Source organism: Ictidomys tridecemlineatus, unplaced genomic scaffold (assembly GCF_052094955.1).
Source record: "Ictidomys tridecemlineatus isolate mIctTri1 unplaced genomic scaffold, mIctTri1.hap1 Scaffold_218, whole genome shotgun sequence".
In the NCBI taxonomy this organism is placed as follows: domain Eukaryota; kingdom Metazoa; phylum Chordata; class Mammalia; order Rodentia; family Sciuridae; genus Ictidomys; species Ictidomys tridecemlineatus.
Window position 1 is genome coordinate 1144 of NW_027521881.1, and position 288358 is coordinate 289501.

At 35.6% G+C, this 288358-nt stretch overlaps 1 protein-coding gene, 4 long non-coding RNA genes, 1 other non-coding gene and 3 pseudogenes across 8 annotated transcripts; 6 read left to right on the forward strand and 3 right to left on the reverse strand.

Moving 5' to 3' along the window:
* Nucleotides 1-8104: 8104 nt before the first annotated feature.
* On the forward strand, nt 8105-161433 carry LOC144373041 (transport and Golgi organization protein 1 homolog; annotated as a pseudogene).
* On the forward strand, nt 26128-101275 carry LOC144373042 (tRNA (32-2'-O)-methyltransferase regulator THADA-like). 3 transcript variants are annotated; one of them, XR_013432843.1, is made up of 7 exons: nt 26128-26350; nt 49209-49298; nt 50153-50284; nt 79393-79507; nt 79930-80025; nt 80299-80452; nt 101159-101275. XR_013432843.1 is itself a non-coding variant. In XM_078036159.1 (4 exons), exons 1-4 carry the CDS (start codon nt 26340-26342, stop codon nt 101178-101180), a joined length of 255 nt encoding a protein of 84 aa, XP_077892285.1. In that variant the 5' UTR covers nt 26128-26339; the 3' UTR covers nt 101181-101275. The 3 variants fall into 3 exon arrangements, 1 of the variants encoding a protein (XP_077892285.1); XR_013432844.1 differs by lacking the exon at nt 79930-80025; XM_078036159.1 differs by lacking the exons at nt 79393-79507; nt 79930-80025; nt 80299-80452.
* Nucleotides 92613-166800, reverse strand: LOC144373043 (uncharacterized). The gene is made up of 3 exons (XR_013432845.1): nt 166403-166800; nt 165472-165590; nt 92613-92645 (listed from the first exon to the last, which is right to left on the reverse strand). It is a non-coding gene; the product is annotated as an uncharacterized LOC144373043 (long non-coding RNA).
* On the reverse strand, nt 129294-129400 carry LOC144373048 (U6 spliceosomal RNA). The gene has a single exon (XR_013432848.1). It is a non-coding gene; the product is annotated as a U6 spliceosomal RNA (small nuclear RNA).
* Nucleotides 166801-183823: 17023 nt separating the features above from the next.
* Nucleotides 183824-191562, reverse strand: LOC144373047 (uncharacterized). The gene is made up of 3 exons (XR_013432847.1): nt 191505-191562; nt 191133-191187; nt 183824-183893 (listed from the first exon to the last, which is right to left on the reverse strand). It is a non-coding gene; the product is annotated as an uncharacterized LOC144373047 (long non-coding RNA).
* A 36768-nt stretch (nt 191563-228330) lies between these two features.
* Nucleotides 228331-238363, forward strand: LOC144373040 (uncharacterized). The gene is made up of 3 exons (XR_013432842.1): nt 228331-228407; nt 234482-234599; nt 238207-238363. It is a non-coding gene; the product is annotated as an uncharacterized LOC144373040 (long non-coding RNA).
* Nucleotides 238364-242681: 4318 nt separating this feature from the next.
* On the forward strand, nt 242682-243869 carry LOC144373046 (coiled-coil domain-containing protein 71L-like; annotated as a pseudogene).
* Nucleotides 243870-247799: 3930 nt separating this feature from the next.
* On the forward strand, nt 247800-254133 carry LOC144373044 (uncharacterized). The gene is made up of 3 exons (XR_013432846.1): nt 247800-247934; nt 250108-250207; nt 253885-254133. It is a non-coding gene; the product is annotated as an uncharacterized LOC144373044 (long non-coding RNA).
* A 20480-nt stretch (nt 254134-274613) lies between these two features.
* On the forward strand, nt 274614-275227 carry LOC144373045 (fibroblast growth factor 4 pseudogene; annotated as a pseudogene).
* Nucleotides 275228-288358: the final 13131 nt, after the last annotated feature.

Consider the following 288358-nt stretch of genomic DNA (forward strand, 5'->3'; position numbering starts at 1 on the left):
TAATCTAGATAAATGGGGACTTGATTCTAAGGTGGCAAGAAGGAAGGAGGAAGACCAATCAGGAAGCTATTATAATAGTTCTGCCAAAAGGTGATGATGGCCTAGAATAGAGAAATGTTAGTAAAGATGGTAAGAAATGATTATGTTTGATGTACATTTTGTAGATGAAGTTAGTTTAGTCAAAATTTAAGTTACATAAAATGACTTATAGATACATATGCATAGATCCTTAGAGTTTTCTGGGCAGTTGTTCTTTTAAAATAGCATCTGATTCTCTTTATTATGTTTAGTGACTGTTGGACACCTGATTGCCTTTCCCTAGGCAACTCTCAGCCTTTCCAATAGAGCTTGCCTAGCAACCCAACTAGGGTCCTCCTATGACCCATCCTGAGGTTATATTTTCATCTAGAACAGTTTTATCTTGCTTCTCTCAAGTCAGTTCTGATTCACAGCATGCAGGGGATATCAGAGGAATATACAAAAAAGACACTTTCAGATCTTCCTGGCAGCACTGCCACGGTTACTTTGTGTCTTGTTGGCACCAATGACTCTGCCCTCTGGCAGTTGTGAAGTTGCTATGAAGGTTCCAGGCTTAGGGCTGTGTAGTCTTGAAATCCAGCTGTGCTCCACTCATCATGCTATGTGCCTTGGAATGGAGCTTCATTTACTCAGAGGAAGAGGTACATTTTTTCTAATTCACTTATAGATGCTGTATGGATTAGTGGAAACCCTTTCTTTACTTTTGACCTCTCATGGGAGAAGTATCTTACAGCTTTGGAAGACAGTTACCAAGAACTCAAGTATTGCTGGTCTTCTCCTTAGAAGCCCAGAAAATATGGCATGGTTTTTCTGGATTATAGGTGTAGGATTTCTTCAAAGTCACATGGCTTAGAACTCAAATCTCATTTAATTTTTTTCAAAAAATGTCTCTTTCTGCTCTAAACCTGTATCACATACCCTGGACAGAATATTAAAATGTTGTATCTTGACCCTATCCTTGACTGCCTACTAGGGGTGTATGGTGTGTCAGTGATCATGCTACATAGCAATTGCACAGGGTGGGCTCCCCTTTCATATTTTTTGAATATTTGTTAAGGGAGTTTATATGTTATGTAATTAAAAAATGAGTGTACATATGTGCTTGTACACACGCATACAACCTGGTGTAACCTAATTTTCTAATAAATTAGAGCTAATAAATTCTTCTCTTATACAAGTCTATATATAGAAGCTTTCTTATGCCAAGAAAGAAAGAAAAAAATTATCTATTCAATGAATAGAAGAGAAATACTTTGGTAACAGTTGTCACTTTGCAGCTGACTACCAAGTCCCTGCCAACCATATGTTGGAGACTCAGTGAAGAAAGAGGTAGAGAGCAGGAAGTATTCTGGTTTTCCCTGATAAAAAGAATTGTTTATAGGTAGAATTACTTGACAGTTGTTCTAATCTCTGCATTTTCAACTTTACCACTAATTCTGTCTTTAATTTTTTTTAACTTGCCTACTCCTTCATTCATTTTTCCCCAAAGGAATTTGCTTTTATTGTATTACTGTTGCTATAGTTTGGATCTAAGAATTTCCCCAGAGGCCCATGTGTGAAAGGCTTGATCACCATCCTGTGGTACTATTGGGAAGTAATAGAACCTTTGGGAGGTGGGGCCTAGTGGGAGGAAGTTAGGTCATGGAGGCGTGCTCTCGAAAATCCTGTTGGGACCTACATCCCTCCTCTCTTTTCTTTTGCTTTCTGACTCCCATAAGGTAAACAGTTGTTCTCTACTACATGCTCCCTGCCATGATGGTTTGCCTTGCCACAGTCTCAAAAATAATGGGACCAACTGACCCTTTATAATAACTATTTAGTGGTCTGTTTTTTAACTTCAACAGTTTTAAAACAGTATACATCTCAGCATAGGAAATCAGCTAATGTAACATGTAATGAATAAAGGGCAAAAATTAAATGATGTTTAAGCAGATGTAGAAAAAGCATTTGACAATAATCTAATTCCATTTCATGATTAAAAACACTCAATGAACTAGGAATGGAATTTTCTCAACCTGATCAAGAACAGCAGTGGAAAACATAGCATATACTTACTGGTGAAAAACTGAAAGCTCTCCCTTAAGATCAGTAAAAGGTCAAGGGTATACACTCTTGCCACTTATGTTCAGCATTACATTAGAACTAACTAGGGCAATCAGGCCAAAATAAGATGTAATAAAGGAATGTGTAACTGTTTTTATTTTCTGATGCCATGATCTTTTATGTAGAAAATCCTAAGGAACACACTCACATAAATTAGAGCTAATAAACAAGTTCAATGAGGTGGCTGAATACAAGATAAAAGTATCAAAATCATTTTTACTTGAGCAATGAATAGTCCAAACATTAATTCAAAAAGAATTTTTAAAAAAGAATAAAAGAAGAGAAGAAAATGTATGGCATATGTACACTGCTGAGGGCCATTGCCAAGTAGAAATGACGATTCAAAATCCTTGCCAGCGTACCCCATGTTAAATGGACTTGCCTTTGAAATCCGCTGTGACCTTGCATGTGTGTTTGAGAAAGGCGACCCTGCTCAAGGTGAATGAGGGTGGATCCAGGTTTGAGGAAGTATCCTGCAGGTTTGAGGAAGTATCTGGGCTTAAGATAATTTGGGTTTAAGGCATTCCCACTTTAAGACAATAGGGGTTTTAGGGAAGTTGGAGGTTGAAGATTATTGCTGCTGGGATTAGGGTGTTCCTGCTGCGTGTTCCTGTTGAGATTCAAATTGGATTTGGAAAAAGCCTCTGTGGAGTAGGTGATTGGGGGCGGCGGGATTTTGGAGATTGGATCAGAACATGTTAGCTGGAGGCCGGTGTGAGTTCTGGAATAAAGAATTGCTATTTGAATCTACAAAGCTGTGTAGTGGCTCGTGATTCAGTGCCAGCTGAGACACTGGCAGTACACAATAGAGTTCTACTCAGCCATCAAGAAGAATGAAATTATATCATTTGCTGATAAATGGATAGAACTAGAGAACAACATGCTAAGTGAATAAGCCAGACTCAGGGAGACGAGGGTCAAATCTTTTCTCTCCTGTGTGGAAGTGAAGAGAAATAAGGAATAATAAAAGGGAATCTGATGAAAACAGAAGGGAGAATAGTATAATAGAAGAAAGTCATTGAAGGGCAGGGTGGAGTGGAGGAAGACTAAATGGACTAAATTATGCTATGTGCTGTATGCATATATCACAATGAGTCACAGTTTTATGTATAATTATAATGCACCTATTAAAAATTAAATAAATAAAGGTAATAAAATAAATAGAAGAAAGATCAGTAGAGAAAGGGGATTCAGGAAAGGAGGAAGGGAGGGAAAGGGGAAGTCTAGAGAATGAAATGGAGTAAATTACAATATATGCATGTATGTACATGTCACAAAGAATACCACTATTATGTATAACTGTAATGCACTAATAAAAATATAAAGAAGAATAAAATACTTTAGAAATAAATTTAACAGAAGATGAGGCTGGGGTTGTGGCTCAGTGGTAGAGTGCTTGCCCAGCATGTGTGAGAAACTGGTTCTATTCTCAGCACCACATATAAACAAATAAATAAAGGCCCATCAATAACTAATAAAAATATTTTTTAAAAGGAAATTAATTTAACAGAAAAAGTGCAACCTTTCACACTGAAAATCTGAAAACATTATTCAGAGAAATGCAAGAGGACCAGATATCCCATGTTCATTATTGGAAGACGTTCTATCATTAAGATGATAATATTCCCCAAATTGATCTACAGATTCAACATAATTTCTGTTAAAATTCCATCTGAATATTTTTTGGCATAAATTAATATTTTGGTCCTAATATATGTTAAAAAAATACAAGGGTCCCATACTAGACAAAACAATCTTGAAAAAAAGTCAAAGGGCTCATAGGCCCCAATTTCAAAAATTACTACTAAGCAGTAGTAAATTTGATTATGGATTTGACATCAGGATAGACATATAAATCATGGAATAGGATTGATTGTCCAGAAATAAATCTCCACAAAAAATTTAAAAAATAGTGCTCAAAGATCAATGGAGAAAGAATAGTTCTTTCAACCAATAGTACTAGTACCATTAGATAGCTATAATGCAAGGGAATGAATTTCATGTTTGAGGAACTAAAAATGGATCAAAAATCTAAATGTAAGAGCTATAAAAATTTTAGAAGAAAACTTGTGTAAGTTTTTCTACCTTGGAGTGGGTTAACAGTGTCTTAGATACAACACCTAAGGTACAAGCAACAGAAAATAACATAGGTAAATTAGACTTGATCAAAATTAAGAATATACAGAAAACTCTTAGAACTCAATAATAATAAAAAGATAACCCAATTAAAAAAATGGACAATTCATTTGAATATATTTCCCCCCAAAAGATATTCAGATGGTCAATAAGTACATAAAAAGATGTTTAGCATCATTAGGGAAATGCAAATCATAGCCACAATGAGATACCATTTTGTACTCACTAAGATTAAAAAGATGGACAATAAAAGTATTGAGGAAGATGTGCAGAATCACAGAATTGGTGAAATTGAAGCCCTAATATATTGCTAATCAGAATATAAAATGGTACCACCATTTTGGCAGTTCCTACAAGCAGAGTTACTGTAATAATTTACCATACTACTTCTAGATGTATACCTAAGAGAAGTGAAAACATGTTGATACAAAAATTTGTGCACAGATGTTTTCAGTAGCATTATCCATAATAGCCAAAAAATGGGAAACAAGCCAAATGTCCCATCAAATGCTGAACAGATTTAAAAAATGTGATATATCTCTATTATGGGATATTACCATAAAAAGGAAGAACATATCAAAAAATGTTAGAATATGGGTGAATCTTGAGGATATTGTGCTGAGTGAAAGAAGGCTTACATAAAAGGCCATCTGTTTCATGATCCTATGTATATGAAATGTCTGGAATAGGCAAATATTTAGAGACAGAAATAGATCAGTGCTTTCCTACTATGGGTGGAGGGAAAATGATGACTAATGTGTGCAGGGTTTCATTTTGGGGCTGTGAAAATATTGTTGATTTAGTGGTGATAGTCTCCCACTTTAGAAATATAGTAAAAACCACTGACTTGTATACTTCAAAATGGTGAATTTTACAGTATGTGTATTGTATCTCAAAGAAGGGAAAGTCATTTTTAAAATATTAAAACCAAGTATTGGGGGCTGGGGATGTGGCTCAAGCGGTAGTGCACTCGCCTAGCGTGCGTACGACCCGGGTTCGATCCTCAGCAGCACCACATACCAACAAAGATGTTGTGTCCGCCGAGAACTAAGAAAAAATAAATAAATGTTAAAATTCTCTCTCTCTCTCTCTCTGCGTCCCCCATTCTCTCTTTAAAAAAAATAAATAAATAAAACCAAGTATCATCAATTGATTACTTTTGGAGGTTTGCTCTGCCCTGAATGGAAAATTGGTTAATACATGCAAATAATTCTGTATTGAGTGAACAGGGTAACCAAATAGATGATTAGGGAAAGTTTTTAAAATTTTTTCTGGGAATGTTAAGTAATTAATGCAGAAGTTCTGATAGAGTATCACCGTTTTGCTATATGTATCAGAATAGGTATTGATCATAATTGGCTACTAAATGGAGGAATTTTATAATGGATTTCTTGGTCTGTTTGAGCTGCTATAACAAAATGCCACAGAATGGGTGACTTATAAGCAGCAAAAATTTATTTCTCATAGTTCTGGAGGCTGGGAAATCCAAGATCGATGTGCCAGCAGATTCAGTGTCTCATGAGGGCCTGCTTTTTGGTTCATAGAAGTTGCCTTATCTTGTAAAAGGTTAAAGGGGGCAATGGATCTCTCTCTCTCTCTCTCTCTCTCTCTCTCTCTCTCTCTCTCTCTGGTCTCTTTAATATGAGCATTTAATATTTCATTTATAAGTGTAAAGATTTCATAACCTAATCATATCCTAAGTACCCCACCTCCCAAAGCCATCACTTTGAAGGTTAGGATTTCTACATATGTATTTGGGGAAGGAGGCACAAACATTCAGCCTATGCAGGATGGATCAAGCTGATAGTATTGATACCCATTGGTTCATCTTTTTTTTTTTTTAATTTAGAGACAGGGTCTTACTAAGCTGCTCAGGCCTCAGTAAGTTGCTGAGGCTGGCTTTGAACTTGTGGTCCCCCTGCCTCAGCCTTTGAACTTGTGGTCCCCCGGCCTTTCTGGGATTACAGGCGTGTGTCACTGCACCCGGCTCCATTTGTCCATATTAATATTACTAAAATGCATTATCTGTCTCTTGCCCTCAGTCTATTGATTAAAAAAAAAGAATTTTATTTCTGGGTTGTGCCTGTTTGAAAGTGAAAAAAAAACCCTATGGTTTTGTTTAAAGTGTGTATTCTCAACATCTCCAGATGTTTAACTTTAGTGCATCTGGCAGCCTTTGTCAGAGAGTTTGGTTTAGGGCAAAATGGAATTTGTGTTTCTGTTGTGTTTTGTTTATTTTTTTGTTATTACTTGTGGTGCTGGGCAAGCACTCTATCACTGAGCCCTACTTTTAACCTTTCTTTTTGTGTTTTATCATTGTTATGATTTGAGGGAAGTAATGGTGTCCTAAATGTCCTTACCAAGCCTTCTGAGACTGAGTAAGATAATCAAGACCTGTGATAGGCAGAGGTGATACTGATATTGACAGGATGGATCTATTTGTTACAGTTTGGGCATATTAGGCAGGGCATGTAGTAGGGACTCCATTAATGTTTGCTGACTATTGAATGGACCTAAGTAGATCTGTCCAAGATTAGGGTTTCATTGCAATTTTGGTATGAATTTTATTTGGACTCTATGGTCATTTTTCCACCACCCCTTTTCTTTAATTTGTTGCCAACATTTCAAAATAGTGAGATTTCACATAAAAATCATGTTTCTGGCTTCTGTTAAAAAAGCAGAAGATCTGGCAACATTAGGCTTGCATTCCTTCATGGCAGCTAGTCAGCTGAAGCTGAGCAGGGACTAAATTAGACACAGTCCACTGCTGCCTCTGTTGCTCCCTGCTTCTACTGGGCGTTTGAGTTTGTGACCCTTATGCAATGGTTTCAGGAAGTGGTTTTCTAAATCTCAAGTTATTACTTTTTTAAAAAAATCTTTGTTTATTAATTTATTTTTGTGTGGTGCTGAGGATCAAACCCAGTTCCTCACATGTGCGAGGCAAGGGCTCTACCACTGAGCTATGGCTCCAGCCTGCATTATTACTTTTAATGACTTTTCTGATTATATTGCTACTTAACATACCATATGATCACTTACCTAATTAGAAAATAAGCTCTATGATGGCAGCAATTGTGTGTCTTCTATTTCTAGATATTCTCTGTGGTGCTGATATATTGCCTTGCACACCATAAGGAAGGCAGTACATACTTAAACCTCTCTACTCTGATTTGGCAAGGTGATTGAGGAAGACCAATAATGCTAGAATATTCAAGACATTGTCGTGAAATTCCAAAGTATCTTGATGCATTGGCTTGGAAAACATACTCTGTAGTGTCTTGGAGAAATGATCCAAGTTTATTAACATTATTCTTGCCTCTTGTTTTTATTAATCAGTTCTATCATATAATTTTAGGGTTAATATCCCTTGGCTATATTATTGGCATTGTGAAGTTAATGGCATTTGGAATATTAAGTATTTTCTTGACTATTTATTACATGGATTCTTTGAAATTAAGTCTTACAAGTATTTTCTCACAGGTAGGTAAGTACAGAAAAATAAGTGAAAAGAGTTGAGGTCTAGAATAATCATTGTCAGGAAGGATATGAAAAATAGTTTTTTTTTCTTAAAGTACTGTTTGGTGATTCAATTCAAGGACAAAATGAAATCAATTGATAATATTAGAATAGGAAAAAACTATATTGTGTTTGGAGTTAGGGCTTAATTTAAGAGTTCATTGAGTCAATTACTATTAAGTTTTTTTTAAAAAAGTTGTCTCATTTTGTGAAAACAAACCATGTTTTCTTTAGTCCTACACTAGCCAATGGTATAATGATTGGAATACCTAGTTGACCATTATACATGTTGATTTCATGCCATAAATATTCCTTGACCCATATTGTGTGTTTATTTTTATAATAGGTGAGAAATTCATCCACTCTTCTCTTTAGTTCCTTGATCACAAGAATTTTTGGAGTTAAAAGGGGAAAGGACGAACTTTCCAAAACAAATAGGTAAGTAAGCTTCATCTAATGCTAACTTTTCTTTTTACACAAAATTGTCCTGGCCAAAAATAATTGTCGAAATTTTGCTTACTTTTACAGATTCATCTGTAGCATAAAACTATAAAAATGGTATAATGAATTAACCTGTGCTGCCAAATTCTAAATCCTTGGGCAAAAATATCAACTGATTACAAAGTTGACCTTTCAAATCAACAAATATAAAGCAAGGAAGCCAGGGCTGAAATATAGACTTGTTTCTCACTGCAGTAACTATTCTTTTTTCTTTGTGTCTTCTTCAAGTATTCCTGAAATGTCCTACATTCTTTTTTCCTGATGTGTTATCGAGTATTTACTATCTGTGCAGTATCTTTAATCATATAGGCGAAAGTTTAAAAGATTGTGAAACTCTTATCAGAACACCTTCCAGACTACCTGTGCATTCATTACTCTCCTAAACGAAGGGAGAAAGTTGGAGATGTTGACTGTGTGAAATAAATAATGCATTTACTTTTTGGTCTTTAATTTACTCTGTTTTTTTCAGTAAGGCTTTTTAATGTCTGGAAGGAAATCTATGGAACCATTTTGGTTATTATTATTATTTAATATAATGCACAAGTTCTGTTTGTTCTTAAAGAGAAGCTTTGGATAGTTCTTCAGCATTTGAGGATTTAATAGTAGTGTAGTTGGCTTGCAGCTGTTAACACTAGATGTCACTGTCGCTGCATGTTTAATTACTCCCTTAAACTTTTAGAATCCAATTTGACATACAAGTCATTGTCTTAAGGACCTAAACATGAATTCAAGCCCAGCTTCTCTCTTCCCTAAACAAGTTACTATGTTTTTGCTTCAAATTTAGATTTTAAACTGGTATTTATTAAAATATGTCTTCTTGTGATGAAATTAAGTTTTAAGAACTAAAAGATATGATGAAATAATTTTTTGATATGCTTGTGGTAATTCTAGTGAAACCTGCTGTGGTGGTTCTGAAAATTGCTGCTTATCAGCCTGTAAAATTCACCAAATATTTCAAAGAAAGGTAACTGGCTCTAAGTTTGAATCCCCTGAGTAAATGCAGGAATACTAAGAGATTTTTTTTTTCTCCCCTGAGTTGTATTTTTAAAATAAATATTACTACTTTGGTAGCATGATTATAATTTTTACTTTATAGCCTGTTATTTTTTTTAAATATTTTTAGTTGTAGATGGACACAATACCTTTATTTATTTATTTTTAGGTGGTGCTGAGGATTGAACTCAGTGTCTTACGCATGGTAGGCAACTGCTCTACCACCAAGCCATGACACCAGCCCCTTTAGCTCATTCTTAAAGTAATTTTTCCTGTCATTAACTGAAAATTACTAGTATTTGTTTCTTTTTAACTTTGTCTAATTTGTTAATAATTCTACAGTGTGCTTAAGTTTAAAATAGTTGTATCTTTTTATGAAACCATGATGATGTTTAGTAGTATGAATAAAATATGATATTAAGTAACAATTAAAGTTAATGTTAAAATTGCTCTTCTTGAATGTGTATATAAATTTTACTGTGCACCAGAGAAAAATGATCATTAATTTCATTTAGGTTGCAACTGAAAGAGGATAGAAGAATAAAAGGGCGATGAGATCACACAGTTTTACCCTTTTAGCTAAAGTCACACTGATGGAAATTCATTTCTTTTGAATAGAGAAGATTACAAAATTAATAACTTTCCTAGAAGAAGAGAAATGGAATATTTGTATAATTATTTTGACTAATGGTGGAAAGTGAAATGAAGGAATTAGGAAGTTGATATTTTACTTAAGTGTGGTGAACATTTTTTAGTAAGAGCCTGTATTTCAATAATCAGAAGACTGGCATGTGTCATCTCCTATACAGGCTTCTCTTTTCTATTTAACTCTTGAATTATCAGTTTCTTGGCAGGTCTTCTTAGAAGTTCTGCAAAACATTTAGTTTGTTAAATTTGCAATTGTTTGTGATTATTCTACTTTTGTAGTTTATTTAATTTTGTCACTTTTTGTTGAAATATTTATATACCCAATTTCTACATATTAATTCCCCGAAGGATAGGACCGTTTCCATCTATTCTTTGTATATATAAAGGGCACTTTAAGAATGCTACTTACAATGTCTTGTTGGGTGATTACTCAGTCATCAAATAACTAACCTCAGCTGATGACACCTCACAGCCAGTTAAATTTGCTTTCACAACCACAGGTTGTTCTGCATGCAGTCTTGCAAATGTGTGCTCTTGGTCGGAAAGGAACTGAACATAAAAAGAACATCTGCTTTTTTTCCATCTAGTGTGAAAAGAATGTCTACCTTGGAGTAAATAAACTTGGTTTCTAGGCATTTTGCTGCCACTGGAGATGACCTTAGTAGAGTCCCTTATTCACTCCATACTTCAGTTTCTCAATCTATATGACAGGAGTAGTAAGATCTAGATTTTATCTTCATGGGGTTATTAAGAGTCTACAACAAACTATTACAACTTTATTATTATTTTTTTTTAAATTGAAGTCCTAAACAATTAGAGATATGGTTTGCTGTTTCTGTCTGTTGCCTTGCTGTTAGACTGTGCCTTTTGAGGACAGCACCAGGGTCAGAATCCTGTGTATCTGGTACCTTGTATACTGTCTGGTGTGTAGGAAGCATATAGAAATACTTGCTTAGTAGAAAAAGTAAATTTTATTACTGGGGAGGGGGGGATAAAAAGTTTGTTTTCTACTCCTGCCTTTGTTCTCATAAAGCCACAATAACCAACGAGGTTATCCTCTCTGTTCCTTGAGTTTCTTCTTGCTCAAATAAGAGGTTGGGCCAAGCCTGAGGTGTCTTCCCTCTAAAATATGAAGCTGAGACTTTATATAATGTTACTAGAATTGCATGTTTGATAAAGTGCCAATGCCTTAGACAGTACCTGACACATAGTAGGGACCAGAAGTTTTCATTTAATATGTGGAGAAAGGACCAGGGGTCTGCCTCTCTGTATGAGTGTGTGGAATGCACTTAAGATTGAGCTTTTGAGCCCATTGGTCTGATCTAGATGTGTTCTTTGAATTATGAATAGTGAGAAAATACAAGTTTTACAGTCATGTTATTACACTGTAATTTTCTAACACTCCTTTCCTTTCTGTTTGTTGTCATTTAACTGACTTAGTCTGACAGAATGAATAATGGATTCCATGTAAAATCGGAACATGCATAGCCCTGTTTTCTGGGGAAGGTGCTGTGCTTTCTGCTTTTCTATAGTAGCTGCCATCTGTATGTGAATGGACCGTCCTTGATAGCTGCTCATTCTTTATAGGGTAGCAGCTAAACCAATTGCATCTTTAACTCTGGGTCCCTTGTGTGTCTTAACCTTCAACTATGTTAGTTGCAGCTAAGTGGCAAGTGCCAATATATAGTAGTCTGAGAAGCTTTATTTTTGACTTTGTGGAGTGTCTGCTTTGCCAAAACTTCATACAGGTGCTCAGTGTGCAGAGTTAAATAGTATTGCTTTTACATTTTCCTTTTGCTTAAACTCAACCTGTGAGCCAATAAGAACTTAATGATGAATAAGTACTTACCTTGAATTCAGTTTAAACATGAGGGCTCCAAAACTTGGGCTTTTGAGCTTACAGTTCAGCTGGGGAGAAATAAACTGTTACTTGTGAATCAGATGAAAATAGAAGATATCACTAATCACCTGTGCATTGTGATTTGGGTAATGAATGCCTTGGACATCTGTAAATGGAAAAAATAGAGTGATGTATTTTTGAGGAAATAGTATTTCTTATAAGGCTTTGGGGATGAGTAGATTTAAGGTCATGAAATAGACTGAAAAAGAGAAATGAATAAATAATTTTGTTTACTGTGTTAAGTGCAATTTCTATTCTGTATTATTAAGGAGCTCATATTCAAATTAAGAGCTTAGTACAGTTTACTATAATTTAAGAAGAAAATGGGTTTGTAAAAGCATCACTAGATCCAAATAAAATAATTTCCAATGACTGTACTGGGAGATGTTAGATTAATTTTATTTTCTTGGACATAAATGACAGAATTATTAGAATTATTTTTCTTAGTGGCATAGGTCTAGAGGAACCCTTCAAGGGGCATCTAACTCAGCCCAACTTCTTGCTTATCGGCAGATTTTGAAGCCATTTCCAGACTGACTGGCTTCTTTCCTGTTCTTCGTGTTTTCTAGGAAAAGAGATTCCACAAGTTTCTGTGGTTACCCACTCCATTGTTTAGGAAAGAATTGGTTTTTCAAAACTAAAATTGAGAGCTTTAGGGCAATTGAGTTTTTTATATTTTAGAGAATGTAATTATTAGAATTCAGAATAGCTTATTTGCTTTGAACCACATAGAAGCTTGTAGTAAACACTTACCTATTTGGCCAAACTGAAAATTGGAACTTTCTTTCACTGGGTCTGGGATAATATTAACATCCTCAGACCCAAAGAATTTCTCATTTTCCCCATTGAATAACGTTCATTATGTTTTCAATCTGCTGGGTACTAGCATGCAGAGATGAATCAGAAATATTCTGTGCCTAAGGGGAACTGACAGCCCAGTGAAAAATATGGCAGCTATCTGTTGCATTGGATTCTGTTTAACTTACCTTGAGGGAAGGGAGAAGTTTTGTAAGGCAGATGGCATGTCTTTTAGTGTCTTTTGCCTATTCCATGGTTGGCTTGTGCCAGGCCATTTTTATGTGTCTAATTTAACTTTCACGAGATCCCTGCAAGGTGAACAATATCATCATCACCTTACAGTGGCGTAAAACCACAGGGAGTGAATTTTAGTTATTTGCCTGTTGTCGTATAGCCAGAAAGTGGCAGGACTGGAACACAAATTATTTTCATGTACAGGGCACTTATTTATCAATACATAGAGCCTGTCATGAGTAGTATATTACTTTTTTGGTGTATGTCTTTAGATTTTACATTGCCCTAACTGTGGGAGACAAGCCACTTCATTCGTTCATTCAAAGTCTGAATGTGGACCAATAATCACACATTTTTAATATGGTATGTTGATTTCAGTGGGGGTGGGGCGCAGGGGAGAAGTTTGCTTGAGTTGACTCTAAGACCCTTTCTGTGGGTGTTGGAAGACAATATGAATTATGTAGTTTTTTTCGTTCGTGGATTTTATGTTTTTGGTGGGGAAGTTATTAGAGCAGTTTATTGCAAGTAAGACAAAGGCAAGAGAAAATACAGTATACCCTATAGAGGGGCAGGCAGGTAGGCTATGGATGAGAATGCCCATAAGTATTCTTTTTTTGAGTGAGCCTCACTGTTTTCATGTATATAAGAGATGAGGCAAGAGTAGGCCTTAAAGTTTCTAACATTATGCTGTTAAACCAGAAAGGTAAAAATCATACATTTCTGGTTGGCAAGTAGGGAATGAATTAAATTAGCCCAGGAGGTTATCAGTTTTACTAATAAGAAATTTACCTTTTTCATAGTTAACTCTGTAAAACTCAATTGTTTGGTGCTATCGAGAGGGGATTTGGGGTTTACAAAAATTCTTGGCTGTGGTTCAATTTCTTTTAGACTTAATGTTTTACAGAATCTTTGGTTACATTTTTCACATCTTTAATTAAAATGACATAAATGATAACAATTATTATTTGTCTTTATTTTCTAAAGGACCTAAAAAGTCACCCAATCCCATTTTCATTTAACAGATAAGAAAATTAAGGTGCAGAAAATTAAGTGATTTGCTCAAGATCACAAAGCTAGCATTAATATAATTTAATGGTTATTTTTAGCTTATAGCATGACTAGAACATTTGAAAAAAATATTTAGAAATGAAGTTTCTATTAGCAACAATAATATTCATTTGAATTTAAATGATTCTAATGTGGAATATGAGGTTCATTCTCCCAAAGAGTCACTTTACTTGTCAGAGGATTTTAAATAATAATGATTTAAAGTTAAGAGCCCCATGATTTGATATAGTCTGGAGGTGTCATTCATGCATTTACCACAAATCTTTGTAGAACATTCAATCTGTTGCTTTAGCCAGGGTAGATAAATGAGTATTTTTGGAGACTGAGAAGTACAGTACAAGTCTTGTATAACCTTGTTGAGATGGTCTAGTCAGAATTAAGTCTGTACTGACATTTTTGTTTACTGGAGAGTTTCATGTTTCAACGTTTTGTTCATTCATAGGTTCATGGATTATAGGTAGGGAGACCACAAATGAAATTTGTAACCAAAAAGAAGTTCTTGAAAAGAAATATGTTCATGAACTTAAAGTGGGAATTACTCATTGTATGCTTAAATATTGACTCTTGCATGGACCAAGTAATCTTTGTTCCTTAGGACTGCTTCAGGCCATTGCCCTCTCTAATAACTGAGGCATTGTTGCTCTCGTTTGAGCTTGTTCTATGGAATCTTGGCAATGCATGCATCCTCTTTCTGCATGTAAAAGCATGAGTAAATATTTTTTCTTAGCTTTGATATTTTTGTAGCTTACATTTTATATGAGCCAGACTAATATAATGTAATACCAGGATTACATAATTTAAGACGTCAGGGTTGCTTCCAGGGCTATGAGATAAAGTATTCATTTATCAGGAAGTTTACAAGCTGTATTTGTTGCTCATTCACTACCTGTAGAGAAACACCACAGAGCTGTTTTCCAAATGAGAAAATGGAGTCAAAGAACTTAAGGCCAGAGGGAATGGTTTCCTTAGAACTTAAGATAACATTTATAATTTGTTCAGAATTCAGTCCTAGTAACTATTGATTTTAGTAACATATAGTTTTGAAATTCCAGAAATTTCCAACTATTGTTGTTACACACAAAACTATTTTTGATAAAAATATGATCAATAAAATTTTTTATGTGTGTCTAATTTAACCTTCACGAGATCCTTGCAAGGTGAGTAATATCATCATCACCTCACAATGGAGTAAAATGACAGGGAGTGAATTTTAGTTATTTGCCTGCTGTCATATAGCTGGAAAGTGGCAGGACTGGAACACAAATTATTTTCATGTACAAAGCATTTATTCACCAGTACACAGAGCCTGTCATGAGCAGTATATTACTTTTTTGGTGTTTGTCTTTACCGTTATTAGAAGAAGATACTTTCCATTTTCCTAAAGTCATGACATGGGGAAAGTAGCACCGCCAGTCTGGATGATGAACTGGTCAGCAGGCTGAGGACCTAATCTGTCAGACTGTGGTATGTGTACTTATGTGTTTGCTTGTAAGTGGGGAAGGAGGGGAGGCAAGTAGTGAAGGGGGAATAGAGTAGTAAACACCTTTGAAATATAATAGACTTTAGGATTCACTAGAAGTACTGAGTTCTGTACCTTGGGCTAGATGTCCTAGTAAAAAATTAAGTAGCTATAGGTGGACACAATATCTTTATTTTATATTTGTGTGGTTAAAAAAATTAAGTAGCATACTCTTGTCATTGTCATTTTTCATCCCTCAAATAATAGCTCCATTTTTTAATATTTAAATGTAAGTTTGAAATAGTTCAGACTTAATAGTAGTTAGAATGCTTTTGGATACAACTAATAAAAAACCCAAATCAGAATTTAAACAGGGAAAAGTTATTACATATGTAACCAGGATGTTTTAAGGGGGATTCATTTTTTTCAGGTTGAAGCATGTGTTTTCTCTGTGTTTCTACTGTGCCATCCTAGACGTGAAGGCATGGACCCAGGGGGCTTTCTGGATGGTTACAAGATGGCTGCTATTATGTAGATGTTGGAGCCATCCTCCAGATGTTAGAGTTGAAACACAATATTTAGAAGCCTTGTGTTTCTTATTTCTTTTTGAAAACAATGACACTTCCTCCTGTGTGTGTTTCTATGTCCCCACCTCCACATCCTACAGATTTTTATTCACATATTATTGACCAAAGTTAATTTTTAACATGTCCCAACTTAACCCGGGTGGGGGAAATAGATCTGCCATAATTAGCTTAGACAAATCAGGATTCTTCAGTTGGGCCTGGAATATATGTTAGCTCTTCCTGAAGCACATGACTAGTCTGAGAATGGTAAATTCTAAAAGTCAAGTTCCATTAAAAGGAAGGACAAGGTCAGGGAAAGAGTGAATTAAGCAATGTGTGTTACTACATTGATGTCTGATGTTCAAGGTCATCTCAGAAGCATTGAAAATGTTTTCATTAGGAACAGTGATTTAAATATAGGAAGATAATAAATATATTTTAGCCTAATATGAAAATTTATTTTCTTTACATATTTCCTACATGTAGTTTAAAGAAATATGAAATAGTACAAGGGTCTAGATATACGGTTCTGTATAATTCATTCTTTTTAATTTTTTTTATTCTTTTTATATGACAGTAGAGTGTATTTTAACACTATACATACATGGTGTATAGCTTATTCTAATTAGGATCCCATTCTTGTGGTTGTAAATGATGTGGAATTATACTGGTCATGTATTCGCATATGAACATAGGAAAGTTATGTTCAGTTCATTGTACTATCTTTCTTATTCTCCTCTCCACTCCCTTCTCTTCATTCTCCTTTATCTAATCCAATTGAACTTCTATTCTTCTCCTCTCCACTTTCCTGCACTGTGTGTTAGCATCCACGTATTAGAGATAACATTCAACCATTGGTTTTTTGGGGGACTGGCTTATTTCACTTAGCACGACATTCTTCAGTTCCAACCATTTACCAGCCAATGCCATAATTTCACTCTTCTTTATGGCTTACTAACATTCCATTTTGTATATATACCACATTTTCTTTATCCATTCATCTGTGGAAAGGTACCTAGGTTGGTTCCATAGCTTAGCTATTTTGAATTGAGCTGATATAAACACTGATGTGGCTATAATTCATTCTTGTAAATAGCTTGCATTTAAAAAATTTTCATGTAATTCCTTAGTCCATTTCATGTTGCTGTAACAGAACACGTGATGCTAGGTAGTGCATAAAGAAAAGAGATTTATTTGGCTCATGATTCTGGTGGTGGAAGGTGGTCCAAACAGCATGGTGCTAGTATTCTGGAAAAGTTCCCTCCCCCACACCCATGGCTATCACAACATGGTCAGGAAGTAGAAAGGAAACCAATGGACTGCGTAGAAGGGCCAATTGCATGGTGTGGCTTTGCTTTCCAATAGCCCAGTTTATCAAGAACTAATTCAGTCCCATGAGGTTTGACCTATTCCAAGACATCATGAATCCATTCATGAGGGTATAAGTAACCCTGTAACCTAGTTACCTTCCATGAGGCCCTACCCCTTAAAAGTTTGACTACTCCAACATCATTTTATTGGATACCAATCTTCCAGCATATGTCCTTTTGAGGGATAAACCATATCCAAAACCATAGCACCCAGAAACAAAGTATATGTATGTCTTCACACATGAACCAAGTTTTGTAAAACATTAAAATAGAGATTCTGAATCCAAGCTTGAAAATGCTCTTTGACATTATGAATTATCTTCCTGGTTCACAGCTAATCTCTAATAAGCTAACAGTGTTAACATGTTTGTTATCACAAACTCTGGTTTACTTTTGGAATTTGACCCATATATTGGTTTTCTTATCATAAGGCCAAATAGTGTGAAGTCAAATGATCTTTCTAAATTTATGGGAATTGGCATTTAATTATTTTTGTTTCTGTGTCAAAAATCCCTGTTCTATTTCAATTGAATGTGGTATTCTGATGTGACTTTTTTTGCCTCTGAACTCAAATTAGGCCAATTGTTCTGAATAATCTCTCTTTCTTTTTCTGCCAAGTTTCTTTCTTTTCTGTCCTCTGAACTCTAACTGCTTTGTTCTCTACAAACTGCCTCTATAGAATTGGAACATGAGGCTGTCTGGGTCAGGGCAAACCAGCTGGGCTTGACAGAAGTTAGGGTTAGATTAGCTTCATTTGACAAGGATCAGTACGTCTGATCCAGTTGCTAAATCTTGGAAGACTAGAATTTTCCATTCTATAAGCACAATTTCATGACATCTTGCCTTTCTTTTGCTCATAAGACATCTTCATCTTAGTTGTATCTATTTCTACAACCTCTCAAATCTGAATAATTGACTTAGATCCATCTAATGGTCAGCTACATACCCCTGTCCCGTAATTCACTTGATCCCCTCTGTCACCCCTTTAATCAAAGCTTTCCTATGCCTGTGGTTCCATTTCTGTGTAACTGGTGTCCAGGTTAGGCATTCTGACATTTTTTTTCTTCATCATTCATTCAGCAAGTATACGAGGTAGGTTCAAGCACTGAGGGGATGAGGGGATGACACACATTTATAAAATAGGATGCAAATCTCTGAAGAACAATGGAAGAGGAGAGGCAAGACTTGGACTCAACTGTAAAGTTACTTATAAAGCAAGGTGGAATGCTGAAGGTAACTGTGGACTTTGCTCTCCCTCATGGGAAGAGCCTCACTCCCGCTGCACTGTGCAGACGTGGCTGTAGCAGAGCTCTTGCTAATGTCTTTTAAACACACTTTCTCCCTGTGTCTCTTCCAGTTCTTCCATTAATGTGGGAAAATCTTCCCTCACCTTTTGTTTATATTGCTGCTAGAAAATGTGGTCAACGAAGAGCAATATTGGTGCTCTGCCTCCCCTACCTGCATTTGGAAATGGAATTATGTGTATTAAAAATACTGTGTCACTGACTTCTAAGGGTCACAAGTGCCTAGTTTCCCCCAGAAACCCAGCACAGGACATCTCCAACTCCTTAATGCTTTAATTGAGAACTTTCCCTGAAGCTTCTATATTTCAGAGAAAAGAAGTTCTTTTAGTGGTGTTCTCCTTGATTGCTTTCCAATATTTCAATGAACTAGTTTTCAATTATTTATCATTATAAAAGTATATTGTTCCAGTGGTGAAGTAAATAACTTCTGTGGGCTACCTGCAATGCCACCATTTATAATATCATGTATTTCATTTGCCATATGACTATAAGTTGTGGCCTTCCACCAAGGAACATACTGTCCCTAAATACTTGATTGTGTATATCCTTCCTGTTTTCAGCTATGACTGCATTTAAAATTATGCCCTCATGCATTGCCAAACTGGTTGGCTTGTCCATGAAAATTGAATCCCATGGAATCCCTGGCATTTTCTGTGGACGTTTCTTCCTGCTCCCATTAAATAGAATTTTTAATGGTTTTTTAGGGCCTTCTGTATAATAACCCTCTTTTCTTTCTTTCTTTCTTCCTTTCTTTCTTTTTTTTTTTTTTTTGGTAGTCCTAAGGACTACACCTGGGCTTCATGCCTGCTAGGCAAGTGCTCTACCACTTAGCTGTATCCCCAGCCTTCTTTATTTTTTATTTTGAGATAAGGTCTTATTAAGTTGCCAAGGCTGGGATCCTCCTGCCTCAGCCTTCCAAGTAGCTGGGATTACAGTCATGTATAGTGACACCTGGAGTAATGTCACTCTTCATAGAATTATTTTAAAAAATCACAGTAGCAGAAGGAATCATGTTTCTCAATTTACCTTAGTCTGGAATGACTTTGAGCACCTAGCCTGATATCTATCAATAAGTATGTATTAACTATCAACTGTATACAGGGCTTAGTACTAGGTGACACCAAAAAAGATCTAAGAACAGCCTATTCTCACGGAACATATAGTGTGCTTACAATGAAATAAACTAAAACACAATCAAGGAACAGGTCAGTCTTATTGTGAAGTGACAGCAATGATAAAGAAGAAGAGAGAGGAATCAAATATTATACCATTGTTCTGGTATAATCCAAGAGGCGAGCATCTGAGGATTCTTCCCGTTTTTCTCTATGGTATATGTGATATAGCTCATGTGGTAGGAAGTGCTTAGAGGTAGGCCAGCTCTTTAAGGAGATTTCTCAGAGGGACTCCCTGATTTCTAGTGTGTATTCTTTATAATCAGAGGTACTCTGTAATTGGCAATATCTTATTCTCTATGGGGAACAATAAATGATATGTCAGAGTATTTTCTCTTCTCCTTGTTCTGTATTTTTTGATCCGTTTACTTAGAAAAATCTTGAATCTTCAGAGACCTGGGTGCATTTGTGAATTAAAAGAAAACACTGGTACATTTTCAGTAGGTCTTTGGACTCCCAAATCTTTTCCTACACTCTTTCTTTTCCAACATTCAGCCTTGTTTTTTGGTCCTTCAGGTACTTCCTGGTATCAGTGCCATGGCTGAGTTTTCTTTCCTTATAGTCAAAAGGTTTGCTTTCCAACTAGCATCTCTCCTCTTTGTGGCCAGTGTGTCGATTTGACATGGGGTAGTTAAGTATGGGCAGAACGTTGGGGGGGGGAATGACGCTGTGGTTTCCAGGAATTCACTCCTACTCTTCTGTTTCACTCTTCTTCTCTCTTTGTATGTTGAAAGTAATATGTGCTTATTAAGAAAAATATGAAAAAGTTACACAGTTTTATTGTCTTCACCTAGGCTATTGCATTGCAGTTGTCATTTTGCTGTGTTTTCTGGACCTTTTTTTTAATTCATGAGTATTTAGTTTTTATAAAATGTATTTGTAGTTATTCTACACACACCCTTCTTTTTTCACTGGTAGGAATCACTTTTCATTTTTGTTTGATAATTTATAATCCTCCTAGTTTTAAAAAAATTAACAGACTGCTGTGTATCTTTGTTTATAAAATGTTTTAATGTGTAAGCCTCTTTCTGCAAGTAGAGTCTCCTGTGTGTGATTTCTAGGTCACAGGACATGACTTGTTGTTGCATTCTATACTGTTAGGTTTTACATATTGTCATATTTCTTTTCTTTCTTCCTTTTTTTTCAGAGTTCTTTATTTTATAATTTATTTATTTTTTAATGTGGTGCCGAGGATCGAACCCAAAGCCTCACTTGTGCTAGGCAAGGGCTCTGCCACTGAGCCACACCCCAACCCACAAGTTGTCATATTTCTTTTTTTTTCTTAAGAGAGAGAGAGAGAGAGAGGGAGGGGAGAGAGAGAGAGAGAATTTTTTAAAAATTTTTTAGTTTTTGGCGGACACAACATCTTTGTATGTGGTGCTGAGGATCGAACCCGAGCCGCACGCATGCCAGGCAAGCACGCTACCTCTTGAGCCACATCACCAGCCCGTCATATTTCTTAATAAATTAATTTTCTTGAAAAAACAGGTTCCATTTCACTTCCAGTCACACGTTTCACTTTCCATTTCACATAGTATAAAGTTTATTGCTCTAATTGGCCTTTTTTCTTTTTAAAAGAGTTATTTTTATTTTAATCAACAATCTTGAGCATTTTATCTGATTTTTCCCCACTATAGATAGTGATGCAAGGAATATTCTCTCATGAATTTTATCTTTGTCCTTTTTTAAAAAAAATTGTTTTTTTAGTTTGTAGTTAGATACAATACTGTTATTTTATTTATTTATCTTTATGTGGTGCTAAGGATCGAACCTAGGACCTCGCACGTGTGAGGTGAGCACTCTACCACTGAGCCATAACCCCAGCCCCTGTCCATGTTTTTATGATTATTGAAAGGGAGATTGCTGGACTGAAGAATATAAACATTCCATGAAACTAATAGCCAAGTTTCTTTTAACTGATACCAATCAACACATTTACCAGCATGTGCAATCTTCCTAGTACTAAGAGTAAGCATTTTTAAAAAATATTTATTTTTTAGTTTTAGGTGGACACAGTATTTTTGTTTCACATTTATGTGGTACTGAGGATCGAACCAGTGCCTCATGCATGCTAGGAGAGCACTCTACCATTGAGCCACAACCCTAGCCCCAGAAATAAGTATTTTTTTATGCAAATTTCAGGGAATGTGAGAAGAAAAAGACCTTGGTGTTTCAATTTACATTGCTTTTATTACTGGGGAGGCTGAACATTTGCTCAAGTTATTTGTTGGTTAATTGCATTTTCTTCAGCTTTGCTTTCAAGGCCCTTTTCACCTTATCTCGCATTATTCAAACTTACAAATATTTATTAAAGCCTGCCAACTACCTTCTCCCATTCCAAACATATACCCACACACTAATCAAGCTAATCTCCCTATTGTTCCTTTGAATGTTAAGCTTTTACTTTGAGTGCTTTTGTTCATGGTTTTTCTGCTCCTAAATGCCTGCCTCTCCCTTCTTCTTAAGCTATGCTGATTTCCATCCTTGGGTTCAGCCCAATGGTCTTCCTAAAACTGGTTTTCTGGAGAACAGACTCTGGGGCTGCAGCTCTGTAGTAGACCATACTGCCTTCTTCAGGCTCTGCCCTAGGAGCAGGCAAAGAAGATGAATGTAGAAATAGGCATGTCTACATTTGATTTCTGGTGTACGTGACTTAGTCCCCTGAGCCTCCATTTCTTTGTCTCAGCATCCTTATAAAATGTGAATGACAATAGAGTCTGCCTCTGGAATTGTGAGGAGCAAATGTGATAAAGCTAAGAGGGCCTAAGGCTGGTGTAGAGGGCCTAAGGCTGGTGCTTAGTATATAGGAAACTCTCCTTTAGTGCCCATTGTTTTAATTGTCATCTCAGCATTTGTTGTTTTTTTTTGTTCCATAGGACTCTCCTGTACCACCCCAGAGGCTGTGTACTGTCTCTTTCTTGTAAATTAGTTATGTACTCTCAAGTGAACACAAGGTTCTAAAGGGGAGGGATTGCATTTTAAGTCTTTGCATGTCCTAATGCACTATGCTGCTTGACTATAGTTGGGTAGCTTTGGTAGTGGTGGAAATTAGAGGAAGGCAGTGATGAGGACCTCATTTTCAGCTTTTCATAAGACCTTTACTAGGAGAACTTTCTCCTAGGGCCTTTTAAAAAATGTTAGCTTTTGTTGCTTATTCAGCCAACGGAGTTACTCAGTAGAAAATGTTTAAGAGATCCAGATTATACCACCAGATTTCACTTTTCCATACAGTGTTTCAAAGTGTTGTATTCATTAGTATTTGTGAGAGGGCTTGGGATGTGGCTCAAGAGGTAGCGCGCTTGCCTGGCATGTGTGTGGCCCAGGTTCGATCCTCAGCACCACATACCAACAAAGATGTTGTGTCTGCGGAGAACTAAAAAATAAATATTAAAAAAAATTCTCTCTCTCTCTCTCTCCTCTCTCACTCTCTCTTTAAAAAAAATTGTGATAAACCTATGGTTAATGTAAAGGGGGTCCGGCGGATCATCGGAGGGAGAGACCACATAAGAGACTTACTCCATGCAATTGACAAAAGGAGATTTATTGGGGATCCATTCCAGCGCGCTGGGGCTCTGTGCTCACTCAAGGAGGGAGAGCAGCCCAGAGCCCAGAGCAAAGGTCAAGCAGAGCTTAAGTACACTTTTTGGAGAGGGCGGTGGGCTTTGCATACATCAGAACAAATCATCATGAGGCACGGGGAAATTGAACAACAACTCTGAGACGTGATTGGCAAATCCATTGGCGGGAACAGCTCGGGCAGGGGTGATTGGTCATTCCTAAGCGGGGTACACATTCAAACTGATTGGTTCGGGCCCTGTGACAAACTGCATAGGGCCCTAGGCTAAATGGCTAGTAGGGTGTTGTCTCAACTAACTCAGGAAGCTGGGTGTAACCGAGGAACTCAATAATACCTAATCTTTTACATTTTAATTCAAGCCTTCCAGCTTAGAAACTTTACCCTTTCAGTTAATACCACAAGAAGCCATAAACTAAACCAGATTCTTTCCCCTTTTAACTTTCACATGCCCTGGATTAACAGCAATGTTACTCCCTCATTTACACCTGGTATTTCCTAGCATTCTCAAAAAGCTGAAACAATGATTCATGTTTAGTCACTGTGTAAATGGCTATTTTCATTTATTTAAAATAAAAATAACAAAAAATATCCCAGGTAAAGATCTCGTATTTTAACTAGTGACAGATGCTCTGATCAGTATTTCTACTTAAGTCAGGCATTTTTTACATACACCTCAAGCCTTGCAATTAAGCTTTATGCCTTTCCAAGCATAACAGTTAACCAATAAACCAAAATATCAGCCTGGTCTGGCTTAGCTCAGTGGTCTTTTGATTTCTTCCAGTCTGTTTGATGTGGAGGCTTATTGAGATTTATCTACTGAGCTGTTCATAGTTTGTAGGGCTGGGAGCATTGACTATATTATATAAGATTCCATTAGTGACAGAAGAGTGTGGACAGTCTCTGCAGTGTAGATAGTCTAGCCAGTTGTACTGGTCATGATTTTGTTGAAATTTTTAAGACTGTTGTCGAGCTTTTTATTAAATACTCAATGGTTTTTCTTATTTCCCAGTTTATACTCCAAGCCTCAAAGCAGATGTGCTTTGATTGGTTCAATTTTGTAGAAAGTTTCTTAACTTTCAGTATGCAGATTTAAAAACTTTTCCAGTTATTTGGACTAGTTATCATCAAGGGAAGTAAAAATAGAAATATATAGTAATCAATCATAAATATTGCTAGATGGGGAGGTAAACATCATTCCATTATATTGTTCAAGGTGGAAACAGCATTGGCGTATCCAACTTTATAACAAAGCCTGCAGAGGGCTTTTTTTTTTATACTTATGTATTCCTAATAGGAATGTTCAATATGGAAAGTATTATTGTCCTCATTCTAGATGACACACTTGGAGTTTAGATGATTAATTTGCTACATGCCTCATACCTAGTGTGAAGCAGAGCTGGTGTTTGAATTCAAATGTGACTCCTAACCCAGTTAATTTTCCATTACATCAAAGTTTTTTTTGTTCAATAATATATAGTATTTCTAAAAGTAACAAGAGTTTTGCCAAGCAGTTTTCCAGTGGTTTAATCATGTCCTCTTTCCTGAGAAGTTGAGTAGAATTACTCATGTATACCCTGCAGGAGATAAAAAAAAAAAAGTGTCATATTAGAGGAATAATGAAACTTATCCATTTTTTTCTCCTTTAGTTGCTTCATGTACAGAATTGGGAAACTACCTGTAGGGCTTTTGTTTGATTGAGTAAGTTAGGAGTTGGCATGAGCAAATGCATGTTAGCATTCATTTGCTCATGTAGGTTTATTGACGTACTCCTGTGTACCAACAATGTGCTAAGCATTAAAAGGCACATAAGTGGAAAATCTTTGCTCTTAAGCATCTCAGAATCCAGCAGAGTAGATATGTTCCAAACTACATGACCATAGTACGGTATAGAGATGGCAAGAAGAAATTTAAAAGCTTGAAATGGAGATAAATGGTATCTCTCAGACAGGCTTCCTATAAGAGTCAGGGTCTGAGCTTGAAAGATGAGTAGAGATTAGCTAGATGAAGAAAAACTGTGTGGAGAAAGGGAGCCAGGAGAACAGGTGTGGCATAGATGGGTTGGTGTGAATGTGTATCTTCAACCCAGGCTTTCTTGAGCACTTTAATGTGATACTCATTTAAAATATTGAGTCATGGAATTCTTCTTGTGGGATATTTTGCAAAGAACTGTGTTTTAAAGAACCCATTTTGGAAAACTGGATGGACCAAGTGGTGAGAAAAGAAAGTTGTGCTTTGGGGAAAATTGAGGCAGGCAAGGAGGATGGAGAGGGATATTGATTACAAGAGAGAGTATAATAGTAGATTTGATAGGACTTGATGGAAAATGAGGGGACCAGGGAAGAGGAAAGATAGTGGAGTTTTGGCTTGGATAGTTTCTGGGACCATTTGTAAAGGTGAAGATTTAGAAAGAACAGATTGTTGAGGGAAGATTTCAAGTTCAGTTTTGCAACTATGTTTTGAGATGCTGAGGCATGTGGAGTGGGTCATATCCATTTGGCAGTTAGATATGTGAGTGGAGTTTGGGCTAGATGAAGGAGTCATCTGTGTGGAGATGATATACCGTACCAGGAGTGAATGAGATCACCAGTGGGGTGAGGATAGATGCCAGGAGACATCAGTAAGTAAGTGATGTGTGCAGGAAGAAGATCTGTCAGCTCACAAGCATTTCAATAATCTAAAATTGTTTGGGATATACTTTTCTGTTTCAAGATCCATCAGTTGTGTTTTATTTTGTTACAGAGTGCCTGAATCACCCATGAAGGAAGTCTATTCTGTGGATTTGCCCTCTCAAGATTCAGGGTAGTCGTGGAGGAGGTTCTTCACCCACACCCTAAGCTCGCCAAGGAGCACAGTGTGATTCCCACCCAGCCCTTCTGAATTCAGTGGGAAAGGTGGAAACATCTTGCATTGTTAAGTTTTTGAGTGTTGGGTTCCTTAAATGTAACTGGAGAAATAATGAAAGAGAAGTAAGTATTCCACTGGATTAAATGAATTCAATGGATTTTAATTTTCTCGATAAACTGTTATTAAGAAATTGTTTTGGAGATTTACTCCCTGAGTAGGATTAGCTAACCTACATTTTTCATTTGGATAAGTAGTTCTTTAATTAGAAAGCAAGATTGGAGTAATAGTTTCTCCTTGCTTTAAATAGTGTAGAGAAGATATGTGAAACTGCCAAATGAAGGTTTTCCTCCTCACAGTGGTGTGAAGCAGGGAAAACAAGAGGAAGTTATAATGTTAGGGGAAAGGGTTCTCTTCATCCAGTGTACCTGCTTTTATCTTCAATTCTGGAAGTCTCGATGGAAGGGTTTTTTACCCCCTTATTCTTGTCATGCTAAGAGTTGCATATTTTCTGGCAAAACGTTCATTACTGGCTAGGAGTGCACAAGAAATCCTTTGCCAGAGAATTAAGCAAGCAGAAGTGTGTCAAAACAAATATTCTAGTTTGAAAATATAGTCCTGCAGGAGGGGCGGGGATTTGTGGGTAGTGGAGGAGGCCAGGGCATGTTCTAAGATTGAGTATTTATTTCATAAGAATTCTGTGTTCTGAAGGACTGTTGTTTGTAGGAACTCTGGAGGAATCAGGATTGTGCTGCATTAAATGTACTGATGAGCACGGATAGTTTTTCTGGGATTTGGGGTTTGCTCTTGTGTTTAGTGTGCAGCTCATATGATGACAGCCTTTACTATGAGCGAAACATTTTGATAACAAATAGCCTTTTAAATTTAATTCAAGAGGCATTTAACAAAACTTTTGTTTACATGGAAAAACTCTGAGGCTTGAGAATATTAAACACACATAAACAAACATGCACATAAACACCAGTCCACTTCATAAGCATTTATTTGGCTAGGAAATGCCAAATTTATGTAACTCCAATCTTAAAAGTATTTGTTGATTGATTCTAAAAAGCAAAACCTTGTTTTCCCTTCTAACTTTTCCATCTACCTTTTCCTTGTTACTTTAAAAAAATCATCATATAAATGAATAAGAGCATAGACTGGGTAAATAGAAGTTTTGTATACTTCCTTGCTATATAGTTGCTCAAAACAACTACTAGAGAAGTCACTTTTCAAATTGGAGAAACATTTTTTTAAGTTAGATGACATTTTCTTTTTTTTTGTCAGTACCCACTGGGATGGGTGTGGGCGCTAACCATGTTAAGTAAGTTTCAAGATAAAAGTTATTGCTTGCAGAAATGGACTTGAGTTCTTCTACAGGATTTCCTGACTGTATATTTACCTGCAGCTGACATTATTTTCTGAGAGAATTTTTAAAATAAAATATACTGCCTTGTAATATTGCAATAAGTGATCACACATGATAGAATGTATAGATAAAAATAAGCCCTCAAAATAATATTAATAAAATACAGACCCTTCATTCTTTTCTCCTTTTGGCAGATTTTAGGCCTGTTGCCATAAGCAGTTCAAGGAACACATGCTTGCATCCAGAGCACTGGGAGGAAGTCTGCCTGCACTTTGATTCCCTGATTTGATACACGTTAGTTACTGGAAGAAAGATGAATTAATGTAAATTTCTTTAGTTTTAGTAACTCAGAAGAGTAAAAAATTGTTGAGGGCTTGAAAAGATCATGGTGCACCATTGGAATTTGACTTTAGTAAATGTAACATTTGTTTTCTAAAGAATTATAACAACATACTTAAATTCCAGAACAGTAAGCAAAATAGCTTAAGTTCACTGACTTGAAAAAACATTCTTTTATACTGCACGGTTCTAAAATAAATACTTAAACAGAGAACAAGCCATTCTATCTTGGATTTCATTTTCCTTCAGATAGAACAGCTAGAACAAACATTCTTGCTAGTTAACATTGCCTGTGTTTTTATGAAGTTAATAACTGACCTGTCAATCACGCCCTATATAAATACGGTAGTTTAATGTTTTCTGCTTTAGAAGCACTTTTATTTACAAGAGCTGCCAGCCAAGATTTCCAAAGGACTCCATGGGCTGTTTGCTTTGATTTGTTTTGAGGGCTGGTCTCTTTATACCTGTTGGTTTGCTCTTTATGATACCTTTGTGTAATCAGGTATGGGGAGAGCAGATGTGCAGAATAAACACATCTTAAGGAAACCAAAGCTCAAGAAAAATCATGTAATTATGAACCAACAGCTCTAGAAAAGAGAGAGAGAATATTTTCTTAAATCAACTTAGTTGCTATTATGAGAAGAGAACAGATGTCATGATATTCACCCCAGAGAAGCCTCAGCTTTTCTTTTAAATCTCAGCTTCTAATGGATGGAGGTTATGTGTGTCCCTTACCCCTTAAATTTGTAACTTGCCGAGATGTTGCAGCTCTTCTCAGTTGTCTTTTACCTTTGACCTTTTTTCATTTCCCTAGGAAATGTTTACCACATGTCTCTATCCAAATAATCATTGCTCAGTGGGAATCATTACCTTTGCATTTTGAACTGGAAATGCCTTTTAATAAGGGAGATTTCAAAACAGGAGAGCTTTGGATTAGTTGTTTTAAGATTTTGATTTTTGACTTCCCCAGCACTTGAGGGTATTGAATGCTTGATTCAATTTTTTTTTAATCCTTCAGAATGCCATACATATTAGTCAGTGAATGAAAGAATGATGGAAATAAAGAGAAGCCAGAGTTCTTGGTTCCAGAATAACCTATTCACCTTTCAATTAATTGTAGCCCTAACAATTCCTATGCATTATATTCACATATTACTTTTCTTTAGGAATCTGAATGTTTGGACATGTTAATTTGATTATTTTAGTTTGATTAAAACAGTTTCCCTTACTTTTTTTTTTAAACTAGGAATTTTATCATCACTTAACTGAGCTTTAGGAGGAAACGAGATTTCCAGGCATTCAGAGCTCCACTACTTTGGGAGGTTCTCTTTATGCATTTTGTGTTGATTTCGCTGACATTTTTTGGTCAGCACTTTTATCCTTTTGTAATACTGTCATCAATTTTAGATTTACTGTGGAAGTAAAAAGCAGGTTTTTTATTAATCAGTTTTCTCCTTTCTTGCTCAGAAAACTTTCAAACTCTAGTCTTTTAACAGTTATTGCATTTTATTTTGTTTCTAGTTTATATTTTTTAAATACTGGTATCTCTAGGATAACAAAGTATAAAATGCAGCCCCAAATACCCTTGGTTCAGCAGCTTTCCTCAGATAATCACTTGCCAGAGTCAAAGTATTTGGTGAATGTAGAGGTATGTTAAAGCCAGGTTTTATTTATTTTTTTTAAGAGAGAGTGAGAGAGGAGAGAGAGAGAGATAGAGAGAGAGAATTTTTAATATTTATTCTTTTTAGTTCTTGGCGGACACAACATCTTTGTTGGTATGTGGTGCTGAGGATCAAACCCGGGCCGCACGCATGCCAGGCGAGTGCACTACCGCTTGAGCCACATCCCCAGCCCCTTAAAGCCAGGTTTTAAACTCTTGTTTCCTCTGCAAAGCCTTTGGGGTCAAAGGTGGGAAAGCTCTGAGGTTTCCTGGAGCCAGTGCACAGGGGCGCAGTCTTAGTTGTGCTGCCTGCATTGAGGCAGAAGGGTATATAAAACTTTAAAGGGTATAAAACTGCCAAAATTATGGTTTAGCATCTTTGGGCCTTTGGTTGCAGAGCCCTTTGTCAGAAATGGTTGTTGTAGGACAGTCAGAGATCAGGCCAGAGAAGCAAATTAGGAGTAAACTAGGGCAGGCCATGCTACAGACAACAGGGAAGAAACTGCCTCTACAATGCACCCAGGGACGCTCCTGAAGTCGCATGGGTCCACTTAGTTGGCAGATTAGCTGAGAGTCCCCTCCAGTGTTTTCCTTTTGCATTCATCCAAGGTTCAAACCTATAATTAAATTTTCTGAACAAAGACCCTATTAACCCACACCATCCAGACTGATGACTAACAGCTCTTCCTTCTAGATACATAAAGAAACCTGTAATGCTTAAAGGAAAATAAAGACCCTAGTCAGGTTTGTGGGGGAGGGTGAAGTGATGGAGTAGGTGTAGGAGGATTAGATTTGCCTTTCAGAAGTCATTTTTTAGTGCTGTTTAAAATGGATCTTTCAGTAGTTATAGCTCTTATTCAGATATGTATGATTTACTGCATGATCTAAAACTTAGTCACAGTGATATGACTTTATTTAAATATCTATGAAAATATGTTGGTTTTTCAACTTTTAACACATTAAAAAAATTTGCTCTACTTCTTTTGTGTGGACAGTGTAGACTTACATGAAACTGTTTAGGGAAGACCCAAACACAGTTCATTGTGATACTTCTGGGCCACATCATCAAGTGTCTTACCAGTAATTGGAAATAATTCATTAGTTTTGAGTTTGAGGTCTCCACAGTCTGGCCTGCTCTACACAAGAGCCTTTTGCTGTAGCCTTCCCCACCATGGCTGCCTTACACATCTCTGCCTTAGCAGTGTGTCAGTCTCTTCCTTCTCCACACATTCTCTTCTTCCTCCTTCAGCCTCGCATGGCCCAGGGAGAGGTGATTCCCATCTGTCCTTCAAGACTGAAGGGCACCTAGAACAGTGTAGGGCTCTTCTCTGCTTTTCTCAGTCTCCAAACATCCTGGTGAGTCCCACTCCTTGTGAAACCAGCCTTGCTGAGCATCCCTCTTTGGGCTCTCCCCAATTGATTTGGCCTCCAGAGCAACAATCTACTACTTCTCTGGCTCTTAGAATGCCAGCCTTTCAATCTGGTTTGCATTTTTTTTTTGTTTTTCCATTCATTTCTGTCTTATTTTTTAAACTTGATTTAAAGTTCCTTAAGGCCTAGAATTATGTCTTTCTTATATGTGTGACTATGCCTCAGAGCACTTAGTACATAATACTGGCTTGTCAGTTGGTTGATGGATTGGTGCGTGTCTCAGTCCCAAGGCTTGATGTATTTGCTGTCTGTAAAGATAGTGAGCTATTTTCAGAACCACGGGTACCTTTGTACCAGGTTTATTTTTTGGCTTTGAACTTGGTAGTGGAGATGTTAGTCCCCAGTTCTGCCCAGAAAATCTGTTTTTCAAATTTTTGCATGAACAGAATGGTGTTACAGTCACATCCTGGAGCAGTTTCACCTGGGCACTGCCAACTCTTACTTATGCTGACTGGCTGACCTGTGTTGAGTGTTCCTCAGATCTTATTTCAGCTTTCTGGGTTATTTTTATTTTTAATTAAAGGAAAGCTTATTTCTAAGACTTTCTTGGACCAAAGGCAAGTGAATATTCATTAAATGTTTACTTTCTTGACTTTAATTTACTTCAGCAGGTGATAACTTAGGTAGGATTAGGCCTTGACAGTGATATGACAGGGTCCTTGTTCATGGTAGTTATTGACTTTTCCAGTATTAACCTTTTATATATAGCATGAAGCCAGCATTCTGGTGTCCAAACCATATAAGGAACTGGCTTTCTTTTAATTTTGTGTTTTGAGTTTGAGGAAGATGCACAGTATGCCAAGTTGGGACTTTCGAGACTTCAGTGCTTAACTCATTTGATCTGAAAATTACTGGTAAAATTATGACTTTTGCCAACTGTAAAACCAAGTCTAAGTAGTGAATGGCCTGGTATGACTAACACAACATGCTTTAGGCCTCTGAAAGCTTAGACAGATTCTGAGAAGAGGTTTTCATAGGCAGTAGACAATAATTCACATTCACATAGCATCTTTTCACACTGCTGTATTTATTCATTCAGTAAGTATTTTTTGAGCACTGGCTAGGAGCGAGGCATTGTCCTAGGTTCCTGGGATATAATGATGAGCAATCACCAAATATTCTACTTCTTTGCTATTATTTTGACGTTAATTTCTAGTCTGCTTCCTCTTACTAGAATGTCATCAGCTCCATGGGGAGGAGTTCTTTGTCTTATTCCCTGTTGTATCTCAAGCACCAAGGGCCGTGTCTGACAGAGCAGAAGCTCAGTATTTGTCAAATGTATGAATGAAGGTCTTCAAGGAAGGATTTAAGTGTTGCCATGAGAGCATGTGGGAATGTATGTTAGAGCACATGGGAATGGTCTGGGGCATCAAGGAAAACACCCAGAGAAAGAAGTAGATAATGGCAGAGAGGAAGGCCAGGAAATGTTTGCCTGGGAGAGAGTGAAGGTGGGGGTGACCGCTTCTGTGTAAAAGCCTGGGGATGAAGTGTGCACAATGCAAGGAGGGACAGCCCGAGGTGAACAGAGGACCTTGTTAGCCAGCTGAGAGCAAAGAAAGTATTTCAAAGCACAGGTATAACAGGATTAGCTTTGTTTAGTATAATAATTTTGACGGCTGCATGGATGATACACTGTAGCTGGATGAGAAGTAAAAGTTGAAGACTGGGGACATCCATTTGTTTACTTGGATGGTTTTGTTAGAACAGTATTGAGTAAGATACCCAGATTTTGAAATTTTGTGCATCAGTATTTTTTTTTAATTTTGAAGATCAACATAGAGAATCTTTTTTCTTTTTGCTTCTCAGACTTAATACTTTCAATTGTCATAACTTCAGTTTCATTGATCTTTCTTCCTCCTATTCAAATATGTCTTTGAATCCCTGTAATGTATTTTTCATTTTGGTTACTATAACTTAGTTAATATTTCCATTTTGTTAGTGTATCATTTTCTTGTCTTTGCTCATGTCTTCCTTTAATTCTTGGAGCATCTTTTTATTTTTTGAGCCACATTCCCAGTCCTTTTAACATTGTTTTAAATTTATTTATTTTCATTAGGTATATATGACAGCAGAATGCATTTTGATTGTATAGAATGCATTGTACACAATTGCAGCACAACTTTCAGTTTTTTGATTGTACATGATATATTATCACATCATATATATGTTTTATATATATATATATATATATATATATATATATTCACATCATATATATACATATATATACATGATGTATTGTCACATGTCCCTAGGATAATAAAGTCCATCCCATTCTATCATCTTTCCCACCCCCATATTTCCTTCCCACCCTCCCTTCCCTTCTCTTTACCCAAAGTTTCTCCATTTTTTACATACCCCCATATGGATCAGCATCCACTTATCAGAGAGTAGATTTAGCCTTTGATTTTTTGAGGATTGGCTTAATTTGCTTAGCAGGATAAACTGATTCTTTGAGCATCTTTTTAAATTTTTTTTTTGTAGTTGTAGATGGATAGAATGCCTTTATTTATTTTTATGTGGTGCTTAGGATCGAAGCCAGTGCCTCACACATGCTAGGCAAGTAGTCTGCCTGTGAGCTACAGTTCCAGCCCTTCTTTGAGTATCTTTAAGTCAGTTGTTTTAAGGTTTTTCTAGCAAACCCACCATCTATATGGTCTTTCTCAGGGAAAGTTTCTGTTGTGATGATGTTGTTTTCCTTTGAATGGGCCACACTCTCCTGTTTCTTGGGATTTTTCTTTTTTTTAAAATCTGGACATTTAAATCTAATAATGTAGCTCTAGAAATCAGATTCTGTCTTTTCTCCAGAATGTGTTGATTTTTTTTTATTGTTGCTGTGCTGGAGATTAGCCTGAAGTATAAGTTTAAGTTCTTTTCAGTTCTTTTTCAACCTGCACCTTTTATTGGATGTGTGTGGTGACTTTTTAAATTTCCTTGTATATGTAGTTGCTTTTTTAAAAATGTCTGACTTTCAATAGGGTAAGAAGTAAAAAATGAATGGGTAGAAAAAATGAATGGGTAGGTTAATAAAAGAAAGAAAAAGGTCTCTGGCTCATTAAATCTCCTAGATTTTTCTTCAATCAGAGGAGGAGGAACTTGGGGGAGGATTAAAACAATGGCTGCCTGCCCATGGGTTTGTGTCTCTAAAATCAGAGTTGTATCTGTCAGTAATCAGTATGTAGATCCTCAATTTTTGGACAGAGTTCTTCTTGTCCTATAAATTTGTGCAGGCTCTCCCAGAGAAGATCTGTAGTTACCTGTCGTGAGACTGGTGCATAGGCAGGTGCTACAATGCTGTGAACTGAAATTGGCCAAAATTTACTACTCTCCAAATCTTAAGGTTGACTCCAGAGTTTCAAAATACTTACATTTGATACATTCTGCCAGTGCATTTGTTGTCTGAGGAAACAAGTTCCTGGTGTTTCTTACTTAGCTATCTTCCCAGAATCCTCTCTTCATTTTTTTAAAGAGTTTTATTTTTTATTTTTTTTTATTATTTCATTTTTATTTTTAACTATTGGGATTACATTTGAGTAAAGTAGTCTATTGCTTTAAAGCTTTAGAAAACAACAGCCTTGGACTAAACTAGTATGTTCATTCTTGTGCTTAACTCTTGTCTGAGCAGTTGTGACAGGCAGAGTAATGGCCCCTAAAGAGACCAAGTCTAAATTCCTGGAACCTGTAAACGTTACCTTGTACGGAATAGATGGAGTGGGGTGTTTGTTAATGTAACTAACTTAAGGGCCTTGAGATAGGGTGATGTATTAGTCTATTTTTTTTTGTTACTACAAAGAAATACCTAAGGCAGACTAATATTTGGGAGGCTGAAAGTCCAAGTTCAGGTGGCCCAGTTGGTTCTGCTTCTGATGAGGGCTTAATCGTGGACAGCATGAAATGGTAGGGAACATGTGTGGGAGCCAGAGATCACATCACCAAACAGGAAGCCAGAGAGTGATTAGGGGTCTAGAGATTGGGCTTGCTCTTATAACAACTCTCGGGAGAGTTCAGGGTTTTATGAATTCTGGGAGCAGCTACTTAATATTAATATCCTTAGGACCTTCCATTAGAGCCCCCACCTCTTAAATAGTGTCTCTCAGCTCCCACCTTGCCACATTGGGACCAAATCTCCAACACGTGAACCTTTGGAGGGTAATATTTTAAAACTATATCCAAGCCATAGCAGGTGACTCTTTTGTATAATTTGGATGGGCCCTAATGTAATCACTTATAGACATGAGGTAGAGGGAGACTTCAGAGAGAGAAGAGGAAAAAATGGCATGATTGCAGAGGCAGAGATTGAAACAATGTGACTTCTTATGGTTTGGATATGAGGTGTTCCCCAAAAGCTTGTGATCCTGGAATGTTCAGAGGTAAAATGATCAGATTATGAGAGTTGTGAGCTAATCAATGGATTAATCATTTGAATGGGTTACTAGGTGGTAGCTAAAGGCAGGTAAAGTTGGAGAGGGTGGGTCACTAGAGGTGTGCCCATAGGGATTATGTATTCTGTCCCTGGCTCCTGCTCTCTCCCTGCTTTCTGGCTGCCATCAGCTGAGCAGTGTCCTTCTGATACACCTCTCTGCCATAATACTCTTCCTCACCTTGGGATCAGAACAATTGAGTTGACTGTGGACTAAAACTTTGAAACCATAAGCCAAAAATAAATGTTTTCTCCTGTAAGTTGTTCTGGTTAGGTTTTTGTTCAGCAAATGAAATCTGATTAACATAGCTATAAGCCAAAAAGTGCTGGCAGATACTAGAAGCTGGAAGAGGTAAAGATAAGATTCTCCAGTAGAGCCTCCAGAGGTGTCATGCTGACACCTTGATTTTCATACCATTGACTGCTGGCCTCTGGAGTTGTGTTCCTTATTATCAGCTTTTCTTTTATTTATTATTACTTTTCCCTGAAGTTTAACACAATGCTTTCAGTTTTATGACTATTTCACTTACATATTGCTGCATAACAAACCATCCCTGAGTTTAATGGCTTAAAATAGCAACAATTTATGATTTCTATATTTTTCTTGGCTGACTAGATCCAGCTGGGGGTGGTGGTGGTTTCTTCACTGTGTGATGTCCTATGGAATCACTCAGAAGCTGCATTCATTTGAGACCTCAACCAAGGTTGGAAAGACCAAGATGACTTCACACTTACTGTGGCTGCAACTGGAATTGCGGGCATCAGTGACTGGGGACTGACTGGGCTTTAAGAGGATAAACACAGAAGTTGCCATGCTTATTAAGTCCTAAGCCAGAACTAACACAGTGTCACTTCTGCTGCTTTCTGTTGATTAGAGCAGATCACAAAGCATCCCAAGTTGAGGAACAGGGATGAAACAAACATACAGAAAGGAGGATTGTGGGGCTGGGGATATAGCTCAGTTGGCAGAGTGCTTGCCTCAAATGCCCAAGGCCCTGGGTTCAATCCCCAGCATGAGTAAAAATAATAAATAAATAAATAAGGAGTTTTACACAAGGGAAGGTAGGAATTTGCCAGTCATCTCCAGAAAGTATACAACAGACTGTTTAGAAAATGGACTTCAGCAAGAAACATTTTTTTTCTTTCTTTCTTTTTTTAAAATATTTTTTGGTAGTTGAACACAATACCTTTCTTTCTTTCTCTTTCTTTCTTTCTTTCTTTCTTTCTTTCTTTCTTTCTTTCTTTCTTTCTTTCTTTCTTTCTTTCTTTCTTTCTTTCTCTCTTTCTCTCTTTCTCTCTCTCTCTTTCTCTCTGTCTTTCATTCTTTCTTTCTTCCTTTCTCTCTCTTTCTCTCCTTCTCTATTTTTCTCTCTCTTTCTCTCTTTCTTTCTTTCTTTCTATGTGGTGGTGAGCATTGAATACCCAGGGCTTTGCACATGTGAGACAAGTGCTCTACCACTGAGCCATAACCCCAGCCCCTTCAGCAAGAAGCATTTTCTAAGAAATAATTTCTGGTGTGAAAACAAATCCATAGAAACTGCCTAAATAGAAACCTGCACACATGAGGCGTTTAAGAGATGCATGTTTTCTCTGGGTGCAGTGGTGTTTACCTGTAATCCCTGTGACTTGGAGGCTGAGGCTGGAGGATTACAAAGTTTGAGGCTAGCCTCAGCAATTTAGCAAGAACCTGTATCAAAATTAACAGCTACCAGTGAAGTGAGTGCAAATATGTTTCTAGGACTACTTCTGGACCAGTGACTTCCTTGGCAAATGGCGGAGCACTTCCAGAACTAAACCTTTCACTCCCTCCCTGGATATGGTATTGTGATAGCCAGTTTAGCCATTTGGAAATTCCCCATCTTGAGAGCAGCTTCTGAAAGGGAAGGGTTACAAAAGCATTCACCAAGTCCAGCAATTTCTCTGTCGTCTGCAGAGGATTAGAAGGGAAATGAAGAGACTGGGAGGATAGCTAATCCATCAGCACTTAGAGACCCTGGGGCAGATCCTTTCCTGGGCTTCCTGCATGGTTTGCCTGTAGCTGAATAAAGGGACTTCCTGGTAGAACCACTGCTTGGGTACAAGGGCTTGGTTTTTCTTTTGCTTTTTTATTGCTAGGGTTGAAACCTAGGACCTTGTGTGCAATGCTCTTTATTCCTGAGCTATGTCTCTAGCCCAAGGGCTTTGTTGAGTATGAGATTCTGACTGTGAGACTCCTGATTTCTTTCTAATCATTCTTTTCAGTTTCATTTCATTTCATTTAAAAGAAAATTCTTATGTAATTGTTATTCACTCCTTCTTTTACTCATTGCTGCTCTGGGGAATATGTGATGGTGTTGCCTAGTAGGAGGTAGGGATAGGATTCCAAGAACAGAATCAGAGATGTTCCTCGTGGAGAGTTTCCAAAGCCAAATTTCTCTTTTATGAGTTGTTTCTATTTTTTTATTTTGCATTTGATCATATCCTTTGAAATGCTTGTGTGTGCTTTGTCTTCCTTTGTACGTTTGTTTCCACTTGGAGGATGTTGTTTTTCTTAAGATGAGCTTGCTATTTTATCAGCAATCAGTGTGGCAAGGAGACAGGCCCTTTTGCTGATTTCTGTCCTCTGAGTTGGTTTTATTAGCCCAAATCTAGGGAGTTGCTCCGTTTTAATAGTTTATTTGGTTTCTATTTGAAACACCAACTGAAAAGCTCTAGGTTTTTGCCTTTAGCCATTGTTTCCATCTAATGACTAGATTTATAGTGTTTGCTCCATGGCCTGTGAATAAGTCCTGTCCTTTTCAAAGCTGGGCATCACCTATGCCTTTGCTGCTGTTGCCCAGCAGTTCCTCGAGCCTGCGGGGTTTTGTTTGCCTTCTCTAGTTTTTTCCTTTTATATCTTTGTGAGTTGCTCCATTGATCTTGGTTCCTGGGATGATTGAGAATGATGTGGGATGTATATATATATAGGGACTAGGGGTGAATATACCTTCTTTTTCCTTAACACATTTTGCAAATTCTTTGTTTTTTTCATTGCATAATTATTTTCATCATAATAATGCTTTTGTTATGAAGCATATACTTCTGGCATTTTAACTTTTTCTGTTTATGGCCGATCTAGGTTCTTTGACTGGGTTATGAATTAAATTTACATAAGACAGATTAGCAGGACAAATGCTATTTTAATTATGTGCATATACATAGGAGAGTCCCACAAAATATGAGACTGGGCCAGATGACCGACACTTATGAAGTTTCCCAAGCTCCAGAGAGGAACAGGGATCAGGGATTCTGGGGAGATGGGAACAAATATAGCAAGGTGAGAGGAGAAATTATATAGTGAATAAAGACTGTCTTGTGTGCAGATCAGCAGTGTCTCAGGTAATAAAAATTGTCTCTGAGCAGCCCTCTTCCTGAAATAGATCCTTTCACTAACGTAGATTTCCTTTATGGACAGAAATTATTTTATGAAAGCTTTTTAAAGTTATTCCTGTGACTGTAGTTTCTCTGAATAACCAGATGAAAATATGGCAGTGAAGCGTATGTGGTGTGGGGTGTCTGATCTGTCCTCATACGTGTAGTCATACTCTTGGGTGGGATTCCCTGGGCCCAGCAGTCCTCCCTCCCGTTGTACCTGTGTATCCTCCCTGGGGGGCTAGGGGTTTGTGCACCTCTCTTTCACAGTCTGGCATCCTCAACTTAAAGCTGCCTTATTCTCACCCTGTGTCCTGGCTTGTGTGTTTTCACCTATGTCTGCCTGTTTATCCCATTTACAATTTTTGGTTGTCTTTTCTCTTCCTGGGAGCTTGAACTTACAGAGCTTTTCCCTTTTGGTTATCACTTCTATTGTTTTCATGAAGCTGCTGAACTAGTTTTGACCATATAAATAAACAGGTTTTAAATGGCTGTCACTGGAGTATTCACCCCCAGGGCTTGTGGTGGTAACATCAGTCTGTTTGCTTGTTTCGATGAAATCAAATTGAACTGTTTATAAACCAGTGAGACAAGCTTTATCTATTTGTGTTTAAGAAAATGTCAAGCCCTGGCAGGATACTCAGTTTATTGACCCGAATGATGATTCTGAATGCCATTAGGTGTGGCTAATTGTGAGCTTCATGAAATTATTCTGTTCCCATCTTCATCCTAATTTCTTTCTCTTGGTCTGTCTTAAGGACTCTGTCCTTTTGTTTGCTTCATGCAGTAAGTTTGCATTGGATACAGTTGTGAACTGGACATCATACTTAGTATCAGAGAGACTGTGGAAAAAACATTAGTTAGAATCTCTGCCTAGGCCCAATTTATCATCTGGTGGGATAAATACACAAACAAAGAGGAAGTTCAGTGTATGACATGCTGCAAGTTCTGTGATGGGGAGAGCACAGGTTGCAGTGCAAAACCAAGGACAGGTACCTAACCCAGATGCTATGGTTTGGATGTGGTTTGAGCATGTCCTCTAGGGGTTCATGTGTGGGGAGCTTGGACCTCACTGCAGCAGTGTTTACAGGTGGTAGGACCTTTAAGAGGTAGAGCTTAGAGTGAAATCATTTGGGGGTACTGCCCTCAAAAAGGATTGAGGTCATTCTCCAAAGAGTGAGTTGTTGTAAGAGTGAATATGACCCCCAAATCACTCTCTGGCTTCCTTCCTGGTGTTTTAGAGAAAGACCTCTTATCACAACAGAGTTAGATTGAAGCCGGTGGTGGGAAGCAAAAAGGGTATTATAGCATCTGGGGCAGTAGCAGTAAGGATGGAGAGAGGTTGACTCAACAGACCTTCTGGAGGTAGAAGCAGCAAGATTTGCTGGTTGATTGTGCATGGGGTGTTTCATTTCTGACTTGGGGAGTCAGATGGCTACTGGGTGGGTAACAGTCACTGAGAGAAATAAAAGGGCATTGAAGGATAGGTTTGAGATCAACCATATTAGAAAATTTTTCTTCTCTAAGTTTATTTATTCATTTATTGCCAAAATATTTTCTGGCCCAGTGGCATTTATGTAATATTGTGTTGTGTATCAGGAGGGACGTGAAGAAGTGTGAGTTCCAGTCTTCAGAAATTCAGCCATAGTTGAGGTAGCAAGGTAAACATTTAGTGAGTGACTGTTGGGTCAGCAGTTTTCTACGCTATCTCCCTGCCTCGTCCATCTTCTTTGTTTCTCTATGTCCTGCTCATAAACTTTTCAGGCCAGGCACAGATTTACATTTAGATGGGAGAAATAAGTCCTGGTATGTGATCGCACAGTAAGATGACTATAGTTAAAATAATGTATACATATTTCGAAATAGCTAGAAGAGAGGATTTGAATGTTTCATCATAAAGAAATAACTTGTTTGGAGTGATGGGTAGATATGCTAATCATCCTGATTTGATCATTACATAGTGTACACATGTAATGAATCACTGCATTGTATCCCATAAATTTGTACAACTCTTGTGTCAACTAGACTTTTTTTTACAAGGGAAACTTTCAAATCCAGTAAAACATAAGTGAAGCTGCTTAGCTTGGCATTCACATTTTTAAGAAACTTTTGCCAGTCTACCTTTTCTACCTTCTCTTGTCACAAAGTCCTTTTGTCTTACATCCAGCTGGGCCTACCCACTCTGTTTTATCTTGTTTTTAATTCAGTGTTACTAGTATTTCAAGACTCATCTTGTTTTCCCTCTTTCCCACAAAACTTTCCCTAACCTTTTTACCCCCAATGATATGTTTTCCAACTCTGAACTCTTATTATAAACATCATTCATTTGACCCTGACATACATATCTTGTTTTCTAAACAGATTTTAAGCTCCAAGAGCAGTAACTATCTTATATTGTTAGTTATCTCCCACAGGATCTAGTACAGTGCTCAATAGGAAGCTTGTAGGTACTTTTAAAAACTATTTACTACCTTTGTGAGAAAATTACAATCTAATGATAATTTTAATTAAGTAGCAAGTGAAAAACAACAGTCAGGATTCAGAGGAGAAAGATTCGTATATGACCTAAAATGGTACCATGATCTTAGCCTTTTAAAGTAAGACTGTATTACAGACCTGTATCCAGGTATGGTCACACTGCCTATAATTCCAGCTTCTCTGGGAGGAAAAGGCAGGAAGATTGCAAGTTTGCAGACAGCCTCAATAACATATTGATACCTTATCTCAAAATAAAAAATAAGAAGGGGATGAGAATGTCCCTTGGTGGTAATCTTTCCAGGTTTTAATTCCTTGTACAAAAAAAAGGGCAGACTCATAGACACCCCCAAACCTTTGAACTACTTCCACAAAGAAGCACTATTGTAAGTAGTGACTTTGCATTCAGTGTGGCCATAAAAACAAATATAGCCATTGTTACTTGGAATCTGTTATTAGCAGATTATCATTCTAAGCTCTGTATTCAAGGTGCTGTAGACTTTTGGATTTGAAAGTTATAGATGAGTGAAGTTTGAATTAAGTCCCTAAGATAACAATATCTCCCTGTCCTCTACCTCTTGGGGCTTTTTATAATACACATAACTGTTAATATTACATATCTTTCAGGAACAGTATGTAAATATTTAGCCAAGTCTTTAGGAGCTTTTGGCAGATACAGAGTTGAGATGATGCTCCCTGGCAAGCACACAGAGCTCAGCTCTTTTGTTTGTAGTAAAATGGAATCCTGGTCTTTCAAGTGAGCCGAACCAGAAATAGGGTCAACATTTTCTTACAGGATGGAGGAACCTAAGAATGGTAGTCTTGAAGAACACCTCCTATGTTCTCAGAGTGCTCAGGTGAAGTTAAAATTCACTTTAGAAAATAATTTTGGTTTTCCTTAAACACTGATAAGTGCATAGTTAATTCTTGAAAGTCCTATGCCATCTAGCATGGTGACAGTGATTTTAACAGTATATACTCGGTTCTCTGTATATACAAGTTCTGCATTCATGTATTCAACCAAGGATAAAATGAAAATATTTTGGGGAAAAATGCATCTGTGCTGAACATGTTCAGGTTTTTCTTCCTATTAGCCCCTAAACAATACAGTGTAACAACTATTTACATAGCATTTATATTGTATGAGGTATTATTAATCATCTAGAAATGAATTAAAGAATACAGAAAGATGTACATGGGTTATATGTAAATACTATGCCATTTTATATAAGGCATCTATGCATTTGGGACCTGTGGGGGTCCTGAAATAAACCTACCCACCATGAATACTGAGATACAACTGTGTACTTTTGAAAAGATGTTGTCAAAATCCTACTTAGCTTCTAAAATAATTAAAATATCCACCAAATGTTTACCTTTGAGTAGTATACCTTATTTATATATATATATCTTTCATGATAAACTAGTTGGTAAATATTTGATAAGGTATCTGAATGAAGTAATTTACTATTTGGGACAGTTAGCTTTAATTCAACTGTTTTAGTTGAGTTAGTTGTTTTAGTTGTTTTAATGACTTCAATCTTCAATAGTAGTTCTGCAGCTCTTTTTCATGGCAGTATTGTGGTCAACAGAGCTAGTTACCTATCAGGACACTTTCTTAATCAAAGTGCGAGAATCATATGATCTGCACATGTACAATTGCTTATTTTTCTCTCTCTCAATCAAGAGATACCAGGCAACTAAGAAGTGGCTTATTCCCTTAGACATTAATAATTGAGTCCTCAAGAGGACATGTCCACTGACCTTTTTAGTTGTATATGAAGAGTTTCTATTGGGCAAGTGCATTTAGAGATCCTTCTGTGAGTTGTGATTTCGATAGGTATGTCCATCTTTACATTGAGTTCATCTTTTGCTTATTGATTTATTAAAGTTCTTTATATATTTTGTGTATTGATTATGTAACTCTTAGATACATTTATTATAAATTATCTCCTTAATTGTGACCTGACTTTTATTTTTAATTAAAAACAGTTTTATTATGAGAATTTTCAACATATGTAAAAATGAAGAGAGTAGTATAATTGACCCTTACATACTCATCACTTGGCTTCAGCAGTTAGCAACATTTTGCCAATCTTATTTCCCCCGTTTTTTACCTTCCCATAAAGGAGATTGCAGATCCATGTCATTTTTTTTCCTGTAAATTTACTCATTATGTATTAATGAGTGATAAAGAAGTTTAAGAAGAAATACCACCATCCTATGATCATGCCTAACGAAGTTAATAATTTATTAATATTCAAAATTTCCCTTTTGTTCTATAAATATCTTTTTACAGTTGATTTATTGGGATGAGGAGGAACTGAAACAACTTCCACACATCGCTTTTAGTCTTTAAAAATTTTTTTCTTTTCTTCAATGTACTGGGGTTTGAACCCAGAGGCATTCTACCACTAAACTATATCCTCAGCCTTTTAAAAATTTTTATTTTGAGACAGGGTCTTAATACATTGCTGAGGATGGCCTTGAACGTGTAGATCTTTCTTTCTCATCCTCAGGAGCAGCTAGATTACAGATGTGCACCACTGTACCCAAAATATTTTATAGATAGTATGTATGCTTCCTAATTCATGAACCCTTTAGATGCATATGTCATTTTTAGTAATGCTGAGGTTGATCAGTGGATTTATTGCAGATTGTGTCATCTTGATCTTTTTACAAAATTCCTTTCACTTAATAGTTTTAGCGTCCATCAGTAATCTCTGCCTAGACTCATTAGTTTGTTTTTTTTCTTTTATCAGGTGTTGTAAAATGATGATTGTATAATTGTATTTTCTTTCAACATGTATTAGCTGGATGCCCCTCTACCCATATTCTCCCAGTACTGGGTGCTCTACCACTGACCTACTTCTGTAGACCTTTTTCATTTTTTTCTTTTCAGAATCTCACTAAGTTGTCCAGGCTGGCATTGGAATTGAAATCCTGCCTCAGTTGCTGGGAATATAGGAATGGGCCACTGCACCTGGCAGAATTCTTTTATAAAGAAACTATTTTTCATCAATTACTTGTTCGTATATAATGCAGGTTTTTTAGGGAATGTAGGAAAATGCTTTTATTACTAATTTTCTTCATTTTAACTTTCATAATATTAAGTTGCTGTCTTAGCAGCCTCTAGTAACCATATGGTCAGCAATTTTATGTTAGTGTCCTGAACTCCAGTAACCACAGGAAGTATGAAGAGAGACAGAAAATATCTGTATGCTCAGTAGGTTGCATCACAGGAGTGGATCTCAGAGTTAAGGAACCAAAATCTTTTATAATGGGTAGTATACATGTCTGCCCTTTGCTCCAGATGGAGATATTCTGTCTCCTAAGGCTATTCATTACATAAACATCCTTGAATAGAGTCCAAAACATAAGTAGCCATTGCCTTACTTTTCAAGATGTGTAGTAAGGAGAATTTTCTCTCAATTTTATCCATCCCTCATTTCTATACTATCTTGATTTTTGCAGAATTTTCCCTTGAGTACGTCATGCTGTCAGCTCTTTTGATTAATTTGACTGACAAATTGGGACTAAGCCCATTTATTTTATCTCATACAACATTTAGTTTAGGTTACTGTCAACAGGGATCCAAGCAGCCGGATAAGTATAACTTTCAGTATAACATCAACCATGCCCACCAGCATCTCAGATTCAATCAGTTGCACAAATTTAATTAGCCAATAGAGTCTTTGGTTTTCTCTTGAATTTTCTATATTGACCTTTCCACTTAGCCCAAGGCATTAATCCAGATAGCTTAAAATGTATTAGTGATTGCACAGGGTTTGTCTTAACATGTAAATTGGAAGTCAAGGACAGTTTTTCATCCATAAGAACCCTGTTCATGATTTGAAGCAAACCTGAGTGACCTCAGTTGAGGTACAATGAAGACTTCAGTTGAAGTCAGATGATAAATATGTTGTTTTTTAATTTTTTAAAAAAACATGTTTTTTAATTGGAGGACTCTCATAGTAGTATGTGTAAAAATTGAGTGACTTACATCTTTAGGAAGCTTCTGTGAATAACCAGCATGGCCTTGTTTTGAAGTCATTTTAACAATCATTGGAGGGCACATGATCAACTGGTGGCATTCCCTTAAACATTTGAAAGTCTTTTACAACTGCGCCTAAGTGCATATTTTGAGGAGTGAGGCAAGTTAATGCCTGCTTTCAAAAAAGAAATACAATCCCAGGACACGCATGATGCCCCTGTAAAAAGATAGCATTTGGACTTTTTGGAGCTCTGCAGGATCCTTCCAACATTACCTAACAACAAGCTCTAAATAACAAAAAACTTTAGAGTTTATCAGTGAGTCCAAGTAATTAATTCTAGTCTTTGGATTTGGAGATACTGCTTGTAGGTGGTATGTCTAAGTTGTTTTGTTATACCACCAGCTGAGAGGCATTCACCTCCCTCAGACAGTGCTTGAGTGGTGGCCTCAGAAAAGGGGAAGACATCCGGAGTTTTTGACAGGTGTTTTGCATAGAAGGGTCAGCCATTGGAGGCAGGGCCATTATGTACAGTTTTTGATAGATTTTTCAGTAAGGTTAAGGGGAAAGGAAGTCAAATTGTGAGCAGATGGAGGATGACAGACCCAGCAGATGAATTTAAAGTGGTTACAACAGTTTGGGAGAGACATAGCAGAGCATTTTCCTAGGTGAGGAAGACTGTAGGGGCAGTTTCTTTCTTATTTTTTTTAATTATTAAAGATATTTATGGTCTAGGGTTGTGGCTCAGCTTTAAGACTCTCGCCTAGCATGTGTGAGGCTCAGGTTTGATCCTTAGCACCACATAAAAATAAATAAATAAAATAATATAAAGGTATTATGTTCAATTACAACTAAAAAAATTAAAAGAGATATTTATTATTCCTGATTGCATAATATAGGTATAAGTGCCAGCTACAGAGTTTCTGTTTTGTGCTCTGAGTTATATGTATGAGAACCCTACACTTTCTTCTCATTACAGTCTGTGTCCGTACCTGCTAATCTAAATCCAGCAAGGAATTTATATGGTGTAACACAGTTGACTTTATAGAGGATGCTTCTTTTTGCTGCTTCTGTTTAAAATTTTTCTTCCACAATGTCTGTTTTCTGCTTTTCCTCTTTTTGGAAACTGATTTTTTTTCCTCCTGAAGCAGTTTCAAATGACACAGAACATTGGCATTCTTCCTTCTGTTGTATCTTCTAGGGTCAGGGATGTTCCCCTCCCAGGTGTCCAAGTTGTTCTCCCTCTACCTCCAGAGAATCAACTGCCCCACTTCGTAGCATCACCTTTCCCCCATCATTCTCTACTGCAGCAAGGTTTTTTGTCTGGAATGGTCATGTACAAGAGGGGCAAGAAACTTTTATAAAACTCCACTTTATCCCACTAGGGCTACCAAAGGATCAAGGAGTGAATCAGCAGCGTACTCAAAAAAGTGGTTATTATCTTATGATACAAAACTCAGCCTCGGGAGAATTCAGATGTGGTTGAACAGAATGAAGTTTGAGTCTTCTGTACACCCTTTGGCTAGAGTATGCAGAAGATGTACCAACTAGGCTGTCTCAGGATATCCTTACTGGAAAAAAAGAAGCAGGCCAGGAATAATCAGGACAGAGCCATAAATTTCCAAAATAGGGAAAAACTTTATTTATTATTTGTTATTTTACTTTATGGCTGTTTTTGAGTCTTCAATTCAATGGAATTTAATTTTATATATAGTAAGAGGGCAGGATCCAATTTTAATTTTGTTAGATAATCTATTACCATACCATCCTTTTCTATAATCTGCAGTATCAGCTTTTCTGTTAATCAAGTTTCCATGTATGTGTCTGTCCTTGTGCTCTTGATCCTTTTTTATTGGCTTAATAATTGTCCCCACACTGTCCTAATTACTAAACTTTTCTAATATTTCTGGCTATCTGATTGGTGAGTCTTCCAACCTTGTTTTTTAAAATTATCTTTGCTTTTCTTAATTCTTATCACTTGGTGTGTCTATATTAATTTTGGAATCTGCTTTTGTTAGATCACTTTCTCTCTCTCTCTCTCTCTCTCTCTCTCTCTCTCTCTCTCTCTCTCACACACACACACACACACACACACACACACACCCATTACTGTTTATATTGGAATTGCATTGTCTTTATAACCAACTTGGGGAGAATTTCATCTTTATAATATTAAATCTTTTAAGCCATGAGCACAGCACATCTCTCCTGTTTGAGGAACATCTCCTTAAAAACATGATATACCAGTGCAGGGGGTGGGGGGAGAACCTGACTTCTCTGTCACCCTATACACAAAAGTTAATTTTAGATGGATCATAGACCTCAACATAAAAGCTAAATCCATAAAGGTTCTAGAAGAAAACAAGAAATGTTTTACTTTGAAGTAGGCAGAGATTTCTTAGGCCATGAAAAGCATGAGACATAAAGGGAGGAAAAGAAGGTAAAGTATTAGACTTTACCAAATATCTAAAAACCTCTGCTTATCAAAAGATTTTAGGAAGAAAATAAGTTAGCAAACTACAAACTAGGAGAAAGTATATGCAGTGCATAATTATGACTATATAAGAAAGGAAAGAAGCAACCTGTTTTTAAAATGGACAAAAATCTTGAATAATGTTAGTCAGCATCTATATATCAGAGAGAACATTTGACATTTGGTTTGGGTGAATTGGCTTATTTCATTTAGCATGATAATATCCATTTCTATCCATATACCAGCAAATGCCATAATTTCATTCTTCTTTATGACTAATATTCCATTGTGTATATGTAACACATTTTCTTTATCCATTCATCTGTTGAAGGATACCTAGGTTGGTTCCATAGCTTAGCTATTATGAATTGAGTTTCTGTAAACATTGATATGGCTGTGTCACTATGGTATGCTGATTTTAAGTCTTTTGGATATATGCTGAAGAGTGGGATGACTGGGTCAAATGGTGGTTCCACTGTAAGTTTTCTGAGGAATCTCCATACTGTTTCCAATAGTGGTTGCACCAATTTGCAGTGCCACCAGCAGTGTATGAGTGTACCTTTTTCTCTATATCTTCACCAACATTTATTGTTACTTATATTCTTGATAATTGCCATTCAGTCAGGGACCATTTTATTTCACTGACTACATTTGGCAATGTCTGGAAATATTTTGATTGTCATGATTGGAAGGAGGAGTGTCATGCTATTGGCATCTATTTGGTAGAGGCCACAGAGGCTGCAGGGCACAGGACATAAATAGCCTGCAGTGCACAGGATGTTGCTCCGCACTGCCCACCAAAACATAGGGTTATTTGGTCCAAAATGATTAGTACCAAGGTTGGGAAACCTTGTTCTAGAACTTACCCTTATCACCAAAGCTGAGTCAGCATCAATCAGATTTTTTGACTGTACGCATAGTCCAAATCAATTGCTCAGACTTGGCATTTTCACATGTTAAGTATTTCTTCCTGACAGACTTAGTATCAAATTTTCATAAATATATGTAATCTGGGCTGGGGATGTGGCTCAAGTGTAGCGCGCTCACCTGGCATGTTTGTGGCCTAGGTTCGATCCTCAACACCACATACAAACAAAGATGTTGTGTCTGCCGATAACTGAAAAATAAATATTAAAAAATTCTCTCTCTCTCTCTCTCTCTCTCTCTCTAAATAAATAAATAAATAAATAAATAAATAAATAAATAAATAAATGTAATCTTAAATTTGGAGTTAAAAGTCCACAAATCCAAACATGTCCAAAGTCAAAATTATATGTATCATTTCTGTTAAATTTAAGTTGCTATAGGTTTTGTTTTTAACTTGCACTAAGTATCCAAACAAATGACCTTTGTCACTGTTCTTTAAAGTGTATGTGAGGGGAATGGATCAGGGGAAACACATGATAGTAATTGATCTTTTTTCTTTCTCCACAGAATGACAGGCAGAGAGTTTTTCTCTTGTTTCCCAGAACTCTATCCCTTCCTTCTCAAACAGCTGGAAGCTGTAGCCAGTACAGTGGACAGGTAAAAAGTTTTTCAGAAGCCCATGATGATTTCTTCTGTTAAGAGTTATTTTCTGCCAGGTGCGGTAGTACAGGCCTATAATCCCAGCAGCTCAGGAGGCTGAGGCAGGAGGATTTCGAGTTCAAAGCCACCCTCAGCAAAAGTGAGGTGCTAAGTAACTCAGTGAGACCCTGCCTTTAAATAAAATACAAAACAGGGCTGGGGATATGGCTCAGTGGTCCAGTGCCCCTGAGTTCAACCCCTAGTACCACCCCCAAGAATCCCCCAAAAAAGAGGGCTTCCAGTCTCATCAGGGCAGTTAGAGAAGTTCATCGTTGCCCTTTCAACCACACCCTATCACTGGTAGTGGGATTTTTAGTATGGACATTAGAACATGTGCCATTATATTCTGCCAGGGGTATTTGCATATTGTGTGAATATATGTGGATAGTCTATAATAGGAAAATAAAATTATATCAATTAGTTTTTCTTCTGTTTATGATACTTTTCCTCATATTAGTAGTTTGTGCAGACAGACTTTGGCCCTAGTATGTTCATGCCTTAAATACATTTGGACACCAAAAGTTTCACATTTCATACTCAAGAGTAATAGACTCTGCTTAAGCAAATGACTGACTTTGAGAAGAAAATCATGTGCAAGAGCCCAATCCCTGATTTTTCCTAGAGTTTTTTCCCTTTTGATGAATACTAGGAAGATATGAAATGAATGGAGAAAAAAGTGAAAAAAAAAGGAAAACTCAAAAGAGTCTCACTTCATATACAGAATTAATTAATTACTTAATGAGAAAGGGTTTGAAGATAGTGCCTCAATTATTAAAGTTCAGATCTTTTGTGTACATCCACTTTTTTTTCAGTGATCTGGGGCAATTGGACCATCACCCAAGCATGTTCCTGTTACTTTTGGTGCTGGAGAGACTGTATCCCTCCCTGATGGATGGCACCTCTTCTGCTCTCAGCATTGTACCTTTTGTTCCCTTCATTATGAGGTAGTATCATCCTAAGTGAAAATACTGGGGGTGGTCATGGGAATTTTGTGAGGATATTTTAGTTTGTTTTTATTTCAGAAATTATTATATAATAAGAGATGTTAATTAATTAGTTTATGTTTTTCCTTGGGAGGGATCTTGTATATACAGGAGCAGGAGGCTTATTGCCCCTGTCCCAGACCACCCTCCAGTGTTTTAGTGGAAGGTTCTTCTCTCATGGGTGCACCCACTGTGTAAGTAGTGTTTTCCTTGGAGACCTGCCTGCTAATGGGTGTGTGGTACTGATACAAGGTACTCTTTTGAAAAACATAGCCTGGGTATTTGCATTATTCCTGTGTTGAGCTCACCCAGCATGGTGCAGACTTGCTCCTGGCATATAGCCCCTGTTGAGCAGTTCAAGAGGACATCAGGACACCTGGTTCTTCACTTGGAGGAATGTGCTAGGGCATGCAGGGGTGGCTTGTTGATGGCAATGCCATGTAGTACAAGTTCCTACTCATCTCCTTCAAGCTTGGAGTGCCTAAAAAATGAAACATGAACATAGAATATGCATGGAATTCAGAAACAGGCTTTCCTGCTTCGGGAGCCCATGGCCCCAGTTTTCATTTTGGATTAAACACCACAATAAGCAGGCCTTCAAAAAGTATTCACATTTTCTTGAGAAACACTCTGGAAGCCTATAGTACTGGTTAACTTTTACCTTTATGCTTTCTTCTTGACAAAACGGCAACTTCATTTTATTGTATCCACTGAAAATTGAAATGGACTTGGAGCAGAAGGATAAGAATACCAAACTCAAGAGAGTGTGTTTATTATTTATGTGGTGCTCTGGGTTCTACTTCTGGTTTCACAGAGCCGACTTATGCAGTTTATTGTGAGAAACCATTAAACATGAGATTCTGATGTGTGCTAGCTGTGGCCATTTGCTTGCAACAAGTCCTGGCTGTGGCTCTGTTATCTTTGATCACAGAGATGACTCACTCAAGCTGGTTTTGTTTCCTGATACACAAAGTTACCAGTCTCCTTCATTCAGCATTTGGTGATTCATTTTAGGAATTTGGGTGGTCAGTTTTACTTTCAGGTTCCCTTTTATGACTATCTGGGGGAAAAAACCCAAGATATAGTTTTAGAAAGTTAATGTAAGGGAGAAACACAGAGAATCCCAGTGTACATTACAAACAAAAATATGCCATGGAGGGCTGGAGATGTGGCTCAAGCGGTAGCGTGCTTGCCTGGCATGTGTGCGGCCCGGGTTCGATCCTCAGCACCACATACCAACAAAGATGTTGTGTCTGCCGAGAACTAAAAAATAAATATTAAAAATTCTCTCTCTCTCTCTCTCCCCCTCTCTCATTCTCTCTTAAAAAAAATATGCCATGGAACTTGGTCATCAGTCTGTGTTGAAAACATTGTTTGCAGGAGTTTTTTTTTTTTTTTTTTTTCTTTTTTCTATCAGACTATGATGTGTTGGATCCTGGAAGCCACAAATTACTGCATTAAAAATATCTTTCTAAACTTATTTGTTTACATATAATCAGAATGCACATACTACTTATTATCTTAAAAGCAAATATTATATACAACAAAATTGCATTAATATAGAAAATTTAAATACTACTTTGGAGCTACTGTACTTAGTGTGTTTTTTAAAAAAACAAAAACTAAAAAGACACAAAGTAAGAAGTTTTTAATCATATTGTCCTGATGAAAATGTTGTAGTCAATAGTTGCTTTCTGCCTGAATACAGATTTATAGTGCACCACCAGAGGAGAAGCTCTGCAGTGGATTCCTTAGTTGGTCAGTAGGCTGGGATTCATTGAGGGTACGTGTGTCATAAAGCAATGTTTCTCAAATTTTAAGTTATAAAGATACCACTTGGGAATCTCATGAATTCTGATTCAGTAGATTCTGGGATGGGCCTGAAAATCCTTCTTTCAAACAGACTTCCAGGTAATATGATCCTGCTGGTCTAAGGACCACACTTTGAGTAGCGGGATTACATTTGGGATATTAAACATCATCAGTGTCATGTACACAGAGACATTTAATAAACTAGACAGGAGTAGGGTCACACTTGGATGTACTTGGTTAGGCTATTTAAGGAGTTTTATAAAAGTAGATTTTGACTCAGGAGTGTAGAATAAGCAAAGATGTATTCTGAGCAGAGAGGTCATTAGAAAAAAGCCTGCTTTTTGTTTTTTTTGTTTTTTTGTTTACCATGACTTCTAGAGGAGGAGTTTTCACTCCTATTTTTCCCATTGAGGAAATTGAGGTTCAGAGAGTGAGCCAGTTGCAGAGTTGAAATTTGAACTCAAGAGTGCAGGGCTTTTCAGGAGTATTATATGTACTCTTTCTATTACACCAAAATAACCAGCTCCCTTTTGAGTTGCCATGCACTTAAGCCACATTGAATGTGCCTGTGAGGCTTGAATGTTATGCAATGAAGAGAGAGTGAAGACTATGTCTCCAGTCACTGCATCTGAATACAGGTTGTTTTCAGGGTGTATCCATTGGTGGGATTGCGCATCATTTTGCTTTTCCAGTACTAAAGGTTAGTTGATTGGGTTTATCAGCCATATGTAATCAGACACACATCTGTGGGATGGTGGTCCATGGCCAAATACACTCTTGTCCCTTGAACATCTACTGTGGTAAATGGAAGGAGCCTAGATTAAAATTAGAATATCCAGTTCTGAGTAGCATCAATTTGCTATAGCAACAACCTATGCTACCCCAAAATGTTCACTGGGGAGATGAACTATAAGTGGATCTTTAAAAAATAGCAAATTTGATAAAACTGCACACATTTGATTTAATGATCTCAGAGAACATTACTCATTAAGAATGTAAAAGATTGATTATGAATCCTATTATTCCAAAGCAATGTTTGTGGTTCTGATGAAGACTGAGCAGTTTTGATTTGGGGTAGCTGTTGAAAATATGGATGTACACATGGGAAATAGGTGGTATTTTATCTTGATAGCATCCTTAATGGGAACATAAGTACTTAGAAGAGCTCTCATTAGACCCAAGGATACTCTGAATCTAGCTAAAGAGAAAATTTTCAGGTAGTGGGAGTTGCACAGTTGCTTTGACCATACTAAAGTGAATCCTACAATGCAAAGACGATTAAAAGCCTAACAACAGCTTTTATTTTCCTTGATTTATGTATGCTTACCTGCTATTTCTATCCTCTCTGCATTGCTAAGTACCATTTGTATTTTTAGTCCTTTGTTCCACATTTAAGAATATATCCAAGCTTAAGGTTTTTGTTGTTGTTGACTGAAATCTTAGAAATCTCTGGTTTGGATTTTCTAGTTGCGTGTATGTGCTTGCGTGCACACAGTTATAATTGTTGCAACATCTTAGGACAGAAATAATAATATTAATCCCAACATCTTGTTTACAAATTTTCTTTAATCCAGTGTATTTTATGTGCCTGATGTTTTGCTGGATCCAGGTCCGCAGTCCTTTAATATATTGATATGATAACTCCGATTTAGGACTATTCACCCTTCAGTTGAAATACCACAGAGCATAGTAATTCATGTTTTCAAAGGAAATGTGTCTGGCTTTGTGACACGCTCACTAGTGCCCACTGTCTGGGGCTTTCTAGACACTAGAAGTCTTTTCAGAGACTAAAATGTCTCCTGACATGCATCTTTGAATTCCTTTTCACAGGCAAGTTTCAAGTTTCCCTTGAAGAACTGTAAGAAACCACATATGCCCCAAACCTAGGATCCTGGAGTCTTGAACAGAGCAAAGACCCAGGACTCAAAAGACTGGGTTCTGTCCAGGTTCTGCCATTTACTAGTTGTGACACTTGGACAAAGCTCTTTATTCTCTGCAACAGCCTGGTGATCTGTTTGAGGGAGCTGGGGCAGTTGGGAAAGTGGCTCTGTTGCTGAAAACTGAAATTGGAGCATCTGATTAATATCTGTGGAGAAACTCTGTCGTTGCCTTTCATTTGCTTTTGTGGTTGCTTTTAAAAGGTCTTCCCTCCCACCCTCAGCACTACACCTTTGGGCTTATTTTCATTACAAATGACTTTCAGCACCTCTTTTTCCCAATCCATTTTAGTCATTGTTCTCTTAAAGAAGTTTTCAGTGAAATCTACTCTTTTTCTGACAAACACTAAAGTACAAATAGCAATACAGTCTTAAACACATGGTATAGGAATTACCTATAGGGACCTATGTAGTAGAAACTTGTTTAGATGAAATATGAAAATCTAGCTGACAAAGAATGGAAAAATACATGTTTTATGTATTTTTAAAATATTTCATGGAAACTTCCTCTCTTATAAGAGAGGAAGGTGGGAATATAAAAATTGAGAGAAAGGATGGGAGAGGAGGGGGAGGTGTAGTGGGGATAGGAAGGGCAGCAGAATAGAATAGACATTATGATTGATGTATGTACATTCCATGTATGTATTATGTGTCAAATTACATTCTGCTGTCATGTATGACTAAAAAAAAAATAAAAATGAATCGTATGGTTAAAAAAAATCCTCTGCAAGATTACAACCCTCCCCCCCAAAAAAATAAAATAGTTGATTTTTTTTAAGATTGTGTCATTGGGAAGTAATATTGACTCTTGTTTTGTTTTTTTTGAAAGTTATATAATTCAGGTATTACCACTTTAGTCCTTACCCAGGCTATGAAGTGAAACAGCTCATTTTCCACGGTAGTGTGTTGGGGCTTTTGCAGGAGGCAGTAGCTGACTTCTTCTTCTATTTGTGATTGTAACACTGGAAACTCTCCTTCAAGATTGCACATCACATTTCTACCGGCCATATTCCCAGCATCCTTGTAGATAAATAAAGGACAAGATTTTTTTTTTTTTTACAGAGAAATAAAGAAGCAGAGTGGCTACAGCACTGCTGAGCTGGAAGTCAGAAAAGTCCTCATTTTCTGTCCATCTCAGCTCCGGATCACCTCCCCTCCTCTATAGCCTTTGTCATTAAACCTCTTTTCTTGCCATTCATCACAACTGTAATGTGCTATCATGCTCAGTCTCCCCAAGTAAATCTTAATCTCTTTGCACACAGAAATAGTTGTGGGGTTTCTGTGTTTTTTTGTGGGTTGTGGTACTTTTCTATAATTTGTTCAGGTTTGGATGCAGAGCTAGACAGAGTCACGTAAAAATGAATCAAATTTTGAAATTGTGACTTTTTGTCTGAGCAGTTGTGTATCTCTGAAGTACACAAGGGATTCCTAGTCCTACTATATTAGAGCCACATTTTGTATCTCACTGGTTACTAGTTATGTAGAAAAGAGGCCCTGATAAGTTTCATATTTTACCTAGCTTTTGAGGAGTATTATGTTCTAATATAAGCTCTGACATTTTGTTTATATTGTGACTTCCCCTCTTTGACCCTGTTTCCTTTTCTGTCAAATTAAGATATTGGCCTTGTTGTTACCTAGGTCTTCTCTGGCCTCATGAGCCTGTGACCTCAGACCTTCCTGGACTGTAAACTTCTCTCCCCTGATTGCTTTTTAGGGACTCCTGTGGAAGCCCATCTTTCTGTCCCCTGCTGCATGTTTAAGAGCCATATGAGAGAAGCCTGGATTGATAAGAGTAGGAGAGGGGGTATTTTTTCTGTTTAAAATCATAGAATTATAAGTAAGCCAAAACAGGTGGGAAAATCCTCTCAGATTAATGCAGCTTGAATGGAAGACTCATGCAGGAGAGCCCTGTGTGCTTCAGGCTATAGATCAGTGTGATGGGAATAAATAATTCTGCTTATGAAATAGTGCTCCTAAGTTTGCTTATTAAGAAAAATTTTAGAGAGAGGAAGGAGTTGGTAGTATAATGGAGAGAGAGGGCACTTCCTTAAATATATTTCTTCAATATTCAGTTGATAAATGTGTATATGTAATTTACGTAGGGCAACAATGTATCCTTTCAATACATGTATACAGAGTTAATAATCAGATCAGGGTAAGTGGCGTATCCACCACCTTATGTTTCTTTGTGTTGGTAACATTTAAAATCTGAGAACAGACTTTTTCATCCTGCTTTGGCATGTCTCTGCTAATAAACTAGAAACTCCTGAGGCTAGAAAAGAGACATTGTGGCCTATGAGTGAGACCACATACCTGTACCCAGATAAATGATGTGCAAGTGAGCCCAGAATCATGTCAGTAATTTGAGGAAAGTGTAGGATGGGAATGTTATGCCTGGGGCCTACAGAAGGATTTTTCAATAGAAAGGAAAATATTTTATTAATGACCAAACCAGTTGTGTTGATATCAGACTGGATCATTAAATGTATCACTTGCTGAGAACTAGTAAGGATTCCCAAAGAGTAAGTCATGCCTGAGTCACCTCATTGTTAATGGGATTACTAGGATGGTGGATATAGATAGTGCAGCTTTATTTAATATTTGATTTACTTAAATGAAAACAGACTAGATTGCATGTTTATCAAATTTGTGTGTGAAGTAAACATTACAGGCAAGGGAATAGAAAATCAAAATAGTTTTCAAGCATAGGCATGACAAACACAATTTCAGCCTTGTGGCCGTTACCTCTGTGTGGCTATTACTTCTGTGTGGCTGGAAGGGAAGGGTTCAGTTGAAAGCCATATACTCTAGTTTCCATTTAATTTGTGATGTGTTGTTTTTGTTTGATTGTTTATATGTCTGATATAGTCCATAATTGAAAAGTAATATTCAAAATAGCTTTAGATTGATGGGCTGAGACTATCAAGATAACATTTAATAGAGATATGTATCATATTCTGATTTTTTCAATTAAAAAATCATACACATGCAAAATGAGGGATATCTGGCTTCATGGAAGTTTTTATGAAAAACAACAAAAAAGTCTTGTGGAATGGGATTTCCTTGTGACCTGTGACAATTGTAGTGTGACAATTGCCACTTTTTGATAGCAGAGGCAATAATCCCCCTGAACTCCGTTGCTTAAACTAAACCCCACATTATTCTGTTTATTATTCTGCTCTGGGATCCCCATTTTAGAAGGGTCATTGATAAACTAATATTTATCCAGGCGAGGTGACCAACATAAGGAGGAAGCTAAACATCTGGAAATCATTAGAATGGAGAAGACTTAGAGGCAACGTGGTGATTGTCTTTACATACTTGATTGTCTTTACATACTTGAGGGCAGAAGGCACACAATTTCTTTCTTTCTTTTTTTTTTTCCTTCTCGATAAAATAGTTGGAGATTTCAGCTTTTAATATAAAAAAGAGTTCTGTGAAAGTCAGCCTTCTCCATCAAGGACATAAAAATTTTCCTAATGCTGAGCTGTCCATAGTGTTTGAGGAAAACTGATCATACGTTGAGAATATTTTCTGAAGAGTTTCTGCAGTGTGTCTGTATTTGGGTTAGATGACTATCCAAGGCATCTATTTGGGATGTCTTATTTCAAAACAGTGGAACCACTCAGAATTTAGTAGATTCTAAATGGGCAGTGAATTACATGTTAGAATCTTCCTTTAATGGAAGCATATTTGATGCATATTTGCAGATTTTTAAATGGATCTTCAGTTTCCCAAAGAAAGGGGTGCAGTTTTTAACGTGGCCTGCAAGGTTATGGTGATCTGCTCCTAAATGGTGCCCTCCAGGAATTAATTCACCTAAATTTAGCTTCTAAATAACTTCTATAACTTTGTTCTGAAAACATTTTTTGGCCTATGTGATGTTATGTCTGAAAAGCATTCCTTATTAATTTAATTATCTTTTTTGTGTGTGGTTGCTATATTTTTCTCTATTCCAGATATTGGCTTAAGCCACATTTGTTTTCTGAGAAGCATAAGAAACATCTGAGTCTTTGAGAAGTTAGAGATGCTTTTCTGAATTGATTGAAATAGATAACTCTTTGTGGTCCAAACTTACCAGAGGAACTTTTTGAACGGAGATCCCTGCAGAGAGAGTAGCAGAGTCCTCAAGCCTTGCCCATTACAAAAGTAGAAACACCCAAGAATAGGGCTTTCCCAGTACTGTTAATGTAGAATATCCTCTTCCCCCAGCATAGAATTCCCAGACTCCACCCTTCCTGTGGTTACCACTGATTTCCCGGAGGCTTAGGGAAACAGGGTACAGGAAATGAGTCTCTCTACACCATCCTCATTTGCTAAGAGTTGTTGGTGAAAGAAGGAACCTGCTACCTCATCAGTCTGGAAACCCTGACGTCTTGGTTTAAGTAGTGTGACTGTGTGACACCAGGCCAGGCTTTGGGCCAGATGTCAAGGTGAGATGTTCATTTCTGCTCAAGGGGTTTTCAGTTGCTCACTCTTCCTCTTTGCCTATAGACTAAATTGTGCCCACTCTTTTTTTTTTCCACAGACATGTCAATGACCCCAGTGTTAGTTTCTTTGAGGCTGATTGTATCACAGGGACATATATTTGAAATAAAGCCATGAGACTTTGGTGATGGCATTTTAGGACTTAAATAAAGAAGACATAGAAGCAGCATTTGGAAGGTTCTTTCCCAGTGCTGGTGGAATCACTCTGGGCAACTGTCTACTCTGCCTCCTTACTGTGGCTCTGCCTAGTTTTTATTGGGAGAGCTGTGCTTGTGGCCTTCCGAATTCTATGTAGCAGTAGCTGAGGTTCAGCATGTGAAATGAAATCATGTTTTTTGTATTCTATGGCTGTTTGCATAAAAATATACTCTGTTGTCTGACACCAATTTTTTTCCCCTCTCGGTTCCTAAAGAGGGCCCAGCCAATTTCATCTCTGACAGATCTCTTTAAGACCTTTTTCTAAGTATGTCTTTGAGCAAGAGGAATGAGGAGTTCACCTCTTATGGAATGCATTGACAAAGCAAGCTAGAAAAACAAAACTTGTAGGGAAGAGCTTTTCTTAAATGTTATCAGTTACTTTAACAGGCCAATTCAGGTCATGTTAGAACAAGTTATTTGATCTGCAAACAATCTCATTCTTAGGTGAAATTTCTGACAATGATGATAATCTGTGGCCTATTGCTGCCATTCACTCTAAAACTTAGAATCCAATCAGTTGATTGTTGGCTAAACATTTCTTGTGTACTTAGTGGTGTTAGCTCTTGGGCAAAATGCTAAGTAAAGAAAAAGGTCTTCATCCTCAAAAAGAATATCCAGTCTAGCTGGTGAGATAGAACAACAGCCTATAGGCCTGACCATGTATATTAACCACTTCCTTATAGGATATCTATCCTAAGGATAAGGCTTAGTGGGTTCCAGAAAGTCCAGAAAGCTTCCTCAAGTAGCAGAGCAGGGGAAAAAAGGAAATTCAGCTTGCCATCTCGAGGACTTTTAGAAGTCACTCATGGTGATTTCATGTGAGAACAAAGTCAGGCCATGCACTCTGCAGACAGTGGGGCCCAACAAGGGGGAGATTGTGATAGAGCTTTATGATTCATAACTTGGAAGTCATCATAAAGAGCTTTGCTTCCACTTGAACCATGGGTGACCCAAGAAATTCACAAAAATAAATGGCTTATTGTTTAACAGGAGAAACCATTGATATGGAATAAGAACAGTATTTGCCCCAAAGATGGCATTTTACTCTTGTGGGAATACTGAATAGTAATGGGGGAAAGTTTAAATTTAGTAATATTAAAATTTTTAAATGCTTTAGCAATATTTTTCCAAAAGGAACTGTCATTTTCTTGGCCATAAATATTTTTTAAAAAATAGTAGACAAGGTGCTCAGCAGGCATTTTAAATTCTAACTTAAGGATTTCACAGTACCAAGTTCCAAATGCTGACAATATGCAGTTTTTTTATCCTATGTAGTAGGGATCATTTTAAGTCCAGAAGTATATATGTATATTTTTCTTTTCAAACAGATATGAATTAGGGAATAAATAGGCAAAGATTAATTATAGTAGGCTTCAAATGAAGACATGGAAAAATAACATTATAGTATGTTTTGGTTATCTTTCCCTGACTGGCATAGTTTTTTTCTACTCTGCTTCTGAGTCTTGACCCTTGCTAGACTATAGTACACCCTCCTGCCCAACCTCATTCTCAGGGGACAAGTTCAAAACCCCCACTGGTGCCTGAAACTATAAAGTACCAGATCCTACGTGTACTATGTTTGTTACTATAATACCACACACTATAGCTGTAACTTGAATTGTGGCAGAAAAACTAGCATGAATTTCTTTTTTCTCTCTTTACAGTTTCACAGGGACTACTTCATTTGTTCTTATCATAAATCTTACCACCAACCTGATTATTCTCTTTCCTTATTAAGTTGAGAACTTCTACTTTTTAGGAATCATCTTATCTTGGGCATATCTGAATTTCAAGCATCACTGTTGTTATGACTTGAACACAAGCACTCATTACTGCCATGGTCAGTCTGATAAGTGAGGTGGCTGGCTGTTCACAGGTGGGTAGCATCTATATTGTGGATATGCTGCACAAAGGGCTGACTCACGTCTCTGGTGGAACAGAGCAGGGTCGAATGAGATTTATTCATGCTATTCAAAATGGTACACAAACTAAAACGTATCAATTGTTTATTCCTGGAATTTTCCATGTGGTATTTTTGGGCCATGGGTAACTGAAATTGCAGAAAGCAAAACCTCAGCTAAGCAGGGACTCCTTCATTTATAATCTAGTTAAAACAAGCTTCATTAGTCACATTGGCTGGACTAGATGCATTGTGACCTGCATGCTTTTGCTTGTTCCTCCTTAGCTTATTTTTCTCACTCACCTGGAACATTGAGACATTCCGCTGCTTGTCTCTCTCCAAGCCAGTTACAGACATCCTCTTTTTTATAGTATATGTTCTCTTTTTTATGTTTATGATCAAGAAGTTTATTTATTGGCATTGGAGAATGTTTGCACTATTGCATGACTACATGAATTGAAAATATGTAAAATATATATGAAATTGGATGGGCCCCTCATGAAAGAGAGAAAAGAGTAAATGGTCATAGGTCAGCATTAATAAGCATTTGTTTCACCATGTGTTCTCATATTACTTGAATTTGTGACAATTCTTCATCACCATTAAATATATTTACTGAGGGCCTGTTCTGTGCCCTTGTCTAACATCCTGGGTCTCATCTCTTGTTTGAAAGAGAAGAGAGGTCTGCAGTCCATCTTCTGTGGTCAGATGTTAGAAAAAGTTCTGTGTTCATAGGCTCCTACTTCCTCCCCTCCTAATCATTCCTCAGACTACTGCAGCCAACTCCTTCTACCACTGCGCTGAAACTGTATCTAGAAAGATGAAATTGTAGTGACCTCCTAGTTAAAAAAGCCATTGGATGCTTTGCAGTCATCTTTTTTGGTTTGTATCTGGAGTTGACACTATTGCAAACTTCCTTTCATATGATACTCTTTCCTCAGTGACCTTCTCTGGCCACTTCTTTCTGCTTCCTCCTGTTGCCTTTCAGACATTGATGCACCTCTTTGTCCTGCCCTCAGCCCACTTCTTTTTCGATCTTATGCACTCTGGAGTTGCCACACACCTACACTGATAAGTCAATTCTAGATCTGGAACTCATAGAATCAAATGAAGCTTGCCCACCCCCCCTGCCCCCCACCAACTGGGAATTAAACCAGGGGTACTCTACCACTGAACCACATCCCCAGCCCTTTTATTTTATTTATTTATTTTTTTGAGACAGGATCTCACTGAGTTGCTTAGGATCTTACAAAGTTGCTGAGGCTGGCCTCAAACTTGAAATCCTATTACCTCAGTCTCCCAAATCACTGGGGTTATAGTGATGTACCACCTATTGGACAGCTTCTTCTGCCTGTGCCACAGGCACCCATAAGTTAGCAGTTTCAGTTACCTTGGCACACTGAGGGCTGAACATCCAGTCCTCTCCTCGTCACATGTAATGCCTGACATCACACTCCATCCACCTGGCAGAAGTTCCCTTCTCCAAAGAAAATGATGGAATCTGGACTCACAGAGGCTTCTCCACCGTAACTGACTGCTCATGCTTGCTTGGTTTTCTTTTCTTTTATTCTCTTCCTTCTCTTCCTCCTCCTTCTTCTTTCTCTTCATTTTTTTTGTCCCTCTAGTGCTGGGAATGGAACCCAGACCTGATGCCTGCTAGGCACTGTACCTCTCAGGGGCACTCCACCACTGAGCTACACACCCAGCCCTCCTGCCTACTCAATAACAAAGGAACATTTGTCTTTAAAAATATATATATCACTTTCTTCCCAAAGCCCTTTAGGGAGTGTGAAATGATTTTTTTTTTCTTATATTGATTATCATCAGTTTGAGGTAGCAAGTGGCAGGCATTGGTAACTTTCTTTGGAGATAAAAAAAAAAGATGACACTCCAGAGTCCAGAAGGAATAAATCTAATGTGTCCACAGTGAAAAAAATGACTGTGGAAGGAGTCAGGGACTATGAGTCACTCACTCAACAGATATTTATTGGGAACATCAAAGTGTCAGGCACTAGAAAAATGCAGTGTTGAGTCAGACCCAGGGTTCTGTCATGATGTGCTGTGACACATCTTGTCCCTATCTTTTGTACTCTGATTTTTTTCATCCTAATTAGTGATTAATGAAAACAATTAGCAAATGTTTACCATGGGCCAGGCACTGTTTTAGAACCTTACACATACTAACTCATTTAATCATCACAAAAGTCACTGTGAGCTTATTATCATTGTTATTATTACTGAGGGAGGGCAAAGGCTGGGCAGAAGAAAATTTAGAAATATGCCCTACCTCAGTCTGCTGGTAAGTGATAAGGCATGGATTTGAATCCAGGTGATCTGACTCCAGAACCCATCTGCCACTGTCTTGGCTATCCTAACTCCTCACCCCATAGCAAGTCCTTCCACTAGCTATCCATGATGCTCTGTGATGTAAGACAAGCTAGTTCTCCACGTGCCAGAGTTAACCTGTGGTTTTGAATAACAAATATTTAGACTTTTCTTTCTTGAAACACTTGCCCCCTTGGGCATTGCATTGGCAGTGGTCTCTTTTTCTAATCTGAAATCCACAGAAAAAAAAGAAAAAGTTGCAGTTAGGTCCAAGTGGTTTTGACAGGTTGCTAAATAAAACTGGCTTAACTGAAGTTCTGAGAATTTCTTACAAAAGAAAATTTCCTTAGTATAGGAAATCATGGGTCATTGCAGTTATAAGTGTCTTAGTAAATAGAAAATGTGGCTTGAGGCTAAGAAGCATAAAATCTTAATGAGATTATTTGTGGGTTGCTATTTATGCATATCTTTTAAACCATTAAAAAATGATTCCTGTCTTCAGTGTGTCATGTTAAGTTTCCACTGTTGAAATCTTACATAATTTTTGAGAATCTCCAGAGTTGCTAAAAGGAAAGAAAAAAGCAATAGTAACAAAAATTTATGTAGAATTTGAAATTTACAAAGTACTTTCACATACAGTAACCTTTCTGATCATCCCTGTTTTTATTCTCTTAGAAAATAGAATCACAAGGCTTTCAATGAAAATTTATAAAATTACCTATGTTTTCTTATATGGTAATTCTGAACTGATTTGGAAAAACTCAAATCTGAATCAGTGATGTGTTTAAATTACTAATGTTACTCCAAATTGCAGGTAGTAACTTTGGGGAACTTCTCTGACAGATACATAACAGGAGCATTTGGCTGATCATAAGGTCTATGAAGTGGTTAAAACCTCCTTTGGTTCCTTAGTTTTGAGTTTTCCTTGTGCTTAGTCCCACTTCCCTCCTTCACCAACTTGAGGTGAGGGCACACTGAGGGCGAGGTAGGCTCCTCTGAGGCTTTTGGCAGCAGGGAGAACACTTGGCTAGGCCATTTGTGCCCCGACTACCAGCTACAAGAAATCAAAGATTTCTCTCAGCTGTAGATGAAAACTCTTAGACACATAGGAAAACTTTATATTTCTATATAAATATCATATGTGTGTGTGTGTGTGTGTATGTATATATATATAGTTGTAGATGGAAACAATGCTTTTGTTTTTATGTGGTGCTGAGGATCAAACCCAGGGCCTCACACTAGGCAAGCACTCTACTACTGAGCCACTACCCCAGTCCCCATAGGGAAACTTTAGTTCAGCCTTAGAAAGAAAATTAGGCATGACCCCAGTAGTGAGATTTTTCTGCTCAGTATATAAAGTGAGAGCATTAATAAAGTATATATTTGTATGAAAGGTGCTGCTCTACAAATAAATCTGCTCTTTTTTGATTATTAGAACTGTACAGGAAGAAGTCATCTGTTTTGGCATAAACTATGGAAATATATCTAGGTAGCCAAGGAAAAACTGAATTGTTACTGAAGGATGTGTCACACAGAAAAGAAATAATTTTCAAAGCAGTGGCTGGAAACTTTTCAAACATGAATCTAGGGAGTCCCTTGAGCTGTCTGTGTGGGTGATGGGTGAGTAGTATTGGTTTGGTTCTTGCCGGGCTACTTATTTATTTATTTTCCCACAAAGATTCCTTCTTTTCTGTGAAATGAGAGTTGAAGGTGCAGCTCCATTTCGGTGAAGTAGAATTCATTTATACTTACTATAACTTGTATAAATCTAGTGAAGAGAAACAGGTTTTCTTGCTAAGCTTCAGTATTATATAATTAATATAATACAATTATTTTCTTTAACCTTTTTTTAAAAACTACATGATTTAAGATATTTAAGAATTTAATTCATAAGAGATTGAAACTGGACATAGGAGAAAGACTAGAGAAGGATCAGCATTCTGCTACCTGGTTGAACACATCTCTAAAGTGGCAGCCTTAGAATACCATGTCCTGGTAGAACTCCCTATTGAAAGCCAGCCAGCAGAGCCACTTCTTTATGCCCTACTCCTTACCTGAAGCACTGTGAATTGTCACCAGGGCCCTGAGTATGAACATAGGTTACTCCACAGGATTGCTACTCAGCCTGACAGAAGGGAACTAGTGTCACTGGGCAATCCACACTCTGATTTAGAAACCCCAGGCTGTGGGTTTGGCATTGGCCAGATACCCTGGCTCAACCTTGAATAAATATTCCTGAGGCCTAAATAGGATAGGGAATTCAAAGCCCTATTTTTCCCAAGTTCTTCCATAACCAATCCATGGCTGCTTGTTGTGAGATTTAAGTGGAGAGGCCATGTTTTGGAGGGGAAACAAGGCGTCATTCTTTACTATAAATTAATTCTCCCATACAGTTCCCTTTTCTCTTAGAAGTGAAACCATTAGAGGGGCCAGATCAAACCCACTCTAGTCATTGACCAGGGCCAGCTTTATCACACACCCTGCCCAATGTAGTAACAACCTGTGTGAAATGACTTGAGAAATCTTAGGCAGTGCCCTCTCCCCACCCAGATATCTCAAATGCAGCCTTCATCTTAAGCCAGGTCTTAAAGACTCAGGTAGACTTTTATTCTTTTAGTATTTGGATTTCATCCCTTCTAAGAAAATGGACATCACAGTGGGAGGTAAATGACTTTTATGTTATTATAGTCACTTATGCCATGATATAAATTAGTTTAAGTTTCTTTGGTTTTGAAAGAAAGATAATTAGATGACAATGGGGAGAAGGTGCAGAATTGGAACAAAGGCAGGAAGCACAGTCATCACTCTTGTGGCCTGGCTGAGGACTCTGTGACTTCTTTCCCATTAGAACTTGCTTCTATGCTTTCAGGGAAACAGGGCATCCTATTTTCCATTTACTTCTCCCTTCTGTCAAACAAAGACTTGGAGGTCTTTTTACGGCTTTGACTCTTCCTTATCCCTTCTAGATGTAGTTCCATTTCCTTTCCAAGATGAAAGCATGTCTTTGTCCCCTCCCAGAATAGTTCCAGGCAGCAGAACATAGTGAATCCTTCCAGATAAAGAGGATGCTGATAAAATGCCAGATTGTTATCAGAGAAGCAAAGTGAGGGGAGTCAAGTCCCTACCATTAATTACCTCATTACAGCTTTGTTTATATCCTGTTCATTTGGGGCATGTTTTTCTTGGACAGTTTCTTATCTGTGTTCTGAACTGCAGTCTGAAGTTTGCAAAACTCCCAAAGGTCAGGAAATAGTGGGTTCCTTCTTTGCTTAATTGCAAGGAAGAGAAGATCAAAGTTTCTATCTTCATCTGGAAGGAAATAGACAAATGCTTGGTTTGGGCAGCCTATTCCTCTCCTCAGTAGACAACTATACTGTGCTGATTGAGCTCTGGCTCTAAATATTGAGGAAGTTACCTGGAAATAGAATGGCATTTATCTCTGTGAAGCCATGAGCATCAAGCAGTGATTGTATATCCAGACATTGAGGCTGGAGTCCAGTTGAATCTAAAGTAATACTACTTGGTAGTTTTAGTAAATATACTTGATGCCACTGAACTGTATTCCTAAAAATGGCTAAAATGGTTGACAAAGTTATGTTTCTTTACTAAACAAGTTCATATCTGACCTCATGTTGTTTTATTCGGTTTGGTCTGCAGCGCAACCCATCTTAGCTAACAAGACTATGGACATAATTCAACCCACCCTCTCAGCTCACTGGTGATGTGGGCTTCTGAAGACCAGAACATTTTGCTTTTCATAAGACAAAATCCTACAAGCATGTTATCTGGTAATATACCTGCAGTACGAATTTGAAGAATAAAAGAAAGAAAAAGCGAATAAGAGAATATACCTCATTCTAAATCATGAAACTTAGTTCTTATTAACTCCAAAAGCCCTCGCTCAGAGCTCCAATGTAAAGTGTCTTGTTTTTACCTTGTGTGCATGTCTCCTGGTTCATCGCTGTCATCACTTGAAGTTAGCTGATAAAGTCAATTTGATTTTTGCAGGCGCTTGCTCATATTTAATTTAGTATTTCCTTAGAAGAGGCTAGAAAAATGAGGGACTTAGGGAAAAGTTAAGGTAAATCTTGAAATATATAAAAGCTCACTTTGAGTGAAAACTAATTAAAAACTAGCCCTGGCCTTTTCATAGGCAAGAAAAAATTGGAATGGCGACAGGGGATGTATTCTTTAGGAAATAAAAACTTTGCCAGAAATAGCATGGGTGGTTAAAGGAGTCTGGTGTGAAAGTTGCATCATTTAAAAAATAATATATCTTTACTTTCTTCTTGACTAATGGTTTTGTCAGAATAACTGTTTAGATAATAAATGAAGTACTTTGAAGTGCATAGGGGAATGAACATTTCTGTGCCTTGTACTAACTGGTGATACAGATTATAAACTAAATGATGCCAAACTTCATCAGTTCATCCCAGATCTGCACACTAGCAAGCTTAGTCAAAGCCGTAGAAATCTACTGAGGAAATCATGAAAATGAATGGAATTGATCCAGAATGTTTTAATTTTCTTCCGAAATGTTATATTTATTAGACCTCAACACCCAAAAGTTAAAACAGTATTGAATTTCACACATAGCACTTTATTTGTAATCTTAGGTTAAAGGTTATGGCTTTGGCATGACTGAAGAATAATGACTCATACATTTTACACTGACTTTATTTTATTTCTGATAGGCATAAAGGAGAGCTAGGGAGTAAGATGATAGTGCATTAAGGCTGAATTTATTAGTTGATTGGACACAAATGGAAATACAGAATGTCACTTAATGATTTTTTTGTTTCTGTTGATATTTGTATTTATACTTTGGGTGAAGACTGTGAAATGCTAACTTATACTTAAAATGCAATATAAAATATCTCTTGACTATTAAAATTAGGAGTGAGAATTAACAGTGATTTTTTTTCTAATAAATGTCTCAAACTATACATAGCTAAAATCTTATCATGTGGACATTTTGGAGAATGTGACCAGTACTCTGCATTTAAATGTGCCCCATCTTAAAATGTAGTCATCATGAAATTAATACATTAAGGCATGGTCACAATCCAGGAAAAGACTTGAAGGTAATATGAGTCTCCCCATAATCAGTAACCTAATTAAATGCTAGATAGCTTCAGCTTTACAATAATGTACCATGCTTCTGAACAAAGATAACACCACCACTGAAACTGTATACTTGTAACACTAGTACATTTTTAATTAGTGGCAGGGTACGTGTGTGTGCTCATTTTTGTTTCATCTTTGGACTTTGCACAGCTGTTTCCATTGTGCATTCATTTGGACTATATCCAGTGAGGACAGTCACTGATTTGGCTTGGTTTTTTCAGAATTTGGAATGATTCAAACTGGTTTGAATCAAAGTTACCTTTTTGCTATGGAAAAGGCAACTTTGGGGGGTATTTAATATATAAAACTGGTTTAATCTACTCAAGAAGAAGAGAAAATCTGTTTTACCTTAATAGCTCACATAGAAAATTGTACCACCAAATGCAGATGAGTTTATTGAAGACGGTCCATCAGATTTGGCATCTCTTGGTTGAATAATTTGAGTTGTATGTACACTTAAAAGTAATACAGCTGAATTTCTTTTAATATATATTATTGCTCAATTCTTTGATGGTAAAAATGCCTTAGAATTGGAGTGCATCAGTTTCAATATTAGTGTAGGCTTTTTTTCTTTCTTTCTTTCTTTAGTTGTACATAATACCTTTATTTTATTTATTTATTTTTGTGTGGTGCTAAGGATCGAAACCAGGGCCTCACATGTACTAGGCGGGCGCTCTACCGCTAAGCCACAACCCCAGCTCCTAGTGTAGGCTTTTGAGTTAGAGGCACCTGACTTTGAATCCAGCTTGTTCACTCACTTCCTTTATGAGCTTGGGCAAGTTACTTAATCTCTCTGAGATTGTCTAGAAGAGAGCATGTGGAAGCTTCAGAACATTGTCCTAAAAACATTTTTGGTTTTTAGTTCTTATGTGATTATTAGGACTTAAGTATTTATTGATTTGATTTTTTAAGAGAGCACAAGGAAAAGTTAATTCTGGTTGGAAAAGTTTAAAAGAAATAACTGGAGTTGTTTAATCTGAGGGAGAGAAGACAGGATGTTCCAGAGAAAGGGCTAGAGGAAGAGAAGAGAAAAGAAGACAGGATTATACCTCAACTTTTCTAGTGGATATGATAGGATTTTCTTTAAGAACAGTTTCAGTGAGGCCTGACATAAACTGCACATGTTTAAAATGTATAGTTTGATAAGTTTATATACAATCTAAAACCATCACCATCGTCAAGATAGTGAACATATCCTTCACCCTTTGTAGTCCTTACACAGCCACTCCATTGCTGGCATTGGCTGTTCCGGGTTCTGTCACTCTAAGTTAATTTGCACTTCTTTGTATTTCATGTAAATTAAATCATACAGTACGCGTTCTATTTTGTCTGACTTTTTCACTCAGCCTAATTATTTTGAGATTCAGCCATTTGTTACACATACCCATGATTTTTTTTTCCTTTTTATCATCAAATAGAATTCCATCATATTGATCTACCATATATTTATTTATGTAGGCAACTGTTTATTTATGTACTCAACCATTTTAGACATTTATCTTGTATCCAATTTGGGACCATTATAAATGAGTTGCTATGAAGATTTCATGTACAAGTCATATTCTAGACGTGCTTTCATTTCTCTAGAGTAAACATACAGAAGTGGAATACCCATTCAACTATATGGTTGGTGTATGTTTAACTTTAAGAAATTGAACAATTTGTTTTCCAAGGTGATTGTATTATTTTACATTCCCACCAACAGAGTATGAGAGTTCCAGTTGTTACATGTCCTAGCCAACACTTCGTGTGCTCGATGTTTTTCATTTTAGCCTTTCTAGTGAGTATGTAGTTATGTCTACTTGGGGTATTAATTTGAACTTCCCAAACAACTGGGGATCTTGACCATCTTTTACATGTGTTTATGTGCCATCCATATATCTTCTTTGTTGAAGTGTCTGTTCAGAGCTTTGACCCATTTTTTTTAAAAAGAGAGTGAGAGAGGAGAGAGAGAGAGAGAATTTTTACTATTTATTTTTCAGTTCTCGGTGGACACAACATCTTTGTTGGTATGTGGTGCTGAGGATTGAACCCGGGCCGCACGCATGCCAGGTGAGCATGCTACCGCTTGAGCCACATCCCCAGCCCCTGACCCATTTTTTTTAACTGGGTTGTTTGTTTTGTTATTTCGAGTGTATTCTGGGACCAAATCTTTTAGGCATAGATTCATTTATTTCTCTGGCATGTAGAACCAGAAAAACAAAATTAAATTATAGCAAGAAGGAGTCTACTTACACAGAAGGAAGTACTTTTTGACTGTGGCAGTCTAAACATGGGCATGGGTCAACCAAAGGAGGATGTAAAACTTTCCCTGGACTTATTTTAAAAAGGGCTGGCTGTAGTCTATTTGGGATACTGTAGGCATGCAGAAGTATGACTCAGTTTACCTAACTGAAGTTTTCATTTGAGAGAAGATATCTTCCCTGGGATGGGTCTCTTGCTAACATCTTAGTATCCCTTGCTCTTTTGTGCTATTTTTTCCAGGCAAAAAAAGTGCAATTTCTTGGGATTTTTCAAGACTTTTCCTGTACTTTATGATTTTTAAAAAGTCATTCTTTCTGATTTTAGCTTGAAGTATTGCTACGAAATATGAGGAAGGTCATTCGGGGCATTAATTAACTTCAGCAAAAACAATTGCAATCTCTACAGAGCAATCATATTAAAAGAAATGCTCAAATTTCTCTCATCCAGCAGTAGCACCAATCATTGTTTTTGCTGATGGTATTGGACAGATTAATTCAACTCTCTGTAGAGGTAAAATAATTAACTAGATTCTAGAGAGGAGGTTTTCTGTGATTAAAGGACTTGGGTTGTTGTGGCCCTTGGATGGGAAGAGTCAGGGGTGCTTTAATGACAGGATTTCAGTAGAGCTAATGAAAGATTTTCCTGTATGTAGAAAACACTGGTCATTTATTCTCCAACTCCACAGATTGCCCAAACTGGAGGATGTTGGCTCCAACTATAAGGAGATTGAGTATGGTTAGTGTTAGGCATAAAATTTTTATTATCAGCATCAATATTATTATGAGATTAAGCAATGGAACAAGTCAAGAGAGACCATGAAGATATGTGAGAATAATAATAATAAAAAAAAGATAGCCATCTGCCTGGACTGTTTAAATGCCCATTGATTTATAGGATCTTGTTATTGAAGGAAACTGTAGAGATCACTTCTCCTAAAATAACCTTTTACAGAAGGGAATATGAGAGGACATTATGTAACTTGCCTCTGGCTACATTGTTAGATACTAATATTTTAATTTTAGGATGTTGCAAAAGTAATCTCACTTAAAAGAGACACAAAGGAAACCATGTGTTTCTGCTTCATGAGAAGGTTTCACATGACCAAAATAGTCCCTTAAAGCTGATGACTTATTATTTTTTCCTAAGCCCATGAAGATTCTGACCTATGTTTATCTTTGCTTGTCATTAAAAATATTAAAGATTTTTATTCAGGCATTTTGAACTTCTCTCTAAATAAATATGATACTTCAAGTGACTGAAGGGTAATTTGACCTGAAGTGATCAATGATGATAGAGGACAGCAGGGGACATTGCCAAATCCTTTGTGTAACCTAGCCCAGTATGATATGGGTTCTATATTTTGAAGAAAGATTACAATTTGGTGGATGCCTTTGGCTCAAAGTCCTGTGACTGATTTGCCTTTTAAAAGGTAGTACTTTATAAAGCTGTAAGACTTTGTTTTGTTAAAGACTAATTGGATTGGTAGAAAACATATTTAGGCTGTCAATTCATTGTGAATGGGGTCTGCAAATACGAATTCTAACCATTGGAATTAGTGGGCTAAATTGCTTGTAAAGGATTCCACATCCACAGTCATGACAGAAAGAAATCAGTATAAGGCCTTTTATTTGGTTGTGGTTATGTTTTATTTGGACTCATCATTTTGTACATGTTCCCACTAAAGTGAAAAACCAACATATATTTATATAATGTTGTGTACTTGTTGTATAGGGTTTATCTGAGTATAAAAGTGGGATAAAATACTTAAAAGTATCACCCCATGATAACCAATGGATTTATTTTCAAAATTGCATTTGTTGTTGTCTAGGCAAAAAATGATGAAAAAATTTAAATGAAACATAATTTTCATACTTCATCTCTGTTTTGATAAGAATAAGTAATAAGGGATTAATATACAGAAATCATGCATCCTTTCATTTATTTAAGAAATATTTGACACAGTGGGCATCATGATAGGCACATGCCTATAATCTCAGGATCTCTGGAGGTTGAGGTGGGAAGTTCACAAGTACAAGGCCAACCTGGGCTATTTGGTGAGATCTTGTCTCAAAATATAAAGTAAAAAGGAGCAGGGGAGTAGCTCAGAGGTAAGACATAACTGGGTTCAATCTCCCTTACTGCAAAACAACAATAACAACACAACAAAGAGTGTTGGGGATGCAGCTCAGTGGTAGAGTGCCCCTGGGTTCAATCCCAATTCTGCACAAAGAAAAAGGAAGAAGAAGGAGGAGAAGGAATGTTAGTAATTCCGATTTTCTGTGTGTGGGGTGGGTACTGGGGGTTGAAACCAGAGCCTTGGCATACTAGGCAAGTGCTCTTCCACTGAGCTTGAGACAGGTTTCTCTATGTTCCCTCAGCTGCTCTTGAATTTGCTATCCTCCTGCATAATTCTCCTGAATAGATAGGATTACAGGTATGTTTCACTATACCTGGTTGTAATTCTGTTTTGTGGATTTTTATCCAGCCCCCATACTGGGGATTAAACCCATGGCCTTGCACATACAAGGCAAGTGCTCTACCTCCTGAGCTACACCCCCAGCCCCTGGCTGTAATTCTAAATAATTAAAACACATTCTTCCAAAAGCTTTTAAAAATAACTACCACACTGTAAACCTTTCCCTTTCTTTGGTGGAAAAATTCCCTTACTTTATTTTCTTGCACTAAAAGGAATGGCATGAATGCTAGCAGCCATTATCTCTGTGACCTTGTGTCCTTGCCACATTATGTGGCTGAGTGCTGTGCCCAGTTCTTGCTACATTATGTATAACCATAGAAATGTGAAGTTGTGTTGCAATTGTGTACAATGAATCCAAATGCATTCTTCTGTCATATATATCCAATTAAAATAAATTAATTTTTAAAAAAGAGAGAGATATATCAAGGTGATGGAAACCACTCCCCAGCTCCTGGCAGCTCCCATTTTCATAGCCTAGAATTTATATTCTGTGGCAGATCAGCCTGGACAAAAGCCTTGGTAACTGAGAGCCAGAGTCAAGGTGGCCTCAAAATCATGCATCTGCTAAGGCCCAGGCTGCTGTTTAGCTTCTCCCAATTGGTCATGCACTGAAGTTTTAAAATATTCTATCATTGCTTATTATTGTCAGCATAAAATGTCACTGCCATAAAAGTATACTTTAGAAAGGTTTTAACATGATAAGAGTCTTAATTTTTAAAGAGCAGTATTACTTTTGAGCTACTTGGTAGGTCCAGAGATTTACACTAAACATTCTACCTCAAAAGCATAATAGTTTTTTTTTGTTTTGTTTTGTTTTTTAATATTTATTTTTTTAGGTGTAGATGGACACAACACAATGCCTTTATTTTTATGTGGTGCTGGGGATCGAACCCAGGTCCCGCCTGTGCTAGGCAAACGCTCTACCACTGAGACACAATCCCAGCCCCAAAAGCATAATGATTTTTGCTTTATTTTGTTTGTTAGATCTAGAAGGCTTTCCACCCAGACTTCTGGAGATGTACAGTTTTTAGCTCAGTACTCTCTACTGTTCTTACTTTCCCCTTAATACCCAAATGAAGGACTTTAGAAAATCAAACTTGAAAAATTCTGAATCCACTGCTTTTCTAAGAAATATATTTAAATAAAGAAATTCATGAGCTGTGCAGAGTGCACAATTACAGTAAATGCAACTTTTTTGAGTTACAGGAAAGGAGCAATTAGTTCAGGTGGTGGTAGATCTTTTGATGACTTGAAAATGGGTCTAGGAAGGACAAGTAGAGAATCTGGCAACCTTGACCATTGCTGTATTCTCCAAGAATGCAGAGAATGGTTTTAGGGATGCCTGGAATTGCAACATGGTTAATAGTACCAAAACACAGAGAATGACTGCCTTTTCACATTCACTAGATACAAACTTATTTTGTTTAGTATTTCTCTTTTTTATACATGTATATGTATATACACATGCTTTTAAAAGCACATGCTTTCCTCAGTGCAAGATTTAAACCACATGAAAAAGAAGTCTGGTGGAATATCACCAGAATCAACAGAAAATAGATTTGGACTCTGAACCCAGAGAATAGTCAGTAGGTGCCAAAGAAACCCCAGCTTCCTGCCCCTTGTTGCAGCTCATTTGGTGAGGAGGGAGAAGGGTAGGTGTAGTAAGCATGAAGAGCCTCTTTGGTACAGGCAGGGCTGTTTCCTGGACAGTTGTTGAGACAGAACACTGGAGAAAAATAGAGAGAGTGTATATATGTTAATGGAGGTTTTAAGTTTTCACATTATTCCACTTACTAGATTTGATAATAGCTACCACTTTTTTATCACTGTCTGATAGGCATTGTGTTTTACATGCTTTATCTCATTTAATTTTTACAAGGCCCTATGTGGTATATGAAGAATTTAGAAAGTTTACTCGCTTGTACAGGGTCACACAGTAGTAAGTGGTAGGACTTGGATTTAAACTTAGGTCTGCTGGATTCCAGAACATGTTCTTGACTCCTGTCCTGTGTGCTCTATGAAGATCCTGTTTCTGCTCTCAAGATCATTTCATTCTAGTAGACATGATGGCCCGAGGGATACTGTGGGAAAGGTAGATGAGTCCTCCCCTGCTCTGAAAGCCAACTGTTCAAGTGCAGTACCTGCACAGTGATTGACTCTGAGGTCATTCCTTAGCAGAGTTCAGATGAGATGTTACCCAAGGATGCAAGGGTGAAAGGACATTCATTGCAAGTGTTCAGGGAATTACAGATTAAATGGTAGTTGGCTTGACAAAATAAATATAGGAAGAAAGTTTTTTTAAAAAACAAACAAAAACCAAAATGAGCAGTATGACCAGGAGGCTGCTTAGTCTTACCCTACCTTCAGCAAAAGGGTAATCCCAATTGTGGGTTGCCAGTGGGTGACCATTTTCCAAAACCAGGCAGCCATACCATATGAGAAATATTAATGGTCAGGCATTCTTGAATTCCCTCAGTAGGTATCGTGAGGATAGTCAGACACAGCTTATTTGAACTCAGCTCAGCTCCCAAAGTGCTAACTTTGATTAAGTCGGGGCTCCTGTCCATCATCATCTGAACTTTGGGGACCTCTACTATATAGAGCGTATAGCCTAAAAATCAAAGCTCAGCACTGGAGGTAGGGTCTTGGATTAAGGAGGAACCAGGGGAGCATTAATAATTATGTTAGTGAGGAAGAGTCGAAGAGGATATTGGCTAGAGCCTGAAACCAACTAAGACTTTCAAAGACTGAGGTTGCTGTGGGTACTTAGCGGATCTCCCTATAGGTTGGGTGGGCAGAAACACTTTTGGTGCTCTGCAGCCACTTAACCTTTGAATTCTTTAGGAAAGGAACAATTCAAAGGGTGAATGTACAAGGGGAAACACCTTATAAGTACTCCGCTGCGCCCTGTGAAAGGGGAAATTAGAATGGTCTCGGCAGAATAGTTCTCCTGTGCTCAGAATACTGCATTCTAAACTTGCCTGGTATCTGAAGTGTTAGGTACAAAGGTTGGAAGGATGATATATACCTTGGTACTCTCTCCTCCAGAAAGCCATTCCAACTCTCTCTCCCACTTCCCTTTGTTATCCTTCTCCATAGCATGTGTGTCTCTGTGGGTACCACAGATTTGTGACCAGCATGTATTCCCTGAGCTAGTGGTTCCCCATGAGCAGTGTCCTAATTCCATTTTTATATCACATGAAATAGAGCACACACCTGACTGCCACACTGTGTGGCCATCCAGTGTGTGCCAAAGAATCTGGGGATTCTTGACCTGGATAAACTATATGGGAAAGTGTGTGTGTGTGTGTGTGTGTGTGTGTGTGTGTGTGTGTGTGTACATATACATGTTCATAAGTCTCTCTTTTGAGGAAGTCCATAGTTTATATTAGGCTCCAGTGTGTTTTCATAATCCTGAAAATGTTTATAAAAAACTGAACTTATTTGGAGATTTTCCATATTCTTGTAAATGAATGTGTGTGTATGTGTTTGGGAAGGTGGATTGAACTCAGGGGCACTCGACCACTGAGTCACATCCCCAGCCCTATTTTGTATTTTATTTAGAGACAGGGTCTCACTGAGTTGCTTAGTCCCTTGCTGTTGATGAGGCTGGCTTTGAACTTGGATCCTCCTGCCTCAGCCTCCCAAGCTGCTGGGATTATAGATGAGTGCCACTGCCCCTGGCATGAGTGTGTGTTTTTATATCTGGTAGATACTTTTATGCTTCCTTAACTTCCTGTTGTGAACAACAGCTTAGGGTAGCCAAGGAACTCTCCCTTGGAGCCATGGATCACAATTCTGTCCTGGTCACTGCTGCTTACACATCCTGACAGGGGGTCTACCTAACCTTCCTGAGTTTTATCTTATTTTTCACCTGTTAATTCCCTCTTGTCCTACAGGAATGTTGCATAGTAAAGAGATTACAGGTATACAGGCATCTCATAAACTGCCAAGAACTATACAATTGCAGAATACAAGTATTGTAATTAAAAATACATCATTTTTCTTGTCACACAATGCCAGGATAACAAATATGTGATTAAAATGAACATTGGGCCAGGTGTGGTTGCACAGGCCTGTGTTCCCGGCTAGAGGCAAGAGGATCACTTGAGCCCAGAAGGTCAAGGCCGAACTGGGCAACATAGCAAAACCACATCTTAAATAAATACATAAAGTGAACATGGAATGAATTTATTGGAGTGAGAGACTAGAAGTTGAAAGGCATTAGTATCTGCATGTCTTTTAGGCTTTGTAGATGCCCAGAACAGTCTTAGAGTACACACAGGGCTATTGAGGAAATGATTTTCAGACAATGATAAAAGTTTATAAGACCTTCAAGACCTCAATTTGTTTGCTTTACTTTACAGAAGAAGTGGAGTCTGGGAGATGGAGGGTATTCTTTTTTTCAGAAAGGCTGTAGATGGGCAGGGGATATAGCTCAGTGGTACTTGCCTGGCAGGTGTGAGGTCCTGAGTTCAACCCCCAGCAGTGCAGCACAAACAGAGGCTGGAAACTCTTCCTCATCATTGTTAATAGAGGACAAAGAAAGAACCTGTTTGTCTTCATGTCATCAGTTTATTATCATATCTTTTTAAAACAGTGTAGAATTACCCCATGATTTTAAATCTCTCTTTGGGGCTACCTAGAGGCCAGCAGTTCAACAGTGTGAGCACTTGGCAAGCCATGGGCACAGTGCATCGAAACAACTTTGTGTTTCCAAAGCACCTTCTTGGAGCGCTTCCCGGAGAGCACATCAAAGGGCTGGATGTAGATTACTGCACGCCTCTCAACTGGACTGAGACTCAGAGGTTACTGGGACTTGCCAACTCAAAAAACTCAGTGTCCAAAGCAGAGTGAAAACCCAGATGTTCCAATTTTTTATCCTGGTAGTCACTAGGTTCTAAATTTTCTCACTACTCCAGCTCCCTCCTCTCAATAGCTTGCAAAATGGTAACCTGGAAATGTGTTTTTGCTTAGTATGTATATATATATATATATATATATATATATATATATATATATATATATATATATATATATATATGTAAATCCAACTATCATCTAACCTTTCATTTAAACAATTTGTACTAGAAGGAAATTTGAAATTACATTTAATCATTGCTTTATAATTAATGTCATTTAATTAAATATTACTTTAAAAAATGGCTTCTTCTTTGGCAATTACATTACCTTTTGAGCAGTTCTGTTTTGCTTTTTAACCTGGTTATGGGGTTTAGAGAGTACCCTAGTATAGGGTATCTGAAAGCAGAAAGTTCTGGCACTTTTCCCACTTTCCATTCTTTCTCCTGTATGGATGCCAGATTCCTTTGGGAAATCATCATTTGCTAAAGGTCAGGAGCAAAAGGAGGGGCATTCTTGAGTGTAGGGTTACTGCTAATTGGAAACTAAACATCTGTAACCATGTCAGAGTTATTTGTATTTGAAAGGAAACATTTATATATAAGAGCCCTTTCGGTAACATAAAACACACTATAACACAGAGTGTGTGCATTGGAGGGGTGGCGATGGGGTGGGGAAGGACAGCCAGGGAAGCTTCTGACAAATGACTGTGCTGTGCTGAGTGAGGTCACTTGCTAATTAAATCTCAAAGCATTTTCAAAGTATTTTCTTTTCTTTGTCAAATGAAGTTTTCTTCCCTCATATGCCAAAGCAAACATTTTACTGTGTTTGCCATTTACAAATGAAACATTTCACCATTTTAATGGAAAAATAAGGAGAAAATGGGTGTGTGTTCAGAACCTAGTCAAAGATCAGTGGGAACTCTCTAGTTTCCTTCTAGAACCTTAGCTCTCAGCGTCTTCCCATGGTATGATGTGAGACTGGTTCTTCCCTTCCCTGAAACTGTGTGCCCATAGGCTTCCTGATACACCTACCCTTTCAGGAAAAAAAATCAAACTGTTTTCCACCTGTGCCTTTTTCTCCTTTCTTCCTAGTTTCTTCTTAGAATAAAATTTCTTGAGAATTCCTTTGAAGAAAGTTGAGAATCTACCCCTTTCCCCCATAGAGTCTAACACCTTCTGTTTTTTCCCACCCTTGCCCTTGGCATCTAAGACATTTCTGTAATTTTTTTAAAATTGGATGAAAGATCACAAAGTCGAGAGAACTTACTTAAGCTAGGACCTATCATATTGTATGAGCTACAACTGCAGCCCCCAGACCTCTTATTTTTGGAGCTGTTTTCTGAAAGAACTTGTGTCCTTATTCACAGACTGTTTGAAGCAAAATCCAATCAAGGTTTTCAAACAAATATTAAATGTCTTCGTGCAATTAACTTAAGCATCCTTTTCTTCTGCTTACCTCTCATTCTGTTATATTTGATAATTAAATTTTCCCAGTTCACGCAATGAAAGGTGAGGTAGCACTTTTGACCACTGTAGGGTGGTCAAAACCTGAAGTTTGGGGCAGAAATTTCAGTTTGAAGGATGAAACCAGTCAGTTGGACTGATTTCAGATTTTCAGTAGGACCTAGTCCTGCCTTGTGTGTTTTCTAGTTCCTTATTTGTGTGTTGCTGATCATGCTCCTTTTTTGTATGGTTTTCAGGTGGAGTTGGCATGAACTTAAAAGCAGCAGATACTGTTATTTTTTCTGACAGTGATTTTAATCCTCAAAATGACTTGCGGGCAGCTGCCAGAGCTCACTGAATTGGCCAGAACAAGTGAGTGAGTTAGTCATTGGCACCTTTCTGCTCTGGTGGCTTGCAGCTGTGGATTGGGGAGGAAGGTGGACCGTGTAGTGCTGACAACAGTGCCACGTTGGAGTTAGAGTTCACTGGGTTTGAACCCCGTTGTGCTGCTGGCTTGTAGAGTCATGTTGGGGGATCAGTGGTCCCATGATCAGTTCAGACTCACTTTGTTGAAAAGAAGAGTTAAATTCCAAAATGATTAGAAGAAACTTAGAATTTATTTAGTTCATGTTTCTCACGTTAGATCCTAATTCAGTTTAAAAATGAAGTTAAAGCCAGTGGGTGCACATGCCTGTAATCATTATCAGCATGGGAGACTCAAGCAGGAAGATCAAGTTTAAAGCCAACCTTGCAACTTACCTAAACCCTGTCTCAAAACTTTTTTTTTTTTTAAGGCTAGGATTATAACTTCATGGTAAAGCTCTCCTGGATTGGGTTCCCAGTATCACAAAGAGGAAACAAAGTTGTGTTCAGCTACCCTTTGACTTGAGGTAACATGCCTGCCAGGGGTTATCCTGGCTACAGATGAAGGCCCAATAGTGGTCACTTCATCTTCCTTCCTCTTTCTCTTTTGGGGAAAAGTTCAGGAAGAAGTTGAGGCCAGATTTCTCTAACAAATGCTCAGGTCCCAATGAGCAGTGTCCTTTTCATTGTTTCCTGAATGTGGCATTTGGTTTTGCTTCCTTTTGGGTGTATTTTCCTGGCATGCTTTTTTCCCCAGCTTTGCAGACTTCTAACACTTCTCTCATTTGACTCCCATACAGGGCTGTGAAAGTGATCTGGCTGATTGGCCGAGACACTGTTTAAGAAATAGTTTATAGGAAAGCAGCCTCCAAACTGCAGCTCACCAACACGATCATAGAAAGAGACCATTTTACTCTGGGAGCCCAGAAACCTTTGGCTGATCCTGACCTCCAGGTAAAATGTGTTCCTTTTAGAGTCTCATGATTTATAACCAGTACTATCTTTGGATGAGAATGCAAATAAAAAGGACCAGCATTAACCACCCATTGTTGCAAATTACACATTTTTTTCATTGGCCTAATTCTTACCCTCTCAGTACCTAACTACATGCAAGGTGCCATACAAGCTAAAAATGAGGGTGGCATTTAAAGGCAGAGAAAATAGAATAAAGAGAATGAGCTTTTAACCATCTAACTTGGATTGAAATTCACATCTTATCCCTTACTGGATGCATGACTTTGAGCATGTAACTGAACATCAAGGATCTAATCTCTTTATGGCTTCTAAAGATGAGTGTGCCACGAGTTACCTCAGAGAGAATTTGTTTAAGTTCTTTTTTTTTCTTCCTTTTTTTTTAATCAGTGATGATTAGTTCCATAGCTCCTCCTTAATCCCAGACGCTTTGAGTAGTGACTTACAGTACTCATTCCATACTCAGAGATGAGTGAACAAGATTAGGAATTCAAAATTATGCTATAGGATATAGGGATGAAAGCACTAGAGTTAATTTGTTGAAGAAGGAAAAATTAGATGGGAGTCAATTGCTGGCTTAGAATATCCTAGAGAGCTCTCTTTTGGTAGGAGGTTTAGAGTTATTCCTTAGCAGAAGCCTTTGAGATAAAATTGAACCTATATTATAATATACCCCAAGTCCTTCTGAGGGATTAGATGCAGAGAGATCAACCCCTATTATCTAGTATGATTCAAGCATGAAGAGAGTAATAAATGTCTGAGAAAAGGTAGTAGCTGTGGGAAAGTCTGCTGTAGGAAACTGCAGAAAAATGACAGGAGTTGGCTATTGTTTTGAGGCAGGCAGTGTGAGAGAGCAAGTTCCAAGATGGCTTTAAGCCTTTAAGCCTGAAAGATGAGAGTAGAAAGTAGGAAGACAGCGATAGAAATTAGAAAGATGAAGATAATGTAGGCTTTAGTCAACAGAATTTGTAGTAAAAATCAATATACATTATTGTTAGAGGGAGACTCAGAAAAGAAAGGAATTAGAAAAATTTGCAAGAAAAACCAGGCTTTAAAAGGATCAGCTTATCAAACAAAAAATTCAAGAGGTATATGAAAGGGAAAAAATTACACAGTATTACAAGCAGAATCATCAAATTTACAACTAGCCCAAGCATGAGTTTAAAAATGGCAGTTTTCTCACATCTGTATCTTTACTCATCAGCATTACAGACAGGGAAGGTGCTGTTTTTGTTAGGGAGTCACTCACCTGCAGGAAAGGGTCACAGATTTGGGGGTACTAGAACTCGAAAGAAGAACCCTAGGTTTTGTTTGTTTGCTTGACTTTAGTTTATCTTAGAGAGTAACTGGAGTCTTTGGCCTTTTGTGTTTTGAGTCTTCTGCATGCTCATCTGTCATGGTGGCCGGGCAGGCTGTGCATTTTATTTTCACACTATTGAAGAGGCAATTTCAAATGGAAGGTGAAAGCTTGAGAGAGAGGTGCGTGTACACTGTAGGTGTCTAAATATACTTCTTCACAGGACCTTGGGAGAGGAGCTCATCATGGGCTGTTGTGAAGGCACAGGCGTCAGGAGTTAGAGGAGATGCTTCCCCAGTGGAGGGAGCTCCAGGCATTCAGTCAGGGGTTTCCCTGTGGCATTGGCTGCTAGCACATCATTGTGAAATGCACAGGCAAAAACTCTGCCATGGGACCAGATCCTGGGGCCAGTACAAACTATGGGCTGGTGGAGAGGACCTCGGTGGGACTTCCTGCCCAAGCCATGGCAAGAAATCACACTCTGGTTCTGTCTTGATTCTTTCCTCCCCACCAGACTGTGAGTTATTTATGGTTGCCAGGAACAAGGGTGATAACTCACTGCCTTGTCTCAAAATACAGCAGGACATTTTTTAAGTTATTAAAAGAATCTAATAGTAAAAGACGTGGTTCTGGTTTGATAAATCTAAGCAGTATAGAGCAGTGAAGTCCTGATAAAGGAAAGCAGGTTCCTTGTCTTAGAAGGAGAACACAACAGAAACAGAGAACAGATACAGATGCGGTGAACACTTATTGAATTCGTACTGTGTGCTAAGCATTGTGTGACATGCACTTTTTCCAGTTGTTTCAGAAGAAGAATAACAAAAAAATGAGATAGACGTTGTCTTTACCTCCATCTTAAGAAATTTTCCAAACATCAGATTCATGACTCTAATCCGAGCACTCTTTAACTTCCAACTACATGCTCTTAGTTACTATAATAAAGTGGTTTTCATTTAAAAAATGGGTAGTTCCTTAAAGACATGTTGTGAGTGAGCAGTAGCGAGGGAAACCAGGAGACATAGTCCAAGGAGTGGAAGAGGGAAGGGTCCCAGTATGGACTGAGCCTCATCATAAATACTTGGCTTTCTTCTGTTTTGGGTACTAAATGCCAAAGCCATTTGGCTTGGTTATATATATGTACACCAAAGTTAAATATAAATATAACAGGTATGGTTTTGCTTAGTTTTTGTCATAGTTTTCATCTGAGGTATTTTCAAGCTAAAGTTTCCAAGTTACAGAATAGGCAATCTAGAGATAATTAACCAAATCTAAAAGGGCAAAATGAAAATGAAGTCCCATGATGTGGATCCCAATTGGTTCAGAATTCCTAAGAGATAGTACTTAGGGAGGTGGAGAGTTGCAAGTAGCAAATGAAAGCCAGGTAACACTATCTAAGATTCTGGTTCCTGTAGCCATAGGAAGTAGGCTGAGTATATCCCCTAGGGGGAGCAAGAGGGCAGGATGGGGAGTGCCGCAGGACTATCCAGGGAGATTGAAATTGAGAAAGGGCTTTTGGGTCTGGTGATCAGGGTGGTTATGGTTTTGCCAAAGTGGGTCCCATAAACCACTGTAGTAGCAAAGCGGCTTGGCAAGGACAGGTGGCAGCTCATGGTGAGATGAGGTATTCAGTGGCACCTTCTCTTTATAAGAGTTTGGCAGTGGGAGAGGTAAGAAGGTAGCCAACAGGTTCTCTGAGTTCTCTCAGGACTGCTGGAAGTGCCTGTAAAAAATGCTGGTGAGAAGTGCTATAGAAGATGCTGGAATCATTTTATCTGCCCCCACTCCTCAAAAAAATTGGAGGCCCAAATTTTTTTTGGTATTGTAAATAATTGTCAAAGTCAACATCTCTGATCATCATTTATCACCTCTCTGCTTATTCCTCATCCAACTTCAAAACAGCCTGGCAGGTGTCATTTGTGATGGAAGAGAAGAAAGTCCATCAGGGAAAGAATTACCTGGTATCATTTAGACACTTAGCAAGTCACACATCCTCATCTGTGTTTTCATGAGAACTAACTGGATCTCTCGTTTTCTTCATTCAAGTTGAGTGACATACTGAAATTTGGCTTGGATAAACTGCTGTCCTCTGAGGGGAGCACCCTGGAGGAGGTAGACCTGGAGTCCATCCTGGGAGAGACAGAGAATAGCCAGTGGGCCTCTGATGCCCTGCCTGCAGCTGGAGGAGGGATCAGAGAACAGGAGGAAGGAAGTGAGTTGGGGTTAGGTGAGCCAGTGACTTCATCACCTCAAGGTAGGGTGTGAGTGAGATGCGTCCCCACGAGAAGTCCTGTGTCCTGCTCTGGGACCTTTCTTTCCTACCCAGCCCTGTAGTCATCTGATGACATTCTTAAGGATTCCTGGTCCAAGAACTACCAGAGTAATCCTTGTTCCCTTGAAGCTGGACTTTGAATCCAAGTGATGATATTAATGTTTATGGTCCTGTCAGTCTCAAGGATTAAATTTGAACCTTTTCTCCCTTGACGCAGAAATCTTCTCTGGAGTTTATTTGGTAAACCTCCTATCTTTATGGTGGTGCTTTGCACAGTGATTCCTCTTGTCAATAGTAGAATGTTTTTTAAATTGCAACTGATATTTATGGACATTTATTGTGTTCATAAACAGTACTGACTATGTCATGTGCTTTAGGTCGTTTAAGACCCATGAGGTGGGGGGCTGGGGTGGTGGCTCAGTGGTAGAGCACTCACCTTGCACGTGCAAGGGCCTGGGTTCAATCCTCAGCACCACATAAAAACAAAAGTAAAAATAAAGGCATTGTGTCCAACTTCAACTAAAAAAATACATATTAAAAAAAAAGACCCATGAGGTGTAGGAGATCATTTTGTCTTCCTTTTTCTTTTTTCTCAAATTTGGTGTCCCCCCCTTCTCTCTCTCTCTCTCTCTCTCTCTCTCTCTCTCTCTCTCTCTCTATATATATATATATATATATATATATATATATAGTTGTAGATAGACAGCATGCCCTTATTTTATTTTTTTTAATGTGGTGGCTAAGGATCGAGCCCAGTGCCTCACACATGCTGAGGAAGCACTCTGCCACTGAACTACAACCCTAGCCCCAATATTTATCTTTTTGTCCATTTTCTGTTGTGAAATATTTGAATTTCAGACTTGAAAGGGTTTTTTTTTTTTCCTCATGATTATTTTTAAAATGACTGTTCTCCTGTATCAGCAAGAGGGAGTCAATCTGGGCTGGTGTGAGAGGGTTTTACTGACCTTTTTTAAAAATTTTTATTCATATATGACAGCAGAAAGCATTATAATTCGTATACATATAGAGCACAATTTTTCATATCTCTGATTGTATACACAGTATATTCACACCCAGTTCCTGTATTCAAACCTGTACTTTGGATAATAATTATCACATTCCACCATCATTAATAACCTCATGCCTCCTCCCTTCCCCTCCAACCCCTCTTCCCTATCTAGAGCTTGTTGTTCCTCCCATCTCCCACTCTCTATCCCACTATGAATCAGCCTCCTTATATCAAATAAAACATTCAGCATTTGGTTTTTTGGGATTGGCTAACTTAGCATTATCTTTTCTAACTCCATCCATTTACCTGCAAATGCCATGATTTTATTTTCTTGTATTGCTGAGTAATATTCCATTGTATATGTGTGTGTATACATACACACACACACATACACACACACACCCCACAGTTTTTAATCCATTCATCTATCGAAGGGCATCTAGGTTGGTCCCACAGTTTAGCTATTGTGAATTGTGCTGCTGTAAACATTGATGCATCTGTGTCCTGTAGTATACTGTTTTTAAGTCCTTTGGATATAGATTGAGGAGATGGACAGCTGGGTCAGATGGTGGTTCCATTCTCAATTTTCCAAGTAATCTCCATACTGCTTTCCATATTGGCTGCACCAATTTCCAGTCCTATTAGCAGTGTATGAGTGCCTTTTTCTCCCACATTCTAGCCAACACTTATTGTGGTTTGTATCCATAATAGCTGCCATTCTGATGAGTGACATGAAATCTTAGAGTGGTTTTGATTTGCATTTCTCTAATAGCTAGTAATGATGAACATTTTTTGATGTATTTGTTGACTGATTGTATATTATCTTCTGAGAAGTGTCTGTTCAGGTCCTTGGCCCATTTATTGACTGGGTTATTTTTTTTTTTTGGTGTTTAGGTTTTGAGGTTTTTTATATACCCTAGAGATTAGTGCTATATCTGATGTGTGAGAGGTAAAGATTTGCTCCCAAGATGTAGGCTTTCTATTCACCTCACAGATTGTTTCTTTTGCTGAGAAGAAAGAAACTTTTTAGTTTGAGTCCATCCCATTTATTGATTCTTGATTTTAATTCTGGCACCAAAAGAGTCTTATTAAGGAAGTTGGAGCCTAATCTCACATGATGGAGATTAGGGTCTACTTTTTCTTCTATTAAACGCAGAGTCTCTGGTTTTATTCCCAGGTCCTTGATCCATTTTGAGTTGAGTTTTGTGCATGGTGAGAGATAGGGGTTTAATTTCATTTTGTTGCATATGGATTTCCAGTTCTCCCAGCACCATTTGTTGAAGATGCTATCTTTTCTCTAGTGCATGTTTTTGGTACCTTTGTCTAATATAAGATAATTGTAGTTTTGTGGGTTAGTCTCTGTATCCTCTGTTGTGTACCATTGGTCTATTAGTCTGTTTTGGTGTCAATACCATGCTGTTTTTGTTACTGTTGCTCTGTAGTATAGTTTAAGGTCTGATATAGTGATGCCCCCTGCTTCACTCTTCTTGCTAAGGATTGCTTTAGCTATTCTGGATCTCTTATTTTTCCAGATGAATTTCATGATTGCTTTTTCTATTTCTATGAGGAATGCCATTGAGATTTTGATTGGAATTGCATTCAATCTATATAGCGCTTTTGGTAGTATGGTCATTTTGATAATATTAATTCTGCCTATCCAAGAACAAGGTCGATCTTTCCAGAAATAGTAAATGAATTCAGCAAAGGAGCAGGATATAAATCAATACCCATAAATCAAAGGTATTTCTGTATATCAGTGACAAAGCCTCTGAGAAGGAAATGAGGAAAACTACTCCATTCACAATAACCTCAAAAAAAAAATGATACTTGAGAATCAATGAAAGAAGTCAAAGATCTATACAATGAAAACTACAGAACCCTAAAGAGAGAAATCAAAGAAGATCTTAGAAGATGGAAAGATCTACACATTCCCTTCTTAAAAGGAATTTATATTCTTCAATGTTTTAATCGTATCCTATTCCCATTTCAAGGATATAATATCCTCCCCGAGGACATTTATTATAGCTTTTTAAAATATATCTCAGGGAGGATATTTATTATATCTTTTCAGAAAGTGTTACCCTGCCCACTGTATTATCTCTTTTTCCTCTATTTGCTTTTCCTTCTTCCTCCTCTTTTTAAAAGTTTTGTTTTGGAGTCTCTCGTTCTTGTTAGCAGTTTATCTGAAACATCTGGTGTCCTCTGATCATCGTGCTGGTGAAATTCCCCAAAGCTGACAGGCAGCTCTGTTGTGAACAGGTGGGTGGCCTTTGGGCCTCATGCCAACAGCACTGGTTGGCAAGCCAGCTTTTGCACTGAGGGAGTCAGATTTGAAGATTTCACTGGACAACTCATTGTATCCTAAGACGAGTCCTATACCATTACAGTGAAATTGGTGGTTTAAATTGGAAAGACAGGGAGCTGAGGGCACATGATGCTCTTGGTGTTTGGTGTGCGGATCCTCTCAGTTCCTCCATACTGTGGTGCCTGTGCTTGTGCATCTGAGTTTTTGGAGAACTGAAAGGGTTTCAGTTCCTGCAGTCAGCCCCAGCTAGATACCAATGTTTTGGTTCCACAGCTCTTTTGAATCTGTTGTCCTCTTCTTATCCACTTTTTATCTTCCAAAGAATTCGTGCACTGTTTCATCTACCATTGCCTCATGTATCTTTTTAGAAATCTGTGTATTGTCCTTTAGCTGTTTTGGGTGAGAGAAAAAATAGATGTGTGTGGTCATATTTTTAAGTTGTATTTGATTACCTTAGTACCAAATTTCCACCCTTTTCTGTACTCATCTAGATTGACTTTACTTACTAGAACAAAATAAAATTGCAGTGTTTTCAGAAAGATAATTATATATCTCAGTCTACCTACAAAAAAAAAATTACACTTTTGCAGACAGTTTAACTGTTGGATTCTCTACTTGGATAAAAATTTGGAATGTTGTCTTCGATGACTGTCTTGATTCTCTTTGTGGTAGATGGTTCCTCTGGCAGGACCCAGATGAGGGTCTAGACCTGTGGGCTCCAGCTGCCTCTTCGAAACAGAGTGAAGACATAAAGCATGGTTAAAAATAACAAATGAATATGAAAGAGGAGTAGTTAGAGCAGCCCATTCACAATTAAGTATAAAGTAAGGTTGCTTTATCTTTAATGCCAAGTTTTTTAAACAGCACAGTTATATGGTAAGGTGAGCATGCCCAGAAACCTGCCTTGGGAGCATGTGCAAAACCTAGCCCCGCCCAACTCCTCCTTTGAAGGTGGAAATGGAGTTGCCTGCCCCTTGAGCCGGTACTGGTTAATGGAAGTGAACCAGGAACTAACAATAGGCTGCTGCCTTTTCATTTGTTTGGCCAGCGATTTACATCATTCTGTCTCATCCAGAAGGTGTAAGATTTCCATTGCAAATAGAGATTGTGGAGAGGGGTCAGCAGCTGGACTAGGGGAGTAAGATGTTACTTTTCCTGGTGGTCCTTTGGATTTTGCTTCGCTTTCCAACGTCCTGTGCAAATGGAAGCATGGCTGATGGTTCTTAGGAGAAAAATACATGAATAGTCTTTTAATTGGTTCCTTGATCATTCTTTTCTCTTTTATTACAATTTTAGCTTTTAAGTGACTCGGCTGCCTTCTCTACTATTTGGTCATGAATTTCTCTTTTTCCTTCTCAACAAGGATTGTTCTGGGGACCCAAGTGCTGTCAGCTTTTATAAGGAATGTTGATTACTTTATATGAAATAGGATGGAAGGAGGTTGATTAAACCCTGTGAAATGAGAGACAGTTGGGGAATTCTGGGAAAGATGGCCATGGACAAAGATTCGTGGGATCACAATGTACTTCTACAATATTTGTGAGAGGGATGTGTGAGATAAGGATCAGATTTTTTTTTAAATAGCATCAGGTATCAACCAGCACTAATGAGTGAAAGCTAAAGGGAGGCAGCTTGAAAGTCTTTGCAAGAAAGGATTTTGTTCATAACTATGACTTCACAAATAATGACTCTCCCAGGATTCTCTGAATTTCCCCTCTGAGAGTGGACCATTTGAGTAGAACCAGAGTATCAAAGAAGAAATTTTAAAGTCTAGTAAAAATTTATATGTGGATTTTTCAAAATGCTACAAATAGTTGATTCTTTGCTGTCTTTAAACAATATACAGTAATCACAAGAAAAGTTCCTTCTGTTCTTTGTGTCATTAGTTCTTGGCCTTACTCAAACCTAAGTGATGATGTGGAGGAAGAAAGCACACAAGATAACATGGCTATTAGCTTCCAGTTTAGAGGCTTGTCCTGGCAAACATTTCTTCTCTTTTCATGAGGTATAAAAATATAACCAAAACCCATCAGGACAGATTTTATATGGCTAAAAATTCATGATTTCATGAAAATAGGAAAGAGTATTTCTGATTTTTCTTAAAGTTCTCAAATACATCTAAATAGTAGATAGAAAAGACAGTGGAATGAGATTACCATCATTACCCTAAGTACACATATAAAGACACAACTAGGGGCTGGGGATGTGGCTCAAGCAGTAGCGCGCTTGTCTGGCATGCATGCAGCCCGGGTTCGATGCTCAACACCACATACAAAAAAAGATGTTGTGTCCGCCGAGAACTAAAAAATAAATATTTAAAAATCTCTCTCTCCCCTCCCTCCCTCCCTCCCTCCCTCCCTTCCTTCCTCTCCCTGTCCCTCTCCCCCCCCTCTCTCTCTCTCTCTTCAAAAAAGACACAACTGATGTGACTCTGTATACAACCAGAGATATGAAAAATTGTGTACCATATGTGTAATATGAATTATAGTGCATTCTGCTGTCATATATAACAAATTAGAATTAAAAATAATTTTTTTAAAAAGATTTTAAAAAGTGGGAAAATCAGAAACTAATATCGTTCCATGCTGTACATATCACTTCCCTTTCTCAAGTACAATCTGGCACAAAATGTGTTGAGAAGAGATTCCCCTCCAAAAAAAAAAAATCCACTGGGGCTGGGGATATAGCTTAGTTGGAAGAGTACTTGCCTCACACGCACAAGGCTCTGGGTTCAATCCCCAGCACCACCAAAAAAAAAAACCCAAAATCTGATATTACATCCAATGGCATGAACAAGATTTAAAAAGCCACATAACCATAATGAGAGCACAAAGCACACAAAAGGCTTTCTAGATTCCAATCTAGGAAAAAAAAAAAACATATCCCAAGGAAGGAGAACAATGTTCTTGCAATTACTTTTCTCTACGGAGTGTCTTAGTATGGTGATGAATGACCTTTTTTAACCCCCAGCACTGAGGATTGAACTGAGGAGTGCTCTACCACTGAGCTACATCTGCAGTCATTAATGTTTGTTTTGTTTTTATTTTTCTTGAGACAGAGTCTCACCAAGTTGCCCAGGCTCTCCTCAAACTTACCATTCTCCTACTTGTCAACCTCCTGAGTAGCTAGGATTATAGGCATGCACTATTGTACTGGCTACAAATTATATGTTTTTAAATCAGGAAATTGTCATTTAGAGAATATTATTCCCATAAGTTTTTTCTATATAAATTATTATAGAGCAAGCTTCACACAACCAATTGAAGAGACATTATCATCAATAGATTATCCTGTATTGTAGTTAATTGTATGGAAAAGAAACAATGTAGCAAAAATGAAATCATGAAAACAAAGACATTTCACATAGTAATGTAGATTAAAATGTCATCCAACTATAAATTCCCCCAAAATGCATGGACCAAGATCCTACCCAAGATTGAGACTTGAGGAAGGACTGACTGTATCCTTTAAAGGTACAAACTCATTTTTTCTTCTCTGTGGTACCCTGTGCCACACTGTAAAGAAGCCCAGGCTATCTTGCTGGAGGGAGAGTCCTTTTGAAGAAAGCCCCTGACATATGAAAGACCACATGGAAAGGGAGACTACATAAAGCCAACAGTCAGCACCTTAGTTCCGGACATACAAAGACATCTCAGACCTTGTAGTCTGAATCAGGCATGTGCTGTATGGGTGAGCCTAGGTGACACTGGAGCAGAACCTTGGTTAAAGTCTTGACTTACAAAATTATGAGAAATAAAATGGTTGTTTGTTTGGTAGTGGGGATTGAACTCAGAGGCTCTCGACCACTGAGCCACATCCCTAGCCCTATTTTGTATTTTATTTAGAGACAGGGTGTCACTGAGTTGCTTAGTGCCTCGCCATTACTGAGGCTGGCTTTGAACTCTTGATCCTCCTACCTCAGCCTCCTGAGCCACTGGAATTACAGGTGTGCACCACCACTCCTGGCAAATGGTTATTTTTTAAAGCCACTAAATTTTGGAATTTTTAAAAATATAACAATAGATAACTAAAACACTGTTTATTGATGATTTGTAGGGCTTTTATTTAATGACCAGTTTTATTAAAGAATACCCCATTTATTTCTACTGTGATCAGCAAACAAACTGAAATTCAATATTTAAAATTTTTTGCCAAGAATATAACCTATCTTGCAAGTTTCCATGAGGACTAGAAAAGAATATATATTCTGGAGTTGTTGGGCATTGTCAGTCAATGTCAATAAGGTTAAGGTGGTTGATAGTTTTGTTCAGACTCTTGTGTATCATTAGTGATTTTTTTTATAGTGTTACTATCAGTTGTTAAAAGGGTGTTAAAAATTCAAAGTATAGATTTGTCTCTTCAGTTTTGTCAGCTTTCATATATTTGGGGCATATAAATGTTTGGTTGTATGGTGTCATGTTTCTGTGTTCTTAAAAACACATTATGGTATTATGAAATGTCTTTCTTATCTCTTATAAAACTCTTTATCTTGAATTAAATTCATCTGATGTTAGTATAGCCTCTGCATTCTTCTTGGCTTACTTTTCATGATGTATTTTTATCTATTTCTTGTTTTCGTTCTATTCATATTTTTATTTAATGTAATTAAATAAAATTACATTAAATAAAAATTAAATTTTATTTAATTTATCCATTAGCATTTAGCTTTATTGCTTTACATTATTGTTTTAGCAATGTTTCCAGGAATTATGAAATGCATTCTTTAATTTATCACAGTTTTCATAATTTAAATTGTGATACTTTCTCACATCTCCCCAAGTCCTTTGTGCTTTGTCGTCATACATATTACAGCTGTATACTCTATATTTTTTACCTTAGTCATGTTTCCAAGAAATTAAAAGAATAAATATGTATACATATTGCCTTTTATATTTACCTACATTTTAGTACTTCTAGTACTTTTCATTTCTGTTTATGGTGCATTGTCTTTAAAAATATCTACCCCAAATTCTCCACATTCCTGTATCATGTTGCTTCTCTCATTATGAAGTAATATCTATTTCCCACCTGCTGAGTCTGGGCTGGTCTTTTGTCTTGTTTTAATGAACAAAATATATTTTTGGTGAAAGTGATGCCATGCCAATCCTAGACCTAACACCTTGGGAAGGTATATACCTTCTACTTTTATCCTCTAGTAATCTAATCAACAAATAAAAAATTTTAGAAAGACTGAATGACTAAAAGCATTTGAGGAGATAAGCTGACCCAACCAGTTGAGCTAGCAGACATGTAAAGAAAGCTATTTTGTCAGTTCTACCTTTGGTTAAACAATCCCTGCTAAAGGAAACCACATAAGCACTAATAAATACCTAGAGCAAAGGACCCATCAGGTTACGTAAAGCCAAATCATAGAATAAGGAGAAATAACAAAGAATTTTTATTTTAAACCATTAAGTTTATTACACAGTAAACTAAAACACACAGTGCATCTGTTTCTACCTGATGGATCATCTCCTTTTATCCTGAAGAGGTTCTTTTAGCATTGTTAATAGTAGAGATCTATTGGTATTGAATTTTCTTACTTTTTATTTATTTGAAAATGTCTATTCTGCTTTCAGTTTTGAAGAGTACTTATCCTGGATTAGCAGTTTTTGTCTTCTAGCACCTTAAACCTTTCCATTAACTTAAATCTCTCATTTCTGATAAGAAGTCAGCTATCATTTTAGTCATTTTTACCTATGCGTAACACACCACTTTTTTCTAATTGCCTTCAAGACCTTTTTCCTCCTAATTGATTATTTACAGTTGACTCTGATGCATCTAGATGTGATTTGCTTTGTAACTAACTTTAGTATTCACTGAGTTTCCTAAATCTGTTAACATCTTTTTTGTTAATTTGAGATAATTTTAGCCATCATTGTCTTAAATATTTTTTCTGTACAATTTATGCCTTTATTCTTCTAGAAATCTAATTATATGTATGTTAGGTCACTTTGTAATGATAGTAACCAAGTCTCTATTTTTTTTCTTTCTGATTTTTAGACCAGATAATTTTTATTGGTCTATCTCCAAGTTAACTTTTTGCTGTTTTTGCACTATATAATCTGATGATAGATTTGTTTCATGAATTTTTCATTTCGAATACTATACTTTTTATTTCTTTTAAAAAAATTTTTTCATTTATATGTTGACACCCATATCTACTTATTCATTATGATTAAGCTTTTCTTTAATTCCTTGAAATTAGTTATAAAAACTTTTTAAATTTTTTTTTCTGCTAATCCTGTCAGTTCACGGAACTTTTTTTTATATGTGACATTTTCTCTTGTGGTTCTCATTTTTCTATCTTCTTTGCATTCTGGCAAAATTTAATGATATTCTACATGCCTATAATCCCATCGACTCAGGAGGCTAAGGCAGGAGGATCAAGAGTTCAAAGCTAATAAATTATGCATGGCACACATTGTTTAATTTTGCATGTAACTTCTTTTTAGTGTGTCAATGAGGTTTCAGTGACATTGTCACCCAACATTTGGCCTTTGTTGTTCAGGGAATGCCTTCATGATTTTAATACTGGTTTTCCTATTCAGACTGTGGATTGGGTTTGAATATACTGTTATCAACCACCTGGTCTTTTAATTACTCGTCCCAGTAAATTTATAGTTTGTGAAGCATTTGTTTCTCAGATTCATGACACTGTTAGAACCTGAAGTAGTAGCTGATGGGTATCTGTGAATTCTTTTTTTTTTTTTTTTTTACTTGAAGTAGATTGTCTGAAATAGGCATATTCTCCTCTGTGTTTATCCAAACCTCCCTGTCATGTGCACTACAAGTTACAATTTGTAAGTTACTGTATTAAAATTCTGTCTGTTCATGGTTCTAGAAGAGTGATATTCTCTCCCAAACACTGGTTACTACAGCAGCATTTTTAATGTTGTAAAATAAGAATAAGGGCTCTGAAGGCCAAAGATTTTAAAAAGTCATTTTACAAATGTTACGTTAAATTAAAACTGAGCTTTGCTGTAATACTGTTTTCTCTTCAAAATGTGATGGTACAGGAAAGGTGTTATATGAAGGGGTGATATTGCAGGGGAGCATTTTAAATTGCAGAAGTAAAAAAGTTATAATATTTATAATTTTGATGAGTTTATTTTTATAGGGAAGATTTTTCTCCCCTGAAATTTTTTCTGGAATAGCAAAATGTTTCCATTATTAAAAATTGAAATTGTTAAAAAAAAAAAGAGTTCAAAGCTAGCCTCAGCAACTAAGGGATGCACTTAGCAACTCAATGAGAGCCTATATCTAAATAAAATGCAAAAAAAGGGCTGAGGTTGTGGCTCAATGGTTAAGCACCCCTGGGTTCAATCCCTGGTACCAAAAAAAAAAAAATTTAAATTATATTCTGGTCATTTATAGATGATACATCATAGGAAGTCTGGATTATATTGTCTTCCTATAAAGGATATTCTGTTTTATGTCTCATGCAGGCTAATTACTGGTGAATTGTTTTGATCATATTAGATTTGGTATTATTATTATTAGTATTATTATTATTATTATTATTATTATTATTATTATTATTATTAGGTACCAGAGATTGAACTCAGGGTACTCAATTACTGAGCCACATCCCCAGACCTGTTTTGTATTTTATTGAGAGACAAGGTCTTGCTGAGCTGCTTTAGCACCTCGATTTACTAAGGCTGGCTTTGAGCTCGTGATCCTCTTGCTTCATCTACCTGAGTCACTGGGATTATAAGCATATTCCACCTCACCTCACTAGGTTTGGTATTTTTCTTTATTTCCATATTTCATGGTGCATTATACTTGTACATAATGGTGGGATTTGTTGTTATGTTTTCATACATATGTACAATATAGTGATAAAACTTAGCCAATATCATTCTCGAGTATTTCTCTTTTGCCTGCTTTCCTCTCTCCCCTGATCCCTTTCCTCTATTCTACTGATCTCCCTTTGATTGTCGTCAGATTCCTTTCACACACACACACCTTTCTTTTCCTTTTTTCTTTCTGGCTGTCACATACATTTTCAGCATGAATCAATTTTGATTTCAAATTTAGGTCTACCATTTTTCCTTTACTCTTTTGTGTGTGGTTCTTTTTGCTAAGGTTTATTCCTGAACTCTTAATTAAGTACCTGATATATTAATGAAGCTGCTGCAACCTGACTCTGCTGGAAACCATTTCTTCCAACATTGCCATTTAGCATCATCTTCAGTCTCCTTTATAGTAGTCAAACTCTGCTAAGCCTTAAAGAGTCTCATCTGGTACATTCATATAAAAAATGAATTTCCTCCAGGCTTTTAGTATTCTCTCTCTAACACACACATAATTACATTGCACCCACCATAAATAGCTCAGACATTCTTGTCCACAAAATTCCAACCACTATGATAATCTTGCACTTTGATAATTTTCTCCTTAACTCAGTATGACCACCATCTTACTTGAGCTTCATCTCCCTAATTGTGTTTTGTGCAGCAGGCCTACAGTCATGTCTGAAATTAATACCTGAAAATGTTTAGTTTTTCTAGTTTTATACTCTTTTGTGTCAGGAAAACAAATCAAGTACATTAGATCTATAACAGTTTCAAGTAAAAATACTAACTTACTTATATCTTTGCCAATCAATAGTGGTAGACACTTAGGTCAACTTACATAGAAACTGCAACATCTTATATACTCAACAACAATTTCATTGTCCATGGAACGAAAAATTAATTGAAAGAGTAAACCCCAAAATGGATATCTGAAAAATAAACTGGTCAAAATTAGTAAGGCAATCAGACTTATATAATCATATATTTTACCAATAGCACTAGCTTAAAAGTATGAGTCTACAATAACTAGAAAAATACATGTTAATGGCTAGAGTCATAAAAGTTTCTATTATGATAGGCAGTCTCTTATGATGCTTTAATATTATATGATAGTTGTGAAATGATTACAAACTAATAATGAACATAATCTATTTGCAGATTAAAATGTTCTTCCCTGTATTATCTACAAAGTTTAGATAAACCTCAAAATGCCCTGGAAAAGTAATTTCTTAAGTCTCATCAAAATGAACTGCCAGGTTTTTTCCTACATTTGACATGACACAGTGCCAAGATTTCTAGTCCTGAATACACACTTTCTATAGGGAAGAGACTTTTATCTTGGCATTTAATAGATCATTTATCTCATTTCATACAGCCAATTTTAGTCGTAAGAAAAGAAATGTTTATGTATTTATTCTGCTGACTTTAATCTATAATCTAATCAGGGATCAACAAACTTTTCTTGAAAAGAGACTGATAATAAATATATTAGACTTTGTAGGCAAGTCTTCATTGCCACTCAAGTGCCAGTGTAGCACAAAACAGCCTAGACTGTGGGTAAATAAGTTTCTGTGTTCTAATAAAACTTTGTTTACAAAAGTAAGTGTTATTGTTGGACATCGTGGTGTGCTCCAACAGTCACAACTACTCAGAAAGCTGAGGCAGGAAGATTACTTGAGCCTAGGAGTTTAGGCCAGCCTGGGAAATAAGAGAGAGAGGGGGGGAGGGAGGGGAGAGAAGAGAGAGGAGAGAGAGGGAGGGAGAGAGAGAGAGAGGGGAAAGAATGAAAGAAGGAAGGAAAGAAGGGAGGGAGGGAGGGAAAAAAGGAATAAAGAGAACAATTAAAAAAAAAAACAGTGTCAGGATCATCACTGTTCCAGAGTATTAATGTTTATGCTCACAATAGATGTTTGGCTAGGCTGTATACATACATACATACATGCATACATGAAAGCAATTCTGTTCTTTTGTTTGCTTTCTTTTATTTTCTCCATTTTTTTGTTGATACATTATAGTTGTAAATCATGGCAGTATTTGTTGTTACATATTTCCACATGCACAATATAACACTCCAGTTTGGCCTATATCATTCCCTAGTATTTTCCCTTCACTCCTCCATCTCCTGGTCCCTTTCCTACACTCTACTGATCTCCTTTTGATTTTCACTTTCTTTTCCTTTTTCCTCTCTTGCTTCCACATCCGAGAGAAAACATATGCTCCCTTGATCTTATGAGCTTAGCTTATTTTGTGTAACAGAATGTTCTCAAGTTTCATCCGTTTTCCAGCAAATGACATAATTCATCTTTATGGCTGAATAAAGCTCCATTGTGTGTATATGCCACATTTTCTTTATTTATTCATCCTTGATAAGCACCTAGTTTGGCAACTGTGAATTGTGCTGCTATAAACATGGGTATGCATGTACTACTCTAGTATTATGACTTTAATTCTTTAGGATAAACATTGATTAGTTGTATAGCTGGGTTATATGGTGGTTTCCTGCCTAGTCTTTTGAGGAACCTCCATACTGATTTCAATAGTGGTTATATTCATTTACAATCCTATCAACAGAGAAAAAAGTGTCCCTTCTTCTCCACATTTTCTCTAGCATTTATTATTGTTCATATTCTTTTTTTTAAGTAGTTGGACACAATACCTTTATTTTTATGTATTTATTTTTAATGTGGTGCTGAGGATCAAACCCAGGGCCTCCAACGTGCTAGACAAGCAATCCGCTGTTTTTTTTTTTTTTTAAAGGGCGGGGGGGGGGAGAGAGAGAGAGAGAGAGAGAGAGAATTTTAACATTTTTTTTTATTTCTTAGTTTTCGGCAGACACAACATCTTTGTTTGTATGTGGTGCTGAGGATCGTCGAACCTGGGCCGCCCGCATGCCAGACGGGCGCGCTACCACCTGAGCCACATCCCCAGCCCCAGCAATCTGCTGTTGAGCCACAACCCCAGCCCCATATTATTCATATTCTTGGTGGCTGCTATTCTGAGTAGAGTGAGATGAAAGCTCACTGTAGTTTTGATTTGCATTTCCCTAATTCCTAATGATGTTGAACATTTTCATAGATTTGTTGTCCATTCTTATTTCTTCTTTTGAGAAGAATCTGTTTAATTCATTTGCCCAATTAAGCTAGGTTATTTGAGGTTTTGGTATTAATTTTTTTAAAGTTTCTTATATAGTCTGGATATTAATCCTGTGTCAAAGAGTAGTTAGCAGGGCTGGGCATGTGGCTCAAGTGGTAGCACGCTCGCCTGGCATGCATGCAGTGCAGGTTCAACCCTCAGCACCACATACAAACAAAGATGTTGTGTCCGCCGAAAACTAAAAAATAAATATTAAAAAATTGTCTCTCTCTCTTTTTTTTAAAAAAAGAGTAGTTAGCAAATATATTTTCTCCCATTCCGTAGGTTCTTTCTTCATGTTACTAATTGTTTCCTTTGCTGTGCAGAAGCTTTTTAATTTGATGCCATTCTGTTTATTAACTTTTGTCATTATTTTCTGAGCTTTAGGAGTTCTAATAAGAAAGTCATTGCCTGTACCTATATGCTGGAGTCTCAAACCTATATTTTCTTCCAAGGATTTGCATAGTTTCTGGTCTAATTCCTGGGCTTTTGATCTCTTTCAAGTTTGTACAGGGTCTAGTCTTATTTGTCTACATATAGATAACCAATTTTCCTGGCACCATTTGTTTAAAGCCTGTCTTTTCTCCCAATATATTTTTGGCATCTTTGTCAAGAATCAGATGACTGTTAACTGTGTTGGATTTTTTTCTGTGTCTTCTCTTCTTTCCCATTGGTCTATGTATCTGGTTTTATGACAGAGCCATGCAGTGGTTATTTCAATAGCTTTGTAGTATAATTTGAAGTCAGGTATTGTGATGATGCCTCCAGCTTGCTTATTGAATTAGAATTGTTTTGGCTATTCTGAATATTTTATTCTTCCAAATGGATTTCAGGACTGTTTTTTCTAGGTCTGGAAAAATGACATTTATTATTATTATTATTATTTTAAATTTATATATGACAACAGAATGCATTACAATTTATATTACATATATAGAGCACAATTTTTTATATTTCTCTTTGTATACAAAGTATATTCACACCAATTCGTGAGTATTTTGATGGGAGTTGCATCAAATCTGTATGTTGCTCATAAAACCAATTTCAAACATATACAATCATATTAGTAGTGATTTTAGTGTCCAAAAAGAGATCTACTAAACAATAATTACTGGGCTGGTATGGTGACTTGTAGTCCTAACTACTCAGAAGGCCAAGCCAGGAGGATTGCTTGAGTCCAGGAGTTGGAGATCAGGCAAAATAGCAAGACCCCCATCTTAAAAATAATAATAATTACTGATGTCAAAACACATCTCAATCATTATGATAGTCACTAACTCTTCATTGTTTTCCTTGAAACTCTAATATACAATTAGTGAATGTCAATTTAGGACTAATTGTGCTGTTTTATAGAGGAGAAAGCTGATTATAATAGTAATGAAATCAGTTATCATGAACTGATTTGTGTTTATTTAATTACAATTATCATGCTGATGACTCTACATATTAAGTCTCCACCTATAGTCCCCTAGGTGCTAATTTTAAAGATATGAGTTTTCATTAAAAATAAGAAAAGAAACCCCTCCATATGCATTTCAATAATTCAAATTGTATCATAATTTGACTATTAACACAAGGGAAAATCAATGCAACTAATTCAGATTTAAATTCAAGATTACACAGTGCAAAAGAGGGAATAGTCTTGGAAAGGGAAGTAGAAAAATGTAAGATCCCTCTTAGAGGTCAGAAAAAATAAATTAAAAAATGTGATTTTATTTTTTAAAGGTAGTGTTAACTTGAAGTGGAAAACAAAAAGCAAAAATCCTTTGAAGCAAAGTCAGTTGTGTTTACAAGGACCTTGAGTTTCTTTGATGTTTTAGTGATTCTGGTTTTTAAAATGTTGATTTGTGGAGGATGGGCACAGGGGATTGAATCTAGGTGCTTAACCACTGATCCACATCACCAGCTCTTTTTTTATATATTTTTTTTATTTTGACGTAGGAAATCCATAAATTACTTAAGGCCTTGCTAAATTGCTGAGGGTGACTTTGAACTCAATATCCTCCTGCCTCAGCCTCCAGAGCCACTGGGATTACAGTGTGCATCATGAAGCCCGGCCTTAAATGTTGATTTTATAATCCTTTCTTTTTAGCTGATAAGAGAAATTACAAAATACAGAATACTTGCAAACTACAAAATATAGGATACTTACAACTAAAGGTGCTTTGTTAATTGATCAGAATTTAACTAACTCTGCAAGTGACTCTCAAACTGGGAGAGTAATACTAGTCTTATCAAGAGAAGTTTAGAAATGCCTGGGGGCATTTTGTTGTTGTTTCACCATCACTGAGGAAACTACTAACATTTTTTGGCCAGGCCCATAGATAGTATATAACCTTCAGCTAGTAGGAACAGTCCAAACCAAAGTACCAATAGAGTTCTATCAAGAAACCCTGGTGCAAAGAAGTAATCTACCAAGGAAAACACAGTTGCAGTTAAGTAAGAGAACAGAGCAGGTGCCGGGTGCAGTGCTGCATGCCTGTAATCCCAGTGGCTCTGGAGGCTGAGGCAGGAGGATCATGAGTTCAAAGCCAGCTTCAGCAAAAGTAAGGCCCTAAACAATTCAGTGAGACCTTATCTCTAAATAAAATACAAAAATAGGGCTGGAGATGTGACTCAGTGGTCTAGAGCCCTTGAGTTCAATCCCTGTTACCAAAGAAAAATAGACCACCCAGGTGACTTGTTTGTACCAGTAGGTCTACCTAAAACGAAAAGGGATTTTATGCAGTCAAATTTTTTTTATTATCCATTTAAATATAATTCTTTATTTCTTTATGTTTGTCAAGAAGTAAATATATTTAAGATAACAATGAAAAATAATAAAAGAATGACAAATGTAGGAACCTAATGATGACTTACACTTTTTGATTATAGACTTGAGATTCATCTAAAATGACAATGCAATCCCTAGCTATTGCAACAGAAATCTTAACCTCTGAGTGAAAAAAAAGGAGGGATGTTGAGATACCTTCAATCATCTTTTCTCACTTCTGCGTAAGTACCAAGAGAGGTTGGCCAAAAATATTTTAAAACCTAAAACATACTATTAAACTTGGCTTTTCTTTAAAATAAGTGCAAGTATATGATATGGCCTAGTGTTAATTTACAATTCCTACTTTCTTATGCTGCGACTGTCTTTAAATGTGCCCAGTTTGAACTGAGATGTGCCATAAGTCAGATATCAAAGACTTATTATGAAGAATGTAAAATAACAGTTATATTTTTATTTTGATTACAAGTTAAAAGGATGACATTTTGAATATATTGAATTATGTAAAATGTGTTATTAAATGAAGCTCATCTGTCTTATTTTTTAAAATATGACTTCTAGAAAATTTAATTTACATGTAGAGTTAATATTATATTTCTATTGGTGGTTCTAAGGGATCAGTGAGAAATAAGAGAAAGATCATGTTCAGATTCTCTATTTCATCATTTGGGTTTGATGTCATTCACTGATCTTCTTATGTATTCCAAACCGTTTCAAATTTCATGTGGATTTGGGTAAGACTGAGCTTTCATACTAATCACAGAGAACTTACTTTCCCATATATGTTTGTTCAGCGTCCCCCACTGAGTATAGTCTTCATAATAGTGTTTATGGTCCTGTTTCTAATTTTATACTGCATGCATCAGTTAAAATGCTGAAGATTCAGGAGGGTTTGCTTTGCTTCAGTGTATGCTCTGGTAGACTATATGTTATCCCGAAGAACATATTTTCTCCTCCACTCTCTCTGTCTCCTCCCAGAGGTGCTTGTGATCTTCCAAGCACACTTTGGGAGGATGTTATCAGCCTTACTTTGTTTCAGTGAGAAGAGAACAGTTTCCATAGTAGGAACTATCTAAAAATGTCTCCTTAGTAATGAAAGCATTTATTGCCAAGACTTTTGTTGCTTTGTCAATTGTCTATATTGGCTGTAACCGCCAGGATTTTGCTGTTTAATTATTCAAACCACATAAATGGGCAATCTTTCATATATTATCTCTATTTCTTCTTTAAAATGAATTATAAAATTTTAACTTTGACCCATATTTGTATAGATGAAATATCTGAGACTCAGAAAAGTTAATGATTTGCCTATAGTCACACAATTAGACTTCTGACTACAATCCTTTTGGCTGTATTCCTTACTTCTGCTGTTGTTCTGGTAAGGAAGTAATTTATATTTCTGAAAACTAAATGGATAAAGCCCAATAGTGCACTGTGGAAATTGAGATGTGCAGGCCACAAGTCCCCAATGTCTGTTCTGCATTTATTTCAACACACCAAATATTTGACCTCCGTGAAAAGAATGCCAAGGTAAATTAGGCAGAACCAGAAACAGGAACTCATATACATGCCATATATTAGTGGCAATTTCAGATGTTTGAGTTTCTTTCTTTGTACAGTTGAAAGTGGAATAATATTTGTCAGGGCTAGACAAACAGTAGGTGCTGGCAGAAGACCTTGCCTTGTATATGACTCACTTCCATTAGTACAGTACACTTCGACATGACTTTTTAATTGTGGGGAGTGCCTCAGCCCTACTCATCATGCCCAGCCTAAACCTCCATCTTCCCTGGATTTAAGGACAAGATACTTGTTTAAATTCCACTTAAGTTATATGATCCCTTTACTTAAAGTCTAATATTTTATGCATTTTTATTCTATTAAGTCTAAATCCTTATGCTTGATTTTCAAGGAATTTCTTATTCTGACCTAAGCACACAAATATATCATCCTTTATAGAATCCTTTCCTCTTAGCAAAATGAGGTGTCCTTACTGTCCTTTAAACATACTTCTTTCTGCTGAGTCTTTTATGCCGTTTAATTCACTTGCCTTTTATTCTCTTTTTAGAATCTGAATCCTATGTACTTATCCAGGTCTAGCTCAAATCCCAAGACTCATCTCTTACTTTTAACTCTTTAGTGTTTACAATTTGTACCAAAATACAATTTAGAATTTATTTTGTGGCAGGGTAGGGCCCTTGCCACCCTCCCACTACACTAACTTTTACCAAGGAGGAAACTGGTGTTACCAAGAAAGACCTGTTTATAATTTAGGAGTTCCCATTCTCGAGATTATAATGAGGATCTAGAGTCATCTCCACCCTTGGAGATAGATCCAAGATTGGGGTCCTTCGGCACAGGTGTAAAGGTTGATCCATTGCCTAAATCTCTTACATTGGCACAGAAGATGATGTACACACACACACACATACACACACACGCCAAAACTCAGGAAGGAAGGAAGGGAGGGAGGGAGGGAGGGAAGGAAGGAGGGAAGGAAAGGTGAGCGGGCGGGGGGGAAAGAAAGAAGGAGACCCTTTGAAATCCATTGAGAAATGATACTGTTCTGGTCAACCTCACAGAAAATGGATATTTCTTGTCATTTTCTGACTTACCATATTGTGACCAAGCATAGTGCTATTATTTTAGTTTTTTTACTAAGACCTTTACTAGGATTCACCTGGTTTATAACTTTCTACCTTTAAATATAACTGAATCTGCTGGAAGGTGGTGGCAGAGTCTGTAATCCCAGATATTCAGGAGGCTGAGGCTGGAGGATCGCAAGTTTGAGGTAAACTTGGGGAACTGAGCCAGACTCTGTTTCAAAATAAAAACTAAACTGGGCATGGTGGCACACATCTGTAATCCCAGTGGCTCAGAATGGTGAAACAGGAGAATTGGGATTTCAAAGCCAACCTTAGCAACTTAACGAGGCCCTGAGTAACTCATTGGGACCTATCTCTAAATAAAATACAAAAGAGGGCTGGGGATGTGGCTCAGTGGTTTAGTTCCCAAGAGTTTCATCTCTGATAGCAAAAAAAATTAATAATAAATGAATAAATAAAATAAAAAGGACTGGGGATGTGGCTCAGCAGTAGAGCACCCCTGGATATTTGTACTAGGGAGTACAAAAAAAAAGAATTTTCAATACATATTACTTTTTGTCTAGTTTATTTATTCAGAATCTCCCTGTTTTTGCTATTATCAATAGTTCTTTATTCTTGCTAAGTATGTTTCCAAAATTTATTATCTATTTTCCTATTGATATACATTGGGGATTTTTTTTTAAGTAAACCAGGTTATATTTATACAGTCGAAAATTATTAAGCAATGAAAATAAGAAGTACATTCACATTCAACAACTTGGATAAATCTTATAAAAATACATATGGAGCTAAAAAAGCCACATACCAAAGAACACATGTGTATGATTACACTGTATAAAGTAACAAAACAGGCAAAACTAATCCTTGTTATTAGAAGTTAAAATAGTGCCTAACTCTGGGGGAGCGGAGGGAATAATTAGGGGAGCAATGAGAAAGGGCTCATGAAAGTGCATTTGATGTCCAATTTCTTGACCTGGGTTAGGGTTCACTGGATATGTTACTTTGTGATAATTCATTGTGCTATACGTGATTTTCTTTTGTCTGTTATATTTAATAAAAGAGAAGCTCTATTAACAGTAAAAAAAAATCAATCTCTACATTCATGTAATATTAATCAAATGTCTACTATATGGTTAATATGAGTATAAGGGTTCTGAGGCATGTAAGACAGACATGTTCCCACAGTCCAACATTGGGGATTTTTTGACTATTACAAATAAAACCACCATGAATAGTTGTGCACAAGTCTCAGTGTGGATGTATGCTTTTATTTCTCTGGAGTAAATATCTCGACAGATTTGATTTAATTTGTAAAGCAACTGCCAAACAGTTTTCTAACAGTTTGTGCCATTGTTTATACTACATGTTATAGTCTGCAGTTCTAAGAGAGATACCATAGTCTTCATCTTTGTCAACATTTGTTATGATGAGTCTTAAATTTTGTCCATCCTACTGTATGTGTAATAACATTGCAGTTTTGTTTTACATTTCAACTTATGTTGGATATCCTTTCATGTGCACATTCACCATATTTGTGTCTACTTTGGTGAAGAAAAAAAAGTCTTCTGCCCATCTTTTCAAATTGGGTGATTTTTCTTATTAATAAGTTGTAAGAATCATTTGTATATCCTAGATATCATTCTCTTGAGAGAGATATGTTTTGCCAGTACTTTTTCCTAGTCTGTCAGCTTACCTTTCCATTTCCATAACAATGAACATACAATAGACAAAGTTTGTTGTTGTTGTTGTTTTTGGTACTGGGGATGGAACTCAGGGTCATACCACCACTGAGCCACATCCCCAGTCCTATTTAGTATTTTATTTAGAGACAGGGTCTCACTGAGTTGCTTAGTGCCTCACTTTTGCTGAGGCTGGCTTTGAACTTGCAATCCCCCTGCCTCAGCCTTTTGAGCCACTGGTATTACAGGTATGCACCACCACACCCAGCATGAGACAAAGTTTTTGAGGAGAGGAAAAAAGAGAGCGTGAGGCAGAGAGAGCTAGTTAGTTTTAAAAGCCTCTGCCAAGCAGCTTTTTATATTTTCTTCCAGAAGTTGTATAGGTTTAGCTGCTACATTTAGGTCTGTAGTCTATTCCTACCAGTAGTGTGTGAGGGCTCCCATTGATCCACATCCTTGCCAACTTATTATTATCTTTTTGATTATAACCATCTTGATAGATGTGAAGTAGTATCTCACTGAGGTTGTACATTTCCCTAATGGTGCTGGGTATCCTTTCATTTGCTTATTTGGTTTTGCATATTTTCTTTGGAGAAATGTCTATTCTAATTTCTTGCCATTTGTCTTTTCATATTGAACAATAAGAATTGCTTGTATATTCTAGGTAGTTATATATATTCTAACTACATGAATTGTAAATGTTTTCTTCTATGATTGTATTTTCACTTTCTTCGATGGTAGCCTTTAAAAGTTTTAAATTTGATGAAGTTCATTACTTTATTATTTTTTCTTTTGGTGCTTGGGCCTTTGGTGTCTTAAATACAAAGTCATTGTCTACCCCAAGATTTACCTATGCTTTCTTACATTTAGTTTTGGTTCTTACATATATATGTGTTGTCCATTTTGAATTCTTACATTTATGTCTGTGGTCCATTTTGAGGTAATTTTTATGTGGGGTAGGGCTTAACTTAATTCTTTTGCATTAAAGACTATATAATTTTGAGATAATATTTTCATTTGGAATGCAATTCTAGGATATCAGTTTTTTTTTTCTTTCAGAACTTGAAAATGTTGATGTTCTGGTTTGCATGGTTCTTGAATGAATTTTGACATTTTACTTTCACTCCTTTGTACATAATGGTATCTGTTTTCTGTAGATGCTTTTCAATTTTTTTCTTAGCACTGGTTTTAAGCATTTAGTGTAAATTTGTGTCATCTTTATCATTTTTCTTATTCATTGAGCTTTTTGAATCTGAGTGTTCATCAGATATAGAACATTTTTATTTATTATTTCTTCAAATGTGTTTTTCCCACCTCTTTTAGGAACTACCATAACATATATATTGGACTGGTTGAAGCTGTGCATACTGATGCTTTGTTCAGTTCAGTCTCTTTCTCCGTGTTTGATTTTGGAGTCTTTATCACTGCATATTCAGTTTGCTGATATTGACTTCTTCAATGTTGAATCTGCTGTTAATCTCATTCAGTGTAATTTTCACCTTAGCCATTGTTTTATCTGATTTTATCTAATTTTATCTGTTTTATCTAATTCAGACATTTTTATATCTTCTTTTTCTCCTTTACATGCTTATGCTTTTCCATAGCATCTTGAACATATGGTATACAACTGTATTAATGTCTTTGTATAATAACTCTGTCACAGTGTAATTAATGATCATTTTTATTAATTTTCTTTTCAACATGGGTTATATTTTCCTCGCTCTTTGCATCCTCATACATTTTTATTGGATTCCAAACATTGTGAATTTACCTTGTTCAGTACTGGATATTTTGTATTCTTTTAAATATTCTTGAGCTGTGTACAGTTTTTTGCTGAACTATCTTGGAAACATTTTGTATTCTTTTAAATATTCTTGAGCTGTGTACAGCTTTTTTTCTGAACTATCTTGGAAACATTTTTATCTTTTTAAGATTCTTCTAGACAGGAGTTACCTTCAATCTTGGGCTATTTTGTCCCTTTTACTGACTATGTTACTTGATGCCCTTTTATTATAGATTTTCCATTCTAGCTGGTGATTACAAAAATTGATCTGCATGCCAACAATCACCACCACCTTCCATTCTGTTCCTTTCTGAAGGTTCTTTCTCTGGCCTTACATGTGAGCCCATTGTTACATAGCCACAGACTTCAGGGGAACCCTCCATAGATGTCTAGGGAGCTAGTGCATGTACACAGTCTCCCTCCCTCTGCAGTTCTCTACTCTCTCCTTTATTCTGCTCTGGGACTTCTAGCTGCGTCAGTCTCTTCAGACTTTAAAATCCATCTCTTTAACTCAGGAGATTTTCTATTTGAGTTTTCCTTCTCTGGCTGTGGCCTGAAAAATTCTTTCCAGGGAGTAAATTGGGATAATCCTAGCACTCATCTCTCATGCCTAACTTTATCTTAGAAGTCACTCTTATGCTGCTTATTATCTAATATCTGAGAACTGTTGTTTGTATTTTGTCCACTTTTTTTTCCAATGTTTCATATGCGAGGGTAAATCTGTTGCCCCTCTTGGAGAGATTTAGTCTTCCATAAATGTTTAACACTATTCTCTGGCACATCATTTACAATAGATGAGGTTCTTCCTGGTAACAGCAGCGGTAGGCCTACTGAATGCTCCTAGGCAAGTGCCTTCACAAATTTCCAATGGTATATGTTATTATGCTGCCAATTATTTGTTTCAGATATGTTTTTGTCTCATTTAGATTGTACTCTGACATTAGGAACCCTTCATATCTTAGAATTTTATGTCCCCTCCACCCAAACTGGTCACATTTACCTTTAACAATTACTCAACCCTTACCCCGTAAGAATTCCCTTTGAGGTATTAAAGAATAATTCACTTGAGATTATTTATCTCCATGCCAACAATCACCACCACATTCTATCCTGTTCCTTTTCTGAAGGTTTTTAATATAACCTTATATTAAACATGTTAAACATCAATGCCACATATTTAAATGCTATGAGTAAAAGTGAATGCTGATTCATCCACTAATTGTATGTATCCTGGTAGAAAGAACCACCACTACTTTATTGTGGCCAGTTGAGAAATTTTCTTCTCATTATCCACCAGACTAGTTAATATGTCTTTAAGGCAATAAGTTTAAAAAATAATACTGATAAATCAAAATATTGAAAACTCTACAAACTAAGCAGCTAGTTCTTCAGTAACTGGAAGCACTGACTATGCATATAAAAGTATATCTGATTATGAGTCAAAGTAAATATCAAGAAGGTAATATGCAATTAGATCATTTTGGTCTTCTGATTTTTCCACCAATGAATTATCATTAATTTCTATTCTACAATAAGAAAAAATCTACAACATACCATATTCTATAATAAGAAAAATAAGAAAAAATTAAAACTAGTTTTAAAAGATCTACTTAAATATTCCAGTATCATGTAACCAAACAACTACTCTCCACACAAGTATGTTTTTATTCAACAAACACATTCAGGGGTACATTCCTGGAGTTGAGGATGCATCCTGCTGAGAGGTGGACCTTAAATGCCTTGTTCTCATAGCTTATTTCCTCTCAGTACTATTTATATATGGGGGCTTAATAGTTAATATATGTGTTTAGGTTAATAGTGTAGTATATTTATAATATTATTGGAACCATGAGTTTATCCAACAAATCATTTGTTAACTCTCTCATACATTCTAGGCATTTCCCTAGTCACTGATGTAACAGTAGTGAACAAAACAACTAATTTCCTGCTCCTGTTGGAAATTGTGTTTGAGGTTGGGTCAGAGCATTCAAATAGATAAACAAATGTAAGGCAAGTGGTAAGAGAAGTCTAAAGTAGTAAGGAAAGTCTGAAGAGAAAGAAAGGCAGGGTAATGGGCTTGATAGTCATGACAAGAGGCTCTATTTTGTGTAGGATGGCCAGGAAAAGTCTTTATCACATGAAATGCCACTGTTACAGAGACATGATAAAGTGATAACTAGTTAGCTAGTTAGATGATTTGGGCAGTTAAGGTTGAGGCAAAGTTGCAAGTATAAATGCTCTGAAGCAGGGGTGGGATTGGTGTATTTAAATGGAACTAACAGACTAGAGAAGAATGTTAGGAAATGGGGAGAAAAGGATGAGGGGAGTCACATTGAATAAGAACAGTCCATAATAAGGCAGGGCAATCCATAATCAAGTCATGGCTTTTTTTTCCCTGATACCAGAGATTGAACCCCCAGGGGCACTTAAACACTGAGCCACACCCACAGTCCTTTTTAAAATATTTTATTTAGAGATAGGGTCTCACTGAGTTTCTTAGGGACTCACTACATTTCTGAGGCTGGCTTTGAACTCAGGATCCTCCTGACATCCTCCTGAGCTGCTGGGATTACAGATGAGTACAACCAGGCCTGGCTAAAGTCATTGCCTTTTATTTGGAAATGGGAAGCTATAGGAAGTTTTTGAGCAGAGAGACACAATCAAATTTATATTTAAGAATATCACTCTAGTTGCCATCAGGACAATAGATATTGGGGAAAATGAGGGCAGAAGCAAGGACAGAAGAAGGCTATGGGAATCATTCAGGTGACTTATGATGTGGGTTTGGCCTGTATATTGGCTTAGCAGATGCAGAGGAGTGGTCAGATTCTGGGCATGTTTCAAATGCTTATTTGGAAAGAAGGATGTCAGAAAAATAAATGAATAAAATGCTTTATAATTTATATCAAATTCTAGAAAATGCAAAACAATCTATGATGACAGGAGATGTTTGGAGTCAGCCCAGAAAAGGAGAGGGGAGGGATTACAAAGAAGGATGAAATACTTTTTTGATTTTGGTGATAGTCTCATGAGTATATTCATGTCAAAACTTATAAAATCGTACACCTTAAATGTGCAATTTATTGTAGGTCAACTATATCTCAATAAAATTATAAAAATAAAGACATAATATTGTCTAATGGACTGGAGTTGGAATGTGAGAGAAAAGAGATCAAAGGTGGTTTGTAAGTTTTGGGCTTTGAGCACCTGGATAATGGGAATTAAATTGTCATTCTTATTTCTGAGATAGGGAAGACTGAAAGCAGATTTTGAGAGAAAAATGAGTTCAGTTTTCAACATGTTGTTAGAGATGCCTACTAGATACATTTTATAACATAATAAATACATGGTAGAAAAGAAATGAAGAATGACTCAGACAGTTTCTCTGTATGATCCACTGGTTCTCCAGAAAGCGCAGAAGTACACTGGACCAACGGGGACCTCTCATGGCCCCTGTAGACAAATGTTTGTGCACACCTTTTTTTCCCATCGTTTTCTTTATTTAACATTATGAACATGGTGGACTACATTCTTTTATCTAAGTTTTAAAGATTCAGTTAATTTGGAACTGATGGGTTCATTGTTGGAGGTTGATGAATAACCTTAGCAGAGACTATAGTAACAAGCCCTTGGTCACAGACAAACGAGAATGGCTCCACCCAGGATGGGAGCATTGCAGACACTCTTCCTTGGGCTGGCTAGCTTGTGCCTTTCCCCCCTTAACTGTACATATCAGTAATTCAGCTATATTATGATTTAAATCAGATTTTGCTCCTCTTGTCAGAAAGTACAATTGCTTGTTAGTTGATAGGTTGTGATGAAAAGGAGTCTACTCCTTGGGCTTGATACTTAGCTCCATTACTCACTGGATGTGTGACTGCCTCAATTTACTCTAAAATAAGGATTGGAATAGGACCTACTACTACTGTAAAGTACTATTGTTATGAAGATTAAATGAATTGATATGTATAAAACCTTCAGAATAACAACTGGACATAAAGAAAGCATTCAAGAAATGTTAGCTACTAGCTTTCTTCTCTGACAATCGGTTTTGTCAGTTGGTTCCCACTAAGTTGTGGACTTTTTTGGACCAGGACCAGATATCTTGTCTTTTGATTTTCATCCACTCCCACACCATGCTAGGGCTTTGTCCAGCGTCTGGCATGAATGGTAGCACAAAATGAGAGTTAAAAATATGCTTTTGAATTAAATAATTTCTTCCCTTACGGATAAAGATAAGAATCTCAAGATCTTAGCCTGAAGACTAATGTCCATCTCTCTGCCCCCACCTGTCCCCGCTTTAAAAAAAAGCAGGCCACTGTCTCCAGTTTACACCCTCACTCACAGTTCCATTCACCTTCCCCTTTCCTAATCAGAGGGATCTTGGGGTGGGGCTTCAAGGAACCTCTAGGAGTTTGAAGGGGAGGGAGCCTGGAACCATAGACTAGCTGTGACAAGTCAGGGGTGGGATTTGGTAGTTCAGAAAAGGAGGTACCAGACCAGGAATGGGGGATGGGAGTGATGGTGGAGTGGGCTAGTTCAGGATGAACCAGAAATGAGACGTTGAGGAAAGCCAGAAAGGACCAGTTGGCAGGGGGGGGATGGGTGGGTGATGACTAGAATCATGTGGAGGGTCGCTTGTGAGGGCACAGAAGCAAAGGCAGGTGATTGGACGAGAAGGAGAGTCCTAGTTGCCAAGGCAGCGACTAGAGGAGAAGGTCTTCAGTCGAGGAGAAGGTCTGGACTAGAGAAGGACGGAGCTCCAGCTCCGTGCATTCTCCAGTAGAGTCTGTGGATCGACCCCCAGATATCCCTGCTGAAGTGTCACCCGGGAAAGGCTTAAGCCTTCCCTGGTGCCACCCCTCTGCGCTTGGCTACCCACACGCCCCTTGAGCCCCATCTCCTACGCGCCCACAGACGCCCGCCGCAGCCTACTCCACCGGCTCACCCAGGTGACCACAACATGGCTGTGGCGCAGGTGCTGGTCTTCTGGCTGTTCATGGTGCTCTTCTGGCTGTTCGTGCTGCGGCCGAACTGGCGAGTGCCAGGCCAACCGGACCCGAACACCGGCCAGCGCTGGTCGAAACACAAACTCTGTGCAGACGACAAATGCAGCAGTGAGTGCGCAGGCAGGCGGGCAGCCCAGGGTCTCCACTGTGGCTCTTTGGGGCCGCATGGGGGTCCGATCTCCCGGTGCCCAGCCCCGAGGGCTGGGTGAGGGGGTCGCAGGATGACGGGTGGGGAGCAGGAGTGACAGAGCCTTGGGACCCTGCGTGTGTCACCTCTGGCTCTGCTGGCGCCCCAGCCAGCCCGCTAGGGTTGTGGGGGGCTTCGACTCCCACTTGTTGCCAGTGTTTTATTTTTCTCTACTGACTGAGGCGGGGGTTGGGAAACACGATTTCCCAGGGACAGGTCTCAGTTTATTCCCTTCCAGGATTCGCCTAGGATCTCAGTGGGTGATGGGGATGTGCCTACGCTGTAGCAGAGCGCTTTTCTGCCCCCTCTACAGGGACCTGGGCAGTATCAGGGCAGATGCTCTCCAGGGCTCGGTGGCCCTAATTCCCGTGGCAGGTTGATGGTGGGGCTCCTTGGGAAAGGCTCACTGGCCCCTTCGTCCTTTTGCGTCGTTAAAAGGCTGGTTTTGCCTTTTAACAGGGACTAGAGTTTAGGCTTGGGAAGAGCACCGAGTCCTGGCACGCAATGTGTTCCGAGGTCTTGGCCCCGACTCTGCTTCAATCCTGTCATTTCTGTGCATAGAAGCCTCCCTTCATATTTGAGGTAGGGTAGCAGGTGGGCCAATAATCTTTTGCTTTTGAAAGAGGCCAAGGATCTGCACCAGCCACCTGGGAACTGCAGCCTCTTCTGTGCGCAGGAATCGGACAGAATTGCTTCCCAGTCCTGGATTGGAGGTGGGCAGTGGGGAGGATGTAGCCATTCAGATTCAGATGAAGAGGTTTGTTGCAATAACAATAATAAATACTCCAAGATTTTTATAAGCCAATTCAGTTTTAGACTCAGTCACTAGTGTTGTTGGAACCTCTTTCCTCTATATATTTACTGGCCCAGAATACTTCTTATGGACTCCCACTTGGTTTCTAGTAACCTTGCAACTTGATGACCGTGTTGTCCATAAATTGTAAGCAGTACATATTTTAAAATATTCATGCTAAAAAGGCCAAGAAGTTTACCATTGAGCTCTTTATGCCTAAATTGGTGTTACCAAAACCAAATTTTGTAATTTGAATTGTTTGTTCCACTCCAATAAAGAAAAAAGATGTCTCCAATATATGTTAAGAAGTTCCTAGAGGTAACCCTAAGGCTGGAATAAATAAACACTCAGAGAAGCAAAGCAGCTGCCATGATATTTTCTTTCATTTTTGCTATTCTTTGCTATTGAGTGCTATCCTACATGGGATACCTGGACAATCTCATCACTGATGCTTCGTCAGTACTAAGACATGGTGTTGGTTAGGTTCAGTGGGGTAACATAACTTGAGAAATGGCCTGTGTCCAAACAGATGTGACCAAAAACAACAGGTGGGTCTGTGTTGTGTTGTAGGAAGTAGTGAGGTGTGTATGTAAGGTGTCCTTGTGTGCCTTCCAAATAAGTGCTCCAAAAAAAAAAAAACTTAATAGGTGCTCCATAGTATGCATTATGTTGTCACCTAATATATTACTGATTTATAAATCCTCTATGACCTAAGGGGGAACAAGAGAAACATTGCCATTTCCACTTGTGATGAGAATTCCCCACCTTAAAGTGTCTCTCACCTTCAACTTGGCCTCTTAATTATATATGAATTAGGATGCTGACAGTTCTGAAAATAGTCCTATTTTAGCTTCAAAAAAACAAGTTACCCTCTCCAAATCTGTGTTTGTTCCTCCGACATATATTTTTATAAAACAAACATTCTTGTGTATTTTACTGCTAATTGGCTTTTAGAAAAAGTGTTATTTCCATTTCTTTGTGCTTTTTACATACATCTATTGTCCATTTCATCTTAAATCAGAAACTGTCTATTTGGTCAACCAAAAGAAAAATGTTGCTTCTACCAGTTTCTAGATCAATTGTGATCCTAGTCCTGCATTTTAAGCATGAAGGTATTGCCTGACATTTTCTCATGGTTAAACTTGTTCCTTGTCAGATAGGATACCCATTTTTGATTTTGTTTATTAAAAAAAAATACGAATGAGGATGTTTTGAAACAATCTTAATGTTGGATATAGTCAACAATATTTGCTCAGAGAAAATATATTTCCTGGTTATTTACCCAGATCCTGAACCCAGAGACAGCAACTCTGCTGCAAATGAAATTGACAGTGTTTATGGCTGCATGGTAGCACTTGCAGCCACTTAAAGGTAATGTCTTTTAGCAGTTAGTTCAAGTTAATTAACCCTTTGGGGGTTCCTGGATATTCTAACCTCTTCCCTATTACCTCTGCATGAAGCCATACTTAAGCCTGTCCATGTCTACACTTGGATTTACATATTTGCAAAATGAAGCTTTCTATGATTATGAAACAGAAAAAAATTGAGGCCTGCAAGAACCAAGAGTTTCACTGAAACCAGCTATGGTTGGTGGTAGCCACTTTGCTTTTTATTTCTCAGCACAGAGAAAAATAGAGAAGCTTCCTTTTCCCTCGTCTAATTGCAGGGAATATTGTATTTTATAGCAATAAAATCTCTAAGGATTTTAGATACTTTGAGCAGGTGAATTAAAAGTGATTCCAGAGAGTACTGGAAAAACTTGATTTTTGTTCATAGTGGGATTCATATTTCCTGATGAGTCAATATGGACTGTGAAAAATCAAATCCTAATGTTTGTTTTTTCTTTTTTCAATGTTCATATACAGTGTTAATGTATCGAGGTGAAGCTGTTGAAGATTTCACAGGACCAGATTGTCGTTTTGTAAATTTTAAAAAAGGTGACCCTGTATTTGTCTACTATAAACTTGCAGAGGTATCACCAGAACTTTGGGCCGGAAGTGTAAGTAAAAGTTTGACAGGTGTTATATTCTTACTTTTGATGGGTAGCAGTGTAGATTTAAATGACTGATTTCTTGGGGTCTTTGTAGAGTTAACCTGACCTCTTTGCCAGGCCCTGTGCTCCTAACACACCTTAGGCCTGGCACAGCATAGAAAGTCAGGAGACTTTCTGAAACAGAACTCTACTGGTTGTGGTTGCTACCCCTCACATCAAGTTCCAGAAGGCTCTACACATCATGAAGGTCGTCATGGTGAAAACCTGACAATTCTTAGCTTTGCTGCTTCAAAAGGGAAGGATTCATGGACATTAGAGTTAATCCTGTAAATTAAGTCTGAGATAGTAACTCAGGCATGCATATTTAAAGTTGATTTTTTTGTGTATTTTACCTAATCATTTGTGCTGTTTTTACTCTAAAAAAGCAGAATATTATGTTCATTGTGTGCTTCCCCCCCCTTTTTTTTTGCAACTTCTGGGTCATCCATTTCCTGCTTTTCCTATATTCTATGCCTGAAGGTTCCCCCAGGGGTTCTACTTCCAGCCAGTTGTATGGATCTTCTGATGAAAGACATGACATTGTTTATATCATGCTTTGATATTTTAAATGGGGAGATTCACTAGGAGTGACCTCATTGAGAGGCTTATGAGTATTGTCCTTTTCATTTAAAAAAATGTGATAGGTGGATTGTTTACTTAAAATAGTAGCAAGGGTCTTTGATGACTGTAGGAATGTTCCAGTTTAGAGACATTCCGGGTTGCATCCTTGAAAGTTCTCACCCTAAATAAAACACCACACAGCAGAAAATAAGACAGAAAATAAAGAGTAATCCCTATGGAAAACTAGTTTCATTTTGTTGCCATTTCTGACTCTTAGGGAATGATCTTGAAACATGGTGCCTCTGGGTACAAACTTTATATTTAGACAGAGTCCCAGTTGCAGTACTCCATATAAAGAACCATCTATTGTTTCTTTCAAGTATACCAAATAGGATTGGTAACCTTTAAACTTGGAACTGTTTTTCCATGTACCTAAGTGGCATTTTTCATGTAGTAGTCATCTTTCTCACCTTCTTTGGGCTTTTGGATAAATGGGCTTGATTTGCATTTTCTCCTCTCACATTATAGCCTGTTAACTCTGTTCATCCCTAGGACTCTTGCCATTCTGGGTGGCAGCACTCATCCTGTCTTCCTGAGGAGCCCTGCTTTCAGCACCTGACCAGAAAGGATCTTTGCCAACTGAATGAGTGTTTGGGTGGCACTTTGTTTGCATTGCTCCTCTGGCATTCATTTGTCTTCTTTGCCTTCAGTCAGGTTGTGTTTTATCTGAGCTCCCTATAAAGTGAAAAACTCAGTTAGGAAAGGACCCCTGTCTAATCCATCTTCCTTTTGAATATTTCCTTTCAGGGCAGTGGCACTTAAGTAAATTTGTTCTGATAGTAGCTTATGCAGAATTTGTTCTCTTGTGGCAGTTCTTGGCTCCCCACCCACAAATCAAATCAACAGCACCTTGGCAGGGATGATGTATGGAAGCAAAATTAGATATAAAAATTATTTCCAGTCATGAACCTCCATGATTCTGCATCATTTTTTTTCATATCACAAGAAATGGGATACCACCCAGTGTGTAATTATGGAGCTTTATATAATCTATGGTCTCATTTGACACAGATTAAGAAGAGATAAATGTGTTCCCTTTCTCCATACATCTCTGGTTTCTTTCCCTTTTCCAAATTTAACCTTAATAGAATTTTCATCAGAAGGGAATAGTGTATTTCCCCTCAGACTCGCCTCTCATGTCATAAGTGTTATACTTAAGAAATTAAAAACTCTTTAGTTTTCAAAATGATTCTCCTTTTGAGTTTTTAGTTTTTATTCTGCAATGTTGTTGATTTTCTAGAGTCTCAGACTTTATCTGCAGTGATGAAGCTTTTAATTGCTCCGTCTTATCTAATCTTCATGGCAGTATTCTACCACTAATACTGGCTCTCAGATGGTTTCTAGATATAACAAGAACATTCATGAATAGGGATATTTTAGAGGTAGTGATAAGATGCCTTTTTTAATTTTCTTTTTTGGGCATTTGATTTGCCTATCAGTTTCCTTTAATTATTGGCAAGAATCTTCTGTTCCTTTTAGTCAGTAGTTAGTAATAGGAGTGTCTTTCTCAAGGAGAACTTTATATACCTTTTGTACACTTTATGTAACTTCATATAATTTAACTGTTGGTGCTGAAAATAAATGGGGTTCTTTTCTGCAGAGGATTTATTTTGGGTGAAACTGAAGCTTGATATGTGGTTTCATATGCATTATATTGTAATTTTATTTTCTCCCCTGCTGAGGGCCATTGTCAAGTAGGAATGAAGCTTCAAAATTTCCTTGCCAGCGTACCCCATGTTAAATGGATTTCACTGTTGACATTGCATGTTAGGTGACCTTGCTCAAGGACCAAGGCAGATCCAGGTTTAGAGCTGATCAGGTTTGAGGAAGTATCCCACTCCTTAGGGTGTTCCCGGTTTAAGACAAAAGGAGTTTTAGGGAAGTTGGAGGTTGAAGATGATTGCTGCTGGGAGTAGGGCGTGCCTGCAGCCTGAGTTCCCGCTGAGTTCTCCTGGAGAAAAAGTTTTTAGGAGGTGAATTGTTCGGGAGATTGGATTGCCCCTGAACCTTGTGTGGAGGTGGTGTGAGTCGGGAATAAAGAATTGCTGTTTGAATCTACAAGGCTGTGAATGCCTCCTGATTCTGTGCCCAGCCAAGACTGCAGCATTAATTTTCTCCCCCCTTCTGATTAATTAAACAACAAGCAATGTGGCTAAAGGACTGTGCCTGGTAGGTTGTTCAATTCAACATATGGTTCTTACCCGTCATGGGAGAACTGATCTTTAGACGTCAGTTTCCTGTCTTGGGTTGAATCCACTGCAACCAGATCAACCCGTCACTGACTACCAGTCCAGCATTCATCCATGCTTGTGGATAGGCCTAAGCACCAGTGTGGGGGGGTGAGGTTCTTGCCTCACCTCTGTTGGCCCCCAAATTTAACCTTGGTGCCAGTGGGGGGGGGTGAGGTTCTTGCCTCACCTCTGTTGGCCCCCAAATTTTAGACTATCACTAGTAGAAGGGAGGAGGATAGAGAAATGCCACGACACCAAGCCAATTGACGGCTCCTTTGGAAAAATTGTGTCACTGGTGACACCATCAGCAAAGATGCCAGCATTACCACAATTAACATGGGGTGTGCTGGCAAGGAAATTGCATCACTGGTGACACCATCAGCAAGGATATGCCAGCAGTACCACAATTCGCTGCACCAGACGATAGTTCACAATGCATGCAACTCATATATAGTCCAGGCAAGTTCTGCAAGCAGTTCAAATCGGAGGAGTCTATCAATATGTCCATTTCCTCCAAAAGTAAATCAATTCCTTGATTGAGCATTACTTGTTGAGTTATATTCATTGATGCATCAGTTTATACACTTTACTGTGATAGCTATCATAGAAGCTGTAGTTTGGTTTTCTTAGTCTTTACTGGCACTGGGATGGAGATGGGAATTCTGGCAATAATGTTAAAGAGACATTATCCTGAACAGAATTATTAAATATAATGAAAAGGAAAAGTGAAAGTAAACAAACAGATCTGTTAATCACCTTTAAAAACAATAGTAAGCAAACAGTTCTGTTAACCACCTTTGAAAACAGTCATTAACAGCTGTTTACCTAATTTAGATTAAACCACTTAAATCACGTGAATAAAAAAAAATTCGGATCCATTTTTTCATGAGCGCTCCTCATATAAAAATATAGACATACACACATACTGACATGCAACACAAAACAGTGCACACAGAACATACAACACATAAGACAATAATAACAGCCTTGTAGCTTTACCTAGGTAAAATCTCCATTGCAATGTTTAAAAACTCCACAGTCAAAAAATAAAACAGTCAAAAAACAAAGTTGATCAGAAAAACATTAACCTAGGTTTGTATGAGCTCAAAAAATAAAATACAACTTTATGATGTGGGAAAAATGCAATAATAAAATAGATATTGAAAAAAGGCACCGTGGTTAATCACTGTCGCAGATGTAAGAATAGCCAAGCTGGAGCTCTGAATATCAGCTGTTATGGATTTGAGTCAAATTATCTTCTTTTTGGTCTGTAGAAATTGTTTTCGTTAGTGTCTCTGGAATCTAAATCGGCTGCTGTTCTCCCTGTGGAAACACAAAAACAGAACCCCGACTCCAGACAAACACTGGATCAGGAGCTTTCCAATGTCCTGTTAGAATATCTTTCCAAAGTACCTTAGGCTTATGTACATTTTTTTGGATACATGTGTCTTTCCACAGCATTAAGTCCTGATGAATCCAAATTTAAAAAGTTTAGAGTAAAAAAAGGGTTATTTTAAGTTTATCTTTGGGGGTATATACCCCTTTAAGATCCTTTTAAATTTAAGTCTTTCAAAAGCATTTTGCCTTAGTTTTTAGAATTACTTTAGTCCTTTTAATTTTTAGATGTGGTTTGAAACCATAGTTGTCTTAGCCTTTTGTATTTTCTATCTGAAATACCTTTACTTGACATTTTTAACCATTTTCTATCTTATTTCTGTCTTCTAGTTTTCTTCTAAGGTTTTTATATTTACCCTTAGTTGCTTTCTTCTCTCCTAGTTTTCTTTCATTTGCTATTTTGTGGGTATAAAATTCTTGTCTTTCTACATCTTTTTATCTTCCTATATCTTTATCTTTCTACATCTTCTCTCTTTTTTTTTTACCTTTTTGTACTTCTGTTTTTGAAGTTTTCCACTTCAAATTTTTAATCTTCTTTATCTAAATCTTTTATCTTATTATCTTCCCATTTTCATGGGTTATATTTTTTTTCCTCCATCATGAAGGCATCTTAACCACCTTCAATTTAACCTTTTAAAGCTTTTTGCAATGTACTTAGGCATTTTATAACTTTTTACTTTAACAAAGATTATCTCATCTCCCTCTTTTTAGTTTAATAAGTATATTTTAATAGTTTGATGAGTAAAGCAATTTTTTTTCCCGCCATGAAGGTATCTCAACAACCTTCAATTTAACCTTTTAAAGCATTTCATTTATCATCTATACTGTACTTTTAAATGTACTTTTTCACCACCTACAGCTTCACTCTTTTAAACGAGGCTTAGATTTTGTTTAAATCGCTTAATATTAGTTTACATGGCTGCCCTTCAACCAAAGGCTCTTTTTTACTCCATTAAGAAGCTTTTTCTCAATCTTCCATGTACAAATACCTTTTTTTTCTTTCTACCTTTCTCAAGCTTTTAAATTAAGTCTAGTTTCCTGAAAATCTTTTTAAATGACATTTTACAACTTTTCACTTTACCACACAGAGATTATCTCAACTAGAAACATTTCTTTTTCCTTTAACCTTTTATATTAAAATATATTTCCACATCTTGAATCTTTTTATATCTCTTTTTTAACCATTAACCCTTTTTATAAATTCACATTCTAAAACAACCCTTATAAAATTACTCCACTTTAATAAGATGAAATACTTTCATGTTTTTTAAGGTACTGTTATACTGTAATTGAAACCCAGCTGAAACTTCTTATACTCTCTGTATATAAATTACACATGATAGAATCTTAACACTTAGTAACCTTGTTTCAGCAAAGACACAGACCAAAGCAATATTAAACATTTTTCCATTTGCCAATTTATGAAAACACACATAATGTTTAAATATATTACCTTATGGAACTTAATAAGTAAAGAGTACTTGATTTCATATTTACTGGTTGATATTTTAACATTTTAGCTTTGTAAATAAATCAGCTGTCTGTAAAAACCAAGACAAGTATAGTGAACAGAACTAGCCATCTCTTTCTTGTTGAAGAAAAATCCTTCTACAGGATACCATAATGGTCCCATTGATATACTTAATAACTCATCTTTATAAAGCCATGGGCTACATTTTTGTATTGTATCAACACATGCCATAGTTTTTCTTGGTCTTACTGGGGTACCTTCTTCCTCTAACAATTTTTCTTCCTTGGAGGCGAACAACTTCAAACCTTGAGTCAACCATTTTTCCCAGTTTTCCTGAGAAAGTTTTAGGAACAGGCCACTTGAAATGAAAACAAAATAAATCAAAACAAGAACACATTGTTTTTTGAAATGGTCACCCATTTTTTTGCTCTCCTTCAGGAGCGAGCAAATTCACTTACCCCCAAGCTTCAGACATCCCACGTACGGGCCACCATAATGCCGCAGTCTTGGCTGGGCACAGAATCAGGAGGCACTCACAGCCTTGTAGATTCAAACAGCAATTCTTTATTCCCGACTCACACCGCCTCCACACAGGTTCAGGGGCAATCCAATCTCCCAAACAATACATCTCCTAAAAACTTTTTCTCCAGTAGAACTCAGTGGGAACTCAGGCTGCAGGCATGCCCTACTCCCAACAGCAATCATCTTCAACCTCCAACTTCCCTAAAACTCCTTTTGTCTTAAACCAGGAACACCCTAAGGAGTGGGATACTTCCTCAAACCTGATCAGCTCTAAACCCGGATCTGCCTTGGTCCTTGAGCAAGGTCACCTTACATGTAATGTCAACAGCGAAATCCATTTAACATGGGGTACGCTGGCAAGGAAATTTTGAAGCTTCATTCCTACTTGACAATGGCCCTCAGCACTCCCCAAGTGCTTGTAAAAGTAGATTTGGACAAAGCTAGGAAAGCATATACTATCAATACATCTGCTATAGTGGTAATACATTCTAGAGATTTTTGTATTGTTTTTACTTATTAATTTTTATGAATATTGTGTATTGGTTAAGAAAGACATAAATATTGGTTTATGAGCAATGCTACAAAATGTACAGGTAAATTGTTGCTAGAGGTTATTTGGAATTGCATTTATAACCAGCTTTGATTTACATAGTTTTAACCATATAGTATCCAATAATCTTCTATGCAGATCTTTTATTTACTTCAGAAGTCTTAACTTTATATGCTCTGTGTTGAGAATTAAGCTAAATGTAAAAAAGAAAACTTCAGTGGTTGGAAATGTTGCTTTAATAGTTCTGTACTTTATTTTTATTTGGAATAATAATCTCAGTGTAATTGTTATAGCAACTTTCTTTCTTGGTTATACCATATACCTATCTATTATGTGTATATTTCCTGCCACTTCTGAGAAATCTCTTATTTATATTCCTTGTACAGAATTTATTTGATATTTGTCTCTTTTGCACTATAGGTTGGCCGTATGTTTGGATACTTTCCAAAAGATTTCATCAAGGTAGTTCGTGGATATATTAAAGAAGAGCTACAAATTCCAACAGATGTAAGTTATGGATTTCTTTTTTGTTCTCAATTGTAAACTGGCTTATAAATCCATCAGTTATATTCAGTTAACTGCTTCTGAATGTTTTATAATGTGTTTGGGGGGCAATCTAACATTTGTGTGTCAGATTTTCATTTGAAATCAGACTACCTGTAAAAAAAAAAGTTTGAAAGGCATTCAAGGGTGATTATATTATAATCTGAGAGTTGTCTAATATATTGAAACAGATATTCTAAGAGGCAAATAATTTCATTTTACAGGCAAATCTCATTGGATAGTTATTAGACATTTTAAGTATATTTAGGTTAAATTAATAAACTCTAACTTTTATACTAGGTTAGAAATATGTACTTACAAAGGTTTTCTTATTCTTAGTCATATATGGGATCATCATAGTCATGTTATAGATTTGGAAAAGGGGACCTGAGCATTTCAGGTGATGTTCAGTCTCAGATCTTTTAAGGCCCCAACTGCTTCCTTTATACAACATTCCTGTATGGTGCTCTGACTTAAATTGATTTTGTGACTGAAAGGATTTCGTGTTCTAGAATTCTCACTTCAGCTGATTATTTTCTAGAGTTTTAAATTGTATAGTAATTGATGCCCACCAACACTGAAACATCTTTGGGCAGCTCTTTGTAGTGGCTGTAGAATATGCAAGCTGCTAGGCTAGGACAGTTCTTAGATTAGATGGACTGAATGGATAAAGTCATCCTGTTTGTTGTTGCTGTTCCTAAAATTTCTTTATAATCTCAGGGGCCATAAAATCACTTCTGTTGCTTGTTGGACTTCATTGTTGGTAAAGAGAGTTCTTGGGATTTAAGCTGTGACAGCAGTTCACTGATTACAGAGAACTCATTTGTTTTGAACTCTGCCTTCTTATTGTATTTCCCATTACATGCATCCCTCATGGCTTAGAAATGCATGTGATGAGGAGAGGAAATCACTCATCCCTACTACGTTGAACTGCCTCCCCCACCCCTGGAACCCCCGCAGAATATTATGGAGATTTAATTAGGAATGGAAATTTTTTAAAAACATGTCCATTCATACTATGGCTCCTTTTATATCAATTTGCTTACTAGTAGCAAGAAGGAAGACTAGATAATATACACATAATCCTGAGAGAGATCTTAGTGACTGTGAAACCCTGATGAAGAGAAAGGTGTATACCTTGTTGAATCTTGTTTTCAGTTTGTTCTTGTGGTAATAGTAATGTGAGGAGCCTCCTTAATATCATTCTTTATTCCATCCAATGTACTTGTATCTCAGTAAGATACTTTAAAACTGATTCATCTTTCTCAAGGCTGCAGGATCTTCCAGCTTCTCCTGAGCAAATGATTAAGAGTTAAATTTCTGAAACATAGGTGTAGATATTAAGAGCTGGAGGATCCTATAAGTGATACCTTGCCTTTCCCTACTTATGTTCAGAGCAAATTGAGAGAGACCCAAGAGTCAGGCAATTGGAGACCAAATTGTCACCATTTTTACTCATTATGCTTTTTAAAGAATATGACCCATGTTAAAAAAAGAAAGAAAGAAAGAATAGACTTTCTAACACTGTAGTCTAGAAAAAGACAGATTTACTCAGCCATAGATGGAGTTAGGCAGTGGGGGTTGGAAGAGGGTAATCTGGTTGACCTCAAAGATTCTTTAGAACCAATCCTGAATTTGGGAGCGTGGATGAGTTTGCTTTTGTGATACTTTGTTATTGACACATTAATGGTTTTCTTTTCCTTTTAGGAGACAGATTTTGTTTGTTTTGATGTTGGAGTAGATGATTTTGATAATTATAACGTAGAAGAACTTCTAGAATTTTGGGAATTGTATGATTCTGCAAATGAAGATTCTGAGAAAGCTATAGAAAAAGTGGGACAATTTCCTGAAGTCTCCCAGGATGTTGAACCTGAACCTAAACCAGTAGTAGCAAACTCACAAGAAATTGAAAGTGCATTCTCAGAAAACACTGTGGATCTTGAGGAACAATTTTTGGCTCAGAAGAACCATCCTCATGCAGATAGTCAAACAGGTAATGCTCAGGGTGAACAAACTTCATTTGAACTTTTTGAAGAAATACTACCAGATAAATTGAAAGTGCCAGAAAGTGAAAAAAAAACAAAACCAGCAACATTTCTCAGGTCTCAAACGAACAGGAGAAGACTGATGCTTATAAACTTTTGAAAAAAGAAATCAATCCTTATCTAGAAACCAAAGAAAACAAACAAGAAATGAGTATAATTTGGAAGATTTTAAAGAAAACTGAAACCACAGCCAAAAGGGTAGACATGATGGACAAGGAACGAGGTGATATGGAAATGGGAAAGGAGGAAAGTCCTCTGGCAGATGAGGAAGCCCAGGGACTGTTTGACAGAAGTGACGAGGAAAACACTCAGACTTCAGGGATAAGTGAAGTATTTCAGGATAAAGATTCTGACGATCTTGAAAAAGACAACCCTAAGGAACATCTGAACACTTTAGGGTCTACAGAAAAAGCTACTGGAAAAGAAACCTCAAAAGAGGACCTTGAGGACATAGGGCATATCACAGACGCAAAAAGCCAGGGTCCTGCTTCTGCAGACCTTGAAGATGATATATTCCCACAGAGTCCACATATAGCCCTAAAGCCAGAGCTTAGCAATCAGGAGGAAGACTTGCCCATAATCCGCAGCTTCTTTATAGAACAAAAGTCCTTGCAACGCTTCCTGAAGTACATTAATGTCCAAGAACTGGAAGCCATGTTGCAAGAAATGTCTTTAAAGCTGAAGTCAGCACAGCAGGAGAGCCTGCCCTATAACCTAATGCCCTATTATCTAGAAAAAGTTCTAGATAAGGTCTTCCGTGCCTCTGAGTCACACATTTTGAGCGTAGCAGAGCAAATGCTTGATAATCGTGTGAATGATAATACAGACTCAGGAATAAAGGAAAGTAACATATTTGAAGAGGCTGCAGTGCTTGATGATATCCAAGACTTGATCTATTTTGTGAGGTACAAGCACTCCACAGTGGAGGAGACTGTTCCATTGATAACAGCGCCTCCTCTAGAGGAAATCTGGGCTAACGCTGAAGGTAAATTCCTGCCTGTGGCTTGGGCTGGAGAAAAGGAGTTGTTCTTCCAGATGTTTTCGTGTATTATTGTAAAGTTCTGTTCAGTTTCCATGTGCCTAAAGGAGAAAGAAGGCTGACTCAGGAGCCCCATATGTTCCTTTATTCATTCTTTTGGGCTACAGTATGAAAGGATATTGCTTATTCTTTTTTTCCTTTAGGACAGTTGGGATTGGTTTGCATGTTCAATAAGAAATTTTATAAAAAGCAAAAGAGAAAGATATAAATGAGAAACTAATGCACAAAAGTAGACCTGTTAACAGTACACATTTTATGTTAAAATTATAAAAGGGCTTTATTAAACATAATTTCTTAATCATAAAATACCTGTACTAGATCATGTGGGTGTGGAGTGACTAGCATAACCTTTTTTTTTTAGTATTTAATCTCTTTTTATGTGATGCTGAGGATCGAACCCAGTGCCTCACCTGCACTAGGCAAGTGTTCTACCAGTGCCTCACCTGCACTAGGCACTGTGACTCATATATTTAGTGAAACACTCGATGAATATTGAAACTGAAGAGAGACAGTTCTTATTCTATAGCATAAAATAAAATAGCCATTTCCCCTTTCAATTTTAGAGCTACTTATAACAGGAGGTACTCCTGTTGATGCTGCTGATACAGAAAACCAACTAGAGATAAAGGTCGAAGAGCCAGCAGATGCCACCCTTTTGGACAACATACTTTTCTTGTTATATTCATTCTTGCTTTATTTGTCTAAGATGGTAAGTTTGACATAGTTTCTTCAGTTAGAATGTTGATTATTTATTAGTTTTTAAGTGGCTTCTGGTCATGAAGTGAAAAACTTAAAATGTCTTTATGAAAATGACTCTTGACCCTTTGAGTAGATAGCTCCTGAAACAAAAGCCATAGGGGTGTGGCTTTATTGGCTACTTGGTTTAGCACATGAGGAAGATTTGCTATCTACCAAGGCTGGACATTTGCACACCTGTAAAAACTTTGTTCTTCCTTTCAGAACCTTTCATTCTGGCAGGGAGATAACAGCATTCACTTGAAACACAGTAAGATAATGGCAGAAAGAGAGGTATTTATTTGATGGTAGAACATTATTGTCCATAAATGCATTTATTATGGTTGGAAGGGTGATCAGTAAGGTCAGAAAGTGGTTGAGATGTGTTTGAAGCACAGGCAAAGGGCAAACAGGAGTCTGACATGTGGTTTGTTGTTGATTAGACAGGCTGGGGTGGTGGGGGAAGCTGGCAGTCAGAAGAAATGTGTTCAGAGAAATGGAAACATGAAGAAAGGATATTTGGGGAGGGCAGGAGAATGTGAATAGTTGGTGTTGTAAAGTGTGAAGTTGGAGGGGGATGGGCCTGTTGGAGAGGCCAGCAAATCTTAAAGGAAGTCATGAGCCAAAGTAGCATTAGACCATTAATAGTGGGGATCCTTAGAAAGTTTTAAGAATGAAAGGAATTAGGTTAGATCTGTTTCTTAGAAAGAGTCACTTAAGGCTGATCTTTCTAAAGAAAATCATGATCCAAATAAGACATTTAATCTGTCTAGAAGCTTATCTAAGCATTTTAGGACTTACCTCCCCCCTATTGGTATTTGTTGATATTGGACGTATAGAGTTTAATTATAGGAATGAGAAAGCTTTTAGAGGTTGGAGGATAAGATGGTCCTAGGGCCATTGTGACAGTAATCCTCCTCAACTGAAGTTGTTTCCTGTAGGTTGTATTATTTCAAGGCTTGTGTAAGAAAGATGATGTTGTTGTTTTCCTTGTAAAATGTATAGATTTTGAAGCCAGGTAGATCTGGTTTCAAATCCCAAGGTTATCATTTAGAAGTTTGGGCAAATAACTAAACTTTTGAAAAAAGTTTTCCTCATCTGAAAAATGTAGATAATGCTTACTCCAATCATAAGAATTAAATGATTTGACAAGGTAAAATGTCTGGTGAGGTGTCTGGCATTTTGAAGGGTTTTACCCCTACACATGCCCTAATTCTCATGTAGACAGTCAGAAGGTGGTATAAAGACAATGAATACCTGGGGAGGAAAGACCACCAGGGTGGAAAAGATGTGGTGGGGAGAAACCATTTTTCAGTTGGCTCCATGTTTGTTCATGATGGTGGCAGCCACCTGGGTAAGGGGTATATACGAGCCAGGCAGTTAGAATAATTATATTTCCAGTGATTAAAGCAGTCTTCCACAGTCATAATTTGATTATCAGAATGAATCAGCATCACTTGGAAAGTTAACAGCCTCATGATATGGGAAGGATTTCTTTATTCATATTTTTAGGTATGCACAGAGCCCTCCTCTAGGTCTAGGTCAGGGGACATGAATGTGGTGCAGGTATGGTCAGTGATTGTACGGTGATAGGTAAGACATAGACGTGAGTGGCAAAGAAGAGGCACAACGTTAGGAGACTGATTTGAGAGGAGATTTCAAAGAGGCATTTTGATGGCCCAGTATGTACAGGACATTGTGCGAGGACTAAAAGAGTCTAACAGGTGTAAGGCATGATTGTGATTTTTGAAAGCCTTAAGAAAAGGACTTAACAAATATATGCAAAAATTATGAACAAGTCAATGTAAAATCTTAAACAAGTAGTATGATATCTGATAGGACTGGAGAATAATAGGCTCTGATGTGTTTGGGAGATGTGCACCAATCAGATTCATTGATCAATGGAATCTTAGCAGAATCTTAGTGTTAGAAGAAACCTTGGAAGGCTGTTAGTCTAGTTTCTCACTCATTGCTGTTATTTTCTTTACTGTGGCCCTGACGAATAGTTATGAGGCCTGTACACCAGTATTTCCTAGCATGAGTCACTCTCTTACAAGGCTATATGTTCTTCTGTTGTCTAGTTCATCCTTGTATTGACTCCAAATTTTCCTCCACATGATTTCCTCTATAAAATTGAATACTTTTCTACATAGAAATCCTTTAAATATTTGAAGTTATATCTTAATTTAAAAATTATTTTTAGTATTTTTATCATGGAAACTTTCAAATAAGAGCAGAGAGAATAGTAGGGGACTATAGGTAACCATAACATACTGTATATTTTAGAATACTAGAAGAAACGATTGTGAAAGTTTTACCATAAAGAAATGATGTTTGAGGAGGTAGATATATTTAACTGATTTAAACTTTACATAGTGTATACATGCATCAAAATGTCATGTTACCTAATTCAATAATTATAATGTTTGTTTCTATGTACTAGTTAAAAAATAAATTTAATTAGAAAAGCTTTAAAGAAAAGCATAGAGAATAGTATAATGAACCCACGGGCCATCACACAACTTAACAGTAATTCCTTGATAGCCAATATCAGTGAGTTTTTTAAATTTGTTCTAATTGGTTATACATGATAGCAGAATGCATTTCAATTCATTGTATATAAATGGAACAAAACTTTTCCTAGTTGTACACAACACGTGTAGTCCTATATGTACCTCGGGTAATGAGGTTCATCTCATTCCACCATCTTTCCTATCCCTCTGCCCCCTCACCTGTCCTACCTCCCCTTTGCCCAAAGTTCCTCCATTCTTTCTATGCCCCTTACCACCCACCTCACCCCCATTATGGGTCAGCATCCACTTTCAGAGAGAACATACAGCTTTTGGTTTTGGGGATTGGCTTACTTCCCTTAACCTGATATTCCCATTCACCCGCAGATGCCATAATTTTTTTCTCTTTTAATGCTATAAGTAATATTCCATTTCATATATGTACCACAGTTTCTTTATCCATTCATCTGCTGAAGGGTTGGTTCCACAAAACTATGGAATGCTTCACAAATGTGGGTGTCATCCTTGCTCGGGGACTATGCTAATTTTTTCTGTATTGTTCCAATTTTAGTATATGTGCTGCCAAAGCAAGCACACTCTGACTTTTAACAAATGTAGATACCCAGGTAAAAACTACCATAATCAAGATATAGAACAGTTTTTTTTTCACTAGAAAAGGGGTTTCCTTGGGATCCTTCCCAGTGAGTGCCTTCACCACCTGTTCCAGGCAACCATTGATAACTTTTTTTTTAAACTATAGATTCATTTTTCCTACAGTACTGTTTCATATATATGCCACTATAAGTGGACTCATATCTAGGAGTGCAATTGCCTCCTACGTTTAATGTATGTTTTTGTCTTATGTGATACTGTCAAGCCATGCTAAAAAATGACCACAATCATTTTATACTTCCACCAGCAATTTAGGAGACTTCCACTTGACTTCATCTTCACTAGCACTTGGGCCATTCTAGTGGGTATGTCTTTGTGAGTTTATTTCCTGATAATTAATGATATTGAGTGAACTTTTTTTTTCTTTTGAGATAGGGTCTCACTAACTTCCTTAGGCCCTTGATAAGTTGCCAGCCTCACACTTGGGATCTTCCTGCCTCAACCTGGGATTGATTGCTGGGATTACAGATATGTGCCATGATGCCAGGATCAAATACTTCTTCATGAGCTTGTTGACCATACTGTTTTTGTACGTCAACTCTCTCTGGCTAGCTGGAATCCAGACTTCTCCCAGCTCAGTGCCAACTGTGGGATTGGTTAGCTTATAGTTGTTTTTGGCCCTCACAGGTACTGCTTAGAACGTAGCCCCAAACTGAAGACCACCTCCATGCAGATTTCTGGAACTCTTTTTCTTTGTGGCTCCCATGTTTCTGGTAGTTTTCTCTACATATTTTTGGCTGCTTAATCTCCTGGAACTCTGGTCTCTCTCTCCTCAGTGAGTCTCTTGTGCCCCTTTTGTGTTCCCCTTTTCAAACTGAGGTCTAGAGGGTGCCTCCAGGTAGAATGCTCACCTATTTGTTCTCCTGCTCTTAGGGGTGACAGTTGCATGTTCCTTGTGGCTTTCTATCTGAAAAATAGCTCTTTAAAAATCTTTTTTGACTGGGCATGATGGCACATGCCTTAATCCTAGTGGCTTGGGAGGCTGAGACAGGAGGATCACAAGTTCAAAGCCAAAAATGAGGTGCTAAGTAACTCAGTGAGACCCTGTCTCTAAATAAAATACAAAATGGGGCTGAGACTGGGGATGTGGCTCAGTGATCAAGTGCTCATGAGTTCAATCCCTGGTACCAATATATATATTCCAACTTTCTGGTTGCTTTCAGTGGGAGAACAAGTCTCATATAAGTTACTCTCTATTGATTTCTTTTTTTTGTAATTTTTTGCAATAATTGAAAAAAATATGTTTGTGGGACTTCTAGGATATATTGTACTTTGGGTGAATAAATGACATCCCCCTGGTACAACAATTTAACCTGTTTTCTCTATTGCCTTTTTTTTTTTTTTTGGTGGTGCTGGGGATTGAACCTCAGGCTCCATGCATTGTAGGCAAGTGCTGAGCTAACAACCTCAGCCTCTCTCTGTTGCTTTATATTTCTTGGAAATTGGTAGTCAGGTTTAGGTTCAATTCTGTTTCTTATGAAAACTTAATAGGAAATATTGCATTGACATCTGCATGTCCTCTCCTTTGATGTTGACTACTAGTCAACAGTGACCTTGGTGAGATTTGCTAATATATTACAGGTTGCAAAATAGCAATGGTCTGAATTGCTGGGATTTTTCTTTCTTCATTTAAAGGTTGGGATGCCTATACAAATAAAAATTTATGATTGATTATTCTTTCTTTTTTTTGGTACTGGGGATTAAACTCAGGGGCACTTGGCTAGTGAGCCATATTCTCAGCCCTATTTTGTATTTTATTTATATACAGGGTCTCACTGAGTTGCTTAGCAATTCGCTTTTGCTGAGGCTGACTTTGAACTTGCTATCTTCCCTCCTCAGCCTCCCAAGCTACTGGGATTACAAGTGTGTGCCACAGCGCCTGGCTATGATTGATTATTCTTTACACAGATATTCGGTTTGTATAGTTAAGGCAGGAGATAAACATTTGATTCTTTTTCTTCATTTAAACACTTTTCAGAATAGTAAGGTATTATTCTAGCATTATCAAATGATACCCAAAGGGGCTTTTGAAATCTTTTTAACTTTTATTTAAGAGTCAATATGATGTCATGCATTTAAAAATATTTGGTGGGTTTAATCCAGTTAGGAATAGTAATTGTTCTTACCTGATGCTCAATTTCTCCCCCTTTTGCCTTGTAGAAGCCTCTTTATCTTGGCTCCTGGGACCCTTTGCCACCACCTAGTGGTCATTTTTACCTGTTTCCCTTGCTTTTGATGTATGAGATGTTCCAAGTTCATCTTAAACATTCCCTGTCCAGACCTTGAAGGAACTATTTCTCTAAAAGAACTTTGGTTTCTTTCAATAGGAAATGATATTTAGAGGCTACATTCCAAGTACTAGGATTGCTTATTGCTCAAATTGACTGTCATTTGTAAGCCTTTTTAGTAAGTAAAATCCCCACATATTTCTGTAAGCTCAGAAATATGTGGGGATTTTTGATCATGTCATTTAGATAATTCCCATGAAAATTCAGTATGCTAGAGAGATTTTACTTCACTTCATCTATCTTAGATTTGTGTTTTCTTTCTCTGATGTTGGAGTTCCAGTTTTCAATGACATCAATATAATTGTTTACAGTCTTGTGCCACTTAATGACATTTTGGTCATTAGTCCATAATAATGGAGCTAAAAAATTCTTGTCACCTAGTATTTTTAATCTTTTTTATGTTTTGATATATTTAGATATATAAACATTTACAATGTTACAATTGTCTACAGAATTCAGTATAATAATATCTTATAGGTTTTTATCCCCAAAGCGATGATATACCATATATGAATACCTACGTGTGGAAATGGCTATATTTTCTAGGTTTGTATAAGTATACTCAATGATGTTTACACACTGAAATTGCCTAAGATGTGTTTCTCAGAATTTATTCCCATTATTAAGCAACACACGACTATATTTATGTTGTTTAAAATACTTTCAGGAATGTATTCCTGAAATTAAATGAAATTCTCTTGTCTTTAAGCTATATCCCACTAAGGTATGTTTGAAATAATTCATTTCTGTGGTTTGTCACCAACATGATATCACAGGTTGTTTCATTTTTGCTTTCAATATTTAGGTGTTAATTTTTAAAGATTTTTTTGTTTATTTTACAATTATTTAAATATTTAGAAGAGCCAAAGTTAATTTGTGAAAATAAGTTGTTTCTGTTTTCTGGTACTGGTGATTGAACCCAGGGCTCCTATCCACTGAGCCACATACCTAGGCTCTTTATTTTTTATTTAGAGATAGTTCTCACTAAGTTGCGTAGGGACTTGCTAAGTTGCTGAGTCTAGCTTTGAACTTGTGATTCTCCTGCCTGATTTTGAAAGAACTCTAGCTTTTGTCCCAGTTCTGTCTACCCTGATGTTACTCTCTTTTATAGTTAACTTTAAAAATTTATTTCCTTATGCATTCTGCTATTAAAAAAAATAAGCAAATGAGAAAAGGGATATGCAGCTCAGTGGTAGAGCACTTGCCTACCATACATGAGGCCATGTGTTCAATCCCCAGCACCATAAAAAGAAAAAGAAAAGCAAATGATTTTTACATCTAGCTATGATAGCTTTATATATGTACTGGCTTCACCTTCCCGACTGAAACAATTAAAATAAATATGAAAAAAAACCCCACAAACATATAAAATTTTAAGATCCAGTAACATTGAAGATCAAGCAACAAAGAATGATTCTGGAAACATAAAGAACAAATGCTATGAGCTCTTTAGTTGCCCCAGCTTTTACTATGTTAAGAGATTCCCAAGCCATGACAAAGAAGGGGAAGTCAGGCAGAACCAGAGGATACCATGAATTGAGAGATGGTGCTGAGATTCCAGGAAAACCAAAGTGACTAGAATTCACAGGGTGGAGTACCAAAAGAAGGTTGCTACATTGAGAGACAATTCTGGAAATCTGTGAAAGGCTCTCTGAGTGTTCAGCAGGGTATTGATCTGCACATAAGTGTGATGAAACTGCTTAGCAAGTCAGAGAAACCATCTTAAGTGATTAGAAGGAACAGGTCCTAACACAGGGACCAGAATAGCACCTGGAAAAAACTATCTAAGGAAGTTGGGTAGAATAATCAGAAGGGTGTTACCTCGGACTGACTATTACAATTTATGTCATACCTAACAAATATTCAGACCCAAGAGAATCAAATTGTTTCCAGTAATTTAATTGTATACGAAATATTAAGAATAGTAATTCGTAATGTATGGCATCGAATCAAAGCTTACCAGGCATGCAAAGAAGCAAGAAAAATACAATCCACAATGATGAGGAGAAGAATCATCCAATCAAAGCCAACTGAGAACTATCGGAGATGTTAGAATGAGGTAATGGCATTTTTTAAAAAGTCATTACTACTATATTTCGTGTGTTAAAAAGGTAAAAAGAGATATAGAAGATATATTTTAAGAAAATCAGACTTCTAGAGTTGAAAATGTATGATAAACACAGTGGATGGGATTAATGCCAGAATAAGCATTGTGATGAAATTGTTAGTGAACTTGAGGACATAGCAGGAGAAGTACCCCAAATGAAACAGGGAAAATTTCTTCTGTTAAAGAAAAGTGAACCAGAGCATCAGTGAGCTGTGGGACAGTTTCAAGTTGAGCGATGAGAGGTATTCAGAAAAATATTTTAAGAAATGATGGCCAAAAATTTGTGAAAACTGTACATCTGCAGATCCAAGATATTAAATGGGACTAGAGTACAAAAAGCATGAATAAAGCTATATCAAGGTATATTATATCATAAATAAATTGCTCAAAACCAGTGATAAAGAGCAATCTTAGCAGTTAGAGAAGACATTTATGTAGAGAAGAACTAAGGATGATATCAGATTTCTTGTCAGAAATTAGGCATAAGAGAATATAGTGGAGTGATACCTTTAATATATTTGAAGAGTAATAATGTTGGCCGATAATATCATGCCCAGTGAAATATCTTTCTAAAATGAAGACTTGTACTGACATACAAGCTGAAAGAATTCACCTACACTTGCACCAAGACAGCAGATGGAAATAATGGAATAAAGGAGTAAAGAACACTGAAAATGGTGACTGTGTGCATAAATATTTAAAATAATTTTTCTTATTTGAACATTTTAAAAAGTCATTGACTGTTTAAAGACAAATATCAGTGTAGTATGGGACTTAGAAAACATGTAAAGTAAAATACATGACAACAGTATAAATCTCAGAAGGGTAGTAACTATTGTAACGTTCTTATTGAATATGTGAAGTAATATAGTATCATCTGAAGGTAGATTGTGACAAATTAAAGATGTATATTCTAAACCCTGAAGCACTAAGATTAGAAAACAGAGTTATAGCTTAATAAGCCAATAGAGGAATCACTAAAAATACCGATAGTGGTATTTCTGCAAAAGAAGACAGAAAGAAAAGAAAAAGAACAGAAGGAACAAATAGAAGATTATATTAAGCTTACACCTATGCACGGCAGTAATCCTATTAAGTGGAAAGTATCTAAATACATCCGTTAAAAACAGAGATTGTCATATTGCCTAAAGAAGCAAGACCCAAATAGATGTCTAAGGGAATAACACTGTAAATAGAAAGACACAAAGAAGTCAAAATTAAAATGATTGAAAAAGATATCTCATGTTAAACACTAGTCAAAGGAAATCTGGAGTAGCTACATTAAACCAAAAGAGGTTGTGGGGCAAAATATATCATCAGGACTAAAGAAAGTTATTTCCTAATGATAAACGAATCAGTCAAGATTATATAATAAACCTAAATGCTTGTACTTTTAATATTAGACCTTCAAAATACATGAAGTATCAAAATTGATAGAATTATGAGGAAAATGATGAATCCTATAGATTACATTTAGAGATTTCAATATCCTTTCCTCAGCAATTGGCAGAAAACGAAAAATAAAAGTAAGGTTGTAGAAAGTGTGAATGACATAATCAATCCATCCATTTGAAATTAATTGACATTTATAGAAAACCCCCAAGGAGCTTAGTGCACATGGAACATTTACCAAGATAAACTATATTCTGGATCTTAAAAAAATTATCAGTAAATATAAAAGTATTCAAAGTCAGGCAAAGTTTATTCTCTGAACACAATAAAATGAGAAATCAATAATGGAAAAATCTGGAAAATTCTCAAATATTTGAAAACTTAAGTGCCAGGCTGCTATCTGCTATCTATCTATATCTATATCTATATCTATATCTATATCTATATCTATATCTATATCTATATCTATATCTATATCTATATCTGTATCTATATCTGTATCTATCTATCATATATATATATTTGGTATAAATGAACAACACAGTACATTTATTTTTATGTGGTGTTGGGGATCGAACCCAGTGCCTCACACATGTAAGGCAAGCACTTTACCACTGAGCTACAACCTTAGCCCCCACTGCTAAATAATTTTTGAGTCAAATAAATCAGAGAAGAAATTCATATTTTGAGTTGAATAAAACTGAAAACAACATATCCATTTGTGCAATGTCACTAAAGTGTTATTGGAAAATTTATAGCACTACCAGGCCCAAGATAGCTTTATTAAAAAAGAAGTCTCCAGTCATTGACTTAGTTCCTACTATGAGAAACTAGAAAAGGAAAAATAAGTTAATCTCCAAGTAAGCAAGAAAAAAAGATATAATAAAGACCATAAGTCAGTAAAATTTTAAAAAAAGGAAAATAAGAGAAAATCAATGAAACCCAAAGCTAGTTCTTTATGATGAATAAAATTGATCAACATCTAGTGAGGGAAATAAAAGAGGAGACACGGGTTACCAATATTCGCAATCAGAGAAGGGATATCACTACAGATTTCACAGATACTAGACTGATAATGGGGATATTATGAACAGTTTATGTTAATTAACTTGACAATTTAGATGAAATGAAGAAATTCTATTTAAGCCACAAATTGCAAAAGTTCACTCAAGAAAAACAGACAATTTCATAAACCTTGTTGACTATTAAAGAAATTGAAGGTATAGGTAAAAACCTTTCTACAAAGAAAAAAATATAAGACCAAGATAGCTTTATTGGTGATCCAATTAAACCTGTAAGGAAGAAATGATACTAATTCCTAATAGTAGTAGTAATACTAAACCCTTGTAGAATATTAAAGCAAGGAAATATTTCTCGATGAATCCAGTGTTATCACTACACCAAACCAAGACAAAGATATAATAAGAAAAGAAAACCACATACCTCTCATGGGATCTCCAATGAATCTGTACAGAAATTCTAAACAAAAATTTAAGTCAAATACAACAATATGTAAAAGGAAAATACATCATAGACAAAAACTAGACGGATGATGGGGATTTATGTCAAGAATCCAAAATTTATTTAACATTTGAAAATCAATGAAATTTACCACATTGATGTACCTAAAAGCACAATCTTTGTGTTTAGCTTGAGAGATACAAAACAAGCATTTAAAAAATATAGCAGAGGGGGGAAATGTTGGGGAGTAATATTGGCCAAATTATATTGTTATTTTGTGTGCATGTACAAGTAGGTGACAATAAATCGCATCGACATGTAAAAAAAATCAGCCCTGATTATTATTTAAAAAAATTTTTTAGATGTTGATTGACTTTTATTTTATTCACTTATTTATATGCGGTGCTGAGATTTGAACCCATTGCCTCACACATGCTAGGCAAGTGCTCTACCACTGAGTATCAACCCCAGCCCCTCAGCATTGATTATTGATGTAGAAAAACAAACAACAAACTAGGAATAGAAGGGAGCTTAAAACATCCTCTGAAAAATGCAGCTAACCTCATACTTAATGGTTGATAATTGAATACTTTTCCCCAAGATCAGAAACCAAACAGAGATGTCTACTCTCATTACATCTATTCAGCATTGTACTGGGGTGCAGTAAGGAAATAGCTAGTATACTAAGGCAAGAAAAAGAAATAAAATGCACTCAGATTGGAAAGGAAGAAATAAAATTCTCTTTCTTTTCAGATAGCATGAATATATATAGATACAATCTGGTATGATCTAGAAAAAAGCTATTGTAAGGTTGACAGATAAAATTTACATCTAAAAGCAATTATATTTTCTATATATTAACCATGAATAATTAGAAATTGAAATTTTAAAGATTTCCATGTACAATAGAATAAAAATATGAAGTATTTAAACATAAACGTGGCAAAAACTAAAATGTATATATTCAAAACTATAAAATATTGCTGATAGAATTTAAAGAGAACCTAAATGGAGAGATATACCTAATTTATGAGTCAGAAGACTAAGGTGTCCATTCATCCCAGTTTAATCACCAGAGTCAACATTATTCCAATCAAAATCCCTGCAGAGTTTTGTAGAAAATGACAAGCTGATTGCAACAGACCTAGAATATGTGGCTTCAAGACTTAATCTAGGGCTGGGGATGTAGCTCAGTGGTAGAGGACTTGCCTAGCATATGCAAGGTCCTGTGTTCAATCCCTAGTACCATACGAAGAGGAAAAAAAATATTCTAAAGCTACAGTAATCAGGATTGCAGACAAAACATATTGAAACAGAGCCAAGAATTCAGAGATAGATACACAATATATATGGCAACAGTCATTGACAAAGATGGAAAGACAAGTAGAGAATGGAAAGTTTTTTCAGCAAATTGTACTGAAATTACTGCATATTTATATGCAAAATATTGATCCATGCCTTGCATTAGACACCTGAATTAACTCACAGACTTAAATATTAAACTCAAAACTACAAAACCTCTAGGAAAAAAAATAAGAGAAAAATTTTTGTTGAACTTAGGTTTGGCAAAGATTTCTTAAATTTGACTACAAAAGCATTAAAAAGGATTTGACTGTGGGATTCATCAAACTAAAACCTCTGTAATTCAAAATACACTTTGAAGTCAATGAAATAGACAAAACACAAGCTGGGAGGAAATTATTGTAAAGCATTTATCAAGACTTGCATCAAGGATATATGAAGAACTCTTAGAACGCATTCGAAAAAATATAGTCCTGTAAAATAACACTTCATCAAAGAAGATAAACAGATAGTAAATACATTAAAAATGCTTGACATAATTATCAGGGAAATGCAATTTTGAAGCATAAGAGTTACCACTACACACTTATTAAATATCTAATATTAAAGACAATTGTGCTGAGTGGTTGGAGAAGAGATGGAGGAACTGGATGGGTACACATCTGGTGGGGATATAAAGTGGTAGAATCACCTTCTTAAAAATGTAAACATACACCAGTCATATCCAACCATTCTTTTCCAAAGAAAAGATAAGTTATATAGCAATAGGAGGAATTTTATATCAGTGTTCTTGGCTATTTTATTTGTAAAAGCCCCAAACTGGAAAAAAATCCAAATGTCTGTCAATAGATGATAGACAAATTGTGGTATGTACATGTAATGAAATGCTACTCAGCAATAAAAATAGATGATAGATAAACTGATGTAGATGAATCTCAAATTATGCTGAATAAGAGAAGCCATAGAAAATACAATATATTATCCCATACACATAAAACTTGAGGAATACAAAGCAATCTATTAAGATAAGACATTTTGCTGGAGGAATGGGAAAGTGGGGGGCAAGAAAGAAGGGCGACAAAGGGCAAAATTACCTAGAGAATGAGAATATTTTTGGAAGTAAAGGATGTGTATATTATCTTGATTATAATGGTGATTTCATAATTTCATGTTAAAATTCATCAAATTGCACACTTTAAATACATGTAATTTATTGCATGTCAGTTTTACCTCAAAGCTATAAGAATATCATCTTTTTTCACTTTCTAAGATACAAATAGTATTCTATAAATATTTTTCTCTACTTCATTTTTAAAAAATGTATTCTGGAAACCAGCTCTTAGCAGTATTTAAAATTATTTTCTTTCTTCTTTGGTTTATTCAACAACTTTCATTGATGACGGTTGTTTCAGCCTTTTGTGACCATCTTGTATTGTTATAATTAATGCTTGAATAACATAGTTTTGTAAATACAAGTTTTAAACATTTGTTGTTGTATTCCCAGTATCTTTAGAAGTTAGGGCTGGTGGACTATATAGCTCAGCAGTAGAGCACTTGCCCAAGATACCCTTCCCCAGCACTGAAAAAGTTAAAAAAAAAGTGGGATTGTTGAGTTAATAGGTAAATATATAAGCAGTTTTGGGAGATGTTGCCAAATCTCATTCATAAGGGTTGTATCATTTTGTATACTTATTAGCAGTGTCTGAGAATTTGTATTCCCCCACATTCTCTCACCTACTGAGTATGTTGTCAAACGTTTGGATCCTGCCAATGCAAGTGAGAAATGGTGTCTTGGTGTGGTTTAATTTGTATTTTGTTCATTATGAGATAAGCAGAGCATGTTTCCATATGTTATAGCTATTTGCATTTCTTTTCCTGAGATCTGTTTATTTCTTCAGCCCATTTTTGTATAGGTTTGCTGGCCATTTTATTTATAATGTTCTTTATATTTCAGGAACATGATTCTTTGGACAATAATATGTTGCAAATATTTTTTCTCACTTTGTCATTGTCAAACTGCGTGTGTGTGTGTGTGTGTGTGTGTGTGTGTGTGTGTGTGTGTGTGTGTGTAGCAGATTTAGATACAGCCAGGAAAGATTTTTTCAATGAGGCAGGTTTTGCCCACTCATAATACATAGAAAATTTCACTTAATATTTTCTAGTACTTGTTTATTTTCTATTTTTACATTCATGTTTCTTATCCATTTTTAGTTTATCTTTTGAATAAGTAGAGAAAAATCCAATTTTATAATTTTCCATGTGGTAACGCTACTTATTAGAAAGTCTATTTTCCCCAAACTAACTTTTATTGTACCCCAAATGTCCAGTTGGTTCTGTTTCTGGATTCTCTATTCTGTCCCACAATCTCTATGTATTCCTGGGCTTGGACGAGGGTACATGAATTAATTATATAGTCTGCCCTCCCTGTACCCTTCATTGCTCTTCTTTTTCAGTGCTTTCCTGCTTATTCTTGTTCTTTTGAATTGACTATATTCAACTTGACGACAGATTTTTAAAGATCCACAGATGTTCATTTCCTCCCCAAGTTAAATGTCCCCAGTTTCTTCAATTTTTAGCACGTGCTTTTCTGGCTATTCATGATTCTGTTCTTTTCCACAAGTCATGCAACCCTAAAATTTGGCATCCAGAAATGAAGCCACCGCCTTGGGGTGATAATGACATGATTCCTTAGGGTAAGGCTTTTTAAAAAGAGTGTCATCCACAATTGGAGAAAGTAACAAGACTAGAGTGAGCAGGGAAGGAAAGCCCAGTCCGAGCAGTAGTCTTTTAGAAGGGAGCAGAAGAAGCTTCTCCTCTTCTGTCTGCACTTTTGGGGCAGGTAGGTACCTGGTGTCTCAACACGTTGACAAAAGGGTTTTGCTCTGGGAGGGGCTGGGAGGCCTGACTTTCTCCTTTTTCCTAGTCTCTGCCTATAATCCCCTTCTGCTAGTTCCCTGGCTTCCTCCAGGGCCTTCTAAATCTCCGGTCCTCTCCCAGTTCCGGGGACAGGTGAGCCTCTTTCCTTCTGGAGTCCTTTCATTTGGACTCTTCCGCTTGGCTCTACTGGCGCTGTCCCCCGCCGGGCTCCGCAGTTGGTTCTTCCCGCTCCCAGCCACGCCCCTCGGCATCCTCTGTCTGCTCACTGCAGTCCACCCAGGGGCTTCCTCTGATGACGGGTTTCACGTGCCTTGGGCGGAAAGCACCTGTGGTGGAGGAAGGCAAAGTTCACTCCCAGTACCCGCCCCCTGCGCTGGGTCCTACTGAAGTAGGAAACGGTGAAAGAGAGGGTCCTGTGCTGTTCTGCAGGGAAGCGTCGCTTCCACTCAGCTGTCCCTACACCATGGACTCAGTACCTGCCACTGTGCCTTCTGTCACTGTTTCCCTGGGGGACCCAGAGCTCCTGGGACCCCTGTCGGGTGGCTGAGTTCTGGCGGAGTGGGTGCACTGACTGTCATGGCGACAGAGAAATGGAGTGTGTCAGGCCCAAGGCAGGCAGGACGTGACTGTATGGTTAAGCAAGGCCGGTGAGAGTGTACTTGAGCTTTCCCCACTTGCACTTTTTTTTTGACGGAATAGAGGTGACAACCTCATGGTATGTTCTGAAATGCAGCCAACAATCCAAACAGCTAATGTTACTACAGGTCTTTTCCCTAAGGAGACTGCTGGGGAATTGGGCCCAAGTGACAGTTATCTCATATTACGTGTAGAGGGCGGTGAAAACAGGGAAGAGTAGGCATGTGTTTACTGCACTGCCTTTGAGCAACCATTTAAAATTAGGCTCTGAATTTTATAGAAAGATGTTAAATTCAGAGAAGTTTATCTAAGCCAGTTTTCAAGAGTTGTCTGAAATTACATGTCACGTATCTGTATATAAGAGTGGAATGGAAGTAAGATTTAAAATCTTATACATATATCGTCATTGTTTTTATTTGTTGCCATAAAATTAATTAGTTCTTTCATATATTTAAGTTTTGTCTTAAATGAATTTTTTAAATTATAAAAACCAGGTTATCTAAGAGAAAAGAATGATACAGAGGGATTCTAGCCAGGTGTTAGATAATGTGATGATATAGGGCCTGTTACAAACTGGAAATGTATGCTCAATTTAAAGTATTTAGATTCGGGCTGGGGTTGTGGTTCAGTAGAGCGCTTGCCTAGCATACATGAGGCACTGGGTTCGATCCTCAGAACCATATAAAAACAAAACAATGTGTCCACCCTAAAACTAAAGATACATAAATAAATATTTTTAAAAAGTATTTAGATTCATTATACTTGAAAACACTGGAAGCGAACAAAAAATATGAGACTGCCAGTATTCTCTCTCTTGTAGAAGCTATTGGAAAATATTGAGGAGGTGGATTTCTGATGAGGAGGTTGGTTTAGAATTGCCATGATTCTTTGTGACTGTTTTGTTATAAATTTAAGGTTTCCCATTTCTTCTAATTTGTCTGTTTAAGCTGTTTACTACATTGCCTGATGATGATACTCAGCCTGGGCCTGATTTTTATGGACTACCATGGAAGCCTGTAGTATTCACTGTTTTCTTTGGGATTGTATCCTTTGTCATTTTCTTTTGGAGAACTGCTCTTGTGAGTAAATTAACTTACTTATACCTTAGCACATAAGCACAAGGATTATTTTATATAGTCACTGCCCCCCCCCTTTCTTTTTCTTTTTCAGTTGCTAAAACACAAAATAGTGGTTTAAGTCAAACTAACATTATAAAATAATTTAGTGTGGGTGCAGTTGGTAGAACTGGTAATTCTTACAGCCATCCTGACCAGTAGTTTCATATGTATCAGAAGTCTTAAAAGTGGGATAAAAGATGGGATAGGTTAGATAAATATCCTTTTATGTAGCATATATGTCTAGTAATCTATCTTAAAGAAATAACTATGCTTTGAAGATTTTGGTAATGTTTTTCAATGGAACAGTGTATTAGATTGAAGACTTAGCACAACATAATTCATTTAGGGGTTATTGTATGTTCGATTAGTGGAATAGCAGGCAGATTTATTTATTTCAAAGCTTTGAGGTACAGAAAATGCTCACAATTAAATGTGAAGTGGGAAAAAAAGCAGAAACTAAGATTTAAATGTTGATGAACTGTATGTTAATATAAACATACAAACAGGGGGAAATGCTGCAAAGAAATACAGTAAAATGAGAAAAAGGAGATGAGATAATTTTTCCAGTCTTTTATATAAATTTTTCCCAGATTTTATGATTTGATCATATGTACAGAAAATACCTTTTTATTTGGAAGTATAGATTATGTGTTGTCCAAAAATCCATTAAATGTTTTGTTCATTAAGGTTTTTTTTTTTTTCTGAGCAGAATTAGTCTATCTCTGTATATGTGTGTACATATATGTATAAGTGTGTGTGTGTGTGTGTGTGTATATATATATATATATATGCGCTTATACATACTTATGTTTGTACTGTAGGTCATTCTGTTTCATAGTTATTTAACATAATTGGAAGAAAATTATTTTAGGTAAATGGACTTTGCATATGAAAAGCCTAACAGTTAAAGAGGCCAAAAGCATTGGATACAAATCTTTTCAAATCTGAGTGTTCTTTTTCTGATTTCTTAATTATTTCAGACATATCATTGTTAAGATAAGTTTCCTCTCCTTGTACAATTGAGTGTAAAATCTCTTAAAAAGTATTCCCTTCTTAAATAGAAGAATCGTTTGCCTGGATTCCTGTGAGGAATTTTCTAATCTCATTGAACTTTTTCTCAGCTAAAAGTAAAAAGGAAATAGAAGGATAAAGAGAAGGGAAAAACATGAAAACATTTTATATTTCTCTCTCTTGTTTCTTTCATTTCAAGAACCCTGGTACCTGTTTCTCTTTTCACTAGGTTATGTGGGATGTGGTTCCTAGCTTGTTGCTCCTCAGTTTCAGCATTTGACTTTGGAACTTTAGTCCCTACCTTAGATGACTGCTTTTATGCTACTTCCCATTTTCCTCTGTTGTCATTTTGAGTAAAAGGTTAGCAAGGCTATGACATTAAAGAAATGTTCATTTATTTCTGTGTTGGAGTTTTCTGAATGCAATTTCCTATTACGAAGATCCCATGGATGATCCGTGGACACATCTGGGTATCCCATCACCATTTATAACATTTGAAAGGACAAGTAATATGCTAAGTTACAAAGAAATTTAGTGATGTTTTAAAAAAATTTCTGCTTAGGTTTTATTTTCAGGTAGTTTATTGCTGTTTTTTGGAAACGATTGTTTTTGTCCTTTCCAGAATATGTTAATTGTCATTTCTCTTATTGCTTGTGCATTTTCTTCTAGCAGTCTTTCCTTTCAGATTTCTTGCTATATATTTAGTGATTTACAGAAATAAGATGATGTAGCCTCTTAGTTTCTAAATTCAGCCAATAGCCAAATTTAAATTGGAGTTCTAAGATGTTTTCTGGTGAGTGAAAATGGCATATCTTAGTACAAAGATTATGCCTTTAATATTGTTTCCTCAGATTTCTTTTGAATAGTCATTGTTTCTAGACTTTATCCTGGTTATTTAGAATTGTCAAGTAAATGATTTTGAGTATACACACACACACACACACACACACACACACACACACACACATCTTTACTGTGAAATAAGGTACATATCTTAGTGTTTTTATGTCAGAGGCTATTTATGAAATATCACTACCAATTAAATTTAAAAGGCTTGTTAACCTTTACTTATTTTTAATCCTATAAATTATTATCCTGAACCAGAATGTTATTAAATTCTCACTTGGTTATGATTCTGACTGTTATTTTAGGAATGCTGTTTCTATTGAGCAGATGTTTGACATCAAATTTAATCTTTTTTCTCTCTTCTAGGTAAAAGATAGAGTATATCAAGGTAAATTTTTAGGTTTCTTAAACTTGTAATAACCCTTTGTATTGGTGTTTGATGTGTGTTTTATGTATATTAGAAGTAGATACAGTGACTTTTAATGTCTATTATCTTTTTTACCTCCTGAAAATTTTACTATTCCTAGGTTGCTAGTATGGATAATAGAGAAGATGATGATGGTTCCAACTCTGAGATAGGAGATAAAGAGGAGGAACAAATTGTGGATAGGGAGATGATGATAAGTTTTAATTTGGGGCAGATTAACTTTGAATATTGATGTAATGCAGATGTATTACATTTGAAGAGTATTTCTATGCTAATGATTTAATCATGCATTATGTAATTGAGTAGATAATTTGAAGAATGGTAATGTGAATCAGTATGTTTTCATTTCTGTTTTTCTTTGCAAAGAATTAAATGATTCCATTTTCGGAAAAGAAAGTGTTTTGAGAAGGGGGGAATATCAAACTACAACACTTTACTGTATTTCCCATCTGTGAAATAAGCTTAAATTGAAATATCATTTTGAATGGGAGGGGTTCCTGGGATTGAACTCTGGGGCACTCTACTGAGCCACATCGCCAACCCCCTATATTTAGAGACCAAGTCTCACTTAGTTGCTTAGTGTCTCGCTCTTGCTGAGGCTGGCTTTGAACTTGGGATCCTTCTAGCTCAGCCTCCTGAGCCACTGGGATTACAGGTGTGCACCACTGAACCCAGCAAAATATCATTGTTCTTATATTTTTCTTAAATTTTAATAATTTTTATACTCTTATTGCTAATAAGCATAGATTGCTTTTTAAAAGCATAATAGTTATGCTAAGAAGTATTTCCTCATAGTACCATATAACATGTCTTTGCTTTTAGTAGATTGAGTAATTGAATTTCATTTAGTGATTGTAATAATCTTGTGTATTTCCCCCTTTTAGTCAATGAACAGCAAATTTCCAAAAAGGTGAACAATTTCATGAAAGAAAATGAAGAACTAATGCAGAAATTGTCAAATTATGAACAGAAGGTATAATTATTTTTTTTTGTTTCTTTCTCCCTTTGTTCTAGCTTGAATCATTCCTACCTGTTTTAATTTAAAAATCATATTTTAAAATTTTTGTTTCATTATTTCTTACAAATCATCCAAATTCTAAACAGTCATATGTATTAAGTACTGCTTTTTTCTGGAAAGGGTCACTTGTCTGGAAGTAACTTGTATGGTAGCACTTTAATTTGTGAATCTTAATTCTGAATGCTTTATTTACATAGATGAAGGAATCAAAGAAACAGGTCCAAGAGACCATGAAACAAAATATGATTCTTTCTGATGAAGCAACTAATTATAAGGTAAAAATCCCTTCTTTGGGGGGAATTACATTCTAAACTCAAAAGTAAATGTAATGAGTGAGTAATCTTGACACCTTTTTTTTCCAGGATAAAATGAAGCTTCTTGAAAAAGCTAAAGAACTTCTGGATGAGAGAGCTAAAAGTCTTCATGTTATGTTAGAATCTGAGAGAGAACAGAAAGCTAAGAATCAGGACTTGGTAAGAGTTTTGCTGCTAAGTATTACTGCAATTTGGCTTTTCAAATATTTTGTAAAATTGGTTAGGTTGAACTTAGTCCAGCTGTTAACTAAAGTAAGATTAGGAGTCAAGGAAGTTGAACCCACTTCTGCCCATTTTGTGGAACTTTTAAGTACTGATACAACAACTTAAAACATTTTTACTTACATATTTCATTTTCAATTTCTATAAGTTTCTGTAATTACATAAAAGTTGCAAAAGATGGTAGAGAGTGTGTTCTGAAATATCCTACACCCAAGTAAGCTTGATCACCTAGCTGAGGTAGTATTTATCAGATTTCTCCACTGTAAAAATTCTTTCCAATCCTTTTCATATTGTATTCTTTGGAAGTTACCATGCACAGCCCACAGTTAAAGTATGAAGAGTTACAAGCTCAGGATGCAGCTCATGGTAGAGCACTAGCCTAGCATGCATGAGGCCCAGGATTCAATCCCAGGCATTGCAAACAAAGAGTGCAGATTTATGTCCACTTCCTTAAGGAGCAAGTATCTTTATAATTTTTTTGGAATTCTTCTGTATGTGAGATTAGTCTATTCTTCCTTAAATTTTATCATTTTTTACTTCAGATAAGAAAATTTTAAAAATGATCTTGGGAAATTTTTTTCTCTATCACTAGAAAAAAATTACTAATTTGAACTGGTTTACTTGAAACAGTAATTAATTAGTTAATTTTCTATGCTTTAAAACATTTACTTATTGCATTATGATTTTCTATAATTTGAACTTTTTTTATGGTTATCTCATAAACAGTAAGGTTGTGGATGCCATGAAATATTTATGACTTCATTTTCCCTCATCTCTTTCAGTTCTTGATTTTTTGCTTAGTCCAAAGCTGGATTCCCTGCATTTACCTGAAATGTAATGGGATGGCTTGACAAAAATTTTGTTGTGTTTATCTTTTTTAGTATATATATGTATGTGTACACACACACACACACACACACACACACATATATATATCAGTATTTCTACTGAAATCCTAATGCATATTTTGTGTTCTGTTTTCACCTGGCAGATAATGGAAAATAAGAAATCTATAGAGAAGCTTAAAGATGTCATTTCAGTAAATACTTCTGAACTTTCAGAGGTAAAGCTGCCAACTATTGCTAACGGATATTAATACTACATCTTAGTTTTGTTGCGGACCAAAAATTTGAGGTGTGCTAAAATGTGCAAAAAATGAGAACTATATGATGTCTTGTTTGGGAAAGTATAACTTTGTTTCTTCTTTGGAATTAATTCACTAACTGTAGTGTTTTTCATTAGCTTCAAATTCTCCTTAATGAAGCTAAGCTTCGTGAAGAGAAGGTGAAGTTGAAATGCTGTCAGCTTCAGAAAGAAAATACCATGCTTAAGAAGGAGAAAGAGCAGGTAAAGAAAATTTGATGTCATACATAATGTAAACTAGAGAAGTGAATTTCATTATCTTGTATCTTTCTTGGATCTGTTTCTGAGGTAAGGAATATTCATGTAGGACCTTTTCTAGATATGCAAAGTTTAAACAATGCTCCCCAATTTGAGTGCATATATATGGTCTCCATCTGTTTTGGATTTTTGGATTATTGCTTTTCTTATCAAATGTCAATCAGTTATTAACTTGCATAGCCTCAAAGAAACTTTTTAAACCAGAAAATTAAGTATTTTATGATCCTCTTTTGAATAGTTACTGATTCACCGGCCAAGGGAAGATTACATGATAAGGAATCTAAATTTAGGAGACAGTCATATATGCCCAGCCATTCCTGCTGGAGATAAATTATTTGAATTGGCAGCAATTTTCTGGGGAATGCAATAAACAGGGTCAACTTCCTGATAGCTCTGATGTTCTTACTGCAGCTGTGAGAGTTGGGGCCACTCTGCCCTCTTCCTTAACCAAGGACTCAACCCCCTCGATTGAGGCAGTCCACCAAGGAGTATGGCTCTCTATTTCTTTGTCTAAGTCCTGATATATCCAGTGCAGAAACCCCTCCCTAACCCATAGGAATTCATGTGTTTTGACTTTTCAGTTGCAGCAGGAAGTAAAAGACTGGAGTACATCACACGCTGAGCTCAGTGAACAAATGAAATCATTTGAGAAGACCCAGAAAGATTTACAAGTAGCTCTTAGTCAAAAAGATGATACTATTAATGTAAATTTATACTCCAAATATATGTTTCATCTCATGAATTCTCCTGAAATCTTCTGAATTAAAATCGAGAGTCTTCCAACCTTTTGCTTCTTTTCTAGGCTTTGACTAATCACATCACACAGTTGAATCGGTTACAATGTGAATCTGAATCTGAGGATCAAAGTCGAGATGAGTCAGATGAATTAACCAATGGAGAGTTAGCAGGTAAGATCAGTCTCAGGGAGGTTGAATCCTTTTTTGCTTTCCTGTCTTTAATTAAGTATACAGATGCCACTTTTCAGCTGGCTGAATTTCTTCTTAAGCTTCAGGGTTGTAGACACATATCACTGGATCTATAGATATGTCTGTTGCATTGGCAGAGGTGGGTTGTTGGGGTATAATGTAGCAATAGGCATGTGAAGAACACTGACTTTTTCTATCCCATTGAAAACTAGTAAGTACACTGCAGCTACAATAGTCACATCCTATACCTCTAAGTATTGAACATTGTACAGTAAGAGAAATTTATTTCTTAACTTATGCAGATGATACTTGATTTTGATACTCATCATCTCTATGGCTCTGTGGTTTTAAGGTCCACAGTCAGTCCGGAGGCAGTTGGAACCATAAACTAAGGCTGTGAGAACAGAGGCTAGAGACTATCAGAAAGCTAGAGAGGGAGTGTAACAGTGTTTACTGATGAGGAAAATATTTCCAGATGTTTTCTCCCAAGTTGGATATTGCTTACATAGCAAGTATTTCAAACCACACCTGGTAGTAGATTCAGGGAGAAAATAGAGGATTGAATCTTTCTAAACAAGACACTTATTGCCCAGGTGAAGATAGATCTGAGAGAGAAGAAAAGCTTTTATCTTACAAGAATAGCATAGATAACATTTTAGTTGTGCAAACTAGAAATTCACCTTTTTTTTAAGACAGACACAGTACTTTTATTTATTTTTATGCTGAGGATCAAACTCAGTGCCTCACACATGCTAGGTGAGCACTCTACCACTGAGCCACAACCCCAGTCTGAAATTCACCTCTCTCTTTTTTTTTTTAAATCTAAGCTTGCAATTCTCTTAAAAGTCATTAGTCTAATCAGTTTAATTATTTAATTGATTTTTTTCTTCCAGTATTTGAACACAATCATTCTTTAGTTTAGGGAAGTTAGGAGAATATAGAGTTAAAAGTAAGGAAAGAAAAAGCTAAAGTCTTTTGTTTTTTAGGTGATCGGAACGAGAAGATCAAAGATCAAATTAAGCAGGTGATGGATGTCTCTCGGGTATAGTTCTTTGTAAGAGTCCCATAGTACCTGTGAATTCTTCCTGTGCCTCACTTTTAAGAATACCTCTCTTTTCTGCAATTTTTAGACAAAAACTACAATATCAGTAGTTGAAGAGGATCTAAAACTTTTACAACTTAAGCTAAGAGCCTCGATGTCCACAAAATGTAATCTAGAAGGTGGGTTCTTCTTGAGAAGAAATTGCCATGTTGGAAAGACTTAAAAATTTATTGGAAAGATAAAGAATGGCTTTTTGCTTTCATGCTTCTTACTTTTCTTGGCACTACTCCCTCAAACAAGTTCTTAAGTCCTTGTACACATATAGAGATAAGCTGTTTTATCCTTTACAGACCAAATAAAGAAATTAGAAAATGACTGCAATTCACTACGGTCTTCTAAAGTTGGACTGGAAGAGGAATGCAAAACTCTTAGGCAGAAAGTGGAGATTTTAAATGAACTCTACCAGCAAAATGAGATGGCACTAAAAAAGTAAGATTTCCATTGTTTGTTATTGTTATCATTGTGTGAACTAACAGATAATTTTATCTAGTAGAGATTTGTCTTTTTTCCTTTGTGTTTTGTTTCCTATAAGTTGCATTTTTCTTTCCATCATCAGTCTTAAGAGTCCTGAGGTAGTTGGAACCATAAACTAAGGCTGTGAGGACATCGTAATCAATTGTCAAATTCATATGAAGGCAAGAAGTGGTAAACTGGTATTAACAGTCACTGATGTGGAAATACCTCTCAAAGATCTAGACCCTTTCTATGATCCCACTATTTATTTTAATTTCCTTTCATTGTGATCAGTTATGTAATTCTAATGTTTTGAACTTGTATCTCTAACTCTGGACCTTTAAAAATACTGAGTGATTTGGAATGACATGTTTTAGTAGAATAAAAACTTCAAAAAGGAATAATATTTACTTATTGATGGTACAAGTTTTGGACTTGAATATCTCAGATGTTCACACTAAAAATTGAACTGTGGCAAGGATTTTAGGAGTTATGATTACAGAAGTACTTGTTTGTAGTATATATTTATATATTAATCTTCTCAGTGTGGAGCTAGTTATTTTTTGGAAGTTCATTTGAAGATTTTAATCCACAAAAATACTTGAATTCTCTAAAAATAGTTTTTTTGTGTCAGATTTTATTTGTTTGCACCTGATTTATTAACAAGATATATATATATATATATCTTGTTAAAGCAAAGACAGACCTTCTTATAGACCTAACTATTTTTAGGTATTTTGACTTCTGTTGCCTAATTAATGCATTAAATATTGAAACCTTTCCATTAACTTTTCTAAAATTCTGTGATCTCCAAGCGACCTTTTTAGAATCTCAAATTTTTGTTCAGGCCAGTTCTAAATGCCTGGCCTGTTTCAAAGAAACATTTCTCATTTTATCACTTTTTTTTTCAAAAGAACACTTGTTTTCTCTGTCCCTACTAGTAATATGAATGACCTAAATGGCAATTAATTTTCTTTGTAATGCAGTTAAATTGTAGCACTATTTTCCTCAACTCCTCCAAAATTCATTCAGTCATCATCTGTGGTTTGTACTCTTTTTACTCATCCCCAGGTACTATGTTAGTTCATGCCTGTGTCATCTTTTCTGTTTCTAACCTAGGTCATCTGTCTTCATTCTCCATTATTTATATTTTTATATAATTTATTTCAAATTCTTAGTAATTTTCTCTATAGCCGCTTGAGTGGACTTTCTAAAATATAAGTCTGTTCATGTCAATATGTGCCTGTGGTTTATGAAGAATTTGCTTTCTAATTAATGACCTGTTCTTTTTTTCTTCCTTGTATCTTTTTAATAGTTTAAATATTTTTAATTATTTTCCTCATTCCCTCTATAAGCTTGATGTAATCATAAATTATAATGGAATTATAATTATATAATTATAATTTTATTCATCTTCTCATAATTTAAAGGCCTTGGTATATATTCTGGATTTAATAAAAACCTGACATAGATTAATAGGTTTATTACTTGTTTTTATGGGCTTTAAGTAGCTCCTGAATCAGATAACTGTTGTGGCATCGTATGTTAGTACTTCGTATACCGTGAACTCCACAAGACATTCATTCAATTTATACACATATTTAAAGTTTCTGTAGTTCTGCATTCTACACTGTTGGTTTCTTATTTGAAATTATTTTCATTCTATTTGAACATTGTCCTTTAATGATAGATTTGATTAGTGTATCAAAGTAGTACAAGGATAAACAGAGAATAGTATTTTATCCACTAAATATTGCTACCTTTATAATCTGTATTAGGTTGACATGAACTTCATGATTAGAGTTAAAACCAGTTTCCATTTTTAAAGGATCTTTCTTTTGGCTACTGAATTTTGACTGTTACTTAGTTTTAGCAATTTGAAAATATCCAATTAATTACCATCTGTTTTAATTTTTTTTCTTTAAGGAGTCCATTATCATTGTTGTTTGGTCTTATCTCCCTCCCCTAGTTCCTGTAGTCATTTCTCTCTTTTTTTAACAGTTGTATTGGGAAGTGCCTAGGTGTAGTTTTCCCCACCCCACCCACTTTTTCCTCTTGCAGTTATGTTGCTTGGGACCATTAAACATTTCTTGAATTTTCGAGTCTTTTTCTAAATGTTGATTTTACCTCATTCTCTCTTCTGTAATGCATATTAGAATTTGATTTCCCCTGCCTCCTACATTCTGGATTTACTTCTTCTGGATATTTTCTTCTGACCTGTCTTAAAAGCAGTAGGATTTATTTTACTTCCCAAATCTGTTGTTAAAATCATTCATTGAGTTTAGGATTTTAAAAAGTTCAGGGTTTAAAATATTATTTTAGTTGTAGATGGACATAATATTTTATTTTATTTTTTATAGGATTTTTTAAGAGAGAGAGAAAGATAATTTTAATATTTATTTTTTAGTTTTTGGCGGACACAACATCTTTGTTTGTATGTGGTGCTGAGGATTGAACCCGGGCTGCACACATGCTAGACGAGCGCCTTACTGCTTGAGCCACATCCCCAGCCCGACACAATATTTTATTTATTTTATGTGGTGTTGAGGACTGATCCCAGTGCCCCACACATGTGGGGCACGTGCTTCACCACTGAGCCACAACCCCAGTCCTATTTCAGTACTACAGCTCAAACCCAGGACCTTGAGCCATGTGCTCTACTATTGAGCTACCTCCCCAGACTCCTTGCTCTTTCTCATAAGGGACTAGTGTCTTACTGCTTTCCAAGCTATCTTTAATCTCATCATTCTGCCTCTGCCTCCGAGTATCTTTGACTGTGTGTAGGTCACCACACCCAACTATTTCTTGGTTTTATAGTTTCTAATCCTTTGACAAAATTTATAATCTTTTTTTTCCCTCTTTTGTGGTGCTGGGGTTTGAACTCAGAGCCTTGTGTATGCAAGGCAGCACTCTACCAACTAAACTATATTCCCAGACCTGAAATTCATAATCTTGACTTTACTTTTTTGAAACATGTGCGGTTAACCCCATTAGGTGTTTTCCTTTTCTGTGGGATTTTTTCTCACAGAATTTTGTCTTATGGAGTGCCTGGTCAGTTTTGATTGGCTAACATTGTTGTGATAATTATACATGAAATTTGAGGACTAAGATGAAGTTATCTTCTTATAGAAAAGTGTTGAGGTTACTTGAGTAAGATTGTCACTTCAAACGTAGTCAGCAATTAAGATAATTCAAAAATGACTTGTCTTTTCAATGTTTCAGTATTGTTCCTTTTGGATTTTTTGCCTGTTCATCACTTAAGTGTGCAGTACTTTCTAATCTAAACTCAAAGGCTAGGGCTTTTATTAAGGGTCCCTTTATTTGTAGCCCCAAACACTTCTTTTTTTCTCTAAGCCCAGGAATTTGATGAAGGCTTAGTTCAGACTCATTATATCTTTGTGTTATCTTCAATATGTGGGTAAACCTAGGAGAAAAGTACCTTAAAGTGCCAGCCTTACTTGTAATTCTGAGATTCCTTTTTCTAATGGATCTTGGCCACATACATATATCTTTACTGCCTTTTTAGCTTGTATCCTTTCAAACACAATTTTATATTCTTATAAAGATGTTTTGATTGTTCTTAGTACTCTCAGACTAACTCTTTGTTAATTGGAAACAAAATTCTCTCTGTCCTTCAAGATTCAGTTTTCTCCATATTCCTTCTTAAGCCAGTGGGGAAAATTATTATATTCCTTTAGGCATCATTTATACCTGAAACAGTGAGCTCTTTTATTCTTTAGCATCTTACAAGGTAACTAGTATATTATAGCCACTCATAAAATACTTGCTGAAGAATTAAATGAGAAGCTATATAAGAATATATAATCCCCTTTTTCTATTTGGTATCAATAATCCTTTTTTACTATAGTTCTTCTGATTTATGGAAAATTAAGTTTCAAGTTAATTATCTTTTGAATTGGAACTATGGCTAAAGTAGTACAAGGATAGCAGAAAATAGTATTTTTAAAATCATTAAATGTGGCTACCTTTGTCTCAGTAGATGAACATCTTGAGTTTCATGATCAGAGTTAAAACTTGTCAGTAGATAATACTCTGATCATGGGTCAGTTTGGCTTCTTTTTCTGGTTGACAGACATTATCAAAACTCAGATTTGTCTTTTTGCTTAATTGCAATTCTTTTGAAATATATATCTAAAGTGTCAAAAATGTTCTGTGGTTAATTGCATAGCTAAAAGACATATTCTAGAAGATTTTTTCTTTGACTGACTATATCTTTATTATGGTACCAGTCTTGGATTGAGAAAAGAGTTCCTCCATGACAAAGATATACTTAGTGTCCTACCCATGGCAGAAACGAGAAAAGAATTATCCCCTGCTTTATCCTAATATGTTTAATTATGTTAGGTTGATCAGTCCTGATCTTCCACATTGAAGTAAAGTGAGTTTTTATTATCTTACACACAGGATACTTGCCCTTGGGGCACATGTTGTTTTCACATTTATTTTATTTACTGGTAAATAGAGAATTAAGAGGAGAAATTAGAAAATGTAAGTGATTTGCCAGAGTTTGATTTAGGAAATTGCAGGTTTGAATTCCTATTTTATGTGCCTAAGCATTTTATAGAATTGTGGGAAGTGATATTCACAGAGAAAAACTTTTGATTTGATAACTGGCTTTATTTTAGGAAACTAAGCCAAGAAGAATATGAGAGACTAGAAAGAGAGCAGCGGCTGTCAGCTGCAGATGAAAAGGTGGTTTCCGCTGTACAGGAAGTTAAAAATTACAAGTGAGTTCAGTTTCTAAAGGAGGGTGTCAGTGTCTAATGAACTAGTGTTAGCTTTCTTTTTTAATCTTTTTTTACATTATGTAGATAGAAGAAAATAGCATGGAAGTATAAATAACGAGAGGATATGAATACATTCAATTCACACAGGAGAAAAAATAAATTTCAACTTTACAAATGAAAAATGTTAACAAAAATTTACTTATAGCCAATGGGCAAGACCATAGGGAACTTGGTCAATGCAAACAGTTCTGGGGGTTTTGTATGTTGTAGTAATTCTTTAAGAAATCAATTTGCTGTGTGATGTATCAAGACCCACAAAAGTGTGGCATTTGATAGACCTTGGAAATCTTTTATGGATATAATTTGAAAAAAAGAAAAAAGTTTTAAGGAGGAAGATATTTCTAGCAGAATTACTTGAGAACACACTGATGAACAGTTAAGGAAATTATAATTTATCATTCAGAATCTCTAGCAATTAAATGATAAATAAGTTATTAGTATTGGGTCTTTATTTTATTTATTTATTTATTTATTTTTGGTGTTTTACTACTAAGCTACATCCTTAGACCTTTTTTTTACTTTGAGACAGGGTCTCAGTTGCATAGGTTCCCACTTAATTGCTGAGACTGACCTCGAACTTGTGATCCTCCTGCCTCAGCTTCCCAATCATTGGGATTACTGGCATGTGGCATTGCACCTGGCCTGTAGTATTAGTTTTGATCACACTGGATTCATATAACTATAGAAATGTTTTTCTTATGTATGATAAAGTCTTTAAAAGTATAGCTGATGGAATAAAGGGAAAATGGTCAGAAATGTTTCAAATGTTATTCAATTGTTGTAATTCTTAGGCGGAGAATTGAAGAGATGGAAGAAGCATTACAGAAAACCAAGCACTCATTTAACAACCAGGTAGTAATTAATACTGTCCTGTAGTTGCAGAATTCTTTGATATCTAATACAGACAATTATAGGCTATTATAATGAGTCCCTAAAAACATATTTTTTAATGTGTTGTCTTTTTCAGATTGCTATGCATGAGAAGAAAGCTCATGATAATTGGGTAAGATTTTTTTCCCCCTTTTCTTTATTTTGTGCATAGCCTACTGCAACTGAATTTGAATATTTTCTCTTTAATAGCTCAAAGCTCGTTCTGCAGCAAGAGCTATAGCTGAAGAGAAAAGGGAAGCTGCTAATTTGAGACAGAAGTATGTGATTTTGGTATCTTCCTATATGTTTTATAGTGTTTTAAGGTTATGCTAGATATTATCTATGAAGGAATAGATTGCTGTTTCATAATTCAGAATATTTCTCAATATTCAAGACTATTGGAAATGACCCAAAAGATCGCAGTGCGTCAAGATGAACCCGGGATTGTAAAACCTATGCTGGGAAGACCAAATTTACGAAATCCTCCTCAGAGAGGTAGGGGGCACTTTGTAAAAGGAGCTATTTTATTTCTTGGTGCAGAATGTACATAAATTACTTTTTATTTCTGTGTGTAATGATTATGAAATAATCTGAATGATTTGCTAAAGCAGGAGGTGAGGGTTGGTGTCAGGGAGAAGGCTGCCTTAAAGTAGTAACACGGCATTGTTGTCTTTAGGTCCACTGAGCCATAATGGCTCTTTTGGTCCATCCCCCATGAATGGTGGAGAATGTTCCCCTCCACTGACAGCAGAGCCAGCTGGGAGACCTCCTTCTGCTACTCTTAATCAAAAAGATATGCCTAGAAACGGATTTGGTGAGCATTCACATGTTGCTTTATAGTAAACTGCTTCAAGGTTTTTTTTTTCCCTTTTGAATATTCTAATGAAAACATAGAATTTGGGCCTGTACAATATATAGAAGATAATTTCTTACTTTATCATAGTGAATGTTTTCTGTAAAATCTGTTCTAGAATAGAAAACATTTTTTTTTCCTTGAGGTCCCTGTATTGTTTTTTTCTTTTAAATTTTACACTGTGAAGTGTAAACCTTTATCTTTAAATTAAATCTCTATGGTGTTCCTTTCCCAAATATTATAAAAGTAGCCTTAAACTTTTTGTAGCATACATATTTCCAACATGAAATACTGAATCTTATTTCAAATTCTAAATAGGACTGTAGTCTTGGTAAGATTGGAAGTCAGGTTATACAGACTAAAGAAAAGCCAGCCTACACATACTTCAAGTCTATAGCTTAAAGTTTAGGACCAGTACTTATTAATCTCCTGTTCTATCAACCCAAGGCAGTTCTTTATTTTACTTAAGTCTCTTCATAAATTGTGATTTACGTATTGGGCAACCCATTTTTTTAAAAAAAATATTTTTTAATTGTAGATGGACATGATATTTTTATTTATTTTTTAAATGTGTGCTGAGAATCACATCCAGTGCCTCACACATGCTAGGCAAACACTCTACAACTGAGCTATGACACCAACCCCTGGGCAACCCATTTTTCATGTTGCTTTCTAGTTATTGTTGAACTCTGACCTGTCCACCAGTGGTTTATTTCTTCTGAAAAATACATACAAGGGCTCTGATCTTTCTTTCCCAAGGTCAATGGTAAAGACCTCGTACTGGTCTTCTGAGGCATCTGGGAAACCCGTTGCCTCTGGTAAAGGGACCAAGTAATTTCAAAGAATCTGTAATTGTGGATGGAGGATTTTTATTCTTTTCATGTTAGAATAAGTCTGAATCCATTCTTTGATCTCTAACAGACTCAGGATGTGGTCCAGCTCACATGAACAGCAGCTCCAGAAGTTCTTCTCCAGCTAAGGTGACGAATGAGGGCAAGGTAAGTTCTGTAGTTACTGTGAATCATGTGGTCATGCAGGAACATGTAGCTTTCCTACAGTACTTGCTCTTTGCTTTATCCTTCTTTGTGTTCTATTTGTACTATCCCATTTGTTTTTTAAAAAGCAAACTGTTCCCCAAGAACCTGAGACCCCCCTCAGTCTCCACCCTTACTTCTTTGACTGAGCATCCAGTTGGAGTAAGTACTTAGAGGTTGAGAACTGAATTGGGTTTTATTCTGTGCATTTATGGGAAGGATATTCAGAGCATGACACTGATCTTGTTTGCTTTAAACTGCATGCAATATTGAGCTTACTTTTCTCCTTAACTTGGGAATGTTGCTTAAGTGTGTACAACTATAATGAACTACAGAATGTGAAAAGTTATCACTCTAACTTTATATGGTGTTTTGTGTTGAATGTTCTAAGGCAAAGTAAATTCATTATAAATTATATAATTCATCATTTTTATTTTTGTTTGGAAGAATATTATTTAAGAATTCCTCCATTTGTGCAAACCCTATTTTGAGTGATTTGAATTAGATTGGTATCAGATATTCTGTGAAACAATGATCATCTGAAATGACCTCTTGAGCTAGTCCCAAGAAATGGTCTCATTTGTTCACATAAGTGTATTCTCTTGTAACTGTGTTGCTATTATATCTGGTAGGTCTTCTGCAGCTCTATAATAAAATAAATTTTTAATTGTTTAGTTTCAAACCCACTACTCATAGGAAATGATAAATCAATATCTCAAATGGTGTACAGTAAATGAAAGTAAATATTAAAGGCTTGTCTTCCTAATTTGTGTATATAGCACTGTGATGGAAAATACTTCTCAAGTTCCAGTGTATATATATTCCAGGAGTATACATCTCTGGAGAAATCTAAGGGCAGCTTAGATAAGACCCCAAACCCCTTTGTAGTAGAAGATTTAAAAGAGAGCAAAGACCCATTGTTAGAGAGGAATAGAGGTGGGAAAAGCATGGCTTGGAGGCAAAACTGGGATTGAGTTCTTTAATATGCAGTGTGGCCTTCAACAAATTATGATATCCCATTTGCTTTTGTTCCCTCTTATTTAAAACAAGACAGTCTACTTAAAGATCTCAGAGGTTGAATAATATATGAAAGACTTACTGAAGATATAGTAGAATAGTAGCTATTATTACATGAGTAGAGAATGGATTTTTCATTTTATTCTGTTCATTCTTAATATGGAAGTAATGAGCTATTGTGATGAAAGGGAAGTGATGGGGATGGGGGGACTCCCTTTGAAATAGATTGTAGTGAATACAGCATGACATACTGGTCAGAAATCACCTCTGTTAATAACCCCTGCCAGTTCTCTTGCCTTTCCCTTTCCTGTGCAGATATAATCAGTAACAAACTGCTCCCTCTTGTGGCATCCTTCCAACTTCTGTAAGCTGTCAGTGGGAATACACAGGAGGGGTGGGTAGAGTTTTGTTGCACTGATGGTGTTCTCTGGACAGGTTTTGGGTTTTAGCTTTTATAGGTATTGGTACTTTGTCTTAATACATAGGAATTTTAAAACTTTTAACTGCTTTCAAATCTTAAATTGCAGGTTCATATGGCTATGAAAGGGCCCCCTCCTTTCTCAGGGGTACCCTTCATGGGACCCCCGATGGGACGGCCTCCACCACCTCCCATTTGGTATGGACCGCCACTTCAGCACGGTGGGCCTTTTGGGCCTTGGCCAATTCCTCCACCATTTGGTATGATGATTGACTTATAAATCACATTCATCTTCCACTTCTATTGCTTGCTAAAACAGTTGGTTGCTATCTCGGGTCTTAATAATGAAAGGATAAAGCTGAGTACATTTTAACTTTTCCTCCAGTTTTCTGGGACATATGGGACACTACATAATCTTATACTGAGATAGGCAATAGCTATCTCTCATAGACAAGGATAAGGGGCTATATACAGAAAAGCCAGAAATATTACTTATGCAGATGTTTGTTGAAAATCTGTTGATATACACTGCAATAGATGGAAAGGTGGATGAGACGCATGCCATAACTTAAAATTTTGTCACATATATGAAAATCCTATAACATAAAGTTTGTAATCACCCATAATGGAAGCATAAGCAGTAGGTTATAGAATATAGAAAAGGAAAAGTCAAACCCTCCTTACCTTGAAAAATGTCAGAGGGAAGTGTTAAAGAGGATTTAACAGTGACCTAATAAATGTTCCTGGTTTAATTAGGTGGCTGTGGAAGGCCTTTTCCGAGGGCATGCATGCACCTTGATTCTGATGGCATGTGTAAAGTCCATGCTGAAATACTTCATGAATTTTTAATGGATACAGTAATAAATAGTGAGATTTCCTTTTATCAAAATTTCTTTGATGTAGTAAAGTTCTTATTTCATAATCTATCATCTTGTCATGGTAATACTTCCAAATATAAATGGAGCTCTTGTGAGATAGAAATAATTCTGCAATTATATAGTAGGGAAAGAAAAAAGACAAGCCTGGAGCTAGGTAGAGCCATGTTAAATCCTTAATATGTTACTTCATGGCTGGTTGGTCAAAGGCTATAACCTAAACTTGTTCCATCTCAGTTTGCCTCATCTGGCAAGTCAGGATGTTCACCAGCTGATGTTCTAGGCTTGGGAGAAATTAAAGACTATATTAACATACTTGAAATCACCCTAGTTCAGAAATTTCTGGGTATTTACATAACTTCCTTTTTTATTTTCCAGGTCCTGGTATGCGTCCACCAATAGGCTTCAGAGAATATGCACCAGGTGTTACACCTGGAAAATGGGATTTGCCTTTTGACCCTCGTGATTTTTTTCCAGGACCTGCACCAGCACCATTCAGACCTTTAGGCTCATTTGGCCCAAGAGAGTACTTCATTCCTGGTGCCCCATTACCACCTCCAACTCATGGTCCCCAAGACTATGGGCCACCACCTGCTGCAAAAGACTTAATGCCTTCAGGCTTTAAAGATGAACCTCCACCTAATTCTCAAGAGTAGTGAGGGCTGTTCACAGGCCTTAAAACAGGGCCCATAAAATTAACCTCTGACACTTAGTCAGAGTTAAAGGATTATTGGCTTCAAAATATAAAAGTTTATTTTAAATGGTTTATGTTTTCAGAATGAAGCTGCCTTGGCGCAGTATACATTTTGAGCCAAAATATTTTCCCCCTAAATATCCCCCACTTAAGCTAGAGTATCCTTCCAATTTAAAAATGTGCAATAAGGAATACCTTTGTTTTAGTTAATGTAGCATATACAATTGCTAAATGATTTAGAATGTCATAATTATGGACATTTCCTGTGGAAATGCTTTAAGAACTTATATTTCCATTATCCTATTATTAGTGTATTCCAGTTGATAACAGAGAAATGGTGTTTTTTAAGCTTGATTTTTTTTTCTCTTTCAATATCTGGTCACAGAGACTGTTGGGCTAAAAATGTTTACTCAAAGATCATAAACTTCATTTTCCTTCTTGCTGAAGTTCTTTGTTGTAATAGTTCATAAAAATTGTTTATTAATATTTCCCAAGTGTCTGTTGATTCATTGGATCGTCATGAGACTTTGTGCCATTGGGGAAGCATGTAAACGCACTCTCAGAACTGAAGATGGTGACTTGGCAGCATATCCCTGTTGCTCACTGTTAAGGAGGCTGGACCTTGGTCAACTGTGGACTTCTACAGAGGATTTCTTTTACTTGTGAGAAGTCTTGTGGCGCTATTTTTGTAGCACATTCATGTACTTTTTTCTAACCACTGTCCATGTGAGAATGCTTTTCTGAGAATGAGTTTACATTAGTAGCAAGAGCTACTGCTTTTGCCATTATTGCATTATAACAGTAAAATATAAGGTGGTATGTTGTGTCTATAAAAAATAAGGAAATTTCTTTTTAAAAATGTACACAACACACTCTTCTCTTTCCCATACCTTCCCACTGATTTTCAAGGAATATGATAAAAAAATTAGAAAAGTATAATCCTCTAAGAATGAATGAAACTCTAAGGCTTATAATGTCTTTACTCAGCAACTACGGGCTGAATTAAATTCTTTTTTTTTTTTTTGATAGATACTCAAACATATTTTATTTAAAAAACAATTAAAGCAAGTCCTGAATCTGTAACTACTGTCTTTAAAACAATGTTTCTAAGAACTAGCTCTCCAGAACTGTAATTTTAATTACAGCAATTTTAACAGTACATTTTAAGAGGTTTAAGATTTAAATAAAATTATAAAAGCCTGATACTTTTGTTTACTGCTAGACCATATTCTTCCATTCTTTTAAATTCTAGAAAGTAATAGGATTGTTAAAACCTAGAACGTAACATATCATTGTTTTTTTATGTCCCCTAAGTATTCTCAAAATAGGGGCAAAAGCTTCAGTGTGAAACAAAATCTGTGTGAAACAAAATCTCTAAACTACTGAAGATAACTCAGAATCAAAATGAATTCTTCCTAAAGGACTCAAATTCTATCTACATAACCTCCATTTAATATTAGAAGCAGCAGCTGTGTGTAAGAGGAAAACCATATAATAGCTTATGCCATTTTTAACCATGTAAAATAAAATTTAAGTCACAAACACATTTTGAATGTATCTTTCAACCTCTACAGGACACAAGGCAATGCTGAAGTTACTATAACTTCTAATTTTAAAATAGCATTTAAATAAAGGTGATGTCAGCTAGGAAGATAGATTTTCAAGAAAAGGCAGATTTATTATTTTATTCAAAGCAACAGTAGTTTTCCCTCTAAAGCCTTTTTTGTATTTATTCTATTAGTAAGTTATAATGCGTTCTACGTAGTTTAACTGAGCAGTTCTGAACCCACCCATAGTTGCCTCTCCTTACATCCATCTGATTGATTGTACCACTTCTGTAGCAAAGCCCAAGGTAGCTGCCCATATACAGGTTGTGTAGAGAATACTGTCCCTTGATTCAAGTATACTTTTGTATCTCAAAAGTTTTAGAAGTCCTCTCCAGCAAATTGTGTTTTAGTTTAGTTACTAAAATCATTTCATTTGTGAAGCAGTAGTGTTTCAACCTGAAAGTATTATTGCTATAATTGTAATTATTGTCCAGTAACTCATCCCCTCCCACACTAGAAAGTAAATTTAAACAACTAATTTGTGAGATACAGATTGCTTTGTGTTAACTGCTTCAAGATAAAATCACCTTTTTTTGGGGGGGGGGAGGTTTGGTCATTCTGGTCTGAATTAAAGCTAAGCTGATGACAATGTTCAATTTAAGTTTGTTTAATGCTGATGAAAGACATTCATACAAAGCATCCTCTTTTTTTTTTCATATAACCCCATTCTTTGGTGGAAGCTGGGGTTGTGGCTAAGTGGTAGAGTACTTGCCTAGCACAGGCAGGACCCTGGGTTTAATCCTCAGCACCACATAAATAAATAGAGGTTAAAAAAAAGCATTCTTATGTGAAGGATGCTAAATGTTTCTACATACAAATTATCACTTTGAGGGGCTGGGGTTGCATGTGAGGCACTGGGTTTGATCCTCAGCACCACATATAAATATAAAGGTACTGTGTCCATCTACAACCAAAAAAAAAAGGTTTGTTTTTTTTTAAATTATCACTTTGATATACATGTTTTATAGTATTAGAGAACAGAAAGAACAATGTATCAGTTTTGCTACATTTTAATAGTAGATTTTAAGGGAGCAACATCAAACATCAGTAACATCAAACAAAAAAGGTACTGAGTACTCCACAGAGCACAGAGTGCTGCCAAGTGCCTTGGAAAGTTTACATGACATGGAGAAGATGAGGCCCTTCTCTTGAGAAGTTTACAGTCTGGAAATTTTGACTACTCAGAGTTTCAGTTGAGTGAACATTTTATTAAGGCAAATTCTTCATTTCCGAGAACTACTGTAGACTGAACTATTTTTGCACTTGTGAAATTAACTCAATCCAGATGAAAGAAAAGACTAAATTTGGTTGATAATTCTTTCAGGCTCATATAGTTTTATGAGTCTAGTAAACAAAACTGACCTAACAGACAACTGAAAAATTAAAGACTAGATCTCTTGAAGTGCAAGGGCTAAAACAACTGTTATTTGTTTTAAAAAGCAAACGGATGGTATGATTAGGGTTTACACTAGTTTAAAAATAGGCCAAGTATTGCATTCCCTTCATGCATTGTTCATTTAAAATAGTGAATATTAAAATACGTGGGTTCTACATGTAACCCACAAAAAAGCTCCTCACAAATCTTTGTTCTGTGTATCAAATATACACCTTGTGTACTATGAAAGATTTATGTCTCATCAAGTAAAAAGTAATGTAAATAGTGAAATTATAATAGGCTAATGACCTGCATATTTTCATATGAATGTAAATATATCTAAATAGGAAATAAATGGCAGACATATCTACCTATATTAAAAAAAATAAAATATCTTTCCAGATGTTGCATACTCATCACTTTATGAAGACAAGGTATGCAGGTTTTAAGGTTTCACAATCAGTTGTCAGAAAAACAGCAGTTGTTCCTAAAGTATCTCATTATCATCTGACTCAATTATTTTTAGATGACATGATTTAGAAGACGTAAACCCACCCCAAAATTTGTAATTATTCTGAGATGGTTTTAATGTTAACCCTAGAATCATTAATGTTAACCCTAAAAACAATAGCAATGTGATGTAGAACAACTAATCAACATGACTAAAAATGTGCTCACTTTCAGAAAAACAATCTGGTCATCTGGAAAAAAAAATCACAGCTACAATCTGGGGAACACTCCCATATAGGATATTGATCTGATCAAGGCACACTATTTCTAAGTAGAACTATCAGATGAGGGTGAATTTAGGCCAGCTCTAAGGAACAGCCTATAAGACAGACCATAACTGATCCAATTTCCTTTCAAAGCAATCTGGTACTATCCTACCCACTTCAATTCAAAAGTTTGAAGTTAATTCAAATCAAAAGACCATATTGGAGCAAAAGTGAGCAAATGTGTAAACTCTAGCACATTCTTATTGCTATATTAAGTTTGAAGATGAGCATACCTACCACAGCAGTATTGTTCCAGGAAGCAGGGTAGGAACAGTGGTAAATTAGGAAACAGGCTATTAATTGCACAATTAATAGGAAAGTAAAAACAAGTTTCAAAATCTACAATAAACCTGTATCCAAAGGAGTCATAACAATGAGGTGCTGGACTTTAGTTCTGTGGTACAGCTTTGCAATGGACTCACTGGCCTATAGGTACGGCTCACTTCTTGCCTCCTGAAGGATGAATATGCTACACAGAGCTATGATGGTTTCTACTGAGTGGTAAAATTCACAGAAATTAGACATTACTCATGTCAGAATAATTCCTTGTGCAAAGTTTGATGTAGATAAAGATAAAGTGGTTTCTTGGTCAATAACTGCAATTTCTTTTAAAGTCAGTGGGTTTCTTGTATCTGTAACCACAATAGATTTAAAATACTTTGATGATTGATCTACTCCAATGTTACATTCTCGATAAGAGGGACTAAGAAGAAACATGAACTAGTAACCATTAGAACAGTATGAATCCTATATGTATATCACTTACAGTTCTATTACAGTTGGCCCAGGTTTAATCTCATCCATCTCCATGAAAGCAAAACACTTGGTGCTGGTAAACCTTTTTTTTAAGCTTGTAGTGTTTGAATTCAAAGAAGATAGCTGCACCTAAGGAATTAAAACAAACAACATAAGCCAGAGACCACACATTTCTTATGTGTCACCAGAAGCCTATGATTTTACAAAGTAACATGTGTCAAACAGTCTGATGACACAACTGTTGATAACTCACTATGGCTGTCACTCCAAGCTCTGGTACTAGCATGTCTGAGTGACATTTCTCCATATCATTTAATTCTACAAAGTACAACAAAATTGTATAGCAAGAATGTAAGTTATGTACACAGGTAGAATCATAAACTACCAAAGAATATAAAATATTAAATACCACAAGAAAAACAGAAGTTACTTAAGTATCAGCAGTACCTATAAAAATAGTTTCAATAAGCACCTATATTAGATAGAATAGAAATTTAAGAGTTTCTTTAAAAAAAATTCTACCTTATATCATTTCTCTCCCTCCTGAAACAACCACGCCCAGATTGTCCTTTCCATATTCTTAAAAACTAACTGCCAGTTATAGTATCTTTTTACCCAATGCATCTTATTGAAAGAAAAAAAAAATAATTTAACTGTTAGAAAGTAATCATTAGGTTCCTAAAAGGACGTAAGGTAATTATTAGGGAACCTGCTTCCTTAACTCTGTATTATGAGAAAAACTTCCCTATCAAATAATATTTAACCACATTATTACACAACTAGATAATGCAACTGCTAATTCTCATATTTTAAAAAAATTGATTTGACTTTAAGTCAATATTCATAACTATGTGACATAAGATCTTGTGTTAAGTACACTATGAACACAAACCCAGATAAGTACTGTGTCCTTAAGAAGTCAGTAACTGATAATTACAAACCTTTGGTTAATTTTTCAATATGCTTCTGGAGCTCAATGTCCACATTAAAATGAACATATGTATCTTCTTTTCTTGAAGCCACAGGAGTATCTTGCACAGGAGTTAAATCTATGTCATTCAGATCTGGAGAAACAATTAAGTTTCTGCTTATGAGCATTCACATATACAGACGGAAAATATAGAAACTGCAAAGGTTACAGTTCCTAAAGAGGCATGGAAAGAGCTGAGAGGAGATTCTCAGGCTAAGAGATTCCTATTTGGTGTGAGCAAGTATGTGAGAGTTGTTGAAGTTCATGGGGTATGTGGAGAGAAATGAATATAGACTGGATAGGAGACCTCATGAAGGGGACAAGGAAGCCTTTACATGGCCAAGTGGACAGAACTTGATCTTCATAGTGAAGTGGTAAAAAGAACAAACATGTTTTTCTTAGGGAATAGCCCACTGTATTTTTCTATGCGAAAAAAAAAAATCTGGAGTATATAATTTGCCACAATGGAGCTCTGCCACCAATTTCTAACTTTGATCAAGTATGACTTATTTAGAAAAGCCTTTAAACCTAACCTTATCATAATTTCCCTGTTAAGAACCAAAAATGGATGAGAACAGCCAACAAAAACCTTTTTGTTAATGAATAATTTTTCATATATATTATCTAAATTCTGGTTATACTGTTTACAACATACCCTGAATTTACAACAACCAGATGGTACGTTATATATAGTTTTAATTTTCTGGGTTTTAAAATCTCAGTTTAGTCAAATGCAACATGGACTCATTTAATAACTCCTCAGTGTTTATGTGTTATTCATTTATGTGTCTCAAAAAGCTCAAAAACAATTTAGTACATTTAATAATTAAAAAATATTTACATAAAAATATTTCAGTTTAACATATGCAAAGGTAATTTAACATTTACAACATCGTTAAATATTTTTGTGTTTTAAGTATACTTTCTGAATGAGTATGCAGTTTTACAAATGGCCTATCAAACAATGTAAATATTTTCCAGTATACTATATATTTGATAACTGGTAACATCGGAATTTAAAAGTGTACCAGTATTAGTGCTGTGGATTATGTTCTTTAAATAAATGTTTTTCTTTGTGGTCAATTGATAAAAGTTCCTCCATTTAATTTCAGCACCAATCTGTTCCTTTGGTGCAAAACTATAGATTAAAATAAGCCGTTTGTACTAACTATAGTTATTTCTGTAAAATGGTATAATTTATTCCTTAATCACATCATCATCCCACGGGATTGCTTTCAGGGCATGGATGTTATGGTCGCACCCTATTTCCCTGTCCCCTGATTTTCATCTGCCTCTGTAGGACTCACCTAAGTAGATACCTCAGTAGCACAGGAAGAAGAAGGGGCTGAAGCAGGAGAGATGGGAAAACAGGACATGGGGCTTTGTGGAGAGAAATGAATATAGACTGGGTAGGAGAAGGTGAGGGGTGCTTTTGTTAATCTACATCCTGAAGGCTGTAGCTGCTGTTAAGGACAATGTGTATGTTTAGTCTGCACGTTAGATGGAATCTGAAGAGCAAAAATCTATACAAACTCAAAAGCAAAAGTGAGTGTATAAGTAGGAAATATTTTTTTGTAAGTCTTTCGAACTATGTTCTGTTATGATCTCTTCTAGGATTTTGCCTCATTATAGAATGCATTAAAGTAAGTTGTCACATATACAAGATCATCCCCTGTCAAAAACTTTGTCCCATATGAGAAAAAAATAATGCAATTTGCCAGTTATTTACCCTTTACACTAACTGTAATATAGGGATCGATGCACTGTCCAGCTTCTTTCAGACCAATTTTCTCAATCCTGATAGTGAGTAATGTCATTCCCGGTTCTAATGGCAACCTTGGTAATAAAGTACCTGGCAACAGAGAAACCTCAATAAAAGTTAGCTCCACCAATAATGCAGAGTAAATACTTTGATAAACAGAAGATATAGCCTACCTCTTAGGAACTAGCTAGGCATTATGTATTTTTATTTCCAAAATTCATGAACATCTGATGTTATACTTTTTTAGAAAAATATTTAATTTTACACATAATATATCTGCATTTCCCAACCATACAATCACCTTTAAGCAGAAATAATAATTTCTATAATAATAGTATATAGTATGTATAATAAAAGTATGTTAAAAACATCACTTGAGGAAGCCCAATGATACATAATAGTATAATATGCTCACATAATATTTATATTCAATATGTACTTCTATATTATATTCAGCATCTTAATATGAAGTGGTAGAACAAAGACAAGAAAAGCTTTTAAAATACTTGTTATACTGTTCTAAAGTCTGAGACATTTAATATCACAGTTGATCAATACATTCTTCTCTTTAGTTACTCCTAATAAAGAAAATAATTTACAATTTGATATTTATGTTTTAATTTAACTATATAGTCTAACTTCTATTCTTCATTCTATTTTGTATGATTTATTCTCTCAGAAATTAGTACTATACAGACTGCCATATAAAATGGCCATTTGTATAACTGAACATTTTCCCCAAAACCAACTAAAATTTTTAAAACTAACCCCCCCCCCAGAACAACATGACAACATTCACCCACCAAGAACATATGAAGGAAGAAATCAACTGTTCAGTATGTTCCCTTTTTTGAAACTGACAATAGAGAACAGATGCAAATAAGCTGATTTTAATCAAGTATGTATACAGAACCTCAAAATACACTTAACAAAAGATTTTGGTTGATGTTTTTCAAGTTTCTATTCAACAATGTGTTATGCTACTTTTAATGAGTTATTTAAAATACATGAAGTAATCAACACACTACATTTGAAAATACACATTTGATTGATGGCAAATGTGGCTTGAGGAAATTTTGGGAGGTGATGGGAATGTTCTGAACTTGTATAGTGATGGCAGATGCAAAACTCTATAGAGGTGTCAAAAATCAATGAATTTTATACTTACATAAGGGAAATGTTATGAAATGCAAATTATACCTCAACAGTGCTGTTAAAAATGTATTACTTTCTAATTTAAACAAATATGAAGACAATATAGACAAATGCAACAATGGGAAGGCCTGGAGGCTGCATTCCACTGTTGCATTAACAAACCTAAATGGGCTCAGGCTGATATCATTAAATATACACATAATACCTTTTATGAATCTTCTTTGATTGACAAATGAGGGTACTTTTAGAAGAGGGGCTTGTACCTGGACATCTGGGATGAACTTCAGAAAGTTAAGAAACACTTCTGAAATTTTATGAAAAATGTGAATATGTATACATTTATATTTATATATATACATACATATTCATATATGAATTTTTCTGCAGAAAAGTTCATTCTATTATGTAGTACATGGCTGTATAAATATGCTACAGTTTATGTACACATTCTTGTGTTGATAGACATTTGAATTACTTCAAGTGTTTGGATATAGTTAACAGGCTCTTCTGAACATCTTCTAGTGCCCATAAGCACCCATTTCTGAAACAGAGGAATCACTAAGTCACCTGGAATGTTACCTCCATACCTACTATGTAATGACAATCCATTTCCCAAGGTGGTTGTGCCAACTTTTATTCCTAGCCCAAGTGCAGTAGTGTTCCCATTGCTCCACATCCTCATTAGGTACTGTTTTCTCAGATTCTTCATGTTAGCCAATTTTGGTATAAAGAGATCAATCATTTTAATTTGCATTCCTCTGAAGATTAATAAGGTTGAGCACCTTTTAGAATAAATCAAATATATGATTTCCTCTTTTCTGAAGTGTGTTCAATTATTTTGCTCGATTTTCTATTGAGATGTCTATCTTGTTGAGCTGTATGAGGTCTCTATTATTTTGCTGGACAAATGTTTTACAAATAGCTTCTTAGTAGTTTTCCTTTATAAAGACTTTTTGTTGAAGTAGAGCATATACATTTTAAAATGCACAAATTGTTAGTACAGTTTGCTGAACTTCCACAAAGTGAATACACCTGTATAACTAGTATCAGATCTAGGTAAGATATGATCAGCCTCCTGGGAGTGTCCTTCCCCCCACCCTATGCAATTCACTCTTCCAAAAGATAGCAACCATTGCTAACTTCTAACACCAAGTGTTAGTTTTGAATGTTAAGAATGACTTTTCTCTGCCATGGTGTCTTCTGATTATGATAAATACTTACTGCTAGTAATATTCAAATTTCGTAATATCTTCCTTTACAATCAGTGCTTTTTATATCATATTTAAGAAAACTTACCCCACTCCAAAATCATAAAGGTATTATCTTGAAAGCATTTTATAGTTTTGCCATTCACACTTAATTCTATATGTCACACAGAATTATTGACTACGGTGTATAGTAGGAGCTTTAATTTCATTCAATTTCACATAAATACTCAATTGTCTCAGCACTACTCATTAAAAAGACTGACATTTTCCACCACTGATCTGCAGTCCCACCTCAATCATAAATCATGTGGCAATCACTTTCTAAGTTTTCTATTCTGTCTTACCGGACTGTTTATCCTCTTACCACTAATATAGTATCTTAATTCTATAGCTGTATAAAAGGTCCAGGAACTGCAATAAAAATTCAGATGAGTTTCAGAAAGAGTCTATCTTTATAAACTGCTTCTTCTAATTTATGAACTAGTATATATCTTTACATTTTAAAATTCATAACAATTATTTAATAGAATTTTATTTGACCTAAAAGCCTTCAGAAATAAAGACCTACAGATCCAGGGAAAACTCCTCTGTTTTTTTGTTTATGTTCCATGAAGAATGGATGGCCATGTAGAAATGACTGGAAAAGGGGGTGTGAGCTAATGGTAAAAGGCTGCCAGGGTCCCAGAAAGCCCTGTCTGGTCAGATTCTTCTTGGCCTCTCTGTATAGCTTTATTTCCTTCTGGACCTAAGGCAGGTCCTGTCTGGAGTGAGGGTTTCTAAGGGAGGGGTAAGGGAGGGTAGGGGGACAGTAAGGGAATAGCAGGGAGGGAAAGAAAGAGAAAGAGAAAGAGAGAGAGAGTGCTTTCTAGGTTTTATGACTGGCTTTGGGAGAGAAGGGTGAACGGACAGGAGGGCAGGAGGGCAGAAGGAGAGCAGAGGCTTTGCTGCTGAGGTTGCTTTTGGGATTCCAATCTCCTTCAGTTAGAAGTTCTCAGCAGGCCAAAACCTCACCCTTTGGGCTATCATATTCTGATCTGACCCTGCCCACCTTCCCCCTCTCCCTCCCTCCTCCTCCCTTTCTCCTTTTAAGAAGGGAATGTGTAGATCTTTCCATCTTCTAAGATCTTCTTTGATTTCTCTCTTTAGGGTTCTGTAGTTTTCATTGTATAGATCTTTGACTTCTTTCATTGATTCTCAAGTATCATTTTTTTTTTAGGTTATTGTGAATGGAGTAGTTTTCCTCATTTCCTTCTCAGAGGCTTTGTCACTGATATACAGAAATACCTTTGATTTATGGGTATTGATTTATATCCTGCTCCTTTGCTGAATTCATTTACTATTTCTGGAAAGATCGACCTTGTTCTTGGATAGGCAGAATTAATATTATCAAAATGACCATACTACCAAAAGCGCTATATAGATTTAATGCAATTCCAATCAAAATCTCAATGGCATTCCTCATAGAAATAGAAAAAGCAATCATGAAATTCATCTGGAAAAATAAGAGACCAAGAATAGCTAAAGAAATCCTTAGCAGGAAGAGTGAAGCAGGGAGTATCGCTCTATGAGACCTTAAACTATACTACACAGAAATAGTAACAAAAATAGCATGGTTTCAGCACTAAAACAGACTGGTAGACCAATGGTACAGAATAGAGGACACAGAGACTAACACACAAAATTACAATCATCTTATTTTAGACAAAGGTGCCAAAAACATGCACTGGAGAAAAGATAGCATTTTCAACAAATGGTGCTGGGAAAACTGAAAATCCATATGCTACAAAATGAAATTAAACTCATAACTCTCACCATGCACAAAACTTAACTCAAAATGGATCAAGGACCTAGGAATTAAGCCAGAGACTCTTCGTCTAATAGAAGAAAAAAGTAGGCCCTAAACTTCATCATGTGGGTTAGGCCACAACTTCCTTAATAAGACCCCAATGGCACAAGAATTAAAACCAGGAATCAATAAATGGGATGGATTCAAACTAAAAAGTTTTTTTCTCAGCAAAAGAAAACAATCTGTGAGGTGAACAGAGAGCCTACATCCTGGGAGAAAATTTTTACCCCTCACACATCAGATAGAGCACTAATCTCTAGGGTATATAAAAACTCAAAAAGCTAAGCACTGAAAAAACAAGTAACCCAATCAAAAAATGGGCCAAGGACTTGAACAAACACTTCTCAGAAGAGGATATACAATCAATCAACAAATATATGAAAAAATTTTCAACATCTCTAGCAATCAGAGAAATGCAAATCAAAACTAAGATACAATTCCAGTCAGAATGGCAGCTATTATGAAGACAAACAACAATAAGTATTAGAGAGGATGTGGGGAAAAAGGCACACTCATACATTGCTGGTGGGACTGCAAATTGGTGCAGCCAATCTGGAAAGCGGTATGGAGATTCTTTGAAAATCTGGGAATGGAACCACCATTTGACCGAGCTATTCCTCTCCTTGGACTATACCCAAAGGACTTAAAAACAACATACTACAGGGACACAGCCACATCAATGTTTATAGCAGCACAATTCACAACAGCTAAACTGTGGAGCCAACCTACATGCCCTTCAGTGGATGAATGGATTTTTAAAAATGTGGCATATATACACTATGAACATTTTTAAAACAGAATAAAATCATGGCATTTGCAGGTAAATGGATGGCATTGGAGAAGATAATGCTAAGTGAAGTTAGTCAATCCCCCCAAAACAAATGCCAAATGTTTTCTCTGATATAAGGAGGCTGACTCATAATAGGGTAGGGAGGAGGAACATGAGATGAATAGATGGATTCTAGATAGGGAAGAGGGGAGTGAGGGAAAGGAAGGAGGCAGGGGATTAGTCTCCTAATGAATGTGATGGACATAATTATCCAAAGAACATGTCTGAAGACACAAATTGGGTGTCAACCTACTTTATATAGAGAGATACGAAAAATTGTGGTGTATAAGTGTAATAAGAATTGTAATGCAAAAAAAAACAAGTACATGAATAACGTGAATTGGCGTGAACATACTTTATACAAAGATAAAAAAAATTGTGCTCTATATGTGTAATAAGAATTGTCCATTGTCGTGTATTAAAAAAAATAAAATCAATAAAAGAAAAAGAAGGGAATGGGGAGTGGGTAGGGAAAAACTGTGGAATGAACCCAAACTAACTTTCCAATGTACATATGTGAATATACTATAATGAAACTCATCATTTTGAATATCTATAAGATACTAATTTTAAAAAATGTAAATAAATAGATCAGTAAAGTGGATGAAAGGGAACAGTGGGAGGGAGGATGGGGAGGGTGAAGGGACTAAATTGGAGCAAATTATATTCCATGCATTTATAATTAGTCCAAATGAATCTAATGTCAAGAATAACTACTATGAACAAATGAAAAAAAGAATAATGACTTCACTGTTTTTGTAAAATGCATTCTCATAAACAATTCAATTGAGAGAAATGAAAAAAGTAAGAGAATGTACAATTCAACATCTCACCAACCATAACAATTATTAAGTCACTCTTCCATCTTTTTCTCTAATTTCAAGATGGCTCCAGTTTCATTTTCCTTTTGATATTCTTTTATTTTTTCAACAAAGGTTTATTTTCTACATAAAATTCTTATATTTCTTTTGTTGAATTTATAATAAGGTCCTTGATATTATTTAATACTACTATAAATATTATAATAGTTCATTTTCTAAGCAACTATTACTTGTTTGAGATAGAATTGATTTGTCTGTACAGATTTTATATCCAGGAACCGCATTATCTTATTAATGAGTTATGAATAGGTTTTTGCATATATTCTCTATATATTCATAAATATGCAAATAAAGAACATCCCCCCTTTTATATTTCATTTTCTTGTCCTAGTGCAGTAGCTAGGGCTTCCAAAACAATGCTGATGAAAAGAAGTAATAGACACTCTTGTTTTGTTCAAATTCATCATTAAACGATTTGGGGCTGTAAATGTCATGTAGCCATGTTTTATCAAGTTAAGGATGTTTTTCTGTTCTTTGCCAAGAATTGTTTAAAATCAAGGCTGTATTTCAAATTTAACTGAAAACTTTTTCTGCATTGTTGACAACTTTATGAAATCTTTCCCCTTAATCTGCTAATGTGAACTACCTTGATAAATTCTGCTAACAATAATTTGAAAAATCACTCATTAGTTCAGGGAGATTTTCTGAATTATTTTCTACAGCATACTATGTTTATTCAGTCAATCTTCATATGGCAGTTACATTATTTCTAACTTTTTATCATTATAAAAAACACCTAAACAGAGAATCTTGTGTATATGCAAATGTTTTTCCCTCTTTTTCCTGTATTTTGGGGGTGCATCTTCAGAGTAAGTTCTCAGGAATGGGATTGCTAAGGAAAAAATATATACTTATATGTTGTTAGAGAATGCTCCATTCCCCTCCAAAGGAACTGTACCATTTTTCTATTCCCACCAGTGATTAATAAGTATCTATTACCCCTAAGACTCTCCAACAGTAGCTTTAATTTATGTTTTTATTAAAAATAAAGTTGAGTATCTTTTTATATGTTTAACGGGTATTTTTTAAATGTGTGTGTGTGTGTATGTGTGTGTGTGTGTGTGTGTGTTTGTATGTGCACGCTCACGCGCTTGCTCATATTTTCTGTTCCTCTCATGTATTCTGCTTTGGTTATTACAATTAAAATTTTTCTTTATATATTAAGAATGTTGGGTTGGGATGTAGCTCAGTGGCAAAGTGTCTGCCTTGCATTTGCAAAATCCTGGAATCAAACCCCAGTTCTAAAAAAGAAAAAAAAAGAACACACCCCACCCCACCCCCAAAAACCCCCAAGAATGTTACCTCTTTTATGTATTACCTCTTTACTACCTGTTTTGAAATTCAAAAGATGATTGCTTTACAACTTTCAAAAAGTCTTTTTGATGTTAAGATTATTTTTTGCCAAGTTGATATTAAACTTGTTGTTACTTTGGGGTGAGTCAATTTTATAAGCTGTCATTATCTAGATCTTTCAGTTGAAATGGTAGGGCTGATGCTACATTCCTTACCAAAAATCTTTTTGCCTGAGACTACACAGTAAGGTTTAATGTAATCATTATGCTTCAGATAATTTAATATGGAGGCAGTGATTTCAAGTCTGAATTTCTTGTTTAATTTAAGGTAGAATGTCAAACATTGTGTTCCATGATGAAGGAAGCTGACTGTAATTAAGATCATAGATTACATAGAAAGGTGCCTATTTAAGGTGTTTCAGAATGCTCTATGATGTGCTCTCTCTGCATGGTCAACTCCTACATACTTAGTGAGTCCTAAATCTGGCCAGATTTATTGAACTCCCTCAGCCCTTCTTTTTTGCCAATCTACGACATTGGTGCACATCTCTAATCATAATCATGTGCTTTTGGCTCTGTCTTGCTGACTACACAATAAGCATCCTGAAAGGTGTGGGAACTGTTCCTTTTGTAGTATGCACAAGGAATAAACAGATCTTTGTTGAAGAAATATTTTATTGAATGAATGACTGAATTTCCAGTTCTAGAGGTTATCATACTCTAGTAAACAAATGGCTAGAGAATCTATATCAATGAGTGAAGAAATAATAAACATAAAAGAAGATCAAATACTAGAATAATACCATACCATCTATAGCTCCCAGGTAGATGAAAAAGGGTGCATGTTTTTGCATCAAAGATAAAACCATGATAGTTGTAAATTGAGCCAATGCATTAAAAGGAAGATTTCTAAGTGAAGTATTAACATATCCAATTACATAGTGTAATATGAGAACAAGTCAACTACATTCATAAAATTCGAAGACTAACAAGGATAAGAAAGAAATCACTACACAAATTCCAGTGTAAACTGTGCTATTCCAGCTAGATCATCTGCTCTCAGATCTAGAGCAAAGATCAGAAGAAATGTTCTTCCACATGGAACTGCTATGTAAATAAGAAATAGCTAACACTTGTGAGTATTTGTGTTGTGCCACATACTATCCTACTCCTCTCATCTAATCCTCACAACAATAGTTTAGTTCTATTTTTCAGAGGTGAAAAGTGAGGCATAGAAAAACAAATTATCCATAATCACACAGCAGTTTGGCTACAGAGTCCATGCTTTTAACCATCATGTCTCATTTTAACATTTTTATTTTAATTGTCCCTAAAGCCTTAAAAGGAACTGCAGGAGAACCTCCCCATCTCAAGCTTCTGCAAAGTTCCTTTTGCCATGTAAACGTAACAGTCACAGGTTCCCAGGATTAGAATATAGACATTTTTGTGAGGCCACTATTTGTGCCTCATACTTTTAAATATGGAAAACTCTAAATGGCTACAGCTGTCCAAACCAAGTTTTCAATAACATCCCAGGGATGTTATTGAGCTGTCACTAAGAACTCCCAAGTAAGGGATTGATTAAAAAATAGTAACATTTGAACTTTGTACACTGAGCAATGCACATTCACAGGAATGGACAGAGACTGAGTAGCCCAGATAGCAATATGATAGGTCTTTAACACTCATATAGCAGTGAGCAGCAGGACTGTGTTCATTTGGTTAATTCCACTTTCAGTTTTTACTGCAAGACAAAGGAAGCCATTGGTAGCTGGTGAGCCCCAAGTTGTACTGAACACAGAAAGCACGTCTTTTTCTGACTTATCTGCCCCCAACTACCTCTTATGCACCAACCAGAGCAAGCATGCTCTCACTGGTGTCAAAAAGAGTTGGAAGGAATTACTGAATTCAGTGTGATTTTCTGTGAGAGGAAGATTCTAAGCCTAAACCTAAAGACAACTCTGATAAAATAATGACAATGAATTGGAAGGTTTGGAACCATTTTACCACACTACTGTAATAGGGGATACCAAAAAGTCCATCTTGTTGATGGAAACTGTTTATTAACAGGTGGTACTTGGGTAAAAACTTAAGTTGCTCTATTTCATTGTGCTTCATCTGTGGAAAACAATTTATGAAGGTAGCTATGGATCCCCCAAATGGCTGTTTGTTAAACATAGACAAGTTTGCTTAAGAATGTTTTAAAAACTGTGTAAAAGCATCTGACCTAGCCAAGAATGTTACAGCAACTGCCACTGTGGAGAGGAAAGGGAATTGTGCAAGTAAGGCCTCTGCCTCTGCTGGGCACCCAACAGCACTGACACAGACCGAGCAATGAAACACCACTGTACCTGCAACAGGTACAGAAAAACAATGGGAGAACATCTGAAGCCCCTCACCCCCCCCGCCCATAACTTCTTTGTTCCAAGAGGGTGCTGAGAAAAATGAAGGTCTAAGTATCAAGTAGGATGGCCTCACATTCAATAGTCTCTGTGTAGCCATAGAGATCATGGAGAATCAGACAATAAAAGGACCACCAACCCGAGGATGAGTCTGGAGTGACATGGATATGAAGGTCAGTGGGATCCTTAAGACCCTGTCCTCACATGCAGAAGAGGAAGTCATTCTTTTCTTTCAACTTTTTATTTTTGCTTTTTAAAAATTTCAATTGTTTATATCTCATATCATACCATAAGGACAATTTCTAGTCCAAAATTGGAAATGGCATGACAGTCTTTGTTCCAAAATAGTACATTATTGTCTAGGTCAGAACATTAAAAGAGGAAAATTACCAAAGATTATATTTTTTTAAAAACACTGATTTGAATTTGCTTTTTACATGATATTGTACAAATGTTTGTCACAGGCATTTACTTCAATAAGAGGTGAGTCAGTCTTCATTTTGCCTTGGTGCTTGGTGAATTAAATGTCATGAATAAGGAGTACAAAATTTGTTGTCCATACTTTTAGGATAGATATGGACCTGATATCTAAAATGTAAACTAAGCATTATCATATGTGTGTGATTATATATTTATGTCTTCTTTGTTTTAGATTTATCATACTTGCAATTAAATTCAGATGTTTGATACTACCAATTCAAAGTCTGTCACACACATTTTTTAAGTGCACATTTCTTTGCAATTTTAAAATCCAATAAAAAGGATATATATAAAATAATATTTTCTATTATTTTGGGATAATTTTAACCTAATTTAAAATAATGGTATTGTCAAATCATTATTTGGTCATAACATTTTGTAGATGGCACAAAAAATGAAATGGGTCTTAAAAATCTAGCAAGAGAAAAATTTTGCAATTTGTACTGCACATCTGCAATTTGTACACACATACAAATTGTGTGAAAATATGAAAACACATGCACAATTTCTTTTGGTTGGTAACTGATTAGTAGTTGAGGAACTGCTCCAACCTTTCAAGATAAAGAGTAAAATCATAAGAAGTTTATTCACTTTGAAATTATATTAAAAGTTTGATAAAAATCTTAGGGGTCATTAGCATTCAAACAATAATATTTCTAGGTCTGTCAAAAATTATACTTTATTAAAGTTGTTTGTATATAGGTTATATGAGTATATTCTTGTTTTTATTTTCTTTATTGACTGGTACTAGAAATATGTATTTTTCTGTGTTCAGAAATATGTGATTTGGATAATGGCTGAATTCTTAAGTGTCACCATCATATCTGGAAAAAAATAATAAATACTCTCACAAAACCTAAGATGAATCAGTGGGTATATGCTTCATACACAGATGCCATTTAGCATGCAAGGAAGAGTTACTACAGGTGTTGGGTTAAAAATTTGAGTGGCCAGGGGACTTTCAAGAAAAAGCAGGCCTGGGGCTGGGGATGTGGCTCAAGCGGTAGCACACTCGCCTGGCATGCCTGCGGCCCGGGCTCGATCCTCAGCACCACATACAAAGATGTTGTGTCCGCCAATAACTGAAAAATAAATATTAAAATTCTCTCTCTATCCTCTCTCTCTCCCTCTCTCCCTCTCTCTTAAAAAAAAAAAAAAGAAAAAGCAGGCCAGATGTTGCTTAGAGCCTTGTTGAAGAGCCTACTCAATAGACATTTCCTATGAACCAATTTCTGCAAAGCTCTGGAGAAAACCTTTTGACTTCAAGTGACAAGATTCATGGATTAAAAAACAAAACAAACTGAGCCAGACATAGTGCTGCATGCCTGTAATCCCAACAACTTGGCAAGTTAAGGCAAGAGAGGCCAGCGTGGGCAACTTAGCAAAACCCTGTTTCAAAATAAAAAAATAAATCAAAGAGCTGGGGATGTAGCTAGGTGGTAGAGCATCCCTGACTTCAATCCCCAGTACTACAAACAAACATGTAGAAACAAATTATAAAAAAGAAAACTTAAAATGTTTTCAAAACTGCTTGAGAGTAATAGAATATTAACAAGCCTTAAAACTATTGAAAAACAGCTAGGAGAACTACCAGATAACATTGAATGGTATTTTCCTTTCCTTTCAATATAAGTGCATGACTGGATGAGGGACTCTGGCTCTGACTGTTCGGCTCAGTCTGAGAATTTGAGACTTTGAGAGAAAAAATGTGCTCGGAGAGCCAGAGTCTATCTGCACACTTTGGTGGTATTTACTGTTTAACCCTAAATATATTCTGAAATTCTGTGAAATAAGGATGCCCTAATATTCATGGAACAGCAATGAATATTTTGTTGCAGTTTTCAACTTCCTATATGCATGGGTAAGAAAAAAACTGTACTTTAGCTGAAAATGAAATACATATTTGCTTAACTCTCAAGTTCAACTCAGAATTGAATATTTATGCAGGAAAGAAACAAGTACAGGTTTGATATTAAAGAAGATTCACTCTTCATTTTGAGTTTCAAAAAAAACATTTTTTGTACATATCTAAGACTATATAAAAGATGAATAACCAATACAAATCTAGAATAATGTTGAGATTGCTAGGCTTATGTTTAGGTCACTCAGAAACGTTTTTTTAAATTTTGTCTAAAATTGTGACATGGCTATTTGTGCATGTGGTACTAGGAAATGAATGTAGGGCTTCACACAGGTGAGGCAAGCACCCTACCACTGAGCTACATCCCTAGTTCTTTCTATTTTGAGACAAAGTCTCTCTAAGTTTCCCCCACTGGCCTCAAACTTGCAATCCTCCTGCCTCAATTTCTCAAGTAGCTAGGATTATAAGCATATAATCTTGGCCAGCTATTTTTTTTAAATTTGTATTACTTTGGTTTATCATTTAGAAGCTTTAATATTCAACATGATAAATAAATTTTCAGGTAATAAATAATAGGTTATAAATTTTTATCCTCTATTTAAATGAAATCTACTGAGATTACCTTAAGAAAATTAAACTACTATTTGGACTTAAGCCAGTTAGTGTTTAAAGCAGTACAAAAAAGTTACTGTCTTATGAGAATTGAAGGCTTTGAAAATGATAATAATGTCAAAGAAAGGTTTAACAATTTTTTATTCTTTTCAAGAAAGGTTGGATAAAAAATCCATTTTTGATTTTAAATGGGAATAAACTACTCTTGATCATACCATATTCATATATTATACTTCATCTCATTAGCTTAACAGTAGTAGTGTTTACCATGTGTGTTTGTCAAAACTCATAAAGCTGTACACTAAAAAAGATGTCTTTTATATATGTAAGGGACACCTTAATAAATCTTTTTTTAAAAAGATCACAATAAGCTAGATGCTATAGCACAAGCCTGGAATCCAGGTGACTTGGGAGGCTGAGGCAGGAGGATCCCAAGTTTAAGACTAATCTCAGCAACTAAGTGAGGTCCTGTCTCAAAATAAAAAATAAAAAGGGCTGAGGATGTGGCTCACTGGTAAAGTACCCCTGTGTTAAATCTTCAGTACCAAAAAAAAAAAAAGGAAAACAAACTTACAATTATATAAATTACATAAAATAAAGGTAATAAAAATGTTATAATTCTTAGAATCACCCTGCTATGATAATGTAGACACAACAGCCTTATCACGAATGAAATCTCGGATGTACACAGTATAACAATTTTTTTCCCATTCTACAATTAAGTTAAAGGTCAAATTGTCCTTCAATGATATTTTCAATTTTATAATGACACAGGCCCTGGAAAATATGATCAAAAATCAAATATAGCCAATTGAACTATATGTACTCTTTCTTACTTTGAGGAAAATAATTCAGGAAATAGAAAGGTTTAGTGAGCTTTCTGTATCTCTGAAATAAAATACCAAAATGCTATATCAGAATAAAAAAATCTAATTACTTTGGGCTTAATCTTTCATAGCAAATAGACTTAATTTACAGAGTTTCTTTTCAACTCAGCAACCTGAACCCCATAAAGACCTGTCCATTTCATGACTTACATCATCTGCTTTAAGGATCTTGTTTGCTACAGAAGTATAACTAGTGAACAAATAACCAAACCGAGAAATTTATAGAACTGGAATCTATTTCAATTACAGCATGTGGTTTTAAAAGGAAATAAAAAATGCAGAAAAAATTTAGCAAATTTATTTACCTCATCATCTCAGCAATCTTGAAATTTCCTACAAATATAACAAGTAAAATATAGCTCTTTCTTCATAAGGACAAGCAGATTGGAAATAATTACCTTGTACCAAAGAAACACCAACAATAACATTTTATAGTGATTGGAATTTTTCTAATAATCCTATGGTGTAAGACTGTTAGCATCATTTATAGGTGATAATGAAAATACAGTAGCCACCACTACCCCAGCAATGAAAAGTATAATGCCAAATGATTTGTATGTGGTGCCTAATTTTCATTGTAACCCTATGAATTAGACATTGTCAACATCTCCTTTTATAAAGAATTAAGTACAGTTACTTAACTACTGATTGGCAGATGTTAGACTCAAAAGCGCAGGTATCTTATTGGTCTAAGCCTATACTGTTTATATTTCAAACGTCTTCTACCAAAGAGTATTTAAATTACTGGAATATGACTTTAATTATGAAGTTTTATGGATGATATGTATATTATATTTAATTATACCATAAAGCATAGAGTCTTTTTAAAAAATGCATCACAATAGTACAGTGCTATTTCTACACTTCCAAAAATGAACTAATTCATCAGAAGTAAAAACTGTGCACTGTATAAGAACAGAAGAAAGTATAGAAGTAGAAGAGGCAAATAATTTACTCAGGGTGCTTGACTAGGGTATTTTACCACCTTGTCAAGATCTTCCAAAAATAAAAAGGACTTGCTATGTATTCTTTATTTCCCTGTTAAGGGCAACTGTTTAGTATCTATTCCTCCAGGTCCAGGTTTCACAATCATATATGATTATTTAAAGAACAGCTAGATATATAAAGAAAAGAATTAACATAGCAAACAGTTACTCTAGAAAGCCTACTTACAATGTTGGTCTATGGCTAGCATCTGGGAACCTGGATTTCAGCAGGATTCCCATCATGCCCTGTTAAGAAGATCACTGTGCCTAAACCGTCCATGCAAACAATATGGTTTGTGCTGAACACTTGCTTTCTTCCTGGAGTCTGTAGTTTTGGTTCACGCTAACCCCAATAAGTGTCTTGTGCACTGAATCTCTACAGTGCTTCCCCAATAGACAATATTTTTTCATTTCACAGGTGTGAAAGAATGTTGAGAGAATCAAGTACATATTTGACTCTGCTGGAAGAGGACTCTTAGAAGTTTGGTTTCCTCTGGAATTTGCCTGTGTGCCCTTACCCTTTGCTGATTTTGTTCTTGTGTTTTCTTGTTGTAATGACTCAGAATACAACTGTGAGTACAACTATATGCTGAGTCCTGTGGGTCTTCCTAGCCAATCACTAAACATGGGATGTTTTGAGGATCCCTGACACAAATAGTAAGATACTTTCACAATAAACCGATAGTTACCGCTAACAGAATGGCCATGATAATTTGCTTAAGATTGGCAAACCTGGAGATGTTTTACCCGCCACTAACAAGTACAAAAGTAAGTTCCAAACACCTGACCTTGAATTATATAATGTACATTTTTTTTGTACCCACCAGGCACTCTAGCAGGAAAAAAATTAGGAGACCCTGCTCCAGCACCACCTTCTTCTTCATCTTCTTCAAATTCCAAATGCTCTTCCTCACAAGGGGCTAAAATTCTCCTATATAAAAAAGGACAGAAAAATTAGTGAGCTACTCCACTTAATACACCAGCTAACCCTCATAGCCACTAACTTCCCAGATAAGATGATGATTATTAGGTTGATGTTGATATAAATGTCAATGTCAATCATCTCATTGCTACCAATGGTAACAGTCATATCACCAATATCAAATTTGATAGGGAAAAAATACAGAAATATTTGAAAAACAGGCATAAAATAGATAATAAAATCAGAAGACAAAATATGGATGCTTATTTATTTACCTTAATGGGCTAGGCTGAACATCAAATGGAAATTCTTTATTATATGTGAGAATATTTTTTAGGACTAGAATAAAGACATAGACAAACATTAGTCTTATATCTTAGTCTTACATGTTATGTAAGTCTTATATATTAGTTAGTCTTATATGTTATATCTTAAATTGATACTTTTAATCATATTTTATAGTGTATTAAGCACACATTAATATATGTATTTTAAATTCCAAGCTTCACTATCATTTTAAGACTCTGCAATTGACTACTGAGTGTATTAGCAAAATAAAAATGTCCATAGTGGACTGCAGGTACCAGTATTTTCAGAGTACTGTAAGATCTCCAAGGAAAGTCTCAGAGCCCTCATAGAAAATGAACCATAAAATAGTTCTCCAATGTACAAAGTTCTAGGTGATATGGGGTACAGTGAAAGAGAATACCTCTTCTCCTGAAGTATTTTAATTAAAAGATTGATACTGAAGATGACTAATTAAAGAGAAATAGATAATCACATCTTATTCTTTATCCTAAATAGATTTCCCTCAATACTTATCACACTGGTAAGGTTTGTAGCAGCAAGGTTATAATTCTAATATTCCTTTTATGATGAAATTTATTGTATATGTGTGCACACATATATACATGCGCATATATATATATGTGTGTTTGTGTATATATATATATGTATATATATATACATATATATATATATTTACACGTGTGTACACACACATACACATACACACACACACACACAGCAGACTTTCTCCGCAGGGAAGTCATCAAACAACATAATGCTATCACCTCTTGTGTCCTGGTTGATTACTTTCTGGCATGTAAGCCTACAGACACATGTTCTACAATTCTATCTGTATCTGGAAAAGTATTTTATGAAATTTATTGTTTCATTTCCCAATTTATGGGTTCCTAGTGACTACCTGCAATTATTTCAAGGTGAATATTTAGCATTATTAATTGGGCAACCCATGGTTTTTACTCTAATTACTCAGACTTTAATTTTGGAGTCTTGCAGATTTCAGTTAAAAGGAGTATGGCATATTGGGTTCCTAAATAAGGAAATTCAAAAAGAACAGGTTGTAATTACATAACTTATTCCAATAGGAGTCAATCATCCAGTGAGAAAGAAGTTGGAAACTTGTACCTAGATTCTCATTACTCACTCTTATTCTCTCTCCCTTTAGCTCTTCTTCATCCTTTATCTCTTTCTTCTTCTCAACAAATGCATACCGAGTACTCACAATGTTCCAATCACTGTTTTAGGTGCTAAAGATACACAGTAATCAAGAACTCATATTTGGACCTTAGACCTTACTAAGGAAAAGTAGACAATAAATATGCCAACAAATAAACAAGATAATGTAAGATGTGATTAGTGGTATGAAGGATACAAACAGGATGCTGTGTAAAAGCAGAGAGAACTTGGTGGAGTAGCTAAGGTAGACAGGGTGCCTTTCAAAACTAAACTGTAAGAAGACATTTGAGCCAAGACCTGAGATGAGAGGAATCATCCATAAGTGGCTCTAGCGTAAGGCTTCCCAGGTATTAAAGAACAGGCTGGAGCAACAACAAAGGTTCCAAGTAGGAAACAGTTTGCCTTATTCAAGGCACAGAAAGGACTGTGGGAACTTAAGTCTGACAAGCAAAGGGGAAGCAGCAGGAGATCAAAGTAGAAGGTTTAAATCAAAACCTAGCACTACAATTACAACAATAACTTGAACATTTACATAAATACTCTAATCTCCCCAGTTCTAAAATAAGAATGCTACTTCCTTTACAGGCTATTGAGAGAATTACAGCCTAAATAAATGTATACAAAATGGCAAGGGAAAATCTAAAATGGACATTCACTCTCTCCATGACCTTTTTGATCTAGTTGACTAGAATCCTAATATTTCTTATCTCACTAAGAAGTACTGTTTATTTTTTAATACAAGAACATCTTTTCTATACTTCTGCATGATCATTGTTACTAAACTATTAAATCAACTCAATATTAATAAGTAATATTAATAAATATTGATCACTTACACAACAATGGAATAGATACCAAGAATGGGGAGCAGGTAACAAAAAGATCATGTCTCACTCATATCAGAAACAAACACACAGAAATGATCATATTGTAATAAGAGTTTAATAAAATGAGCAAAAAAATCAACCATTAAAAATGTATATAACAATAATTTTTAAAAGCTGATCCTGTTATGGTGGCATGTGTCTGTAATCCCAGGTACCAAAAGCCTGAGTCAGGAGGACTAGAAGTTCATCTGCCTAAGCAACGTAGGGAGACCCTGTCTCAAAATAAAAATAAAACAATAAAAGGGCTGGGGTTGTAGTTCAGTGGTAGAGTGCTTGCCTTGCACATGTGGCAATGGGTTCAATCCTTAGCATTACATGAAATGAATAAATAAAATAAAGGTATTGTGTCCATCTACAACTAAAAATATTTTAAAAAATAAAAATAAAAAGGACTGGAAATATAGCTCAGTGGTAGAGCACCCCTGGGTTCAATCCCCAGTACGTCAAAAACAAACAAAAAAGTTGAAAAATATCTTGGTTATTAAGAATATCTTGGCTGAGTGTGGTAGTGCACACCTGTAATCCCAGAGGCTTAGGAGGATTAATAATTCAAAGCCGGCCTCAGCAAAAGTGAGGCATAAGCAACTCAGTGAGACCCTGTCTCTAAATAAAATACAAAATAGGGCTGGGGATGTGGCTCAGTGGTTATCTTGCATTTGTATTGTAACAGAATAATTAAATAGTATTTTCATTTCTTTGGTATCAAAGCTCTGAAGAGGACGTATTTGCTTTAGAATAATAGCTTTGTTATATTATTTTTACAAGTTAAAGTACTATGAAACATTTAATTTATGTGAATAGCTTTAGAACAAATTTAAATAGCTTTAAAACAAATTCTGTTTTACTTTCTATAACTGTATTATAGGTTTACATTTTCAACAACTATGGAATAACAGATTCTATTGTTCTTTTAAAATAGCTTAAACTTTACATAGAGTTTTCTTTCTACCAATACTAGCAATGATGTCTTAGGAGGATCTCAAGAGGAGCTTGAATTTTACAAAAGACATTATCATAAGTATGAAGCATGTCATGGGTTGGAGATTCATTGGCTGATTTGGTAGGACTTACACACTTTGGATCACTACATGGCAGGCATCTGATGCTACTCCACCATGGAAAATTCAGCACTCCCAGCCTTTCTCTTGGAGCACAGACCTACCAACCTCCTGAAGCTAACCTTCAAAAGATGACACACAGGCAAATATCAAAATGCATTTTGCTTTTGGTGACTGACGTGTTTCATTTTTGTGGTAGGAAAATGGGCAGCTGCCTTAATTTTTAAAGGTTATTTTTTAAATTATAGGAAAAGATTCCTTCAAAACATTCAAATCTATTTAACTCAACACAATCTTGCCAAGTTCATACTACACTTAAAGCATTCAATAGGCTCTGGGGTGGGGGAAGAGTCCATTCATAATCTCTTTGAGGACTAAAACAAATACAAGTGAAAATAACACATGTGAGAATCTGACAATGGATAGTTAAAATGATTCTATACAGGAGAGGAGGCAGAGTTTAATTATACCTCTATAGAGACAGCAGAGAAAGCTTTCAGGGAGAGGTGGAATTTCTGTGAAGCCTTGAAGGGTGGCTTAACAGAAGGGAATTTTGCAGGGTGGTGGTGGGGAGATATGCTTGAGTAAGCAGCAGTACATTACTGCAATTAACATAAGAAAAAATGGCTCAGACTTTCACAATCATAGTTTTAGTATTTTCAGACAGAATTTAAAAGATTTCAAAATGTTCAAGTAAAGAATACATCAGCCTAATAAACCAGCCAAGAGCTAGTGATGTAGCTCAGTGGTAGAGCATTTGCCTTATATGGGAAATGCCCTGGGTTCGATCCCCAGCACCACACACATGCATTAAATTTTTAAAAAAACTTTTTTTAAAAGAAAGGAAACCAGTTAAGTTCAAAATATTAAAAGTTAGAATTCACTATTTTCCTTAGAAGAGGCTTAACGTTTTAAAAAGAAAGCTTGAAGAAGTATACTTAATCTGAAATATTACTAAATACCAATTTGTAGAAAATATTTAATTCCAACTCAATAATTTACTCACAACAAGTGCCCTGCTTGGATAAATTCCAAATTACAGAGTCTACCCTACTGAAATACAGAATACTCACTTATGTTTCTTTGAGAAGCAACAGCAAATTAAAATCATCTAAAAAGATAACTATCAAGAAGGGAAAAGTACAAATGAAAAACATTATATAAAGTATAATAAAGTGAATCTCCAAAATACTCTTTCCATTTCTATTCCAAATCTTTTTTAAAAACCCAAAAAAGTAATAGATTTTAACCTGATCTTCGACTAATACATGGGTCAATAATTTCTTAGGAATTTGAACTGGAGAGCTGTACTTAGGAATGATGTAGTACAGCACCACTACAGGTATTACTAATAGCATAGTGAAAGAACCAATCCAGGTGACCCTAAAACTCATTGCTGGGATTTACAAGCTAGTGTCGGTGTTGTCCTTAGCAGAATGTTACTGAGAGGATTCGAGTGCTTAGCATATAGATGCTATTCTAAAAAAAAAAAGGCAATTAATGAAAGATCTTGTGAGGCAATAGAAGTACTTGAGCATGCTCAGAGGAAGAGAAGAGATAATAAATATATGAAATAAACATCCACAGTCTTTACGGCCACTCTGTGTATCTATAAGATTCTTAAATTTTGTTTGGAAACAAACAACTAATAGGAAATAGTGACTGAATAAGAAGCCAAAATCCTAATAATTTTTATCATAAAAAACTGAGGGCTGGTGACATAGTTTATGGTAAAGCACTTGTCTAACATGCCCAAAGCCCTTGGTTCAATCCCCTGCATCATCTCTCTCTCTCTCTCTCTCTCTCTCTCTCTCTCTCTCTCTCTCACACACACACACACACACACACACACACACACACACACTCACACACAAACATAATTTTCAGTAGAACCACCGTATAAACAACTGTTGCAATCTTTTATTTAAAGCCATCAATGTGTTTTTCTCAAAATAATCTTATATGTAGCCAGTCATAAAAGATCATATATCATATGAGTCCATTTAAATAAAATGTCTACAATAGGACAATTTATAGACAGAAATCAAACTAATGGTTTTCTAGGGCTGGGAATTGGAAGGGATTTTAGGGGGATGGCAAGAAGTGAATGACTGCTCATGGGAATAGGGTTTCTTCTTGTGGTGATGAAAATGTCCTAAAATTGATTGTGGTGATGTCTGCATAACTCTTCCAATTTACTAAAAAAATTGAATGATATGTTAAATTGGTGAATTGTGCTTTATATAAATTATATCTCAATCTTATACAAAGTATTTATTAATGCTTTTGAGAAATAAAGTTTTAGGTACAAAAAACTCCCAAAATTTGTGAGAAATATTACATTGATTAGTATCCTTATATACATTGGATATAGGCATAAGAACTATTTATGAATATAAGTTGTGTCTCTTATAACATCTCCAACTCTTATGATCTAGGGCTGGAGATGTAGCTCAGTGGTGAAATACTTGCCTAGCATGTGTGAGGTCATGGGTTTGATCCCCAGAACCACAAAGAAAACAAAACTTTATGATCTGGATTACATAAAGAAACCAAAACTATTAAAATGACAGAATTCTTGCCATATTCAGAAGGATGGTGTTCTGAAGAAATGAAATATGATCATCTGAAACTATGGAAAAGCCACCAGAATCACAACAAATCCGCTATGCATTCCTTTGTTGTTGTCTGTTGTTGTTGTTAACTTCTCTTTTCCAACCCAAACAACAGAAAATCAGATCCCCTTCAGTATACTCTGAGAATCCTTTTCTATCCTGGATCTGCAATACAATCACATTTCAGCTATCTCAATAATATATGTCTTTGTTAGAATTGCTATAATGAATTAGATATTGGCATTTTGTGGAATTTATAGGAACATTCTATTTAGTTCTTTTTTGGCAGGGGTACTAGGATTAAACTCAGGGGCACTTGACCACTGAGCCACATCCCCAGCCCTATTTGGTATTTTATTTAGAGACAGGGTCTCACTAAGTTGCTTAGTGCCTTGCTTTGCTAGGGTTGGCTTTGAATTTGATATCCTTCTGCCTCAGCCTCCCGAGCAGCTGTGATTACAGGCATGCGCCACTGTGCAAGGCTCTCTTTAGTTCTTAAATTAATTTTTTACCTCTTACTCAAAGCATGTTTACATTAAAAGGATTGCACTAGTGTGAACTGAGATACACTGACAAATGTTCTGAGATTTAGGCCCGGCTCAGTTACTGGAGATTGAAGTGAAAAAGGACAAACAAATCATTTCATTTCTTTCCTCAATAGAGAATGTGATCACAAGTCTGAGACTCCTTTCTGTTTGAAAATGCTTTGATTTTATGATTCCCTACTTAAAAATCTTACTTAGTTGGATAAATAAAATCTACTATTCCCTAGTCACATAAATGCACTGAGATGTGCAATCTTATCTCAATAAAAAAAGAGTACAGGAGCTGGGTTATAGTTCAGTTGGTAGAGCATTTGCCTTGCATGTGTGAGGTACTGGATTCGATCCTCAACACCACATAAAAACAAATAAATAAAATAAAGGTATTGTATCTGTCTACAACTAAAAATGTTTTTTAAAAAGGCTACATTAACTTACATTCATTCAGTTATTCACACTGTGCCTTTGCCCATACTGCAGACAGTTCTAAGAGAGCAATCATTTGAAACAGCAGAAAGGCTTTATTTGGGAATATCCTAACCAACAAGATAACTGAAGGAATTGTTTACTTTTTAAAATTTTGAAGAAGGGAAAAAAATGGAGACAACAAAAAAACACTTTGTAATGCATTCCCAACATTCAGACTGTAGTTTTCAATAACATGTAATGTGAATGGGCATTAATGACTGTAACCTTATATTCTCTACTGGACTCTACTGAAAATGTTTATCAAAATAATTATAATCTTATTAAAGCCATTAAGACAAATTAAAGGTTAATTTGGATATTTAGATGAAGTACAACATATATATTCTATAATAAAGATTAAATCCAAATGGTAATTAAAAATACAAATATTGTAGGAATTTTAAAAGCACCAAAAAATAAGAGAAATAAATCCAATCACTTTCTGTGCTAAACAATCTTAATATTCACAACAGATAAAACTCTCTTCCTATAGGAATATCACTAAAAAATATAAAACAAAACTTACTTGGTTCTAGCTTCTTGAGGTCCTCCAGTTTAAATTCTTCCTGGGACTGTGTGGACTAAATTTAAAATATGCATATTATATCTTTTCATTACAAAGATTTCACTGCACCCTATGTCTTTTAAATGGCAAGAATAAAATATTTTTGGAATATTTTTGATTTTTGGAATATTCAAGCTAATAGAAACAGAAAAAATTAGAATCATATCTTTTATTTCTACCGTTTACAAAGTATGAACTAAATCATTTAAGTGTGAGTTCAGCAGATCAATTCCAATTGTTATAAAACCCTTCTGAGATAATATTACTTTGGGCATGAATGTCTAATATCTTATCAGAACAATTTAGAATAATTCATTTAAAAAATCCATTTACCTGTAAAGCTGCGCTTTGCAATTCCAAGCATGTTGCAATTTTGCCTATGGTTTTCTGTAGGGCAAAAAATGCTATAAATCCCAAGATAATTTTAACTGTCAGTTACTAAAATCAAGAATTTTTATTTATAAGAGATCTATAGGGACTGGGATTTTAGCTCAGTGATTGAACACTTGCTTCACATGTGTGAGGCACTGGGCTCGATCCTCAGTACCACATTAAAAAAAAAATAAATGAAACAAAGATATAGTGTCCATCTACAATTTAAAAAAACTTTACAAAAGAGATCTATACTTCTTTAAATAAATTATTATTCCTTTTCTAGCACCTTGCAGATTTTAGAGAAGAGAATCAGAAGACAAAGGGCTGAGAAGTGGGAGAGAGATGAGTATATATTCTATTCTAAACTAATATGCCACAACCAATTCTAAATCAATTTTGGTTTGGTGATAGGTCTAGATATGATTTAAAGGGCAACAAAGATAGCCATTATGAAAAGCAGTGTGGAGGTTCCTCAAAAGATTAAAATTGAACTGTGATATGATCCAACAATTCCACTCCAGGATATATGGCCAAAGGAAAGGAAATCAGTAAGCTGCAGAGACACCTGCACTCCCATATTCATAGCAGCACTATTCTTATTAGCCAAGAAATGGAAACCTAAGAGTCCATCAACTGATAAGTGGATAAAAAAAGTGTTATATATACACAATGGAATACTATTCAGTCATAAAAATAAAGAAATCCTATCCTTTGCAACAACACGATGGAACAAGATCATTATATTAATGAAGTAAGCCAGGCACAGAGACAAGACCCACAAAATCTTATTCATGTGGAATACAAAAAAGCTGATTTCATAGAAGCTAAAAGTATAATGGTAGTTACCAGTGGTTGGAGACAGTAGGGGTGAGTGGGGGGATAAATAAATGCATCCTACATTTCAAAAGAAAAAAGAAAAAAATTTGTATGTTTTTAAACATAAGAAATGATATGTGAGTAGAAAATGTTAACTGGATTTAAATATAACACAATATATACATGTATCAAAACATGTTACCCCATTTATATGTACTATCTTTGTTATCTGTAAGTTAAAATATTGACTATTTATTTTTTAAAATAGCTTTTTTTAGCTGTAGATGGACATAATACCTTTATTTTATTAATTTGTTTTTATGTGGTGCTGAGGATTGAACCCAGTGCCTCACACATGCTGGGCAAGCAAGAACTCTACCACTGAGCTACAATTCTAGCCACAAAATACTAACTTTAAAAAAAGAAAACAGAAAATTAAAAAGGGGGAGGGCAATGAAAAGAGAGTTTTGACATCTTCCCTTCCAACCATCTTCTCATAAAGCCTGAAATTTACTAAAAGATATCTGAAAGATAGCACAATGGTCTAATTTAATTCTGATTTAAGCTCAATTCTGACTTGTATAAAAACGTAGGCAATATTAACAAAATTAGTATTTGTGATGAATGGTGCAAATTTTACAGTCAATCTGTTTTATAAAATAAGCTATAAAACACATGTGATAGGGTACAGTCCTTGCTTTTAATATGCTCATGTTCTATTATGTGTGATAAAACATATATCAAATCACTATATTAAAAAGAGAGACATTCAATCTATAAGCTTCAGCAAAATAAGTTCCTTTTATGTCCTAAAGGAAAAGAACATGATCTATATTAGGAATCCAGTCCCAAAGACTAGGGAGGATTTCCAAATCAAAGAGTTTGGAAAATTGTCAAGGTTCAATTACTTAAAATCCCGAACTGAAAGCAGAGGGATGGGTGTGAAAAGTAAAGTGAAGTAGGGCATAGTCATTCTGAAATGGACCTTTCACAAACTCCTTGCTGAGGAATCTAGGATTTCTTTAACAATAAGTTACATAGAAGTGTGTTTTTGTTTTTATTTTTTTTTTAACTGACATGCCCTTAAGAACACTGCTGTGAGCTGGGCATAGTTACGTGTACCACCTACTGGGAAGGCTAAGGCAGGAGCCTAAGAGTTTAAGGCCGGTGTGGGCAACACAGTGATACTTTCTAAAAAACAAACAAAAAACCCCTTGACTGTTGTGATACAGGTATGCAATGCATACATAATTTAAAGGAAAGGGGAAAAACTGAAGGAAAAATCATTTAAGTTATTTTAAACTGTCTAAACAATATTCAGAATAAGAATATGAATAGCTAAGGTGGACATGAAAAGGGGAGATTCATGAGAATCATAAAAGAAATTATCAGGGCAGGCAGCTGAACAATGCCACTGAGACTTCTAGGTCCTTCCAAAAAAGATATTTCTGAAATGTGTTTAGGAATAAGTCTAGATAATAAAAGCAAAGAACTGTGTAACATTTACAATGTAAACATTTACAATGCTTACAAAATGACATATTTTGGAAAAAAACTGACATGTTTTTCTGAATGTATTTTCTGTATGACTTACAAAAAGTTTAGTAAATTGGGGATTTGGTGATTTTGTGTTTGGTTAATGTTCTTTGAAAGGTAAAAGAGGAGTAAAGGGAAGTAACAGTATTGTCCTGGCCTCTGGTGCTTAGGCTAGTGGACATTCTTCAATTACTGAATCTTCAACAAACAGCTAGGATAGCAACTCACAGAAAAACTTATTATTGAGCAAGATATGCCTCTCAGACACACAAGTAATAATATTTAATTATCTCCATAATCTTTTTAAAATTTCAATATAAAATCTTAGAAAATATGCAATTTTAATCTGAAAAGAGATTACATTTGAAAATTATGTTTATACATAGTTTGCAAAATACTCAAGTTTATTCATCCTCTTAAATAGCTATGTATAGAAACCAGCAGTAAGCAATCTTTTCTACATAAAGTCTAATATCTCCAATCATTATTGTTCAATATACCACTCAACTCCAGCAAAACTAGTAAATAATTAAGTATAAATATAATAATCAAATAATTTATTAATAACAAATACTATTAATTATTAACCACTTATTAATAACTAATGAGCACTTACTTATAGGCTCTCCTAAATGATTGATAAACATTAATTTAATTAATCCTCCCCAACTCTGAATTAGCTGTGATCATTTTACCGGTGTGAAAACTGAAGTACAGGCAGGTTAAGTAATTTGTCCCAGTCATCAATGCCTTCTATACAACACACAAGATATTCAATAAAACCACACACTTCCATCAATTCCATTTATATATGACTTACTATATTCTTTCAAAACTGATTTATAAAAGAATTTTGCTTGTATTGAGATGTATCAATGGGCTAATCTTCAAAATTGTAGTTAGCTTTTTTCCTTCTTGACTTTAAAATCCATTTTATTTCACACTTCAAACATTTAAGATAAAAATGTTGTAGCTGAACAATAAGAGACCACTAACAAACTATTATCACTTAAACATTTCTTTAAGTTAAGCAAAGGCAATAGCTTTTTATATATAAATGTACTGAACTATGGCAAAATACCAACCGGCCTTATTCATAACTATTTTAAGGGACCACACCCAGCTTCAGTATTAAAAAATAAGTGAAACACTATTATTTCAGCTGTGGCAATAACTTTTAAAACATGTAGAATTTATTGATGTCAAAAATCAAGTGCTTGCTACTGAAACAGTGTCACCTTCCTTAAAATGAACAGTTCAGAAAAGTAATAAAGAAGCACAAGTTCACATATGCCAGAGTATAAGTATTGACTACTTTAATTAATGTACATTAAACCAAGCACTGAAGTGATGTTTGATTTTTAGAAAGACTTAAATCACTAGCATTTTATTCAAATTAATTGCTCATACCTAATATGATAAGAAACAGAAAACAGTATCATTTTTAGAGTATTAGCTACTTTAGTTTGTCATTGCTAAGAAAATTGAGAGCTCTAAAGATCAGTTAAAGGTAAACATGGAATAAAAATGGACAATTAATGAGCTAAATTAATTTTGCTAAAATGTATTCAATTTATGTAATGAATAAAATGAGTTTAAAAATAAACATAATTCAGTACAGTCTTACTTAATCCAGACTTATCTTTTAAATATTTAAAAGCAGCCACTCATCTTCCATCTAGCTGTTGGGGGAGAGAAAACACTGGGGTAGAGAGAAAGTGGAAGTAGAAAGGTGGAATCGATAAAACATAAAACAAGTATATATTTCTGGGATTCTCATTACCACCAAGTTTGATTCAAAATAGGAAAAAACTTTCTAAGTGTCATGAGATAGGATGTTCTATTTTGTCCAGAAACTTACATGAGAAAATCTACAACACCAAAGTAGGGAATTCCATGGAATGAAAGCTTTTGGCAGCTTTTTGTTGGCCACTAAACCCACTTGTTATAACGACAAAACTATTGAAAACTGAAATGAAACTAAGTGAACTAATCGTGAGAGAGGATCAAGTAAGAATCATAAACTCTTGTTTTAACTAGAAATCTTTGAGAATATTAAAAATAGGAAATAAATGTGAAGTTTTTATTCTATCACCAATTAATATGGCTTAGACAGATTAGTAGTTCTGCTTTAGAATTCTTTAGATATAAAATAAATATTGGAAAAATATGTTATTCTCTTAAAAATTAGGATTTATTTTAATAAATATAAAGTAAATATCAATAATAGGTCCAATAAAACATTTATTCATCAAATATATTTGAGAGCTCACTGTGAACTAGACAGCAAAAAGTTTCATAAAGAAAGCACTTTAGTAATAAGATTAGTTTTTAAAAACCAAAAACATTTTTCAAAGTTCCACTAACTACTGAATGGTTGGCATAATTATATAACTTGTCACTGCTATCAATACATGAAATAGTATAAGCATAAGAAATATAACTCAAAATACAACAATATTTTTGCAAAGAATAAGGTTAAAAGCATTTTCTATTTTCCTTTTTGGAGAAAAATATTATTCAGTTTTCTCTCCAGCTTATGTATAGGCATAGTATTTAATGCAGATCTAACAGTATGTGTCAAAATTTCCTGTATTATGTTCTTTAGAACACTAGATCCAATGAAATATTCTGTAAAGAAAGGAGGGGAGCTTTTCAAAAGCAAATAATTTTTAAAATACTGTACAACCAAACTCTTTAAAATATCCAACATACACATTAGAATATTAAAAGTCCAGAGAAGTCACAAACTGTGTGCAAGTAATGCCTATTGGGCTGGGGATGTAGCTTACTGATATGCAGAGTGCTTGTTTGCCTAGCATGAGGACCTGGGTTCCATTCTCAGCACAACACACAGACACACAGACACAGACACAATCTATTAATTTTTAAGAGCCAGTGTTTCCTAAAACATGTCTTGAAGACCTCTCTTTTCTAATCATTATTAACTGAAGACTTTGATAATTTTTTTCTTATGGAACAATCATATAATGCCTATACATCAACATGAGTGTTTCTGTCTGTTGTGAATATTTCACTTGCATTTTCACAGAAATTTAAACCTTTAAATGCATAAAAATTGCCTTATATGGTAGAACAGAATGACTTGGGGTCCTTCTCCAAGACCAAGGAATAGACAGACTGCAGCTCTGTCTGCAGTTACACCTGGCAGCCAGAAATGCCTCCTGGGCAGGTATTATAAATAATATGTTCCTCAGAAATCAGGCTTCCAGGAAAGGAGGAGGTACAGACCACTTCACAGGTAGAGGTCACTGGAGTTTTAGGAAGGAAAGACCTTTTAAAGTCACTTAAGAGTTCTCTAATCTCTCATTTCTTATATAAGGAAAACCAGGCCCAGAGCCAAAGCCAGGATGCAAGACTTAAGTCTTCTGACTCTAGGTCTCAGCACTCTCCTCTAGGTCCTGCAGCCTCCTGGATCTTTTGGAGTACAAGATCTGGGGGTCTTTATAACCAAAGACAAGCTGAACAGCTATAAATTAAAGAATCAATAGCATTATCAACAACAACTCTAGTCTCAGAATAATAAAGAAAATAAAGAAAAAGTTAATTTTTTCCTCATCACTTAACAAGGTTCATTTTTTGATATTAACCTGTTTGTTTTGTAATTTTAAAATGTTTTAGGAGGTCAAAAGACTTTAATCTCAGGCCATGTGGCTCACATGTTCTACTCCTGAGCAACAAATGCTGGAGAAATCTAACTAATTGAAGGCAAACAGGTCACTAAAATATGGGATCATTAAAACTTTTTTACATTTTTTATTGTCTTCATATTCATAACATACTTTATTAACTATTAATTTATGTACCTGGATATCTAAGATTCTATTCATCAAGATTTAGATATTTTAAGTCTTAATTCAATGATGCCAGCTGATCACTTCCTAATCAGTTCCTAGATAGATTTCACAAATCTTACAGAAGTGGGATAGTGTATAGTCTTTGTTCCTTTCCTTAAGCATATCAGCTATTTCCTTTGTGATAATTATTTTCCAGGACTAATATCCTAAGTCTCTTAAATCTATTGTGGATATTAGCACTTACTAAGGAAAAAAGAAAAACACCCTTTCAAATTGTAGTAACATAATTTTTTAAGTAGATTTTAAATATTTTAAAAATACAAATATATTTGGGCAAGAAATACGGCTAACCCTCTGGGGGATTTTTCTCCCCAAACTCCTGTAACTAAGAATCAATAAACACAGGCCTATGGATTAAAAACTTGCTTAAGTTTAATTAAAAAGTTATGCAAAAAATTACTCCCATTTCCCCTTGTGCAAAAAAAGAAAAGTATTAATAAGGCTGAATTAGGTCACCAGGGTTTTCACACTGCCTTTTCTTAAGAGATGAGGAAAAGGGGGATAGTAGAGGATAGGAAATGTAGCAGAATACAACAGTTACTAATAGGGCATTATGTAAAATTGTGGCTGTGTAACCAATGTGATTCTGCAATCTGTATTTGGGGTAAAAATGGGAGTTCATAACCCACTTGAATCTAATGTATGAAATATGAAATGTCAAGAGCTTTGTAATGTTTTGAACAACCAATAAATAAATAAATAAAAATAAAATAAAATTTATTCAAAAAAAGAGATGAAGAAAAGACTAACACATATTTTTCACTATCTACAAGATTAAAAATTGACTTAACACTACTTACTCTGAGCCAGGAGAAAATGGGAGTTGTTTCCTCCCATTTCTTCTCTTCTTTTAGAATAAGTTACTTTAAAGTATTCCCTTTTACATAATCTCTATCAGGGAATCAACTTGACATACAAAAATTTTAATTCAAGGAAGAAAGAACAGTAGTGAAACATTTTGCAATCTTATATGTTTATTTAGCTGACAGGTCTGTATGCCAAGTTCTTGACTTGACCTAATTTTTTTCCATTTGTTTTTTGGTTTGGGGGGTTTTGTGTGTGTTTTCTTTTTTGCTTTGAGAGGTGATACATAAAGAGTTATGAAAATTCAGAGTTAAGCATTGAGGTGGAATGCACTTATTCCCAATCCTTCTGTTTTTCCAAGTGACTCGGAACAAACTCCAGTCTTTGGGTTACCCATGCTTTTCAACTAAAGTGTGGATGACTTCCGTTAGAGTTAAATAAGACCTAAATAGTTAAGAAAAGAAATTCATTAAGTGATAAGTTATATATCTGTATAAATGTTCACTTAATGTTAGGTAAAGCATGATCAATCTGATTTTTTTTACTTAAATATAACAATTTTTTGTTTATTTTTCTGCTTAATGGACTCAAGAGCAATTTCATTTGGAATTGAATATATCTAGATATTATTTGATGGTACCTTTTGCTCTTCTGTGAATTCAGAATTATTGTGTTCAGCTTGGGCCTTTTTTGTAGATGTCTTGCTAATCTGTAAGAAAACATTTTTTTTAAGAACTGAAAGCAAACTATCTCAACTGCAACAAAGTAAAACAAATTAAATCTCTTAAAAACAATAAAGTACGTAATACTTCGTTCTGTTTTTGAAGTAATTACACATTTTCAAGGCAAATCTACATTATCCTGAGAATCAAACTTTTTACAAAAAAAGTTTGTACAAAATAATGATGCAATAAGATACTTTTCATACCATTTCACTGGGACAAATTTCAGAATCTTAAAGCTGCAAAGAATCTCAAAAAGCACATAATTCAACTTTCTTTATTATGCACTAATTTCTTCTATAAACAACCAATAAATAGTTTTCTAGATTCTACTTTAACACTTCCAGTGAGCACCAATAAGAGTATCAACCATAGATACGTTATCATTCTGTCATAATTAATTTCCCAATAAGATTTGCCCAAATCCAAATTACAGCCATGACAATAACTCCATCAAAATATGCTTTTGAAACATTTTTAATGGAAAATAAAGAAAAGCCGTCCACCAATCAAAAACAGAAAATACTGCTTGCTCAGTTATCATCATATCTAAAAATGGCAGGTAGGCCTTGAGTGAGTTTTCCAGGATGAATTTATGATGCTAGTCCAAGCTCAACAGTGAAGATCCAAAGCTATTTCTGAGACAGTAAAAGGCAAAAATTTACTCTTATGAAGAAAGAGGGGAAAAAAAGACCTATTTTAGACACAGTATTTGATTAGACATATTTCTAAACAAGATATAAAAATGGCCAATAAACACATGAAAAGATATTCAGTATCATTAGACATCAGGGAAATGCATATCAGAATCATAAAATAATTACTTAGCACCCATGCAGATGGATATAATTTTAAAAAAAGAGATGAAGAAAATAATAGGCGTAGGGAGAGTATGGAAAAAACTGGAACCCTCATGCATTGCTGATGGGAATGTAAATTGGTGCCAGCCATTGTGGAAAAGTTTAATATAGTTAAATACAGAGGAATTGTATGCTCCATCAACTCCTAGATGGATACATCCAAAAAACTAAAAATAAATGTTCGCACAAAGCACATGTACACAAATTTTTATAGCAGCATTATTTGTAATAATCAAAGTCATACAACCAAAATGTCCATCAATTAATGGATGAACAAAACGTGGTACATATATTCAGTAGAGTATTATTCAGTCATAAAGAGGAATGAAACTCAGATAATATGCTAGCTACAGTATGAATGAACTTCAAAAAGATTATGCTATATAAAAAAGTCAGATGTAAATGGTCATGTTATATGATTCCATTTACATGAAATGTCCAGGAAAGTAAATTCATAGAGAAAGAAAGCAGATGAGTGCTTGCCAGGATATGGAGAAATTTAGAATGATTGACACGAGGTATGAAGTTTCTTCTGGGAGTAGGAGAAATTTTTAGGAATTACAATAGTGATGGTTATAACACACTGTGAATACATTAAAGACCACTTCACTATACACATTAAAATAGTGAGTTTTATGGTATATGCTAAAAAAATGCAAGAAAAAAGCTAGCAAAAGATTTTGAAAATAAGATTGCTATTTTGGTTGAGGTATAGGAGTAGGAATGGCAGCAAGTGCTAGCTAGAAAAAGGCAATTAAAAAAGAGAGTTAGTCAAATTTTCATCCATTTACTTACTTGCTTCCAAAGCTGGAAACCACACAATATATTTTCCTAAAATGTCATTCACTTACTCAGAGTCTCACAGTTTTATGAATTCTTATGCAGGAGAAGGTACAAATAAATATGGCCCATTATCCTTTTTCTGGATTTGCTTTCTTTTTTTAAACTCTTGCTGACCTATGTGGACTCTTAAAAGAATTCATGGTCTATACACCCTTAGCAATGTCAACTATACATCCCTGAGTTCAGGGAAGTTATAATGTAATAGTTTCTTTATTTGAATATTTCTACATATAATTTGCTAAGTGTGGCTATCAACCTAAGCAGGATTCTTTTTTTTTCTTTAAATAGTTTTGTTTTGTTATTTTTTTAGTTGTAGTTGGAACCAATACCTTTTATTTTATGTATTTATTTTATGTGGTGCTGAGGATGGAACCCAGTGCCTTGCACATGCTAGGCAAGTACTCTACCAATAAGCCCAAGCTCCAGCCCCAGCCCCTAAGCAGGATTCTTGTCAGGAAAAAAAAAGTATAGCTTTCAACTCCTGTTTAAATACTAATAATCAGGGCTGGGGTTGTGGATCAGTGGTAGAGTGCTCGCCTAGCATGCACAAGGCACTGGGTTCGATCCTCAGCACCACATAAATGTAAAGAATACCTACAACTCAATAGGTAAGAGATAATTCAATTTAAAAAATAGTTAAAAGATTTGAACAGACATTTCACAAACAAGATTTACAGAGGGAAAAATAAGCATATGAAAAGACATTCAACATTATTAGACATTAGAAAAATGTAAATTAAACCTATAGTTAAGTATACTGATAATAGCTACAATCAAAAAAATAATAATAAATGCTGCTATACAGAGAAACAGAAAACCCCTTCATACTGCTGGTAGAGATATAAATGGTACACCCAATTTGGAAAATTTGACAGCTACTGTAAAAAGTTACAAACTGAACATATGACTCAGCAATTCTACTTATAGGTATTTATTCAAGAGAAATGAAGAATATGTCCACATAAAATATTGACATGAATGTTCAATGCAGTTTTATTGATAATAACCAAAATTCAAATATCAACCAACTAATGAGTCAATAGGCACATAAAACATGAGACAGCCATACAATTTAATACTGTAAATTCACCAATAAAAAGGAATAAAATCATAATACATGCTAACCCTAACCCTAACCCTAACCCTAAATCTAACCCTAACCCCCAACACTAACCCAAAACCCTAAACCCTAACCCTAACCCAACCCTAACCCTAACACCAACCCCTAACCCTAAACCCTAAACCCTACCCTCACCCTAATCCTAACCCTAAACCCCAAACCCTAACCCCAACCCCAACCCTAAACCCCAACCCCAACTCTAACCCTAACCCTAACAACCCTAACCCTAACAACCCTCACCCTCACCCTAACAACCCTAACCCTAACCCTAACAACCCTAACCCTAACGACCCTAACCCTAACTACCCTAACCCTAACCCTAACCCTAACCCAACCTAATCCTAACCCTAAATGCCTATTCTGTCTCTAGAAGCAGGTTTCTGCTCTCAAGGTTCTTGAGACAAGATTTACTTATATAATTAACCAGAGAAGAAAATAAGGCTATGTATAATGAAATGCTGAATTAGCTAAATGAACACAAATGAAGTAAATTCAGAGTTAAAACAGGATCCAGGCTTGAAAAAATTGGCTATTTGCAGAGATAGAATGTGGATAAATAGGTACCTTAAGATAAACAATAAAGCTGGGCCTGGTGGTATACACCTGTAATCCCAGTAGCTTGGGAGGCTGAGTCAGAAGGATCATGAGTTCAAAGTCAGCCTCAGCAAAAGCAAGGTGCTAAGCAACTCAGTGAGACCCTATCTCTAAATAAAATATAAAAAAGGATGGGGATGTGGCTTAGTGGTTGAGTGCCCCTGAGTTCAATCCCTGGTACCATCTCCCCCACAAAAAAAAAGATAAATAAGAAAGTTTTCAAACCATGCTCTACAGGAATCCTCAGGATCTTGTGAAGGGCAGGGCTACTATGTAAAACTGGAGAAAGGACACTGCCCCTGCTCCTACCCTGGACTTCAATCAAAAAAGCTCTACTTTTTCTTGAAGTCTGATACTGGGGCTGGGGATGTGGTTCAGTGGCAGCAAGCAAGCCCTGGGTTCATCCCCTGCACCACCAAAAATAAAATATACAAATAAATAAATAGCGTGACAAGCTCCTTAATTTACAAATGCATTTTTTTAAATCCATAGAGAAATGTCCCAAAGCTATGCAACTAATTAATGATACAGAACCCAGGTCTCTCAAATCCCAGTGCCCTTTTCACACCCAGCATTCCACAGGAAGGTGGATGGCGGTCAGTGCAAGTAAAGATTCTCAGAACATCCCAAACATTACAGCAGAGCCCCCAAACATTACAGCCAGGCCAAAACGTGGGTATACCGCCATGTCACAGGTCTCAAATTGGGACAAGCTTGGAGGAGCATAGGAAGAAGGACCCAAGAAAACTTCAAAATAATACACAGTCACCCTCCTGAAACAGGTCTTGAAGTTTTAGGGAATCTTCTAAGAATAAAACCTGCTCAAAGAAATGCTATGTTTGAGGTGGGTCCGTGATGGGATTTCCTTAGCAGAATCATTGAGCTGTGTTCCATAAGGGAAGCAGTAAAAGGTTAAAAATGCAGGAAAAGCCTGAACTCAAGGATGAGTTTGTATTTGTTCCAAAGCAATGCTTACACTGCACAGTTTTCAGAAAAGCACTAAGAGGGTGCACCCCTTTCCCCAGGCTGCTGGCTGCAAGCAGAAATGTATAAGCTCCACCAGCCTCTAAGCTTCTACAGCAACACAAGTAATAAAACTGCTAATTTTACTCTTGTGCTCATGTAAGAAGAACTATTATGGTACTTTAAAAATGCTTATACCATCAGTTGGCTACTCCCCACAGCATCCCTTCTACACTGGTATTGTGACCACCTTATTATTGGGGAAAATAACTGTAGAAGTCAATACCAGAGTCAAAATAAGATGTCTGGAACTTATTAAAATACTCAGTCCACACAGCAGCAGCAGCATGAACACATATCTCCCTAGCTAGTACTCATATGCTTATCACATTTAATTTACTAAAAAAAATTCAATTTTCACAAGGAACTTAAAACCTAGTAAGATCCATCCAATCATGTCTCAAGCAACACATTTAAAATGAAATTCCTACCTTGCTCCCCAAAAAGCACCCATTCTCAACTTCCTTACAACTATCTGTTCACAGCACTATTCTTCTCTGGATAACCAAAGCTCAAAACTTTAATATTTTCTTTGTCTCTAACTAGCTGTTAAACACTTTAGAATAAGTGCTTTGGTCTCAGCATTGTCCAGAACAAAAACAAAAGACTTCAACACTCCCTACTGCCTAGCAAATGAAAGCAAACTCTTCCACCAGGGCAGGGTACTCAGTGCTCTGTACAGAAATGCCCCAACCTGCCTTCCTCCACTCTCCAATATACAGCCCAGGCAACAGCTAGTCCAAAAGCCTGTACTTACTTCCCAATATACTTAGTGCTTATTACAGGATAAGATCTGTGGAAAGTCACTTAATCTGAACATTATTTTACTCCACTCTAAAATGGGCATAATAATGCTTGCCTGAAAAGTCTAACTGAGGTAATGTAAAATGAGTGCTGTCATAAATTTTAGGGCACTATAAAAATACAGACATTATCATTATGTCACAGTTATGGTAATTTTATTTATAGTTCTCTTGCTCAGAAAAGAGGTAAGTTAGCCCCAATAAAACACAAAATAACAAGAGTTTAAAGATGGAAGCAATAAAAGAAATACAAAACAAATGTAAGATCATAAAATGGAACTAGGAATGAGTCTAAGAAAAATGCACACCACAACTGCATGTAGATTAGCTTCCTTTCAGGTGAAAAATTTGGCCTAAATACTGTATTTGATTTGAAAACGAAACAAAGTCAATTAGACAATTCTATGTCTACAAGATTAAAAACAAACCCAGTGGTCAGAAATAAAACAGTTCCTATGACAAAATGCTGTTCTTCAAAGTCATGTAATTGGACAGTCTCCTCACAGCCCTCACAGGGTGTCAGTGATCCTGTTGCTGTTCCATGATGTCTGCATCCCTGGCAGCACTTGTAACGCACATGTGGCTCCCAGAGACCCCTTGTTAATCCTAACACACCACTTCTATCTCCCCAGGCTTTATTTCAGAACTCTCCAGCACCCCTGCAGGGACAGCACCTGCTGGCCTCTGAGCACAGTCTCTCTGCAGCAACCTTCCACCAGCAACCTTCCATTTTCCCACTCCTCTAAATTTATTTTGCTCAGCTCAAGTCTCACCTTCTACATAAGGCCACTCTGAGCAGCAGGAATGTAGGAAAGGGAGAGGTGGAGGCTGGAGAGTCAGCAGGGCCCACCTGTGTGGCTCCATGGAGACACTAGGCTCTCCACACAGGAAAAAAGGAGAGGAGAAGGAGGGAGGTGGGAGCGAGCCCAAAGTCCTGTGTTCTTATCTGTTAGAACAGTTCAGCAATAAAGGCAGGTCAGGTCGGCAGGTCAGTTACCACACCAGGGTAAGAACACGGTGCTGGGTGAAGCAAAGCTTTACAACAGATTCTATCTACACTGCCTTCAGGCCATAACAGGCTACTACGGATGCTCTGGTTGATTCTAACTCAGACATGCCTCATTTCTTCTCTGATTTTCACTTCCACGTGTTTTAATATGCAATATATACCTTGTTTTTAAATTTCCCTTGCTGAAATAAATAAACCAATCTCTTCACAGTCTTATATTTACTTGTTATCCACAAAATGACAGACACAGGACCAGATATACAGCAGGTCATTTTTTAAGCTAAAAATTATTTAAGACACCTATTTTTTAAAGATAACACCTTGTTGCAGTATAAATCAGCAAAAAGAAGCAACTTTTTTTTCATTAAGCAGACCATTAAAATAACTGCACTAAACATGAAGACACCCAAGTCACTTTTTCAGTGCATGCACACAGCCATCAGTACAACTCCAATACTTAGACCACATCACATGTTAAAGCAAATGCGTCTGAAAACATGTAACACATTTCCTTCCCAGCCATTCCAGTTTATATTTTCTATTGCACAGACAATGCTCACTAGGGGGAAAAATAAATCCTACCATAATTTGTTATTTCATTCATTTAATTTTATACACTGTTTCTTCAGTTCTAACCTAAGACACAATAAAGTTACAGAGAATTATGAATTATGTGACAAATTAAACTGTACTTGATATGATTTTCAGTACTGCAGGCTATATAAAGCTGACACAAACACTCATATTAAGCTTAGTTTTATACTTTTCACATTTTTTCAATTAATATAATGTATCCTCTCTAAATATCCAGTTTCCTGGACAGAACTTCAAAAGACAAGCAAAACTAGTTTGCTGATTCTTCTTCTGCTCAATTACTAGTCCTGTCAGCAAAATTTGAGCAAAACTGAAAACTTTTGTCTGCTTAAACTGGGGAAGGTCCCACAGAAAAGCTCTGTAAGATATCCTCTCACTCAATGAATTAACATCCTACAGTGAAACACACAGAACCTTGTCAACTACACACACTGCATATTAAGAGCTTCTTCAAACCAGGACTTGTGAAACGAAAGAAAATTTTCATATTCCAACTTCTACACTGTGAATAGATCAGTAAGCCAGGCAATGGCTCCACACGCTATTTTTGTTGCTATTGCTATTACTGATCAAGAGTGTGTAAGAGCTCATTGTCAGTCTAGAACACAGAAATACTTCAGCACAAAATAAAATCAATTTAAACCAGTTACTCAGTCATCTTTATTCATAAAGATTATAACAACAATGTGCAAAAATATATAAGGAAACTACTCCTGTGCAGCTTGGTTGGGTGAAATGTGTACAGATGTTTCCTATATTATAGGTTATATACATAAGTCAAATTTCCTATATAAAACTAAATTTGGGAGTTGGGGAGGAGACATTTGAATATTAATTTATTTTTAAAGATGCAGATAGGACTTTGTGCAATGTATTTTTGTAAATGTTTTTCAAAATATTTGTCTTTGTTAGTGTTTCTTTTGCTGCCACCAAATTGGTAAGATGCTATTGAGATGTTTAGAGAGTTTAAATTTTTAAAAGTGCACCTGATATTTCAGATGAATAATAAACAGTATATTTCTTTTCTCAAAAAAATATATAAGGAATCTACTATCCTTTGTGAACTTTAATTATCAACTCTTTTAACCACCCCCAAAGACATTTCTATTATTTAGGCAACATAACAAAGACAAAAATTAAGCAAAATTCTGGCCCAAAGGGTCTCTCCCCCAAAAGGGAAAGATCCATTCACAAAGGATACAAAAACTCAAAGTAGATGTGTTACTAAATGAAATCCACAACTTTTAAAACTAACCCTAAGATTAGATTTCCTCGAAGGAATAAATGCCTGCTCAAGCATTTGGCATTGAAGAAGATATGGAAAACAAGAACATGGTGACAAGGAAGGGGCAGGTTTTGTCCATGACCTGTTTTGTTCTGTAAACAATAATTATCTGAATAATTCTAAAAGCAGAACCTCCTTTAGGAGAAACACAACTTTATACTAATCAACAAAACCATGTCACTGAACCAGCACTGATGTGTAAACGCAAGTTAAGGCAGTTGCCCACCATTATTTTTAGTAGTGCTTAAAAGAAGACTAAAATGCAAAACGTAGGGCTGTTGGTTTTCAATATAAAAACAAAACAAAAAACAGTAAGTGAGTGGTCAATTTTAAAACACACACAACTAGATTCAAAATCAAGCAATACAGATTCAAGAAACATTTCAACTCCTTCTTTTTTTAACAACAAACTTATTTTAAAAATTTTAAAAATCTAGTTTTATCATTTTAGAACTACCAACCTAAGATATTCAAGGTTCTCTTAAATATCTTTGGAGGCTTGATGAGAGTAATTTGACACTCTGAACCCTGAAATTATTCCAAAAGCCACTAACCAGATGAGTGACATATAAACAATTACTTCAACCTAGGCAGTAATGAGTACATCTTATTTCTTCTGCTCTTTGCTATACACTGATGCAGAGAATAACAAATTAAAACTGTGACTGAACGCAACATCATTTATACCTAAGTAACAGCCACAGTTTGTGTTTTCCCTGACTACTGGTGTTTTTGACTATGACAAAATGAAAGAAATTTAAAAAGTTATTTTGGGGAAAGAGGTTAAAAAGTACTTTTAGTAGCTTGGAAGCAGGACAGTCCTTTAGAAATTAACTACATTTGATCAGCTGTCATACAAATGCTCAAGATTTGCACCATTACAGTTAACAAGGGGGGCAAGCTGACAAAGAATCACGAGTGGGCTTTCTGGTGAGACGCACTCTAGATGCCTGTAAAAGAAGCCAGGCAGCCATGCAGGAGCTCGGAAGGGTTCACCAGCAACCAAAATACCCTACCACACTTGGCCCACAAGCAGGGTGAGGAATAAAGCACAGCAATTTGATCACATTCCCACAGCACTTTTAGTCATTACCATAAGACACACTAGTTAAAAACATGATGAAAAATGCCTGAGAATCTACCAATACATAAAAATCATAAAGTGGAACCATAACCTTGCAATAGAACTATTTAAAAAATCATCAATCAAAACAAAAGGCTCAAATTTAGCCAGACTAATTAAGAGAAATTCAAAAATAATTCTAATTACGTTTTTAAAAATTTTAAAGCACATACTTTCCTGTAGGTAGTCCACCTTATTTTAAACACTAACTTCAACCTAAAACAATATACTGCTCTCATTCTCTTGAATTCAGCTCAATGCATTCAAATAGGCTCTAAAATAAATGGCACCTCCCTAAATGTGGACATTACGCTGATTAAGAAACACAGCTTCTTATAAAAATTTGAGGAAGCACAACAAACCCATCTGAAATAAGCATGTATATGAAACACTTTTATAATTATCCTTATTTAAAATCCATGCTCTTCTCTTGAGAAGAAATGAATTTTTACTATAGCATGGAAAGCTAATCACAGTATAAGGCTAGTTAACAACATCCATCCTTTTTCTACATTAAAAATATCTTAACAATGAAACTTAATGTGTTACCTGAAATTTGTAAAATGCAATGTGTATTTTATCATCCCGGATAAACTATCTACAGCCTCAGTAGCGGTTAAATTGCAGTTATAAAGGAAACTATCCCAAGATAAATGGTTTCCCTATGAGGAGGCTTCATTGCTACACTTCACCTCAGGACAATGAATCAAAGTAACTGCACCTTGTCCTCTGTCCAATGGCATCATCAGTCTGACCACATGTTGGGAATCGGGTGCAAAACATGCTATTTAAGGCATAAAACCATATTACTCTTTTTGTTCATCAGACCTCCTGCTTCAGGTCTCTAAGGCGGTCATTCACCTGAATATTCTCCAGAAAACTAGTTATTTCCTCCCTGATGCATTCAGGGCCTACCTACTGGAAGGGGGGCAGGATGGAGAGCACGAGTTATTTTAAGTTAGCTTGCTTTTAATCCTTTAGCCGATCAAATCTTAAGATTTTGTTACAAGTTAAACTAAAGACTACTGTCCCACAAAGTATCTGGCTACCACCACTCTTCAGTGACCTACTGTGATGGAGGGTTTGACCTTAAATACCATTCCCTGAACACTCACCTTAAGAGCCCACACACACACACACACACACACACACACACACACACACACACAAAGAAAAGTGGATTATCTGAACAGTTTACCCGGGAAGGGCCAACCATCACGACCCCGTTTCCTGTAAACAGGAAAAGTGATCTGCCCTTCCCGGGCCAACTGTCCTAAATCACCTAAACCCGAGATTCTCTGACAACTCGATGCTGCGGGGCAGGCGTGGGAGAGGAGGGTCGCTCAGGGCGGCAGACGCGCTCCCCACCGCCGCACTCCAGCTCTGTGCCCGACCTGCGGGGGTAGAGCGCCAGCGGGCGTCGCCTCGCGGGCTCAGCGCCGCGGTGGGCACGGGAGCTCTGCCGCCGGCTCCAGGAGCTGAGCGCCGAGATCTCGGGGGCGCCGGGCTCCCCCGCTAGCAGGGGCTGGCGCTGGGTCCAGGCTCCCGGCCGGAGTCCGAGGCCGGGCGGGGCCGTCCCTGCGGCCCGCGAGGGTCTGAGTGTGGGGGGGTGGGCTGCCGGAGCCCGTGGGCTGCTGCACATGGGCGAAGGGAGAATATAAACACAGCGTTGGGCTGTGAGTGGCCTCCTCACCGGGCCGCGCCCCACTCCACGCCCTGGACCGGCCCGTGCCCCTCAGGCAGCGTGGGCGCCCCGCCACCCGCGTCCCCGGGCCTCACGGCTGGCGACAATCCCGCCGAGGCCGAGGCAGACTGGAACCTGCATGCGGACCCCGACCTGGGCACTCCGGCCCTGCCGCCCCAGTCCGCCACCGCCCTCCACGAACTGGGAGCGCCCGTCCACATTGTCCTCCAGGCAGAGCTAGGGATTGAGCCAGACTGCCTTTCCTCCCTGCTCCCTGTATTGGTGCCTGCCCAGCTGCCTCCCACCCTGCCTTCCTCCTGCACCTGCATGTTCAGTCCTTCACTTTGTCTCCAGGTGTTGAGGTGCCCCCTTTTTTCTCTGCATTTATTGATTCCATTTCTGCTCTTCCTCTCCTTTCCTGCTGCTTCCTATCCTTCCTCATAAGCTGTTTCCAGATAAACTCTCCCTGCATTTATTCATCAACCCTCGACAGTCTGACAACTGCTCAAATCATTTTCCTGAAATCACTTTACTGGAAGTCACTGATGACCTCCCAGCTGCCAGATCTGATGACATCTTCACTCTTCATCTTGGCCTATCTCAGCAATTTGACAATGCCGATGGTTGCTTCCTTCTTAAAGCCATCTCTGCCTCTGTCCTCAATGACAGATTGCTCTCCAGTCTCTCCTCTTACCTCTCTAACCACTTCTTGTTTTTCCTCACTGGATCCTCTTCTTCCCATCTAACATAATACTCTCCAGGGACCTGTTCTTGCCCCTCTGTTCATGGGGCAGACAAGCTTATTTGCTGTCAGCTTCTCTCTCTGAAGGTGACTCCTAAATCTGCAGCGTTAGTCTTATCTCTTCTCTGATTGTCAGGTGATGCTACATTTCTCTCTCTTACTAGGGTATAAACCATGCAAGGACTGGGCTCTAACCTCATTATTTTAAAAAATCTCTATCTTTAATATTATAGTACAGGGCCTCGACATAGTCTATGCTTAGTATCTCTTTTAAAACAGACTTTCTTGCATTCTTCCATCTGTATTATAGTGACCATCCAATGCCATGTAAAAGTCTCCATTTATCCACAAGCATCAGTCACCTGTACCTGGCATTGCTCTAGGCACAACATTTTCTTTGGATTTTTGGAATATTCTAAAATCAATATACATTTAATTCAACCTTATAATCTTTCAAGCAGCATCTAAAATCCTATATTTTATCTACTATAAGATGCACTTTTCTCATATTTTGATATCTGAAATCAACATGTGTTGTACAAGAAGGTAATTGTCATAGTCTATTTGGCAGTATTTTTAATAGTAAATAAAATAATGGAAGATCTTATAACCAGTGATATTTTTAATTCTATGAAATATTGTATTTTATTCTGAGAGGATTTAAAAATATCCTTCTAACATTTTCTATCAACTCGGAAATGTTTAATAATTCTTAGTGTACTGGTGGGGTTTTTTGTGTTTTTTTAATGCAGGAAAAGAGATATTTAAAGGCTTTTCAATATTTAGGTTAAAATGGTGATTTCCATTAGGACAGGTTCACACATCCATATAGTCCTCTGCTTCAAATACACAGCAATGATGGGTAAAATAGATAAAGAGAAAACTAAAAAGAAGAAGTCTGAAATAATAATTTCCACAAGCTAGGCAGAACACACCAATGCAAACCATGCACAGGTCTGTTGCTTTGGGGCTGCTACTCTGCAGCTCAGAGCAAGTGGTGTGCTACTAAGGAACACAAAGATGCCAGTCACTGCCCCATCTCTTTCTCTTTCACTTTCACACACACACTGCACCACATGCATCTTTTGTAATTGGTAGGTTCTCTCTATAATTTCATTTATTTTAATAGATTCATTTTTTTTTGTAGTGATGCTGGGGGTTGATCCTAGGGCCTTCTATATGCTAGGCAATCATTCTACCACTGAGCTACATCCCAGCCCCTTAATAGATATATCTTACATAAAAATCAGAACTGCAACATTTTATGGTACAGAGAAGTTTCATGTTTCATGTTCCCCACTTCCTCTCCTCTTTGGGAAATTCTTTTTATTAGCTTGTTATGTATCCTTCCAACACCTCTCCTTGCAACTTTTTTTTCTTGCAAAATAAGAAAAATACATGTACATCTACATATAGACTCTCCTTTTGCTCCCTTTCTTAAAAAGCTAGTGCACCTTACATGCTGCTTTGTATCTTGTGTTTTCACTTAACGGTACCTGCAAGAGATTCCTCCTCATCCAGACATGGAGATCTTTATCATTCTTTTTCTGTGGCTCTGTGCGATTCCCTGTGTCCAGCATGGTTTACTCAACCAGTTATCTCTTGGTGGACAGGCATATTTATAAATATAGCCTGGTGCACTGTGACAGTGACTGGTGTCACTGCATACTCCCAAGAGCCTTTGTAAACAGAGGCTGAGTAAAGCCTCGTCTAAGTGCTGCCTGGGGCTGCAGCTTCACAGGAAGTTGAGAGGAGAACAAGCAGGAGGACAGAGACACAACCTTGCAAGAGCAAGTGTGTGGAACCACCTCCCCGAGCCCCTAACCTCCATCCTGAGATCTGGGAGGTAGAATGGAGGTGACCAAAGAACTAGGAAACAGCAAATGAGAGAGAGTTCAAAACATGTATGTATGCAGGGATAACAATATATATATCAAAGTAATGTGTGTAAATGTTAATATCACATAGTAAATATTTTATTAAAATTAAATACTAATAAATAGTAAATTATATTCAATTCATATTAAAGCAATTTATCCAATTTTAAAATCGGTTTTGTACCTAAAATTTAGACCAGGATTAGTTCCCAGTGGTTTAAAAATGAAAAATAAAAGTAAAACTTCTAGAAGAAAACATCAATGATTTCCTTTATAAGAAAGCTATTTCAGGGGCTTGGGTAGAGTGGTTGTCTAGCATGTGTGAGGCCCTGGGTTTGATCCTCACCACCACATATAACTAAATAATATAAAGGTATTGTGTCCGCCTACAACTAAAAGTATATATATATATATATATATTAAAATTTTTTAAAAGAAAGCTAGTTCAGTAATATTGTCAGAAAAGAAACAATTAAAAGCAAAAAGGAATAAAAATGCATTGTAACAAAAAACTGAAGCATCAAGAAACTCTAACAATTATGAATTATATGAAACTAACAACCTACCTAAAGAAATATAAAATAAATAAAAATTGCTCATTATGAAGAGAGATCAGTAAAATCACAAGCATAGAAGTTTATAATACAAAAGAAATTATACCTACTGTTATTACTTCACCAAAACTACAAACTAACCATGGTACCCATCCCCTATCATTATAATCAAATCAGTGTGTTAAGATTGAGCCTAAACTGTGTGTACCACTAGTGTCCAGCCATGTCTGGACATATCTGGTAGGGAAAGAAATGGAAAGTGTGTGCTCTTGAAGACCAGAGAAATGTACTGGGAGAAAAAACTGCTCCAGGTGATCCTGGTGCTGCCAACTTGACCATGCCTCCGAGTCCATTTTGGTCTCTTAAAAAAATAGGTGACTAGGATTCAAGCTTTATGTCTGTCCTGAGGCTAAACTACCAGCTCAGAGTCCCATAAGCCTTCATCTGTGGAGTCCTATGGAGAAGTAGCTCTAGTTGCAGGGATGATATTAAAAATAGGTAGCACCTTGTGTGTTGTGACTAGACAAAACAGGCACCTCTGTTTTGTGGTACTTCGTCAGGACGTGCTAGATGGTTTCTGTACTGGGGCACACCTGATGGATTTCAGCCTGTCCACAAGGTCTCCTTTGACACTTCCAGGAGGACAGGGGAGCTCTGATTCCCCTTTGACAGAGTTGAACACACAAAAGGGGGAACTCTGCCTATTCTGACAAATGGGATTGCAGTGCTTGTGGGAGAGGGACCAGCAGCACCAACCAAAAGTAGCAGCGGGCTAGTTATGGGCTTCTGTTCTTCTCTTTCCAGAGATATCATTTCCAGAGAGAAAAACTACAAGACCTCTCCCCAAGACCATTGTAGTCTATTGGTAGTCACCAGGATGGATGAAGTACACACTATGAATGAAGTATATGCTGTCAGGGGAGCTCAGAGCAGGTGTCTTTGACTCCTAACTTACACCAGTGCAGGTGAGGAGTAGATAAGAGCTAGTAAACAGAACCCTTGGACCATCACTAGCTTTCTGATCGGGTGGCTGACGGTCCCCTCATGAAGAAAATGCACAAGAAAAGCGTCATGGCTAGAAGAAGGACCAGCAGGTGTTAGTAGAAGGAATATAGCGGGAGGAGATGGTAAATGTAACACTTTCACTTCACTTTTAGCCATCCTTGGGCCAGAAGGATCATTTCAGTGCATGGTGGTCTGAGGGACTGAAGTTCAGAGAATTGGTAACTTGCCTGAGTCGCTAGGACTGAAATCTCAACGCAGTACCACTTGCATTAGCTCGCCTCCCGCAGGCAGCTGCCCCAACCTAGGAAAGGGAAAGTCCAGTCCTTGTCATTGCCAGAGAGTTCTGATTGCTATTTACTTTCTCATCTATTTCATATTATGATAATGTTTTCCTGGAATTGGATGATATAATACTAGAAATTGAAGATGTTTATTCGCAACAAAGATTACATATGCAGGCTTCCTGTCATAGCCTAGGGAAGTTGCTCACATCATTCATGATTTCCAGTCTTCTCTGAATATGATAATGTTTATTTTAGGAAATCTGGTTTTGCTGCTGATCTTCCAAAGGAAGGTAGGCAGACGGGGGGTGGCGGTGATATACCCTTTGGGTATTTATTGAGCCTGGAGTCCTCCCCAAATTAGCTTGCTGGGAAGTATTGCATGTGATGAATGATACAGTATGTAAATGATGCTGTAGACATTTTTCTTTGTAATAAAGCAAATTATTCTAACAAAACTATTTTGTTTCATTTCTTCATGCAAAATTCATGTTTGAATTCCATCTAGGCCCTAAAACTTTAAATTTTCAGAACAAGTTTTGTGCATTATTAAATTTATACACCACTACATTATGCTTTTGAAACTGATTATACAATCTAATTAATTCAGAATATTAACTACAATTTCTGTAAAATGAATAGGGTAATGTTGATGGGGGTGATGTGTATAGATCCAACCATCTCTTCCCCTCTTCATAGCATCCCAATTATATGTATACCAAAAACTGTGTCTCTGAAGTCCCCCATCCAGTAGCTTCTATCTGAGGTACAGCCAAGACCAAAAGTCAAGTTTTGTTGATGTTATTGATGTTGTTTGTACTGGGGATTGAACCCAGGGTCACTTTACCCTGGGATACATCCCTGATCCTTTTTTTATTTTTTTATTTTGAGATAAGGTCTTGCTAAGTTGCTGAGGCTGACCTCAAACTTTCAAACCTCCTGCCTCAGACTCCTGAGTTGCTGGGATTATAGTTGTGTACCACTATGCCCAAAACTTGAGTTTAAATACTTCCAGGTAGATTTAAAAAAAAAACTTAAAAATTTGCACTTCACTCCTAGGAAAACCCTGCCAACTCTCTGCCAAAAGTTAAAACCCTGACTGGGATATAGCTCAGTTGGTAGAGTGCTTGCCTTACATGTACAAAGCCTTGGGTTCAATCCCCAGCACCACCACCACCAAAAAAATAAATTAAAAAGCTAAACCCCTGGATTTTTTTGTTTGCTTGTTATACTTTTTTTTTAACTAGGATTTTCACAAGAGTCACATGATTACTAAATCCAAAGCAGATAAAATGTCCAATTAAAAGTGTGATGAGAGTAATGTAGACGCCAAGGAACCACCTCCCTAAGAAAAGTAAAAAGAATGTATTCACAACCATGGACAGAGAATAAAAGGGCCAAATCTCCAGGTGGTAGTCCAGGACCATCTGGTGGGGTTGCCAGGCTGGCCTCAGGTCCCTGGAGACCCACCAGAAATGATCAAAATCATTTTTACCCTTTACTAATGAAGTTAGTGAAACAGCACACAGTGTATTTTGGTAGACCCTCCATAAAAATTAAAACATTAAATAAAAAAAACTAAGGAACAGACACCATTTTTAATTTTTTCCCCTCTTACCTCACTCCTCCATTAGAAAGATTACAACATTCCAAATCTAAAAGACCATTTTGGTTATCTAGAAAACAGACTGACTTACAGTATTCCATTTCCTCATCATGTAAAACAAGGAAAAATGTTCTATATCATGATCCAATTCCCGTTCTTCAGTTTAAAATAAAGGGCCATATCTGGAGTACTTGATATCAACCATGTTGATATCAAGTACTCCAGATGTCTCACGGTCCCACCAGCCTCTGGATACAAATGAAGTTAAATTTCCATCAATAATCCAAAAGGGGGCTGGGTTGTGGCTCAGAGGTAGAGTGCGAACCTACCATGCATGAGGCACTGGGTCCGATCCTCAGCACCACATAAAAATTAAAAAATTAAAAAAAAATAATCCAAAAGTTCTGTTCTCAGCACTGTCCCCATCATGGCAGGGCAAAGGCACACCCCATCCAACATTGTCCTTTCATATTCCACTGTGACCCTGCCAGCCAGGAGAAGGCTTCCTCCGAAGTCACACAGCCTCCAGCCCCTTGGCTTACCAAATGCCCCAGACCCTTGTGATCTGGCCATGCTGGATGTCTAGCTGAAGTGGGAGAGGGCATCCACCATCACCGTGTTCCAGAAACATCACTGTTCATGCCTCAAGTCCTACCAAGTACATTTAAGAAAACTATGTTGTCTTCAGGCCCACCTAAGAAACAGACACCATTTTTAATTCTTTCCCCTCTTACCCCGCCCTCATGTGCTCCCCCCCATCACAGAAAGAAGCACAGGTTCTTGAAACTGCCAGCCAGGGCTTAGCAGACAGACTCAACTGAATCTGGCTGGGATTATTCTAGAACATCAAGTACTGTAATGGATATTTTTAAGTTCTTGGGGGAAAAAATACCAGAATTACATGGAGCATTGATTTTTAAAAAATACCAGTGTTTTTAAAAAGTAGTTTTGCATTCTTATCAAGAGGAGCACGCCTCTCCCACCTCTCTGAAGTTGCTCAGTGCTTGCTTTTTGAGGGAAGAGTGTCCTTTTGTGGAGGGTTACTATTTTATCTGTCACCTTGGCATCAAGCCTTCCCCTATAACTGGGTTTTGACATGTAAAGCGGGAGTCAGCCTTCAAGTCTTTCCCACATGGATGGATGTCATAGCCCCAGCAGGACTTGTCAAAACAACTACCTGGTGTCCCCTGCTTTGCAATGAGGATTTCCTCACAGTTCAGTGTCACACATCAGTTGTGGGCCCTTGTATTCTATACTTTTAAAGATCATTTTTACTTTTAATTAACAAATATAATTATGTGTATTTATAGGGAACAATGTAATGCTTTGACATATATTTACAGTGTGGACTGATTAAATCAGACCAATTAATATATCTGTCACCCCACATACTTATTTTATTGTGGTAAAAATGTTTTAAACCTACACTTTTAACAATTTGAAATACACAGTGTGTTTCTGTTTGTTACAGTCACTCTCTGTGCAGTAGACCACTACAGCCTTAGGCCACCTTGTTCTCTTGGTAAGAATCTACCTTCTCCCTGTCCACACCCACTGCCCACCTTCGGCCTCTACTCTCTACTTATGTGAGTTCAACTCTTTAGAGTCCTCACATAAATGAGACCATGTAGTATTTGTCTTTGGACTGGCTTATTTCATTCAGCATAGTGTCTGTACATTCATCCATGTCACAGGGAAGAGGTTTCAACTGTGTATCTTTATTCACTATGTTTTCTTGATCTGCTGATGGACATTCAGATTGCTTCCCTATCTTAGCTATTGTGAATAAACGTATAAACAGAAGAGGGATTGTTGGGTCCTATGGCAATTCTACCTCTAGTGGTCTGAGGAACCCCCATACCGTTTTCAATAATGGTTATATTAATTTACATTCACCAAATTGCACACAAGAGATCCTGCCCAGCCACACCCCACCAATATGTTTTGTCTTTTTGATAGTAGCCAAGCCAACGTGTGAGATGATATCTCACTGTGATTTTTCTCTGCATGTCACTGATTATTAGTGATGATAAACATTTTTTTTCATATCTATCTGTTGATCATTTGTATGTCTTCTTTTGAGAACAGTCTGTTTAGGGTCTTTGCTTATTTTTCAGTTGGTTTATTTCTCTTGCTGTTGAGTTGTTGAAGTTCCCTGTGTGTCTGTTAGCCCTTATCAGACATAGGGTTTGCAAACTGCAGACCTTTTTAGCTCCATGCATCCCCTTTGCCTGTCCTTTTGTTGGAAAGAGAAGAAGAGAGAGATAAGAAATGGAATGCTTGCCTAAGCCGATGTTGTGCAGGATTCCCCTCTACTGTCTTCCAGGTGTTGTGGAGGGTCCCCTCTACTGTCTTCCAGCTGTTCTACGGTTCGGTTCCCGTCTGGCAGAACGATGAGTCTACTATTGAAACTCTCTATTGAATTTTTCTGTTCTGCCATTATGTTCTCCAGCTTCAGGGTTTCTGTATTTTTTCCTATTTATGATATCAGCTTTTTTATAAAACTTCTAATTTTGTTAATTCATTGTTTTCCTGATTTTATTTAGTTATTTATCTGTGTCATCTTGCATTTCATTGAGCTTCTTTAAGATATTTATTTTGAATTCTTTTTTGATTAATTTGTTTATTTCCATTTCTTTGTAGTCAGTGATTGGAGTTTTGAGTTTCTTTTGGTGGTCTCATGGTTGTGTGATTTTTCATTAAAACTACCCAGAACAAAATCCTGAATAATTCAAGAAATAACAGTTTTTGCTCTTTGAATAATTAATTCTGGAAACTTCTTGTTTATCAAAACTGCTGATATACACTCCTTAAATTGAAATTTTAATTCTGCAAGCATGCATAAAAATATATTTCAACCATAACATCAGGAAAAGTGAGTTCCTGATTTTGCCTTGGAAACACCAGGATAAGTGATAAGAGATGCTTCATTTTTTTAATTAAATATTTATTTTTTTGTAGTTGTAGTTGGACACAACAACTTTATTTTATTTATTATTTTTATGTGGTGCTGAGAATCGAACCCAGGGCCTCGAACCTGTGAGAAGAGTGCTCCACCGCTGATCCACAACCCCAGCACCCTTGTTTCTTTTTCTTTTTTAAAAATGTGTTTGCTGGGGCTGTGGATGTGGCTCAAGTGGTAGCGTGCTCGCCTGGCATGTATTTGGCCCGGGTTCGATCCTCGGCACCACATACAGACAAGGATGTTGTGTCCGCCGAAAACTAAAAAATAAATATTAAAATTCTCTCTCTCTCAAAAAAAAAAATTAAGAAAATGTGTTTGCTGCCAGGTGCAGTGGCACATGACCATAATCTCATGGCTCATAGGGATTGTAAGTTTAAAGTCAGTGAGGCCCTAACCAACTTAGTGAGACCTTGTCTCTATAAAAAGGAGAAACTGCTGGGAATATCGTTTGGTGGTTAAGTTCCCTTGCGTTCAATCCCCAATCCAAAAAAAAAAAAATCATCCATTGATGTCATCCTACTGATAGTAAGGTAGGTACAAGAACATATTGAGAAAGAGTAAGAACGTATTGGACCAAAAGTCAACCATGTTACTTCAAAGTAGTCAATAAACATTTTAAACTAATCTGGTCTTTTCCATGACTCTGAGTCTAACTTCATGTTTTGCATAAGCACAAAGGTGTTGTATCTGATTCTGCACCATTTTTTATTTCTATCAGGAGAGTACACTTTTTTAGCCATTGAAAGATTTCTTCAAAGTGAAATATTTTTTAAAAATGTATATGATTTTTTTAGTTTTTCCACTAAAAACTTTACTTCAGAGGCTTCAGCAATGAGAATTAGGTGAAAAAACAGCATCCCATGTGAAAACACCTTTTAAAAAAATAATAAATTTCTTTATTGTTTGCTTCTTTGCTTTTGACATTTAGGTTTTTTCCTCCTGCTAGTTTTCTCTTCACCCAGGGTTTATTCTTAGTATTTTCATTACTTGAGATGGTTTTACCAGTTGGCGGTTTACACCAGCTCTTCTCTGCTGCTCTTTATTTGTGTGTGTATAACAATAAAATGTATAGTGCAGTGGGCCAATCAGCTTTTAAATCCTCCAGGAGGCATACAGCAAGTGCTGACTCTATGGTAGGCAAAATTTAGAAGCAAATCTAAATTTTCCTTGTTTGAAACTTCTAAGAGAAGCCTTCTAAGTTTGCTGAAATAGAATTTCTGAAGGTAATTAATGCACAGAGCACTTTAAAAAGTTTTTATTCTGTCACATAAGTTAAAGATTTTCTCAGAAGACATTTTACCTTTTAGATTATATAAAAGTGGTATTCATTAATTTTTATGGATGAACATGTGTATGCATTTTCACGTAAATCAAATCTGTTATAGTTTGAGATTTAAAAAAGACCAAAAACTCTACAATGAGATTTTAAAGTTTGACATAGCAGTTTAAAAGTATAAGGGAATAGAAGAGATTCTATTAGTCATGTTTTAGTTGCTGTGACCAAAATTTCTGACATAAACCACTGAAGGGAGGAAGGTTTCTGTTCTGGCTCATGGTTTCAGAGCTCTCAGATCCGAGGACAGAACTTCCCTACCTCTTCATCATTTTCTACTCTTTAGAAAGACACTTAACACAGCCTCTGATTTGTTCTTCTTGGGTCAGATATTCCCACTGGCTGCTAAACTTCGCACTGTGTGGGTTGGGCTCCATGTGCCCTGTATTGAGTTGGCAGATAGGAGAGGTGATGTGAGATGTGGGAAGTGGGAAGTGGGAAGGGGAGGTTCAGGGCGAGGGAACTTAACTCACAGGCACACCACTGAGGGTGTAGATAAACTGTCCCCCCCCCCTTGTTGTGACTCTTAATTTAGAGCAGTAATTCACTAACTAAAACTCAAAAATTATATAAGATGTCTGGTTAATGAATGCATCACTGTGGCCTATGTACATGTTAGCCATTGCCTCGATAATATTGTGTAATAAAGAGCCACAATGTCTCAAAGTCCCTCAAGGGAACACATGCATTGAGGTATCACAATCAGGAAGCTCTAGGCTCAGGTGTAACTGAGAAGCTCTGATTTGGGCTGCAAATCTTTCAGCTGGGATTCCTGAACAAAAAATCCATGGTCCTCTTTCTGGAACTAGTGGGCTAGCAGGGCCATATTTTTTTAATGATCATGACAGAGGTATACAGCAAACACATTTCAGGCCTCTACGTTGTCATATTTCTAAATCCAAAGCATGTGTCTTGGGTGAGTTCCAAGTCATGAGACAGGGAGGCCCCTCCACCTTTAGTGGGAGGCACCCTGCAGGTGCTCCAAGGGAGGGGGCAGACTACGGCCAATAATCCAATCTATCTCAGCCTGTAGCTCCAGTACAAGTCAAGCAACTCTTCTGTTTTCAGCAATCTTAATAGAGCTTTCTCTATTTCATCATGTCCAGTATCTATTAAGTGAGGAAAAAAAGTGAAGAAAACATTGATAAACTGAAACTACATAGTCAATAACCTCTATCCTTTCCATCTGTCCATCTCAAAGATTCTAACAGATGGAAAGATTGCTATCATGGCCTTTTGGATTGGACTATAGAAAGAACAAAGCAGGAAGTAAAGCAAAGCATGTGGGAAAAAACTCACATTCAAGTTTTATTTTTAACCAGGTTTTTCCTACTTTTTTCAATTTTCTAATTTTATTAGCTTTTAAAATTATTTCCATTTTATATTTTTTGGTAAGTTTCCCAATATTTAACTAAATTAAATATATTTTAAATTTTCCTCTGATTTTATCAGTGTGGATACTATTACCCCCTCCCTCCTTTTTTCTTGTAAACATGAGAAGGCAAATTAATCTCATTTGCAAATTTTCTGTCATGCTGCTCTGATCATATTATTTCCTTGCTCATAGACTTTCATTGGTTCTTTATTGCTTATTGAAGTAAGTCCAACTACCTAGCTTGTTAGGAATCTTGTATAAATTAAATGTAATATGAGATGTGATCTATTTTGTGGTTCAAGAGGGACCATCGGGTCTAGCAGCAATTATGATTTTATTGAGACTTGAATATACAATTTTCTTTTATGAGACATAATCATATAATTCTAAGATTTATAATCAGGAGAAATAGTTAATACAGACAACAATACTTTTTTGGTGTTCAGCCAAAAAGTAATTTTGATCAAATTTGAAAAAATTCAGTAATTTGTCATTGCTAAAAACATGGATATAACTTTTCAGATTCATGTTATATAAGGATAAGGATCCTTTCTTATATTTAATTGTTCTCTACTATTAATTTTGAAGTTATAAAACACTGGTCATATACTTTAGAATAATGATTTCTCCTGTCCTCTGTGTCAAAGCAAGACATTTGCTGAGTTTTGAAATTTTTCTTCTCTTTTTATATTTGCTTTCTTGGCATTGGTGCTGTTGATCTTCACAGCTTTTGTTGTTTTCATTGTTGTAGAGCTGGCTTATTTAAGGTTTTGATTTTTTTCTGTTTTGATTGGGAATGGAAGGTGATTATGTTCAATCTCTTAAGTGCCTGAGCAACAGGTAAGTGAACCTCCAATTTATTTTGTATTACTCTGCTAGAGAGTGCTCCATCAACCTTGGTTGTTAGGGTATGGGTGGCATTGGTGCTTATAAACTCAGGTCACACTCGAGGTTGATGTTACACTGCTTTCATTTCCTTGTCTCTCAAGGGTTTTTTCTTAGTATAGAGTCAATTGATTATTTCTCTGAGAATATGTATATATGGTACTTAGGGCAAATGGAGTTGGATTAATATTACATGTGTTCAGGTTGCAGTTTTATCTGGATATTTGTATATTGTATGAATGACTTACTATTGCTACCTTTCTGCATAAAATCTGAGAATGTCTTTATTTTATCTTCATTCCTGAAGGACTTTTTTTTTTTTTTGGAAATAGGTTTGTGAATTGTCAGTCTTTTCTTTCAAGCCTTGATAATGCACTACCACTGTTTTCGAGCCTTAATAGTTTCTAAGGAGAAACCCAACCCATTAAAGTTGTTGTTCTTTCATGTGTAATATGTTGTTTCTGTTGGGCTGCTTTTAAGATCCTTTCTTTGCCGTCAGTTTCTAGAAGTTTATGTATGGTGTGCCTTATTATAGATTTCTTTGCGCTTACCATGTTTGGTGTTTCCTCAGCTTCTGGAATCTGTTGATTTTATCAGATTGTTTTTCTGTGAATTTTTCTTTTGTCAGATTTGGGAAAGGTTGAGCCTTTATTTCTTGAATTCATCACCCTCTCTTCTTTCCTTACTGAATTCATTGACCAAGACTATTAGATCTTTTAATGTTGTCTCACAGGATCGAGAGATCTCTTTTTTACTGTGTTGTTCAGTTTGGATAATTTCTATTGTTCTCTTTTTTATTTTTCTATTTTTTCTTTGTGGGGTTATTTTTTTTTTTTTGTCTTTTGGAACTGGGGCTCAAACCCAGGGCTAAGTAAATGTGATGCAGACACTTTGCCACTGAGCTAGATTCAGCCCTGTATTAATCTCTTTTTTAGTTCATTGTTTCTTCTATTATCTACATTTTGCTCTTGAGCACTTCTAATGAGTTTTTAATTTAGGTTATTGAATTTTTCAATTCTAAATTTCTATTTTTTTATATTTGTGTTTCTTTGATGAGATATTTTATTTTCTCATTTGTTTCAAGGGTGTTTGAAGGATCCTTGAAGAACTTTTTATACCTTTTGTCTTTGTACTTTAAAAGTCTTGTCATATTTTTCCAAAATCTTTGTCTCTCATATTGGCATCTACTGTGTGTTTCTTCTGAGTTGAGATTTTCCTGATTCTTGGTAAACATTATTTTAAGTTGATTGTGGGATCTTTTCAGTATTAGTTTTATTATCAAAGTCTAGTTTGTGTTTAAATCTTGTTACTTGTTACTACCTAGGTGAGACAGTGGTTAGGACTCTGTACCTATTCCTACCCCACTGTGCCAGTGTCTGCAAACAGTTGGGGAAGGACCACTGTTTTCTCTTATGGTTTTTGGCTCTTGTCACACAGATTGTGTTTATTGGGTTTGTCCTCTCTTTGCCTTTGTATAGAGAAAGCAGTCTCATCTTGTTATTGTTGTTTTTCTATATTTTTTGGATTGTTTCAGGAGGGAGTACAACTTCATTGACATTCTGAGCTGTAAGCTGCTTTGCCAGTCTGGGATATATAGGCAGCAAAGAAAGCAAAGCCAGCTACTCACTGCCAGTTCTTTTCTGGAGGCCTGAGGTCTTCATATAGTCCTACTTCATTTCCACTTTTTAGAGCTTCCTGATGTCCATTTCATCCATTTTCTCTAGAGTTTTTAAATGTAATAAGCAAGAATAAGATGAAATGAACCAACTCCATCTGCTCTTGCCATGCAGACTAATTGTAAGGTGTTAAATTTGTCAACTCTTTTATGGTTTGTACCTTTTTTGTTTTATTATGTTTTCTTGGAATTCCTAGTGCATACCAAGTTTATGAACTCCTGTATTTTTCTTCTGATAGATTTAAAGTTTGTTTTCTACATTTAAATCTTAAATCTTTCCTAAATTTTTTTGTTGAGATGAGGAAGAAAAATTCTGCAAAGTTTTGGGAACCTAGTAGGTAGAACAATAAGGATGGCAAAATAAACATAGAACCCCAATATTTTAATATGTTTCAAACTAAAAACTAGGAATTAAAATATTTATCAATTTGATGTTTTATAATTTGTTGTTATAAAATTTATTTTAATGTTTTTTTTAATCAAGTGACCTGTATTTTTATACATAGCAGATTAGAAACCAGCTTGTCCTCTTGTCCAAGTCTCTTTATGTTACAGATTTTGTCACTAAAGCTGCCATATTTCTGTATTGATTATACTTTGCTCTCGAGTATATTGCATTGTTGTATAGCTTACTTACATCTTTAACCCCTTCATCTCTTATCCAGTATTCTTTTTTGTTTTGAAGAATTATAAAGAAAAGAAATTTAAAATGCTTGTGAAAGTGTGGAATAAAAAACTAAGACATGAGAAAAATAATTTGTAGTGTATCTTTCTATCAGTACAGAAAAATACATTTTAACTTATAGATTTTGTGAAAGTCTCAGCCTCTTCCATCATAACTTAAGTTCATCCAAGATAAAACCATTATCTTGCTCAGTACAATTTTATGTGCCTCTTTCATAAATCAGTTATGGATGATTTTTTTTTAAAGTTTATAGTTCACCAAGGTGCTTAAGTGTAAATATAATTTTTAGGGTTAAATCTTTTTTTTTGCCATGCTGGGGATAGAACCCAGATTTTCCCACACACTAGGCAAGTCTTATGCCCCTTGACTCCATCCCCAGTCTAGTGTAGATAGAGTTTTTAAAAACCAGTTGAAAAACCCAAAGTTTTTCACTAGGCTCTGCTATCTAAGCTAGAGAAAGAGTAAGAATAAATGCCAAGTTGGGTAGGAGAAGGGTATTACTGTAATACAGCTGATAAATCAAAATAAAATAGAAAAATTGTCATCTTTAGGTATAATTAAGGACAAAAAGTGGGCTCTAACAAAAGAGGTGAAAGATCTATACAATAAAAACTACAGAACCCTGAAGAAAGAAATAGAAGAAGACCTTAGAAGATGGAAGGATTTACCTTGCTCATGGATTGGTAGAATTAATAGTATTAAGATGGCCATATTATCAAAAGCAATTTACATATTCAATGCAACTCCCATCAAAATCCCAATGACATTCCTTACAGAAATAGAAAAATAAATCATGAAATTCATCTGGAGAAATAAGAGACCCAGAATAGCTAAAGTAATTCTAGGCAGGAAGAGTGAAATTGGTGGTATCGTGATTCCAGATTTTAAACTATACTATAGAGCAATAGTAACAAAAACAGCATGGTACTGGTACCAAAACAGGCAGGTGGACCAATGATACAGAATAGAGGACACAGAGACCAATCCACAAAATTACAACTATCTTATATTTGACAAAGGTGCTAAAACAATGCAATGGAGAAAGAATAACATCTTCAACAAATGGTGCTTCGAGAACTGGAAATCCATATGCAACAAAATGAAATTGAATCCCTCTCTCTCACCATGCACAAAAGTGAACTCAAAATGGATCAAGGAGCTATGAATCAGACCAGAGACGCTGTGTCTAATAGAAGATAAAGTTGGCCCTAATCTTCATCACATGGGGGCAGGCCCCAAATTTCTTAATAAGACTCTTATAGCACAAGAGTTAAAACCAAGAATCAACAAATGGGATGAATTCAAACTAAAAAGTTTTTTCTCAGCAAGAGAAATAATATGTGAGGTGAATAGGGAGCCTACATCCTGGGAACAAATTTTTACCCCTCAAACATCAGATAGAGCTCTAATCTCTAGAATATACAAAGAACAAAGAAGCAAATAACCCAATCAACAAATGGGCCAAGGACTTGAACAGAAACTTCTCAGAAGAGGATATACAATCAATCAACAATACATGAAAAAATGCTCACCATCTCTAGCAATCAGAGAAATACAAATTAAAACTACTCTAAGATACCATCTCACTCCAATAAAAATGGCAGCCATTATGAAGTCAAACAACAATAAGTGCTGGCGAGGATGTGGGGGGGGAGGTACACTCATACATTGCTAGTGGGACTGCAAATTGGTGCAGCCAATTTGGAAAGCAGTATGGAGATTCCTTGGAAAGCTGGGAATGGAACCACCATTTGACCCAGCTATTGCCCTTCTTGGACTATACCCAAAAGACCTTAAAAGAGCATACTACAGGGACACAGCCACATCAATGTTTATAGCAGCACAATTCATAATAGCTAGAATGTGGAACCAACCTAGATGCCCTTCAATAGATGAATGGATTAAAAAATGGGGCATTTATACATAATGGAATATTACTCGGCACTAAAAAATAACAAGACCATGGCATTTGCAGGCAAATGGATGGCATTAGAGCAGATTATGCTAAGTGAAGTTAGCCAATCCCTAAAAAACAAATGCCAAATATCTTCTCTGATATAAGGTGGGTGACTCAAAATGGGACAGGGAGGAAGAGCATGAGAAGAAGGCTACCATTAAATAGGGAAGAGAGGTGGGAGGGAAAAAGGGAAAAGGGGAGTTGCATGGAAGATGGAAGGAGAACCTCATTATTATACAGAATACATATATGATGTTGTAATGACAAAAAAGAAAAAAAAAGTGTGTCACATTACATTGGAAAGAGAGAAAGGATGTGAGAGGAGGGGAGGAGTAATGAGGATAGGAAGGACAGCAGAATAGAATAGACAATATGATTGATGTATGTACATTCCATGAATGTATTATATGTCAAAATACATTCTGCTATCATGTATGACTAAAAATAAATAGTCATACATGTTAATCATACATGTTACTATTGCGCTCTCTCTCTCTCTCTCTCTCTCTCTCTCTCTCTCTCTCTCTCTCTCTCATTAGTTTAGCAAACTTGAAATATAGGAGGCTTTACCCAGAAATGGGGATGTTTGTGCTGTTGTTTCTGGTAGTATAGATGGGGATTGATGACACTACCTGGAGTCTGTACAGCTACGTTAGCCTGGGGTTTCAATCTCCCTGCTCATGCTGTTATTATTAAGGTAGGAGCTTACCTTCTTTTGATACAGATTCCTGTGAGTGTTAAAACAAACCTATGGATTGATTTATTTAGAAAAAATATTGTGATTTGGCTGTTTCTTTCAATGTTAATTTATATAAGAGAAAAAATATTTTCTCCAATAAAATTCAGTTTATGTTGTAAAAATGTAACTATCACAGATGATGAAGGGATTAGTTAAAGTACACTTTTGAGATCTTACTGTATTTGCCCAATTTCAGTATTTAGCTCTTCAGGATTATATTTATGTATACTTATGTAAATTTTTATTAACTTTTTCTTATCTAGGGAACACAAATATATGCTGCAAAAAGAGGCTCCTGTATTGACCTTGGAATTTTAGATGTCATGCAGATATTTGGCCGAGCTGGACCACCACAATTTGACAAATTTGGGGAAGGAGTCATTATAACAACACATGATAAACTCAGCCATTACCTCACTCTGCTCACTGAACAAAACCCAATTGAGAGTCAGTTTCTGGAAAGTCTTGCAGATAACCTAAATGCAGAGGTAAGATCTGATCAGCCAAAAGTTGGGATAGAATTGTCAGCTTTAAGAATAACGATAAAGGTTGAGTTGGTTTTTGCTTTGTAGTGTTTAGGTATACAGATTATGCTATATAGTCATAAGACAAAAGAGGCTGGGGTGGTGGGGGGCAATATTGTTGATTAACTCACAGCAGTATAAATGTAGAAAACAATACTGAACGGAACTCATTGTTAAATGATCACACTTGCAATCTATGAGGTTTTGCTATAGATCAGAAATACAATCCAAAGTTTACAAATCAGGGAAACAGAAATAGCAATAACTGATATGTTTAGTGCTCAATTGATGATTAATATTTGTATGAAGTTTTTCTAAGGTTTATGAAGCTTTCTTGTCTTTATTAGGTCATTTGATTATCTTTGTTATGTAAAATGTGATTGCCTAAATTGAGCAAGAGTATAATGTCTTATTTCAAATGTGTGTGTGTAGGCATGTGGGAGTGTGTGGGGGGAGACTTTAATAATAGGATGTTAGAGTCTGTAAACAAGTCAAAATAACACCTGGTATTTTGCCAGGGGAATGTTAGAGTTTGTAAACAAGTCTGATTGGTGCCTGGCAAAATGCCAGAGGGAGTGGTTTGAAAAGTAACAAAAGCGAGCCATTAAGTGTGGAAATTCCTTATTGATTGACTGATGTATCTAGTTTATGCTAATTAAGATAAGCTGTGCAAAATGTATAAATAGCTCTGTTGTCCTATAATAAACAGCTCCCTCTTCTGCTGTATCAACTGTACACAAGTTATTCGTCACCCCACCCCCAGCAATAGGATTTAAATAATGAACCTAGAAAGCATAGGTAACATCTCAACTGGTAAAGAAAATAAACATTTTTACAATTTAGAGTATATGTATACATGTATGTATGTATATATATATATATATATATATATATATATATATATATCTCAAACTTTCAAATGAATGTTTAAAATTAAGTGCAATGTTTTCATGACATTTTTAATGACTGCACAAGTATTCAACGCTTTCCTACCTCAGTATCCTTTTTTTTAAAGTTAACTCAAATAATTTAGGTAATTTAGCTAAGATGTAAATATTGAATAAATGAATGAAATATTCACAATCATATTTACAATCAAATATTACTTATTGTGTGCAAGTCTATCTGGCGTACTTCTTAAACAATCTATAGAAATTCTATTCAGGTTATTTACAAGATTCTTTATAGAGAATGAAAGACACACTCTACATTATGTAGTTCTTCTGTTAAGAAGCATATAGTTCAAAAGGAGAAAAAAAGATATGGAAAGAAAATGGCAACTTCCATAGAAGTACTTGGTAGAAGGAGAAAATATGTTTGACCTGGGGCTATCAAAAAAGGCTTTTTTCATGATGATAGTAAACTTAGTCTGAGTTCAGACAATAGATACGTTTTGGAAGATAAGTTTGAAAGTAAGAAAAAAAGCATGAAGAGCACTGGTTTACCTTAACAAAATTACAGGACAACAAAAAGATATTAGAAAATAAAATTTGACTCCAAAGAAAATATTATCATAGCTCAATTTTGGTCCTCATTGCCTAACCTGATTACATGGTGTAAGTAATTAGGTGTGGGCCAAGAGTGTTTATAATGGGATAAAATCTATTACTGCAAAGTGATGGTAATAGTAGCATAGGCTAGAGACTGCTGGGTGCTTCATGTACATTCTCTTATTCTGTCAGAGCTGCTAAGTAGATATTATACTCAGAGAGACGTGTAACTGCCCAGGGTCACTAAGTTATAATTTTTAGAAATAATATTCAAACTGTGGTCTATTTAGCTCTAACCAAGATCTTTTCATTGTTGCTTAAGACTTCTGTAATCTTATTAAAAATGTAATAAGTTAAAAAAATACATTACCCTACATTAAGATTCTCCCTTCTTTTCTTCTAAAACCTGAACTAAACATTTTCAAAAATGGTAGCCATAATTTCTATTAACATTTACAGTAAAAAAAATCCTGTTTTTCTAAAATTTAGCTTAAAGAGCATGTCAAGGAATATTAAATCTTAGCACACCTAGAATTGGTTCTTGATAGTTTTTGTAAGTGGTAGTCACAATGTGTTGATGTTATTATGCAGAAGACACAAAGTAAGCAAAACAATGCTCTTGTCCTCAGGGAACTCTTTCCTGGGGACAAAAAAGTAGCACCAGTGAAACTATGTGATCTAGCCCTGCATATAAAAATAGCGCTTAAGTTCATCTCATATTAATTAAAGTACTTGCTAGAAATGTCATTTTCAGAAATGTCAACACACTCTGAGCACAATTCCATTTAGTGATATAAAGGGCATTTAAATAATGAAACATATAGATTGAAAATTTTTAGTTACTATAATGAAGTACAGCCATTGCTAAACTTGCTCATATCTTGGTTTACTGGAAGAGCTCCCTGTTACAGTAAATTTTCCTGTTAATGAAACAAACTCCTTTAAATTATAGTTGAATGTGAAATTAAACTTAGTCATCTGTACACATCAAGTGTGAAATTGGTTTATAACATAAATCTGTGCTGCATTCTTAAGATAATAGATTTGTAAGTCCTTAGACTGCAAAAAAATCTCCGTAAGACTCTAAAATATCACTAATCAACATAAAGATTATGTTAGGATAGTAATGTTGCCTTTATTAATATATTTGATTTCCTGAATATCAATTTTGACCTTGAATTTAGAAAAATTGGAGAAAATATTTTATGAAGTATAATTTAATGCAAATATTTTATGAGACATCTTTGCTGATTGATGCCTAATGGGGCTGACTTCATAATGCAAAGTTGAGAAGTAACAAATCCCTTTCCTATAAAGAGCCACTTATTTTTGCACTGTGAGAAACACTGATATATGTATTTCAGGCTAATTAAAATGTATTCATGTTGCTCAGTGTATACTCTGTTCTAATCCCTATATTCCATACTTTATAACTTTGTTAATTATTCTATATCCTAACATATACATTCTTTGTGTACACAGAGTTTTTGTCTCTTCAGGATGTTGTACATACAATGGCTCTTGAGTTAAAACCTCCACAGTCTGACTACCCTTCCCACTTCTTATTCTCATTACTCCTCAACATAGGCCTTCTGCCCTAGGAAGCTATTACTCTACTCACTTCACTTAGAAAGGCCCAATTTTCTTTTTTATGAAATATAGATGCTCTCATTGTGAAAATTCAATAAGTGCCTGTTCCAAGTTGGTAAGCAATATAGTATCACTATTTTCTGATGATCCCTTCATATGTAGCCCTACTTAAGCAGTATATATATAAAATTAAAAATTATACTCATGATTATATTTGCTTATTTAGTTTCTAAAAACTATATAAAGTTAATAGAAACTATATGAATGGTTTTAACTAGTTTTTTAAAACACACATATAGTAAAAATAAATAAGATAACCTTAAAGACTAAAGTTTAAATAGATAAATATTAAGTGACACTTGAGTCTGATTTCTGAATTACCAAATTTGGAGTTGATTTTATTATTGTTAAGGAAGAATTAATTTTATTACACTATACACTAATGTCACTTTTACATGTTATATTTTTGAGTATCTTGTATGTGCTAGACTCTGTGGATGTTGGGCTTCTATTTGTCATCTTAATTATTTATACATATCTCACCTCCATGACTAGAGAAGTGAGGTCAGGGACCATACTATTTGTTACCATATCCATTGTACCTTAAATTATATATAGGCTTTTTAGTGATTTGTTATGATTATGGAGATAAATAAATAAATTTCAAAAAGAGAGAGTATGGAAAAAATACTTGTTTTATGAAAGGCTCCTGTATCAGATAGCCACTAGGCGACAGCAAATATTTTCAAGAAAAGTTTTATTTTTGTCACTAGGTGGCATTCAAGGATTAGTCTCAAAATAAGTTGTACCTTTACATTTATTTTTTCTGGATAATCTCTTCCCTTTTAATGAATTTTTAGAAGATTTCCATTACATGATCTAATTTTTGATACCTACTTTTTCTTCTAATCTTATAACTAATAGCAATAGGTAATTATTGATGTTTATTTGATAAGTCTGATTTTTAAATTGTCCTTTATAAAATTTTTGTCTCTTGAGATTTGTATAGTATTTTAAAAGAGCATCATAAGGTCAAAACGGAATGAATATAGGTTGTTATTTTAAAGTAATAACGTAAAGTAATAAGAGAATATAGGTCACTATAAAGGAATATATGGGTTATATGACAATACATTTTTGACTTGCAAATAATAAAATCAGAAATAGGTGAGACTCTCAGCTATTTATCCGTATCATCAAACTAGTTTTATTTACCTAAGCAGACTGGAAAAACTGTTTAAACATCCTACACAACTCTCTTATTGGCTTAATTTTAATTCTTACTGCCTTTCATTTTCTGAAAAGCTTTACAGTTTACATTTAGGAAATGTACTTACTTATAGTATGAATGGCTTGGTCATTTTTAAGTAAAGTAGTAGAAATTTAGAAGCAAATAGGCAGAATCTTCTTATGTATTTTTTTTTTTACTTTTGGTTGTCCCACTTTTTAAATAACAAATACTATGATGTAATATTACAGTAAAAATTATATGCTGCTGTATCTCATCTTCAATTCATTCAAAGTAGCTAAATGTACAATTTTTTGTTGTTGTTGTATTTTGTTTTGTTTGGTGCTCAGAATTGAACCTAGGACCTTCTGCATACTAATCATGTACTGTACCACTCTCAGTCCTTCTACATTTTTATTTCACAATAAAAGTTATATAAAATTAAAAATTATAATACAGCGACTAGATCAAACATGAAGATTTTTATTTTCTTCAATTTTAGTACAAAAATGGCACCATTTGTTTTCCTTTTTTTCCCCTCCTGTGAGTAAAAAAAATGGGTTCAGGTACAAATTTACAGCTGTCAAGTTTTACAAATTTGGTTAATAGTTAAAGTAAAAAGGATACATTAAGTAAAAGCAGAATTACTTCCCTTGCCTAAGGAACTATTTTAAGAATACATCTCATTATAATTCTGAATTAATATTCTTATCTAATCATGTCTTTCTCTTTATTACACAGATCTTATATTTATTGTTGTGTTCTAAATTATTATCCTTTGGTTTTATTTAATAAATATATTACAAATCACTTCAAATGCTATATTAAACATTATATTTCCTTTCTGAATATAATCTAAACAATCATCCAATGATAACTTTGGTTCAAATGTTTAAATATCATATTTTCCCATTGCTTGTTTTAAAGGTTAACAATTTTAAAAAACACCCTATTCTTGTATGATTTTGAAAGCATAAATATTAATATGTCTAAATACCAATAAATTTGCTTTGTTTTGTGCAGAAATAATTGCATTTTCCATTATACGCATATTGTATGTTTATACTGGCAGTCCTCTAAATGAGTAGCTCTAAAGGTAAAAACTACCTTTGTACCTTCTATGGTTTTATTGATGACAGTGCGTAGAATCAGGATAAAGATCGACAGAATTAATATTTAATTATTTTTTAAATAATGTTGAGTTTTATTTTTTAATCTTTATTCATTTTGCTTATTTTTTTATGTGGTGCTGAGGGTTAAGCCCAGTGCCTCAAATGTGCTTAGACAAGTGCTCTCCTACAACCCCAGCCCCATATTTTGTTATTTTTATTCTGGTACACTTAAATTTAAACATACTCAGTAGTTTTATAAATATAAAATGAAACTAAAAAAAAACAGATACAGAATATGAAAAAGAATTAACAAATGTCAAAAATGTCCTTAATGCTATGTAGAATTAAAATTTATACAGGGAAAAACAATCAAATGTCATCATTGAGTAAATTCAGTTTGGGAAGATAGCATTTCCAATGTACTATTCTCAATGAAATAAAGAGGACTGCTGTTTTCATTAACTGAGAAGTCATTTCAATGATTGTGCTTACCTACTTTCAAATGTGGCACAATGATCTATTTTGAAAACTTAATTTCTGGCAGAGTGGCCTTTGCTGTAATGTTTATGTTTGACTTTAATGCATTCCTTTAATTTCTGTTGTATTTTTGATTTGCAGATTGCTCTGGGAACAGTCACAAACGTGGAAGAAGCATTGAAGTGGATAAGTTACTTACCTTTATGTATGGATGAGAGAAAATCCATTAGTGTATGGCATCAGTCACAAAGCTTATCAGGTAGAAAACGCAAACTCATTTATTAAAAAAAAAAAAAAACCCTCAAGCCTTCTTTTTGGTTCTGTAATCCTTTCATGATGTGAGGATAAATATTTGCTACTTTTGCCTCATCTGAAAAGAGTTATGGACCTAGAAGAAAAATAAAGATTCTTAATCATTTTTTAAAATACACTAAAAAATTAAATTTGTTTCTTGTAATTATTTTCCTTTATTTAAATATCTTTTCCCATTAATAATGTTGATATTTGTATCATACTATTTTTCAGGTATATTTCTGTTAGATGTTGATATTTCAACATGAGTTTTTACTCTGGTACATTTAGTTTTAGAAATAACCAGATATAAGGAAACATAGACCATTTTTAAAAATAGGCTTGTTATATAAAATCTACTCCTCCTGTCATGTCCCTTCTATGCCCTATAGTGAAATAAAAGATAGCATTAAAGCATTATTGTCTTAACAGTTTAAAGTTTAAAGTCAGTTTCATGATTCAATGTGTGTGCATAGACAGAGAATTACATACACGTGATAGCAGGTCTTCCTATGAGCTTTATAGTTGTGTGGTCCATGTGGCTTACAGATCTTGTCTTTTCTTTAGAACTCTGCTTTATATACTGTAAATGCTTCCTAATTACAGATAAAATTCAGTTGTAATGTAATAAAAACATTATTTCACCATCTTCATATGATATTTACTTCTGTTAAGTCAAAATTATCAAAGAGGTTGAGTCTAACTCAAAATTATAGTTTTTCTCTATTTGCCAATATATATACACACAAATATTGTATTGATAAATACACATACATATGCATTGAATGTATGTGCATGTATTGGTAAATATGTGTATACATATATATATATATATGTATTATGTGCATTTGTTATCAAAGCAATTGCTAAACTTTTGGGGGTTTTCTTTCATTTTTCCTTTTCTTGTACAGTAGATTTTGCCATGGAAGAGTTGAAACTTAAGACTTAGGGGGGAAACATTAAAAATAGTAGTAGCAACTCGTTCTGAAGCTGGTAATCTGAAATTCTTAGGTTTTCATACTTCGGTCTTCTTTACATAGAATTCCACTACTTTTCTGCTTCTCAGTTAAAATATGTGCTGATCTTCAAATGGATGTCTTATTTTATAAGCAATTTATAACTGCTTTATCATCTGTGATTTCATACATTTTTATATTTATTAATTTTTAACTGGTACTCTATAGACACACATAAAGGTGGGAATCACTGTGGGTTATTCATACATGTGCATAGCATAATTTGGTCAGTTTATTCACTCAGTTCCTCCCTTTTCCATCCCTTCTCCCTTCCCTCTGTACCCTTTATCTACTTCGCTAATCTCTGTTCTATTTTCATGGGACATTGCCCACCCCCTTTCTCTATTTTTTTAGTTCCTTAGTTATCTCTTGCTTCCACATGAGATAAAACATAAGGCCTTGACTTTTTGAGTCTGGCTTATTTCACTTAGCATGGTGTTCTCCAGTTCCATCCATTTGCCAGCAAATGCCATAATTTCATTCTTCTTTATGTCTGAATAAAACTCCATTTTGTACATATACCATATTTTCTCCATTTGTTCATATGTTAATGGGTACCTGAACTGGTTACATAACTTGACTATTGTGATTTGTGCTGCTGTGACCCAACAATCCCAACAGACCTTGCACTTTTTAAATAATGTGTCTCTAAATGTTCTCATCACAAATATGATCATTGTGAGAATAGTCAAAGGTACAATGAAAATTTTCTGAAGGACTAAAATTAAACAAGTACATGTATTTTCATGGGTTAAATATTCCTTGGAATAAGATAAACACATCAATTGATTTTTAAGTATTAGGTTAATATCAAAAGTTTTTTTGCAGTATAATGAAAACTTTAACATAGTTTTCTGGTATTTAAGAAAGAGGAATTTTGTTTCATTCCAGGATTCATAGTTTTACTGCATTTACAGTTCTATATCTTAACTTTTTCTTTAACTTATATGTTTTGATTTTGTTGCTCTGTAAATTTGTATCTATAGAATTCTTATAGACAAAAACAAATCAAGTAATTTGGACCTGATATATATAGTATCACTTATAGCAAATATTTGCTGATAATACTCTTGATGCTATGTTACTTATCTGCAGTTGGTTTCCTTTTGCCTAATTTTTCTGATTTTTAAAACTTTTTTAAGCTGCCAAAAAGATCTAAGTTAAAACAAATGGTGGAAATATTAACTCATTAGATTTCTAAGGAGGTTTACTACTTCTCCAACACCCCATTAAAGATCATATTTTACATTATTGCTCATAACAAGAGATTAATCTTCAAGACTTAGATGTGTATGGTTGTGCACTTGTACAGTATGGTTGTGCATGTATATACATAGCAAAAAGAATATTTGTTAGTATTTTGTATTGAATATCAATTTATACTTAGAAAAAAATTATAATAGTTTTAAAACTATATAAAAGTTCACTGTCAACTTCATTTTATTCTTTGATTCTATTATTATTATAGACAAAATGGATTTTTCCACCAACAGTTGTGAAAACTACTAAAACAATAGAATTGTATTTTTAAGGGGATAACCATTCATTTATTTTACCTTTGACAGGGGAAAGCATTTTTTGCCATCATATCTCCAAATGACTGATAAAATAGAAGTATGGTTTGGTAATTTAAAGTGCCTATTTAAGTGTGGGAATTAGAAGATGATATTTTTTTTTCCTTATACCCAATTTCCTGTGTCTATAACCTTAAAGATTATAAGACCATGGAAGAATAATATTGGTATCTAAAGAGATTGTACAGACTGATAGTTTTATTATCCAAAAAGACTATGTGGATTGATAATTTTAATGAATTTTAAAGCTTTCTTTATTTAATCAAATACAATATTTTCTAGTTGTTTCTTAAATGTATAGAATGTACTTCAGAATTTATAATTGAAAAATCTCTGATCAGCAGCTTCAATACTGGGTATATACCCAAAGGAAATGAAATCAGTATGTTGAAGAACATCTGTTCTCCTGTGTTCATTGCAGCACTATCCATGCAAAGAAATGGAAGCAGCCTAAGTGTTCATCAGCTTATGAATGGATAAAGAAAAATCTAATACCTATACACAAATGGTGCATTATTCAGCTATAAAAAGACTGATATATTGTCTTTGCAGTAACAGGGATGGAACTGGATGTTGTTATGTTAAGTGAAATAAGCTAAGTACAAAAGAACAGGTACCACCTGATCACATTCATGTGTAGAATCTCAAAAAGTTGATGTTACAGAGGTTGAAAATAGAATGGTGGTTACTAGGGGCTGGAGAGAGGGATGGGGAGAGACTCATCAATGAGTACTAAGTTTTTATCATAAATAAATGATAAATGTTAGACTGATCAATGAGTACCAAGTTTTTACCATAAATAAATGATAAATGTTTGAAAAATAGTTGTATTTAATCTGTTTTAAATATTGCACAATATATTTTTGTATTGAAAAATCACTTTACACCATTGATACATATAATTTTATGCTTCAAAGTACCAGTTCAAAATTAAGTTTTTAAAAGTCTAATTAAAACATCAAGTGTTTATATTTCTTTCCTGTAGATTGACCCAACATTAAGAAAGCATCGAGAACAGTTAGTCATTGAAGTTGGACGAAAACTAGACAAAGCTCAGATGATTCATTTTGAAGAGAGAACTGGTTATTTTTCCTCAACGGATTTGGGTTGAACCACCAGCCACTATTATATTAAATACAATACCATTGAGGTAATATTCTAAGAGGAACAAATGCAAAAATGTTTGTTTTTACAGTCAAATACTTTCTAGACTTCAAAATATATTAATAATGCCAAATAACAAAACAACTTATGAGCAAATACATTTAGTTTATATGAATTCAGCAATATACTTTTAGTAATGACAAGGAAAAAAATGACTTTAGATAGCAATGGTGCTCTTCTGTCATCCTGTTTCATGAACATATCCTAAACACTACATACACCTGAAATAGTTGAAGCCTATTGGTGAGTCTTACAGAGTGTGTGCCAGAATGACTTTAAGCTGGACTTGATAGCTTAATTATTTCCTTGAATAAAAAGTTGAAAACTTAATTGCATATTAGTAAGAAACACTAAAGAAGAGTTTAAGAAACTACTAAAATTACCAACTCAGCCTGTTTGTACTAGATGGTTAATTTAAGAAACTTTTAAGGCCAATTTTGACCATACAATTATAAGAGGATTTGTTGCTTTTTAACAACGTCCTGTTTAAGATGATGTGATACTTTAATATTTTTATTTTTAAAAAGCATATACATTTCTTTATGTGTTTTCATGTACATATATCAGTACATGTCAATACAATGATAACCTGTTGGGAGAATACTTAAATATGAAGAGATTGAAATAAGTTAAGTTGAATTTTTATACTTTTTTCAATAGATAGTGTTTTGAGTTTTTTCTTAAATTCATTTTTGCCTTTTGTACATAAAGTTGTTTTTAAAATAGGAGAATAGAAATCATCAAAAAGAAAAAGTCAGTTTATATGAAATCTCGGGTTTGTAGATTTAATATTTGCTTACATATAAAACAGGTTTCAGAAAAACACCTTTATGTGCTTACTGGGTTTTCCTCATTTTTTCAGAATAACCTATTGTATGACACTAGATTTCTGCAAGACCTCTTTATATATTATCTCAGAGCTGTGATTTGGTGGTTCCTCAATCCCAGACCTAGTCCTCCCTCCTTATATCTCATTGTCTCTATGAGACAGCCTTTCTCATTTGTCCTCTTGCTAGTAGACTGCTGCCAAATTACACCCTAACACTTTCTTTTTTGCAGTTCTTTTTCAGCAACTCTAGCCGTGTAGTACCTTTGTCTTTTCTGTATGGCCTTTAACTGATTTTTCTGTGTATTCTCGCTATTCATATTTTGAGACTCTTTGAATTGCATGTTGTCTAGTTATTTCCCTCAGAATTTTATATGATGTATGTGAGCTTATAATTAGTAAGTGATGCAGATTTCCATATGCCTATACTGAGGTCAAGACCAGAATGTTATGTTGAACATTTTTAGACATTTAGTATGGATTTTATTAGATGATTTTACTGATCTTTTTTTTGGTTCTAATGGCTTTCTTAACTATGTTTAGGAGTGTTTTTTAATCTTTCATAAATTTGATAATATCTTTTGGTCTTCTATTTTAATTAAATTTGACACTTACTTTAGTAGACCTTTAATGAACTCTTCGATGCTCACAAAACAGAAGGTGACATATCTGAGATAGTCTCCAAAGCTGAATAATTTGATCAGATCAAGGTAAGATTACTTGAAGTTTCAGTCAGGTATGTACATTTATTTATTTATGAAAGTTTGAAATTAATTGTTATTCCTAATACAATATAAAAAAGCCATATGGCATATTTGTAGTATCAGCAGTGTTTTCTATTGTACAAGAAAATTCAGTGTTCTAGATAATAATATCACAGCATACCTAACATCATGCTTTGCTTTGTATCCCAAGTCAAGAAATTTAAATAGGTTGTGTATTACCCATATTATAATTTAATGTTATTAACAGTGAAAACTTTAATACTTTGAAATAGTACTTCACAACTTTAAGCTATGAATGCATTATACCATTTAAAAATATATGACTATAACAAATGCATTTGAAGATAATCAAGTTTGCCCTAATCAGTCTGGGCAGAGGTTTTACTCTGGTCAAATAAGAAATGAAACCTCATCAATTGAAGGATGGTGATGTCAGATGACTTAATTTTTGTGTCATATCAAATTTTTATGTGTCAATGGCAACTTTAATATTGGTGATGAACAATAAAATATAATTGTACCCGCCTCAACACAATTTCATATTATATTTTATAATTTACCTATGGGAAAATTACTGGGTTTTAGCTGTACAAGAGTAAAATATTACATTATACTAAAAGGCAACCTTAAAAACATGCAATGTGGTTTTTAAATAAATCAGACCAAATATTACTATAAAAATATTGACTCTTCTAGGTCAGAGAAGAAGAAATAGAGGAGTTAGATGCTCTATTAAAATTTTTTTGTGAACTCTCAGCTCTTGGTGATGTAGAAAATAGTTATGGGAAAATAAACATCTTACTTCAAACTTCCATCAGCCGAGGAGAGACGGATAGTTTCTCCCTTATGTCAGATTCTGCAAATGTTGCACAGGTAAGAATCTTACTCCCCATTTTCTCTTCTTTGTTTATCTCTAGAGACCAAGGAATTAATTCTATTGTTCTGTGAATACATTACTTTGAAAAATTCTATGAACTACAGTTTCTCCTTAGAATTAAATATATTGATTTGTACATCTTTTATGTAACCTGTGCTTGTAAATCAGGACTGGGTGTGAAAGTTAGTGGTTTGTTTGGCTTAGTAACAAATATATCTTATATAAGGCCTAATATATGTATTCCAGTATGATAGGTCTCTGATTTTAAATATTGAGTACTGAAAGAAAATTGTTCCCTAAACCTACAGCTCATTTAATTTATAACTTTTAAAAACTGCTATGGTAAAAAAAAAATTCTTCATATATTTAAACCATCATGTGAAATAAAGTAAGTTATTTTTTGTCTTCTTTGTCTTTCATTTCTTTTCTTTGTTTTGTTTTGTTTTGTTTTTCGTAATACTACAGATTAAACTGAGAGGCTCTCTATGACTAAAATATATCCTCAGTCCTTTTTTATTTTTTTCTTTTAATTATTTATTTTAGTACTAGGGATTGAAACTACAGGCCCTAAATCACTGAACCACATCTCTAACCATTTCTATTTTTTTTTTTTATTTTGAAATAGGGTCTTACTAAATTGCTCAGGGCCTAGCTAAATTGCTGAGAATGGCTTTCAACATGAAATCCTCCTTTCTCAGCCTCTCAGTGTTACCACCACATATTCTAACAAGATTAGAAGAAAAAAATCTTACTGTAGATAAGCTGAAAGATATGAGGAAAGATGAAATAGGTAAGAAGGGGGAAAAAGTGCTTAAATGAATTTTTCTGTGAAAATAAAATATTTTACCAGATATAAAAGTATTGTGAATTTTCATATCATTTAACATAAATTTATTTTCTCTCTTCTTTTTAAATTTGTTTTAGTACATTATATTTTACATTGTTAATTTTGACATATTCATGAATGCATATAACTCAATATAAATTTTGAACCTACATATGACATCTCTTTATTTATGCAAAAGAGCAAAAATCACTCCAAATTTTATGAAGTTATTTAGCAGAATTAGCAATTAAGGCTGGATGTGGGCACACATGCTTATAATCCCAGCAGTTCCGGAGGCTGAAATAGGAGGATCACAAGTTCCAGGTCAGCTTCAGCAACTTAGCAAGACCCTGTCTCAAAATTAAAAAAAAAATTAAATGGGCTAGGGATATTGCTTAGTGGCTTAGCTGCTGGCCCTGGGTTCAACCATCACTACCCGCTCCAAAAAAAATTAGCAATTAAAATAGTTTATATTAGCAAAGTTTTAAGTATTTTAAATGTAGATCCTACCCATAAATGATAAGAATCATTCAGTGATATTTATTCTCATTTTGTTTCTTAATATTGAACCAATTTCAAAAATATGTTATGTATATCAGCAGTATTACAGTAAAAGTTTAAGTGAACAATAAGCTCTACATTCTCCAGAGTTTAAACAAGCTTAATCACACATAGATGCCTTTAAACCCAGTTGTCATCAGTGCATACATAGTATTCAGTGTCTAGCTTTTTGTGTAATATTGAAAAGTTATTCCTAAACATACATTTCCACAAATCCTAACATTTATGGAATAAATGTATAATGCCTTGATTAGACAGTATTGACTTCTGCAGAGGATAGACATTACACATGAAAAGAGTCATTCTGAAGACAAGTAAGGAGGAGGGTTACTGCTGGCCAGAATTCTAAAGAGGAAACTGAGCTCCCTGGCACACCCCAGGAATACCAAGTCTGGGGAGACTGAGACAGGAGGACTGAGGGTTCCAAGCCAGCCTCAGCAAAAGCAAGGCACTGAGCAACTTAGTGAGACCCTGTATTTAAATAAAATTACAAAATAGGGTTGGGTATGTAGGTCAGAGGTCAAGCGCCTCGAGTGGCCTCAGATGCGGCGCAGCATGAAGAGGCGCCAGCGCTGGCCCCTGGCAGCGGCCTCCCTGGGCGGCGGCTTTAGAGCGGGAGGAGGGGCTGGGCTGGAGGCCGGGAGGAGAAGGTGGTGTACTCCTGGTCGCAACTGTCGCTGGCGGACAGCACCTAGGCGCTGGGCGATGCCTTCAAGCTGTTCATGCCCCGCAGCACCGAGTTCATGAGCTCGGATGCGGAGCTCTGGAGCTTCCTCTGCAGCCTCAAGCACCAGTTCTCCCCGCACATCCTGCGCAGCAAGGACCTGCCGAGCCCTGGTGCCTGACCCCCGGAGGCCCCTACCGCCCGCGGCCTGACGCGCCGGCCCTGACGCGCGGAGCCCGGGAGACCGCCGCGGGCAGGAGGGGACCCCCGGCTGCCCCCTCCGCCTCCACCGTCACCGCCACCGCTGCTGCCGCCGCCGGCGGCCCCCGAGGAGTCGTGCCTGGAGAAGCTCTCGGCGCCCGAGCCCTGCTTCGGGGCCGCACCCTGGAGGAGATCTGGAGGGCATCCACCCCGACGCTGACCACCTTCCCCACCATCCGCGTCGGCGGCGACGTGTGGGGCGAGCGCAGCCTGGCGGCGGCGCGATGCACGGCGTGCCAAGTCCTGCGAGTGGACCTGGAACCCGTGGTGAGGCTCCGCCGCTTCCCGGTGCCCCGGGCTTGAGACGCCGCCCCGAGGGCGCCTCCTGCAGCTCCCAGGCCCAAGATGGAGTTTCTGCTTGGAGAAATGAACAAGTGTCAGTCGAGTGTTTACAGTCTCCACCAGGACCGTCCCCTAGTGCACTTTAAGCCAGCGAGGAAGTCCCGGGATGGCCTCCCTGCGCCCCCGGGATGCGTCCCCGCGTCTGGAACTCCGGGACAGGTGTACCCTCTGCCGCCTCCCTGCACTGCGTCTGCGAAGGAGGAGACTGCAGGACTCCCAGGGGAGGTCCCTTTGCTTCCGAACCCCAGATTGAGAAGTCTCCAGGACTATAGGGGCAGATTGGTTTTCTCCCTTTTGGACTCTACCTCAGTGGTCTGGAAGTCCTCCGAAGAAGTCATTCTTTTCCAAAGGAATTTGTTTTCGTGCTTGTGTAATAAAAGCCAGAATTTGCTTGCTCTTTAACCCCCGCCTCCATTTTTCTTTTTGACTGCCACCCCTCTTTCTGGACGGAAGATCAAACATGTTTTGTGGTGTTGCACTAGTTTGTGCTCAGGGTATTCTGAATCCCACTCGTTTCTGAATTTTTACTGAATTTCAAAGCTTTGACCAAGGATTTTTTTTTTTTGAGAGGTTCAAGCTTGACTGTTAGTAATGCAAGAATTTATATGGCTTTGATTTTCATGGGCTCAGTGATTACAAACAAAAGAGATGTAAAGTCCAATTGCTTAACGTTTTAAACTTACTTCCCCAAAGTAGTAGCCTTTATCTATAAAAAGTAAGCATATCAACCAATATGGAAAGAAAATTAGAAAGAAAATTAACATTCACATTATCATCAAGTATTGTTTAAATATAAAAAACAAATTTCATCAAAATATCAACCAGATGCTGTGCAAAGCTTATCAGAGCATTTTATTCTCAACATCATAGTATATCGTGTTTGTTATATATATATTCATCCATATAATTTGACCAAATTAGCATAAATACAAACTTAAATTTTAGAATCAGCTTCTAACATTCAATGAATTTGTCTCATATATACATCTACCTATGAAACATTGAACGTATCTTTATACATATGTATGTATAATATTTACTATAGTATTTTTAGTATACTTGTAGTCCTTAAAATATCAATGATTCTACCCTTAAAATTTTGAAAATTAGAAACCTAAAACATGCAAATTAGGTGCTAAAATTTATCTAATAAGGTGCCATTTAAATGCACATATTTTAATGCATTAAAACTGTGATTAAAAAACTCTGTGAATGAGGATGACAAGAAATTTTTATATTGCCACATTAAGAATATTTCATTTTGTGTTTTTTTTCTGTTGGTAGGAAATCTAATTTCTAATCTCATTCCAATTTTAGGCTACAAAATTGTCATCTTCAAGCAATCTGGAATAACTAAACAAATAAAACCACCTAATAATTAAAAAGTATAATGTTGATATGTGTTTAGATGAAAATATACTGGCAATTCTCATAATGTAGTAAAAATCAAACATACTTGTGTAACATTTGGTAAATGGCTTTAATCTGTTTACTTAGAAATCTTGCCACTTAACTTGCTCTTAATCCAATAATACAATAAGGAAAAAAAAACAATGTAATAGAAATAAGAGAGACATCACAAATTGTGTGTTTATGGATGGTTACTTGTTGTTCATTAACCAGATTTTAGGAGAGTGAAGTAGATGAGCATTTAACTATGCATACACAAATAGAAATATTATGCAACTTTAAATATTAGAAATTATTTTTAAATACAGTGATTTTAAATGCATTTAACCTCCAACAAACATGATTAGATTTTGCTGTTCAACTCATTTGAACTAATACATTAAAAATTATTTCACACAACAAAAAAATCTTATTTAAAAATAGATTTTTAAAAAATTCCTGGCTTTTTTTAATTGCTCTTTTTTAAAACTTCAAGTATGCTTGAGAAACTGACTGTGGATCATGTACACAATGTAGGGTCAATGCTGTATTGAATTTCTAGACCATTTTCAGACTACCTTCTGGCAATGGAAGCATTTTGACCACTGAAACTCCCTATGGGTATATCTAACTATCCTGGTACAATGCACCATTCCCCATTATTGATTCTACAACAAACTGCTGTAGATTATTCATTGATTGAGTGTTTAAATATATTCTTTAGGAGCAAATAGAGGACTAATCTGTAAGCAGTCACATAAAATAAAAAGATCAGCAGAATCTTTACTTCAAAGATGCTTTGAGCTACAGCATTTAATTATGTGCATTCTTTGATTATATTGTGTCATATCCAATAAAAATATGTAGGAATTCTATTTCTTTATATCACTTGATTCTTGCCTGCACTTCATTTTACCATGTAAAGAAATTAACTGATATTCTTGACATTTTTTTCCTCTTATGCCTTGTTACTTTAGTGGACTTGAATGTGTCTAAATGCTTTTTTGGCTTATTTGGGTTATCTGATTTCAGTTTGAATCTGATTGCCCATCTTGAAGTCAATATGGTTCATGTGGACTATTAAATAATGCCGTTTCTAGTTTGTGAAGTAAGATGTAAGAAATATTTTTGCCAAGTTTTCTTTAGCAAAACCTATCTTGCAACTTCTAAAATGTGGAGAAACATCTGATATAGTTGACTAGTATGTTAATAGGAAAGTGAAAGTATTTTATGATTACCTTTGGGCAGAGTGTGAAAAGAAACTTGGCATAGTGGCTTTTATGGTGAGGCATCCATTAATTGTTTCAGAAGTAAGTCTGTAGCTTAGCTTGTGTATAGTTTTTTTTTTTTTAAAGAAGTCCTATTTGTTTGTTCTCTTGCCTTCATTTATATCTCATATGACAAAAGTAGAGGAGGAAGCTAGGAGGAATTTTATCACCTTGATATATTTCTGTTTGATTTTTGACTTTTGGGTGCCTAAATGTGACTGGCACAACAAATAATCTTTTTTGGTATTTTTTACATTCCTTCTTAACAACCAGCAACTCATTTTCTATGTCACTAAAACCAGTAATGTCATGATTCTGAGGGCAAGCTTCATCATTGATAATGCAAAGTGTTGCTGTTGTGGCGTGTATTTATTTTTGTTTGAGTACTCTATTGGACAAGTGTAACTTAAGCTAGTGGCACATACTTGTTGATTTGCTATGAGCAAATGTTAGTACTATTTTTCAAAAAACTCTTCAATAAAATCTTTTAAAATCATTGAATACAAAAAGTCTGAGCAATTTTGAACTCAAAAGGTTTTTTGGTCGTTTTAAGGGTTGGGTTGCCACAGCACTCTTTAAATTGATAATTTTTAATGATTATATATACCTAACATTTGCTTTATTGGTATGTTGAAATATTTTTTTTGATAACTGTTATGTCTTAATTGCATTAGAAAGCAATTGTTTTTAGTGGAACTGAAGTGTTTCCCTGGACAGTTTAATGTGCATATGATTAACATTTACAATTTGGTTGTACTTTGCTTTTTAACTTATTAACTGTAAATAAATTTTAGAGAATAAAAAAAAGAAAAAAGAATTCCAAAGATGTTTAGAGAGGCTGAGATAGTCATTACATTTGTACTCTAAGATAGAGTAGGAAAAAGGGCAGAAAGACAGACTATTAACAAAGTAAGTTGACTGTACACATACTGCACACTTGATGCTTTAAAATATGATCTATTTTCACTTAATTGCTCAAATCAGTTAGTCACATTTGTTTTTTAACAGCCTCTACCCTTGGTATTCCCATATATGTCTGCATTCCAGAACCTGATTATTTTATGTTTTCTAGAAGTGGGCCTGGGTGGATGAGTTGTATTTAATTCAACTAAGTTGTATTTAATTCCTGAAGCATTTCTCATGATTTTAGAGTTCTAAAGTAGACCGTGAATAAACCAGTGGCTATGTACATAAAATGTTAAATATTTCTGTATGTGTTCTAAACTAACTCAAAAAGAAGTAGTTCCGTTTATACTAGTTTAAGCACAATATCAAGGTTCAGAACCCTATTAATACCTAAAGGAACCTTGATACTGATTTCCAGAGCTATGAATTGATGCCCAAGGCAGCAAGAGCCACCCTATTGCCTGACAGTAAAGGTCAAATATACAACTCAATCAATCCACAGCAATTATGTATAGCTTAACTCAAATCATCATTTCAATGGTTCGCTGGTGTCACCTTTCAAACATTCCCTCTGGCAAATGCCAGGCATCATTCTGACTGGGCTGTGGCTCTCAACAATGCCAGGTCAAGAATGTCATCTATTCTACATAGCAAATCATAAAACAAGCAATAAAATCACCTACTCTGAAATCCCACTTACAAGTCAGATTATATTGCTTTTTTTTCTGTCTGGAAACATTACTTCTATGTGATATTTTTCTTTCAGGTCACATTTTGCATCGTGAATATTGGACAAAAGGTCAAACAATGTGTTCATCAGATTCCTTCTGTTATGATGGAAGCATCCATTCAGCCTATCACACAGACTGTCCGCATCTACCCTGATTTCACATGGAATGATCAGGTAGAAGTGGAAAATATCTATATTAAACTAAAATGTCTGTACCTCAGATTTTACTACACCTCCCTACATCTTTCCTCAGAGAGCCTAGGGAACTTAACATTGCATCACTGGACACTATTTTAGTGGTTTCAAATCCATGAGAACTTTGCCATTTATTTTTGCCATCTCTATTGACTCTCATTTTTGCTTACCAAAAATTCATTTTTAAATCATGATGTCTCTCAAAATACTGTTCTCTCCTTTTCTTAAACATTAGACTTGTATAGAAGGTATTCTACATTGGCTTTCTTGTCACCAGTTTCTTTTCTGCTGAGACCACTTCCTCAAGGATCTCTAATATCTGATTGACCAGTTGCCATAACCAGCAGATTTTTCAGTTATTTTTCTTCTCTGATTAGATAGCATTTTATACGGAGCTCTTCCCTAGAATGTCCTTTCTTGATTCTTATCATGTTTCTATTTCTAATTTTATTCCTCCTTTTCCTGCTTTAATACTTAGATGATCTTCAATATCTTATATGTGTTTACCAAAATACTGGTAAACATACATGTAAAAACCTACTTTGTATTCTCTTATTCTATCAATAGTTTTTCAGATATATCTTTTGACTAGTTACTGTGTTAGAAATTGTACATACAAAAGGCAAATAGGACTCAGTCTTCAGTTTCAAAAACTAACTGGGGAAGGCAAGTAAATCAGAAACTGTATATAACAATGCTTACATCAAGTAGTCTTATAAAATTCTTATTAAATGTATTTGGATACTTCCTATATTAGTTAACATTTGTATATCTTTAATGTAAATGAATTTTGTTCAGCAGTGTGTTCTAAAATCACCCATCTATGTTTTAATTTAATTCCACATTGTCATTAAAGCATTCAGACCTTTAATTCCTAAAGCATTTCTATTTCCTATTTTTCTCACAGTATATGAGCACTAGTTGATAACACCAAATTACAGTTAATATTTTTTATAAATATGAAATATTATATAAAATATAAAATTATATTTAAGTATAAGCTCATATTTGAAATTTTCGATTGTTTTTAAAGGAATGGAAGATTCATTATTTTTGCACATGGTTTTCTACTATTGCTATTCATAATACATCCTAATTTAGTTTTATTAATTAATAGGAGAAAGTACTTGATTGTTTTTATAATGAACTCTCTTATAATGCTATTAGCTTCAAGAATGTAAAACCTAACTTGCCTCAGTCTGATTTACGTAAGGTAATATATTCTTTTGTACAATAAAAGGTCCACAGATCAGATGGGCCCTAAAGAGGGTCCAGTCTTGAGGTTAATAGTATTGTTCAAGGCCCAAGATATTTCCACTTCTTTGCTCTGCTCACACTATTCCCGAATGTTTTCCTGCTTCTCTTTCACTGTTAATGGAGTAAGGGGAACACATACCCACTTCCTCAGCCCACAACATAAACTGTAAGCCCTCTTCCCACAAATACATGCCCCCCCAGTCTAATTATGCCAAGTGTTTGTTATGGACTTCTCCTTTACTATAGATATTGTCAGGAGAATGCCATGAGCTGATTGGCTTTATGTGAATCAAAATTATCCCAGGTGTTATGGTTTAAATGTGGTGTCCCCCAAAAGCTCATGTGAGATAGTGCAAGAAGATTTGGAGGAGAAATGATTGGGATGTGATCTCCTTTTCATGAGTCCCTGAGGAAGAAGTGAATACTGAATAGTATTGGATCATATAAGGAAAAAAGAGAGATTGACTTATATAAACAAAATATGATATATGTGTCCAGTAGAATATTATTTGACAATAAAAAGAAGCAAAGTACTGATGCAGTTTAAAACATGGATGAACTACAAAAATAGTATGGTAAGTTTAAAAAGCCAGTCACAGAAGACCATATGTTATATCATTCCATTTAACAAAGTGTTTATAATAGCCATGTCCATACTTCTAATGAATATAAGTACTCTCTTGGAGGTGATAAAAATGTTCTAAAATTAGATTATGTTCATAGTTGTACAACTTTGTAAATATGTTAAAACCATTGAACTGTATACTTTAAATGAGTGAACTTTGTTTTATAAATTATATATCAAAAAAGTTGTTAGACTAATAGGTGCTGATATGTAAACAGTACGGTTACTTGAGTTATGATTTTCATAGTACTAGGATAATTTTTCTTCTAGGTCCATGGGACAGTAGGAGAATCCTGGTGGATTTGGGTGGAAGATCCTACAAATGATCATATTTATCATTCAGAGTATTTTCTAGCTCTTAAAAAAACAGGTGAATATAACCTTATTATTTAGCTATCATAAAAAATATATATAAACAATTTTTGTTTTTTACTATCTCTCTGATTTCAGAGTGCCGTGAAAGTTTTGTTATGTTCTGTTTTCCTGTTTTGTTTCAAAGGAACACAGAGATTCAGTGTGACAATATTGATTATTCAGTCTGATCCTAGTTCAAGAAATTCATTTATAATCTTTACCATGGTTTAAGGCATGGCTTCTAGAGGCATGGAATATATAAAATAAGAGGGGTAAAAATAATTTTCTGCAAAATAATAAATTGCTTAGTGAAAAGATCATTCCTTGTAAAATTATCTGTAAAGACTCAATTGTTACTACATCTTTAACTCATGTTTTATTTGTAATTTCTCTTTTTATCAAAGAGAAAGCAAGCTTCCGATTGAAAATCTTGACTAGATAGCAATAGTATTTTATAGCAATATTTTGTTTTCATGCATTTATCTTCTTGATAACCATGTAACCTATATATTTTAAGAGATTTCAGATATTCCACTTAAGATACTGATCAGATTTAAAGAAAAATATTAAGTAAATAATAATATGGTACTTGAAATTATAGAAATCATGAAATAATTGCATGAATCATGTTTGGGAAATTCTGATAATGAATCAAACTGGTAACATGTCATAATGATAACATATATATAAATAATATAAAGTTAGTATAAATTTTTACCTTCTGTTATGTCAAATAATCCTCAGAAGGAAATCACCTACAAGTTACTGTAGTACCTGAATATCTGAGCTATTTAGAAATACAACATAGTTTATTTTTATTACATCTGGTATAGATACTATTAAGAATTGACTACTAAGAACTTTATTTATTTTAGACTTTATTTTACATTAGGTCATTAGTAAAGAAGCTCAACTACTGGTATTTGCAATCCCTATTTTTGAAACTTTGCCTTCCCAATACTATATCCGAGCAGTTTCTGATAGATGGTTAGGAGCAGAGGCTGTTTGTATTATCAACTTCCAACATCTGATTCTACCAGACAGGCATCAGCCCCATACAGGTAACAAATTGAACATTAATGTGTTGATGTGAATTATTGACTTCCCAAAATTGTTATTTTAATTAATGTTGAGAAGTATAAAGTTGTTTTATTCTGAATCAAAGTCCAACTTACTTGACAAAATTGTTTCTAAACTGTATGTTCAAATTTTTCAAAATCAAATATGTATATGTAGATAGTAAAATTGTGGACCTTTAATTTTTGTTTATTTAAGTTCCAAAAGCATTAAAGTAGGCTTAGTCAATTCTGATAATCATAGTAATGAGGAGAGTTACTATTTCTGTGTTACTGGACTTTCATCTGTACATATAATCATTATTTCTCCATATAGCCTTCCTTTTTATTGCAATTGTCATTTATCATTTAATCTGTATTCTCTGTGAAAGTTTTGAGATATCTCTTTTTTCTTACATTTAGTCCAATTCACATGAACTTAATTCTAGTACAGGTTATCTTTTATCCAATATGTTTAAAACCCGAAGTGTTTCAAATTTCACATTTTTTTTTTAGATTTTGGAATGTTTGTATATATATAACAAATTATTAAAAGGGATATATAGTAAGAGTATTCAGCAACATTTTTTATTGTTGTAATGTATAAACTCTAGGTTTTCATAAAATGAACAAATGCCTTTCTATTTTGATTTATTAAAAAAGCAAAATTTCATGAATAAATATTTGCAGTGATACTTTCAAGTACCCCTGAAATCTATTTCAAAAACATCTTGAAACTAGTATACTAATTTCATTTTTTGAGAATTCATAATTGATGAGTATTGATTTTCAGAGGTCCTTAATTTACTTTACAGACATAAATTAGGAGTCAAATCTTCTTTCCCATGTATATTTCAGACAAACTGCTTGCCTTTTCAGAATAAAAATGTTATTCTACTTTAAATAGCATGCTATTTGACAGTCCTTTCAGAAGTGAAAGGAGACCTAAATATGACTTTATAATCTTTCATTTTGTCAAATGTACACATTATTCATATTATTCATTGAGATATTTTTTATACTACATCTCAATTTCTCTTTGATATCTTGGCATAGCAAAACCAAAAAAATTTATCAAAATAGAATGATATTGAGACTGTATAATCTAGTAATCTACTTATTGCAGAGGGTCTTTCTGGTCTTATTTCATCAAATGTGTTTATGTGATATCTAGAATCTCATCAGTTCAAAATATGTGGAAGTGATGATGTTTTAACTTAAAATATATGCTTCCTATATCATTGCTAGGTTTCTTTCTTTCATTAAAGTACTTAATTCCACATACATTAGCATTATATGTTAATGCCAATTTAATAATTTTTTTCTTAAGCAACCAAATACATATCAACCTATTTATATAATTAGCTGATTTATTATAAACATACCATCTAGGTAAAATCACTGTAATAGATCATCTTAATTTACCATTGTCAATAACTGTGCATTTGACATTGTACAATGTTTAATTTTTAGTCTTTTATTTAAAAAAATATGTTTGATTAACATTGCATGCCTTATCATGCAATGTCTTCCTCCTTCCTGGATTTCCAGAGCTACGGAAAATTTAAACAATCATAATCAGACATAGAGAGTATGAAGTTAGCTCTCAGCTATCCTTGTAATGGAATAGAGCAATGGGTAGGGAAAAGATAACTTCTTAAAGTCATCTTTTTATTTTGGGTTTTTTTTTTTCTTTAGGGACAAGGTACCCAGGATTAAACCCAAAGGGCACTTAACCACTGAAGCACATCCCCAGTCTTTTTATTATTATTATTATTTTGAGAGATAGGATATCACTAAATTGCTGAAGCTGTCTTTCAACTTGGGATCTTTCTGTCTCAGCCTCTGAGCTGCTGGAATTACAGGCCTGTGCCACCATGCCCAACTAAGTTAATTTTTTATTTTAATTTTTTATTTTTTAGAAGAAAATTTACCATATTTTTTATTTTGCAACCATACTATAAAGGTCAGATCAAGGTGTCCTCTTAACTGATTTTTTTATATCTTCTTTTTTGAACTTTGTGATAATTATCTAATTTCTTCAGCACCCAGTCCATATAATGAGAAGCAACCAAATCTAGTGTCTTTCAACACATAAATTTACTTTACAGACATAAATTTCCCCAATGATTAGTGAAAGTAAGAAGACCTGTACCCTTTAAGGAGAGTTTTTTGTTTTGTTTTGTTTTGTTTTACTCAGTCATGCTGTGTTCTGAAACTACTATCCTTGTTCCTTCCTGAATAAGGCTAAATTCATTTTTGTTTCCATTGGCCATACTAAAAGACCCCTCAGCTACTCAGGATTGGTCAGTGTGTAGCAGATCAAATCTGTTGTTAGTGACCCTTCCAATACTGCTGTTTACAAATGGTTTTCACTGATTTATTTTTGTACCATAACATACATACTTTCATGTACTTTTATTCAAGTTATTTCCCTTTTTGGAAGAGAAATATATAGTTGGTTTATAGGGGATTCTTCAATAAAAGTGTTCTATTTATCAGTTATGTTAAATGTAGTGACTGAATAAGATGTGTCACTGGTGTATAAGAACTTATATTAAATATGTTCTTCTCTAGAGATAATTAGGAAATGTTATTCTTAAAAATACAGTATTCGGTATTGTGCATGTTTTTTCAGTTTTTTTTTCAGAAGTACCTGTTGGATCTTTTCAGAATTACTGGATCTTCAGCCTTTGCCAGTTATGGCTTTGGTATGTAAAGCATATGAAGCCCTGTACAACTTCAGCCACTTTAACCCTGTGCAGACACAAATATTTCATACACTGTATCACACAGACTGTAGTGTCCTAGTTGGAGCACCCACTGGATCAAGAAAGACTGTTGCAGCTGAATTAGCTATTTTCAGAGTCTTCAACAAGTATCCCTCCTCAAAAGTATGTTGAACATATTATGTGCTTATTATATTCAATTAGAAAAGATAGTTAATATCTCTAAACTAGCCAGGTCCAAATATCCTGACATACTCTGGTGAATAGCTTTGTTATACTCTCAGTGAATTTTCCAGGGGGCTAGATCAGTATTAGAATAATTTGTTGCAAAAAACTTGATATCAACTTTGGAGTCTTCTAGGTGAATTTCTCATGTATATAGTGCTCACACATCCTCATATCTGTAATTCATGGGTACTTCTTTTATGAGATAATTAATTCTTAGCTATACTTGTTAGGTATATAATGATTCATTATCAGTCTTTGGATATGAATGAAATGCTAATACTTTAAAACACTTCAACTATACACAGGAAATGTAGACATAATTTATGCTACATTCCTCCAAATATTGATATTATCAATTAATGTCAAATAACACCGGAATCAAATAAGTATTGATTTTTAATTTTTTTAAACCATAATATTTAGTAAATTTTCCCCAATACTATTTTATTTTTAATAAAAATGATTTATATTTGAGGTGTTCAATATGATACTTAAATATACATATAAATTATAAAATAATTGCTAGAATCAAGATTGCTAGATATCCATCACTTCAGATAATCACATATTTTTGCAGTGGGAGCATTTAATATCTAGTTAGCAAATTTCAAGTCTATTAATATGATATTATTAAATACAGTCACCCTTCTGTACCTTAGATGTCTAGAACTTGTTCTACATAAATGAAACTTTATATCCTTTAAGCAATATCTCCTCATATTCCCCACTTTTACCCCCTCTTAACCATTATTTTAATCTGCTTCTATGAATTTGACTTTTTATTATTGCACCTGTTAGTGAAATTATTCAGTGTTTTGTTGTTTTCAGCTTATTTCTCTTAACACAATGTATAGTATTGCAAATGGCAAGATTTTCTTCTTTTGTAAAGCTGAGAGATCTCCCATTGTGTTTCAGTTTCTTTTTTCATCCATCTTGGGTCACTTAGACTGTTTCTTTATCTTGGCTTTTCTAATCAATGATGTAATAAACATGTCTTTGGGATATTTATCTCATTTCTTTTGGATATGTGTTCAAAAGTAGAATTCCTATGATGATGATGATGTTTTCCATGTGTAATTTCTTAAGGCTGTCCATGTGCATTTTCCATAATGGCTTCCCCAACTACATTTCTACCAGCAGTGTGTAGCAGTTTCCTTTTCTCCACATCCTTGCCAATACTTTCATTGTTTTAATAATATTCGTTCTAACAGATGTGAGGTGTTGACTCATTGTGATTTTTTAAAAAGTATTTATTTTTTAGTTGTTGTTGGATACAATACCTTTATTTTATTTATTTATTTTTATGTGGTGCTGAGGATCAAACCCAGGGCCTCTCACATGCTTGACATGTGCTCTACCACTGAGCCACAACCCCAGTCCTCACTGGGATTTTGATCTGCATTTCTGCAATGATTGGTGAAAGTAAGCACCTTTTTGTGTCTCTTAGCCATTCTGTAATTCAACAGAATGATATCTATTGGCCTCATTTGTCACTCCACCTTTTTTTAAATATAATTTTTAGCCTTTTTGTTTTTGGGCTATATAAGTTCCTTATAGGTTTTGGATATTAACACCTTACTAACATCTGCAAGTATTTTCTCCTATTACATATGTTATTTTTTTAAATTCATTGATGGCTTCCTTTTCTGTGCAGAAGGTTTGTAGCTTTGGTGCACCCCTATTTGTTTATTTGCACCTTTTTTTCCTGTGTCCTTGGGAACATATTCAAAAACTCATTGCTAAGACCAGTGTCAAGATCTTTTCCCCTGTTTTCTTCTAGGAGTTTTATGGTTTCAGATCTTACATCTAAGTTTTTAGTAAATTTCAAGATGATTTTTGCATATGGTGTAAGACAAGGTTCCAGTTTCATTCTGTTAAATGTAGATGTTCAGTTTTCTCAACACCATTTATTGAAGCCTATCCTTTCCCTTCTTGGTATTCTTGTCAGATTAGTGACAGGATGTGTGTTTATTTCTAGACTCTACTCTGTTCTGTTAGTCTATGTGTATATGTTGATGCCAGCACCATACTATCTTAATTATTGAAGCTTTGTACTATAATTTGTAGTCAAGAAGTAGAATGCCTCTAACTTTATTCTTTCTCAAGATTTCTTTGGTTTTTTGGTTCTTCATGGTTCCTTAAAATTTAGATTTTTTCTATCTCTAAGAAAAATGCTATTGGCATTTGTTAGGGATTACATTGAATCTGAAGATTGTTCTGAGTAGTTAGTTTCTTACTTTTTTCAATTAAACATTTAATTTTATTTTATATGCTTATAAAACAGCATAATGTGTCTCAGATTGAAACAAAGTCTACTTTACTGGAAAGTGGAAGCTGGAAAAGGAGACTGTGATCCAGAATAGGTAGACACTTTTTCATTCTTTATGATGGCAAGTTTCACAACTTCACTGGACCTTTATTCCTTGATGAAATAGATAAACTATGATTGCACACGTTTATTCTGGTTCTCATTGTTGAGGAATATTTTCTGTTGTTGTCAGTACTCCTTGAATAAATGTAGGAACAGGGCAAACTTAATTTAACTAAATAAAACTCCAAAGAAAACATAATGATTTCATTACATGAAATCAATCAGGGGCTTCCAAGTTTTTCCACAGTTCGTCAAAGAAAGAAAATCAGGTTTTTGTTTTGCCACCACTACCAATTTATTGTGTGACACAAGGGATATCACAACTTCTCTCGAACTTTTTCCTAAAAAAATTGTATTAAATCATTTCTAAAGTCCCCATCATTTCTGAAATTCTAGAATGCTTTGATTTCAGCTATAACCTTATGAAAAAGAATGGGTTTTTTCTTTTTTATCATTATTATTTTTTACATGACAGTAGAGTATATTTTGAAATATTATACATACATAGATTAAGTGTAACTTGTTACAATTAGGATACTGTTATTGTGGTTGTACATGATGTAGTGTTACACTGGTCATTTATTTATATATGAGGATAGGAATGATATTCCATATTCATTCTACTGTCTTTCCTATTGCAGTCACCCCCTCCCTTTGCTTCATTTACCTTTGTCTAGTCCAGTGAATTTTGAACCCCCCCCCTTTGTTGTGACTTATCATCCACGTATCAGAAAGAACATTCTGCCTTTGGATTTTTGTGACTGACTTATTTAATTTAGCGTGATATTCTTTAGTTCAATTTACTTACAAGAAAATGCCATAATTTCATTCTTCTTTATGACTAAGTAATATTCCATTGTGTATATATACCACAATTTTTTCATTCATTCATCTCTTCAAGGGCACCTAGGTTGGTATTATAGCTATTTTGAATTGAGCTGCTATAAACATTGAAGTAGCTGTGTCACTGTAGTATGCTGATTTTAAGTTCTTTGGATATGAAGAAAGGAGTGGAATAACAGGGTCAAATGGTAGTTCCATTCCAAGTTTTCTTTTTCTTAATTATTTCTCACATACATGACAATAGTGGAGTGCAATACATTCATAATTTTTTGTATTACAATTCTTAATACACCTTTATACCACACTTTATCAAATCTCCGTATTTATAGTGTTGACTCTAGCTCAACAGTTCCTTTGACACAGAATGTATAACCAGTCCAAGTTTTCTAAGGAATCTCCAGACTGCTTTCTGAGTGTTTGTACTAATTTGCACTCCCACCAACAATGTATAAATGAACCTCTGCCATTCTGACTGGGGTGAGATGGAATTTCAGTGTAGCTTAGATTTGTGTTTCTTTAATTGCTAGAGATGTTGAACATTTTTTCATATATTTTTTGACCATTCATATTTTTTCTTCTAAGTAGTGCCTGTTTAGTTCCTTAACCCATTTGCCAATTGGGTTATTTGTTTTTGTTGTTGTTGTTGTTATTTACTTATTTATTTGGTTAAGTTTGTTGATTTCTGTATATATCCTGGAGATCAATGCTCTGTCTGAGATTCTGGTGGCAAAGATTTTCTTCCATATTGTAGGCTCTCTGTTCACATTCTTGATTGTTTCCTTTGCTGTGAAGAAATTTTTTATTGATTTTTTATTGATTCTTTATTTCATTTCTTGTGCTTTAGGAATCTTATTGAGGAAGTCCTAAGCCAACATGGTGGAGCATTGTAATGCATTCTGCTGTCATATGTTAAAAAAAAATCAAAAGGAAAAGTTAATACTCTAGTTTGAGACATTTTTTAAATAAGTTCTATTTATTGAATAATGTATTTTATAAAATTGGAACAGCTAAAATATATGACTTATCTGCCAGACAGACTACTATAAAGATAAAGAGATAGAGTCAGTCCTTCTAGGCTCAGTCATATAAAGGTACATACTACCAGGATCCCTCAGCTTGTTTACCTAGACCACCCCCATCCTTAGCTCTTATTAGTTAACACACTTCTGAAGAGTAAAGTGAACTTGCCCACTGAATTGAGAAGGCTCCCACCTTCCAGTGTGACCTAAGTTGTAGGATCGGATTTTGAACTTTTCTCCTGGCTTTCCTATAACTGCACACCTCTATTGATGGACCTGTACTTTCCATCCCATGCATCTCCATTGCCCATCTACTACTGCCCAGTGTAGAAATCAACAACAAAAAGATCAAAGAAAATTCCTGTTAGAAAGAATGGGTTGATTTAGGATGTCTTCATCTTATCATAGAGGAACTTTAGAATAGGCATTTGCCCATTAGTATCCACTCTGTAGCATAGTATATTAGGTACTAATATAGTAAGTAGAACATTTCATTTTACCCTCATAGATCACCTAAAAGGAAATATGATACCTTTTTTGTGGGGGGGATTGTTATTGGAGAACTCAGGTTTATGATTCCGGCATACCCAGATGAGCTAGTGCTCTGAAATTCTGGGCCCTGAGTTGAGGTTACATGGAACTTTTGTAGGAAATTTGATATCATTTCTTTTAACCATTACAACATTAGTGAGTTTGAATTACTGAACTGTGTGGCCAAGAATATTGCACAGGAATTCTTCAATAAGTAGTACACAGATGCAGAATGAATGCAGTGAAATACCTCCAAGCGACATCACAAGTGACCTTCACCACAGGCAGCAGTTTCTCAAAAACTGTAAGCTTACATTTCTAAGAGCTATATTAAAAAACAAACAAACAAACAAAAACTAGCACTTAAACTACACTTTTACAGGGACGAGTAATTAAGTAACACTCTTACAAAGACCAAAACTGTAAAGTAATGTAATGTAAACCAATGTTTCTTCTTCATTTCCCCCTCTGATGCCTGTCTGTATCATATAAGGCATCAACCTTTATAAAGCTGGATATTTAAGGTCTTCCTGTTCAGAAGTCAGGACCATCTTTAGTTTTGTTGCTTTTAGGCATGACGTTACAAACTGGACCAGGCAGTTTAACATGTAAGGAGTGAATATAAGGCCTAGGAGTGTCATAGCAAGGGGTCTTGCCAGAGGCAAGAGCCAGGCTTCCCAGGGGCCAGGTTCACCTCTTGAATTTTTCAAGTTTCCATTGTCATGGCAACTCAAGTTCACCTTGACCCATGCTGACCCATTCCAATTGGATTACAGATTTTATGGTTAGAAGGAACCTTTTTTTTTTTATCTCCCAAAGTTTCAGGATCTGGTCTCCGGCAGTTAACAGAGAGTTTGCTAAAGAATGTGACATTCTGTCCACTTAGGCCAGGCAGGGCTGCAAGTATCTTGCTTCTTGGAAAAGAAAGCATGTGGAGGTGAAATATGATATCCTTCTATTAGTGAGAAGCTTAGGTTCAGTAGGGTAAAGTGATCTTCCTGAGTTATAAATGGGACAGAATTAGGATACAAATCTGTGTGTGTGTGACATCAAAACATAGGTTTTATCTTCTGTTTTGTACAGCAACTTAGGCAGAATTTATTATAATTCTTATAATTTTTAACCTATATTCTTTTGTTTGTTAGTTTGTTACTGCAGATTGAACCCAGGGGTGCTTAACCACTGAGCCATATCCCCAGCCCTTTCTATTTTTTAAGACAGGGTCTTGACAAGATGCTTAGGACCTTAATTATGTTACTGAGGCTGGCTTTGAACTTAAAATCCTCCTGCCCCAGCCTCCTGAGCCACTGGGATTATAAGCATGTATCATGGGCTTTCCAGTGTTCTTTAGTAGAACAGGTATTTTTTGAGTGTTCTTTGCTAGGGCTGAAGTTATAGAAAATAATTCCAGATTCTTGCTGTCAAAGAACCTATAGTTCAAAGGACAAATGTGTAAACAAAAAGTCATGCTATAATAATGATGGCATTCCTCAAAAGCAGCAAAGGCATAGAGAAAGAACTAAATCCATCTGAAAGAATCAGTGAAGGGCTGGGGATGTGGCTCAAGTGGTAGCGCGCTCGCCTGACATGCATGCAGCCTGGGTTCGATCCTCAGCACCACATACAAACAAAGATGTTGGGTCCGCCGAAAACTAAAATAAATAAATAAATATTAAAAATTTTCCCCCTCTCTCTCTCTCTCTCTCTCTCTCTCTCTCTCTCTCTCTCTCTCCCTCTCTCTAAAAAAAGGAATCAGTGATGTTTCGTAATATCAGTAGTGTATAAGCTAGACCCAAAGAATGAATAGGAATTTCTCAGGTGAACAAATGGAATATTTGTTTTACAAAATAAATAAATAAAAGCAAGTGTAAATGTGAAAAAAATACCAGTAATTTTCTAGTGCTCTATGTGAGGGGATGGCCAGAGAGAAAAGTAAGGACCAGATAAATCAAGGACCAAATAGATAGTGTGGTGTTGACCATCTGTAATGCAGAGAGACATGTTAGTTTTGTTCTCCTTACCAAATGATGGCATTGAAGAAATTTAAGCAGGGGAATGACATGACAAGTTTTACCCCTTTAAAAATTCAATTTGAAAAAATATAAAGTACAAATTTAAAAAAATTATGAGATTGGGAATAAAGGAAATTTATGTAACGTTCCAACAGAGACAAGGAGCGTCATTATCAAGTAGTGGGGAGGAGACAACAGGAGCACCAGGGCGGGGTGAGCAGAGAGAAAAGGGGAATAGCATTCGGTTCACCACACAAGCCTCAAAACATTTTATCATCCTGGATTCTTGTTCTACCCACCTGCCTTTTCTGTAAACTAATAAAATATAATAGTTTTTCAGTTCGTGATATGGCCTTTCATTTACTTCACATGATAAGCACTTATTTTGCTTTTTTTTTTACATTTTTCACATCTGGATCATAAAATGAAAAATTCTGGGGAAGTCTCATAAATTTTATGCAGTCTTTCAACTTTATCGTCAAAACTTCAAAGTTAAAAACATATGGTTCATTCATCCAGCTCTCCTAGTTTAAACTAAAGATTTCACTGTTTAGTTTTGCCTTAAACAAATGCAGCATTTTGTTTGTTCATAAAACATTAGATTAAATGTATAGACTGATATGAATAGCTCTCCATCATTCCACATGTACCACTGGCAATTGCCCCTTTGCCTAGGATGTGGTGTATTATTGTCATTGAGAACAAGACTCTATTTTTAACTTGCTCTTTGGGGAAAATGAGTGTTTCACAAGAAAACCTTCTCTCTCCTTACCATCATAAATAGTTTTCAAATTTAAAAGACTCTGTGAAGGGCCTGGGGTTGTAGCTTAGTGGTGGAGCACTTACCTAGCATGCATAAGGCACTGGGTTCAATTCTCATCCCTGTGTATAAATAAATAAATAAATAAATAAATGTCCATCAACAACTAAAAAGAATTGTTTTAAAAAAGAAGAAATGCAACTACTAGTATTCTTGATATAGTGAATTATTAAGTATTTGTTTTAAAAGTACAATGAGTTTTTACTCTTAAAATTAGCTTAGGGTTTGACTTTTTGTAGGATGTTACAGGAAATTCATTTGCTCTCCCCATCCAACTGTAGTTTATTCTGTTTTTATTTGGATGAATAGTAATTTAGTGATAAAATGATTGATTTTTTGTTTTTGTTTGTTTTGTTAAAGCTAATGTAAGATTTCCAATGAGAGAGGGTGAATGCCTTGATGTTCTTGTAACATGTGCTCTGTGCCTATTCAGGCAATGCTGGATGTGGCTGCAAACCAAGGTTGGCTGGTGACTGCCCTGAATACCACCAACCTCGTTCAGATGTTGATCCAGGGCCAGTGGTTTATTTAAGTGTATTTAAGTGGTTTATTTAAGTGTATTTAAGTTTTTTTTTCTATATCAAAATATAGATGATTGAGGGTCATACCACACAGTATAGGGACTGTCATATCCTGAAAGTAAGATAGGAAAGGCACAGTGAAAATTTAAGTCAACACCAAAAAGTCTGCATCTTTTCTTGCATGGAAGAACCATTCCATTCATATGTAAAATGGTGAGTGAGATCCATTCAATAAATAGTATTCTCATGCAGCAAAACAAGTCAAAGTGTCCAAGGAAATGGTTTTACTGAAGCCAACTGGAGTAGGTTTCAGTAATGACTTTTCTTAATATCACTAGGTAATGAAGAATAGTTTGGATTATTTTCAACAAAGAAACATCAGAGTTAAATTATGCTATAGATCATGTGGATTTTACAGACATGTGTGGAATAGTTTTTCCAAAAGCTGCATAATACATATTCCTTTCATCAGCCCCCAAACTAGAACTTCTCCAAAAATATGTTACATTTTTAGGCCATTAAGCAAATCTTAACTCATAAAAAATTAAAATAATTTTGTGCATCTTTCCAGACCACAACAGGATAAAACTTGAAGTCAAAATCAGAAGAAACTCTAGAAAATGTACATGCACGTGGAGATTGAATAATATACTACTGAATGAGCATTGAGTCACTGAAGAAATCATGAAAGAAAGGAAAATATTCCTAAAATCAAGTGAAATGAAAACAACCTAACAGAATCTGTGGGATACACTGAAAACAGCTGTAAGATGGAAGTGTATAGCTGTAGCTGCCTACACTATAAAAACAGATAACCAAACCAAATAACCAAATAATGCATCTCAAATTCTTAGTAAAGCAAGCCCAAGCAAAACCCTAAATTAGTAAAAGATCAGAGAAATAAATGAAATAGAGATTCAAAGAGCAATGAATATGATCAATGAAACAAATAATTGGTTTTTGAAGGAATATATAAAATCAATAAACCTTTAGCTTAATTAACCAAAGAAAGAGAAGAATTTAAATAAAATTAGGGGCTCAAAAGGAACTATTACAATGGATACTACTGAAACATACAAAGGGTCATTGTGAACATCTAGAGCATTCAGGTCCCTGGGTAAGGGTCTGGCGAAATAACCAGGACACAGGGGATGCAGAGCAAAGGAAGCAGTTGCAACTGAATGCTGAGGTTTATTTGCAAGTTCCTTTTATATTCTTTTTCTAACAAAGCAAGCGATTCTTCAGTAACACTTCACCCACATTGCCTAAAAATCATGCCTCAGCGGGTACACAGAGCTAAATTCAGATTGTTCCTGTTCATTTGATAAGTACCCTCCCAAAGTTCTTTGTAGACATTATCTAATCCCCTGAGGATGTATTTGCTTCTTTAGAATGTACTGTTCCCAGGTCAAGTATGCAGGAAGCTTCTTCCTCATGGCCAAACCATGCAGAACTTGTGACTTGTGATAAGGGGAAGAGAACTTTTCCTCCTCTTAGCTGAGGTTTGCCTCAGCTGACCTAAATCACAGCCACAGCTCTTGCAAAATGTCAGGCCTGAGGGAACTAAACTCTGTAAACCCCAATAGGTCATTAGGGAATATTTTGAAAAATTGCATGCCAATATGTTGGATTAGATGGATTTGAATATTTTCACCAAGTTAAACAGGATTAAGGGGGAAAAGAGATGGTGAAGCATCTTCTATGTAAATTAGGTCTTCAAAAATCTTTATAGGCTGGGCAAGGTGCCTGTAATTCTAGCCACTCAGGTGGCTGAGACGGGAGGATCTCAAGTTTAAAGCTTGCCTCAGGTAAAAAAAAAAATTATCAAGATGTTGAGAATCTCAGTGAGACCATGTCTTGAAAGAAAATACAAAATAGGGCTGGGGATGTGTGGCTCAGTGATCATTGAATAACCCTGAGTTCAATCCTCATTATAGAAAAAACAAAAAACAAAACCAAAAATACCCATTATTTAAGAAAATAAAAAATAAATAAAAAAAGAAGTCATCAAATGCTAATATTGGCACAGTGGGTTTTAATTTTTTTGTGTTTGTTTATCTCTTAGTGTATAAACTTAAAGACCCATTAAAAAATACAGCCCCAGAAAATAAAGAAAAAAATGAGAATGCAGCACAAATGAAATTTAGACAAAAATGTATAGTACTAAAAACGTATATTAGAAATAGAAAATAAAAATCTCAACTTCCAATTGTTTCATGTCAAAAGAAAAGAAATTGGAAAAGGTGTACAACAACAACAAAAAAGATTGGAGAAATAATTACCTTATGAGTAGGCAATCAAAATTATATAAACTTAGTATTTTATTATAGAGTTAATAAACCATTTAAACAACCACTAATAAAATAGGCAAAATCTAGCAACATTAATAAAAAAGAACATTGAAGATTCTTATAAACAATATTATTAATGAAAAAGTGATATAATTACAGATGTAGATGAGATTAATAATAAAATAAGATACTGATGAATAATTTCATGTCAAATTTGCAAACATTTGAAATGAACAAATCATTAAAAATGCATGTATCAGAACTAACTCCAGAAGAATTAATATAGGAAATGAAAGTGATAAGCAATTACTCCTGAAAATAGGTACAAAAATCCTAAGTAAACCAAAATCAGTAATAAAAGCCATACATTAAAATCATCTTGGGTTTGTCTCAGAAATGCATATTTATTTAACATTAGAAAATCAATTATTAATGTAAAATCATTAATGAATAAATGGAGATAAATGATAGGATCATTAACATCAGTTAAGAAAGTACATTTGATAAGATTCAATAAGATAGAAACTTAGCAAATGAAGAATAAAGGGAATTTCCTAAAATTGATTCAGAATATCTATAAAAGCTTAAACAAAATATTATATATGCTTAATGAATGAATACTAAAATCATTGTCTAAAAGATCAAGGGAATAAAAACTAGGTTTTTGCTATACAAAGCCATTATTTTTCATGAGAATGTAGATTTTCCTTGAGTGTATTCAAATCAGGAAAAGTTAAGAATCATATGGGAGTGGTTAGCTCCAGTGTATAAGGACCAGTAACTCTATGATATAGTGATGATGATGATTAAATCCACTATAATGATGAGAGCTTTATTCTGTAAAGTTTTGAATACTTAGTTTATGGTATCTCAATGCATTCTTCAGAAATGTTTTGTGTATTTGCCAAGTGAAAAATTTAGAAATTACTTCCCAGTAATCAGAATGCTAGGTCTTTATAAATCAGTAAATTCTCTCACTGTGTTTGCTCTTCCTTTTTTATGACCTATTCTGAATAGCTTATATCTAAAATAGTTTTGTTTTCTTTCATCCATTAAAGAAAAACATAGGGTTACATTTTATTTAGCCTAGATATGAAAAAGCAGAAGACAAACAGAATATCTTAAAAATAATTTCAGTGAAGACTGGAGACTGATTGTTTTCTAATATATCAGAGGTTAAAAATATAATTAATTGGTTAAATTATATCATACTCAGTTGTTAAAAGTTTTAAGGAAACATGTTTACAAAATATTACAGCATGGGCTGGGGTTGTAGCTCAGTGGTAGAGCACTTGCTTAGTGCCTGTGGGTTCAATCCTCAGCACCACGTAAAAATACACAAATAAAGGTATTATGTCCAGCTTCAACTAAAAAAAAGATATATATAAAAATTACAGCAAATTCTATGCAAGGAAAACTATTGAGTTTTTTTTTTTTGTAAATATTAATATGGCTTTGATTTTTCTTTCTGGAAAGATAATGAGAAAATTCTGTTAAGTGGAACAGTTGTGTACAAGTTTCACTTTTCTTCACTCACTTTACTTTACCAATCCATCCTTGTGCATATAATTCCATCTTATCTTGTGACCACCATTCCAGTATGCCTCTGATTGATTGATGTCACCTAGAATATTGAACTATTTCCTATAGATTGTCCTAAACTTTGATTTCTTGAAGCAGTTCCTGTGATCCTTGTTTTCTTGTAGACTGTGGAATTATTATTTTTTCTTTTAAATAGACCTTACTTGTTAGAGCAATTTCTAAGTCATATCAAAATTGAACACAAAGTAGGGAGCCTTACCAACCTCCCAACCCCAGAATTCCATTATTATGTCCTGCACCAGAGTGGTAGTCTGTTAGAACTGAAGAGCCAGTTTGTCTCTTTATTATCACCTAAAGTCCATAGTTTACATTAGGATTAACTCTGGGTGTTGTACATTATGGATTTTGACAAATGTATAATGACAAGTATTCACTATGATAATATCAGATGGAATAATTTCATTGCCCTGAAATTCCTCTGTGTCCCCTACTTCTTCATCACCATCTCCTCTGGCAATCACTGATCTTTTTACTGTCTCCACAGTTTCACAATATCCAGAATGTTATATATAGTATGTTGTATGTAACCCTTCCAGATTGGCACCTTTCACTTAATCATATACATTGAAGGTTTCTTCATGTTTTTTAATGGCTTGATAACTCATTTTGTTTTATTAATGAATAATATTTGTGTATCTAAAAGTGCTATAGTTTATTCACCTACTGAAGGACATCTTGTTTGTTTGTTTTTTTCCTATTTTTGGCAATTATAAATAAAGCTGCTATAAACATATTTGTGTATGTTTTATGTAGTTACATATTTTCAACTTCTTTGGCTAAATGCTAATAAATGCAATTGCTGAATTATATGATAAGAGTAAGTTTAATTATGCAAGAAAATACCATCCTACTTTGCAAAATGATGGTGCCATTTCGCATTCCCTCTGACAGTGAATGAGAGTTCGTGTTGGCCCTCATCCTTACTAGCTTTTGAAGCTCTCAGTGTTCTAGACTTTGACTATTCTAATAGGTTGTAATGATAGCTCATTGTGCTTTAATTCACATTTCTCTAAATAATATAATTTTTTCTTGTGCTTATTTACCATTTATTTATCTGCTTTGGTAAAGTGTCTGTTCAGGACTTTACCTATTTAAAAAAAAATTTTTTTATTTGATTTTATTTTTTAAATACATGACAGTGGAATGCATTACAATTCTTATTACACATATAGAACACAATTTTTTATATCTCTGTATATAAAGTATGTTCACACCAATTTATGTCTTCATACATGTACTTGATACATAACAGCATAGAATCATACATGTTAACGGGCTATCATCTAGTGTATTGACATATCTTTATATTGTACAATGCTTAAATCAGGCTACATATATCTAACTCTTCAGACAGTTATTATTTCTTTATGGTAAAACCTTTCAAATTATTTTTCTATCTTTTAAAAACACATAGTATATTTTTGTTATCTGTAGTCACCCTATTTTGCAATAGCACATCAGAGCTTTTTGCTCCTATTTAACTGTAACTTAATACCCTTTGTTCAACCTTTCTTCATCCCCCTCTCCCTGTTACTCTCCTAGCCTCTGGTAACCACCATTCTAACCTGAACTTCCTTATGACATGTTTAGTTTTCACATGAGTGAAATCATGTGGTACTTTTCTTTATGTTCCTGTCTTATATCACTTAACACAATGACCTCCAGTTCCATCCATGTTGTTGAAAATGACAGGATTTCATTTTTAAAATTGCTTAATAGTATTCCATTGTATATTTGAACCATATTTTCTTAATCCATTCACCAGTTGATCAACATTTAGTCAGTTCTTTGGTTTCTTTTACCAGAGTTTTGTAGTTTTCTTCAAATAGTTCTATACATATTTTGTTCGATTTTTATCTAAATATTTCCCTTTCTTGTGTTAATGTTAATGATATTGGGGTTTTAACTTAAAATTCCACTTGGTCATTAATGACACATAGGAAAATAATCGACTTTTATATGTTAATCATATTTTTCATGCTATGACTTATTAGATCCAGGAGTTTGCTGTTGTTGATTCTTTAATTTTCTATATAGAATATCATGTCTGCAAGCAAAGACAGTTTTATTTCTTCTTTTCAAATCTGAATACCTTTTTTTCCTCTTACTCTACTAGCTGTTTCTTCCATTATGATATTGAAAAAGAGTGGTGAGAAGGAGTATCCTTGGGTTTTGGCAATGGAGATGTTTTATATCTAATTGAAGAATTTTCCTTCTTTTCCTATTTTGCTGACATTATTGGCTTTTTAATGTAGAGTATTTGGAATCTTACAGGTTCTTTTATGGGTTTTAAATGTTTTGTTAACCCCCTAAGTTTTATGCACACATATATTTTCTCCTTGAGAAGGTTCAAAATTGTATCATGTGTTTATATGACCTCTAGTTAACATTTTAAGAGCTCTACTCATGCTGTTTTTCACTGTTAACCTGTGTTTTTAGTCAACACTTCGAATTTAGCACTTCCTTACAAATATACTAAGGTGAAATATACAGGAGAGACCATTTACTTGTGTGTATTTGGCTCTGTTCATGTCATATTAGATCTCTTTTTTTTTCCTTTTTGGTCAGGAAGAGAGATCAGACACAAATATTCTCCACTCAAAATATTTAATAGTTTTTCTAGTGACCAGCCTGTCTAATTTTGTTATTTCTTAGTGAAACTGTCAATTTGAACCTGTGTAATAAATATCCCTTTTTCTCTCTTTTTATTTCTTTTCTTTCCCTCTTTTAAATTCTAGAAGATAATCTTAGGGGAATAAGTGTCATACAGTAACTTATTTGGGGGATTAGATTATATGTTTGCTTTTATTAAAAACTATATTTGAACACTTATGCTATTTTATGTCAAGAACTTATTCATTTCATAAAACAGTTATTATAGCTTGCTTATAAAAATGATTTATTTCTCAATTTTTAAAATGTAAATTATAATTTTACAATTCCTAACCAATATTTGTATCAAGTTTTAATCAAATATCATTTATACCTGTTAAGTTACAACCTCACTTTTGCTAGTTTTCTTGAGAGAATCTGTTAACTATTTTCTGAGGTTCTAAATGATCATTGTGGGTAACTAATAAGTTACCATTAATAGAAATTGTGTTGTTCACTATTCTACTTCCTCTACTGGTATCCTATCTATCCCTCTCCTGGAATGATAGCTTTTAAGTGATAGGGAGCTTCAGGTTGGGCTTTGTGTAAAAGCCATCAGATCATAAGGAATATTTCCCATCTGTCTGAGCTACTGATTTTGTAAACATAGAATTGTAAAACAGAATTAGTCTTTCACTTTCAAATGTTTTTATGCAGTACTACATGACAAATATATCCAAGGCCTAGATATACCTTCTAGATAGTTTTTACTAACTCTGTCTCAGTTAATTCATAGTACTTGAAATCCTCCTTTCCCTACCCTTTAACTTCTCCTTTCTCAATGTTCACTTGCTCTATATACCCACTTGTCTCTGGGCATATGGAACTGATGATGCTCTGTCATTCTACACCCACCATGACATTATTCATAATACCTTCTCTCTGCCACTTTTCCAATCCATTTTTTTTCTAACTTTGGCCTACCATTAACTCTCAAACGTATCTCATCCAAGATGCTTGTTTAAGTGAGGCCAAGTTAAATTTTTGCTAATATTCAGTTAGAAGCTTATCTATTGCAGTGGATTGCACACTATAAGATGAAGAATATGACTTCATTTTTTTGTATTCCCAATGCACAACACTTGTACTAAAAGTGTGTGTTTATTTGATTTTCACTGAAATTCATGCCTACCATAGTTTAATATATTGATGGAACAGAGAGGTAGGGTTGAATAATGCCCTCTTTGACAGTCAAAGCATTTTAATTTTAATTTTCTTTGTTAAGAGACATCAGAGATATTGCCTAGTATCTCTGCTTATATTTCCCTATCACTTACATAAACCTATTCTTTCATAACTCATGCCATGGGAATAAAATGAGAAACTGTTACAATTATTTGATTCATATGCATAATCTTAGATTCATATGTGAAAGAAAGTTGAGAAGTTCTTCCTCATAAGTCTAATAAACAGACATCTTTAAGCCAAGCATTATGAAAATGCTTTGAAAATTTCAAAACCATATAGAATTGCAAGAGATTTCTGGTGTTATCAGTGCATTTTATTGTTGCTTTTCTATTCTTTCTGAGGTTCAGTTTCTGAGATATTAACCTTTCTATTAGGTTTTATTATGTTTATTTTTTATGCTTTTGCAAAATTCTTTTTGCATTCTGCGATTATTAATTTTATGTCTCAATTTTTCCAGGCCCTATTTGGGCAAATATCAGTCTAAATATTGCTATTCTGAAGATTCGTTTTTAGATGAAGTTAAGACTTAAATTAAAAGACTTTTAGTAAATCAGTTACCTTCTATTATTTGATTTGGTATGATTCAATCAGTTGAGACCTTTAAGAGAAAAAAAAAGATTCCTTCAAGGAAGAGGATATGCTAAGTAGCATAGTAGTCAAACTCAAACTGCAACATCAACTCCTCTAAATCTATAACTTGTAGCCTATCTTAAAATTTTGGACCTGCCAACCTACATCATCATATGATTCAGTTTTTTAAGATCTCTCTCTCTCTCTCTATCTCTGTCTCTGTCTCTGTCTCTTTCTCTCTCTCCACTCCTCCCTCTCCCCCCAATCCCTCCCTCCCTCCCTCCCTCTCCCTCCTACAATTACTTCATTTTCCCTGGAGAGCACTAAGACACTTTCCTTATGTGTATCTGTCCCCATGACATGTGTCAAACAGCAACTAGTTTGCAACTGCTTTGTCATTATCTAATTTATAAACAAGAGCGTGACTACTTGCAACTCTTCCCATCACCATAATGACTAAACTTTAAATTATTAAGATCTTTTTCTGTTAAGCACATATGCTAGATGCTACATAAATGAATATTTATTCTACAGTACAGTAATATTGCATCCAATTTGGTTCTAAAACTCATACTCAGTTTTGATAATCATATAATTTTATCCTTTTTTGAAATTATATTCAAAATAATATGGCATTATAAAATAAAGAAGTGTGATTCTTTTTATTCTTGCACACATTTGGCCATATTGTGTTTTCTCCTTCATAATGAAGATGTTAATTAAATCCTATAATAAAATACTACCAATAATATTTAGAGGTCATTAATCATAATTTACAAACTAACATGAATGGTAAATAGAATTTTGTTTTTTTAAAACTGCAGTTACTACCTGTCACTGGCCCTAATATAACGAATATCAGAAATGTAGTGCCAACTCAGTATTTTTGTCCTTTTCTTTCCTTCAGGAGTCTAATCTGGGGAGAATACCCAGGGTTTAGTACATATCAGTACTGTGCCCTCTTCTATTCTCACTATACTTTTTCATAGAGATCTCATACAATTTTAACTCTTTTAAAAATATATTGTTAATTTTAGGTGGGTACACTACCTTTATTTTATTTATTTATTTTTATGTAGTGCTGAGGATTGAACCTCCTGCCTCACACAAAAGAAGCAAGCACTCTACCATTGAGCTACAACCCCAGGCCAGCAATTTTAACTTTTAAAATTCCATTTGCATGCCAGTGAAGCCCACATTTATGTCTTTATTCTGGTCCTCTTTTCTAAGTTCCAGATCTGAAAATCCACTTGCCAACTTACTCATTTCTTAAAGTCACCTACAACTCAGTAATATCCAAACTTAGCTCTTCAAATCTCCTTTAGTTTGTGCCTCCTATGTCTCCTTTCCCTTGGCTCATGCCCCTAGTCTGCCTATTGTCTTTTAATTCCTTAATTTCTATTGATTAAACATTCTAAATAAATCAAAGTGAACATCTTGATTCAATTTTTACTTTCATTCATGTCATAACAAATTCCTTTGCATCCAATCTTGCCCTCTTCCTAATTATTCTCCAAAACCATAACCACAGTGATCTTTCTGAAACTCAAACTTCATAATGCTACTATTTTACTCAAAACTCTTCAGTGACTTTAGTTGCTTTTAGAATAAAATCTAACTTACTTAACATGACATACAGGCTGAGAATTGTCCTTAAATATATATTTTTTAGCCCTCACTCCTGCCCTAACATATACTCTACAATCCTGCCGTGTTATTTCTTTTAGTACTCTGAACATGCAATATAATCTCTTACCTCCTGCTTTTGAACACTTTATGCCTCATTAACTCCTTCTTATTATTCATGTTTCAATTGGACATCATATTTTGCAGAGAGGAATACTGCTCTAAAGTCCCATGATTAGGCACTTTCTGTTTAGGTAATAATATGTCATGCCCCTGAAATTTAATTATATTGTATATATTTCTATATATATTCTCAATTAAAACTCAAACAGAGACATGAGATGGGAGGGAAAGGGAGAGAAAAGGGAAATTGCATGGAAATGAAGGGAGACCCTCATTGCTATACAAAATTACATATAAGAGGTTGCGAGGGGAATGGGAAAATAAACAAGGAGAGAAATGAATTACAGTAGATGGGGTAGAGAGAGAAGATGTGAGGGAAGGGGAGGGGGGATAGTAGGAGATAGGAAAGGTAGCAGAATACAACAATTACTAATAGGGCATTATGTAAAATTGTGGATGTGTGTGATTCTGCAGTCTGCATTTGGGGTAAAATTGGGAGTTCATAACCCACTTCAATCTAATGTATGAAATATGATATGTCAAGAGCTTTGTAATGTTGTGAACAATCAAAAAAAAAAGTCAGAACCTTTGTCTGTGTTATTCATGTCCCCAGGATGTCCCCAGAGCCTAGCCCAGTGCCTGGCATATAATAAATAACTTATCAACATTTTTTTAAATGAATGATATCAGCATTGGGATAGGCAAGAATGTTCTTATGTGACAGTGCTCTTTATAGAACTGTACATGTTTTGTCTGATTATTCATGAACATAAACCTTATTTATCTGATATTTTTTCAAGAAATTTGTAGAAATAGTAGTGTTAGTAGAATAGTTCCTATTATATCTAATTTCAGTCAAGCAAATAATCAGTCTGAAAGGGGAATGTAGCTCTTCCCTAATGCTGTGGAGGTTGGTTGAGTAAAAGAGATGCAAATTGTGTATTTCTCAATACTTGGTATACTGCTCCATGTTTATTCCTACTGACTAAAAACATAGCATGATACCATAGAAAACTAGGTAGATCATCTCTAAAAGGACCAAAATGAAAATACATAAGGCAAATCAGCCTGTTTTTCACATAATTCTTTCTTATTTATCCTCTACATTAGCTGTTAATTTTGAGAACTGTAAGTTTAGACTTGGGCATGTTTTTGTACTTGTCATTAAAGCCATAAATTTTTTATCATCAAAAGGTCAGAGTTCAAAGAGTTTTGCACTTGGTACAGCTGTACCTAGCTTAGTGCCTGCCCCCCCCAAAAAAAAATACAAAAAAATTTTAAAATTAAAAGGTAGCTCACATGTATTGTTCTCTTTACTCATACCCAGAATTTATAGTCATAATGAAAGTGCTGAAGGTAAGAATCTTACTGTACCCATTAAAATATATAGAGAGATTATATTCTATAATTGATCCAGAACATATGAAAACACCAAGTATCCACTGAAAATAAATTTTCAGAATTTATAGTAGACTTCAAATTTTAAGTAAACTTATGTTTACCTTAAAGCAGTAGATCTCAAAGTTTTTGGTTTTAGGACAACTCTTAAAATAGTTTAAGCTCTCCAAAAAGCTGTTTATAAAAAATGTGAATTATATCTAGCAAAATTGACTTGTATCAGAAATTACAACTAAGCATTTTCTAAATGCAAAATATCCAATTACTCCTTTTATTATGCATCTGAGTGATGACTTTATTGCATGTCATGAAGGCTCTGGAAAATTCCTCTGCACATCTCTGAGAGACAATAAAAGGGCCAAGGAAAATCTCAGTATTATTAAGTCCATCACATGGATTTCTTGAAAGTGTCTTGGGTCAGCCCAGGACTTCTTGATCATACTTGGAGAAACACTACTTTAATATGTTACCGTTTGTCACTCCCAAGCATAGCATATTTTTCTATATTTCTAAAACTTCATGATTATAACCTGTTGTAAGAATCAGCAATATATATAGCGGCTCGGCCTTTGGCCGGCCCAGCGCGCAGGGAGGCGCGCATCGCCTGGTGGAGTCCCAGCCGCGGCCGCGCGCCCCTCCGCCTCTGCCCGCTGCTCCATGCAGCCCCGGTAGCTTAGCGTCCACGCCGGGGTACCCCGTGGCTCACCGCCCGCTCCTCGCTCTGCCGCGCACCCCTAGCCTGGGCCCAGTCCATGCGCTCCCGCGGGCCCGCTCTGGCGCAGCTCGGGCGCCGGCTTCTCCGGCGCACGGACCGCTTGACGGACGCACCGCCCTCGGGCCGGGATGGCAGGGCCCGGGACGGCCGCGGCGGCTCTGCTCCTGGCAGTCTGCTGGCCCTGCTGGCGCCCTGGGCGGGCCAAGGGGGCGCCGCCGCACCCACAGCACCCAACGGCACGCTGGAGGCCGAGCCGGAGCACCACTGGGAGAGCCTGCTGGTGCGCTCGCTGGTGCGCTTGCCCGTGGCCTCACAGCCCAAGGAGGCTGCTGTCCAGAGCAGCGCTGGGGATTACCTGTTGGGCATCAAGCGGCTGCGGAGGCTCTACTGCAACGTGGGCATCGGCTTCCACCTGCAAGTGCTCCCCGATGGTCGCATCGGCGGCGTGCACGCGGACATGAGCGACAGTCTGCTGGAGCTCTCCCCCGTGGAGCGGGGCGTCGTGAGCATCTTCGGAGTGGCCAGCAGGTTCTTTTTGGCCATGAGCAGCAAGGGCAAGCTCTATGGCTCGCCCTTCTTTGCGGATGACTGCAAGTTCAAGGAGATTCTGCTCCCCAACAACTACAACGCCTACGAGTCCCAGGAGCACCCCGGCATGTTCATCGCACTAAGAATGGTTCCCAAGAAGGGGAACCGAGTGCCACCCACCATGAAGGTCACCCACTTCCTCCCCAGGCTGTGACCCTCCAGAGCCGCCTCAGCCTCCACGGACTCTGGACAGAGAGTGGAATCCAGGAGTAGGTGTACGATATTTAAGTTAATTATTTAAATATGTATATATTGCCATCAGATTATTTATGGTTCTGTAAGTGTGTTTTGTAAATTTTTTTTTCTGGAAAAGAAAAGAGGAAAAAAAAAAAAAAACCTAAGACAACCGAAAAGCAAGTCTGACTTTTCTGGCGTGACAGGGGACAGCCTTACCGTTGGATTTGCTTTACTCTCAAGAACTTGACATGAGCGTGCTGCTATTTTGTGTTGTAAAGACAGTGATATTGGATTCTGATGGCGCCAAGCACCTTGTCTGGAAGGGCCTGCTGGGGCCGTGGTCTCCAGCGAAGGGGCGCTGGGCGGAGCTTCCTCTCGCCGCCCACGGCTGTGTCCTGTGGCCGGAGTCGGGACATATCGGTTTACTCCGGGTACTGAAAGCACACTGTCGAGTCCTCGCTGCTGCTCCGTTTTTAGATGGGCCAAGGCTGACCTTTGAGCTTTGCTGTAGTCCATCTTTCCCCATCTACCAGATGGGAGAGACCGACTTTATAAACTGCTCTTCGCCTGGTCAGGATCAGCCCCGTCGCCGTTGCCGCAGCCACTGGGCAAAGACAAAGCTGTTCCGTAAAGTGCCAGGGAGTGAAGCCGGTCCCTACTGGGACGTTGCCCCCCAACCCTCGCCTGTGATGGACGAAGCTCGTGATGGAAGACAGTTCTGAAATAGAGGATATTCTTAACAAAATCAAAAACAAAAGAACAGGCTTCCCTGCACACGGGAGACTTTGGACTAGAACCACTATTTAGGCGAATGTCGCGGTCACAGCCCAGCCTGCAGGGACCTGCTGCTCAGACGCACGCTCAGCCTCTACCTCAGCCGGGCCCAATCGCCCAAGGTTTAGGGGGCGCAGCTCACTGGGCCACCCCAAGTGGCTCTTTTTCCATGTGCAACCAAAAGGATCGCAGAGAGCGGCGGTGGGTCCCCTGCGAACCTTGTCACGTTTGAGCTATCTTTACCCCGTGATTTACTTTTAGTAAGGGCGTTCATGGTGGAAATATTTGCAGACAGCTGTTAGAGTGCACTATATGGTCACCAAGTAAGCTTATATTTTTCTTTATATATTTTAAAAATGCAACCCCTGTCGTTGAAGCCGAGATGGAAGGGCCAGGGTAGGTGGGTTTAAAAAAAGCTCTGAGGTGATGGCAAACACTTAATTTTAATGAATGGCTTTTTAGTTTATGCAAAGTGACCTTAACTTGCTGCCACACATGCTCTGAATGCTTCCTCAAGACCCTCCTCCGGTGTCTCTGAACCATCTCCCAAATTAACTTTATGGGAATCCACACAGACTGCAAGCCTGGGGTCTGAGTTTTTGTCTTTTGAATTCCTTTTGCCAAATCTTTGTTCAAATGCAAATCAAGGACTTCAAAAAATACTATTCTTAGCCCAGCCCACTGAGTGCCAAGTCCCCAAGTTAGGACCACCCATCTGAACCCTTAAGAGGCTGTTTACAGTGTTCTGACTCAACAATGCCATAAAATTCTTACCTGGCCCTAGACTCCAGGAGGGTGGAGGGCAGGTGAGGAGCAAAGGCTTGGGGAAGAATGTGCAGTCTTCCTGTTCTTACCGCATCTCAGAGTCAAGAACTGGGATTGCTGGAGATGCTTGGATTCTTCAGCAATGTCACCTCTGAGCGCAGTCCAAGGGCCAGAAATGGACGGACCCTCAGTGCAGAGGTAGCTCATCCACCCGCACGCACAGAATTGTTGATGGTGCGTCTGGCGATGTCATTGTGCCTTTGAAATATTGTACTTTCTCGGGTTGCGGTGATTTTGGGGATTCACGGTTTCTCTATTTACCACCGTTTTCAGAGTCTGTCTTTAGTTTTATACAGGTGCCGATCAATAGCATGATGTATGTGTGCTGTGCACATCGAGATGCTTGATGAGCTTTTCACCGTGGGGAGAAAGAACCCCACCAGACACGGTGCAGATAATCAGGAGAGATATTAAACATGATGGAAACCCGCCTTGAAAAAAAAAAAGAATCAGCAATATAGTATTTCCCTACAATAACCCTGGGATATTAAGAGGCTTTCTATATAAATATGACTCTCTATGTCAATTAGATTAGAGAAAAAGTCCACCAAAACTTAAAACCTTTCTGCATTACAGGACCTCTCAAGACTTTTATTAAAATTTTTATTAAGATTATTCAAGAATGATATACAATATTCAATGTTCTTTGAATTTTTTGATTAAATTTTTGCAAATATGAAAATAGTGATTAAGAGAGGAAAAACCAACTTGAAATTTATAAAATTTTGCTACTTTGTTTTTTAAAATATGAAATCTGAGACTAATTATTGAACTACTTTGTTTCAGAATCCCAATCCAGATATATTTTTATGTTTTTGTTTATTTATCATGAGTTAACTTGAATTTTGTGCATTAATCAATTTCCTGTTTTGCCATCTCTACAAACTCACTTCAGAAACTTTCCTAATCCTTCCATTTAAATTCCCAATTATTCATTACCCCCATACCTACAAGCACTGTTAAAAGTCTTGTGATTAATGCATATGTGTTCTCTGAGTTTGCTTTGATAACACAGTGACTTGGGATGGGGAACCACTGAGCAGAGTGGGATAGGATGCATCCTTACAGTAAAGCAGACTCTTCCCTTTCTTTTGTCCTCTACCTTGTGCATCTTCAGTCATATTCTGGATGTTAAATGATATGTAGGAGAAATATTTTCTCTACCTTCTCTGGAGTGCTTTTCATCTCCAATACTTAGAAAAAAAATAATTTAACAAATGCAGAAATAATCTAATGAAGTGGAAGGAAGTCCAAAGCACAATTTTATTTAACAAATCCACATAGATATACCATAAAGTTTTTCAGGATTTTAAATATCCTTTGATTCAAATGCATTGAAGAAAATTTAAATGAAACTAAGCAGGTTCATTTGCTTTGGGACCTCTCAGTTATTTGATAGTGCGCATTATCAATTGCTAAGAGGAGGATAGAATTTGTAGAATGCCTAAATATGTTTGATCCTTGCTGTGCCCCTCCCCTGACTCAGGCAATGGCAAGGCCCTACTGAGGTGGATGGCGCAAGGCATCCATCCTCTGGAGGAGCGCAGTATGTTTCTGGGAATGGGCTGGTTTGTTTTTGTATTCCTTTAATAAGTATAGTTGCGATTTCTCATATGACCATTAAGTATGAAGGAAAAATCATGACTTTCCCAATTAATGCAACTACTTCTAAAGCATAGATCTGTTTGCTCTAAATGCAATGATTCAGCTGTGGAGTGTAAATTGTTAATGTCTAAAGAAAAACTCCCTGTATTCCTGTCAAGGAAGTTTTTGAGAAATTAAATTAAAATCTAGAGAAGAAAAATTAATGTTAAGAAGATAGATTAGTGCTTAGTACTGGGCAACTTGTTCTTGTGCCTGTGCACAATGGTTTGTGCTCTTACTTTTGTTTGATTAAAAGTAATAACAAGTCAACCACTTGCCGTAACCATGGCACCGGTTCCAGTCAGTAAGTCAAGAAAGAATAGTCAAGGTATAGGCCAATAGTTTGAGACATTTGTAACTATTATTAAAAGTTAACTAAGCAGAAACAGCTCAAAACAAAACTCAAACTGAAAGTACAAATGCTTGCTTATGCATAAGCCAAGATACATTCTTCTATTCTAATTGTAGCTACGTAATATTTTGTTTTGTTTGAATAATGATTCCTGTTTTGTAACCACAAAGTACTGTAAGCCTGCCAAAATGAAAAGTATATATGATCAACTTCACAAGTAAAGATTGCGATCAACACCTTCACTTTGGTGTCTGTGTTGTTTCTCCACCCCCTCTTTCACCGACTCCTCACCATTCATTCGTCTCCTGAGACTCCCTGTTGGAGCTGGTCTCCTACAGATCCTATAAAATTTAATATGCCTAAGACTACAGTACTGCAGAATATATTTTGGAAATAGTTGTTCTAGATTTTAGTGATTTTCTGCAGTTGGTAAAGCATAGGATAATTATGCATTTTGTTGTTTGTTTTTAATTTGCTGCACTGTTAGGAATAGATATTTTTTCATTATGGATAGAAAGATGTTAAGAAAACTTGGCTTTGATTTCATGAGACTTGAGCACATTTCAGACAAGAGTAACAAGGAAATGTTACATTTAAAATAAACTAACTAAATACCACTTAATGCAAAATAAACTACCCCATTTTTTACTTGACATTAAACTGAAATCAGATTGAAGAATAAGCATCTACGATTGAAAACCTCACTACCGAGTGGCCAAACATTACTGCTAACTTGAATATGCACAGGCTTATTTCATGTTGGTGAGGGACTCTGGACCTCTTTCATGGTTTCTGTAAACAGGGCCAGAATGTAGCCGACTAGAATCAGAGAACATGCTAGGGCGCTTCATATTCAATACACAGCCTTATAAAGAGAAGAAAATGAGCCTTGTCCAAAACTCTTATCTCAGCACCCACTGGCAAAAATAAAATGTAAGCTGGGGACCAAGTCTCTTTGAAGCTGATTTTTTTTTTAAACTCTCTAACAGGCCTCTGGTGGTTACAGATATTGATCGTCAGAAAGTAATCTGTTCAGGTTTGGGGGCATGCCAGTACAAATTGTGGAATGCATTCCTTCCTCTCAAAGAACATGTTGAGCTTTTTATATTGTCCATACTGGTTCACTTGTCAGCTGTCTCCCCTATTTGACATGAGTTATTTTCTACCTTTTGTGGATGTATAATTAAATATATTTTAAAAATAAGAAATTTTATTAATATAGAATCTTTAGCTTGAGTCCCAACATTCTTTTCATCTTTTTTAACCCTCATTTTTCTTCCATAATCATTATTTGATTCCCTCTGGCTGCCTGCTATTTATTTGTAGTAGTACCATTTATCCATTGAGACCTTTCCATCTGTCACACAGCTTTGCTTTCTTTCCCCAGAAGCTTTATTCTTCTACTGTGCCATGTTTATTTTTTTTTCTTTTTTCTTCTTTTACTCTCTCACTTTCTCTTTAGTAGGTAGATTTTGCATTATTTTATGCAGGTGTTTTCAGATTTTATTTTGTTTTTTTCTAAATTTATACCAGAAAAAATAGTGCTAAAATAGATAAAAATGACATTGAGAAGGAGTGTGTTTCTAATCTCTAAAGACGGATATAAAATTTTTAAAATTCCATTTGTCTTTGTTCATTCATGTGTGTGTGTGTGTGTATATATATATATATATATATATATAATTGTATATATACATACATGAACAATTCTGTGTGTGTATACACACATATGTGTGTATATCTATGTGTGTGTGTATGTGTGTGTATATATATATATATATATATATATATATATATATATATATAGAGAGAGAGAGAGAGAGAGAGAAAGAGAGGTAGAGAGAGAGAGAATGAATTTGGTTTGGTACAGAACATTCATTCCAACATTCTGAATGGAAAGTGAAGCAGTAGAAATTGCTTGAACTGGTGTTTACATAAGGAGAAAGAATGATGCTGATTTGTTTCTCTCTGTGTGTCTACTTATTTGTTTGTTAAGTGTAATTGTTGATTAATGGCTTATTTGTGGTGAATCTCAATGTTTGGAAATACTTAAAACACAACAATGTACATTTCTTGATTCACTTCACCCCAGAGATTACCACCAAGTTTTATGAAAAAGCAGATATATTCTGACTAGACAATAGTTTCCAGGAATAGGAAAATAAACACAAACACAAGTGAAAGATCAACTTAAGAAATAGTCTCCATTTTACTTACATTTTTGGAGAAAATTTTAAATTATTTTATGGTAAAGTCTTCAAAGAGAATGTTCTTTTCTCATTAATAAACTGTTGAGAGTGATAATCTAACCGAGTATTGAATATTTTTCAGAACAAATTCAAGGTGACAAAAATAAAGAGTCTTACATTAATGAATGCAAATGCATTTATATTTTTATATCCCAGAAGACTATTAACTTTACTTTTTATCACCTAATACTTTGAATTTAAATCTTGAATGATGTATAATATATCTTTCCAGAATATTTTGCAATGCTATACTAATGAATTCCTCAGTGGTATAATAAGTATTCAAGTTTGTGTCTTGGGCTAGAAGGCATTGCTTTTATTTAATATCCATGCTTTCTTATTTTAATGGCTTGGGAATCAGAGTCAAAAGAGAAGGCTGTTAGGTCAATTCATCTAAAAGAATAATTCAGTTATCTTTCTGAGGTTTACATCTAATACAGTCTACCTGTATCAAACTTCCATTGTTGTATGTGGTGCTGAGCCCACATCAGTAAGGGAATATATGCTAAGCAAAAGGTAAGCTTCTGCTGGCAAGGGGTTCACAATCCATCAATGTAAAAAAAAATTCTGACTCTTATCAAAAAAGTTCTCAATGTGAAACAGAACATTGAAATATGTTTGCTAAGGAATGATATCTGATCATACATGGTTAGGATCAGGAAGTGAAAAATTCCAAGTATTTTCAAACAGTATTTTAAGAAGATGAGGGATATATGGGGATATAGAACAAAAGCATGTTACTACTAATAAAGAAAGAATGAAGTTATTAGCAAATAGAAATATGTAGGAATTTAGAAGTATGCAGGTTTTTTCTTTTTTCAAAAGAAGTAGGAAGGTAGAAGAGGAGTCACTGCAAACCTTAATAGTTATTGACAGCTGACCCTATGTGAGTACTTGAATAAAGGAGGACAAGCCAGAGTCCTTATCTATAAGAAAATTCATAGTCTATATCAACTATATAAAAATCTATAGATATACATCATACAGAAAAACAGTTACAGCCTGAAGAGCTATAAAACATATATTGAACTTTTCTTTCTTCTTCTCCTTTTTTTTTTTAAATTGTGGTAAAGGTCCTGTTGTCAAAAGAAACTTCGAATAGAGATCAATATAAAGGCTGGATAGAATACACAAAATGGCTATTCGAAGGCATTGTAGAAACACTGAAGAGGACAGGTGTTGCAGGGTGAAAGTCACAGAAAAAGATATTGAGGTAAAATTGAAATCTGGTGATATTTATGCTTGAAGAATTTGCAGATTCCTAAATTTAATGGGACTGGAGGGTACAAAGTCAAGGAGATTAAGAAGAGATTTTTGTTTTGTTTTTGTTTGTTTAATTTCACAACATCAGGAAGAAGAAAATTGGAAGTTATAGATTAGTACCAGGACCTTGAGAAAACACTAGGTTTAGAACTAAGAACCAAAACATGATATGTTCTAAGCATGAAGAAAGATTGGAAATAGAAAAGCCTTTACAAATTTCAAACTCAATAAAAAGCTTATAGAGAATAGAACTTTGAAATTCAGACACACAAATTTAAATATATCTTTTAATGATATTTTCAAGAATAAAAACTGTTGGAATACTTTACCCAAAGTCAAAATGGAAAATAAGGATATTTTAATGGAAAAAATGGATATTCTAGAACTATAAAATATAATACTTCAGGTTAAAAACAATAGATGATTTTAACAGCACGTAGATGTAACTAATATCCTTGTTCCTTAAACAACTGGAAAAACCTGAGAAAATTGTATGATCCAACTATTTTCAGATATGGAGAATGAAACAAATGAGCTGGATTCTAAAGTTATTTTGTGGCCAGTGAGAGAATTGTGACCACTGAGAGAATGAAACAAATGAGCTGGATTCTAAAGTTACATTAATTGAAATCATGGTTGGTTGAAGCCCACTTTTTAAAAAATTAAATAAATAAATAAGTTTTAAAAATAATCAAACAGGGTCACAATTGTCTTCTAGAAAATACTCCACAATTCTTAATGGAAATAAAAAATTCAGCACTCAGTGCAAAACTGATGATATATGACATCTAATCCCCAGATGTGAGGAAGCAAGAAATGTGGACAATATAAAAATAACTATATGGAATGACTGGAAAATATAAAAGTTTTACTAAAACTTTCTAGGTATCTCATTAACAGATGAGATACTAGAGGGAAAAAAAAGTTCAGTGGATCTAATAGTGTAGCAAAACAAAGTAGCCAAGATAAAACACATAGACACACAAAGACAAAACAAAATGCTTGGGAACTCAGTGACTTGTGAGACAATTTCAAGAAGCTTAACATAAGTGCAACTGGATTTTTAGGGAATAAAAATAATGAGGGAAATGTATTTAAAAAATAATCACAAATGTATTTGAAATTCAATTTAAAAGATATAAACCCACATAATACAAGATGCAACAAAATGCAGGATAAATCTCACAAATGCCACACGAAAGAATGTCAATCAAATTGCTGAAACCTGGGGAAAGCAGCCAGAGAAAAATGACAGAAGAGCAACACAAAGAATTATAAATTTCTCATCAGAAATTACAGAAATCAGAAAACAATGAGACTATATTTTCAAAATGGTAAAGAAAATATCTGTCAATTTGTAATCTACAGCTAGTAAAAGCATCTTTTAAAAGTAAAAGAAAATTATTTTTCAAGACAAATGTAAGCTCAGAGAGTTCATCACTAGTAGACCTGCATTATAACATGTAAAACAAAGTTCTTCAGGCAGAACTAAGATGATAAACAGATGGAAACTTGAAACTACACAAAGCAGTGAAGAACACTGTAAATAGTAAATACATGGGTAGTGAAAGGGACCTTTTATTCTCCTTTAAAATGTTTAAAAAGATAATTGAATTCTTAAAGAAAAAAAGTCATGACATTGAATTTATAAGTTAAAACATTTTAAAAATGCATGATAGTAATAAACAAAAAAGGGAGGAACATTGGAAGTATATACTTGTCTATTTGTAGAGTATTGAAGAAATTGCAAAATATTATTTGAAGGATCATCAAGAAGTATGAATATTTTCAATCCTAGAATAACCACTTAAACTAACCAACCAAAAACATACAAAAATATAAAATAATTAAAAATAGTTAAAAGAAAGAACAAAATCAGATAAAAAATAGAAACAAAAAACAAAATGTTAGATTAAATTCCATCATATTGAGTTTTATATAAAATGTAAATGGCTAAACAACCCAATTTTAGGGCAAGAATTTTTAGATTAGATTTTTTTAAAAATGTGCATCCATAAATAGGGAATCTTTAAGAAAGCAGTAGAGTTATGTTAAAATCACAATATAGTAGACACACACACACAATCATCAGTAGGGAAGAAAAGGAACATTTCATAACTAGAAAGGATTGAGTCCACAAGGAGACATAACAATCTTGTATATGTACCCACTTTTTGCTTCAAAATACATGAAGCAAAAGTTGACAGAATTGAAAGGAGAAATATGTAAATCTATAATTATTATAACAACAATCAATAGAATGATCAGTACAAAGGACACTTGAAAAATTCACCTAAGTGATAATAATAGAACACTCCTCATTGCAATAGTAAAATACATGTTCTATGCCATATTCTAAATCATAGAACAAACTTCATTGAAACCATGCAAAGTAGCCAGGTGTTATGGAGCAGACAAGTAATACTAGTGACTTGGGAGGCTGCAGGAAGATGATTGTAAGTTTGAGGCCAATGTCAGCAATTTAGTCAAAAGATTCTCATAACAACAAAAATTGCATGGTGGTGTTGGAGATGTGGCTTGGTGGGAAAGCACCCAAATTGTACAAAGTATGGGCTCTGCTCATAATATATTTCAATGAAAACTAATGAAGAAAAAATAGTTGAGAATTCTCCAAATATTCAGAAATTAAATACATATATATGTGTATATATAAACCAGACGTGGAAAAATAAATCGCATTAGAAAGAAGATATTTTGAGTTAAATATAAACAAAAATACAATGTATCAAAATTTGTAGGTAGCAGCTCAAAAAGTACATGGAAATTTGCATAGCATTAAATGCTTTTAAAGAGGAAAAGCTTGTTAAGCTCCTACCCTAAGAAACAAGAAAAAAAGTTAAAACTAAAGGAAGTAAAAGGATGAATCAGAAGGATCAGAAATCTTTGAAATAGAAAATAAAACAGAAAATCAATAAAACCAAAGTTGCTTCTTTGGAGAAATATTTATTCCTAAGAATGGAGAGAAAATTCAGAAAAGATTATTACATACACATGGAATAGAATGAAAAGGCAGAACACTGGAATTGGAACTGCAAGAAGAGAATGGATTGAGAAGAACAATGTTTTAAAATATTAGGACAAGAATTTTAAAACAATCATTGTTAAAAGGTATCAAGCAAAGTATGCAAAAAGCTTGCAAACACAAGATCAAGAAAACAAACAAAACAAAACAAAACAAACAAAAAACAGATAGTTAGCCATATAATACTGGTGGACATTTTATACTGGTAGACATTGTAATAAAGAGAAAGTGATGACATTTTCATATAAACAGTAACCACTAGGAGAATTCATCACAAGCAAACTTACATTAAAAGCAACATCAACAACAACAAAACCTAGTTCAGTGTGAAAGCAAATGCCTATACTCCCAGCTACTTAGGAGGCTCAGGCAGGCAGGAGGGTCAAAATTTTAAGGCCAGCCTGAGTAACTTTAAAAAAAAATGGCTAGGGATATAACTCAGTAGTATAGTACTTGCTTAGCAAGTATGAGGCTCTGGATTCAACCCCAGCACAGCAAAAAAGATTGAAAGAAAGAGAAATAGAGGGAGAAAAAGAGGGAGAAAAAGAAAGAAGGGCTAAAAGGATTTTCAGACAGAAGGTAAATGATTCTCTTGAGACACAAAAATGCATAAAGGGTTAAAGTACAATGAAAATGGTAAAAATGTGGTTACTTAAATACTGATTATAAATTTATATAAGTATAAATTAAATTAAAATTACACTGCACACAGAGGTGAATATGAACTAAATATTTGCAAGAAATTTTCCATTTCTAGAAGATAGGTAACTATAAAATTAAAGTAAAAAAGTATATCGATAATGTCTATATTAACCTCATTTTGCTATACTAACACATATTAATTGGGTTAATTGTTTTTGCAACATTTACTTACATACATACATGAGAAATGCTTTGATCATGTCTATCTTCCTCCCCTTATGCCCTTTTGCCTTTCCCTTCCCTTTCCTTTTCCTGCCCCTGAAAGTTCCCTTGTATTTTCAGCTTTCAGTTTTTTCATCCCATGTATTATAGGAAACATGCAATTCTTGTCATTCTCAAATTCTCATTTTGTATCTGGATTATTTCACTTAACATGATGTCCTCCAGCTCCATTCCTTTTACTGCAAATGTCCTGATTCTGTTCTTGTTTATGGCTGAATAATGGGTATCTATATCACATTTTCTTTATCTATTCATCTGCTGATGGGCTCTAGGGTAATTCAATATCTTATCTATTGTGAATAGGGCCACAATAAACATGGGTATACACTTATTTCTTTTGTATACTGACTTTATTTTCCTTAGATTTGTACCTAGGAGAAACATAGGTAGAATACATGGCAGCTGTAGTTCTAGTTTTTTGAAAGATCCTTCACACTTTTCATAGTGGCTGTATTTATTTTCATTCCCAGCATGGTATGTAAGTGTTCTTTTTCTCTATTTACTCACCAGAATGTATTTTTTTTTCTTATATGTAAGTCATTCTATTGAGTAAGAAGAAATATCAATGAAGTTTTCATCTGCATTTAAAAATATTAATTTTCACATATTTATTGGCTTTATGTGCTTTTGAGAAATGTTTTTCAAGTTATTTGCCTATTTTTTTGTTTGGATTACTTGTTCTTATGGTGTTGTTTTTGAGTTCCTTATATATTCTGAATATAATTATGTCAGATGAATGACTGCCAGAACTTTGCCCCCATTTAGTAGGCTGCTTCTTCACATTGTTGATTGTTTCCTTTACTTTGCAGAAGTTTTTAATTTGATATAATTCCATTTGTCAGTTTTTCTTTTATTTCATGAGCTATTGAAGTCCTAGTCAAGAAATTGTTGCCTGTCCCAACATCTTATTTTAATAGTAGTTTCAAAGTATCCTGTCTTAAAGGTTTTTTTTACCCATGTTGAGTTGGTTTTTTTTAAACAGAATTAGATATAGGATACTAGTTTTAATCTTCTACATGCAGATATCCAGTATTCCAGTAGATTTTGTTTAAAAGGCTATCATTTCTCCAATGTGTGTTTATGGTATCTTTGTGAAGAATGCATGCATAGGTTTATTTCAGAGTCCCCTTTTCTGTTCCATTGGTCCACATATCTGTTTTTATGCCAAACCATATTCTTGTGGTTACTGTGACTCTATAGTATATTTTGAAATCAGGAATTGTGATGCTTTCTGCATCGCTCTTTTAGCTCAGAATTACATTGGTTATTATGGAGCTTCTGTGATTCCATATGAATTTTAGGATATTTTTACTGGTTCTGTGAAGAATGTCTTTGGAATTTTGATGGGAATTGTATTGAATTTCTAATTGCATTGGGTACTATGGTCACTTTAGCAATATTATTTCTCTCAATCCATGAACAAGGGATGTGTTTCAGTATTCTAGTGTATTTTTCAAAGTTATTCTTTCTTGTCTTTTAATTTTCATTGTAGAGTTCTTTTAGCTCCTTGGTTAGGAGAGTTTGAGGTTATTTTGAAATGTATTTTTTTCTCAGTGAGTTGATTATTGGTGTTAAGAAAACCTAATGAATGTTTGTGTGTGTGTGTGTGTGTGTGTGTATGTGTGTGTATGTTTTGTTGTGGTTGTTGTTGTTGGGAATAGAAGCCTGGGTTGTTCTACCACTGGGCTACATTACCAACTTTATCTATCTATCTATCTATCAATCTATCTATCTATTTATTTATTTATATAAGGTCTCTTTAAGTTGTCAAGTATAGCCTTGAACTTGTGATCCTCTTGTCTCTGCCTCTGGTAGACAGGATTACAGGTAGGTGCTACCATGCTCAGCAGGTACTGATTTTTATACGTTAATTTGGTATTCTTTACTTTGTTTAATTTCTTTATCAGTTCTAAGAGTCTTTTGGTGGCTGATTTAGCAATTTCTAAGTATAGAATCATATCACCAACAAACAGGGATAATTTAATTTCATCCTTTCCTATTTGTATCTCATTTACTTCTTTCTCCTAATTTCTC

Coding starts and splice junctions, on each gene's coding strand:
- LOC144373042 (XM_078036159.1), top strand. Junction 49,299..50,152: donor GTAGCCAGTACAGTGGACAG/GTAAAAAGTTTT, acceptor CTTTTTTTTCAG/TGATCTGGGGCAATTGGACC. Junction 50,285..101,158: donor TTTGTTCCCTTCATTATGAG/GTAGTATCATCC, acceptor TTTTGATTATAG/ACTTGAGATTCATCTAAAAT.